The sequence below is a fragment of the Misgurnus anguillicaudatus genome, chromosome 15 (assembly GCF_027580225.2).
Source record: "Misgurnus anguillicaudatus chromosome 15, ASM2758022v2, whole genome shotgun sequence".
NCBI lineage: Eukaryota > Metazoa > Chordata > Actinopteri > Cypriniformes > Cobitidae > Misgurnus > Misgurnus anguillicaudatus.
The window spans coordinates 8,111,115-8,324,398 of record NC_073351.2 but is presented as its reverse complement, the minus strand read 5'-3'; the positions used below and the strand labels follow the sequence as shown (position 1 = coordinate 8,324,398).

The 213,284-nt window shown below is 36.8% G+C and overlaps 2 protein-coding genes and 1 long non-coding RNA gene across 7 annotated transcripts; 1 reads left to right on the top strand and 2 right to left on the bottom strand.

The window, feature by feature from the left end:
• Positions 1 to 741: 741 nt before the first annotated feature.
• Positions 742 to 44,435, bottom strand: LOC141349689 (uncharacterized). Its single transcript, XR_012357651.1, has 4 exons — positions 44,237 to 44,435; positions 1,409 to 1,486; positions 1,173 to 1,248; positions 742 to 984 (listed from the first exon to the last, which is right to left on the bottom strand). It is a non-coding gene; the product is annotated as an uncharacterized lncRNA (long non-coding RNA).
• arhgap42b (Rho GTPase activating protein 42b) lies at positions 43,292 to 192,165 on the top strand. 5 transcript variants are annotated; one of them, XM_055173705.2, is made up of 25 exons: positions 43,294 to 43,640; positions 74,118 to 74,213; positions 90,027 to 90,088; positions 119,613 to 119,684; positions 156,268 to 156,369; positions 158,225 to 158,335; positions 161,831 to 161,935; positions 163,941 to 164,070; positions 164,583 to 164,683; positions 164,764 to 164,873; positions 165,411 to 165,467; positions 172,920 to 172,998; positions 173,398 to 173,437; positions 173,732 to 173,794; positions 175,490 to 175,564; positions 177,073 to 177,157; positions 177,306 to 177,364; positions 177,459 to 177,564; positions 177,959 to 178,118; positions 179,629 to 179,779; positions 180,027 to 180,416; positions 181,141 to 181,300; positions 187,598 to 187,660; positions 187,830 to 187,909; positions 191,131 to 192,165. In XM_055173705.2, the coding sequence occupies exons 1-25, from the start codon at positions 43,487 to 43,489 to the stop codon at positions 191,217 to 191,219; spliced, it is 2,700 nt and encodes an 899-aa protein (XP_055029680.2). In that variant the 5' UTR covers positions 43,294 to 43,486; the 3' UTR covers positions 191,220 to 192,165. The 5 variants fall into 5 exon arrangements, with proteins under 5 accessions (XP_055029683.2, XP_055029682.2, XP_055029680.2 ...); XM_055173704.2 differs by having other exon boundaries at positions 175,487 to 175,564; XM_055173707.2 differs by lacking the exon at positions 165,411 to 165,467 and having other exon boundaries at positions 43,293 to 43,640.
• Positions 192,166 to 196,205: 4,040 nt separating this feature from the next.
• On the bottom strand, positions 196,206 to 208,752 carry pgr (progesterone receptor). The gene is made up of 8 exons (XM_055174674.2): positions 206,956 to 208,752; positions 206,013 to 206,122; positions 205,417 to 205,533; positions 204,665 to 204,970; positions 204,334 to 204,478; positions 201,235 to 201,365; positions 200,618 to 200,775; positions 196,206 to 196,808 (listed from the first exon to the last, which is right to left on the bottom strand). The coding sequence occupies exons 1-8, from the start codon at positions 207,735 to 207,737 to the stop codon at positions 196,656 to 196,658; spliced, it is 1,902 nt and encodes a 633-aa protein (XP_055030649.2). The 5' UTR covers positions 207,738 to 208,752; the 3' UTR covers positions 196,206 to 196,655.
• Positions 208,753 to 213,284: the final 4,532 nt, after the last annotated feature.

The following is a 213,284-nucleotide window of genomic DNA, read 5'->3' as shown; positions in this document are numbered from 1 at the left end:
GTACATTGTTAAAATAGGGCTTTTTATGGACAAGTGATAATAATGAATGATCTGGAAAAACTTCAGAGTTTTCCATTAAAAAAGCAACATGCACATTAATCTGTTTGACCATATACAGTACGTATAATCCGGTCACAAGACGACTCAAATCAGAGGCCTACAAAAATTTCTGTCTTCTTTTGAAGAAACCACATCATCTGCTTCAGAAGATGGTCTTCACAGCCCAAGAGATAAATTGTCATTTCGAAAATTTCTCAGGAGGCTAACTTGGAGGCTGGCCGACCGCAGCTTCTTATCTGGGTTTAGTATTGGCAAACAAAAGCCAGTGTTTAGATATTTAGGCTGAAACATGCTTTACAAGCCTCGAGTCACAGCCTCTGTGTGTTCATCTGCTCTGGCTTTATGCTTCAGGCCCAGAGGTTTACGGTTCAAAGCGCAGACTCTGAGCTCTCAGCTGTGGTACTTCATTAACCGTCTCCTAAATATCGTGTTTACATGGCTGATGTGGTAATTGCGTGATTCGGCAGTTCTCTTGTGTTCCCCAATGGTAAAAAATCTCTTAGTAATAATGCCAGTAACACTTGTAAAAAATGTTTGATGTCAGCTAGACAAGCAATGTGCACTTGTAGTGCTGTGCCTTTAAGATAATAATTATGTAAGAATGCTCAGTATTTCAGGGGGTGAGATGACTTTTTCGTAAACAGTTTGGCTTTATTGATTAGAGTTTTATGTTAAAACACTGATTTTTTTTGTACAAAGATTATTTTTTAAGTTGTTTTATTTTGATACTGCTAATCTGCAGATTTTTTGAGTTCAGTACATCACCATGCAGTTTTTAGAGTGTTCCTGGTGGTTGCTATGGTGTTGCTATGGTGTTCTGAGGAATAATTGTTGGATGCTTACTGGTCCATGTCAAAAAAACAACCCTCAAGTCTCTAAGATATTCTGGACACCACATGATTCGGCCACTTCACCTGTTGTTTGCTGGATGTAAATAAATGTTATTTATGTTTCTAACAAAAATCATGCAAATAAGTTATGCTTTCGTTTGATACAAAAAAGGTACAAAAGCTGTCACTAAGGTTTTACCCTTTCAAACTTTTTTTGACAGTGTAAAATTGGGGCTTTCTTTAAATCTCTAAAACTATGAAGAAAAGTAAAAGTGATCTTGCCTGAGCAAATGCAGTCCTGCAATCGTGTTACCTGCCTGGTTGTCCGAATTGTGTAGCCGTGCATCTTCCGTTCATTCTGTAGTCGATATAAAATCCAAAAAACAGAAACAAGAAACCAAACAATTTGATTTTGCAGGCTAAATGTTTTTGCTTAATGTCCTGCATTCATTACAAATTTCCATTACATAACATTAACAAACATTAATAATAAACTTCCTTATACTCCATAAACTTACCTCATTCATATGACTTTTCACGTTATGTTTTCTCCAAAATATGCGAACACTCATTACAAAGCATTTTTATACAACCATCTGAAAAAGGTGTGCAGAAAAGGTATTATAAGTTATATGATAATTTATCATGTTAATGATTACTGTATGTGTGTGCCCTACTAAAGATGCCATTGCTGTGTTTGCTTCCTTTTCCTTAGTAAGACTTGATAAGACTGTCAGACAGAAAAATTTACCAATTCCTAGTTTTATTTTTTTATTAAAGGAATAGAAATAATACATGAAAATATGATTCGTTTTTCGTTTTTTGTAAATGTATATGGAATGATCGAAAGATACCCCTTATTTTCTTTTTCTTTTCATTCTTACTACAGTGTAAAATGGAAAATCTTAAATAGCTCCAAGAGTTTCCTTTTCTCATCTATTGTCAAAGGTAACTGACAGGAGGAGCAAAGACGCTGCAAAGCGGTTATTTTACCTGGATTATTATGGGATCTATAATAATTTGATTATTTAGGTAGGGTTAAAATCTGACCGGTGAAATATGTCTCTTATAATAAACTCTGATTGAGCCTAATATGACTTGTATAAGAATGCATGATCCTTTTGATGGCACTATTCATTGTGATTTGTGAATTCAGATGACCTATTTCATCTGCCTGATACCTGGTTTTATTTTTGAGACTATATGTTTAAATATTCAAAAGTCGAATAGCCGAACGCCTTTAATGAATAAAAGGACCATCACTTTGACCAGTTTGATTTATGAAAGTTTTTGTCCATTAAGTCTCAAGTCTGTGACTGAGGAAGGATGGCTATTTCCAGTGAAGATGCATTTAGAGTTCCTGCCGGTTAACTTGTTTTAGGGGATTTGTGAAAACTTTCAGACACATTTGGTCACATTTAATATAACTTTACAACTCTATCCCCACGGAATTAAAAACATCCAACTGTGTCAGCTGATAACGGCCCATGCCATTAGATCAAGACCATCATGGATTGTAAATTGTTTCACAGTACATCACAGACCAGTGCTTCTCAATCTTTTTCAGCGTGCAGCCCCTTGTGTACCTTCGTAGACCCCCGAAGTAAATGTATGACATAACTTAAAATTTTTATTAAACAAAACATATTAAAGGGGACACGATATTTAGAAAATGTGTTTTTCTCGTGGAAAGTCTGCATTAAATAAATGAGCAAAAAGAAAGACATTCCAGTTCAAGTTTATTTCCAGTTCAAACTAGATTTGTGAAAACTTTCATTGCTTTAATTGGATGGTTTCACACATAGGCATGTTCTGTTGACAAACATGAAAGAAGAATAAAACCTTATAATGCTTATCTGACTCACACAAGACTCTATCCTGATGTGCGAGTTGTTCACAGTTCAGTTTAATTCTTTAAACCTCGCTTGATTTCTTGTGTCAACAGTTTACCAGTGTTACATCCTTCACAGTTCATTAGCATTAAGCACACTAGAGTACAAACCCTAAAGTTTCAGACTAGATTTTAGTTCAGTAGATTTTATTTAATTCTTTCAAGTGCCTCCACAGGCCTACATATTTATTCTGTAAAATAGTGAAAAAAAATATAGTACTAATCTAGACTTTAAAAAGGCTTACAATTCCTAAATCTGATGAACAGTTATGAGGATATACAAATATATATATATTAGTGCTGGGCAAAGATTAATCGCGATTAATCGCATACAAAATAAAAGTGATTTTTTGCATAATATATGTGCATGTACTGTGTCTAATTATTATGTATATTTAACCACACACACATTCATATATTCATTTCAGAATTGTTTTATTTATATATAATTTTTTATTTATTTATATTTAATATAGATTATATAAAAATATAAATAAATATATATAAACATGAAAGTGTTTCTTAAATACATACATGAATGTGTGTGTATATATTTATACATAATAATTAGACACAGCACACACTCATATTTTATACCAATAATCACTTTTATTTTGTATGCGATTAATCGCGATTAATCTTTGCCCAGCACTAATAGTTTTGAAAGGGAATTTTTTTCAAAAATTTTTTAATTTAAATTTGAATAGAAAATACACTGATTGACCTGATATCATTTTAAAATCTTTAGCTGGGGTTTATTACCACCATGTTTTGAATTTATTGTGCAGAATGATTAATTTTAAGTGTTGCTTATAGTTTTGGCATTTGAGACTGACCTGCTTTACGCCATAATTGCTACACACTAGATAATTGTTAAATGATTATCACAATTTTGTTTGCTTCTGACAAAACCATTCTTACGAGGATATTAAGAAAGCTATTTTCACCTCGCCATTTTAATACAAGCCCAAATGGATTTGAGTTAATTAAGCAAGAAGTGAGCAATATTAGATAATTGCTCCTCTAACTTTCCAAAAATAATTCAATTAAGATAAGACACTCGAGAGATAACTGAGAAATCTAGGTCTTGTCTAACATATGTTTATAAACTGTTGCTCACTTTCATGTTTTTAGTGTCATTATATGATCTTATAATTCAGTGTGGAAATAGTCATTTTGAAAAAGCACTGTAGACAAACAATAATACTGGAACTTATAACTTCTTTATATTAATTACTTTACAGTAAATTACAATTTATATTTTCAGTGTTTGACTGAGTGTCAATTTAGGAACATGCATATATATATATATATATATATATATATATATATATATATATAAATAATTATACACTACATTGTTGTACATGTGTGACCCTGCATGTAAAAAACCCAACTAAAGTCATAATCAGGGTCACTTGTGTATTGAAAGTTTACTGTGGTCAGTTTAATGGCTCAGATCAAAAAAATAGACATAAAAGCATTAATTTTTTCCTTGAAATATTGACATAATATGTGTTTCTGTATAGCTTGGTGGTAGCATTGCGTAAGCAGCAAAAAAAATCATGAGTTTAAACCCAGGAAACAAACATACTGATAACAACGTATAATCCTCTTTAGACATAGTGTTTTAGCAATTATGTGACACTTTGGGATATTTATAAAGTGATAATTAGGTGTAGGTTAGTGTTCTCTGATTTATTTCCGAAAGACGAGTTTCGAACTTTGCTTTTATGGCCTAATATTTTTGTTTTTCATACTAATATCTTGCAACACTGGGTGACCAGATATCAAATAAGGTCATTCATCATTCAGCGCGGGCAGGTTATTGCTGACAGGATACTACATACGATAAGACAAAAGCAGAAATCATCATGATTGTGTCTGTAAGAGTATCAACAGTATCAAAACACAGAAAATAACTTGTGTAAAAAAAGATGTAGCTCAATTTGGTTTAAACGAAATATGCCAAATATATTAACTAGCTAATCTCAACAAAACATAAGCATTATGTTTTAACATCTTGACATTAACATCTTGTTAATAATATTGCTTATTATGACTATAATAATCAGCATTGTTGCATGGAAAATAAATAAATAATCCACCCTTAGTCAACAGTCTGTCCCCCAAAAACAGTCAGATAGAGTGTGTACCCAAAGTGTAAAATGGCAAAGAAGTTAAAACCGAATACATTAGATATCAGGTAAAAATAAAGTATACTTGAATGTACTAAAACTACTCTTAAATACTAGCAAGAACAAGTTAGTTGTAAAGTTATTCGGTAGATTACGTGTACTTACCTTGTACATACATGGTAAATATGGTGTACTTACAGACAAATGTGTGGTATTTCTTTTGAGTATCTACATGGTAATTAAATTGTATCATTACTGTACTTACCAGTGGTACATATTTGGCAGTTATTATGTAACTCTAGATAAGTACTGGGTAATACTAGATTAAACGTTTGGAAACGCAAGGCGCGACGCACTGCTTTTTTTTCAAAAGAGCGGCTTTTTAGGGGCTGTCCACACGGAGACGTGTATCACTGTATACGTACACATTTTTGATCGTATTGGTGTTTCATCCACACGGATCCGGCGTTTTGGGAGACTGAAACCGCAATTTTTTTTAACCGGGTCCTAAAGTGGATAAATCTGAAATCGACACCCTTGCGGTTTCGTGTGTACAGCCAATCCATATATTTTGTGAAGCGAAAACGTCATCACATCACGTGTCGGAACTCGGAAGCGTCACACGTAACAGCAACAACAATAACGGCGGACTACGTGATTGTGTTCGTGCTACAGAAGCTACTAAAGCCTACTAGCTTTATTACAGCAAAATCTATTGCTTCTATGCAATTGTGGTGAGCAACAAGTGATAATGGACAACATCATACGTTGGTTATGCGCATGCTCAAAGTCTTCTTCTCCGTGTTTAGTGTATATCTGTGGCAGAACTACAGCGCCCCATACTGGCCCGGCATATGAAGAGTTTAGTTGCAAAACGAGATAAATCCATTTTTAACATTTTTGTCAAAACATGTTTATTATTATGCTATCATGTTATTATTTCGTTTTATGGTGCTACTTAGCTGTATTTTTTAAGTTATGAAGGTTTAAATCAAAACAAACCAACTACAGTTGCATTGAAATTAATTGGAATTAATTGGAACCTAAAAACGAGATTTCTGAACAATTAAAAAAACGGTGGTTATCTCGTTTTGCAACGAAACTCTTCATATATACTACACCACTTTCAGTTGGTTTCAGTGGTTTCGTGTTTACAGATTATTTTTTTAGAACAAGGGAAAAAATGATCGGATAGGTAATGCACCGGCTTCGTGTGGACAATGCCTTATATTACTAGGCAACCACCGAGTCTTGTCAATCAAATATTGAAGCGTGAGCGCTCTTTTACTGTTATCTGTCACATTAGCAAAAACTTTAAAAAGAGGACGCTTGCTCTGGCCTTGTTTGAGGGTGAGAGGTGCACAAACACACAGGAGAGAGTGAGCGAGTGGAGTCCGGTTCTTCAAAGCAACTGTAAACTTCCCTCACCACACCGTAAGACCCGCCTCTCCCCTCATTCGATTGGACAATGGAAAGACGCAAATGACGTTGCCTGCTTTTCCACTCTCAGTGCTCCTTCAAAAACGCGTGCTGCGGCCGGCGGCAAAAAAATTGCAAAGCGTTCGGGGCACATAAACAGCGCGCATACGCTCACTGCCCATAGAATATCATTAAAAAAAGGCACCTGCCATAAACGCGTTTGGTGTGATTGGCCCCTTATAGTGTAGGAATACTGTAACTAACAAGAAACACTACCGTACTTACAAATGAATGTACATTATAAGTATTTAGTACTTACAGGCAAGTGTGGGTTAATGACAGGTACTTATCATATATGTACAAGGTAAGTACACGTACTGTAAAATAAAGTGCTACCAAGTAGGCTATACAAAATACCAGTAATACTTAAATAAGATTTTTAAATGTATTGAAATAAATGGTGTTTCAAAATAGCACAGTTGTGTACACTTAGATGTTACTCTTAAGAAGTACTAAAGACAAATTTGGTACAGTATACTGGTACAAAATTAGTGCCCAAAAATACTATAATTTACTAAGTGAACTAAAAAAAAGTGTATTTAGTGCAACTTTTTCACCTTGGATAGCATTTGTTCTCTTAACACCCCACCCTGGACCTTACTAATTTTCAAACCCTGGCTACGGCCATGCAAATATCTAATTCTGATACATGCAATGACTATCCATTATTACATGTAGGCATTTTTTGTCTTTACGTACACGATAATAATCTTTTACATTGTAATTGTAGGGTTAAGGTAGACGTTAAAGCAACACTATGTAGTTTCCATGTAAAAATGACTTACAGCTCCCCCATGTGGTTGAAAAGCGCAACAGGGCCTACTCTTCTGCAGGCAGGGGGAGGGACGGGGCTGTGTTTCCTACCCTCCACCGACACTTTCAGAGTGTGCTTGTAGCAGCTAGGAGGCTGCTCAGGTTGCAGCAACAGTACAGTTTGTCCAGTTAAAAACTGAAATATCACTGAAATAATTTTAGAGACATTATTTAAAGGTAAAAAACTACATAGTGTTGCTTTAAGGTTAATGTAGCTGCAAAGTTACTTACAGTCAGTTGAATTTCTGTTAATGGATCATAACAATAGTGTGTTAGTTGATATAAAGGAGGCTAATCTACTAAGTCTACTAATATTCAATGTAACACAATGGGTCTGTGGTGCTACAGTATGAAACATTTATTTCAACATGAATTTCTTCTTGCCCAAAAATTGAAGTCAAGTAGATGTTTGAAACTTGTAAGAAAAGTTGAAATCAAAAAAGTATATTTTATCTCAAAGCCTGCATTTGAACAAACGAACTAATCTAATGACAGAAAGACTGTGCATCACCACGGTTTGCAGCCTCGCTCTTGCACAGCTCAGTTGATAAGCCTGGTGTTGAGAGTTAAGCCTCTGCCGATGCACCACTGCCATGTCTAATATATCACACAGCAAACTCAATTAATGAGCAGCCAGGCTTCAACACTCCCGAAACACAAGCTTAGCTGGACTCCTTACAGGTTTGTTTCACAGCATGAACCACACGGATCAGCAAGGGGCTCCAAGTGCTGACCGTATCAGCTGTCCACTGAGCATCAGGAGTGAACATGGGGTGAATGAAAGAGAAGTCTGTCGTCCCACAGTGCCCGAAACATCTTACGATCTTCAGCAGCCTCTTGCTCGAAACCATTTGATAGCGGATTTCACTCAGTTGTTAAAGTACTGGATGACTAGAGTTCTTACGAGGTGAAACGTGAAGAACAACTAAGGGACATTTGTATCCCTCAAAAACATAATGTGACATAATTTTTAATGACAAATAAGTGATGCATATTTAACCCCTTTAGGTCACTGTGAAAAATTTGAAGTGAAGAGCACACTTAAAGTAAAAAACTTTAATAGATGATGTCATAAAATAAAATGTCAAAATAGAAAAAAATCCCAAAACAATGTCCCCTGGGCGTGACTTGCATAAAATTTTGCCTAAGAAAGAGTGACTGAAATAGTTGCCGTTTAAGACAGTCGAGACGTTTGCACAAAGCAAAAACAACTGCATAAAGTACAAATGAATGTTTTAACACTTTCCCGTTTTATTTATATATTTACTTTAATTAAAAACGAAGCCGCTTTACTGAAATAAATAAAAAATGCCTTCATAAATAGCGAAAGCGATGTAAAACATAAAAGCCAAACTTTCATCTTTCGTACCAAACAAGAATGGCACTTTGAAATGTGTAAAGCTTGTGAGTTGAATGCATACGGTGGCAAGTCTCTGGAGGACGCTTTGTTGTTCTCGTTTCTGTGGAAAATAACCTTTTGAGATTTCTGTGAAGTAAGGTAACTTGCTTTTCGATAGCAGGCGTGATTGTTGAAGACAAAGTTTCACATCTGATGTAAGCGTCCAGCTGTCGTGTGCGATTGAGGACTGCGTGAAATAGCATTACAATCAGTACATTCAGTAACATTGGCCAAGAGATTTTATGAGCCTTAGAAAAGATCAACCATGTGTTGTGATAAGAGACATCAGCTAGCACAATTCACAACAATCATAACTGAACACACACACCGTGTTAAACATGCAAACTTATCAGGGTTTCCCGCAGCACATTTCAGTTCAGGCGGCCCGCCTAAGCTTGGAAACCCTACCGCCTTAACTAGGTCGTCCAAAAAAAAATCGCTGCGGCCGCCAAGTGCATCTCGGAGAATAGCGCGTACGCGCATCACACCGCTAGCAGGGACGCGCGCCACACGGCCGAAATGAGAAGACGTGGTCCGGACCGCCATTGTCTGGAGGATAACTAGCCAGTTGATAAAACCAATGGTTCCCAAACTTTTTCAGCGTGCGGCCCTACTTGTTTACGGTGCATTCCTTCGCGGCCCCCCAAAGAAAATTTGTGACAAAAAACTGTTAAAAAAACTCAACATTTTAATAAAAAAAAAAACATTACATTATACAAAAAAGTAGTGCTTTTGGTTAGTATCCTTATTTTTTCAGGTTTAATTACACAGAATTCATGATAAATTAATGTATTTCATAAAATGTCATAAAATTAGAGCCCCCCTGGCACCATCTCGCGGCCCCCAGTTTGAAAACCACTGGATAAAACATCTCGGAGAATAGCGCTGACGTGCTTCACACCCCGAACGTGCACGCGCACCACACCGCCGAAATGAGATAAGACGTTGGAGGATTGGAGAATAGCCAATTAATAAAACGCGTGTCCGTGAGAACTGTAAGTGGACTTATGTTTTGGGGTTATTTAAGCCCGTTATTGTATTAGTCTATTATTCTTGCAAATTTAAAGTTAGCTGGTGATTTTGTCCGCAACTTTTTAAACCCGGAAGTATTGCCCTATGGCAAGCTGCTGCATGTCCGTGTCTGTTTTAAAGATCGCTCTGAATGGGATCTCTATGAAAAGTCCGTCACAAAAATGGAATTATCTCTGCTTTTTGCTCAAAATGTGGTGTTTTTGCAGAAACCTACCCATATTCAAAAGCTGATTACAAAAGAACTACTGAATGTAGGATGAAACGTTTTTTTTTTTTTTTTTTGAAAGCAGAGGGTCTGTTCTTTCATTTGGTATATTGTATGTTTATATATTTTTTAAGAAGAACATTTTCTGGAAGGCATTAAACTTTTGTGAAAATCATGAAAAACGCTGGCGCTGGCTGGCAACTTTTTAAAAAAAACGCTGGCGGTGAAAGAGTTAAGATAATGTAATTAATACTGGGAAATAATAATTTTTTACCATTCTGCTTTAGTTTGTGTTTATTAACCCTTTAGTTTTACTTCATCATGCAGCTATTCCCATTAGAGGTAAAAACATTTAATTTATTAATGATCTATGGGTTCATTTTTGTCATAGTTTCTTCAAAATTAAGTTTTATTTGAGTGTTTTAAATAAAAATATTTGAATTTTCATCATGACGCATACGCCCCGCCCCTTTGATTGCTACACCCTCGGCCCCGCACAACCCTACCACTTAACACATTTTCTGCAGGAAACCCTGCTTATGAAGTGTGCTGCTCAGGAAAACAGATTTTCTTAAAGGAACAGTATGTAGGATGGTGGCCAAAACTGGTACTGCAATCACAAAACGTGTGGTTAAAACTGGTACTGCAGTCACACAACTGGGGGCCAATACACAACATGACAACATAAACATCAGTTGATGTTTAAAATGATCAAATCAAAAACTGAATTTACTGCATAAGTACAGTATTTGTTCAACATGGGCATTAATGTGAGTAACAGCTATTGTAGCTACTATAGGTAGGGAATTTGGAGAAGAAGGTACCAGCTTTGTTTAATTCAGTTTTAAATCTTTACATGCACAGATCAGCACTTCTGTCTACAGTATCTTGTAAGGAGTTGTAAATAATGCAAGCTGCTCACCTAAAGTACTATCTCTGGAGATATGCAGCAATGAGAAAATCCATTGTTCTAAACTAGGAAATCTTTATATCATTATCAGCGGCTTACTTTTGCACTGGTTTTAACCTTTACTGGTTTCGGCTGAGAAATTTTACACCAACCAGGTGAACTGAACTTTGACAATAAACTTGATTCCCTACCAAGAACAATAGGGTCTACAGCGGTCTACAATGAGTTACAATACATTGGCATTTACATAAATCTTTAATTGTGCCCTGTCAGTCACTTCCATTGTGCAGTGCGACTTCTGATGGCAAGCCTGAATAAGTGAAGTCCTTAACTAAGCATTTTGTCTCTCTGTTAAATGCCGTGCCCTTGAGACAATCCCAGCTCTTGTTATATTACAACCAGACACTCATGCTGAATGCACATTATAAGAAGGAAGGTCTCATCAAGTGTCTGCTAACTGACCATCTGGTTTATATTGTGCACAAATCTGGAAATCACTTTCTCAATCATAAGCTTCAATTTGATGGGCAAATTTTACATGACTTTTGGCTAGGCAAAGCCTTAATAGAAAATAATCAAAATACTGGCGAATATTGGCCAATGACATCTTACACGTACCCAAAGTAAAGAACATACTGAGTCAGAGTTTACTCTGGCGTCATTTGATTAATGTACAGAACAGTTGAGAGGTCTGCTGTACGGTTACTACCGTCATAATCAATCTGGTTTGCTCCTCCATTAAAAGCTTTTTGTCAGAAAACCGCCATATGCAATCTGTGAGCTCAAGTGTCCGATGACTACTTAAAAACTCTCGCCATGTGGCGAAACCCCTTTTGTGGTTTTTACAGGGTCTCGGAGGAAGTATCGCTTTGAAGATAAATGGGCGGTGAAATTGCTAAGGGACCTTTAATGGCAAAGTGACAGCATAATCCGCACTTTCACTTTTCGTATGGCACAACGGGATGTATTTAGCATTCCCTTTTGGTTTAGATTAACGTTTAAACATGCCGAACAAAGCATACAGAAAAAAACATCAGCACACTTTCACTGAGGTGCACTTATCAATCCGAAACAACTTCGGACAGCAAAAACTATTATGCTATTGATTTGCTATTTAATAGGGCTGTAAATCGGACATCTTGTCACGATATGATATTGATTCTCTCAGCCAGCTGTATGATATTCATGTGCAGTTTCAATTGGATTCAAAATTGATTTAACGTTATTTAGATAGCGTCCAACAAAAAGTTTTCAGCGCCTGTATTTTCGCTGCTACAACCGCTTTTTTGTTCCATTACAATCTGATGCCTAGGCAAACAACAATATCAGTAAATGGAAATGTGCACTTTGATGGAAATGCGTAAATACGTGATTGCATCTATGTTGCATCGATGCATCGTATTGTTAGACATTTGATCATTCCATTTTGATGTGTTGTTACACTCCTACTCTTTGAAAAGTTTAATATTTTTAGAAACACAATGAAGTTATACCACACATAGTTTTTATCGTCTAATCTGATAACCCAATTGCTCTTGTATTACTCTGTTTAGTACTATTCGCATGGGATAAGTATTATGTGTGGACCAGGGGCGTAGCTAGAATTTTACTCATATATATATATTTCCGTGCTTTTTTGAAAACGCGTAATATTGTACTTTACGCACCAGCTGCCATTGTCACCGAATATTAATGAACTCTCATGCGAAGATGACAGCGTAAGTTACGCACAACAACATGTGACATGAGCTAAACCAATCAAGTTTGAAAACAGCTGCATTTTACCGTGCAGCATTTTGATTGGTCAATCTATCAATCAGACTAAGAAATCAACATTTTCTTATTTTATTTTAAGCAATTGGAAATCTGAGGGGGCGGACATGTAAATGAGGGGGGCAAGGCCCACTAGGGCTGTCGCGGTGAAGGAATTTCCCTTGTGGTGATTTTGCGTGGATCACCAGCGCGGTATGCGGTTTTATCGCCGTCATTTACTAAAATAAAATTATTTTTTAAATCCAGAACAATGACGTCAACTAATAGATGAAGGGTAGGCCTCAGGTATTCCCCCCATGGAAAAAAAGATTAACACAAGCTATACTACAGCTAAATATATTTTTGAGAAAACAAAAATAAATTGAAGAACATCATTTAGGCTTGTTAAACGCAAATTAACAGAGCATCGGCCAATACAGAACACAGCAGTGTCTTAAAGAAATTAAAATGAGCCAGTATTTGTGCACCTGTAAATGTACAAAACGAATGCAGAAGGCAATGCATAATAATTTAGGGCATTTTAATAATACATTATATATAAACGTTAATTTATCTAAAGTATGAAAACGAATGTATCATTATTTTGGCTAAATTAAGCTGGAGAGGTCATATTTAGTCACAAAGATTTGTCATCATTTCAAAACAAGCTTAAATGCTATCTATAATAACTTACATTATATCCTGTGTCTTCCTTTGTCGAAAATATGTAGAATTATATGCGAGTAAAAAAGCAAAAAGCGGAAACGTTTAGCTCACGCGGAGCGAAGGAAAAGCCGTTAATAAAGCAGCCTCTGCGTGTATAGAGGATGTGATGAAACAGTCGAGTCGGCAGATGATCATCAGTGTTTATAATGTTTCACGCAGATACTGTTGATGAAAAACTTGGATATTTAAATGTGAAAGTCAAGTGTGCAGTCAGTCAGTTCACAAAAGCAACCGCGGCGTTATATTGGCTGCATCCACGGAGCGGACGCTGCAGATGCACAAAGAAAAAACCTATAAGGTCTTTTTTTATGAGGTTTTAATGCTGGTAAGCAACCAGTTATATTTTGGCGTCATTTGGGTTGATCAGTTATATTAAAGTACTTTTAATCTTTAAAACTGGATCTAGAGGGAGACGACGCCACAGTTATTCTGTCATCTCAGTTTTACTTTTTCACACATTCACTATGATTTAATGAAATATGAAATATTACAATTTTAATTGAAATTTACGAAAAACAAACTGGCCTACTCTCTTAACTCTTGACAATCTATTTGGCCTTTATTATACATGTACTGCATGACGTGAAAAACAAGGTGGCATATAGTTTCATGAATTTAACGTGAAAGGCGCGGTTGTTGCGGTTGCTTTTTTTCCATGCGGTTGGGCTTGTCAGTAGCGCGGTCATGCGGTAATGCGGTTACCGCGACAGCCCTAAGGCCCACCCAGGCCCCCTCGTGGCTACGCCCCTGGTTTGGACCTCATTTGATTTATAAATTACCCCCATATATTTCAGTTTGTGTGGCCCTTTTGCACGGGATAAGAAAAGCCTGTGATTTTACTTAAATTTTCGGACTTATCTCCCGGATATGATTTTAAGGCTACACATAACACTGTGTCCTATTCACGCAACGTCACGACACGCGGTAAAAAGTACCTTTTTCATGTTAATCAGCCATGACGCGATGCTGCGTCGAGCATCAGTGGATTCTATTTTAGAAATGCGTCTGCGATGTCGCTCATTTCTTATGTATTTAAGAAATGTTTACATGTATATATGCATTTGTATATTTATATATCATTTATATAATATATTTAATATTATTACTTAATATATAAATACATATTTTTTCTTAAAATTATACATGCATTTGTGTAAATACGTAATTATTATACACACACACACACACACACATATTCAGTCCCTCCAGAAAAATGCTTTCAACGCATAATCAGCCAAAGTCTGCATATTATGCGGGGGCCGCATTTTTCAAATACGCCGCACTTTCGCAGCATAAATTGCAGATTGTCATGCGCAAAATATGCAGGGTTTGCGTGATTTCATAATCCTCGCATTTTCGTCGCAAAAATCACATATATCTTAGCAGAAAGTTAAAAAATTGTTGCATTTAATTCACACAAGCAGAGCCGTGTCCCCTGTTGCCATGGGAATGTTATGATGTGACGTGATTATGTGACGTGAACATCATTGAAAAGCTGCAAAAGCTTCAAACAGTTTTTGCAAAATTCATTGCATACATTTACATAAATATCCCACATATTCCATCTCATTTTTTAAGAAAATGTGCCACAAGATCAAGGATTTTTGCCCGCAACAATCACCAAAAAACTTTTTCCAGGAAGGACTGATATATGATGTAAACAAAGTCCTGCAAAGGTACTCCAACCCCAATCAAACACAGCTGAAGCAGCTAATCAAGGTGTTCAGGGTTGCTTAATAATTACAGACAGGTGTGTTGGAGCCGGGTTGAAACTGAAGTCTGGAGGATGGTAGCTCACCAGGAGCAGGGTTGAAGGCACCTGGCCTATAAGAGATATCATTTAATGACAGTTCTGCACATTCTGAATATTAATCACCAAACATGTATGAGAAGAGACTGATTAGACGTTTAAAATCTATAACAAATTCCTCAAGTTTTACAATCAAAGCCATAAAAGCAGATAGATGTGCCTCTGTATGTGTGTGTGCTCCTCAGCTGCAGAGCGAGATACGCAGAAACAGAGACAATGAAATATAAAGGCACACATGATTTGATATACCACCCTGCCCATTTCTGGCCAAATTACAGATATGCCGATCCGCACTAGACTAATATTATCACAGGACCTCGATGTTCAGTGAAATCATTTGGGGGGGGGGGGGATTTTTACTTTGCAAATTACAGACATGGCGATTCGCACGGGATTAAGATCACAGACAAACTCCGCAATTATTACAAATCAAATGAGGTCCCCAGATAATACTAATCTTGTGCAAATAGGGCAGTGCCGGTCTTTCCTATACGCAAATTACTCAATTTGCATAGGCCCCCGCACCACTATGGGGCACCCTTGATCACAAGATAATTTAAAACCATTATACCAAATCAAAATTATTATTATGTTTAATGAAAACAAGACGCTATAATTTAAATAATTTGCAAACATGCAGATTTATGCAGGTTTTTAAAAATACTTAATGATTTCTTTATTTACTGATATGTACTCGGACAACATGCAGGCCGTTTCTTAATCTGAAGGCTGCACATTTGTAGGCTGCATGCATCACAAAGACATATTTCAAAATATTTACAATTATAAAGTTGACTATTATTCTTAGTTAACAGTTAATGTTATATTATGCTTATTGTTTAGGTTTGGTAAATGGTTTTAAATGATTTTTTTTACTGTATTAAGAGTATGTATTTATATTTAATTTGATTCATTAAATTAATTTAAATTTAAATCGGGTTTATTTTTGTGCTTACAACACAAAACAGCTTTACAGCAAATACATGTTTCATGTTATTATCAGCAAGTTTATCAGTCAGGGTTTCAAAGTAATGTGCATATGGAAAAATATACAGCTGTAAGATAATACACAATGTGGTTAGTTAACAAATAACTAACAGCAACATTGAATGTTTTTTAAAAATGCACTGACAAGAGGGTCCGTCATAAAGTTTTGCTTAGGGCCCCCCAGCATCTAGGACCCGCAAGGAAATATGGCTTTAGTCTATGTTAGCGGCAGTGTTTGTGATTGTGCATGGTGGTATTTGAGAGTTTGTGAGAAAAATAATCAGATTTTTTGAATGTCAAAGTGTCATTTTCTTTGTTTCTAAGCATTTCTGTTTCCAGTGTGCGTGAAGCAAACAAAAAGTAGATCACTGGAAATTCAAAGTGGAGCTTTGGCAAATGTTTTGGGGAAACTGCTGTACTTAAAGGTGCAGTGTGTAATTTTTATAAAGATCTCTTGACAGAAATGCAAAATAATATTCAAAACTCTATTATCAGGGTTGTATAAAGACTTTTTTATAATAAACTGTTATGTTTTTTATTACCTTAGAATGAGACGTTTTTATCTACATACACCGAGGGTCCCCTTTCATGGAAATCGCCATTTTGTGCCGGCGTGTTTCTACCGAAGCCTTTAACGGACAAACTTTTTTTTCTAAGTTGTTTCCATCGATGACATGTTTTTCTGGTGGCGCTACAGTATCTTCTCTATACGTTTCAAAAGCGAGGGGTGAGCAGTGGACTGAGCCGTTGGTTGCAATTCCCAATCTCACCACTGGATGCAGGGCTCAAAATTAACTTTTTTATTTGGTAGCACTGGTGCTCCCAACTTTAAAGAGTTAGGAGCACCAGCAAAAATTTAGGCGCATCCATCCAAAAATTAAAAAGCACCACAACTACAATGTAAATGTTAATAGATTTATTTTATTAAAAATAAAACACCACCAGAGGGCTTTACACATCCTATGGCCATCATTTAAAAGTTGGTCTTCTAGTTTTCTTTTGGCTGCATAAATTCCTAAATTAATACCCAAATGCTGTTGAAATAGTATAGCAGCAATAATAATTTAACAATTACAGGTAACATGATTAAGATTAACATAGAAAATCTAGCAAAGACGTAAAACACTGATTAATTGTGACATTACAAAAGTGACCCTAATATAGAAGGCTAATATATATTGGTATTGATAACTGCATTACCAGGATGTTTTTACTACTAAATAGGCAATGTTTTAAAAAATACAACAAAAACATAGGCTACCATCAGCATTGTCGTATTCCACAGCAACATGGACCACAAGGATGTTTGTCGAATGTCCATTCACCAGCGCATGCGCACATACACCATCAAACACACTTTGGCAGACAGGTCGGTGTCTCCATCAACAATAAACACATTTGTCATGAGACGTCTTGTGTTTTTGGCACTTTCGCCATGTTTAAGCAAGGTACGTCTGGCGCTTAAAATGTTTTGATTCCGCCATTAACGCCGTTTTACAGGATTTACAGTAAACACAGTAAGTTACATTTTCATAGCGGAGACACTCGAAATCTTTAAGCCACTCTCTCTGAAAGGTTTAACGTCAACTCGTATTTTCCGGTGGTGGAGTTACATTTGAATCCGGATCGTCGTCAAAAAATACAGTAATAACCTTGGCTGTAATCGGCTCGCTCTCGTCATGCTCGCGACGCGTTCGTCTTTTCACATTTCCGCGCTTCACGGCAACAAGGAATGACTGACGCTCATATTAGCCAATCTGCGGTCTTCATTAAACGCAAGAACTTAATGGTGAAATTTGATTGGTTATGTATCGTTGGAGAGAACACTGAACCTGGGACAGCGCCAGCACACAGCATCACAATCAACTCGCGTCACAACAAAATGGGCAGTCGCACAAATGCTCCCAAATATATTTTAAGGTCGCACAGATTAAATTTCGGTCGCATATGCGACTAAAATGGTCGCAATTTCGAGCCCTGGGATGCCGCTAAAATTTACACACTGCACCTTTAAAAGCTCTGTGATAGTCTTGATGACAAATGAGAACTGATGCTTCAGCTACTTTTTGAACAACTTTTGTTGTTGAGAAATTCAACTCTCCAAATTTGGTCTGATAATGTATTTTTTACAAAATAATAAATGAATACTAATCTAATTAGTATTGTCATATTTTCACTTCAGTTTTGCCACTGTACCATCGAGCCTGGACTTCTGACGCGGTAAATAAATCTAAGAGCTTTGCGAGTGCCTGCTGCAGTCTACTTCCTAATGTTCTGCTTTGATCAGAATCACAGATATTTTCACTTTCAGTGCACAAAATGAAAAGTCGTCTGCATTTATCTGTTAGTTTACAGACTTTCAGACAGTCTAACAAAGGCTCCATCAGTCAATTGTATTCTTTAGAAGTGCCAGAGGGATAAATTCCAGCCACGAGGCGTACTTAAGCTTTGTCGTAACTTCACTCAACATAAAAATCCATTATGTGTCTGTTTCTACACCTACTGCTTCAATTGAATGTGTGTTACAGTTATTGGCTTATTAAAGCATTTCAACAGAACGAGCACAGAACACGAGGTTATGCTCAATGAAAAGCAAATGCCATCCCTATACAACGCTTGAAAGACTGATGTGGCTTTTTAAGATGCATGAATATATTTAAGAGCACTAGAACAGAGCCACTTACATGTGTGCATCACAAAAATGTACCACTTTCATGACCTTGTCCTGAAATATGCACTGAAATCCAACAAATGGATGTATGTGTCTTCATTCACCCCTGTGAATGATGTCACATCACCTTAAACCTGTTTCATCGGGTCCTCATTTGATGTCACCGGCCCCTCAAGTCCTATTGCTCCGAGCCGGTGACATCATCTTTCATTGTTCGGGTGATGTGAGCACCGAAGCTTTCATTTATCTGTTTCACCCCACGAGATTAAATGCACTTTTCCGACAGGGTGCTAGACAGCACGCTAAACTAATAACCCATAAATCTGACCATGAGAAGAAGTCATGATTAAAAAAGTTTGCAGAAGCCTCAAGGCTCAGGGACACCAAGAAAGTGGCCTACGGGGACGAGCGGAAGGGGCTAAAGGCGCCTTGTGTAATTCTGTGGCTGATGAAAACTCCTAATGCCATTTCTATCTTATCAAGGTCCTCTTCTCATTCCCGGCAATAGAGTCATCGTGTGAATGCTAATGTGCTGGTATAAGGGCACGCTAGACTTCTATTAAACAGAAAGAAATTCACCGCACACCTGAGCTGAGTCAAACTCCTCATCAATTACAGCCCTGAATCCCCAAACTCTCTTAATTCTCGTCCTGCCAGGCTGACAGATTGACAGTAAATTGACTTTTTATGATTGTTAGGGAAGAGAGATGACAGGGAATATCAGAATATTGAGCTTTTTAATGTTTTTGATGTCATCTTTTTATGAGATCAAACCTGATGCAACTCTGAAGCCCTTCTGGTTTTCGGAAGTTAGCAGTATATGTGACCACCACCTGCTGGGTCAAGGCTTTGCTGGTAAGTTGAGGTGATTAGCTGGTTAGTTGAGGTGATTAGCTGGTTAGTTGAGGCGGTTAGCTCCTCCTTGTACACTGTCAAAATTCCTTGTTGCATTTACGGCCAGCAGCTATATCACCCTGTAGCCAAAGACCGGTTGCCCACTGAAGCTAAGTAGGGTCGAGCCTGGTTAGTACTTGGGAGACTTCCTGGGAAAACTAGGTTGTTCCTGGTAGAGGTTAGTGAGACCAGATGTCCTAACACCTGATGGGGACACTATACTGTCAAAACGTCCTTTGGATGAGACATAAAATCGAGGTCTTGACTCTCTGTGGTCGTTAACAATCCCAAGATGTCTTTTGAAAAAAAATCAGGGGTGTGCCCCGGCATCCTGGACAAATTTGCCCATTGGCTTACTAATCATCCCCTCATGTGCTAATGGGCTATATCACACTTTAAAAAAATGCAGCTTATGTTACTTTAACTTAGGAATTTAAACAGCATAGTGAGGAGTTGCCAAAATAAACTTGAAATTACTTGAGCTAATTCAATAATTTTATAATTTATAGCAACTCCTCACTAGTCAAGAAAGTTGAAATGAGTTGTAAATTCAAGTTAATTAAACTTAAAAATTTAAGTGCAACAAGGACTTTTCTACAGTAGATTAGGGGTCTTGTGATTTTACACTGGATGTTAGGGGTGGCACGGTTCATGAAAAAAATCCGAACCGTTCGGTTCGCTTGTCTCGGTTCGGAGCGCATGTGTGTCGTACGGTTCAACGGTTCATGGCATGCGCAATGTATATAGCCTTGTGCCCTGTATGTGACCTCAGATAGCGTGTTCCCCTTTCGCGAATAACGCGAAAGAAGAGGTGACTGGTGTGGAGAGTGAGTGCTGCCGGTCATGTGTAGAAATAGCAAGAGGGAGAGAAAAAGAAGTCTGCCCGCAGATGGAGGATGCGCCAGCGTCGTATAAGTTTGGTGTGTGGAAACATTTTTTATTTCATGTGACCTATGATGACAGCGGAAATAAAACAATAGATACAGCCACACGCGACAGCCTTCTCTCCGACCATTTATCTAATCTGAGGTAATGAACACTGTTTTACGTCTTTTCGTATTCAGCGCTATTTTTAGCCTTTCGTTGATAAAACGAAAGCGGCTGATTTCCGCGTAGTTTCATTTTGCTAGCGTGTGAAAGTTGCGCGATCTTATTTCATAAACTGCCCCTTAAAGTAATCAGGACAGAAATGGTCAAAAGTGGACAAAAGAGACGGATTTAAATATTACAGGTGTAAACGTTATGTTTCTCTCTCATTCACATATTCTCTCTGCAGTATTTAAGCAGCCTCTCAGTGATAAATCTTAGAGCTACACTGAAGTTGGCATTTTGATAAATGCAAGTTACCTTTGTGTGCTAAAAATGCACACAAAGTTCATGTAGATGGCAATACACATTCTCTTTTTTGCCAAATAAATGAAAAGCATGTTGAAATCATCAATGTCTTCCCTCTCGCTGTGTCAAAATCTCGCCTGGCTTTCCTCAGGGATGGTCCCAATAATGTGCTTAAAGTCAAATTCAGTTTGTGCATAATTACATGATATAACTTTTTTTAATACTGTATCCTAAATTATGGATAATTAATACATTAATAAGATAATACATTTCTGGAGTGTTAAAAAAATAACAACAAGAACCGTACAGAACCGAGAACCGTGAACCGTGCCACCCCTACTGGATATGTAGCCTGGCTAACACCAGACCAGTCTCATAGAGAATGAGACGTGGTCTGGGAACCCTATGCTCATTTTCTCGTATTTGAGACGTGGTTTATAAATGCCCAGAGCCGTTTATTGGGCGCTACGAATGTCTTTCAAATGTGATATTAGTGATATGACAGTATGACATTAATAAATACCGCTTACCATTTATAAGTTAATTGTACTTTGTCGACGACAATGCCTAGCAGGTTGGTCCTATAAAACTCTGTGGTTATCATGTTTTGCCATATCCAAACATCCTTCTTGGATATGAAATTGTTTAACGCCAAAAGTTGCTCTTTTTTAAAAAAATAAACTTGCGTTCAAAACTACTTCAAACATCTAAGGCTGTATTGAAAAGTAACTTCGCGTCTGCTGCCGGGTTGGATAAACAAAACTGCTTCGGTGTGATGTATAGACGTCATCATTGTCTTGCTGCCCCCTCCCCGTTCTGTGATTGGTTCCCTATTTCAGGGGCAAAGAAGGGCCATGGTTTCCATGCTAGACTTGCAACTTGAATAATTGCAACCTTTTTGTGAGCAAGTGCTACCACAATGGATAAAACAATCTGGAGGGCTACTTTTTTAATATAGTCTACTCAAATAAAATTTTATATTTCTTGTTTATATGTTTTATCATTGTTTAAAATGTTCTTTAAATACATAAAAAAGCTAAGCTAATATAAAAATATGTAAGAAATAAATAATACAATTTAGGATTATTAGTAGAATGTGCTTTGGCGGGCAACTCACAGACATGTAGGAGACCACTGATGTAGATGCTATAACTTTGTTATTCTCAGTAAAAGGCAATTGCAAGGCATTGTTAATCATTTAAAAGCATCTGTGTATTCCAATACAAATCTATATCTAGCATTTCATTATATAAGGGGCCGACTTGGTCCTATTGCTTGGAAGACATTCAATAATGCAATCAATCACATTTAAAATTTAATTTGTATTTCAGTAGCTTTCATTAGTGCAATTCTCCAACAGAGCATAAAGCACATATACATTAATCACATTAAAGCAGGTTTTAATTAATAATACTGTTAAATGAAACATAAACAGCATGCCATAGCAGAAACTTTCTACACCACCTGATCTAATATCACATACTGTTATTCCCTATAAAACACCGTTATTTAACATGAAAGCTAAACCAGTCAAGAGTGCTGTCTATGTGGTGAAAACTGGTTTAATCCCAGTATGGACATCAATGGAGTGCGAGTTCTCTAAATAAACTTCTGTAAAAAAAAAAATGGCTGCTGGCAGTGTTTCAGCACCAACTATTCCCATATCTAATATTATCAATCACCTTTGAAATTCAGATCAAGCCACTTAAACCGCACCTGACTAAATGCATTTTAAACAACAACATTTTTAATTAAGTAAAAGGAGCTGAGGGATGTCAGAGTACAACTGTAACAGCCAGCACAACGCAATCTCACAGCAATTCATAACTATATTACGTAGCGGCTAATTCATACAGTAGTCTCATTCATACGTTTCAGTACGATCTGCTTTCACCCTAGTTACGTTGGGTTTAGAGGTGGTTGATGCACAAGATGACCAAATCATTCAAAATCGCCACCTCGTAAAATACTGTACGGTTGGGCCAGCCAAAACAATCTCACATGAATTTGCACGTATTTTACAAGGTGGCCAACATGTACAGATTTCGTACGGTCTCATTTGTACATTTTATTATAGTTTGCATTCGCCCCTGTGAAGATGGTGTTAGGGGTTGGGCTTTATTATTGCTTTTTACTAGTAATTGTACGCTTTTGTACGATTCACATCATACGAATTGGCCGCCTTGTGAAATATATGAATTCTTGTGAGACCAGGTTGGGCGGGCAGTGAGTCTCAATCTTTATAAAATAAACAGAAGGACATTTCACATACATGCATCGCAAGCTGCCGTTGAAATATGGCATGTTTTTTGCCGCAAAAGTGTTTTGGTAGATGTCAGCATAGTGTCATAATGTCAAAGACTGCCAGCACTGGTGATGGATTCTGCACAGAACCTCATATTGTACCTTGTTCACACTGTCAGTCTATATCCGATTTTGGTGCATATCCGATTTGACAGACTCCAAAAAAAACAAACCGTTTGAAAATCGGTAGAAAATTAAGCAAGTTATGGTCATTTAAAAGTACCTGCACCATTAAAACTCAAAGCTACGAGTGAGCGAGCTGCCTGTGGTAAAATGGTCATCACCAGGTGATGACGTTAGAGACTCCGCCGTAACACATCTAGCCTTTATACATATCTATGGTAGAAACTATATTCCCCAATACATGGACCAAACATCCCTATCATTTCCTCAGAAAGGGACTGTTTCAAAGTTCGCGCTGGGGTTGCGTTTACATGACCTGTCAGTATGACGTAACCAAAAAGCTACAGAAATGCGATCAGAGCGGTCAGACTGAATTGGATTTCTGGAAATGCGCCTCTGGATGTAGCCTAAAAACAGATTCGAAAACATGTGCTTTTTGACCGTTCACATGTTCTAAATGTGAATGGATATGCACCAAAATCAGATTTGGACTGTCAGTGTGAACTAGGGTTGCCACCTGTCCCGGTTTTACCGGGATTGTCCTTCTTTTTAATAACCTGTCCCGGGAAATTTGTCAACTCTCCCGGGACACTGACTGTGCCGGTTTTCGAAAAGCTATGTGAATATGTTATTTAGCGCGCGCGGCAGAGACGGAGACCTTGCGTCTTTGTGTGTGTGTGTGTGCCTCAGTAAGCGCATGTAAGACAAAGAGCATCCTGATTGGCCTCTTTCGGTAAATCAACCAATCAATTGTCAGTGTGGGCGGGCTTTTATCTCTTCTCAGAAACAGGAGCGCCCCAAAAGCGAAAATATAAGACATGTGTACGAAAGTGTACCCCTGTCTTATAAGCGTTAAAAATAATGACAATCTTGCACAGTGAACAGTTTGTAACAGTGACATATGGGTTAAATGATTGTAAAAGACATGTTGAGGTGAGTTCAACAAGTTTAATTTCATGTGCATTATTCAGGCCGGCTAGTTGCTATTGTTAAATGGAATATAAATAAAACAGTTTACATAAATGGTATAAGCAGCTTATATAAATTGTAAAAGTGATTTACCTATTTAAACTTAATTAACAAATAATTGGGTAACACTTTACAAGGTTCATTATTTTACTACATTAGTTAACATTAACTAATAATGAACTGCACTTATAAAGCAATTTTTTAAACCTTTGTTAATGTTAATAATACATGATTTAAATGTTGTTAACATTAGTTAATGCACTGTGAATTAACATGAATAAACCATGAAAAGTAATGTTAGCAAATATTAACAAATACAGTAACAAACATACTGCTTACGGTTAGTTCATCTAAGTTAATACATTAACTAATGTTAACAAATAAGAATTGTAAAGTGTTGCCAATATTTGCATAGATCTATAGAAATATTATGACATTTGGGGGGGGGGGTTAGGGGACTTGTGAGCAAAACAATTGTTCGGGTCATTGATATGTCCAGGTTTTTTTATCAGACCTGGGTGGCAACCCTAGTGTGAACAAGGTCTTAGTGTTCTAGTTAGTACACTCCCTGGTCTCCCATAGCTAGGATAAAGATGCATATGCATCATATGCATCAAAATATATTGGCAACAAAATGATCAACATAACCCTGTATACAACAAACAAAAACGAGGTATCAAAAATAAAAAAATTCATTAAATCACTGTAAAAGTCTGCTATGGATATAATCTGTGATATCGCATAAGTTTGACAAGATGTATTATGCATATTTTTCGTTCATACCTGAATCTATTTTCTTTTCGAAGGGTGAAGGGACAGTTTCAAAAGAGAGATTTGTTTGCATTTGAATAGACAGGAACATCTCAGAGACCTCCATTATTTAAAGTGCGATTATGTGGAGTTTCTGTGTTCGTCAGGAGGATATTAAAAATGTGGATCGTCTGTTTGCTCTCTGATAATTGGAAATATCTAGATGGCTTTTTTGACTTCAAAGGGATGTAGCAAGAAACCCAAGCTTATATTGCACAGATCTCTCACTGCATCAGTCTCAACTGAAAAGAAGAAACATCGCCCCCTAGAGGCTCAGAAGTGGACTGATTAATGCACATACTGTAGCATGTAATATTTTAAAAGAAATAATTTCCTACATCTCAATTTAGTAATGTCTTCACTCAAGAGAATATAAAGTCTACACACTTTTAATTTGAATGAATATTAAATATTTAAGTTTAAAACCCTGCTTTTTCCTGCAAGAGTCTGCCAGGTGTCTGCTACAAAGGGTCATCCATTCCACAAAACCTTACTTCAGCTATTTATCACCACAGCCTCGGATTTGCTCAGGGGGTCTGAAGCAGATGAGACCCTCGATGCGAGAGTCATGATATGAGGTAAAAACAAAACTGCAAACACTTTTAGGTCAAACTTCTTCTTGAGCAGATCTAAAGGCCTCTAATTACTACATCTTTATAGCCTCGGATGCATTAACGCAGAGAACAGTGCATTTGCTTTAAAAGCCAAGAGGGAAAAGAGAGCAAAGGCAGTCTTGGAGTAATTTCCGTTCTTCTTCTTAATGTCCTTTAAGGTAATAGATCAGACTGTGAAAGTTTACTGCTGAGGGGAAGGCAAGCAGCTTATAATGTATTTCCGTATCGGGACGCTCTCTCAAAGTGAAAAGCAATAAACACAAGCTCTGTTCCAAAACCTAGCAAGCAACCTACCCGGGTGATTCTCACGAAACCATTGAAACACCATGGCACTAATGATTTTAGCTATAAAATGTGTAATATAGTAATATTAAAAAGCATCAGAATTAACACAATACTGTGATCTGCCTTGCACAACATAATAATTTATTATTTAATCAATTTTACCTCATTTTCTGCTGAAATTCTCATTACCGCAATGCGTTCGGCTGTGTTTGAACATGCGTTATGTTGTAATTTAATCAAACTAACACAAAAATATAAAAAAATAAATAAATAAATGGATGTTTTGCTAGACGACAGAAAAATAATTTACTGAATATTCATGTATAATAAAAATGATGTGTCCATGCCTGATGTTCTCATCCTCCGCAACACTTTTTGCGAACAGTTTAAGCACACATACAGAATTTTAATAAAGCACATGGACCAGTTACTTCAAGATGGCTACCAGGTAAGATCATCTCTTTATATCTTTCTAGTTAAAGGACAAGTTTGGTATTTTACACTTAAAGCCCTGTTTTCAGATTGTTTATAATGAAATAGAACGTTTTTGAATGAAATTTCAACATATGCGGCTGCCCCGAGATTTTTCAGGTGTTTGTTATTTCACCTCCCACCTCTACAATGGCTCTATAGGTGCACTGGAACAATGTGGTCAGGGATGTTCACTGATATGCTCACACAAAAATCGCTGCAAAAGACGCATTCCAACAGGTTTTATCGTAGTTTTTTTCCAACTCCATTGACTTGTATTAGATGTGCTGTGAGGTACGGTATTACTCCGCACCGGGAACGGAAATGGAGTTGTTTGTATTCTTGCAATTGGCAAAGGCGGATTATCGCCACCAAGTGGGCTGGAGTGTCTATTATTCAAGCTCTCAACGGAAGAATATACGGGTGTGAGGTGTTTGGAAAAATAGGTCCACAAGTTTACAACGAATGCTAAAACAGCTGTTGGAAAGCATCTTTTGCAGCGATTTTTGTGTGAGCATTTCAGTGAACACCCCTGAACACTTGGTGAGTTTCAAACGAAAGTTTAATGCATTTTAGGAAGGATTGTTCCAGTGCACCTGTACACAAATTGTAGAGGTGGGAGGTGAAACAACAAATACCCGAAAATTCTTGGGGCAGCATCATATGTCGAAATTTCAGTCAAAACCGTTCTATTTTATCATAAACAATCTGAAAACAGGGCTTTAAGTGTAAAATACCCAACTTGTCCTTTAAATTTAAAATATTCTCTTGTCAGAATGCTTACACAACATTTTGATTATCATTATCAAAACAGGTAGTTTTCTACATTTCGAAAATTGTTTGATTTAATTGTTGAAAATTAAAGTCTAATTATATGCACTGAATAAAAAATGAACAAAGCCTACATGGCTTCTCTATTTTTAGCAAAACATACTGGGGAACCTCATCCTCCGCAACACCTTTCTCATATACATATATTGAAAAATAAATATTATTTCAGAATTTCAATTTACTGTGCATGACTATTAAGAATCCATTTTTAAAAATGTGAAAATATATTAGCTTTTCTAACAGTGTTGATGTTTTCTGACTGTTGCAGTAATATACTTATTTTTGAAATTATGTTACAAAATGTGTTAAATGATAAGTAAAAGTTTTTAAATTAATGTTCCCATATACTCCAGACTTTGTTTCTAATGTCTGGTGGGAAAAAAGTAAATTTAAGCAATTTTTAAATTTTCATGCTTGACATTTTTAAAACCAAGTTTTCGTGAGAATCACCCGCCTAGGCATCATAAGCCACACTTTCTACACAAATCCAATTCCAAGGCTTAAAATGAATGCATGTTTCATCACAAAGCGTATGACAACTACTTGTGAAAACCAATGATCACCTTACGCACTGACATGGAGCCGGCATGCTGCCACACAACTTTCAGTGTTGTTTAAATGTAAACACAATCAATTGATAAATAAGCTCATAATACACTTAGGATGGCATTAAGGTGAGTAAATTATGGGCTAATTTCCATTTTTCAGTAAACTAGGCTATAACTGTATTATGCAATGCAAGTATATACTTTGTAGGTGTACTGTATGTGCATCATCCAAATAAAATGAAGGACTGATTCACAAATTCAATTTCCCTAATTGTTACAGTGTGCCATGTTTGCATAACATCCTGCACTACCATTGGTTTCCAGTCTACCCACCCTATTCTGTTTTCCACCCTGTTTCAACCATTAACCTCATCAAACCTTTATTCCACATAGCCTTTTGTCTCACAAACAACAGTCTCTTTTTCTGGTGGAAAAGAACTTGCTTAGTGTCAAGACACGAATAAATGTGGGTGCTTGCGGGGGGAAACTTGTCCGGTAGTAAATGCCACACTCTAATTGATAAGAAATGAATCTCAATCAGGGTCATTAATCAAAAGGAGAGGCGACTGCTGACAGGCTGGGAGCTCCGCATGCTGCCGCAGCAGAAGAGTTGAGCGCCGGAAATTGTGAAATTACCTTAAACGTCAAGCCGTGGAAGAAAATGCGACGCTGTCACCGGCGTCAGTGACAGGCGCCAAGACGGTACACCCTGGTTGCACGATGTTACAATAAATCTGCGAAGAGGGACTGCTGTGTTTACGCGCATGAGTTATTTGTTTGTTAATCAAGGGCTTTTGTCGTACAGAGACTCACGTGTAGTGCTTTGTAAATAATTGAATGCAAATACGGTCTATGCAAAGTGACATTGTTGGCATGAATTAACAAACAGTTTCTTTACAGTGTTGATCTTTGAAAACTGCCTCATTTCTTGAGGAGCAAAAAAAACTATTATTCATATATTCAGATATTACTTCATCTAAGTTAATAAAATAAAATAAACTTTAACAGCCAATAACAAACCACTGTAGCAAAAGCACCAGAAAGAAACAAACTTTGAAAAAGTAAACCAGATAAAAATGACAAACAACTTTCTAGAGTCTTAAAGAGCACCCATTTCATTGCTAGAAAACAGTGTTATTTTGTGTATTTGGTATAAAACAATGTGTTTGCGTGGTTTATGGTTCAAAAAACAAATTGGTTTCCACATACCGTACATTTTTGTAGCTCCAGATTTCACTCTCTTCCTGAAACGCACAGATTTTGTAAAAATCTAAAAAAACGCTGTGTCCCTGATTGGCCAGCTAATCTGTATGTTGTGATTGGCCTGAATAGCTCTGACGTCAGCCGGAAATGTGACGCTCCTTAACATGTTTGAGAGATTTGGTCACAATGCAATGCTAACAGTAGTTAACTTGCAAGCCTAGTCTGAAGCAGGAGGCATTATGATAATGTCGGTCTTGTCTACACCACCAATCCCAGGAACCAACCCTAAACCCTAAAATTGACGTTCCTGAACCGGTTAGAAAAAAAATAAAGTTCCCGAACCAGTTGATAACGTTCCATGTCAGCTGTGGGACATACAAATAAGTAGGCTGATCATTAGGACATTAAACTTAAATTATTAGTCTACATAATTTTCCTTAAGTCTCTATTTTGTCATCAAACTTTGAAAAAGGCTAGATTATGTAAGCGCCATAACTGTAATTCTGACATGCCTACATTTGTTTCAGCATTAAACACGAATTAAGACAAAGACAATTTCTGCCATGTCATTTAGTGGCAAACAATTTAAACAAATGTTTTTATTAGAAAAAGAATACTGTGGTATTTCGAGATAATTTTGTTTGTATGTGTCACGTCAAGAGCAGAAAGATTGTTTTTTGAAATGCGTCTCTCCGTGTATACACTTCTGAGTGCACTTAAACACGCGCACACACACAGACGAAGAACGAATTCCAAGCCACGCTTCGGGAAGAAGATGCAGCATAAATAGTCGCTCCACATAAAGTGAAAATTATGTTGTTTTTCAGTGCTTTATTCACCAATTGACTACAGTAGACACAGTAGCGCAACTCTCTCTCAAATTTATACTTCAAGAGTTCTGATCTTTGAAGGGCATAGGGATTATCATGTTTGATTGGAGTTGGACAGAAAATTGCTCACTTTAGCGCCTTTTGTGGTTAAATTGTTTAAAATCACTTAAGTGTAAGCCTTTAAAACACGTGCAAATTATCAACTTTCAATTTAAATTTACGTATTAATCGAGCCGAACCAAAGCGAGCCGAACCGCGGGGCGTGATCTGTACGGATCAACAGCGATCCGTTACACCACTAATTAGTATTAAAAAACAAACATCTTGAGATACTTGGTAGATATTTCCCTCTTATGATTTAGCATTAGAGACTTGGGCTTGAGAGGCTATTTGCTGGTGGTAAGCTTCTCATTTCTCCAATGAGTCAATTGCATAGAAATCTTGTCAAAGAATGAAAAAAATAATGGTATTAACCGATTACTATTATTAAAAAAAAACAATTCTGTTCCGGAACATATAGTTTTTTAAAGTTTCTGGTTTCGTTTCTGTTCCTTGCAAAACATCAAAAGTTTCTAGTTTTCGGTTTTGTTCCGTGAACCGGTTCAAAGCCTTGCCAAAAAGTAAACTCCTGCCTACAATCTGTGTGTTCGTTGTAGTCCAAGAAAAGAGATTTACATTGGAGACGATAACTCACGTAATCGTTTACTTCGGGGTTTATACCTTTTGCATATCGTTAACATGAACTAATACACACTTACACACCAAAGGTAAAAAATAATATTAGTACGTAATTTGAAGGAGAGGACGCTGGCGCTGTTTGTTCGCCGCTTCTCCGTCACGGATTTTATCATTTTAAATATTTTAAATGAACTTTTTACATAGTGTGCACTTTTATCTTTTGATCTCAATTCAAAAGATTATTAGACTAGTTTTTTAAACCTCTGAAAGAAGCCTTGCAACTTGCCTACCGTTTGCGGTCTGCTGCCGTCTTGCTGTCATCGCTTCCAGTGCCTGCAAATCATCTGTCCCGCTGTTTGTGAGCCAACGTCTTGGAATATAAAGTTACTACTGTCTCTACCGACTGGTGTGCTTAGGCTGCCTGAAATTGTTGGAGGATTGGCCGCACTTAGCAACGCGCTAATGTCACAAGTGTCCGGCATGATGTTGAAATATTCCACCTCTCAACTGCTGAGTCTCAATAGGATCACTGCTCCACCTTGTATTACAACCATCAGACAGCTTGGACTTCTGCGTCGATCACGTTATATCCACAGAAGTACACAGAGAAAGCTTATTTATTCCTCGAGTGACACCATAAACATTCCCACCATCTGCTCTTCACCTGCACGTGTCGCATCCTTGCGACGTCATCAGTACACTGGCGGATCTGGAATACGTAGTTGCCCTCTATCCCTCCCCCACCCTCTGAGAGCCTCTAGTGCTGGGAGAAATGTAAAACATGGAGTGGATTACAGTGTATTACGAAGTTTACAGAGACTTCCAGAGACTTCAGCTATGTCTCCTGCTACTATGGAATTATTTAATTCACAATCTCTTAACAATAAATCCTTTCTCATCCATGATCACATTTTGAATAAAAAAGTAGATTTCATGTGTTTAGTTGAAACTTGGCACAAAATTGGGGACTACTCAGTCCTCAATGAAGCCTGCCCCCAGGGCTATACCTACATGGAGAAAGCCCGCAGTACTGGACGCGGGGGTGGTTTGGCCGTTATCCATCGGGCTGAACTAAAACTATCTCCCCTGTCATTACCTGACCTTACTTCCATGGAATGTTTAGCCTTTAAATGTAAACCTCCATACTCCATGACAGTGCTTCTCATATACCGCCCACCCAAACCACACGCCTCATTTCTTCATGAAATACATGACTTACTCACAACATTTTGCTCTATGTCAACCAGAATTGTCATTCTTGGTGATTTTAACATCCATATTGACAACCCTTCCTGTCACTTAGCAACAGAGTTCCTGAGCTTGCTTGACTGCCTTGGTCTCCAGCAACATGTTAAGGCTCCCACACACACCAAGGGCCACACTCTAGATCTGGTCATTTCTGATGCCCCTATAAACAACCTGGAGATAGATGACCTGGGTGTATCTGACCACAAGTCGGTCTCTATGGCCTTATCTTGTATGCTGCCAACAAACAGACCCAAACGCCAAATATCATTCAGGAACTGGCAACAAATTGATCCTACCTCTATCATTGAAGACCTTCAACAAATCAGCTGCCCAGCCTCTGCAACTGTAGATGAACTGACAACATACTACAATACAGCACTGAGTAGTGTCTTCGACCTCCATGCCCCTATCAGGACACGAGAAGTCAACTTTAAACATTCTGCTCCCTGGTTCACACAGGATTTATGGAAAATGAAAACTGAGGGCCGTATCCTAGAACGCCGCTGTAAACAGTCCAGTTTAACTGTCCACAAGCTTGCATTCCGTGATCATCAAAAGACTTATTTTAAGTCCTTGAAGGATGCACGCTCTAAATTCTACTCAAATCTTATAAATACAAACTCTGGTAACTCAAAGCAGCTTTTTTCCACAATAAACCATCTTCTGAAACCTCAAACATCCTTATCCATTGACCCCACAGAGGAGCGATGCAATAGCTTTATGGACTTTTTTAGATCCAAAGTTAATAACATACGCTGTTCAGTTTCTGGCTCATCTCTCTTGTCTCCTTTGGTTTTAAACTCTTCACCAATGAGATTTCCATCCCTCTCAGACTTCGCTGAGGTTCAGCAGAGTAACATTGAGGAAACCTTAAGAAAAATGAAGTCATCTACCTGCTCTCTAGATCCCATTTCAACTGTTCTACTCAAGTCAATTATTCCTGCTGTTAGCCCAATCATCACCCACCTTGTGAATCTGTCCTTTAAAACTGGTCATGTCCCATCTGCCCTTAAATCTGCTATCATTTGCCCAGTACTAAAGAAACCAACCTCTGATCCGGCGGTCCTTGCAAATTACAGGCCAATCTCCAACCTCACCTTCTTGTCAAAGGTTCTGGAGAAGGTAGCCGCCTCTCAGCTCAATAACTATCTCAAACACAACAACCTTTTTGAGACATTTCAATCAGGCTTCCGCTCAGGCCACAGTACTGAAACAGCTTTACTCCGGGTGGTAAATGACCTTTTGATGGCAGCTGATTCAGGATCACCATCACTGCTTATTCTTCTCGACCTAACAGCGGCCTTTGACACCGTAGACCATAACATCCTCCTGGGCCGCCTCCAAGACACCGCAGGATTATCGGGCACAGCATTACGGTGGTTCCAGTCTTATCTTTCTGGCAGGACTGAAAGTGTTATTCTGGGAGGATGCAAGTCCAGACGGCTCCCTGTCACATGCGGTGTTCCACAGGGGTCGGTTCTTGGCCCCATCTTATTCATCCTATACATGCTTCCCCTCGGTCGTGTCATCAGCAGACATGGAATGTCCTTTCACTGCTACGCTGACGACACGCAACTTTATATTAAAACTGCCCCAAGTCCCTCCATTGCCTTGTCAAGACTCACCACGTGCCTTGAGGAGATAAAGTCATGGATGAACAGCAACTTCCTCCAGCTAAATCCCAGTAAAACAGAGGCACTACTTGTTGGTACTTCACACCAAATCCGCTCTTCACCTATATCCCAGTTCACTTTTGATGGCCAGATCATTACCCTTTCCTCCACGATTACAAACCTAGGTGTCAGGTTTGATCCACAACTAACATTTACTGACCACGTAAAATACATCTGTAAGACTTCTTTTCATCACCTTCGTAACATTTCAAAACTCCGTCCCCTTTTAACCCTTCCGGATGCAGAGAAACTTGTCCATGCCTTTATCTCCTCAAGGCTGGACTACTGCAATGGACTCCTCACAGGGATTTCTGGCAGGAACATCCAAAAGCTGCAATACATTCAAAACAGCGCTGCCAGAGTCCTTATGAGAGTCCGTAAATATGATCATATAACCCCTATCCTATACTCACTCCACTGGCTTCCTGTTTCATCCCGGATCGATTACAAAATTCTTCTGCTCACACATCAGTGCATCACCGGACAAGCACCACTATATCTGCAAGAGCTTATCACTGTGAAATCCTCTACTCGTACCCTCAGATCATCTGGGTGCCAACTTCTTCAAACTCCCACTACTAGGCTCCGAACCATGGGTGACAGAGCTTTCTGCTCAGCTGCGCCTCGGCTATGGAACAACCTCCCCATTTCACTGAGAACAGTACAGAGCCTGGACTCTTTTAAAGCAGATCTGAAGACATATCTTTTTAGAAAGGATTTTTTAAGTTGATTATTCTATTACTTGTATTGTGGTTCTAATTTTTAATTGTAGCACTTTATTGTTAGACTTTATTTGCATTGTGGTATATATTTTTAACTGTAGCACTTTGAGATTCCTTGGAATGAAAAGCGCTTTATAAATAAAATCTATTATTTTTATTATTATTATTATTAAAGGATATGAAAAATCATGAATCAGACAATAGGTGTCCTTTAATTATTTATTTTGAATATTTATGGAAAGCACAGCAATACCACAGTGGTATTTTATCCAAATTCCCAAGAATCACTGCTATACAGTAGGAAAAAAGCAGTAGGTGAGGTGAGCAGTATGTCTAAAAAGTATGGGAAAAGTACCCGGATAACCTACCATGATTTAAAGTATGCATTTGATGGACACTTTACTATCATGAGGAGTCACCCAATAAAGAAGGAGAGGGGTTGTCATATTTAAAACCATCATACAAGTTAACTGCTGACCTGTTGTTAAGACAACATATGTCACGTAATGTATCAACATGGCGAATGTAGTATGTCCGAATTTCATTTACACTATCCATATTCATACTTTATAGAACATAGGCTACTGTTTTAACGGTCATCTAATTTAGTACATACTGTCATAGTATGCGGTTTCGACTGCAGGGTCTCTCTCTATCTTTCGTCTTCTGGTTCTAATTTGAATAAATGTGCTCATAACTAGTTTTACGAGCATTTGAGGTCCAAAGCCTGATAAATGTATATTTGATAATTGACTTTAAACAGCATTACTACCTTGGGTGTGATTTAATTTTTAAATGGTTTTAAAGTTACTCTCAGAAAATTTTTAGGCTAATTGATTAATATTCACAACTACCAATAAAAGTGAAGAACTAACTGAAGTTTCCCCACATCTGCAAAATTTAGTAGACGTTCCCCCACATTTAGCATGAAAAATAAAGAATGTGCCATTTCCGTTTAGGCATTTACTAAAGAAGACACAGAAGACCGTTATCAGTTAGCATTCTCGTTCATCTAAGTGTTGGGCTTTTTTATCTGCTGTTTACAATGCAGTCATTAAAGCAGTTGCAAGGAAGTCACACTTCTTGATCTTTCCCCAATCTGCCTCCTTTACGCCTCTCACTGAGCATGACAATTAAATCTGTGCTAAAGCCTCTTCACTGACTCATAATTTCTTTGCTCATTACATTGATGAATCAAACAGGACCCCTGGGACAGTGCGCCCACATGAGACCATTCACACAGGAGACCAGATAAAGCCTGTGATCACACACCTCAGCCAGGATGCTAAATAATGCATTGACGCCTGAGGAAATCTAATCAGAAACTGCTTGGCTCGCAAATAAAAGATCCGCACGGGGAAGCTAATCAATGCGGTTTCTGCATAGTGCATTGATATCTCACCACAGTGCATGCACGTGCCTTATACAAATTAACGGAAGGATTTTGGATGATTATGGGGACAGTGAGCCTCTGGTGGTAGATGACGTAAATGCACAACTCAGAGGGCCAAAAGCATCCAGCCTACTTTCGGCGTGTCCTCTGTCAACTGAGCAAGTATACGATGATTGGAAATGCTGATGGTTAATTCTCTCCAGTTATTACAGACCTGTCTGACTTTCACTGCATTCTGCCGAGAAATTAACAGTGATGAATACCATTCGGCTACACTGCGTGGGTTTGACGTGGAGTGTGTTTGTGCATTCTGTTCTTATTTGTACAGTAGATATGCATGCATGTGGGTGTACTGTAAGTGTGATCTCGGTGGTATTACAGTTCGGTTGAAATGTTTGACTGTGTGTTTGTGGATTAAACAGGCTATAGTTGTTTCCTTGCTGGTTATCATCCTAATTAAAGGGAACTGCGTTGAAAGACACTGCAGGCGACCGGGCTATACTGCAATTAGCCCAGCCTCACGCCGCTCGCTTTTGCATGATTCCCCTTTAAATTATTTTTTCCAAGCAAATTTTCACTGACTTCTCCTCTAGGCAACACAATTAGATTAATGCGTGTATTCACAAAGCAATCTGTCAGCCGTTACCCAATCACGAGAGGTTTTCTGTGCTTTAGGGTCTGAGTGGGTCTCATCTGAACAAGAATGTTTATGTACAACACACCGAAATAGCTGCACTTCAGCCAGTCAATAACTGACCATTGCATTATTATATAGCTGGCATACTCAAAATCCTTGTTGCACTTTAATTTTTAAGTTTAATCAATTTGAAATTACAATTAATTTTAACCTTCTTGACTAGTGAGGAGTTGCTATAAATTATTAAAAAAATAAAGTTGAAATAACTTAAGCTTATTCAACTTTATGATTTATAGTAACTCCTCACTAGTCAAGAAAGTTGCATGAATTGTACATTCAAGTTGATTTAACTTACAGTGCAACAAGGATTTTTTGGTAAGACTTTACTTGAAGGGGTGTGCATAAGACCGACATGACGCCTTCATAGTCATGACATGATCACGTCTCATGGACATGAAAGGAGATTTTATGCACATTTATGACAGCTGTCATTAAGTGTCATTCGCTCAATTATGTTATTTTTAATGCAACAATGACATTGTTTGAGATGTCTTTCTTATGACAACTTGACATAAACCAATATATCATAACTTGTCATAAATCTTTTATAAACATGACATAGCAGGTTAATTATCAAACTTAAGAAACTACCTAAATTTACAGGGTAACATTACATAAAACTGTCTTTTGGTTGGTTTTGACACTGGCTGTCATGAGGCCATTATAATTGTGTAATTAATTTTTTTAACCACTTTTTACAGGTGATACAAATTGAATTTGTCATTAAAATGTCATTAAGTGTTAATACTCAAATAATTTTATAACAGCATCATGAATATTCTTCATGTGATAATGTTGTTTTTAAGCTTCTTCCAGGTGTTAGAGAAATAAAAGCAATCATCCAATAATAATACTAATTAAAATTAATAAAAGTTTATTTTATTTTATTGCATCCACCTAAAATTAAATGAAAACAGTACAATGTATTTTTAAATGTATAATTAAATAAATTAATTGAATACATTTTTTGTTGTTGTTTTATGTCAGAAAATTTCAGAACCCTTGGTGTGAGAAAGAACAAGTTATTTTAGTTGTCAGTTTTTTATGTATTGTGCCCATAAATAAAGTTAAGTATGTTTTAGTAATCTTTTGTCGTGTCTGTTCCATTTTGTTAAGGTATTTAGAATTATTTGACAGTATAATTATAGTATTAACACTTAAGTTAAACTTGTACCACAGTAGTTGAGGTCAAGAAAAATATTCATGACGCTGTTATAAAACTATTTGACAGAGTATTATCACTTAATTCAAATTCCTCACAAGTCAAGAAATGTGAAATAAATTGTAAATTCAAGTTGTTAAAGGGGTGGTTCAATGGTATTTCATGCATTCTGACTTATTAACACAGTTAGAGAGTGGTTTCCTCATGCTTAACAGGGGCAAAGTGTCAAAAAAAGCAGTTGGGCGTGTTTCAGAGTATTTCTGTGCCGAATGCACTTCGCCAGGGTTCGAAAATTTTTCGGAAAGTTTTTCTCGATTACGGATCCAACTGACGTTTCTATACGTATCACTTCTTTTTATGGGCACTTCCCCCGCCAATCAGCGGGAGACGTTAGAACTTACAAACACGCGACACAGCTTTGTTTAATTTCAAAACACAACAATGGCACGAAAGAAGAAGTGTGTTTTTTGGATGTAAGGAGAAGAAAGCGAGCCTTATGGAAACAATGGATATAGTTTATTATCTGGGGTAGCAGCGGAGTTTTGCGTGTGTGTTTGATGTGCTGGATTTCATTGAAAAGTCCCAACTGGGTCATGAGTTGCACGTGGTAAGTAAGACTTCTGTCTTATGTTGGAAATTGCTGTGTGCATATTATATAAATGACACGAACATGTAGTGAATCATAAGTTATAAGTGTTGTATAGTGTTGCATGACTCGTACTCGCTCATCCCGCGGAAGTAACTCCTCCATATTCATTTTTCGTACGTTATCGAAAATACTACTCTATAGGTACTCCAGATTAACATCAGAAATGCAAAAACCATGTGTGTTATGTGAGCTTTAAAACTTAAAAATTTAAGTGCAACAAGGATTTTTTTACAGTGTAGATCTGATTCCAGAGAATACAGATTAAGACAGCCGCATTAATACTGCAGTGTGCTAACAAACCCATTTCCAAAAGCTTTTGAGCAAAATAAACCAGTCAGTCAGTGGCCATTGGCGGGGCTTTGTTTGTGTGATGTCACATTAACAAAAGAATGAAAACAGCACTGTTTTTGAGACTGCTTTGAGTTAATGGGGATTTAAAAAAGGAGGGTGAATTTTTTCATTGTAAGTTCATTGGGTAATTTATCCCATTGCGGTTATTGATGCTAATATAACGATGTGCGGTTGCGATTATAATAAATGGTATCATGAGTGAACTTGATGGGTTTTAAGGAAAATCCACACACAGTTTAGTGATAATGTTCAAATGTGTATTTGTAAAACTAGAAATGTTTTCGTATTGCCACGTGATGTAGCAACTGCTCAGTGTCAGTAATCCTAAATCCAAAATACCGCCATAAAACAGACGTAGAATTTTTTTTTAGCTACCAGATCACTGTCAATCTCCTCTGCATCCATCTTCGCTCTGGTATTTCCGCGCTGCGCACAAACAAGTGACGACGCACGCCACACACATGCATGCCACACGTGCACTGCCTTTTTTGTTCGTTTTTCTTTCTTTTTTTAAACAGCAAGTAAAATCATCAAACTGTTATCAGAAAGTTTGTGTTAACAAGTCCACACATTTATTTATTTAATATAATTGCAACATTTTGCTGTCATATAATCGCACAGGCTGACATTGCGATTGCGATTAATTGTGCAGCACTAATTGTAAGTTGTTGTGTTTACACACTACCGACACACATTTATGTCCAAACCTTGTAAAAGTGGATTTTGCATGATATAGGAGCCATTTAAATAACATTCTGGCTGTTTTTAGCATTAAAATGTCATTGTACCCTAATTTGAAAAAAAGTGCTTCCTTCCACTAAAAAGGAATCGATACAGTGTTTCTAGATAAAGAAATTGGAAAGGAATGTAAGAAAATAAAGGAAAGGAAAACATGTAGTAACCATGTTTTTTTGGTGTATTGATTACTATTAACAAAAGCATGGTTTTACCACAGTAACCATTGTGTAATTATCTGCAAAATCATACCCAATAGCTTGAAATATTAATCATTGATAAAAGCTTAGCGTTGTAAAAAAATCCTGGAAAATGGGAACAATAATGTAAAGATTTTAAACATTCATGTAAAGAAAAATTGCCAAATCTGAAACGGTTGCTTTGTTGCTAAAAACCTTTCTTTGTTTAACAACTCCTTTAGAGATTGTCTGTGATGCTACATGCTAGCTCTGCTAATTGCATCTTAGCCTATTTCTGCAATCTCCTCCAGAATTTTACATGTAAATGAGATAGCTAAAGTGTTGGAAATCATTCTTCCTGCTTTGCGTCGCCTAAACGCTCGGTATGCCATCATTATCATCCCTATGTTCCCTGTATTTTGTGGCCGAATCTACTGGCTCCAATTAGACTGAAGTCTAATTACTTTCATTTAGCAAGGTATTAATTCAGAATTCACCCTCTCCCCACTCTCGTTAGTTCCGGCACGATCTATCAGACAGTATAATTACAGTCTACTGTTTGGAGTAGAACGAGCGCCTAAATACTGCCCTGTTTGACGTGGACATACTCATTGACTGACATACAGTGTAATGTGATCTCTGTGACTTATAGTTCAATTTTGTCGTTTTATTTCCTCACTGGACATTTATGTGATTTTGGCAGTTTTTACATTTGGGTTATAGATGGTCTGAGTGAACAGTATAGCCCTTTAAGGAGTTGTCGGGAGGTCTGCTGTATTGTAGCCACATATGTCTCTCTGTTCTATCAGACCTTGAGAAATGCTGCAGGTCATCATCTGACGTCTGGCAGCTTTACAGATGTCACGTGCAGATAAATCTAGCCTGCTGTATGGCCCTTCAGGCTGTACGAGCTGTTGTCAAAGCAATGTAACAGATATGCTGCTCTGATTCTCCATTTCTTGCTTTATTGGGATCAGGTGATTTTCTCCTTTTTCTTTTTGGATTTTTGTTTAGGCATCATGTTTCGTACTCCCATATGCGATCAGGCCAATACATCTGTTTGTGTTAGGTTGTTGTTGTCACTTTAGGCAGCATATCTTTTAACACAATCAACAGAATGAGCTGTATTGCTAAGTATACACTTGCACATAAAATGCATACAATGCTTCCAGTCCACAGAGAATACAAACAATAAAGCAAAGATATTAATAATCCTAATGACTGATATCAATAATTTCATATAATTAATGTTTAGATGGTTTTAGCAGCAACAACATAAACAAACAGCTTTTGTGGACCTTTTACAGTAGTTTATTTCTGATAACAAGCCAAATTACTGAAAAGTAAATTACCTTCGTTCATATATCATATTTAACACGTATCAGCTAACGTTACTGTGTAAAATTTATGTATACAATGTTTAGCCACTAGCTAGACCAATAAATAAATACAGACCGAAAGTTCACTTCGGTTCAATCCGTAACTGCGACAATGTGTTTAAGTCTAATGAAACCTCTATCCATCTCTATCCACTAATGCTAATGGTAGTCTATTACGAAGGACACAAGTGTGCCGTTTTAACTGGCTGTTTAATGTTTATTATGAAATCTAAGAAGACCGACATAATTTGTGCAGTTAGGGTTGCCATAATAGCTAATACAAACGCAGTAAATCTCTACAAAACATTTGTTTTAACCATAAACTATGCACAAGAACTGAATGTGTATGTGGCGCACATGCACTCATCTGTATTTACAAATCCATCCAGTAAAACCTTTCATAGAAACTACCAGTAAACAATAAATACAATAATTGTTTAAAAACAACTAATATTATGCTGATAAAAATATGCTGATTTATTTATTCTGCTACTATATATTATTACAAAAATGAGATTACAGTACAGAATATATACGACATAATCTGCTTAGTTAATGTTTATAATAGTTTTTTATTTGTTTGAGCGTACTTTTGTTATGCTTTAAAAGAAAAAAGCAAATAATTTCATAAGCTCATGTCTCCACTTAGTGCATAAGAACAATGTAATAATATTTTCATAAAACGAAAACAATACTCAATACATGTAGTAGTTTAATATGTTTATATGGTTTGTTCAAATAACTTACAATGTGTTGAAAGATACTGACTGTGTTGGACCGCGTGAAGCTCGACGTATCGCCATAAACAAGTCCATTAAAAATTGCCTAGCTAGTTTTAAACCAGCCCCTGAAAAGTTAAATTCCATGTACACACACTCGACTGACTTTCCCATTGTAAAGATACTGGTATGTCTCTGTGCTTTTATATTTGCTTTGAAGACCCGTCACCTCCAATCAACAACACAAAATTATTGAATTTATCTTCATATATCAAGCCACTTCTTAATTTCATTCTCACACTGGTTCATACAGTACATGGCAGGTGTAGTAAATATTAACTGTTTAAATCATGTTTTATGCGTGCTCCCACTACACTGTTTTCTACCGGCTGGCTTGAACCGGAAGTCTCGCACCAGAAAGGAAATACGTCACATCACTTACTTCTGTGTTTGAGAAAAAGGTGAATAGAAAAAAAGCATATTTTAGCGTGATGTATTTACAGTCCTTGATTCTGATTGGTCAATAGCTGCCCTTTATTTACCACAAAACACAGCTATTCATGTACACCCAGTGATTTTGTGTATCTGTGTATTTAGCAGTGTAAACATGTGAAACTGTTCACAGTCATGTTTTCAGCAGAAGGAAGGCATTTTGCGATTTACTTCATGAAAGTTGTTAAGACATATTATTTCGCTTTAAAGGGATAGTTTAATCAAAAATGAAAATTCTGTCATTATTTTCTCATCCACATGAGGTTGTAAACCTGTATGAATTTATTTTTCTGACGAACATAAAGGAAGATATTTCAATAAATGATGACAAGCACACAGCTGACCATCATTTATCAAAATATCTTCTTTTTTGTTCATCAGAATAAAGAAATTCATACAGGTTTACAACGACATGGAGATGAGAAAATGATCACAGAAATTTCATTTTTGGGTGAACTATCCCTTTAATATTAGTGTGGTAACCATGGTAATTTATTCCACATTACACCGCAGACTCTCACACCTTATTTTTACTGTATTTAATAAGATAAGAAGCATGCATGGCTACACAACCCATGCAGGGAATAACATATCATCTCCAAATTGGGATATATATCAAATGTAGTAATAAATAAAAATATAAACTAGATGTATATAAAAAAATACAATATAATACAGTACATTTATTTTATATAATTTATATAAATGCACTTTTTTATTATAAATACACTACATATTTTTTTGATTTATTTATTCCTCAGATATGCCTTCATTTAAAGACAAACTGGCCCTTAAATTAGTTTAATTATAATTATTATTTTTATTATTACTACTACTACTAATACTATTATTATTATTATTATTATTATTATTATTATTACTTGTATTACTTTGTATTGTTATTATTATTACTATTATTGCAAAAAGACAACATGGTCCGGATGATTCAGGCAACGCAAGTAATCTTGACCGGTACTACTTATGTTTAATGTATCACTCCGCTGTATTTTTTCCCATAAATATTTTAAGTTAATGTCCTGTCTAAATATTTACTAATGTGGAAAGTAGTTGTGTAATAAGACCGATCTCCAGCAAAAGTGTTATCACAAAATGAACAGTCCAATAATAATATGAAAAAACACAGAGTGAACAAATGCCATGGCAGATAAAACGAACAAAGGGGGCAAAATATTTTGTGTTATTAAGGAAAGTTTCACTATATTTCAACAGAGGGCTAAAAAAAACTTAAGGCTGTTTTTATCTAATGTAACCACCAGGGGTCTCGTGTGCTCAGCTCGGGCTGTTAGAGAAGTTCAACTTTAGGAAAGTTTGCGCGGAAGTGAAGAGAGGGAAGAAAAACTTTCACAGAAAAACTTTCGGCGTCATGATGAGGATGATAGTGATGATGATGAACCGGATCAGCCAGACTCTCTGAGAAAGCATTTTGCGTTGCGTTTACTGTTAAGACTTTGCTACAGATCTCATCATCATGGGATTGCCGACTCTGGAGTTCAGTGACTCTTTTTTGGACAGTCCAGACTTCAGAGAAAGACTCAAATGCCATGAAATCGAGCTGGACCGAACCAACAAGTTTATCAAAGAGTTGATCAAAGACGGAAACCAGCTGATAAATGCGCTCAAGAGTAAGTACACAACACATCAAACTACAACGTGCATCTCATAGCGCTACGAGTGTTGGTTTGTGTCTTAAAAACGAATGAGACGCCTACATAGACAGCACTGCAGGGCATCATATAGCCTGAAGTTGGCGCGTTTGCATTTTGTTGATGGTGTCCAGTTAGGCAGCTCAATAGATTTGACACAAACAGCATTTTAACTGTATTGGTAATTATTTATTCCCACTGTGACAACGTAACGTATCAAGTGTAGTTAACAATAGGCTTACATTTTAATTCACATTGCCAAGTATGTGACTTATAAAAGTATAATAAACTCTGACAACACTGAAATATATGCCATAGTATAATGTAGTGTCATTATTAGCTTTGTTTCTATTGTAGTACAGTATATGTGTGCGCGCATATGTGTTGATAGTGTATGTGTGTGTGGGGGATGCACGTCTATTTCAGTTCATGCTTGAGTGTTTGTGTGATTGTATCTGTTCTTGATTTTTCTGAGCTTTTAAATGACAAATGGTTTACAGATCAAGGTCACGAGAGGCTACTGTGACTCTCATTGTAGGTTGTCACTGTCAAGCATTGACTTGTTGTTAAGTTACCTGGTTGTTGTTTTTTTGTGGTCACGCCGGTGAAATTAAAATGAAGTCAAGTTCTGCTTCCCAGTTCTCACAGTATGCCGAAGATAGTTTCCCACTGGTGTTTGGATGGTAAAGCATGCCCTGTGTATTTTAAAAGTGTAATATTAAGTCCAATATTGCCTAGTGTTTCTCAGCTCAGGCACATGTCACCTGATTTACCTCATTAGCTTGTTAATAGGCTTGTTCGACTTCATGCGGCGCCTCAACAGGAAGGTGACATCAAAGTACCGCGAGAGCGATTCGAAATTGGACTTCTCCATATGATTTCTCAAATCGCTCTCGCGGTACTTTGATGTCATCCGCCTGATAGTTCTTGAGGCGCCGCATAAACACACCTATTTCAAACATTCTGGGGGGAGTTGATAAGGTGCGTTCCACTTAATGTGGTGCCGAAAGAAATGACAGGCAGATGACGTCAAAATACCGCGAGAGCGAGTTAAAATGCATCTTGTCTGTATAATTTCTCGAATCGCTCTCGCGGTACTTTTACGTCATCCGCCTGTCAGTTCTTTCGGCGGCGCATGAAGTCGAACAAGCCTAATGAGATGAAGCATGTGTTTTGAGACATCTAAAACATTTTGGGGTCCCAAAAACCTATAATTTACTTAACCTTATGTCATGCATCCACAGTATATGTTTCTTTTGTAGAGAACGAATAGTCTTTCAGACATACAATGAATGTGGACAGGGAGCAGGGTAGTAGGCCTACATCTCCATATAAACATAATAAAAACAGTACATAAAATTGTCTGGCACTATATTGATTTGAATTTTTGAATTTAAATAATTATATAAACTAAAATGATTGTTTACTGAAAATACTGCCATTCACTTTCTTTGTGTGGACTAAAGCAGCTTTGACATTCTGATATAGTATTAATAACTCCTATTGTGTTTCACAGAAGAATGTGTGCATTTATATATCGTTATGCATTGTACAGTAAGGCTAGTTCCAGCTAAAATGCATCCAAACACAAGCTGTGTGTGACTAAAGGGTTTGTGGTAACAGGACACAATGTAAATCACATGTGTAGTAAAGTAAACAGAATGCGACCCAGCAGTCAGTGACTTTAATGGGATTAAACTTCCTATATCTTCAAATATTGGGGACTTCTAAATGTGAATGTGTATAACTTGAATGCTCCGTAAGTTGCTTTGCATGAAATGATGAATGAATAAATGAATGTAAATGTGCTGTGTGTTGGGAATGTTATTCCGGAGGGTTGTGGGTAAAGCTGAACCACTGCCACCCATCAAGGCTCCTGGAATATCTTGTTTGTATGTCAAGGGCAAGGCCATGAAAACGCTACAGCTTCTAATGATAATATAATACACCACTGACCCTCAGACTGAGAAACAACAGATAACAATTATACTTTCTCTGATAAAATGAACACAACAGACAATGCAGCAACTGTTTTAATGAAGTATAGGCTGTTGCCTGAAGTTATCTTAACATTGTTTTGTTTGTTTTTGAGCCGTGCTGTTCTATACTGGAATAATTCAAATACAAAAGGACTTATTATCCTAAAAAGCTTGTTTAAAATATGTTTATGACCAGAGGTTGTGCTATAAACATTTCCTTTTTTTTTTGGTCTGCTTACATTGTTTAGTGGCAAACAGCAATGGGAAATAAGAAATTATCAATGCTTTAAAAATTCTGTAAATGTTAAAAAACGTTTAAATGTTTAAAGGCTATTCACAAACACCCTCATTATTTTTGAAGCTTTTTAGCTCATTAGAAATATTTAAAACAAATAAAAAAGTATTTTTAGCATCCAGACATACAGTATTTTTCCATTTAAAATATTTTCTTCAGTCAAATTCAATACTGTGACAGTGCTATTTTTCCTTACTTCATTTCAAAGCAGCAGTGGGGTGCATGTTTTTGGAAAGGTGTGTTTAACTGTGGCACATAGTTCCTAAAGTTTAAACCTGGGTGGCTCTGTGGCATTTTTTTAGTACAGTCATTGTGCTTCTTAAAGCTCACATAGCACATGCTGTTTCTGCTCATGTTAAAGGAATAGTCTACTCATTATCAATATTAAAATATGTTATTACCTTAACTAAGAATTGTTGATACATCCCTCTATCATCTGTGTGTGTGCATTTAGCTTAGCCCCATTCATTCAATGGTACCATTTAGAGATAAAGTTAGAAGTGACCAAACACATCAACGTTTTTCCTATTTAAGACTAATAGTTATACGTGCAAGTTTGGTGGTACAAAATAAAACGTAGCGCTTTTCTAAGCGGATTTAAAAGAGGAACTATATTTTATGGCGTAATAGCACTTTTGGGAGTACTTCGACTCGGCGCAGTAACACCCTCCCTCTCCCATTATGAGAGTAAGAAGGGGAGCGGACTTTTCAGGCGAGTCGAAGTACTCCCAAAAGTGCTATTACGCCATAAAATATAGTTCCTCTTTTAAATCCGCTTAGAAAAGCGCTACGTTTTATTTTGTACCACCAAACTTGCTCGTATAACTACTCGTCTTAAATAGGAAAAACGTTGATGTGTTTGGTCACTTCTAACTTTATCTCTAAATGGTACCATTGAATGAATGGGGCTAAGCTAAATGCTATCGAAGCGTTGCAGCGCGCTCCAGCGCTTACGTGCACGCACACAGATGATAGAGGGATGTATCAACAATTCTTAGTTAAGGTAATAACATAGTTTAATATTGAAAATGGGTAGACTATTCCTTTAATCATGAGTACCTATAGAATAGTATTACATCCTTGATATATCCAAATAGTCTTTAGTTTTACCAGATTTATAAAAGACAGATCAGCTGTACAGATTCTTTCCCCCCTTGAGGCGTACCATGGGCAGAGTGAGTCACAAGTATGTACACGCACAAAACATTATCTCACTATCTCTGGATAATTTATGATTCACTTCATGTCCGAGTCGTTTACATTATATGCACTTATATGCTGATTGCCAACAAAACACAGATATTTGATGCCGTTTTACTTGCCACCTGCAGCTCATGGCTCAGTTGGGACCCCCCCATTTCAACGAAATCCAGCGTTAAACAAACACACATGCACTGATCCCCCGGATAAACAACCTATATCCATTAACACTGATTTTGTGTCAGCCCTTGGTTGCTGTGTGTGTGTGTGTGTGTGTGTGTGTGTGTGCTATTCCAATTAAATGCATGAAATACAATGTCATGTAGTAGAACAATTACAATTTATGAAACATTATGAAGTTTATTTAACAAAGTTCGGGAGGAGCATGGTCATGTGATCCATCCAATCAGCGGGAAGAGGTGCCTATAAATAGCAGTCCCTCTCGTATGTCCCGTGACAGTTTCACAGCATCCCTCCTCCACCCCATCTCCTCACTCTCGCCTAGTTGCATTTATCCCAGTTAAAGAGGGGGGAGTACTCTGGGTTCGGGCTAAAATCTGAGCTCGGAGCCCTCTCCTCGGACAGCACGCCAAATATGCTCATCTCATTATACTTATCGATTACATGTTAATGCGAACTCGTGAAATTACAAAAAAATAATAATGATTCTGGTCTAATAATAACTGATCACATAAAAAGTGTAGTAATAACATTAATCCATTCAAGATGGAATTCATGTTATCTACAGTTTACAGGTTGTTGTTGGTATTCCTCCAATATAATGCACGAATAGGTAAGAGAATAATAGTAGTGTTTTTCATAATATACTTTAACAAGTGTTTTAAAAATTAAGTCAGAGACATATTGGTTTTGCAGGTTGTTAATGAATAACTGTGAACTATCACAATGAGCTTAAGCAGTCACGTCACAGGAAAATAAGTGAACAGTGTGAAGTGAGCCCGAACCTGTGTACACGATATACTGATTCACAAACATGATGCCACAAAATGGCGACTTCCTTGTAAGGGGATAAAATGTAGATAAAAACCATAGATATGTACACTAGATGTTGTCTTGGCTACGGCATTTCATTGGACCGAATGCACCAAATAGGGCCTCCATCTTGAAACAGGGGAGCCCCGCATCAGCGTCATTGTAGGCAATGGTGGAAATAAAGTCACCATAAATCGTCAGGAATGTGATTTTCTTGGCTTTCTTTTGGTTCATTTTAACAGTCAGACATGTATTTAGCATTGAGTCCAGAATTTTTTTTAGTTTTGATATTATAAAAATCGACTTTTTCTAACTATAATGCATAGTGCTAGTAGGCTTAACATCCATGCGCAGCACAAAAGTCCGGCATCGTCCATGAATTCGAAGTACAGGCGGAGATAGCAGCTTTACCTAGATACTTCCTATGACACGATAGGCAGCAGTTTTGACGCATGCTTAGAACCCAAGGCAACATCTAGTGTATATATCTATGGATAAAAACGGCTCAATCTAAAGTATTAAAAACAATACAGTATATTATGTAAGGTCTTTATACACCACTGAAAACATAGTTATCTATATTATATTGTGTTTCTGTCAATAAATCCTAAAATATACACATTGCGTCTTTAAGCACTAGGGGGGTAACAATGCATCGATGGATCAATTTAATTTTTTAACGATACACTGCATTGATGCCACACATACTATATCGATATGAGGTACCTTTATTTTGACACTCCGTGTCCTCATTCATTGATGTAACATCAACGCATTTCTGCCAAAGCGCACATTTTCGTTTATTTCCGTGTGCTAGTGTCAGCAAGTGAATGCAATGCAGCAACAAAGCAGTTGTAGCAGCAAAAACACAGTGTAAGAGGCAGAAGACGTTGGGACTGCTATTGGACACAAATCGTGGGTTTGGAATTTTTTTTTGGGGGGGGGGTGGATTGGACAAACAGATTGGCAGAAAACCTTTTCTAGCACCAGTTGAAATCCTAAAGACTTTGACTGTTGCCATCATAAGCTTGATTTTATGACATTTTTCCCTCAAAAAAGTTTATTTTTTCTTAGTTTGTTGTTGTAAATATCCCAATTAGGATAGAGTCACAGAGATGCCTTTTTAAAGAGTTTAATTAAACGTTCATGTTTTATATTTTGGTTGCATTTGTAAGTTATTAAAAATGTAACCGCTTCATTAGGCATGTAATATTAAAGTATTGATAAATTAATAGATTCGTAATTGCATTGAAGAAATGTTTGATGTACCGGTAAATACTGTATCGCTGACAAAGATGATGGATGCAGTGTTGTATCGCAACAAACTGTCCGATTTACACCCCAGGGGGCGGTTGCACCAGCTGTGCGTAAGTTACAGCGTAGCTTAGTTACGGCACTAAGTTACAACTTACGCACTACTAAATGTTTTTGCATTGCACCATTAAACTTAGTTTAAACGTAACAATACATTGTAACTAAATATTTACGGATGCCTCTGTCCATGAATAACGATCGGAATAAGATGTCACCCAGATTATATTACATCGATGAGCTCGTATAAATTATGAAGAGCCGCAAGTTCGTCAACGAGTTTTCAAAAACTGTTTAATTTTCTGTGTATCCATCAATTAAAATTAGATTTAAAATTTCTTCCTGTTTATTTTCTCCTCAGTGTGGGATAGATATTTTCAATTAAAAGTATAATGTTTTGAGTTCGATAACGTTCGCTTTAGCGTATTTTTTTATTTTTTAGTTTAGGCGAGACAAGAATGAGTTTGAAATTACGTTTCTGTTCAGAGAAAAATAGACGTCATTCTATGTGACAACGCATTACTTTATGGAGAGTTTACGACCTACTAGCTACCTTCTGCCTTAAGAACAAATGGTGCAACCGAATACTGTTAAGCACATTGAAGCATAGGATACTAATTTGTGAACTGTACAGGGATAAGTTTGGTAAAAGCTTCTCAGTCGGCTACTAAAAAATTATATAATTGTTTGACGTTACAAAGCATTTTTACAATGTAGCAAGTAACCATTTCATAAAAAAATAGTTCACCCAAAAATAAAACTTCTGCCATTCCTATTCTTTAAATAAAATATTAAGACATTCTGTGTTTTATGTTATTTTTGAAAAACTTTTTCATGTAAATAAATGTTTTCATCATGTAAATAAATATTTTCATGTAAATATTTTCATGAAATTCAAACAGCAAATGATGTTTTGAAGCTTTCTATTGTAGCGTGACAAATTGTAGCTGCCAAACAGTACAACGCCCAGCCCACAGAGTGACATTAAAACAAAGCTAATCCAGCTCCACTTCAAAGCTTTATTTCCATTCTCATTTGCTCACCTGGCAGTAGAGTTTAGAAATAAACGGCGGTCCTTCTGCAAACATGATTAGCCTCATCTCATTTCTGAGCAGAGAGTCTGTCAAGGTAATTATGGGGAGATCTATCTGAAGGGACTACTTACAGCCCTAATGGGTTAGAGGTGCCGCCTGATCAAAAAGCCTTTTGCTTTATAAAGATGATTAGTGGTCTGCAGCTCAGAATAAGAATGATGACAGGGCAGGATTTCTGTCTATGTTAAATATAATGATGTGTGTGCAAGTGGGAGAGAAAGTTATGAGAGGGGCTTTAATATCCACACTCACTGAAATGCATTTATGTTTATCTGGCTTCACTGTGTGATGGATTCATTCAATAATTAAGTAATCTGGGTTCAACGCAAGTTAAGCTTTGTCGAGGGCGTTTGTGATGGGCTGTCGATTACTACAGAAAGCAATTTCTTACACCTGTCAGTTTTTTTTAAACGAACAAAAATTGTTTGTACAGGAAATTGTGGATGTCTTTAAAACAAACAGCCAATAGTTTACAGGATGATAAACGTGCCTGTTTGTTGTTTGTTTGGAGACCTCTAAGACGGAATGAACTTTTATTATTTCCTGTCTGCTGACATCACAGGCCTGGTTGTTCACTAATGTGCAGGACTGTGTGCATTCTCACCAGCCAATCAGCATTGACGTCATATTCCTGTGATAGTGATTCTCTTATTATATGAGATGGCAGTCTTGGCATCCATATAAGTGAGAAAAGCCTTCAACTCAATTTGTGATCACATAAATAAAAAAAAATGAAATGAAACGACATATCTATGATGCATGGTCTAGCAGTGTCCGAAATCGCTCACTCCTTTTCTATCACATTTTCCCATGTAGTGGACTTAAATGTCATTTGCTATACAGAAGGGAATAGTGAAGTAGTAGGAAATAAGTGAGATGTTTCGGACATTTCGGGCATTTGTCTGTGGCTTCAGAGTCACGTGGCATCAACGGCTCAGGAAATTCACTCGTGCTAAAATGGCAGCGTACTTCTGGGCCATATTCTAGTCAGAGCTACAATTGAGATAAATGGCAATGTTACTGGATAGCTCTGTTGTGATTTCTGAATGCTATAAAAATGAGGATGGAGCTCATAATGAGATGCAATTATTGTGTATTATTTTCTATACACAATCGATGAAGATTTTAGAAGCAGCAGATACCAAAAAATTGAGAGATATAGACGAGTGGTGTCTGTGCTTCCTCACTTTTGTGCAGTGTTTAAAGTAATTCTCTCTCTCTTTTGCTCTCTCGCTCGCTCTCTCTCTCTCCTCCCATCTCTGCATTAGTAAGATATTTGTTTGGATTTCACTATTCTTCTGGGATCTATGTGTGTTTATGTGAGTAAGAGCATCACTCCGGGGGCTTTGCTACAGGAAATGCACTGTAAACAATGTTGTGTAACCTTGTCCTCTCCTCTAACTGATAACTTTTCTTATTAACATTGAGTGGGTTTCTGTGTTTGTGTATGTTTGTGTATCAGTAAGACTCAGGATGCTGGGAACTAATTAATCAGAAGGATTTAATTGTGGATGGAGAAGTTGTCACGATCCTGACATTTCTGCTGAAGATTAATTATACAATTATGATGAACGATTAAATGGCCGGTTTTGTGCATGCCATTTAACCTATGCACATAGTCTATACATTAGAATCAATTACTGACATATTCAGATTTTTCCAATCTATCAAATATAAACATACTGTATATCATACAATGTAAATTTTGTTGCAGGTTTTGCACATGATACAAGTAGGTAGAATTAGTAAATGAACGACCCGTTTACCCACCTCATCATTTAAGATACTCGCCCTCATTTATCAAATGAATGTATAAACCAGCGTACATTTGAGCGAAAAAATCTGCTTACTACAACGCTCACTTTTCACAATTCATTAAACTTTTGTATGCTGCCAATTCTGTCGCTCGATTGAACAGGTGTTAAATAATCGTCATTCAAAAACAGTATTATGCCCATATAAATGAAGTCTCGCCCCTATAGAGTTCCCAACATTAATAACTGTAATTGGGCTATAAAAGAACATCTCCATGAATACTGAACTTTGACCAAACGAAATAGATTGAAAAGAAAAATAAAATGGAGTCGGGGAAAATGCATTTTGGAACCAGATTACGAAAGAAAAATCTTGTAATTTCCAATAATCAAATGATAAATACAATTATTAAGTATTTAATGTAAAAAATATATTTAACATGGCAAATTAGACTTCTGTATTAGAGCTGTGTGGTATAATCATTTTTATGATGAAATATTCTGCATCGATGCATACAAATTAATATAAATAATATCATACAATGTACATTTTATTGCAGGTTTTGCACATACAAGTGTAGGTAGAATTAGTAAATATTTTTATCTTTCTTTTCAGAATAACTGTAAAACAAACACTCTCTCGCACAGAGGATGCGTGTAAATTAAATCCAGTCTCATATATTTCTGAGCTTGTAGGTCTGTTTAAAACTGTTGTTAAATCTTTAAAGCGCTAATTATAGTAATTAAGAGCCCTATTTCTAAGCGCATGGTCTAAAATGCATGACGTATAGTCTAAAATGGTGTGTCCGATTCGAATTTTGCTAGTTTAATGACGGAAAAAATGGTTTGTGCGCCTGCCTAACAGTCTAAAGGGTTGTTCCTATTCTTGTAATGAGTAATGGGTGTGTTTTGGGCATAACGTGCAATAAACAAATAAGAGTCTCATCTCCCATCCCCTTTAAAAGGCTCTCACCATGCTAATTCCCTATTTTAGATGGTAGAATTTGTAAACTTAAAAAAACTAAGCAGATTAAAAATACCACCAGTTTATAAGATTGATGTTAAAAAACTGTGTTGTTTTAATTTGTATTTAAATTGTTATTTTTTGTATTAAAACCTTTGGTTTATAAAAAAGTCATTTTCTTTCAGTCATGGAAGTAAAAACAGCAGGCTTTTAATTGATGTTAATGCATGGATAGCCTACATGATCAGTGTAATCTCAAATAATAATTTACAAATATGCAACATAAGGTTGTACTCTTTAATACTTTATTTGTAACAAACAGGAGATAAAGAATTTTAACGTCTCATAATAGGTCCTCATTTATGTCCAAGTGACTCAATAATAATCTTTTACATTTTAATTATTTATTTTTCATATTTAAAAACATGTGCTGTTGCGCATCCATGTGTGTAGTAAGCAGACACACGTTGCTCTCCCGTTTATAGGCGCATATTGCTAACACGCTCTTCAAATAACAAAAACAATATTGCGCCATTGACTTTAGACTAGGTTTTAATTAATCCATGGCGTAGTCTATTTTAGTTGCCTCAAAATTGCAACACGCCAACAATGCACCTGAATACACCTTGTTTTCAGACCAGAAAATGGGCGCAAATAACACTAGCAAAAACTCTTGCGTTGCGCATTGCGCCGCTGCATTGCCTGCTTTTTCATTTACTGGAAAAAAGAAGACTCTGTTATGAGATAATGAAATGTGACCCTGTCTGTGAAATCCAAGCTAAAGTCTCATAATCTAATGATGAGACAAGTTTAATTTCAACCATTCATTTCACATTGATTTCAATCTTTTGACATGACCTTACTCAGTCAATATTAAAGATATCAAGGTTGTATTTTCATGTAGGATGATTTTCTGTGGAAAACAGTAAGTCACAAAAAATATTGACTTGCTGAGCTTTCATAGACTGGGTCACAAATGTTTTAAGTCATTCCATTTATCACATGACAATTACAGTAGAAATCAAGTGTAATTGTTCAATACCAATACAACTATTGGCTTTATTCCTTGATAATAACTAAATATAAACTTTTTTATGGCAAAACATTTAAATATATTTAAGTACAGACAATTACATCAATATTCAGTCTGTTGCTTGTCATTGTCTGAGGATTGTTCAATGCTGCTGTATAATTTTGACTAAATGAAGGTACCTTAGCAGGAGCTCACAAAGTTTTATAAAAAAGGTATATTATTATTCAAAATGAAGTAACATTTTTTTTCTACTGCTGCTTACACAGCATTTGTATTTTTGTGGTGTTATTACAGTATTTCTTATATCAGTGACTCCGTATGATTTATCCCTTGTGTTTGAGTTTTTCATCATTTTGAAGTCACCTTGAAAAGTGTTTTCTAAATGAATAAATGTAAATATATTAAAACATTCTGTACCCTTGCTACTCATCAAAGTCAGTTTTATTTTACATTTTCACATTGCAGAATGACAGAGAAAAGCATAAAAAGGGCAAGCAAGTAACATAAAGTAAATGTTACTTGTACATTGTAAAGTTAAATGTAAATTGGAGTTTTATTTATATAAGCACTGCACATTGATTTAAAACAGACCCCCCCCCCAAAAAAAAAAAAAATTGTATGTCTTGTTCAAAGGTCCTCAATAAACAATGAGACATTGTTTAAAGAAAATCATGCCTTTATATATTTGTCAGGAACGTGTTGAAGTGGACAGTCACAAGACTGACATTATCATAATTCCCCCCACTTGGACTCACAGCTTCTAAGTTAACTCCTGTTAGCATTGCATTGTGACTGAATCTTTCAAACATGGTAAGGAGCTTCACATTTCTGGCTGATGTCAGAGGTATTCAGACCAATCACAACGTACAGATTAGCTGGCCAATAAGGGACACAGAGATTTTCAGATTAATGAGTTTTTACTCAAACTTAATTTTGAAGAAACTATGAGAGACAGAACAATGAACACATACAAGATTATTAATGAACTAAATGTTTTTTAACAGAAATTTACTGTGTGATGAAGTGAAACTACAGGGTTAATAAACACAAGTTTACAAACTTTAACTCCCGTTGTGGATGTGCATCATTACAGCGCACTTTTAAACACGTCCAGTCAAAGCATATGCTTCATAACATTAAGCAGCTTCAAGTCTTTTGCTATCATTTTAGCGATTAGCTGTGTCGTGTTGTCCTCTCACCTGTTCTTAGTCAAGATGTAATGTTAATGCTCGTATGGCTCTCTGGTATCTCTTCACAATTGATGTTTAAATATGAGATGATAACCCATTGAACTTGTTACGGCGCTGTACATTTTGCACCTGACTGACTGTATTTCCGAAAATCACGGCATCCTTTTATACCATAGTGCCGCAGGTGCGCGGACTTATCTGTTTGTTTTTGAATCATGCATGGTAACGTTACTAATGTCATACGCCGCCCTGCGTAGCTCAACACGACGTCAAACACGCATCTCCAGACCCAGCCTTTACTACCACAGGCGCTTGTAACGCTAACCAGACATCCAAATGTCGTCATAACCACAATAAATAAATAAATAAACCCACATGATCATCATTTTCGTGATTGATCATCGATGCCACGTTTGAGTACTCGTCCCTACTATATCCATCAATGCACGCGTGCGAGCCCACACACACACACACACACACACATTTTATAAACACAGCACCACCGCGCGAATTGGTGTTTTTTCCACTGCAGTGGTAAAATACTGCCACAGTCACAGCCCTAGAAATAGGTGCACTTTAACTGTAGCAGTGCAATAACCCTTTACTGCAGTGGCATATAGCTAATGACATGAAAGTGTGCGTAAATGGCAATCAAAACGGCAACTTCCTCACACAAATTAAAGTTTTTTTTTGTCTAAATAACATGCTAGTGGGATTATAAAATTAATCAATGTAGTTGGTGTTTTGATAAAATCATCAATTTAAACTTCCCTTACGAAAATAAACCATGGTTTTATTGTGGTAAAAGTGAAGTGACCATGGTTTTTTGGTGTATTGATTACTACTACAGTAGCAAAACCATTGTTTTACCACAATAACCATGGTTTTTTAGTTTAAACTGTAGTAAAACCATGGTTTATTTTTCGTAAGGGTTATCTTGTAATGAAATATAATGACTAATAGACGCAGTGTATAACTCCGCCTCACATGCACACTCCATGTCAGAATAAAGGTTCTAGTTTTCTAGTTGTTCACCATGCTTTCCGAGTCGTTGATACACTGTTTGTTGTAATTATATCCAAGAAGCATACGGAGGGCACTTTCTGTCATCACCTCCAGCTTGAACCTGCGGCGCACTTTCAGCAAAGATACTTTAATTATGATGATTGCAACCTTCGGTATTCTACCATTAGAAAACCTGTAACGGTCAGATGCCAGATAAAAAGCACTCCAAATGAGCCAGGTGTGAAAAAACCAACACCACTATAAAATCTTTTTTTTCCCCTGTTTATGTATTTCCTGTTAAAACAGGAAGTTTGGGCAACAATACCAAACAGCATTCAGGGTCAACAAATGGTCCCTTTGTTGTAAAATAGCCAGTAGGCTTTAGTTTATGTCATAGTCATAAACCATGATTTACTACTCAGTTGTTCGTAGTTACACGGAGAGACTTTTCCAGTTTTATTGGGAAAGAAATTGTATACAGCCTTAAGTGCAAAATGAGTCAGCAATACTCTGGTCAATTTTTCAAAAAAGCAAGATGTAAAGTTTAATTGTGTATAACTGCTAAAAGTTTATTATATCAATGTTTACGAGCCCACACCAGCATGCCTTTAAAGCCGACAAAAATGGAGCAATTTTCATCAGATTTAATTTAAATTGGTGCACATTTTAAGTTTTTATGTTTCTTGAACGACTATCCCTGTGAGACAGATCTGTTCAGTCATTAGTAAGCAGCACATTTCCATCAGGTCTTGCTAAAGCCACCCGGACATCATCAAATCTTTATTTCCCTCACGTTTTATGTTGGTCAAATTTCAAGCACGTGTTTTAGGGCGTTGTCATTAAGATGTAGAAAATGTGACTGGCGGATCAATGCTCAGATGCGTGTGATGTCCTCCCGCAGACATGTGCGCATCCCCTCCGAGACACTGATGAGCGATTGTCATCTTTACCTGAAGCTAGACTCTTCTTTTCCCGATCCCCTCCGAGTGGAATCAAAGGACAGGATCTCCTACGGTTAGATGAGAGAACAATCCCCTGTCTCTTGTTAGAAAAGAGTCTCTTTGATGGCCCTCAGTCACGGCAAATCAGTATGGTCTTCCAGTCAAGAGCATCTGATTGGGCATCAGAGGAATATAAGTTCTCACTGAGTCATACCCTAATGCATTACTAAAAAAACAGTATAGTTTGGTGTTTTTTTCCTCATGACTTTTAAATGAACTCAAGCTGTGAGAAAATGGCAATGACCTGTTCACGTGTGTAGTGCACGGTCAGTAATGGACAAATAAATTATGTAATGAGCAGGGCTTGTGGTGGAAACAGACAGACATCCATAAAGTGCGGTGAAATTTGACCACAACATTTTAGCACTTAGTTTTTTTTTTGAAAGGGTTGAGTGCCTAAAAGTGGTATAATCATTTTTATTTGCAAATGGTTTGACGTGAAGTAATTTCAGAGATGCATGTATTTAGATTATGCAAACAAATGTTTTTATTACGCAGGCTTTTATGGTAATTGTCTGCAAAAGTCAAATGTAAGGTGAAAAATTTTTTTTTTTATTCACACAATTAAAACACGGCTTAAGGTCATCCTGTATGAAATGTTCTGGTGATGCATTTGTCCTTCCTATGTTGACTTTCCTGATGTCCTCCAGACATCTATTAGATGTGCGTGTTTATATCTAAAAAAAACTTTTTTTTTATTTGCATGTCGCCTTTTTTCCTGTTGGTTTTAGATAAAGCATATACTAGCAGAAAGGTTTTCTGTTTAGAATACATGTAAATCCTAACATATTAAGTGTTTGTTTACAAGAATCTTTAACGTCTATCTTTCTTGTTAAAAGAAAAAAACTGTATGTCAAGTCGATACATTAAATTGAGTATAATCCAACATTTTAATTAGTTTTTAACTCAATCTCTCATTCTCTATTCACCATAGCAAGCCTTTTTCTGAGACTTGTGTGCGAGACTATATTAGCACTATAAAAGGTGCGATTCGCCTTATTACTGGGCGTGCGATTCCAGCTGATGCAACATCGACTAATAATAGGAATAAAATGCCTCTCTACAAAGCCTCGCACTCCCACGCTCGTGAAAAAAAAACATATACACGTATCCGAAGCCACCCAGCATTCGCAATGCGCTATTAAACACAAAATGCCATCCGTCTCTTCTTCTGTACGGTTTGTTGTTGTAGCTGAGACTTGAGGAAAAGTCACTTTCCTAACAGGCAGTGAGCTGTGGAGGCACTTGTCCATGGCATGTGTGGAGGTGTGACATCAGATGAATCCTGTGATAAAAGCAGACCGGAGGCCTGTCATATACTTTATGCACACTGTTATGTTTTAAAGCATGGCCTGTAATTAGGCCCTCAGCAAAGATTACGTGTAAAGACGTAACTAAGCATGCTTGTTAATGTCATAACGGCAATGTGTACGTCTTGACCATGTGCAATTTAAATTGTCTTGTTAAAAAAACAGTTCATCCATAAATCATGCCAAACTTGCATGGTGTCTTTTTAAATATTATCAGTTTTTCCTAAAGCAACTGTTGACATCATTGGAGAAATGCCACATTAATTGCACATGTGCAAAAACACATCATCACATGTCAAACGTAATGATCATTATGTGATAAACATGTCACTAGTGTTTCACATGTGAGATATTTTTATTAACACAAATATTTATTTTAAACAAACAAGCACTTTAAACAAAAAACACATAAACATATTTTTTTACTGAACTCTAAACACTAAGACTAAACTATCCTAACCCTGACTTTTTAAATTTTTTTGATGGAAAGTCATCAATAACATTATCATAGAATATCTTATTAAATTATGATTTTTGTTAAATAAAACTTTATTTTGAATAAACTATGACAGAAAAACCACGTATTTCTCTCATTTCAGCCGTGTGGCGCGCCCATGCACGCTAATGGTGTGAAGCGAGTCCGCACTAATCTCCAAGATGCACTTGACGGCTTTTTGTGTAGCGATTTTTTTTTTTTTTGGACGACCTAGTTAAGGCGGTAGGGTTTCCCAGCTCACCCCTCGTTCAGACAGCCAACGACGTTATCACTGTTTGTCGCCCGTCTCTTTCAATGAGGCATTTCTAAATCTGCTTGTGATAAACAAAGGAGTACCATCCACCCCAGTAACTGACAAGAGAAGGATGACATGAACTCCACTGCTTGGTTCTCATTGGTAGTCGCTCCCGAAATTCGCTCGACATTTGCATAAAGTTAAACTTTTCTTAACTTTCTCACATCGCTGGCCCATATACAGTCGCCAATGGTCACTTTCACTCGTGTCGCCGGAAGTCGCCCCGGTTTCCATTAAAATGAATAAGATCGCGTCACTCTGCTACTGCTGGTCGCTGTCTGTCTGAATGGGGCATTAGGCAGGCCGCCCGAACTGCAAAGTGCTGCGGGAAACCCTGAAATGTAAAATTTCTCTAGTAAATACTATAATATCCTATAGTATACTACAATACACTACAGTATACTGTAGTAAAAACTAAAGTATACTATGGCACTTACTACAGTTTATCAGTTTACTATAGTTAACACTATGGTATGTGTAGTAAATACTATAATATACTATAATTTACTACAGTTTACTATAGTAAATACTAAAGTATACTACCGTTTTTTTCATGTGGGTGATGTTATACGCTGATCGATCTGTCCAGCACTGTATAGAGTCGAATGCACCACCTCTGGTCTGGGGGCAGGATGCACGCTCCTAGTCCCAAACAGGTGACATGAAATTAGCCACTCTGGGAGGCTGGACATGTTGCCCATGCCTGAATCAGCCACTGCATGTGATCATGTGTTTTTTGCACATGTGAAATTCATATGAGCACATAATGGCTTGTGAAAAATGTGAAATTTCATTTCATGTTTGTCTGTGCGGAAAATCAAAAACGAAGTAAAAACCATCTGACTTTTTTAAAAAAGGGTTAAGTGCTTAAAAGTGGTATAATCATTTTTAGCAGCAAGTGGTTTGACGTGAAGTACTTTCAAAAAATATGTATTTAGATATGCAATCAAATGTTTTATTAGCTAAAAAAAGTCCAAATGAATGTAATCAAAAGTTTTTTCTGTATGGGTAACTGAGTAAAAAGATTTAAGATTCACATTCTCATATAGATTCTCATATACCCAGTGAGGAAAGCAGGTTTCTCTGAGCAATGAAATTTTTACTTTGCTGTCCACAATAAATGCATGGACTATACACAAACTATACACGCATACATACAATGTAAGAAGCATAATAATAAAAACTATTAGAAGCCTCCATAAAAACAGCTTTTATGACTTATTCGCCATATTTGAGTTACAGTATGTGCATGTGACAATTGCTTTACGGGCAGGCCTTAAATTATTGTTATTTACTGAAAATTTCCCTGACCTGTCGCTATTAAATTTTATGTACGGTCCATTAGACATTGTGTCAGATTGAATGAATGTCAACCATACAGTATTTGGTCATTTAATAAGATTTAACAAAGGATGCACCAGTATATCGTCCTGTAATTGGTATCAGCAGATACCAACAATTTTTTCCCACTATCAGAAATCAGGCGATTGTTTAAAAACAGCTGATGATTTAAAGGTGGTAAAGAAAGCATCAGAACTCCTGCTTTATTTTGAAATGGGTGACCTTCACAACTGGTTGTACGCTCTGAATGTCTAGTATTTCAGAACATAATTTGAAACAAGTAGAAAAAAAGCTAAATATTTTTTAATGTCATTCTAAGTAATTAAATATCAACATCTGCACAGAAATTTTGTTTCAATCCATCCCTAGATTTAACCAATAATGTTTCATATCACTGATTTCTAATCTGCATCATAAGCTGGGTTTCCATCACCCTGATTTTATGCGCATTTTGAAGTACCGCATCAGAAACGAAATTGAAACCATAATTTGCCCATAATTCGCAAATAAGTTTTTAAGCTCACATGAGGTGATTTTTGACTCATGCGAAAAAGAGTTAATACGAATAATGGGAGATGGCAATGTATTTTGCCGAATAAATACTGACATTACAAACATTAAAGATACAATTTGTATTTATGCGCCGAAAGATGGCGCCAGATCAAACAAAAACAATGATGTTGTTTACTGACGCTCTGAAGCAGCGTGGAATTATGGGATTTGTAGTCTTTAACTTTAGCCATCAATCAGACGAAAACGCGAAATCACGTTGATGGATAAGGTAATCAAGTCTTATAAATGTTGCGTTTGATGACATCGTTTATTTCATTATGTAAGTTTATATGTGATGTTCAAAACGAAATTATTAGTCATATAGATATTACAGTATTATTCCAAATTCGATGGTAAACACAGCTTAGAATTAAGTTTTCAACTTACAATCTACAATGATTTTTCACATAATGTATTGACAGTACAAATCTTATTGTGAAGTGTCTTAAAATGACCATTTATATTGCTGTACAATACCTTTTGATGTGCATATCGTCCGCGGGAAGACGCGCTGATTACAGTCTACACACTAATGTTGTGATCAATATAATAGCATACGTTTTTTGAAGGGTTACGAATCAAAACAACTCACCCATCGCGTAAAACACAAGCAGGATCAGAATCTCGGTCTAGTTAAATGTTGTCGTGAAGCTCTCTCCATCCAGATAATGCAACACCAAATTGATCCTCCCTCGTTTTGTTCCAAACTCTTCTTGGGTCGTTTGGTTGGCCCGTACGCTTACAGGAGCTGACACAACCAGCGGCAGACGGTACAGAGATATCCATAAGTCCATAAGCAAGCGCATAGTTCCGCATTTGTCCACAACACTGGCTGCGTCCGAAAACTCAAGGCAGTGAGGACTTGTGGCCTCGCTGCCTCATGAGGAAATGACTTCGGACTCGGAGGCCTGAAGGCCGCTCAGAGAAAGGCTTTCCGACGCACTTCTAAGGCAGCGTGTTTGAAATATAAACAGAGAGCGCCTTTGTGATAACTAATCACATATTTGAAAACTACAATCCTAATTTCTCGCTAGAAATGAAATTAAAATGCTTAAAAAGTGAAAATATACGTTTATTTTCACTAAATTTGTGCTCCAGCCGCTTCCTTGGCCGCCATTTTATTTTTTCGAGCTCGACCAGTGTGGTCATGTGGTTTACGTCAGTAAAGGCGGTGAGAAAGGGTCACATGGATATTAACGTCATTGACAGGAGACTGCACTGCCCCGTGTCAATGTTTTGAATGGAAATTTTCTCACGATTTACAAGTAGTTGAAAACATTACAGATATTGATAGTAATCAGCTGGACAAAATATATAACACTGGCCTAGTGGTTTTTGGAGATTTTACTGCAAATATCTTACAAATTGCACCTTTAAACCAGCGTAACTGATCATCTAGCTGTATCGGCTGATGTTGTCTTTACCATATATGGAGATAACGTCATCGTAATGCCCTTGCAGCTAGTGCCTGCATAAAAAATGCTGCATTCCTTCTTGTGCACAGCATTCTGTTTGGCAATTACAAGCTACACTGCTAAATACATTTCTGTCTCCATTTTCTAAGCGTACCTTTTTATTTACTGTTGGTTACTAGGTTAAATACCACCTTGATTCGCTCCAACAACTTGATGAAAATGCACCTAATTCGCAATTGTTTGTTTTCTTTTTTTGCGAATTTTGAAAAGATTCGCTTCGAGTTTGGATGGAAACCCCGCTTTAGGTGTTATATTTAATGTGAGAGCTTTAATGGAGAGGAAGTATGGCTCAAAAGATTATGGGAGATTCTTCCAAATCAACTGAATCAAATGAAAAAAAAAACACCATATGGCTTTGAAACAGCCAAAGTAACATAAGTCAGGTAGGGTCTGAATAGGCAGCAGGTAAGATGTCTGTGACCTTTTGCGAAATGTCCTCGAAACATTCCCCTTTGCTCCTCGCTGGTTTTGCCCTTTGAGCTCTGATTGTTTTGTAAAGGAATGTTTTTATGTACTTCCCTGCAGCTGATACACACACACTTTATATGTGTGTTTTACTGTGTGTGTGCCTGTGTGTGTAGTATATTACAGTGACTTCTTCCAGCTGGGTTTATGTTGACTTGCAGTCTGTGTGAGTCAGTTTGAGTGTATAATGCATTATGACAGCTCATACTGATCTGTCATCATTCTTGCATCCAGTATTCCATCTTTCCACAGTCATTTGTTATTGAAGCCCGGTTTGAACATACGTGATTACGCATACTTGCAGGCGCATGTCCCATCATGCAGTGGTGAGAACAGCTAGTGTTACTCTACTTTACACCAGCTGTTTCAGCTTTCTTCCAAAACCTCATTATTTGACAGCATACAGTATGACACAAAAACTGTCCCTAACAGTGAATGTGATTTAGATGAATAGTGTTTGTGTTTCTGAATCCACATACCTGCTTATTGGAACAACATATAGTACCTGTCAAGAAGACGGACTTAATTGGACCCTTAGAGGAAAATGATAGGTTTATAAGAATGTTGTTGTTGCCCCAACCCCAGCAAAAAATAAAGTCAAATCGATTTTTGTTCTAGGACAAACAAGGAAAACCTCAAGGTGTTAGGCAGTGGCTATAAGGGAATACCAAACCTCAGAATGTCGCAACTTACCAATCAGCAAGACAGTGATCTCTGAAGCAGTCTCACAAATGCACACAATGTCAAGACGGTGTTTTATTAAAACTGCAGAACATAATGTTGTAATATTACTTTCGTTAAAGCAGTAAATGCTAAACATGTTACTGTACGTCTTATATTGGCTGTTTCTCAATTCCAAGAACGCAAAAAACGGACTTGCATTCTCGTTGAGATCGGTATTGCTAGGCGACCTTGGAAGAATGAACTCAGAAGGTCGCTCGTGTGAGATTTGAAATATGTACGATCTTCCTGTTGGTCACCTGACCTCTGCCATTGTTTTGCCGCAATGACTTCTGGGCTGTAAAGCGATTTTAGCGTGCAAGTCTGCACTCGATGCATCTTCGATATAAAGAACACATCCGGGTATTTTTATGCACTCTCTGTACTTGCGTTCTTGAGAATTTGAATTGAACTTCGACGTTTATTGATGACATAGAGCGAGAACACAAGGACGCAAGATCGCTGAAGAAAGCATATTGAGAAACAGCTATAGTAATGCTGCGTTCACATCAGCCGCGGTAGAGGCGTCAAGCGTGAGTGATTTCAATGTAAAGACGCGTTGACGCGCATCTGGAGGTCTTGCGGTGTGAATGAGGCATTTAGCGCGCTGCGTTAGATGCGATTCCGCCTCATTCGCGTGTCTAGATGGCGCTAATTGAGCGTTGCTGTGTGAAACGTGCGAGTTGAAAAATCTGAACTTTGGCAGAAAAACACGCCATGTTACCCAATCAGGAGCTTGCTCTAGTAGTGATGTGATTACAGGAAATTAGCGGAGTCGCAGAAGCCCCTCCCATGACACGAATTTCCGCGTGAATGTCTCATGCGCGGCTTTCAAGTGCAAATGAAGCAAGTACACTCAAAATGTTCAAGCGTTCAAGTACGCGCAGTAGACGCGAATTTGACGCCTCAAATGTGTCCGGTGTGAACCCACAGTAATGCTGCGTTTACATCAGTCATGGTACAGGCATCAAGCGTGAGTGATTTCAATGTTTAGTCAATGTGAAGACGCGTTGGCGCGCGTCTGGAGGTCTCGCGGCGTGAATGAGGCATTTAGCGTGACGCGGTAGACGCGTTTCCGCCTCATTCACGCGTCTAGTTCGAGTTGATAATTTGAACTTTGGCAGAAAAATTTGCCGGGTTAACCAATCAGGAGCTTGCTCTAGTAGTGACGTGATTACAGAAAGCAAGCGGAATCGCAGAAGTCACAGGAAACGACACGTTTAGCGCGACACGGTAGACGCGATTCCGCCTCATTCGCGCGTCTAGTTCGAGTTTCAAAAATTTAACTATGGCGGAAAAATGTGCCGCGTTAACCAATCAGGAGCTTGCTCTAGTAGTGACGTGATTACAGAAAGCGAGCGGAGTCGCAGAAGCCCCTCCCATGACGGGAATTTCCGTGTGAATGTCTCGATGAATAAAATTTCACGCGCGCATGAAGCGAGTACACTCAAACTGATCAAGCGGCAAACTAGGTGCGGTAGACGCAAATTTGACGCTTCAAATATGTCTGGTGTTAACCCACAGTAAGACAGTAGAACGTTGCTATGGTTACCTCTGTGTCAATCATCACAGTTTCCGGGAGTGAGTCTTTATCTGTACACATGTGGAACAGTCATTTAGGGGATTTACTCCCACATTTTAATGCGGTTGTCACTCCTGAAACTTCACAGTGTATACAGGGCCAATGTGTATCCATTATGCATTATTATATTCCAGTTTTCTTTCCCATCGCAAAATGAGTACATACTTTTAGTTCATAGTACTGTATAACTAAGCGAACTTGGACGCAACATATGTGTGATGCACGCATAAGTGAACTTTAATGGAGTGTGTGTGCATAAAGAGCATTAAAAATCAGTCACTTGTGAGGTTTTATGAAGGTAGATAGTGAGGCAACTCACTACAGGTTGGAATGGCGTCAAAAAATCCCTGTTTACAATATAATCTAAGAGATTCCCAATAGACATGGTGGCTGTTGGTTGGGAACTGCAACATGTTTTATGCTGAATTGGCAGTATAAAAAATAAACAGAGCAGCACTATCTGACAGGGGATCTCTGTGGAGATGGATAGCCGATCTGTGACCCATTACCTGGAGAAAGAGATGGACAGTTTGGACAGCTGAGATAGACAGGATGGAAAGTGGCTGATTGTTGAAGAAGATGCACACTGTTCTTCTGCCATATGAAGATCATCCAGGAATGCTTCAGATGTTATTTTTTGGTAAACTGGGCCAGGATAAATAGTACAACATTAGGACCAGATTTAAACTGTATCTGCCATAGGGCGATTGTTAATGTTGGCATTTTGTGCATTGTTGGTGATTGTTGTTGTGCAATGGTAAATTACTACTCATTTTGTTGGTTTATAAGGAGACAGTCATAAAGGATAAATCTACATTTCTCTTTATTGTCTGTGCAGCAAACACACTAATGATCAGTTATATACCTTATGCACATCCATTGCTCCTTAATTAGTTGCATTAAAAAAAAGGATTTACGCATTTCACAGATGCTGAAAGAGGAAATTTAAGGTGCATTCAATTTGTACTTTTTTATCAGTAGTATGTGTGTGGATCGAACTCAATATACACAATCTGATTACGCTACAGAAACACTGTTTGAAAAGTATAAAAATCATTCATGATTCCTTCATATGTTTTGAATCATGTGAATCACGACAGCAGGAAACATCCCTCTACCATCCTCGCCACAGGACACCCATTTCCATTTTACTCGAGCTCTGATCTGAGAGCAGCCAGGCCTCTTAGACGTTAATGCTCTCACTGAAGGTTTGACGGAAAGCGAAATACCCGTGGCTCAGCCGATGATGTCTGTTGGTTCGAGAGGTGAAGGCTGCTGCATTATTGATGGGTCTCATTCAGCTTGACTGAGCAAACTGACAACTCAAACAGATTATTGACCAGAGTCACAGAGCTGATGCATGCCATCAGATGATGTGCTCAATACATCAGTGCATAACCCCGTTATGGGCCTTCAGTGCTGTGGGAGTCACAGAAGGAACCTGTTACTGGGCTAAACTCTTTTATTTTTTTGCCAGTTTTTATTTCCAAGCCATATTATTATACGGTTCGGATTTCTCTATCGACGTAAGTCTGGGAAATTTTATCACCTGTTTTATTGCCCACCAGTGCAATTGGTTGGAGGAGTAACGGGACACCTTTTCTGACCTCAGCAAACCCCATTATTGGAAGCATGGTTCATGTCCAGACTATAGCACAAAATAATGAGAAACAGAATTAAAGGAAGACTTATTATATAGTATTATGATCATTTAAAAGAAAAAATATATTTGCGCATTTGGCGCAGATCCTTATATCCAAAGTGACATACAATACAATCACATTTCATCAGTATATTTCTGTATATATCAGTATGAGGCTGTTTACAGTTGGCATTAACATGCGTTTTCGTCGATCGGATCACAAGTGGACGACGTTAATGCCAGGTGTAAAGGTGTTCAAACTGTTTTGAGCTCGTCCACTTTTAATCACTTTCAACTACATTGAGAGATAGTAAAAAACCCTTTCGATCGGATTGCTTTTGTAGTGTAAACGCACATGTAGTTGAATGTTTTCGAACAGCCACACGCAACTGCCTTCTCTCCGCCCATTTATCTAATCTGAGGTACTGAGCACAATGTTTTACGTCTTTTCTGACTTCTGGCGCGAACACACGGTGAACAGCGCTATTTTTAGCCTTTCATTGATAAAACTAAAGCGGCTGATCTCCGCAGTTTCATTTTGCAAGCATGTGAAAGTTGCGCTGAAATATCAGAGAAAGCTCTTACATATACATGTATAAAACACTGTGCAGCATGTTTACTTACAACACAAGCAGCGGATTCAGACATAATATTAGTTTGCGCCCATATAAACTCGTCATTATGCTGCGTTCAGACCAGCCGCGGTAGAGACGTCAAGTGCGGGTGATTTCAATGTTAAGTCAATAAAAATACGCATTGACGCGTGTCTGGAGGTCTCGCGATGCGAATGAGGCGTTTAGCGCAGTGCAGTAGACACGATTCCGCCTCATTCGCGTGTCTAGTTTGCGGGAATTGAGCGTTGCCGTGGGAAATGCACGTGTTGAAAAATTTTAACTTTTCCGGAAAAACGTGCCGCGTTAACCAATCAGGAGCTTGCTGTAGTAGTGACGCGATTACATGAAGGGAGCGGAGTCGCAAAAGCCCCTCCCATGATGCGAATTTCCGCGTAAGTGTCTCGATTACTAGAATTTCACACATGAATGAAGCAAGTAAATTCAACATGTTTAAGCGGCAAACAAGACACGGTAGACGCGAATTTGATGCCTCAAACGTGGCTGGTGTGAACCCACGGTTACTCCCGTTCGCGTTTAAATGACAACAGAGACACTCGCTCACAGATCACCCCCTCACAGTAATCAGGACAGAAAAAGTGGACAAAAGAGACAGATTTAAATACCAGGTCTAAATGTGATGTGACTCTCACGTCCACTTGTGATCCGATCAACGAAAACACATCTTAATACCAATAGCCTGAGCTACAGAAACAATATAACATACTTTTATATTATTATATTACATTACATACAATATTACATTCTAGGATTTTTCTTTTTTTTGCTTCATATTCATACATTTTACAGAGGCCTTATCACAGACTTTTTGCATATTGGTTTGTTTGAAAACGTCACATTTTGACATGAGCCCATTAGGGCTGGCCGATATATTGCATGGGATTACCATGCGCATCTCATCAGATTTCTTATGTTTCTTATTCTATATTCTTATTAACGCTGGATTTGTTAAAATTGGGCGGTCCCAACCGGGTCATGAGTCGCAGGCGGTAAGTAAAACTGCATCAAATGTCTGTGTTTTGTTGGCAATCGTAAACGCATATAATATAAACGACGTTAACATGTAGTGAATCATAAGTTATCTAGCCATACGTTTTATCAGTATGTGTGTTACCTGGAAAACAAATCCATGAGCAATCCATAAGGCAATGCTGTACCAGTTGAGCTACAGGAGTCTCTGCTTTATCCATACAGAATCTGTAACTGCGCCATCCATTGGAAATGAACCCTGGAAGTGGAATGTTTCAGTTGTTTACTCTCTGAAAGATTGGGGTGGTCTCTACTGCATATCATCCCCCTTCTGTTGTCTGATTGATCTTTTGGCATGTGCCATTCAAAGAACCAACAGAAATGAAATTTCGGTCTATTGTCGTTTTTTGGTCAAAAGCAGGCACAGAATGACAACAAATACGCTTTGATGCCACTTCAAATAAGCGTAAAATAGAAGAAAATTAATCTAACAAAAAGTCCACTTCCTTATGTAAAATTTGGTAGGTGCAAATGAAGCAATGTCGCCTGGAATAAAACCCATTTGTTCTTTTTTTTTGCTTTTTTAAGCTTTTTTAGCACATTGTCAACTGTAAGCATAAATTTAGCATAATGTGTAAAACATAATGGCCCAAATTGAACTAAAGACTGCACTTAAAAGCAAAACAGCCTTGGTGTTGTGGATGGTACTGTTGATCTGTCTGGAATTACAAGCTTTAAGACCTGTGTCAGTCGGTGTGTCAGCTCTTGTCCTTGTAATAAGCATTACAATGCTTTCTTGTGACCTCTCTTGATGGATGTCAATGAGAAACTTTAATGTTCCTCCCTGACAAATCTTGTGCTTTTAAGCTCAAAAGGATGATTTTTCATCTTCCAAACCATGCGTTCACCCAAAAAGAAGATTGAGGGGAAATAATGAGTCTTTCTTGTCAGTTTTGGAAGACTTGTGGGTGTTTAGAGAAGCAGTCAGGTCTATCACCTCTTTAAAAGATGATGAAATGGCTTTCTGCTGATGTCTCATTACCTTTTTTGATTGAGTTGCTTAGTGATTCCTGCTCAAGTCTTTTCCACCCACTGCTGATGTTTGAGATTTACGTTTAGAGCTGCAAATGAGATCTCGTTAATTCTCACCAGAGACACAAAGATTATGCACTTGCTTTTATGTACAGACCCCCATACGAGAGAAAGCATCTTTGAATAAAATATCGTAATACTGTACTGTTTTCTCAGCGTTTCTTGAACCGTGCTGCCTAAATGAGTCAGAATGTGCACTAATTTTGAGCTACAGGCAAAAGAAAGTATACATTTTGATTTTGATCGAAATAGAGGTTTCCATAAAATAAATACATTTAGCACTCGTTTACAATCCCAATGCTCCAAATAGTCATTAAACATTTAAAATCATCTTTATTTGTATGTTTTCTGAGAGGTGTATCATCTTAAATGCTTAACCTATACAAAGGATGCGTCTCCATCTACATGCACGCCTGACATTTTGATTTTGGTTTTAAAACATGCAGGAATTCGAAAATAAAGTGCAGGAATTGCTTGATGTTAAAATATTTATGAAGATACATTTTGGGACCTGATTGATGTTAAAAGAGTTATTAAGAGCGACAAGACTTGAAAATGATCTTACTCACGCTGACTGACAGATCTGAAGCATGTACACAGATGTGTGAGCGTGCGACCTCGATATATACACATCTTGACAGAATTACAGTTTTAAAAATATATTTAAGAATTCATGCAGATATAATCTGTATGTCTTAAGTGAATGTTTGGTTAATTATTGGGGAAAAATATCTGATAACATTATATTAGATCCTTGCATTACAGTAGTGTGGCATCGTGAGAGGTAGGGTATCACCAAGTGTGGGTTGTTTCACAAATCGAGTCCAAGCAGAGATCAAATCACTGGGTTCTTTTTAATCATCAACTTAAATACCAAAACGATTTTTAACCAAAACTATTCCAGCTTCTCTTTGTGTGTGTCCTATCAAACACCAAACAAAATCAAGACTCTCTGTTTTCAGCTCATTAACAGCTTTTCTCCTTCATTGGCAACAGCTGTCTCCACCATCGAGGAACCTGGTAATTGTAGTCTGGGACCCGGTGGCCATCTTGGTTTGTAGTCACCATGCTGCAACCACCTAGATGGCAGATACCTTGCCTCTATTACATACCCTCTCACGATGCCACAGTAGATCTTAAAGCTGTCTGTCTCAATGTCAATAAAAAAAAAATTGAACAAATATTTTTCCTATAGATATTGTTTTTGACTTTGTGTTTGCCAAATCTATTAGTTAAATCCAGTCATTTTAAAGTATGGATTCCGTGATTTTTTAACCCTAAAAATCTTAAAGGATTATTCCACTTTTATAAAAAGAATCTGATAATTTACTCACCCCCCCATGTCACCCAAGATGTTGATGTCTTTCTTTGTTCAGTGATAAGAAATTAAGTTTTTGGAGGAAAACATTCCAGGATTTTTCTCCATATAGTATACTTTAGTGGACCTCAATGGTTTCAATGCAACTCCAAAGGGCTCTAAACGATCCCAACCAAGGCATAAGGGTTTCATTTAGCAAACCGATCGTCATTTTTGCCCCCCAAAAATAAAAAAGAAGTACTTTTTGATCAAAACTTCTCGTCTTGCACTAGCTTTGTGATGCATGACGTATGTGAAACTACCGCTCCAGTGTTTACAAGTGTTGAGAAGTCAGGTTGCTAGCCATCAACTTTAAGCATCAGGTCTTACACAAGTCATTCGTTTTCTTTGCCCAAATAAGTATCAGTATTAATAATCATATCAAATGTATATTCATTCATATCAGGAAGGCAGGTAGAATATGTTTAAAATAGCTGTTTCATTTTATGCGAGATCGGTGCCCTTAGTAAAACTACTCGTTCAATTTAGGGATTGTTGAAAATAGGACAAGCAATGAAGAAAAACACTCCCCACAATTATACAAAACACAAAATATCAAAGACAATAAATGACTGCTACAGACTTTGATGCGTACATGAGAATATATTGAATTTAGATGCCTAGTTTGTAAGGATTTATCTAATAATTCTGCTGCACCAAACTTTAAACCTTGTTTTAATAAAAGCAGGTTTACATTCAACCCATCATTTTGATCATGGATTTAAGTTACATATATTTAAGATTAACTTCAGTCCTGTTGCACAATAACTTTAAACTCAGATTAAAATCTCGATTATGGATTAATTTAATAGAGGTTTAAATACAAAACAGTAGAGGTCTGACAAAAACAGGCCTCAGCGAGGTATTTAAGAATTAAAATTAAAGCATATTGCACTGTGAAAGTGTGAAGCAGTAGTGTTGTCTAGATTTTTCCTCTCACCCTTATGCTCACTCGTCCCAGAGCGACACCACACTCACAGATGCATACTGTATACTGCATCTACATGTAATTGAAAGCATTCTGAAAGACTGCTAATGTGTTATCATCACGTCAGTTCAGTGTTGTGCTTGAACGAGTTCATTGAACGAAAGTTCATGAACTAGTTTATATTTTGGGCGAACGTGAACTGAACGTACTGTATTACTGCCTGATGAACGCAAGGTGAACTCGTTCATTCTGGGGCTTGTGAACGGCACGTTCTCTCACTTTAACGTCATTCAGTAGGGTGCCAGATTTCTACAGAGTCTTCCAGACGAAAACCCGTCTAAAACACACTGTAAACTGGCCTAAATGTGTAGCGGAAAAAACACCCAATCTGGCAACACTGCCACCAGGCTGCATACGTCATCAAAACAACACTGACTGGACGCTGCTATCCAAATCCCTGCCGCGCCACTCGCATAGTTTAACATTAAATAACATCATATTTGTCCTAAATCGTTAACGATTAACAAAGGCTGCTTACGCATATTCTGGATCTTGAAATAGACTTTGATTAAGCTTACGCTATTTAACGTGCACGTGCGGTGTGCAATACCTGCGAGTCGTCATACACGCAACGCCTCGCAGTGCTTCTCGCCTGGAAAACCCCCTTGAAGCACCCGGCTAGCCTTTCAAGGTATGTGCAAGCAAATACAAAAATTAAAAGACAGTCAATGCTAATGTAAACCCTGGTTGGATAAGGATTTAAAGTTGGATATGAAGATGAAATCTGATCCATTTAGCTTCAGTGTTGGAACTGATAAAATAATTCCTGTCTGTGGTTCTATATGGGCTATAATGGCAATATATTTTTTTTTAATTATATGGGGAAAAAGAACTATAAATTAGTTCATTTTTGGAACTGTGAACTAGTTCAAAATTTGGAAATATGAACTATGAACTGAACTAGTTCATTTAAAAATTTGTGAACTGTGTACTGAACTATTTCATGTAGAAAGTGAACTTTCCCAACACTGCGTCAGTTTATTATAAGCAAAAAAGACTTGGTTTGGTTTTAATCAGCATTTAACTTGGGGCCAGATTTAACTCAGAAGTATTAAATAAACTGTTTACAATCTTCACACCATGGCTTACACATGCATGAAACTTTAAACATGTTTAAACATAAAGAAAAATTATCCACTCTTCCAATACCTATGAACTATTGATAGCCAACATCACCATACAGGAATTTAATTTAATTTAACACATGATAACCATAAACTAAAACTTTCATTTCCATAGTGGTTGATATAAAAAGCTGTTTTTGCATATAATACACGTCTAGTAATATTAGTCTAATATACAAATTTTTTAATTTCTTTTCAACTGAAGAAAGAAAGACAAACTTCTTTCTTGTATGACATGGGTGAGTAAATTGTCTGAATTTGTTTTCATGAAAGTTGAATAATCCTTTAACTCATTTTTTCACTAAACTGACTTTGTTGGCTATATCAACTTCAAACAGGTGTAGCTCTGTCATTTTTTATAGAGAATGTCAAAATATAAAAACACATTTTTTAAATAAGCTGATTATGTCTCAGTTTGCCGGCACGGGTCACATTTTTGCACCTTGATGGTTCTTTATAAACAGAAGGAACCTTTTTGGCCTGAGGGCAACATTTTCTTCAGTGTTAAGGGAGATACAGTCAATCTCCATCTTATCTCACACTTGCGTTAGATTTACAGTGAGATTTCATAGTGTTTTCTTGTTCTTTCTGTTTCAGACCTCTCGTCAGCGGTGCAAAAGTTCTCACAGTCCTTACAGGAGTTCCAGTTTGAGTGCATCGGAGATGCAGAAACAGATGATGAATTAAACATCGGTGAGTGTGCTCAATCGGCCATTGTTCTAGAAATACCTCGGAAAAAAATGAATTCTTCATTATCTTACTTGTTTCTCCAGCATTGAAATGGAATATAATGAAGAATTTGTCTTTTGCTTCTCAGATGGATTTTTTTCTGAATAAAAAGATCTCATTATAGACCTCTTTTATGCTTCTCCTTTGGATTTTCAGACGATAAAAAAGTTCAGATTTGGCAAGATAAGTCAAAGTTCCTAAATTTAAATTTAGAGACAAACTGGATACTTCAATAAAATGCATCTGAGAACTCCATTAAGCCGTCTAAGCTATGAAAGATGCAATAAAATATACCTTTAAACCCATTATGAGACGGTCTGCTTAACCAATCTAAGATCAGTTTAATGGAAAAAGTCCCCTAATGCTCTGAGGAGATGTTTCCCCTCCCTTCCCCGCCCAGATCTCCTGCACACTGAATTTTTTCCATACCAGATAAATGGGATTGTCATTTTAATCAGGTGCTATGCGTTGAAATTCCTTGGAAGAGTCGCCTCTCTGGAGAGCAACTGCAGGACTTTAGGCCATTGATCACAAACTTTCTTAAAGTCTTCGATGTGCAAGCTGTCTTATATTAAATAGTTTTGATTAATAAACATATTCCAGTATCAAAATTAGCATCTAGCGTGACGAAATTCTATCCCATTCCGGATTTAGCACAACAAGCTGAATTCTCAGTGAGACTGGCCCGGCATGCATAATGTATTGTATTGATTTGCTTACATTCCAGACGGAGAGGTCTCTGCTTAGCCCTTTAAGAGATCAGAGTAACTAATTGTGTGATTTGTATCAGAGATTAAGGAAAATGCAGACCGCTCACCCTCAGCAGGCGCAGAGCAGATGTGCAGAGAGTATATATGCCCTGATGGGTTGATCACTCATCCTGTTCTGTCTCTTTACGCACCCATTCATCTCTCTCTCTCTCTTCTTATCTCTCTACCTCTCTCTCTCTTTCTGTCCCTTATGTGTCATTACTTTGTTTATTATCTTCCTGTCTTGCTCTGTGCATTGTGGGCTGGCCTGACACCCGGACCATCTGTATCTAACAGTTGGCTTCCTGCCTTTTGATCGCACGATGCCGCTTGTCGTTTAGCCCGGTACCTTTTCCCTTATTTTCCAAGCAATCTGATGGTCTTGATCAGAGAAAAGATAATTAAATGTGTTGATGTGCTCATAATGGAGCATCTAGTGCAATTTGGCCCTTTCTCTGCCCACGTCTGGTCGCCAAATAGGAATGTGATGAATTTCGCAGTTGTTCCTCTGTTGTCTGGTTGAAAGGGATGTTGGTGGTTTAGCCACGTTGAGTTTTCTGGACAGCAGCACTGTAAAGGCAGCGTTACCGCTGTTTAGCTAATGGACAAGTTTAGCTAACGGACAAGTTTAACCATTGTGCATGGTTTTGTGATTCAGAACATGTTCATGGATAATTGTGCTGTATCTATTGATTTACACAGGTAATGCTGCAGAATGATCTTTGTATGGATTTCATGGGCTGTTAAATGTTGATGAAATCTGGCTCTGTGTGTTAGTGCCTCTTTGATATGGATCCAGTCCTCTGTTTTTTGTGATCTGCCCATCCAGGCTTATAAAATAAGAGTCTTGCCCACCATCTGTTAATTGACTAAACTAAAATGATTAGCATTTATCAAAAATGGCTCCAGTCTTCTTGCTAATGCTCAAAAGTACGCCTAGAGAGACACTATTGAAATAGTGTTAGATAAGTGTATGCACCAATCACATTATGGTGCATCAGTCAAACACCCAAAGTGTGAGTACTAGGGCTGTGACGATATGGGATTTTTTTCTTTTGTAACCCATTTTCTTTTGATCTTTTCTGACCCATTTTTTTTTGTAAAATACATTTTGTAGAATTACAACCTGAGAAAGCTGTAGAAAGAACATGCCAAGCTCAACATTGCTTCTGGTGAGTTTTTGCAAAAATAAGATTCCTATTTGTTTAGGCATTGTTTTTCGGGTAACAATCCGTGGATATAAACGCACTCTTCCAAACGCAACTTGTGAAACTTTTAATAATTTATTGTACAAAAAATGGGTTACAAACGATCAGAAAAAACATAATTCATATTAAACTCTAACCGTGGGTTCACATCAGCCGCGTTTGAGGCGTCAAAATCGCGTCTACCACGTCTAGTTTGCCGCTCTAACATTTTGAATGCATTTGCGCATCTAGAGCGAAGTAGACGCGCGGAAAAAGCAAGCATTTGATGCGTGTCAGAGGTGAAATCTGCTTCTTGTGGAAGGGGCAAGTGCTATGCGGTTGTCTGTTTGCAAGATGACTGATGTTGATCGTGCATTCATCAAGAGAGTTACCGGTTTGTATTTGGTAACCTTACTATAGGGTGAAAATAGTTTAAAAAACGGCGGGAATGCTGTGGGTCGATAAACATCACGTGACTCAAAAGTGAAATGTGTATTTTCAACTTACCAGGTTGCCCAATGTCCTCACTGACACTCTTTCAAGCGAGTTTCTTTTTATTCCTGTCTCTACAGAAATAAGAATTTGCGTCGTACAAATTTGTGTCGGGTGACTGCTCACGGACAATATCAAGCATTCCTCCATGTTGAATGAGTGAATCCGGGCAGGGCTGCCGCCACAGCAGTAAGCAGGCTCCTGATTGGTTAACGTGGCGCGAAAATCCGCCAAAGTTACAATTTTTCTACTCGGGCGTCAGCCGCAAATTTGCGTCAAACGCAAAATGCACAAAAAGCACCATTCGCGCGTACCGCACCAGACGCTCAATTTGCGCGAACTAGACGCGTCTTCAACGCGTCTTCACATTGACACATCACTTGCGCTTGACGCCTCTACCATGGCTGGTGTAAACCCAGCACAAGGATATCGAAAAACAAGAGTTATAATTAATATTATTTCATGTTATTATTGTTAATATGTTTTATTATATTTTTTTAGAGCATATACAAAATGCAATAGCCTATTGCATCGTCCTGTAAATAACGTAAAATATGGATACTCCAATCAATGCTCAGTATTTCAAGAAGATAATAAGACTTTTTTGATCCCGAGCTGGAGAAATTCGCTTGTTACAGCAGCTCCAGATATAGACACAACATTTGACCAAATAATGAGTCATGCTGTCAGTAAGCGCTCGCTTGCTGTCACTTTGGTACTTCGCTCCTCTCGCAAAGGCCTTGGAGACTCCCAACTTTCGCTGCTGACCTGAGGTTTTGGGCTTAACTAGGTATGTGCGGTCCCAAGTCCGGCAAACACCACAGGGTGGTTGATTAAAGGGTTCATTATAGTTGTGAGCATGTCCTACGACGTAGCCACGATGGCATAGAATACACTTCTGTTTTCATTTATACTTCTGCGTCGACGTGCAAACACACATGCAGACCGTTAGTAGGCAGAATCCACGCGTGTTACCACAGTAGCAGCAAGACCGCCAATGAAGAAGCAGATTGGCAAGTTTAACCCACAAACGAAGAAGAAACAGCAACTTGTTGTGTATGTTTTGAGAAGACCAGCAGTGAATGAAGTAAATAAACAGTGACTTTTGTTGCAGTTTGAGTTAAATCACTCCTAAACTTGGACCATCTTTGTTCTCACTGTCGCAAACGGAAATACCTATGACGCAGTTTTTTACCTGACGAGAGGGGTTCTAGTGGACCAATCACAGCGCTTGCGGTTCGCGTAGAACTGACGCGCTGTTAAAAATTTGTTGAGGTGCACGTCAGGCTACACAGAGGCTATGTATAACCTATTGAATTGACCTTACGCTATAAACTATAAATTGGATTTAGAGATGTGATCTAAGATTAGTGGTATTTTGTCGCAACGACAGTCAGACATATAGGCCTATAGCCTTTATAACGATAGTTATGGTAGGCATCTCATTACAATAGTTATGCAGTAATGCGGCTATCATCACAGCCCTAGTGAGTATGCCCTTAGTTTGGTGTCAAATCCAAATATCCCCACATGTAATTCACACACATTTTGTTATTAGTAGACACATTTTGTTTTCATTTAAAGAAGACAGATGATTCAATAAAACTAAGGAAAAATAAATATAAGACAACATATAATTACATTTATACCATCTTTGGCAGTGGCCATTTTAAAACCCATGCAGGATGACCACTGGAAAGAAGTTCTCATCTATCACACTTCACAAAAAGTTTTCAAAGTGTCTGGTATTGTTGTTGTGCTCCCCTAGTATCCAGCCCTAAAAGGGTAAGATTACTCTTATAGAAGAAAAATGTAATTGTCTTTTGGAATCAATCTGGTCATCGATGAAAGCGAGCTCTCAGAGTGTCTTGACCGGACCCCATGTGTGCGGTGGGACCAGAATCTTGATGCAGCCGAGCTGCAATCTACTTTGAAGCTGCAAGCAGCTCACGACGCATCAGCGCTCTGTCTGGGTGTACAGACGGGGTCAGCTGACCTCCTATCGATTTCATTCCATGACTTCCTGCTGTGACATTCACAATCCACACCAGTTATCTTGAAATCAATCCCACGGAGAGATTGATGTAGCTATAGAAATATTAATTGTCCTAAAAGTACAAGACTGTTCGATGAGACGATCTTTTTCCTATCTTCCTCTCTGTTTATCTTCTCTATCTCATTCCATTACACAATTTCTATTTACTTCGTTTTTGTATTCAAATTTCTGGTATGCCGTTTGCACTAATTGTTTCTTAAACTGATTGATTTTCACCTGGTGGCCAATAAAACTTTCATTTTAACTTTGAGGAGTCTCCTGAGCAATATCAAGAGGACAAAATAACATCAACTTGCTTGACTTGAGCCAGTGACCACCTAGCAACCATCCGAACAACTGTTTGGCACTTACAACCTCTCACAACACTCTAGTAGCTTGATAACAGGTTTTCTTGGTTTTACACCTACATGCAAATTTCAGATTTTCTTCCTAAAGGGTTTTGCACTTGTCTGGATAGTTTAGTTTTTAAATTAGAGGTGCAGTAGAATGGAAAACTGTATTTAGCTAGGCATAGATGAATATGTACGTGGTAATGACATATTGTGAGCTTTGAACACGATTGTTTTCTCCTCCTTATGTAAACCTTGCATGCAAAAGACAGCTGGAAAACAGGCCAGTCTCAACATAACACCAACTGTGACATTACAGTTGAGATGTACGCCCCCAACATTAAATTACACATTAAATTAATTACAATGTTGTTACAATGCTAAAAACAAAGTTGTGCTTGCTGAGTTAGCGTTATATGCTAGTTAATGCTATATGCTAATCTTTAGGCTGAAGTTCTACTATTGACGTTACAGTTACGTTTTGCAGGTCAGTACTAAAAATACAAACTTACCACTCAGAAACATCCATTAACAATTTCCAAACATTTGATAATTCATGAAACTCTGTATTCATCTGACACAGGCTCAAACATAAGGTATGTTTACACACACACAGCTGTGAAATCCTACATTTTGTGCCTTTAAAGGGCCATTTCACCGATAGGAACATTAATCTTTATGGAAAGTGAGTCATATTTGTAGTCAAAATGTAACATAAATGTAGAATTTTGGGCCTATTTGACCGAGAAAAGACAAAATGTGACTTTAGAGCACATTTGTATGAAAAACTACAACTCACTATGCACCACAATGCACAGCACTGCAAGCCACTCCCATTAATCGGAACACGGCTCAGATATGATATTGTGTACATAAATGCCATGTTAGTAAAACAAAGAAAATAGCCACCACCACTGTGTCTGACTGACACCAATCATGATTTACTTTTAAACGTGATGTTACATTGTGTTACACACAATAACACTCTGGCCTGGTGTGTAGCAAAGTCTTATTCAAACAGTAACGTGCGGTTTCAGAAACATTAGTAAAACAAACGTTCATATCCTTATCTGATCCAGAAATCTTACACCGAAAGCACACAGCGCGTCCAAGCTCATATAATCCGCAGCGCGTTTGCTCGGAAGCCGAAACGCGTCTGTGAAATAAACATGTCCAAACGCGCACAAAGTTGCTCTCTTGCCTGAAAACCGACGTCCATATCCTTATCTGATGCAGAAATGTTATAAAGAGGGCACACAGCGAGAGAACAGGCAAGCTTCTCTACGCAGCAGAGGCCGATGGTTGCTGTGTCTTCCACGGGCTCCTCTACCCAGCCGACGCCCAGGCTCCGGCTTCTCTTCGGGCTTCTGATCTGCCTCAGCTCTTTGCTGTATTGTGGCTCATAAAGATGCAATGAACAGCGGATTAGAGCATCACGCTTGCGAAATCACCCTCTTCTATATCATATTGATTAACTTCCACTGTTATTGTAATGTGAATTCTGGCTTGCTCCACAACTTCTGTTTAGCTTAGCTTAGCATAAAGATGGCGGCTGATCGGTTTTTTCCGTCTGTGTTAGTATATTTTCGTAAGTCACACCCACTGATATGTAATTGGTCTGAAGTGTGAGTGGGTCCCACCCATAGCCCCCACCTTGGAAAAATGAGGAATGAGTGTCTGTAGTCTTTCACACTCAAGAGAGATTCAGGATTTCCTTCTTTCAATGACGCAAAATGACGATTTTTACATCATTAAAAGAAGGAAGTGCCTCACTTAAATCAGTATTTCTCTCGTCTCAGGAGAAACTGAGGGAATGATGCACAACCATTCAAAAACATGACTGGGGTTCTAACGGTACAAAGCTGAATGCAAATGGGTGAAGTTTCCCTTTAACACTACAACACATACAGTGAGGAAAATAGGTATTTGCACACCCTGCTATTTTGCAAGTTCTCCCACTTAGAAATCATGGAGGGGTCTGAAATTGTCATCGTAGGTGCATGTCCACTTTGAGAGACATAATCTAAAAAAAATCCACATATCACAATGTGTGATTTTTTTACTATTTATTTGTATGATACAGCTGCAAATAAGTATTTGAACACTTAAGAAAATCAATGTTAACATTTGGTACAGTAGCCTTTGTTTGCAATTACAGAGGTCAAACGTTTCCTGTAGTTTTTCACCAGGTTTGCACACACTGCGGGAGGGATTTTGTCCCACTCCTCCACACAGATCATCTCCAGATCAGTCAGGTTTCTGGCCTCCTCTGGATCATCCAAATGGTCATTGGCAAAGTTAAGACAGGCCTGGACATGTGCTGGTTTAAGCAGGGGAACCTTCCATGCCATGCATGATTTTAAACCATCACGTCTTACTGTATTACCAGCAGTGACCTTGGAAACGGTGGTCCCAGCTCTTTTCAGGTCATTGACCAGCTCCTCTTGTGTAGTTCTGGGCTGATTTCTCACCTTTCATAGGATCATTAAGACCCCACGAGGTGAGATCTTGCACGGAGCCCGAGTCATGTTTAGCTTCTTCCATTTTCTAATGATTGCTCCAACAGTGGACCTTTTTCACCAAACTTCTTGGCAATTTCCCCGTAGCCCTTTCCAGCCTTGTGGATGTGTACAATTTTGTCTCTAGTGTCTTTGGACAGCTCTTTGGTCTTGACTAGGGATGCAGCGATTAACCGGTTTCACTATTAACCGCGCTTTAAAATGTCACGGTTAAGTAACCGTAAAGCCTTCGCTACACCGCGTATTTTTGTTTCACGCACGCACAAACAAACCAGATCCACGAACCACCAAAAGGCACATGCGTCATGATGCACTGTATGACAAAGCCCCGCGTTCAAAAGAATATGTGCGCGTGACGCGTCTCTTGGTTTGTCCGTGCATCTGGTTTGTATGTGGGTGTGTGCGTGTGTGTGCACGCGCACCTGCATGCGTAGGTGAAAGAGCCACACTCCAATCGGTCTGTACAGCATTAAAAACCTCCTGCTCGCGGATCAAACTCGGGCGGGGCTCATGGTGGTCTGACTGCATTTCATTACGTTGAATTATTTTAACGCGTTAATGATTAATTACAGAATAGCATGAGTTAACACGTTAATTTTGCCACCCCTAATATTTATATTTGATTTTTGTGTAATATTAAGCTACACCTGTCAAAATGACTCGCAGTACCTGGTCCAGGATGACCCTGTGTTGTTATTCGTTTTGAGAGGCTCTTATAATTTTTACTAATACTTCAAACAAACCAAAATAATATAACTTTATTCAGTCCAAATGTAAAATTACATTTATTCAAAAGATCATTAAAATGAATAGCCTTCAGGTTTCAAAGGCACCTATACTGTTTAAGTCAAAGCCAGCCAAGTTATTATTATTATTATTATCATTTGTCCAAGAATTGTAGAAAAAATACACAAACTGAAAATACAGAAGAATTTAGCAATTGTTCAAAAATGTATTCATGTGTCGGAGCCGATGGTGTAGTGGGCAGTGCTCCGACATATGGTGCAGACGCACTTTTGGCGACCGGCTTGAGGTCCTTTGCCGATCCCATACCCCTCTCTCCACCCTATACATTCCTGTCCTCTTCTATCATACTAGCTATCTAATAAAGGCAAAAACTAAAAAAAAAAAAAAAAATGTATTCATGTGATTTTATAAATTAATGTTGTAAAATATATGAATACTTAATAACCGTAATAACCGTACAACCGTGGTTATTTTTCAGACTATAACCGTACCATCAAAATCTATAATCGCTGCATCCCTAGTCTTGACCATGTTAGTAGTTGGATTCTTACTGATTGTGTCTTCATGCAGCTAATGACCTCAAACAGGTGCATCTAATTTAGGATAATAAATGGAGTGGAGGTGGACATTTTAAAGGCAGACTAACAGAGGGTTGGAATTTTAGCTGATAGACAGGTGTTCAAATACTTATTTGCAGCTGTATCATACAAATAAATCATTAAAAAATCATACATTGTGATTTCTAGATTTTTTTTAGATTATGTCTCTCACAGTGGACATGCACCTACGATGACAATTTAGACCCCTCCATGATTTCTAAGTGGGAGAACCTGCGAAATAGCAGGGTGTTCAAATACTTATTTTCCTCACTGTAATTGCACCCTTTTAAACAACATCTTGTTGGAGCTCTGTTTCATTTCAGTCTTGATTTACGGAAAAAACACATTATGGGTTTTTAAATGAGAGGGCTGTCTGTTACTGTCTGTCTCATCAGCCCATTTCAAATGTGTGCACGTCCTAAGCCAGAAGCTCATTTCTGAGATTGACTCATCAGATCTGTCATTTTCCCCATTAACCTGTGAATGATACTTACGCTTTTCTCTCATATATCCTGCCTTAAGTATCTCATCTCGTTCAATGGCGCGTCCATCCTCGGGTTCTGTCCTCATCTTCTACATCTCTCTCTCTCTCTCTCTCTCTCTCTCTCTCTCTCTCTCTCTCATTTTCAGTCTTTCTCATCTCATTTTTAAAGGAGCAGTATGTCATTTTTTATGTTGCGAGACTCTCTTGTCCCAGTTTAATATGCTGCTACAAGCCAAGTTTATTCACCCCAAAAGTGTAAATAATGCATCTCTGTGGAGCTATCAAAACCATTGCTCTGGTTTTTTGCATCACGACCAGCCTAAAATAAAAACATTAGTTCAGCCAGTGCCGTGAGTTTAGGATGGCACCACAGGTTAGTACAACCAATAACAGAGGATAAATTATTTTCATCCTTTTTTAATAGATAGAAACCTAAATACTAATTTTCTGTGTTTTTGTAAATCTGCATTTTTTTTAAAATGAGTTACCTGAAAAGCATGTCATTACGCATTTTTTATATATTTTAAATGTCTTATTTTGATTGTAAATCTGTAAATATTTCTTTGTCATTTCTTTTATTTGTATCAATGCAAAGAAAATTATTAAATAGCATTATTCTTCATTATTCAGTGTAAAAAATTGCCCAGCGCTAACAGTAAATCTACCCTGTGTTCAGGAATGAATGGGTGTTTTTGGAGCATGGCATGTCTGCGTTCAGCTGCCCATAGTTACTTAAAGCCAGAAAGTGTAAATGCACAAAGAGAGATGGGGTTTGCTATGTGTACTGCTGGTATGATACTTATGTTGGCATACTGGACATGACCAAGTCCAAGTCCATCCAGTGAAAGAGAGCCGTTATCGGTTTCCAGCACACCTTGTGAAGCATTGAATGGCACACAAATGCTGTTCTGAGCTTTCATAGGCTGCCATGCAAGAGACAGAGGCTACTGCCATTTTACATTTTAGTTTACATTTTGTAGTACTTGGTTAGTGTACATCCAACCATTGTTTATACCATGGGTCTTCAACAGGGGGTTTGGGGCCCCTTGGAGGTCCGTGGCAGTATTACTGGGTTCCTCCATATATTGTTTGAATTAAATTTATTTTTGGGAAAATTAAATAAGTCATCAAACAAAAATGCATTAATAGGCTTATAATGAAAATTAAAACGTTATAAAAATGTGGCTTTCCGCATTAAAATCTACACTGAACAATATTATAGACCGTTTCAGCAGTAACAACATAAACAAGCGGCAGTCTCGGTCCGCACGTAACTTCCGGTAAACTCCGCTAAGAATAAATAACAACAAAGTTCTTTAAACGTAGTTTATTTATATAACAAGCAAAAAAAATAGATTACCTAGGAAACCAAAAACATTTGTTATTTTCGACAAGGCATTTGTTCAAGAGATCATTTTAGCAACTAGTCAGAGCATTAAAAAAACGAAACCGGAAGTAAAGTTCAGATCCAGACGTGTATCACGTGCGTCCGATGAAAACATCTACAAGTGCAACAGTTGAGCTGAAAAGATCTAAGACTTTTTCTTTGCACACAAAGGCCTACAGGTATTTCTCTCAAATATTGTTCACAAATCTGTCTAAATCTGTGTTAGTGAGCACTTCTCCTTTGCCGAATGAATCCATCCACATCACAGGTGTGGCATATTAAGATGCAGATTAAACAGCATGTTTATTGCACAGGTGTGCCTTAGGCTGGCCACAGTATAAGCCCTGCTGAAAAAAAACAATTACAGAATATTCTAATGGTTTTATTGGGAATTTTATGCAGTGGTTTTTGTTGGTCTCTAATGGTATGTATTGGTTCTATGTATTGGTTCTAATGAAATATGGCCCAAAACACACTACAGTGCATTGGTTTTTGTTGGTCTCTAATGGTATGTATTGGTTCTATTGGTTCTATGTATTGGTTCTAATGGAATATGGCCCAAAACACACTACAGTGCAGTGGTTTTGTTGGTCTCTAATGGGATGTATTGGTTTTATGTATTGGTTCTAATGGAATATGTATTGGTTCTAATGAAATATGGCCCAAAACACACTACAGTGTATTGGTTTTTGTTGGTCTGAAATGGTATGTAATGAAATGAAATGAAATGAAATGAAATGAAATGAAATGAATGAAATGAAATGAAATGAAATGAAATGTACTTTATTGTCCCTAATAGGGAAATTTGGAGTAGACTCAAATCAACATTCTTATCACCTGATCCACACAAACACAAAAACCACACAATACATTAAAATAGAATATTAAAAAGATTCTGACATCACTATGCATACAGAAGGCATTCATGTCTATATAACATCATAAAAGATTAAAAAGCATCACTTCTCCATATTCAGCAGTCTAACAGATACTGGCACAAACGAGTTCTTAAAACGGTTCAATTTGCAACGAGGAACCCTATACCTTCTACCAGAGGGTAACATTTCAAAGCAGGGATAAAGTTTATGTGATGGGTCACGTAAAATTCTTTTGGCCTCCTTCAATGTACATAATTCATAAAGAGACTGGATACTGGTGTAGTCTTTTTGTCCTATAATTTTCATTGCAGTTCGTACAATACCTTGCATCTTCACTTTAGATTTGACATTGAGATTTCCGTACCAAGTAGACAAACCATACCTGATGACACTTTCTAATACAGACTGGTAAAAAATCATCAAAATTTTCCTGTCAACGCCATAAAACCACAGTCGGCGCAAGAAATATAGTCTTTGTGCCAGTCGTTCACAGACCCAGTGAACATGTGTGTCCCAGGTAAGAGATTTGTCTATGTGTACGCCTAGATACTTATAAGATTGCACCTGTGCAATTTCCGCATTATGGACATATATAGGCGTATGATCACCAACATTCTTAGGATCAAAAATGATCTCCTCTGTTTTCTTAGTGTTTATATTTAAGAAATTAACATCACACCAATCAATAAATGATGTGATCTCAGAAAAATAGATAGAAGGGGAGTCTTGCTTTTTCAATAGACTTAAAATAGCTGTGTCGTCAGAGTACTTCAAGATGTAATTCTGTGGGTGCCTGTTAGAGCACTCATTAGTGTACAGTGTAAAAAGAACTGGTGAACTAACACAGCCCTGTGGTACACCAGTACTACAGAATTTCACTTGAGACAGACTGTTGTTTACTTTGACTCTTTGAGTTCTATCTGTTAAGAAGGAGTAGTACCATTGTATGATTGAAGGGTTCACGCCCAGTTGCTTCAATTTTGAAATTAAAACATGTGATTGAATAGTGTTAAATGCGGAGCTAAAATCGATAAAAAGTAGTCGAGCATAAGCATTAGGATCCTCCAGGTGATTTAAAACCAGATGCAACAAACTATTGATAGCATCACCTGTGCCTCTACCTTTCCTATAGGCAAACTGAAGTTGATCTAATTGGTCATTAATCATGTATTGGTTCTATTGGTTCTATGTATTGGTTCTAATGGAATATGGCCCAAAACACACTACAGTGCAGTGGTTTTTGTTGGTCTCTAATGGGATGTATTGGTTCTATGTATTGGTTCTAATGGAATATGGCCCAAAACACACTACAGTGTATTGGTTTTTGTTGGTCTCTAATGGTATGTATTGGTTCTATTGGTTCTATGTATTGGTTCTAATGAAATATGGCCCAAAACACACTACAGTGCATTGGTTTTTGTTGGTCTCTAATGGTATGTATTGGTTCTATTGGTTCTATGTATTGGTTCTAATGGAATATGTATTGGTTCTAATGGAATATGGCCCAAAACACACTACAGTGTATTGGTTTTTGTTGGTCTCTAATGGTATGTATTGGTTCTAATGAAATATGGCCCAAAACACACTACAGTGCATTGGTTTTTGTTGGTCTCTAATGGTATGTATTGGTTCTATGTATTGGTTCTAATGGAATATGGCCCAAAACACACTACAGTGTATTGGTTTTTGTTGGTCTCTAATGGTATGTATTGGTTCTATTGGTTCTATGTATTGGTTCTAATGGAATATGGCCCAAAACACACTACAGTGTATTGGTTTTTGTTGGTCTCTAATGGTATGTATTGGTTCTATTGGTTCTATGTATTGGTTCTAATGGAATATGGCCCAAAACACACTACAGTGTATTGGTTTTTGTTGGTCTCTAATGGTATGTATTGGTTCTATGTATTGGTTCTAATGGAATATGTATTGGTTCTAATGAAATATGGCCCAAAACACACTACAGTGCATTGGTTTTTGTTGGTCTCTAATGGTATGTATTGGTTCTATTGGTTCTATGTATTGGTTCTAATGGAATATGTATTGGTTCTAATGGAATATGGCCCAAAACACACTACAGTGTATTGGTTTTTGTTGGTCTCTAATGGTATGTATTGGTTCTATGTATTGGTTCTAATGGAATATGTATTGGTTCTAATGGAATATGGCCCAAAACACACTACAGTGTATTGGTCTTTGTTGGTCTCTAATGGTATGTATTGGTTCTATTGGTTCTATGTATTGGTTCTAATGGAAAATGGCCCAAAACACACTACAGTGTAGTGGTTTTAATGGTAAAAGCTAATGGTTCCTATTGGTATTTTAATGGAAACCATAAGAATTTTCTGTAATGGTTCTATTGTTTTTTTCAGCAGGGAGGCCACTTTAAAATGTGCAGTTTTACTGTATTAGGAGGTCCGGGGGTCCGAAACAATTTGCCTTACGCAATGCAACACATCTCCTTCGCATAGTGTTGATCAGGTTGTTGATTGTGGCCTTTGGAATGTTCGTCCACTCATCTTCAATGGCTGTGTAAAGTTGCTGGATATTGGCAGGAACTGGAACACACTGTTGTATACGCTGATCCAGGTTATCCAAAACATGCTCAATGGGTAACATCCATCCGGTCCAGTGAGTATGCTGGCCATGCAAGAACTGGGATGTTTTCAGCTTTCGTGAATTGTGTACAAATCCTTTCAACATGGAGGCGTGCATTGTCATGCTGCAACATGAGGTGATGGTCGTGGATGAATGGCACAGCAGTGGGCCTCAGGATCTCATCATGGTATCCCTGTGCATTCGAAAGGTCATCAATAAAATGCACCTGTGTTCGTTGTCCATAACATACGCCTGCCCATACCATAACCCAACCGCAACCATGGGCCACTCGATCCACAACGTTGACATCAGCAAACCACTAACCTACACGACGCCATACACGCTGTCTGCCATCTGCCCTGTACAGTGAAAACGCCATCGAATGTAAGGATTTGCCCTCTCAAGTCGTTTACAACAACGAACTGTAGTCAGATCGAGACCCAGATGAGGACTACAAGCATGCAGATGAGCTTTCCTGAGGCAGTTTCTGAAATTTTTTGCAGAATTTTTTTTGGTTATGCAAACTGATTGTTGCAGCAGCTGTCCGGGTGGCTGGTCTCAGACGAGGATGAGGAGGTCCTGGGCTGGTGTGGTTACACGTGGTCTGTGGTTGTGACGCCGGTTGGATGTACTGCCAAATTTTCTGAAACACCTTTGGAGATGGCTTATGGTAGAGAAATGAACATTCAAGTGCACGCTCCCTCAAAACATTTATTCCGTATGGGGTGCTAAAGTCTATCCTAAAGCATAGACAGGGAAATGTCTTGCACATGATAGCTTATATTGCACTAAGGCCATGTGTACACAAAAGCATTAAAGCAAGGATGGAAACGGCAGCTGTACTCTAAAAATGAAGATTGTGGGAGCTTGGCATTGTTTTTTTCAACTTTGGTTGCTATGAGACCTCTGTGCCTGTTGGTTGGCACGTGGCATTTGTCCTGCCCCTCTTACACTGTGATAGGACGAGGTAAGAAGCGACAAGTTAAACATTTTCAACTTTAGGCGACCGGTTAAAAATGCAAACAGTGTTGCCATTTTTGGAAACGTGGCACTCCAAACGTGGCACTGTGATTAAGTGCTTTACTCCTGGACTTAACGGGGATTGTGGGAATTAAAGTAATTTTCAGGTGATAAATCTCGCCCCCTACCTGCCCTCAAAGCAGCTGTACAATAGATACATGGGTAATGGTATGTTGTTGGAGGATAACTACATGTATGAGAAACTAAAGGAAAGGGAAAGAAAGAAAGCAGTGCCAGTTTTTGTGTAGTTTGGTTTTAAGAAATCTTTTGCTAGAAGAAATTAAAATGGGTATTTTTCCCACTGATAATTATAGGGAATGTACATGTATGTAATAGTAAACTGCTATGTTCATATCTCATCTATAAACATTGTAAAGTGAGCTGGTCAGTCAGAGCATCTAAAAGGTAAAACCTTTAGCACCTTTTAAGTGCTCTGTTTAATATAGATCAATTATTAAATACTGCTCTTTCTTCATTTGAGGTGTCCGAAAGTGGACGGAGGTCTTTTTATAACTGTGCTATATTGATTCAAATTCATAAAATCGTTTCTATTGTTCATTCTGCATTCGCCTTAAACATTGAATCATTCATATAAATAACCATGGCAATAAATCAATGCTAACCACATCTACTTAACTGCATTTCTATTGACCCACATGAATCAAATTATTATATGTTTAAACTTTAACCGGCAAATGCAAATGGATTAATAACTATATTTTTCTGTTTCAGCTCAATCCTTTAAAGAGTTTTCCCAGCTGCTGAACACCATGGAAGAGGAGAGAAGACGACTGGTAAGCAGTGACATTATGCAAAATATCAGCACATTTGCAAAGCTTCATTTACCTGATCCTATACTATAGTAATACCACAACTTTTGGTGCATGTAGTAGTTCCATACATACAATGTAAACAATGCAGCATGAAGGTTAAACAACTTGGTTATGCAAGTCAATTTAACAAACTTTTTTAAGTTTTGACTTGTGATAGGTTGACATAACTTGTAAAAAAGTTAAAATGTGCAAATGTATTCTCACTTTGCAAGAAATAAGACTTAGTTGCATTATTATAATTTACTTTTGAACTGTGTTTGCAGTTTGTCTCTGACAAAAGTCATCATACTTTCTTTTCGGCTGGCCTTTTGGTTGATTAGGTCCGCTGTCTGTCATGGTTTTCTCTGTTTGTGCAAAATATCCAGCTTTCTTTTTTATTACGTGTCACAAAACGTAACTTTTATACCCGCTACCGCTTATACCGCCTCTCCACATTAAAGTTTTTGCTCTGCTTTAATTAACATTCAGATGTTAATTTATTTTTGTAGGTTATGGTTCAGCGTGACATTTTCTTCACAGTCTGATGTTGGTTTAAATTAGGCTTATATTTAAATGTGTCGTTTTGAGTGTATGTTCAATAAATAAAGGAATAATAGAAATGGGCACAAAATGACCAAATTTCCTCCCGTTTGTTATGCCCCACTTAAAGGAATATTCAATTTTCTTAAAAGAAAAATCCAGATAATTAACTCACCACCATGACATCCAAAATGTTGATGTCTTTCTTTGTTCAGGCGAGAAGAAATTATGTTTTTTGAGGAAAACATTGCAGGATTTTTCTCATTTTAAAGGACTTTAATATACACCAACACTTAGCACTTAACTCAACACTTAACAGTTTTCGGGGGACTATAAGCGATCCCAGGCGAGGCATGGGGGTCTTATCTAGTGAAACGATTTTCATTTTTGACAAGAAAAATAACAAATATGCTCTTTTAAACCACAACTTTTCGTCTAGATCCGGTCCAGCGTGACCTCACGTAGATGCGTGGTGACGTGGGGAGGTCATGTGTTACATATATAAAATGCACATTTGCGGACCATTGTAAACAATAAACTGACACAAAGACATTAATTAGTATCAGTTGACATACAACAACGTCGGTACGGTCCTCTTTCAACACACTTGTAAACACTGGGGCGGAGTTTCGCGTTCGTCCTCTGTGACCTCTTGACGTCATGACGTATTGCGTGGGGTCACGCTGGCGCATCACGACCGGATCTCAACGAGAAGTTGTGCTTTAAAAGTACATATATTTTATTTTTCTTATCAAAAATGACAATCGTTTTGCTAGATAAGACCCTTATGCCTCGTTTGGGATTGTTTATAGTCCTTTGAAACTCCGTTGAAAAAAACTGTTAAGTGTTGAGTTAAGTATTAAATGTTGGGCTCCATTAAAAGTCCATTAAAATGAGAAAAATCCTGCAATGTTTTCCTCAAAAAACATAATTTCTTCTCGACTGAACAAAGAAAGACATCAACATTTTGGATGACATGGTGGTGAGTAAATTATCTGGATTTTTCTTTTAAGAAAATGGAATATTGCTTTAATGTTCTTATTCTCCACTAGTGAGAAAATGAGGAGTTAAAGTAATATGCTTATTTGATATCATTTTTACAGTGTATCACTAAGGCTTTATGGACAAGCCATGTGCCGTATTTAAACATGCTATGGAAATAGTGTTTTAAACACAGTGCATTGTTAAAATCACATAGTACCACCACAGGGCCTTTTTGTAAAGAATGTTACACAGAAATGTGTTGCTGTTGTTATCCATTATCAGATTAACACCTCACAGCGTCACTTTGATTAACTGATGTGCTAATGAGAAAACGAGCAAACAAACATGTTTATTTTTTCTCTGATTGGTCGGTAAATCAGCAGGCGGATATCAGCGTCTCTGTGTGTTTTTAATCAACACATTGTAGTTGACAGGTGAATGTGGAAGAAGGCTTTTAGGAAGCCTCATAAAACCAACAACTAACAATAATCATGTGGAATGTTAGTCTCTGTAGTACATTGTATCTGGATGCTGGTGGGTTGTGTGTGTGTGTGTGTGTGTGTGTGTGTGTGTGTGTGTGTGTGTGTGTGTGTGTGACCAATTGTCCCCACAAAGACAGAAATACCAGTGTTTTTATGACCTTGTGGGGACATTTTGAGGTCCCCATGAGGAAACAAGCTTATAAATCAAACAGAATGATGTTTATTGAAAATGTGAAGTAGGAGAAGGGTTTCTGTGATGGTTGGGGTTAGGGAATGGGGTAGGTAAGGGGAATCGAATATACAGTTTGTACGGTATGAAATGCATTAGGTCTATGAAATGTCCCCACAAAACATGGAAACCAGAGTGTGTGTGTGTGTGTGTGTATGTGTTGCTCAAACAGACACTTCAGTGAAAACACACTATTCTAGTAATACAATGAAATATTATAGCAATTGGAACACATTAGTTTGTATTTTAACAAAAGGGCTTTTGATTTTTTTTATATATATATTTTTTGTTGGCTTTCAAGTAATTCGTAGCCAGTTCATCCTTCTTTTAAATTTAAATAGTCTTGTTAGCATGCTGTGTTGTGCAGTATAGGTCTTCTCGGGTTCAAAGAAATGTACCTGACCTGAAATGTCCTGAATCACTTTATACCCGACGAGCATAAATGTTTTGTTTTTAAAGAAAGACCAGATGCGAGACAAACCTGAGAAAATTAGACCCGAATCTGATCCAGTGGCAATTTTGTAAACGGCACTGAACCCATTTGAGTCCTGGATCAGACCTCTGGTTTTCGGAACTAAGTGATAATGATAATAATAATACATTTTATTTATATTAGGGATGCACCGAATCCAGGATTGACGTCGACCAGCGTAGCGCAAGCCTAGGGTTCGGTTCGGTGGAAAAAAATGTAGGATTCGGCAGAACCCAAACCCGGTCAAAAAGCCCAGTATTCGGCCAAATCCTAGATTTTTTTTCCACCGAACCGAATCCTAGGTTTGCGCTACGCTGGTCGACGTCACGCGGCCGTTGATTAAACACATCGGTTGCTGACGTGGAGATGAGATTTTTCTTTCGGTGAGCCTTAGGGGCTGGACATACCAAAACCTTTAAACACAACTGAAAACGCCTTGAGCACGCCAAATGCCAGCTGTTTTTCAGCCAAGCGCTTGGTAGCTGTGATGCTTCAGCTGTGAGCCGGTTGGTTACTGTGGTAATGTCCCGCCCCTTCTCCACTGTAATTGGACGGCCGTGTGAAAACTGACATTGACGAGCGGAGCTTCTCACTCAAAGTTGAATATTTTTGAACTATCGTGCCGGTTTTCAGCGCGGAGCTGCTTGCTTATTGGAAAAACGAGCGTGTCGCAACGCATCGCTTTCATTATGCATAGGCTTATGGCAGAGGTGGGTAGAGTACCCAAAATCTGTACTCAAGTAAAAGTACAAGTACTTATACAAAAATGTACTCAAGTAAAAGTAAAAGTAACAATCTAATTATTTACTTGAGTAAGAGTAAAAAAGTATTAGATGAAAAAACTACTCAAGTAGTTAGTTACTCGTAGTCTCAGCCTCAGACGTCACGCCCACAAACGGTTGGCTGAACGTCTGATGTTTTTCGTACACTTTTCTGGAAAACCTGTGAGAATGTTAAAGTCGTCTTTGATTGGTTGGAAAAAAACGGATTTCCAAGAGACGCGAGTGTCGCGATTAGTTTCAGTCCCTGGAAAACAAAGCTCTGACGTTCCATTGAGGAAGAGAATCAGTCGTGTTCACGTGGATAAAAATGAGCAGTTATCATGATCAGCTAAACATTGGATTCTCAAAAATATGCATAGTTCGCGGCATTGACTCTATAAAAGACGTCCAAGAGTTTTCATTAAGGCAGTTAGTGGAGTTTAAAAGTTTGGTTCTCCTGAATTGCTTGTATGTGTTAAAAAGTGGAGAGATATGCTTCAAACAGACGTTTAACAGGATCGTCTCATTGGTGTGGCTGTTGATGAAGTGCTCAACGTTGTCCTATGGTGAGTAATGTGGTTTATTTAGATACTATTTGGTTGCGGCTGGTTATTTCATTAACTGACTTGTTGCCAGCCGGCTCTTTATTGTGGGGAGTCCGAAACGTGACGCTAGATGAAACAAACTGTGATTGGTTGTTTGACATGTCGGTCAAACAGCTCGTGGGCGGGCTTTGTCCAGAAAAAGCAGCAAAAAACACCAGACCTTCAGTATTGAAGGTCTGGCTACGCGAGACTAAGTTACTCGTTACTTCCGATCTGATTGAAAAGAAGCGTAAAATCCCTGAATTTCAGACTACTTGGAGGGCTTTCACAAACCTCTCTTTAAAAGTCTCATTGTTCTGCTTAGATACTACTTATATTAACCTAGGTTAAAGTAAAGCAGTCTATCTCAGTCCTCCAACATCACATAACGTGTCATTAAAAAAAATCTTAAACACACACTGACTGTTTTCTGACAGTTAATTGTGTATTTATTTTCAAGTTCACAACAAAATTTGGCTGCATCTGCCTTTAAACAAGCTTACAGTAAGAAAAAAAGAATGTGTGTGTCTGTTTGTTATCATGTTTTTATATGAATAGGTTATTTTCATTGCCATTAATGTGCAATTAATCAACATAAGGAGCTTGATAAAATGCTTATTTTAGAATTACAAATGGAACTTATCTGTTTTTGCCAATCAACTCTACATTTATTATAATATATAAAACATGTTTCTTTAAAAACATACTTTATTCTTTTATTTTTATAAGTATATAGATTCTTTAGGAAGGAATTAAATAAAATACAATACAGTTTTTATTCGTATGTATTTTCTACATTTGTCCGGTTATGTGTAAGGGAGAACAGGCGAAAAGTACAATTTTTCAGAATTTTTTTTTTTACGTTTTTTACATTTTTAAAGATAATGCTTCAGACAGAGATATATTTTTGCTGTGGTCAGTAACTCACAAGTGTGGTTCATCAATACCAGGTGGAATTTTGAACAAATGTAAAATGACTAGTATAATTTCACTTTAAACATAAGTGGTGAATTGCCACCTTTTTTAACACAACAAAACAACGTAGACCTTCGCGCTACACCTGTTCCTATCAACCATACATGACTATGACCTCTTTAATATGTAACTGCAAACATATTTTGTAATTTATCTTTGTAAAACATAATGAAATTATATTTTCATTTTAAATTTCAGTTTTATCAAATGTTTCAAAAGCAACCAACAGTACAAACTTAAATTCAACAGTTTGAACAATATGAAAATTAAATAAAATAAAATTAGAATAATATAAATGGTACAAAAGTAAGTGTTACTTTCGTCCCGACAGGATCTCCTCACATTTAAACCCGATTTACTTTTATTTTGAAAAACTCTTGAGAAGTCAAACTTCAGGATGTGTTAGAGCACTAAATAACCCGAAGATTGATGAAACGAGAAACACAACGCGTTATAAGAAAACAATGACCGCTTTTGGAATTTACTTATGGTTGAAAACACCTTTCTGGATCTACACCCGGAAAATGGTGAGTAAATAACGCGATATTTGTCAGCTCTGTCAAGGGTTGCAAAGATGCTGTCATAGTTTGGGATGTAAATGGTATCAGTCCTCTTAGAAAATCGCTTTGTTACTTTCGTCCAGCGTTACTTTTGCTCCGGTTCTCCCGTATTATTAATGCAAGACCTAACACGCTGTTCAATTTGTTTAGTTTTATGAGGAAATGATATGGAAATGTACAGATGTGAACGTGTGTTGTTTGTAAGGTTAGAGTAATTCTCATTGCTTGCACAAGAGCGCATATGACAAAAACAGTGCGGGAAATAATATTATAATAAGGCACTGCACAAAGTGACACTTACCGCCGTGTTGTTTCAGGTTGGAGCTTGAATTCCTGTATGCTGAGATGTCAGTTCGTTTTGGTGCACAAAGCAAACATTGCATTGTGAAACTATTCTTTTTGACCTTTTGTAGTGTAAACATAGACCAAACTTGAGGCCACGCCTGATCTGCCTCCGATAGCTTGCATAGGTCATCCTCCGCTTCAGTCATCTCCTTTCATCTACGCGCGCTAAAGGGTGATACGTAGCCCCCCCTCGCAACGCACGCTGCCTCTCTAACGTCTCGCGAGACTTTCGAACAAGCCATATAAACTTAAAAAATAAAATATATTCATTAATTATTACCATTTGAAAGTAGCGTAGTAACGCCACCGAATGTAGCGAAGTAAAAGTACAATTTTTTCATTAGAAATGTACTTGAGTAAGAGTAAAAAGTACCCATCCTTAAATTTACTCTAAAAGTACTAGTTACCCAAAAAAATTACTCAAGTAAATGTAACGAAGTAAATGTAATTCGTTACTACCCACCTCTGGCTTATGGTAATTGTCAAAATAGTTTTTCCAACTTGTCATCCTGGGATAATGTACAGTTAAAATTAAATAAAATGAAAAATACACTGCTGTGGATGTTGTTTACTTCATTAATGTGTTTTACTGTGTTAATGGAATAAGGATGCAAGTAGGATTCGGTATTCGTTTTCGGCCGAATCTTAAACAGTGGATTCGGTATTCGGCCGAACCCAAAAAATCTGGATTCGGTGCATCCCTAATTTATATAGCGCTTTTCATGAACTCAAAGTCGCTTACAAGGAAATAGATTGGACAAAAAAAAAAAAAAAGCAAAACAGTGGACCCGTGAAGACCTCTACTGCGCAGCACAGTCAAAGCTCTAACATTAACCTCTCTTGCATGTCCACAGTACCATGCCAAAACTTTATCCGCCTTTATTCTTGTCATGACTGAACTACTTTTAATGAGCTTTACTTAATGTAAAAACTCGTGCAGATCTGTCATTACGTATGTGTTTTGTAAATGTCAAGACGATGAGTAATAGGGGATAGGGTAAAAACAATGACATTTCAGTTTTAAATTCATCGCATTACTCTAAATGCATAACCTATGGATTTACGGCTTTAATAAATTCATTTGCGCAGTCTGACAGACACATTTATTTTATAGAGAAGCAAAACACTGCTGATTTTGAATTTATTTTGGATTCAGTTGCTGCACGACTCCGGGTTGCACATCCCTGATGCAACAATTATGTGAAATGTACAAAACGATCAAGGTCATCTGATGGCGGCTCTTAAAGGGCAAAACACCCGATAAAGCAATTATTTTGCTATTATGCACATTTTTCCAGCACGTTCTTGCAACCTGGTAGCAACTTGTCCATGACCCAGTGGTTCGGGACCTCTGGCCTAAAGTATTTTAGAAGATACAGGTGAGACAGATTTAACCCCTACATACATATTTAAGCCTCTAGTGCAGAGGTGGGCAAACATTTTAGACCAGAGGGCCACATCAAGTTTTGGAAGGGCTGCATAATAAATCCTTGATAAAAGAACTTTTATTTACACTGGAGGTATGCATGAAAATATACACAACCATTTGAACCATTAAACAACAATTCTTATTAAATATCTATTAATGAATCAAATTTACATCAGACATAATCTCATGTGCACTGTTATTACAGTAAATATTAGTCATTATAAAACTATGTTTGCTTAAAGCTGAGGGAGAACCTTTTTCTTTCCAAGCCATGCTATGAAAGTGTTAAGGTCGGAGTATATATATTTTTTTACATGTACGGGAACTTTAAATACAGATGCCTGAAAAGTAAAACAAGATAAGTATAGTAATATAATAAAAAAATAAACATTTGGTTGCTTGTCAGTAGCATGGTTGTAGTACATTGCAGTTACAGTGACAGCCAAAGTACATCGGCCTGTATGTAATTTTAAATAAAACCTTCAATAAACTGTTGTTAAATTGTATTTGTTTAATGTTTTCAGTTGATAATATATGCTTTTTGATTACTAAAAATTAATTTAACTATTATAAGCAGAATCCAGAAAAATGTAAACGGAAAACACAGGATTTGAAATTTAATCAAACCGAATTTGGGGAAAAATATAAAATATAAAAAATATAATGACAAATTATTTAAAAAAAAAATATTTGTTTAATTTGATTTGCGGTGGTATTTGCTGTAGTTTATGACTGAGTAGATTTGTTCACATATACAATACTGTACAAAAGTCTTAGGCCACCATGCCACCATTTGTTGTTTTTGCAATTGTATAGTGATCAGATATACGTATAATTATCTCTCAGTCTCTTTATTAGAATACAACCAGAAAATACTTGGAAATGTGTATGTAGTATTAAAAAAAGGAAAAAAGTATAAGCTGAAGTGTCAAGTATTTAGGGTAAACTCCCCTTGCACTTGAACAATAGCAGGAAGCTGCAGGATCTCTTAACCTAAATAAAATTAAATCCTAATATCTCATTCTAATTGAAAGACTTCAGGACTTCTCCTCAAAAAAGCTCAAGAAGAAAAATAAATATACGGATGGACATATAAACTTTGCTAAAACAGTTTGGCTGGTGGTGGTTGCCTGAGACATTTGCTCAGTACTGTAGATCCAAATAAAACAAGCATTCTTTTGGAATTTTCTTTATCCAGTATTGAGGAACATTGCTATCCCACCTTTTAGTTTCCAGACACAGTAAAACACATTATGGAGACTCAGCCAGCACACATTTGAATGATACAAGAGGTTATGGTGCTCTGCCTCTGTTTCGTTAAGCAGCTGAATGAATTACAGATGGTTTCAGCCCTCTTGTCCATATAAAGTTGACAACCTTCACAACCACTTTGACAACGTTTTCTTGTTTCAAAACATTTTTACACTAGGCTTTCTGGTGTTAAATCCAGTGAAGAAATATTTGTTTTTCTGAGTTCGGGCTTTCATCCTTTACTTTTTTAGTGTTTTTACTGGTTAGAGTTGGCGAACCATCTGTTGTGACTCTTGTCAGCTCTCATCCACAGCAGGTTATTTTTTCCAAGCAGGTGGACATGCTGTCATCCAAACCACAGCCCTGATCATTCCCTACATTGATTCCATCCCGAGTAGTTCCTCTGTTATTTCAATTTTTTGGTTTATTCCTTTGACAAAAATCAAAAGTTGAGCAGTGTCTGTAAAGTGCTATAGAAAATTGACTGAAGTTGTCAAGTTGTTGAAGTTTTTTTAGTTGATAGAAGATATCCTCAGCAATCACTTCTGTATTATTATTATTATTATTAATGTCTAGAATTTTTTCTTAGCGATAAGCTTATTTTCTCAAACTTACTTTTAGAACTAGCACAAAGTATGTCAGCAGTCTCCCATACAGTCTTTCACAAATTCCCCATCTGAAAAAGACTTGCTATGCTTTGGGATTTTATGTGCCAGTACATAACTAGCTTTCGTTACAGATTCTTGAATAGAGCACTGTTTTGTAATTGTATTTTGCTGGGCTTTTAAGTTTGTGGCAACTTTTAAAGCCTTGTTTGCCTTTTCTGCAGATGACAGGTTGACAGCATAATTCGAATTCTTGCTTGAAAAATGAGACTGAGGTTATAGTCTTTATAAACTGCAGTACTTTCTTGGCATATTAGACTCACCGCCTGTCCAGTACTGGTGAAGAAATATTTTTATGGGAGTCAATGTCATAGACCCCCCTATGTTAAAATGCCCAACTTTACAGCAGAAATAAATGCGTTTACAGTCTGGTACAAAAAGTGTTTTTGGCCTATAGCTCATTTTGTCCTTCGTGACAACTGTTAGGGGGTGAATTTTTTTGTAACTCATCCGTTTAAATTATATTAATCATTAAAGTTCTGCATAATTAAAGGCGAACTTTCACTGCTGACACAACCGTTGAGCTAGGTGGGCGTGGTTATCTACGAGTGCTGCGAGGTGATGTGTTGCCAAGATGCAGACGGCAGGGTCCGCCAACTATTAACTTAACTCATTCCCCATCAGTCTTTTTTTAAAAAGTTGCCCGCCAGCATTTTTTGTGATTTTCACAAAAATTTCACAAAATGCCTTCCAGGAAATTTTTCTTCTAAAAATATATAGCATACAAATATAGCAAATGAAGAAGAGACCCTCTGCTTACAAAGAAACAAAACAGGGAAAAAACGTTCATCCTATTTTTATTTTTTCTCTGTTTTAACTCCTAAATATGGGTATTTTTTTCAAAAATACAAAATTTTGCACAAAAAAACTGAAATTATTGCATTTTTGTGAAGGAATGTTGGAGATCAGATTCAGAAAGATGATCAAAACATACACGGAGTGTAAAATTAATAAATAATTTTTTGCTTCCATTTTTTTATAAAATGGATAATTACAGTATTACAGATTACCATAAAAACTCATCAGGAACAATTTTTTTTCAGGCAAATGTTTTCTCTTAAATGAATAGTCAATTTTCTTAAAAAAAATCCAGATAATTTACTCACCACCATGTCATCCAAAATGTTGCTGTCTTTCTTTGTTCAGTCGAGAAGAAATTATGTTTTTTGAGGAAAACATTGCAGGATTTTTCTCATTTTAATGGACTTTAATGGACACCAACACTTAACACTTAACTCAACACATAACAGTTTTTTTCAACGGAGTTTCAAAGGACTATAAACAATCCCAAACGAGGCATAAGGGGCTATCTAGCGAAACGATTGTCATTTTTGACAATAGAAATAACAAATAAAAACTTTTGAAGCACAACTTCTCTTCTAGATCCGGTCGTGATGCGCCAGCGTGACCCCACGCAATACTTCATGACGTCAAGAGGTCACAGAGGACGAACGCGAAACTCCGCCCCAGTGTTTACAAGTGTGTTGATAGAGGACCGTTCCTACGTTGTTGTATGTCGAATGATACTAATTAATGTCTTTGTGTCAGTTTATTGCTTAAAATGGTCCGCAAATGTGCGTTTTATATATGCAACACGTGACCTCTCTACGTCACTACGCATTTACGTTAGGTCACGCAGGAAAGGACCTAGACAAGAAGTTGTGGTTTAAAAGTAAATTTTTTAAATTTTTCTTGTCAAAAATGACAATCGTTTTGCTGGATAAGACCCTTATGCTTCGTTTGGGATCGTTTATAGTCTTTTGAAACTCCGTTGAAAAAAACTGTTATGTGTTGAGTTAAGTGTTAAGTGTTGGTGTCCATTGAAGTCCATTAAAATGAGAAAAATCCTGCAATGTTTTCCTCAAAAAACATAATTTCTTCTCGACTGAACAAAGAAAGACATCAACATTTTGGATGACATGGTGGTGAGTAAATTATCTAGATTTTTCTTTTAAGAAAATGGAATATTCCTTTAATAGACAAGGTAACTCGTCAATGGCAGGGAATGAGGAATGAGAAAAAATGCTCTTCACAAACCTAAAGATGATGTCACAAAAACTATATTTTTTACAGTCTATGATACAGACACACAGGCTGTTAATAAATTTAAGATGCAGTCTATAACTTTTGTGCTGATTCGAAAGCAGCATCTCAGATATCCCACAATTTCGCACAATGCACTTTAGGCTCCTCAAAACACGAGGGAAATCTAAATATCATAACTGAAAAGCATGCAAAAGTATGCAAACGTAATACCAAAATTGATTTTGAGTCCACCCTTTCATGCAGTTCACACCAAGTGGTAATTTTAAGGCTGCCTACATACAGCTTTATAAATCAGTCACTTATAAGGTTACATTTCCTTATAAGCTTACATGCCCTTAAAAACAACTGACTATGTAGGCAGAAGACAGCAAGGCTATAGGTTTTGGAACAAAGCCATTGCCTTTTGTTTGCATTGTGTGGCTCTGTTTCAACAATTGTCTATGTTTAATCAGACTGTAATCCAGGGCCAACCGTGGTTAATGAGAAACCACGTGGAATGTGGCTGAAACTTTAACTCGCTCTTATTCACTTTGGCTTAGTGTTTCCAGTCAGCTCAGTGTTTCATCACCTCAGCCTGCATAACTTTGCCTTTACAAGGATACAATTGCTGGTAAGTCATCTAAAAAGTCTGATCTGGAAGAAAAGGGAGATTCAAGGTGCCCTCATCGTGCCATCTAACAACACCTTGCGTCATAAATTTTTGAAGAGAGAAATATGAGAGGCAAGAAAGAGATTTTCCATGGTGGAGTCCAATCACATACAGACCACGGCAGCTCTGCTGTCGGACCGAATTCAAGGAAGCCATTTATACAGGCAAACTGTCAATTCTCTACAGTCACGTGGGATGAAGACCAAGCCATTCTGATGCAACAATACCAACGAATTGACAACATCCCACCAGGGCAACATTGTTCAGAGTCTAGTTTAATGTTTGATTTTTGTGAAAACGGCAATGATGTGTTGATGGTTTGGGGGATTAACAAAAATGCAAACCCAAGCATTTCAAAATATCTGGCTGTGCCTCGAGTGTGCTTCTACAAAAGATTTGAAACACAATCCTCTGCCCCCCAACCCCCTACGTACCCCAGTCACATCTGGACTCAATCTACGAAAAGACAATGAATGATAAGAAGCTGCTTTCACTGGCAGCCAAACCTTCTACATCCTAACTGTGATACATGTGTCTCAAATTAGTGCCACTTCCTCTTTGAGTGCTTTATTAACTAAAATATATATTTCGGTGCCAGTGCTAATTCCGGAGAACTCTTGGAAGAAGGTTCGGAGCGAGCTTGGATCATTGGCGCTGCTCAGATGTGAAGGTTTTATTACCTTCACGATGGTTTTGTTGGCTCGCAGCCACGTAAAAAATCAGTATCCGTGCGCTTGTGCCAGCCACCCAAGTGTGTTATTGCGGAGTACAGACTTGTCAAATTCCACCGTTTTAAAAAGCAGTCTGGTTTAATTCCCTCGGTGTGAGACAGCGAGCTTCCTCAGCAGAAAGATAGATGTGTGCGTGTGAGAGAGAGATAGAGAGAGAAACAGTTTAGTGTTCTGCAAGGATAGATTGTTCAAGGCCACTGATTTCTGATGGTATTCAGGGGCCAAGGGCCCGATGTTGTGGCACTTTTCGAAGCTGATCATATCCTTTTGGGAAATCCTCTCCAAGCTTTTCAGAACAGATCTGTACCTTATAGATGATAATGTTCAAAATTTCGTTCTCCTTTCGACAGCATCTTTTATCCGCACACCCCGCTCGCTCTGCACTCTTGCTCTTAGCTTGTTCTGTGTTTTAAAAATCTCCAAATGTGATTTTACATCCCGTCTTGCATTAAGAAGACAAGCTCTCAGCTGCTTTTGTTGTTATTTTATGTCTCGAGTTACAGGAAATACTCACTGACATGTTCCGGCCTAAACCACTCAAACCTCATTACTGTACATCCTCACATCCGTATTAAGCGTCAAATGGACCCGATTTCCTTTTTAAGGCTCTCTTTTCAGGAGATCAGCTTTGTCATGCAGCTGTATTGATGTTTAAGTGAGTGTTAAGGTAGCAAAGCAGACTATGCTTTACTATACCATACTTTACTGGATAAATATAGGCAGATCACAGATGACACATTTGTGATTACATGTAATGTAGGGCTGCATAATAATTAAGTAAGGAATAATTGACGACGGGCCATTGAACTATAGAGTCGAGATGCAAAATCGTAAATGTCTTCTTAAATACTCCACTTTCAAAAAAAAAAATCCAGATAATTTACTCACACCCATATATTCAAAGTTGTTTATGTCTTTCTTTGTTCAGTCGAGAAGAAATTAAGTTTTTTGAGGAAAACATTCCAGGATTTTTCTCAATTTAATAGACTTTATTGGACCTCAACAGTTCAGTTTCAATGCAGGTTAAAATTTCAGTTTCAATGCATCTTCAAAGGGCCCTAAACCATCCCAAACGAGGCATAAGGGTCTTTTCTAGCAAAACAATCGTCATTTTCGGCAAGAAAAATAAAAAAGATGCACTTTAAACCACAACTTCTCGTCTTGCACCAGCCATGTGACGCGCCAGCACGATCTTACGTATTAAGATCCAATCCCTTGGTTGGGATCATTTAGAGTGCTTTGAAGCTGCATTGAAACTGCAATTTTAATCTGCATTGAAACTGTAAACTGTTGTTAAGGTCCAATAAAGTCCACTATATGGAGGAAAATCCTGGAATGTTTTTCTCAAAAAACTTAATTTCTTCTCGACTCAACGAAAAAAGAAAGACATCAATATCTTGGATAACATGGGGGTGAGTAAATTATCAGTTTTTTTATGAAAGTGGAGTATTCCTGTAGCCTCTTATGGAATGGCGTATTTGTTCCTCAGACGTTGCACAATAAACGTGACACCCGAATATTTCATTATAAATCATGAATGAAAAGTGAGAGTCCGTTAGTGAACTAATATCGTAATTTGGTCTGAAAAGTTAAGATTGTGTGGCGAACAAAAAGTTTTGGATTAAAGGCTTGGATATTCCATTTCCTTGGCCTTTTGGTAATTTATGAACAATTTGTTTTGGACAATTTCACCGAAGCCCGGTTCATTTAACTAACAACTAGATTACAGTATTATGACTGCTTTAAATCATTATTATGCTTTGTGTGTGCGCTTAATGGAATCCTGAGAGTCTAAGCTTTCAAACGATGTATGCATGGCCGTATATTTAGAAGATTTAATGCTTCAAAGTTACAATGACGTTTATGCAGCCTCACGTGCAAGGGAGGGGGTGTGCCGTGTACAGTGATCCTTATCATGTTAAGCCACCAGCAAGTGTTCATTTGGGTTTCTTTTGTTTCTCATATTTTTTGCTCAGATATTTGCTTTTCAATAGCTCCTGTAGCTCAAATAGTAGAGCATTTCAGTAGCAGCACAAAGGTCATGGGTTCAATTCCCAGGGATCACATCTACTGATGAGAAATGTATGGATTGAATGCACTGTAAGTCGCTTTGGACGATAGCATCTTTTGGAATTATAAGTTGATATGTTGACAGTATTTGTGAGATTGACCCACAGTGTTTCATCAGTAGTAAAGCAGAGCTCACATGCGGTATCATGTTGCTTTTGTTGATCTTCATTGTAATTGGGTTTTACTGTGTGCTCAGGTCAGTCTTATGGAATGTCACATTGACCGTGACTACAGGGAGGGCGGTAGGACTTAGAAAAGCAGCAATTGTTTCCAAGGATTGTTAATGGGACTCTAGAGGGCCTTTGACGGTGAAACACACATGAACTTTACCGTATCCCACCACGACTACAAGAATCAGGCTGAAATAACTTCTCTTTACAGCTAGAAGCAGACATCCAGACTTTATTTGAACAAACTGTATCTACACAAACACCTCCATTAAACAAAGGGCACCACATGCCTCTTACAGTAAAATAAAACTGAGGTTACACGGTTGTATTGTCAAACACTCAGAGGACACTTTTATTGCTTGGAGGATTATTGTGGTTCTCAGATGTGTATCAACCTTGTCTTGTGTTTTTAAAATAGATACAATTGAGACAAATAACGAAATATATTAAAGATATGCAGCATTAAATAAATGTAGATCGTATATTGCAAAAAATAATATAGTTTGGGATAAATCTGAATCATACTGAATCATACTGAAATCCTAAAATGCAATTTATATTAACATTTGACTGGTGACTGCATATCTGTGCTTAATTTGTGACTCTTTTGAAACTCAAGCGGAAATGTATTTGGGATTTTTATATAATTTTCTCAAGACGTAGGAGACTTAAAGGCGAAGCATGGTCTATTTTTTACGTGTGACGAATTTTAAGTCTACACTTACAAGTCAAATAAACTATACTTTGCAAGGCTGTGCGTTCAACCGTGCGCATAACCTTCGCGTACATGTAAAAACAAACTATACTCCGCCCTTTACAGTAAAAATAAAATAAATTTTTCCATTTGCTTGCCATTCAATCTAGGGCTGTCAAAATGAACACGTTAATAACGCGTTAATGTAAATTCATTTAAACAGCACCAATTTTATTAACGTACAATTAATGCGAAGTGCAATTTCTGACCCTAGGCATAGCACATTTTTGCCAGTACTGTAGACTAGAGGTCTTCACGGTCCACTTAGATCCGAGGTCCGACCCGAGACTCGATCGGGTTCGGGTCTAAAAGTTTCACATGTGCCTCGGACACAGGTCAGGTACAATAATAGCGGCATCAGGTCTCGGGTAAATTAAAATGAATGTGTTTTTGCCGAACGGACCCAAAAAGACCCGAACTCTCTTGCATGTGTGCGTCAATGTCCTTTTCAAACCTCTCATCTGTTTGCCAAGAGCGCTTGCGACATTGTGTGGCTGGCGGTAGGTTAATTTTCATTGAGACAGACATGACAGTAAATTTTAAATGTACATTTTAGTGGTTACCTTGGTGTTGTCGTCAGATAACAAAGTAAAACAAATGTAGCAGCTCGTGTGGGGTCAGGGCCATTTACATTTCGGGTTCAGTCGGGTAAAAAAAAATTGCCACTAGTTTGGGTCAGACTCGGGGCTAATTGTCTCGGGTTTGTATCGGGTCGGGTCTTTCTTTTAAAAAAGAAAATTATTTATGCACATCGGGTTCGGGTATAAAGTGATTCGGGTCATTTCGGGTCGGGTACATTTCTTTGGACCCAAGAACACCTCTACTGTAGACAGTAAATTGTCATCAAACATCTAAAATGATTTTTATTTGTCCATCCACTTGCACGTCTGACATTTTGGTTTTGGTTTTAAGACATGCAGGAATGAGAAAATAAAGTGCGGGACTTGCTTGATGTTAAAAGAGTTATTAAGAGAGATAAAGTTTGGGACCTGATTGATGTTAAAAGAGTTATAAGACATGAAAACGATCTTCTTTGTGCTTACTGACAGATCTGAAGCATGCACACAGGCACGCGATCCCGATATATGCACACATAGACAGAATTACAGTTTTAAAAATATCTGTTTTGACAATAATTTACGCAGATATAATCTATTATGTCTGTTGGGGAAACATATCTGATGTGTAACATTATATTAGATCCTTGCATTACAGTATATGTCAATCAAAGAAAGAAACATTTAATTAATCAATTAAAGAAAGAAAAAGTTTCTTAGATGGTGTTTTTGACTTTGTGTGTGCCAAATCTATTAGTTTTACCAGTGATTTTAAGGTATGGATGCGTTAATTTTATTTTTGAACCTTAAAAAATCTTTAACGACATATTTTTTAAATTATTTTTGCTGACTGTTTCATTAATAATAAACATTCATTTGCATAAAGCATCCATATTTGTCCATGCCCATGTTGATTAAAGTATAATAAACTTGAAAAGTGTTAAATTAAGTTAAAATGTGCAATTAATCAAGAGTTAACTTATGACAATCATACGATTAATCTAGATTTAAAGGGTTGGTTTAATGGTATTTCATGCATTCTGACTTATTAACACAGTTATAGAGTTGTTTTCTCATGTTAAACGTAGGAAAGTGTCAAAAAAGCAGTTGGGCGTGTTAGAGAGTATTTCTGTGCCAAATGCACTTCGCCAGGGTTCGTACAAGTTTCGGAAAGTTTTTTTCGATTACAGGGTCCAGCTGACACTTCAGGGATTTCTATACGTATCACTTATTTTTATGGGCACTTCCCCCGGAAAACCCCGCATGCCCGTCAATCAGTGGGAGACACTAGAACTTACAAACATTACATCACGTGACGTGACAGCTTTGTTTAATTTCATAACTCAACAATGGCACGAAAGAAGAAGTGTGTTTTTGGATGTAAGGTGAAGAAAGTCAGCCTAATGGAAACAATGGATATAGTTTATTATCCGGGGTAGCAGCGAAGTTTCCGTGTGTGTTTCATGCACTGGATTTCATTGAAAAGTCCCAACCGGGTCACGAGTTGCATGCGGTAAGACTTCTGTCTTATGTTGGAAACAGGCGCGTGCATATTATATAAATGACACGAACATGTAGTGAATCATAAGTTAAACAGTGTTGTATAAAGTGTTGTATGACTCGTACTCGCTCCTCTCGCGGTATAACTCCTCCTTCTTCATTTTTTTCATTTTTCCTTATCGGAAAGAATCGGCAAAGCTAATCTTTCTTTTATAAATCTGATTAACTCATTCAACGCCAGCCTTTTTGAGGAAAGTTGCCCACCTGCATTTTTGTGATTTTAACAAAAGTTTCACAAAATTCCTTGCAGGAAAAATTATCTTCTACAAATATATAAACATACAAATTATATCAAATTAAAGAACACGCCCTCTGCTTTCAAACAAACAAACAAACAAACAAACAAAATGGGGAAAAAAACGTTTCATTATATATTTACTTTTTCCACTTAATTTAACCACTGAAATATGGATATTTCTCTTCAAAAATACAACATTTTGAGCAAAAAGCTTAAAATTTTTTGTAAAGGAATTTATGTTAGAGATCAGACTCAGAATGACTATCAAACATAAAGGCAGTTAAAATAAATCATTAAATCTTTTTAACTTCCGTTTTTGATAAATTCGGTTTGGCACCGATAACTCGCCAATGGTGGTGAATGAGTTAAACTAAAGACTCTTCGGAGATATAAAGGATGTAATACTACTCTATAGGTACTCCAGATTAACATCAGAAATGCAGAAACGGTGTGTGTTATGTGAGCTTTTAATATTTTAATCGATTGACAGCCCTAATTCAGTCTCATTACAAGCTTCAGTTCAGACCTTATTCTGACGAAACTTTTAGGCGAATGGAATTTTAGTGCATCCCAATGAGCAATGTCAGACATAAACACTTTAGTTCATTTGGTCCAGAGGGAAACTTCCTGCCACAATTGTCTGTTTTCACGCCCCATCTTTTAGATCTGACTCTTCTAGACAAAACCACACAAATTCACATTTTACTCCTGCCCAGGAGAAATACGAAGGCAACTTGCATTATCTTGGCTTGGGTCGGCCTTGTGTTTCAGAAAAGAAAACATCTTATCCACTCATCTAATCTGTCCACAGACTGATACCCCCCGAGTATCCAGCATCTGAAAGATGTGAGCGTTTGTTCAGGAATCAGGTATTAGACCTTATCATCGCCTGAGGTACTGAAACAAGTCAGCTCGCTGAGATTTGTCTTACTGAGAGCGCACTTAGCTTAACCGCAACATAATTGATATCTTCGAAAATGCAGTATTGAAAAATCAATACGACTTCATCATAGAAATTAGGTTTACCTTGACGGTAAAATGCCTTATGGGTAGTGCCACAGAGCTGAATAAACTCTCCCTCCTTAAATTTATCGGCAGCGTATGTACTTTGAGATTCGCTGAATGCCATCCAGATCATTTCAGAAGACATTCATTTTTTACATCAAAGGAATTTTTTGCTTTCTGGCACCAATTATAGTTAAATATAGATCACAGCAGAGTATAACAGGGTCAACCAGGTAAAAGCACTTTTCTGTGTTTACTTTGATGTTTATAAAAAAGTTTTTATGAGTAACTTTTTGATGATCTTATGATTAATGCTTGGCTGATAATTACCAACATCTTCATATATTTTTTATTACATTTCAAAGAGTTGAAAGTCTTAAATTAATAATTTATCGCAGATTTTATATTTAGTGGTTGTGGTAAGGCACGTGTTCATAATGATATTGCTCATACTTAAGGTTAGAAGATGAATCTCTGACTTCTAAGAGTAAAACTCCTACATAATTTGTGCTACAAACACAATTACCTTAAATTGTATATCTCGTTGAAGACGTGCGCTGTTTTTTTTTTAACAATCTGACTTAGGATTTTTACATCACATACATGCATTAAAAAATAAAATAAAAACTACACTGTTAACAATTTGCCTGTATTTTTACAGTACTGTACTGTAGTATAGTTTTACAGTACACAATCTAGTACTGTATAGTAGGGCTGGGCAAAAAAATCGATTTTTCGATTAATCGTTTTTTAAAACGTGGTCAATTCAGAATCGATTCTCAAAGAGCAGAATCTATTTTTTTCATATTTTTCTGCAAACATTGAATGTAAGATTAACGGTTATAAAATTCCTAGTCTTCTTCACTAGATGTCACCCTCTTTTTTGCCTTGCGCGATGTTACCAAGGAGCGAGAGGCGAGCCTGTCATTCATTCATTCAGTGCTTCAAATGGCGGTTTTAGGTGCTTCATCAACGTTGATGCCCCATAAAAAGTAAGAGGTATGGAAGTATTTTAGATTTCGCAAGCAAGACGACAACGTTAGTGTTGGGGCTTTTAATTTCTTTTTATTAATTACCCACTTGTAAACTTCTGTTTACTGTTATTTTTTATTAATATAGTATTTGTATTAAATCTATATTCATTGAGTTGAATCGAGAATCGAGTATAAAAACCGATCTGAGAATCGGAATAAAAAATTGAACCGAGAATCGAATCGATTTGATAGCTTGTGAAACTAAATTGAATCGATCTGGAACATCTGAATCGATACCCAGCCTTACTGTATAGTTACAAAGCAGTACTTTACTGTATTTTTACAATATTTTGTCTATTTTATGGTAATTTACTGTAATGTCTATATTGGCCCATAAATACTATTTATTACTTATTACAGTTAATAGAATAATATTATATAATATAGCTAGATATTTAGGTTTAAATCTATAGTTATTAATATGGTAAAAAATGCTATCCTTGTCATGACATTACACGCATTCAAAAATAAAATAAAAACTAGGAATTGGCTAAAATATATTCAAAAAGGTTTTAACAAGAGCAAATAGTTTCCACATTGATTTGGTTTTAAAGGGCACATATTATGCACATTTTGCACACTCATAAAAACATTTTTACAAGATATAATATAAGTCTCAGGTGTGCCTAGAATGTTTCCCTATTTGGGTGCGAGCAAAAAAATGCTGTTTTCATGTGTGTACCTTTAAATGCAAATGAGCTACAGCTCCTTACTCCCTTACCAACAGATAGTGAGCGCTTTCAGTTAAAAATAGGTCTGAATTATGTGAATACAGTCTGAGACAATAGCCACATTAGTGCTACAACATGCTAACAAACACATTTAGAAAAGCTTTTGGGTAAAATTAACCAGTCAGTCAGTAACTGTGGGCGGGACTTTATCAGTGTGACATCACATTAACAAGACAATCTACACAGCATGTCTTATGAGACTTCTTTGGTTTAATAGGGATTAAAAAAGAAGGAAAGGGTGGATTTTTGTCATTTATAGGGTTGTTGTTTTCACACACCGCCAACACACATTTATGTCCAAACACCTTGTTAGTGGATTTTGCATAATATGTGCCCTTCAAAATGTTCAATTTGTACTTTGTAACACATTCATTTCAGTAATCGCTTCAAGCACAACCAGTTTACAGGGTGTTCACGGTACATCTTATCAGTATTTGTGCTAGCTGAGAATCAAATCCATGACCTTGGTGATCCTAAAGCCAGTTGAGCTACAGAAAGCACATTTTACTGACCCAGCCAGGTTTTTAACCCAATGCTCTGTAAGGCAACAGCTATTCAGCTCCACAGCTCTAGCCAGAAAAAGTGGAAAAATACATATAGCAGGGGCCAAAAGTGATGTCCAAAATTTGTACAATATTTGCTTTTAATGCTCCCTCAGGTTAGATAAGTCCATCAAAATATGAGGTGTATGGTACAAAATGAACAAAACCTTAAACTTTGAAGGTATTAGACAAAAAAATTTGGCAAAAAGGCAAACCAAAGTGTGTTTGGAAGTATGGGTTTTATTCAAAAAGACGAAAAATGCAGAGAAAAGCAAAAAGCTCACAAGTTATAAAGCTCATAATGACTACAGTTATTTTGGCGGTATGATAACCTTGAGCAAAAATACCACAGTTTTGCGGTGTTGCTGTATTGCCATTAAAACACTAAAATGTGTTATTTCAAATGTCTGCATATACAAAAGTTTTCAACTGGACACAATACATGTTATTTTTAAGCAACATACAACATGTATGCCAGGTAAAAAATAAAATCTTTAAATTATAATATTCTTTCAAAACAAGTTGAAATATATATTAAATGTAATATATATAAAATTTCATTTATCATACCTTGGAAACAGTATCACAAAAATGGTTTTGAAACCTTGACTCTTTAAAACCTCGGTATACCTTTAGACCGGTAAACGGCCCATGCGTAGTTGCATAAGAGACGGGTATCTCATGCACCGACAATAAATGCCATAAATCTTCAGATTCCTGTCTGCAATCGCGGGCTGTCTCGTGTCAAATACTCTTTACATTCATATCAGAGTCCTGCATGCAGGGGGGGGGGGCTTGGTGAAGCGCTTATATTTGATGGCACAAGCAGACTGCTGGTCTAATACCAAAGACCATTTTGCATTTAAAACTCATCATAATAGCATATGTAAAAGTTTTACCTGTCACAATGCTTTAAAACCGCTTGAATGTAACTCTACACCGTTGCCTCATGTAGTATACACGGATCTATGAACATAACTCTGGATTTCCACCGACTGCGGAGCGGCTGCAGATCAGCTCCGCTGCGTTACGGCTCCGCACTCCGCCATCCGCCAATACCCACCAGATCAGTATTTGTTGCAGAGCGGCTGCGTGCTGAAGTGACGAGGACCCATGAGGTCTCGCAAATTCACGTGATGATCGCGCGATACCTAGTTCTGTCTCCGCCCATTATGACGTTGAATTATGACTTTTTTATAAACCAGCCCAGATCACAACACGAGATCTCGCGTAGACAGAGCAGTACATCAAATCCATCCAAAATTCAAAAAATAAGAAAGCTGCTAAAACCATTTATTTATGCTCTATCTTTAATGTATTTACTTGAAACTCTCTGTACTTGTCTATTATTTGTTGTTCCTGTATTAATTACTTATTTGTGTGTGTTTGTAATGCAAAAATTTAATAAAGGAAAAAAAACACGAGATCTCGCGAATTCAGGTATGATCACGCAATAAAGTCTGTCCGGCATCCGTCAAAAATAGAAGCTCTGCGTATTTGTGCCTGCGGATGGGCTGCGGATGGCCGGAGCTGTGACGGATTCGGAGCGCAGTCAGTGGAAATACACACATTGACTTTGAATGGAAACCAATTGACTCCGCCGCCGTTCCGCAGCAGATCCGCAGCCTTTCCGCAGTTGGTGGAAATCCGGGGTTAGTCCCCGTCTCCACTCTTTCACACCACCTTAGACCATAGATATATATGTAAATAGATGCTACATTTGTCAGTTTCAGACACATAACTGCTAAGTTCGGTTTCACACAATACAAACATGAACTGTTCGCTTACAGCACAATTTTTTGCGGCGATGTTAAAAAGTTCACACTGCATGTGTGAGCAGCACAAAAGTAGAGCTTAAGCAGCTGTGCTGCAATTGTTTCAGCAACCGACTCTATATGGCATCTATACATAATATCTATGACTCGAACTACTGATCTATGCGTTCAACTCTGTTGATGTGATTAGTTACATGTTTGTGACGTAGGAAACCGAGACGTTTTCAAGCCACGAGAATCAGTCTTTGGAAAACTCCTGACAAGTTGGTGAATGCTACATGGAAAGCGTATGAAAAACACAACATAGACATATAAACAACAATAAAAACCTGATTTTTACCCCTGGGGGACCTTAACATTTCATTAAATGGACTTGGGTAGTAGGCTACGCTCTTTGACCATCCATTTGAAGCACCTGAAAATGTTTATTGGACTCCATTATTGGAGTCGCCCACTAGAAATCTGAACAGCTTCATTACCATTCATTTTAAGCTACAAGTGCCTGCACTGATGATTCTGAAGGCCTCAAACAGGTTTCCTTAACCCTGGCAACACATGATGATAATCAACCAATCACATGGCAGTTGCTTCAATGCATTTAGGGGTGTGGTCCTGGTCAAGACAATCTCCTGAACTCCAAACTGAATGTCAGAATGGGAAAGAAAGGTGATTTAAGCAATTTTGAGCGTGGCATGGTTGTTGGTGCCAGACGGGCCGGTCTGAGTATTTCACAATCTGCTCAGTTACTGGGATTTTCACGCACAACCATTTCTAGGGTTTACAAAGAATGGTGTGAAAAGGGAAAAACATCCAGTATGTGGCAGTTCTGTGGGCGAAAATGCCTTGTTGATGCTAGAGGTCAGAGGAGAATGAGCCGACTGATTCAAGCTGATAGAAGAGCAACTTTGACTGAAATAACCACTCGTTACAACCGAGGTATGCAGCAAAGCATTTGTGAAGCCACAACACGCACAACCTTGAGGCGGATGGGCTACAACAGCAGAAGACCCCATCGGGTACCGCTCATCTCCACTACATATAGGAAAAAGAGGCTACAATTTGCACAAGCTTACCAAAATTGGACAGTTGAAGACTGGAAAAATGTTGCCTGGTCTGATGAGTCTCCATTTCTGTTGAGGCATTCAGATGGTAGAGTCAGAATTTGGTGAAAGCACAATGCATGTACAAAAAATTACTCCACAAATAATTGCATTTTATCAAGAGGTCTTCACTGGTCCACTTAGAACCAAAATACAGAGGTCCAACACGAGACCCAATGATGTTCTGGTGAAAACGTTTAATTTGTGCCTCGGACATGGGTTGGGTATAATATTTGTGGTCTCAGGTAATTTTAATGAATGTGTTTTGCCGAACGGCTCCAACAAGACCTGAACTACTTCACGGTGTGCATCAAATTCTTTTCCAACCCCTCCTCTGTTTGCCAAGAGCTATTGCGACATTTTGTGTTAATTTTCATTGAGCCAGACCTGTCTGTCAATTTTGAATGCCCATTTTAGCGGTTACCTTGGTGTAATTGTCAGATAACAAATGAAAATAAATGGAGCAGCGTGCCAAATTGGTTGCAAGGCCACCGTGGTTTCTTTCTGTCTATATGGTGCATGCGGGGCTGCAGACTGCACACACGTCACTGCCGTTAACATTCGGGTCCAGTCGGGTTTCCTCAGGTTTGTCTCGGCCGGGTCTTTCTTTAAAAAAAAAATATTTATCCACCTCGGTTTGGGCAAAAAGTGATTCAGGTCATTTTGGATCATTTCATTTGGTACATTTCTTTGGACACAAGAAGACCTATAGTTCAAGCAGAGATGACAATAGAGAGCCCATAACGTCTGATTTCAGTTTTAATATTTGTTAATAATTTTTGTGTTAATATTTTGTAGTCATTGTCCTGGGCTATGTCTTTATAAACTTTGCATATGTGTTGTGTGTTTTTTTTTTTGTTGTTGTTGCCAAGCCTCCTTAAATTATTTTCAAAGCAGAGCTTCAGTTTATACTATAAAACACAGTAATGCAAATTGGACAACACTTTTTGCCATTACTGTACTTATGGATATTTTAGCAACACCCAGACAACCACCCACCTCATCCCGAGAGTTTTGCACAGGCAAGAATTAATTTCCTGTAAAAATATTAATATCTAGTTTAACAATACGATGGCATTCAGCCACAAAGCACTGCCCATATTGTTATATTTAGGCTCAGGGTGTGATGTATTGTTTATTTCTTAAATTGTTTCAAGGATAGAAAAAAAGCTATCTGTAATTTTTTAAAGTTAGAGTAAAGTTTTTAAAAGTTATGTCTGAAAGTACATTTTTTACATGTGTGAACACACTTCATGATAAAGTAATTATTTATTTTTTATCGAAACCATTTCTCGATGTCCCTGCTCGACACTGCCTGCCCTACAGGTGAGCCGTTCTTCAAAGGCCAAGTCAAGACACTCCAATCCTGATAAGAATGATTACCTTTGCTCATCCCGAAATGAATTCCACATGTCCTGAGAACTGCCTAGTGCCATTTTCCACAACTACAGAGGGAAAAAATGCAAAAACCTTTACTGTTGATCGCAAGTAATTCAGATTCAGATTAGCCACAGTGTCTGAGCACTGCGTCGTAAAATGTTTTGGTCTTCAGCCGGGAAGTTGCATGAAATCAACCGTGAGGACGTTCCTCTCAAAACAGGTAATAAAGTGAAGTGGAGGTGCCGGTTCAGCTCATGCATTAAATTCAGCTCCATCATATAGATGTTGCCCTGTCCTGTGTACACACACACAGAAAGAGAGAGAGAGAGAGAGATATGTATGCTCTTGCCTCATTCTGCATAGCCCCATTTGAGACATACGCAAAGTTAATTCATTGATCATTGAGTTATAGTTTTAGTTACCTGCATATTTGATATTGTGATCTCCGCCGGCCATAGGGATGACATTGGCATCATAATTCATCAAATATTTTGTATTATTAATCCAACCAGTAATTTCTTAAATTAAGTTAGTTTTTCACACTTTGAATTTTAATGGATGAAGCTGTTTCGATGCAGATGAGTTTTGCTTGCCTTTGCCAGGCACAGCTGAGGGTGACCGTGTGTTTCGAGGGTGTTTTCAAGACAATGAAAACAATTCTCTTGATTTATGAGTGGCGAAGGAGGCTCTCCGGAGATGGTGGAGGGAAAGGATTTTCTAAAATTAGAGCCGGTATTATGGGCCGTGTTATGGCTTTTTCTCACATTCTCATGGTGCTGAATAACCAGTGTGTTAATCAAACCGAGTGTCGTGTCACCACTCAAAAGTCAAAGATGTGCATCATGACCTAATTTGTGTGTTTTGGGGGTTGAAGCTTCTCAAAGTCAACCTGAAATCATTTGCATTTATGCATTTTTGGTAGATCTGGGTTCAGATGTGAATTGTGTTCGATGGTTTAACACTTTATTGTAATAATCCACTAACCAAACAGAAATCATGTTGGCTATACATAACTTTGCAACTACGTGTCAACTTATTCTACTAAACCAAGCCTGAAGTCTTCACGGGTCCACTGAGATCCAAAAACCAGAGGTCCGATCAGAGATCCGAGCTTCAGACATGGGTCGAGTATAATATTAGCGGCCTTGGCTCTCTAGGGTAATTCAAAATGAATGTGTTTTGCCGAACACATCCCAAAAGACTGTTACTATCTTGCATATGTGCAGTCCTTTTCCAACTCCTTCCCTGTTTGCCAAGAGCGCTTGCGACATTAGGTTAATTTTCATTTGAGTCAGACTGCACACATGTCAGTGCCGTTTACATTTGGGTCCAGTCAGGTTAAAAATATTGCCAATTGGGTTGGGACGGACTCTGGTCTAATTTTTTCGGGTTTGTCTCAGGCCGGATCTTTCTTTTAAAAAATGATTTATCGACCTCGAGTTCGGGTAAAAAGTGATTCTGGTTATTTCGGGGTCTAAACTTCTAGTTCAAGCAGAGATGGCGATAGAGAGGCCATAACTACAGACTGCAGCTTTAATGTTATTATATTTGTCGATGTTCGATGCATGCAGATTGCAACAAAATGCAATGCATCTCCTGGGCTACATACTAAATTTTTTTTTGTATGCGGTTACAAAAATCTGGCAGTGCACGGTGCTACTGATGACGAAATTTCCGTCACACACACTTAACGTAAAACCCCACGTATGCATAAAAATTTGACTATACTTCTAGCTCAAGAGTTAGTTAACATGTAGTTGCCATGTTATTTATAGTATTTACTGTGTCTAAGGTGATCTATCGAAATAAAGTGTAACCTTATACCCATATACCTGCTATTGCTAATACCACCTCATGCATCATTTGAGCTATAGGAACGATTCAGAATTAATCAGATTTAAAATATTGGTTTTATTGTGCATAACTTGTATGTTATTTTACATATTTTGAAAATATGTGATAATAATTTACATTTTTTTCTTACTTTTCATCCAATCGAATTAAACCACCTGACTCGTTTTTGATACCTGGATAATTATTATTATTTTTATTTTTTTGCATTTGGCAGACATTTTTATCCAAATTTATTTTTGTATTACTGATTTTTGTCAGTATGTGTGTTCCCTGGGTTTAAATTCATGACATTTGTGCTATAAGGCTATGTTTACATGACAAAAATGTAGTAAAAAAATAGCATTTATGCATATTTCATATACACATGACAACACAGGAGTAAAATCGCTTTATTATGTCAGTCCCTTCAGAAAAATTTGATTATGCGATCACACGATTCAATGCATAATCAGCCAAAGTCTGCATATTTATGCGAGGGCCGCATTTTTTAATACGTCATACTTTCGCCGAATAAATTGCAGATTTCTGCTCGCAAAATATGCAGAAATAATATGCATATATATCTTAGCAGAAAGTTGAAAAATGGTGCATTTACTTCACACATGCGCAGCCATGTCCCATGTTGTCATGGGAATATAAGGAAATAATGTAATTACGCGACGTAAACATCAGTCAAAAGCTGCAAACAGTTTTTAAAAAGTTCACAGTTTTTGCAAGTTCCTCGCAATTTTGGCAAGTTCCCGAAATTTCATCGCATAAAATTGCATAAATATCCTGCATATTTTTTAAGAAAACGTGCCGCAAGATCAAGGATTTTTGCCCCCAACAATCACAAAACAACTCTGCGTTTTTCTGGAAGGACTGTTATGTGTGCTAGGCCAGTAGATGGTGATTTTACCTTGTAATGAAACACTACATTTCTGCGCATTTTCTCTAGATCGATAAATACAAACATTCAAGATGGCAAAAATATATGTTTTGTTTAAATGAATGATGAAGTAGGTTTATTATTACAAGTGACCCTGGCAATAAAATTTTGTAAACTTTGTTGTAGTGATGGGCGCTAGTACTTGAGTACTTGAAGGTGACATTTACAATCGATCCCTAAAACAATGATCGTGTGGGTTTAAATTGTTGTTGTTGGTGATTATGGTGGAATTTGGAGGTCTAAATGGTTAGCATCACAAACGCTGGGGATGTGTTTGACTTGCAGTTTGCAAACCGATCATCATATGACATTGCAGTACTGCGATAGTGAAAACACATAAAGAAGTCCGCTTCCAAAGAAATATCCTTCCAATCAATCCAGCTGGATTATAGTGCCTCCCTACATTTCGTCCCCTTGAATGTGCCTGTTTCACCCTCCACATTTGATTATGGGAGTGAAATGGATTGCGAATGCAGTTTCACATCAACTTTAATGATACGATTCTGTTCAGCCAAAACTCTGGAATGATGCACACAGAGAAACGCGCACAGACGTTTGCCGTAATTGACACAATCTTCTGTTGTGCGTACAACGTCTCTGTGGCTCAAATGAGCATGTGATTTTACCCCGAGGGTCTTTTACAGTTCATGCAGTGATACCCGCCGATATATAGAGAGTAAAACTCCATCCCCGGTTGTTGATGGCCGCATTTCTCTCGGCTCTGTCAACCTTCATAGCCCTTATAAAACAAAACGCCATTTTCTTTTTTCTTCATTATTTGATTTCATGACATCTGCATTAGAGCTCATTTTGCTTAATTTTCACGGCCGATCGGCTGTCGGTCTCCCCTGAAGCTCTCATTAAACGAATGCTGATGAATCAAATGGCATCGCTCTCATCATTACTGTTCCTCTAAAGTGTGAATGTTCTCACAAGGCCTGCGCAGAAACAAACTCACATCACACATTTGCTCACCATAGCGAGCTTGTTAAAATTTCGAGCCTTATTAATGAAGCTTTTGCCATCTAACTTTCATTTGAAGTACATTTTAATATGTCATGTTCTCCTCAAATATCTTGATCTGTTTGTGTTTGATCAATTGCAGATACAGAATGCAGATGATGTTTTGATCACTCCCTTGGAAAGATTTCGGAAAGAGCAGATCGGAGCAGCCAAAGTAAGTCATACCATGGTAGTACCGTGTTTATCTGATATTTGTGACCCTGGACCCTTAAGTCGCATGGGTATATTTCTAGCAATTGCCAACCATACAGTGTTTGTGTTTTTAAAGTAAAAAATCATGAAGTCCAAGAAGATATTTTGTACATTTCTTACCATAAATATATCGGTAGCATTTTATTTTACAACACGTGTTCTTACCTTGTACATATATGTTAAATAGGTTGTACTTACAGACAAATGTGTGGTACTTTCCATTAACCCATACTTACCTGTAAGTACTAAATACTTAAATTATACATTCATTTGTAAGTACAGTAGTGTGTCGTGTTAGTTACAGTATACATACACTATAAGTACCTGTCATTAACCCACACTTGCCTGTAAGTACTAAATACTTATATTGTACATTCATTTGTAAGTACAGTAGTGTTTCTCGTTAGTTAAAGTATACATACACTATAAGTACGTGTCATTAACACACACTTGCCTGTAAGAACTAAATACTTAAATTATACATCTTTTTGTAAGTACAGTAGTGTTTCTCGTTAGTTACAGCAGTGGGTCTCAAACTGGGGGCCGGGGCGCGAGATGGTTCCAGGGGGCCCCAGTTGTATTACTTTTTATAAAATACATTAATTTATCATGTATTCTGTGTAATTAAACCTAAAAAAAATAAGGCTACTAACCAACAGCACTACTGTATAACTTAATATGTTTTGTTTAATTAAAACGTTACATTTTAAAACAGTTTTTTGTCATACATTTTCTTTGGGGGGACCGCAAAGAAATGCACCGTACACAAGGGGGGCCGCACGCGGAAAAAGTTTGAGAACCACTGAGTTACAGTATACATACACTACACTGTACGTACCTGTCATTAATCCACACTTGCCTGTAAGTACTAAATACTTAAATTGTACATTCATTTGTAAGTAGAGTAGTGTGTCGTGTTAGTTACAGTATACATACACTATAAGTACCTGTCATTAACCCACACTTGCCTGTAAGTACTAAATACTTATATTGTACTTTCATTAGTAAGTGTTGTTAGTTACAGTATACCTACACTATATGTATCTGGTATTACCCAGTACTTATCTAGAGGTACATAATAACTATCAAGTATGTACCACTGATAAGTACAGAAATGATACCATTTAATTACCATGTAGATACTCAAAAGTAAGTACCACACATTTGTCTGTAAGTACAACATATTTACATATGTACATATTTACATATTTATATATGTACAAGGTAAGTACATGTACCGTAAAATAAAGTGCTACCAATATATCATTTTTCATTAGTAATATGTGTTGCTAAGGACTTCATTTGGATTTTCTCAATAAATATTTTTTATATATAGTTTTCAAATAGTTATATATTGGCCAAAATATTGTCCTAATAAACCATACATCAGTGGCAAGCTTATTTATTTAACTTTCAGATGATGTTTAAATCTCAATAAAAAAGATCTTTATCCAGGGTCGCGTTTACATTTTTATGTATTTAGCAGATGCTTTTATCCAAAGCAACTTGCCTTGCATTACAAGCTATACATTTTCTCAGTATGTGTGTTCCTTAAAAATCAAACCCACAACCTTTGCACTGCTATTGCAATGTTTTACGAATTGAGCTACAGAAACACAATCATTGTACTGTACTGCTTAAATCATTTATAAAACAAAAAACAATAACAAAAGAAGAAGTGCAATTCAACTCAAATTGAATTAAATAAAAGAAGAAACATCAACGTGGTTTTACATTTTACACCAAATGGCAATACCATGGTACTAATATGTACTGTGGTACTAAATGATGGTTTATATTGTATGGTACTGTATGTACTTCAAAGGCAGTAATGAAATCAACATGGTAACATGGCATTACCATGGTACCAGAAACCATGTGTCCAAAAACAGAGTCCAGTTGCTTCTTTTTATCAGATGTATAAAGGCAGACTTGTAATAGTTGAACATTCATAAAATATTATTAGCTTCTGGTATTTACTACATTACATCATGCTTGCAGCATTACAGCAAACCATATACGGTATATTTGCAAGCATAGTCTAAACATATACTCTCCAAATATGCACACACGCATCACTTCTCTGACTTTTCCAACATTAGCACACGCTCAACTTTGGCTTCATTTCTCAAAGGCGAAAACTCATTGCACATTAAACTTGGCAACATCAAAATGTTCGACTGGGGTCACTCTTACACCCGCGGTGCTAAAAAGATCACACACACATATTCAATCACACGTGTGAACACGAGCACTCACACCTACATAAATAACAACCTACACACACGCATATGCCGCTTGCGTTTCTTAAGGCTGGGTGTTGGGTTCACTCATCTGTACATAACCCCAACCCTTTGATTTATATTCCTACCTCAAAGCCACGTTTGATTTATTTTGCATGAAAAGGCCATGAAAAGGGTTTGTGCTTGTGGATCGGGCTTTGTGAAGGTTCACTTCAGGGACCAGGGCACCAGGATACGCATAGCATAGGTGGACACACTGTAAGAAGAGACAGATGCTTATAAATCGAGATCAACCTGAGTGCCTCACGGTCGTGGATTGTCCAGAAGCTGGAGATTTAAAGAAACAGTTTACAAAAAGTGAAAAATCAATGACACACATGCAATTGTAAACCTTTTGTAAACCTGACTTTCTTTTATGGTACACAAAGGAGACCGTTCAATGCTTCATGCTGCTTTTTCTATACAGCGGCCTCATTCATAAAATTACATTTCATATTCCTTCAGAACGAATGAAAGAAGTTGTATGGAGTGATCTTTTTTTAACGCCTTTTAGAGCTCGTAGTCGCTTTTCCTCTTGGTTGTATGAAGCTCATTTTATACAACCGACATCTAATTTATTGTTTTATGAAAGAAAGACACAGTGGCATGAGGATTAATAATTGAGTAAATGGTAACAGAATTTTCATTTTAGGCTAAATAATTTGTTTAAAGATGTAATTTGCACAACCCATACGATTGTTTTGGTCATTTGTCCATTTCCTCAAATAGGACCATCACATGTGTTTACTTAATTAGCGCCTATTGAAGGTGAAACTTAATATATTAGGGTATGAAATATTTTGGCATATAATGTTGCTTTGATTGCATGCATTGGGACATGATTTACAAATTAAACTGCTAGGATTAATTGTATTTATATTACACATTACACTATTCAGGCATTTAGGGCAAATAACATACACATTTATTATTATATGATATAAAACACAGCATACAAAACAGTCACAACTTTTTTCAAAAAGTACTTAAAATATTATAAGTATACCGAGGTTAAATGATCGATTTATATGAAGAAAAGACGCAAAAGTGATGACAATACACTGTAAATATCAAATCCATTGTACACTCTCCAGTTCAAAAAGTGCCGCCAGAAGAAACGATATGATGTCATCTTTGATTGTGAAATACCATTGGTTCTCATGTGTCTCTTGATCAATTGCATCATTACTTTAGTTATAAATGTGAAGCGCTATTGGCTGTCTTGGCAGACTGTGTCAAGCCCAGGGTTCCCACAGGTCCTTGAAATCCTTGAAATTTTGTGAATCTGGGGGAAATAATTCAAGGCCCTGGGAAGTTTTTGAAAATATATATACATAGATACAGGTCATTAAAAGTGCTTGAATCAATTTTATGCAAGAAGTTTTCTGGAAAAAAATCCATATTATTCCCTGTGTAGTGTAGGATAATATCATAAAATGTCTAGCCTTTTAAGCACATGTGCTAAACTGTTCACTTTAAATGCTTATATCTTCTGTATGCGAATGTTGATTCATACCAAAATGCTTTTTTGCATAGTTGTGTTTGACACATAAAAAAACGTCTCGGGTTACGTATGTAACTCTTGTTCCCTGAGAAGGGAATGAGACGCTGTGTCTCCCTTGCTATACTTCCTGCGTCTCTGTAACGCCATCTTTGGCAATATTTCAGATAGTGATATACTTCCTGGCTCCCGTGTCACCCTGTCTTTGTTGTTAAGCCTCACCGTTGGTTGAATTTAATATACACATTAAGACGCACTTACCCCTGGAGGCGTCCCCAAAGTGTCACCGCAGTGACGCAGCGCGAGTTCCCTCAAAAGGGAACTGTAACAATGTATCTTAAAAGGTAACTTGATGTAACCTTGCTCTCACTTGAACATTACTTGACATTTATTTCAGCGGTTTCCCGACAGGGTTTAGATTAATCCAGGATTAATCTTGGTTATTTTAGGACATTTAAGAAATTTTTACAAAAAAACTAGGGGTGCACAGATAAATCCCGATGTACGCTAATAATATGTTGCCGATAACTATTCTGAATCGCACAGCTGATATTATTCACAGCTATTTCATCTACTATGGCTTTTGATCAGTAAGTCCTTATCGATCTGAAATCACTGTTAGTTTGAGTCTTTTATAACATGCATTTGAAAAAGCAAAACTCGTCAAACATAATCATATTCTTTATTATCATGAAAATACCTGAAAAGGTTTGAAGAAAAGCAATATAAATATATCCTTAAGCCATTTCCTGGAGCTGCGCGTGTATAGTTCTTCTACTGCAGCGCATATTGAGTTCTTCACGAGAGAGTTTCACCATATTTCATTGAGAAGCATAGCAAGCATCATCGGCCGATATATCGGTGCACCCCTAAAACAAACCTTACAAAAAACTATACTGGTGTGCATCTTGAGACAAAACAATGGCATTGATACATGTTAAAATTAGGGCTGTCAATAGATTAAAAAAATTAATCTAGATTAATCGCATGATTTCATGAGTTAACTCGCGATTAATCGCAAATTAATCGCACATTTTTATCCGTTCTTAATTTACCCTAATTTAACACTTTTCAGGTTTTTAATATTCTAATCATATATACATATATAGATGCTTTATGCAAATGTATGTTAACAACAGCCTGTTTACATTTTTAACAGAACCATCAAGCCATTGTTTTGTATATGCATTTTCCTTTAAGAAGATTTTTCTTTCTCCATTTTTATTTGATGCTGCATCATTTTTGACATGTGCTGTCAAATTTAGTCGAAATTAGCAAATTTTCAAAGAAATTGTTGTATATATTTTGACATTCTCTATTAAAAGATAGAACAATGCATGATTTGGAGGAATATAACAAAATAAGACAGAACTACACCTGTTTGAAGTTGAAAGAGTCAGCAAAGTTAAATTACCAGAAAAATCACCACATCCATACATTAAATTACCACATCAATACCTTAAAATCACTGATAAAACTATAAGATTTAGCACACACAAAGCAAAAACATAATCAATATATGTTAAACTTTTTTCTTTTGTTTGATTGACATTGAGACAGACTGCTTAAAATCTAAGTGATCTAATATAATGTTACACATCAGATATTTTTACCAAACAGTTAACCAAACATTTACTTAACAGATTATAGATCCTACCTGCGTGAATTCTTATCAAAGAGATATTTGTAAAACTTTAATTTTGTGTAGATGTCTATATCCGGGTCGCGCACTCGCGCGTCTGTGTGCACGCGCTTCAGATGTCAGTCATTCAGCGTGAGGAGATCGCTTTTGAGTCTTGTCGCTCTTAATAACTCTTTAACAATAATCAGGTACCGAACTTTATCTCTCTTAATGACTCTTTTAACATCAAGCAAGTCCTGCAGTCTATTTTCTAAGTCATGCATAAAAGCGAAACCAAAATGAATTGAGACGCATCTTTGCATTCGATTAAGCATTAGGATAAGGTGACCAGACGTCCCCGTTATCCAGGGACAGTCCCGTTTTTTGGTGTTCTGTCCCCGACTGAAGCTGTCCCCGGAAATGTCCCCGTTTTACAGCATGTCCAAAACAACCAGCAAATACACCGAAAAACCCGATCAACCACCCGATCAATCACTTGCTTTTGTAGTACCAGACCGGAGCAATCATGTAATGATTATTTTCACCAGCAGAGGGGGCCGCGAGCTACTTATCACCTGCGCTCGGAATATAAGTCTGATTTTTAGACCAAAATATCAAATTTGTGCTTAAAACAAACAAAAAAATCTACCACTGCTTAATTCAACAAAATACTTTTTTGCATGTTTTAAGCACAAATTCACTTAATTTTTTTTGTCTTAAAGCTATATTTTTCTTAGGGGATTTTGCTTATCAAGAAAATGCATCTTGTTTTAAGATTTTTTAGATATTTGTACTGAAAATTAGACAAAAATTTTATTGAGTAAGAAGAAAGTCATTTGTTTTTTTGCATTGAACCCACAACAATAAAAAAAGAAAACTTTTAAATTCATAAATAACAACAAATTTTAATTATATTTTCACCATTTAACTAGGAAATGTCCCCGGTTTTCATTTTAAAAATCTGGTCACCTTACCTTAGGAGGACGGGAACGTTACACCTCTCAGACGTATAAATAAAGATCATTTCAGATGTCCAACGAGCATTTAGAGCATTGGATTTGCTAGACGATTTGGTTAATGTTCTTATTTCTATGAAAACCTTTGAATCATTTAGACAGGATCCCATTTGTCTGCGTCTCTGTTCTTTCAACTATGGGCTGGACTAAGGGTCAAACAGAAATTGCGCGTTGCGTTAATCGGCGTTAATAAAATTAGTTGCGTTAAAATGAATTTGCGTTAACGCGTTATTAACGCGTTAATTTTGACAGCCCTAGTTAAAATATGTCAGTACAAGGTGTTTTGAAATTAAAGTAGCTCAGACATGCATTTTAGTCTGGGACCAGGATAAACCCTGTCCGGGAATCCACCCCATATTGTTTTAGAGGGGACTAATCCCTTACACGTACCTTGACGTTGTATTATGGTGCCTTGCACAAACAAAATAGTCAGACTAGTTTCAAACTAGACTCCATTTCCATATCTGTGCATAACCTAAAATATGTTTCTCCATGTACATACTGCTGCATCTTTCAATGCAATGTCCATTAGAAGTGTTTGTTTTTTGTTCATTTTGATTTTTAAAGTTACGAAGATACACAGATTAAAACCTGCTTGTCTTTGTTAAGTAGATTTGTGCCATTTGGTACTTATTTATAGTCATATGTGCACCAACGCGTGGCATGCCTAAGCGACTTACCCTGTCCTTGCGGTTACATTTTAATAAAAAACAGCTGACTAAAACATACAGATGTATTTTGGTCATTCACTACGGTCCCTTTTGTAAGCCGCCACTGTGCTTCCTGTAAACAACGAGTTCTTGACACGATCGATCCTGACAGTAAAGACCTCTGCCATGGTTACACAAGCATGAACTGAAGAATATACGCCAATAATGTTCAATATTGTCTGCTTTATAACCTTGAATAAACCCACATCAAAACAAAGAAAAGCGACTTCAGTGCCTCTAGTGCAGGGCGCCCCAACCTTTTTTACACCGCAGACCAGTTTCAGCTTGGAAGTTTTTTTCACGGACCGGGCAGGGGGGATGCTGGGGTGCTGTGCGAGTGAGACTCACGTGTTGCCCATACCTGCTCCAACTATTATTTTTAGTGGCTGTTAGTGCTGAAAATACTACTTTGAGAAATGTATAAAGTAAAGATCATAGAACCATACATGAGGGAAGTTAAAGTGGCCATGAAACGGAAGTAGTAATTGTCTTATTTTCCCCCATGGCGACGTATATCCAAGCGAAATGGCTTCTGAAATAAAAAAGATAGGGCAAGATTTGAATTTTGAATTTGAACATCGAAAACTAATTGGATCAGACGTAATGAAATGTTGAAAAGTATTCTTTAAGGGAAAAAGAACAAACAATTTGGCAACCTTTTATTACTAATTATAACAAGTAAACTTGGTCAGTCCTCCTAATGACTGATTTGATATATTTTTACTTAATACTTTAAGTGTGTGCAGGATTTTTTTTCTTTTACCGTATTTTTCGGTCTGCAAGCCGGGTTTTTTATAACTTGGCTGGTGCTGCGTCTTATAGTCAGATGCGCCTTTTAAGTCAGTAAGAATTAATTTTTACATTTATGAGACAACAGTACCGTCTACAGACGCAAGAGTGCGCCATATGCTGCTCCTGTATTTATGTAATTTAATAGATTCAGTAATGTGAAATGATGAGTATGCGAACTTCACGCTAGTTGGCTTGTTCCGTTAATTTAGACTATTCAACCTTCCAGGTAAGCTGGAATGGTTTATCGTTTAAATAACTGATAATATTACATTAACATACAGACATCTATTCAGCCTGCTGTTCTGTCTGCTATTGTTTAGTTGAATACCTTGGCTTCCAGATGAAATGTCTGTTCTTCGGCTTGGATTTTGTGAAATAGTTTTCTAAATAAACGCGACGTATAGTCCACTGCGACTTATATATGTTATTTCATCTTAATGACGCATTTTTGAATGATGCGGCTTATACTCCGGTGCGGCTTATAGTCCAAAAAGTATGGTACGTTTTGTTTTTGATTTGTATTCAACTGTTGGAAAATGGTAATAAAAATAACTGTGAAAAAAAGAAAACTGTTTGGATCGTTTAAAGTTGGGTCATGTTGCTATTTGCTAATTGCAGCGATCTTTTCCCGGACCCCGCCCACCTGCCATACCATATGACCGGAAGTAAAGAAAGATCATTTTGAGGTGGGGATGAGATTTGCATTTTTGATGAAAGATTATGAGGGCACATGAATTTTAAAAAAATAATGAAGCTCACAGATAAGTCGTTATTTGTAAAAAAAAAAAAATAAATACCACAATATTCCAAAACAAATGAATTTCATTGTAACTTTAATACTGGCTTTATTTTAGTAGAATTGTAGAACCGCAGTTTGGCAGATTGTGTTTACTATCATTGTTTCACAAGTTCATATTCAGTCTTAATAATCAACGGTAAACAAACTTGGCTTGCTGTCCTCAAAGGCAGCTCGAACCTGAGGCCAAAGTTCAAGTAACAGTACTGCACAAAGGAAATTAATGAGCAGTTAAGGAGGAGATTGGGAAGAAGAGGGATGCCGGAAAAATTGCCGCTGCGCGGGGGCATGGAGACCGACGCTTATTTGCTTTTAATGATGATTGACACAATCTAAATAATTGACCAAATATTAGTTTAAACAAAAAAATCCTAGCTTACACTTTCTGTCTGTCTTCCATCAGAGTGCAGTTTTCCTTGTCTTTCATATTTGTGTTTAGTATTGTGAAATTGGCAAAGACCTGGGGCCTCATTTATAAAGCGTGCGTACGCACAAAACAGGACTTGAAACGTGCGTACGGCAGTTTCCACGCAAATGTTGTGATTTATAAAAAAAACAAACTTGATGGGAGAATGGGCTTCCAGGGTGGGATCTAAGGATGATTCATGTTCGCACACTTGCAGGTGATCTGTGATTTATAAAGGGAACATTGCTTTGTTTTATAAGTCTTCATAATTTTTGGTGTATGCCATTTTTGGCTTTTGTGCGTACGTAGACTTTTAGTAAGAATCCTACGCACAGTATTATACATGAGGCCCCTGGTGGTTGTTTGTGAAAGCTTTACAGACAAAATAAATAGGGCCTAGCCATTTTCATTATTTCACAGCCTTATTATACATCAAAGTGTAATATGACATTGACAAAATATTTAATAATCTTGTCTAATAGTCTGACAGTATTGTGGAATAGTATCAGGACATCCTTGTGTCTGTTGCGCACTGCTAGGGGCGAATGGCCGGATGATGGGCCTATTTGGGAGAAAGTCCAGGGCTGTTTTTTAGCCCCAGTCCGTCCCTGGTTATTTGCGTTGACATAGAGTTGAAAGGTTTCATGTAGTGACGTATTCGGATTTGTGTGGTACATTTGCAAATTATTCATAAAGCCATAGCTCTGCAATTCTTTGATCGATTGTGTTTTAGAAGTATGCTTAAACTCTAATGACAGCAATCCTATGTGATCACAGATGCGATGGTAGAGAGAGAGAGAGAGGAGAGAGAGCGACCTGGTATAGTGTTGGGCGATATGCCCTATTTTGAGATCATCCTATCGTCAGCCTGTGAGATCGGCGATACACGATAGTATCGGGGGGTGGGGCAGTAGTTTACTCATTTTTTTATTTGTTATTTTTTACTCATTATAACAAGTCACTTGATGGGTGGACAAAAAAGAACAAGAGCAACACCGTCATGACCGCAACCTTCTTAAAACTGATGCCATTAATGCGAGCGCGTCATTAAAACCCTAACAATGATTACTTAATAACTGTAAAAACATGCATCTGCGCACACACACACACACACACACACACGTGCGTGCACATACATACAAACAATTCAATGCATTTGCTTATTGCTGTTGCAAGGCTACACGTGTCAAGCAGTGGTGCTCTCAGATGAGACTTTTTAAACGCATCGGTCCAGCGGAACGCGATCATATTTTAAACACAATCATATATTAAACACGAGGGATGTATTGCTACAACTCCTTGAAATGCATATCATAAACAGGATTAATGCATGGTGATCTGACTTCGGACCGAGCACAGCTCCCTGCAAGTCCGCGAGAGTGAGAGAGGCGCCAATATGCAGCGGGTCATATTTTAAACAAAAAGTAAAGTTTGCCTCAGCTCGCATGAAATGCATTAAACTGAACAAAGACATAAGGATTACTACTTTAGTTTATGTTTAGACTTCGGACAGACGCGAGAGCGCGTGCACGTGAGACAGAGAGAAGCGCAGCTGGTCATGACGCGGGTGCTAGAAGGAGTCCAAGATACGCGCATTAAGTGCAGGTACGTGCAAGAAGGATATCTCTATTTACAAGCTCTCTGCGTAAAGTGAAGCCTACAAACCCTCATGCGAGGAAAAGCATCCATTGTGGATGTTAATGTAAAACTATGATGATAATAAAAATAATAGTAACCATTCTCCAACTATCTTCATGACTATCGACATGAAAACCTGCCATTGGCGATATGTCTGAAGATCGTCGATACACGATACTATCATCTATCGGCACAACCCTAACCTGGTACAAAAGTGGAAACGATCGTGGTTATCTGAACTCTGCTTTTAAAGGGTAAAACATCTGATAAAGTTATTAAGTAGCTATTATACACATTTTTTCCAGGATGTTCTTGTGACCTGGTGGCAACTCGTACCTGACCCGGTTTTGGGTCGCGACCCGGTTGTTGGGGACACTCCAAACGAAAGACTTAGCGATATGTACCAGGAGAAATGTATTAATGTTGGCAGAGGGACATCATTTCAATGAGTTGGATCATTTGTCTGCCTCAATTAATCGAATATGAAAAAAATGACTCAAACTCTCCCCTTGTATCTTGATGTTTGGACAAACACTTTTAGCTTTTTTGGCCTGGTCGAGCTGGTCAATCTACCAGAGAAATGTTTTGTTACCACCACAGAGCCGCAGTGCTTACACTTTTCAACCTATAAATGGCTTACTTATATTTTTCATCATAAGTATTATGCCGTGAAGTGTTTAAACGATAATAAAATGACAGATCATCACGGTTACTATTGTTTATGTGTGACCAACCAGAGCGTAATGCTGTCACTCATCCTCGTATTGTGCATTTTGGCCCGTTCATCTCAGTTTGTTACTATAACAGCAAAGCAAAATACATCCCATCAGATTTATGGCACTTTAACCTCTCTCCATCTCCAGAAAGGGCACTTATCAAAACCATCACCCGTACCTTTCCTTTTTAACCGTTTCCCTCTAATAGCTTATCCATTTCTCCTAAACGCACATTTTCACCGGAGAGAAATGATGAAACCGTGGAACCTCACTAAAGGATTATGGGAATGTGGATTATGGGCAGGTTGCCATGCTTCTCCCTCGTAGTTAAGTGTTCAGGGGCGAGCTGGGAGGTGAAAACAACCTTATTAGGGAATTACAGACCTATTGGCTAAACTTTACCTTCTACCTTAAAGACAAACAGCGTTTACAATCTTAAAATTAAAGGTGCTTCATGATGATAAAGAAGAACCATTTGGCCATTTTGCTAATTTTTATACCTTTTAACATTTTAAGCATTTTAATTAACATTATATGATTTTAAAGTGCAGTCTTCATATAAGAGCTGTTCATGTCAGTCAGCAATACATTTAAAGCTGCAAACCGGAAATGTTAAGCATCCTGCTTACGTGTACGTGCAAATTTATACACTCCAAATTTATAATGGTTTATGGAGAATAATGCCAATCCATTCAACTTGGAAAGTCGGACTACTACTGTAGGCTACTGTACTGTCTGATCGAGCAGATCTCTCTCGTATCCGACTTTACAACACAACATTAATGCCATAAAAAATTATGTTATCCTAAAATGAAAATTGACTTACTGGTATGGTGCGTGTGTTTTGTTCTCAGTTTTCATAGCGTTTGATTTTATTAATGATTTTGAGTTAATTTACTTTTTGCCGCCTTCTGCAAATGTCATGAATCTACCCCAGGACAGAAGTTAATGATCTCGGCCATGCAGTCGCAGCGAGACTGACTTACTGTGCAATACTCCGTCAGCCAGACCTCGTAAAACTCACAACACCCCCGAGCTGGACCCCAAACTTTCAACATATGCTGATACGTTTATTACTGTGTTATCAGGACCGTAATGTATTATCTAGATCATCGAACCAGAGACGCCAAGCACTCTTTACCATGGTCGTAAAATAGGTTTGCATAGTTTATGGATAGTAAAAATGGCACTAGAGAAAGTTAGCTGAAGTTATGACATCATTCTTGCTTACTGAGAAAGAGATAATAATGATTGATGCTGGCCAGCGGCTGTCTGACGTACAGACGCCTGGAGATAAGAGGAAAGTGTGAAAGCGCACCTGGTCTGAAGAGGGATGGAGCAGATGAAAGAGAGCAGGAGGTGGATGAACATCTGCCCTGACTGGGACTTTGCTAATGAAACATGCGGTTATGAGACGCGCTAAGTGGTTAGCCAGACAGTTTTGCCTCAGAATAAACCTATTAATAACCTTAAATCTGTTATTAAAGCGGATACTGCTTTTAACTGGTTATCAATTTATGTACAATAATTGTGACCCAGTCTCTGTAAACTCAAGTCTTATTTTGTGACTTCCGGTTTTTAAAGAGCACCTATTGTCCGATTCATGTTTTTAAAATTTCCTATGGTGTGTATTAGTACATGTTAATGATATGCAAAAGGTACAATCCCCAAAGTAAACGATGACGCGAGTTATCATCTCAAACGTAAATCTTTTTTCTTTCCGCTTCGGACTCCCAGCTTATAAGTTAACTCCTGTTAGCATTGCATTGTGCACGAATCTTTCAAACATGGTAAGAAGCGTCACATTTCCGGTTGACGTCTGAGGTCTTCAGGCAAATCACAACATACAGATTAGCTGACCAATCAGGGACACAGAGATTTTCAAATCTGTGCGTTTCAGGAAGAGAGTGAAATCTGGAGCTACAAAAATGTACGATATGTGGCAAATAATGTTTTTTTACCATAAACCACGTAAACACATTGTATTATACCAAAATACATAAAATAACCTTGTTTTTAGCAATGAAATAGGTGCTCTTTAAACTGACTTTTGTGTATTTTTTAACTTACAGATAACATAATTTAAAAATATATTTATTATTTAAAAGTATATGTGTCATGTTGTTGAATGTTATACTGATTTTCCAATTTATGATTTATACTTTTACAATTTTATTTTTTATTAATTTATACTTTTAGTTTAAAAAAATATTTTAAATCTATGCGTTTTTCACTATACACTGTTAAAAGTTGGATTCTACTTAAAAAAAAAAATGTCAGTTTTTGGATCTATAATTCTGATTTAAGTTTGATCAACTTAAAAAATACTTCAATTGGCAACACCTAAAACATTTAAGCTTTATAAACTTTTTTTTTACTTAAAGTAAGAAAATTTAAGCAGTTTTTGCCGTTACCAATTGAAGTAGCCTAACTTTTTAAGTTGATCCAAATTAAATTCAACGTTAAAATCCACCTTTTACAATAGACTTTTTACATCACTTTTCTATTACAACAATTTTGAGGTTTGACACACAGATTAGAGCTGAAGATCTTTGCCCGAACCCGACAGAACCCGTCGGGACCCGAAGTGCTCGGGCGGGTTCGGGCTTCATTTCTAACATTTTACACGCGCGCGGGCCGGGCTCGGGCTTGCGCTCCGGCTTTGTGAGGTAAATTGAGCGGTCAAGTTCAATGCTGCTGGATCAGTAGCGCAGGACCGCGCTGAATTCATTTACAGTGGATTTAATGATTTTCCTCATCAAAAACATGTAGCCTAATCTTTGTGAGTAGGTTTTTCAATGTATAACTAAATATGAATCGAGTCTTCAATACATAATTTAGACAGAGGATATTAATGTTGGCAGTAATGGAGAGAAGTGCCGACGCAAATCCCGCGGAGCCTTTCTCTTAATTTCGTTATTGCCAAATACCCGTCTTAATTCAGAATGTATTATCTGTATATGTATATTTAATTCGTTAAGAAATAATAATTTTATTGGCATATTTATAGTATATTGCATAAGCCTATTTAGAATGAGATGTTACAATGTTACAGATGACTTATTTTATTTCTTTGTTTCAACTTCCAAGTGGCGTGTAGATTATTAGTCATGAATAAATAATGTTAAAACCTGTGTAAATTTCTCATTCTTGACAAAAGCTGTGTGTGCGCACATTTAAATAATGTCGGGCTGTAAACGGGTTCGGGCTTTTAAAAAGCTGTCAATCTAAATGTACGTTCGGGTTCGGGCTGCATTCTGTCGGGCTCCAGACATTTCGGGCCTAACTTTTAAGGCCCGATTACAGCTCTAACACAGATAACACAGAGTGAAGCTTTTATTTCAAATAAAGATTAAAAGCGTGATCGTGATCACATTTTTTAAACTTTAGTTGGTGTGTTGTTAGAGCATAAGTAATAGGGCTTATTCGCAAACACCGGAAGTAGCTAACCGTGGCCATATTGTTGACATGACATCTGTCCTGCTCCTAGCCGCACGTAGATTTGAGTCGAGGGGAGCAGTAGCCTAAATGGCTTCATCTCGTCGGTATTTAGAGAAGATGAGCTTGATTATTGTGGAACCATATCAAATAGACCCAATAGCCTTAAGTAAAGATCCGTCCTTATTGCCAGCCGTAACTTATCCGGATATTTATAACTATATCGTTCATACAGTATCCGCATACTACATACAAGCACTGATGAGCCGTTCACATTATAACGATAACTATAACGATAACTATATTATCGTCCACATCACCAAACAATACGTTTATGCTAATTCGCTCACGGCACTCGCGCAAATCACTTGCCTTTAATGTTGCTTGTAATAAAAACCTTTGCAGATGTCCTCAACACGCTGCGTTTCGAGTAACTCTAAACAGTGAATTCATCAGGTGGGAAAAATCGCTCAGAAAGTGATCCCAATGATGTCGTTCATTGTATCTGTATCGTTATAGTTTTGGTGTGAGCTCCGCTATTCTGTTTAACATAAAACGATTTTCAAAACTATATTTTTTATAGTTATCGTTATAATGTGAACGGCCCTTATTCCCTACCTAGTATCAATGCCAGACCTATTATTATGTTCGTTATTAATACTAATTTAATAACAGTCTCAATTTATGGCAGCTTATTTGAAAGAGCAGTTTCAGCCACTGCTTACAGCTAACCATATGTGATCAAATTATGGGGACAGACTTTGCTGTGAGCATATATCCCTAACGTTACCTGGGGTAAAATGATGGGGACAGACTTTGCTGTTGGGAGTCTTTCCTCCGCTGGTTCAACTCCTCTGTCTCCTTCCTTTCATGTTTTCTGACAGTCGGTACCGCATAAAAACTAATTCTGGGGTTCTTTTTGCTGTTGTTAGAACATCCGTGTATTACACCACACACCATCACGCGGTTTTAAAAAAATTACACCGATAATACCATGCATAATACCCACGCTGCCTCGCTTGTCAATTGACAGACTGACAGTTTTATGTCAACAATATTGATAACATTGATGACATAGATCGAATAACCCCTATACCTGCAAAATGATAAAGCTCAAAGTAGAGGTCTTCACGGGTCCACAAGGTCCGAACCGAGACCTGATCGGGTTCGGGTCTAAAAGTTTCACATGTGCCTCGGACACAGGTCGGGTACAATAATAGCGGCATCGAGTCCCGGGTATTTTAAAATGAAGGTGTTTTTGCTGAACGGACCCTAGAAGACCTGAACTCTCTTGTGTGTGTGCGTCAATGTCCTTTTCAAACCTGTCATCTGTTTGACAAGAGCGCTTGTGACATTGTGTGGCTGGCAGTAGGTTAATTTTCGTTGAGACAGACATGCCAGTCAATTTTAAATGTACATTTTAGCGGTTACCTTGGTGTCGTCATCAGATAACAAATGAAAATAAATGGAGCAGCTCGCCAAATAGTTTATTTCTGTCTGACTGCTGCGTGTGGGTCTGCAGAATGCACACACGTCAGTGGCGTTTACATTCGGGTCAAGTCGGGTTAAAAAACATTGCGACTAGTTTAGGTCGGACTCTGGTCTAATTTTCTTGGGTTTGTCTTGGGTCGGGTCTTTCTTGGATACAAGAAACAAATTATTTATCCACGTCGGGTTCGGGTATTTCTTTGGACCCGAAAACCTCTAGCTTAAAGTTCAATGCCAAGCGATATATTTTCTTTAACAGAATTTGCTTTTCAAGGACTACTGAGACTGTCCGGTTTTGACTACAGCCTTCTACTTCCTGATTGAATGACATCAATATAAGTTTTATAATAAGTTTTTGACTAAAGTCCGTCCACAGGAATACGTCAGTCGCCAGCTAAGCTCAAACGGCTCTGCTAAGCTAAGCTGCTGTCGAATCACAACACACTAAACAAACTACACAGTCAGAACTCGATAAGTATTTCTGAAGGATGGACTTCATGGAACAAGGAAGACATCAGCCGGTTTTAAGCATAGTGAAAACAGCAGTATACATTAAATAAATTGTGTGAAAAATACGTTTTTTACACACAAAACATGAACACATGTTATATTCCGCACCGTAAACACAATCAAAGCTTCGAAAACACAAGAAAAACGGGAACTTCACAGTACTGTTTGCATCCTTAACCACTCACTCCTTAACAGAACCTCACACCTTTAACCTCAGCAGTCTTCTCACTTCCCTATACAGACACATACAGTAAACGTACTGTATCTGATGACTGACCACAGAGTTTAGTGTAACATTTTGCAGTCAGTGAAATAAGTCAGTTTTAAATGGTTTGGTCACTTTCCCGACCACCTATTTATCATGAACAAGAATTGCAGTTTATGTGCAAAATAGTCTGCACTGTAAACCCGAACAGTACAATGTACTCATTTAAAATGAGTAAACTGTACTCAAACCAGTGAAAAAAGTTTAACTTAAAAGTTCAGTGATTTCACCGCTTTGACTTCCAGAAACTCAAATAAAATAAATCACAGAACTTAGCTAACTCAAAACTTTATTTATAACCTCCAAACGGAGTCATTTCAATACAACAACCTTATTGAAACAAATAGGGTTGTGAGGTTTATGGCATTCAGTTTGCCAGTTAAGCTAAGAAAGCTGGCACTGCAAATGTATTTAAATTTAAAGTTAAATCAACACGATTGGTTGAGAAGGATTCCAGTTCCCAGCATGCTTTGCATGAGCCTGCATTACAAGAGCATTGTTTTAAATTAAGTGATATTTTATGTGGTTTTCATTAAAGAGAAAGACTCAATGGTGTTGAACATTCATTTATGTTGGAGATTTAGAAAAGTTTGCTATTTTTTTGTTTTGTGGTTCACATTGTTTAGAATTGTAGTGCCATGTGCTTAGGCTGTATAGGTCGAATATGTGTTGCTTTATCATATAAACAATAACTGTGTGTAGTCAATGCCAGCACTAAGCCTCAGTTTTTTCACTCTTATATACACATCAGTCACATTGTCTGTTTCTGTGACGGTAAACACTACTTAAAGGTAGGGTAACAGATTTGATCTTGAAACATTTTTAGTTATGCTGGTTAAAAGTCTCCTCACATCCTGATAGCAATCACTGTGTTAAGTTGTTTAAATGTATTTGTAGAAATTGATGTCATCTGTGAAAGGTGTAGGACCAAAAAAATGTTCAACCAATCATAGATGTCGGTCCGAACGGACGTTTCCTTTTTTGTCCCTCATACTTAAGCGTAATTTGAATGCCCACGCAGACACCATACGTCATCGGCGCGTTCACGTGCGCTCACCTCCTGTCTGTAAACAGGGAGAACAGCAAACTTTTCTGCTGAATTGACAACCTGCACAGGAGCCACAAAACTAAAGACATCTTTTATAACAACAACAGCAAAAACTGCCTGGATAGAGCAAAAACCCAAATTAACATTGGTAACTTTACTGCTTTACCACGAGATGAAACGGCTGCAGGAGGCAAAGGGTCTGAAAGGGTCGTTGCACAGTTTATTTTGGTACGGTAGGTACGCAATATGTTTGTATTGAGATGGATTCAGATATTCTACTTTGATGAAACATTGTGTTGCTTATGAAATTTGTGTTCGTTTACGGATTAGCGTAACAATATAGTTACTACGTCTACACAGCCGAACGTGTGCTTAAACTAATTCTGATGTAAACCAGTTGTTTATGTTGGTTATTTTGGAAGTGTTATTCGCTTTGTACTGCAAAGTTTTCTCACTGGTGAATGAGACATGAGATGTGACTGTCTGATCTGTGCATGTTCATGTGCTTTGAAAGAGGCGTGACTTTGGATGGCGATTTGACTTGAGGGTGGGATCGGGATTTCATTGCTAGGCGGCTACCGTTAGCATTTTTCAAAATGTGTTACCCTACCTTTAACCCTAATAAGTCCCTTGGGGTCAATCTTACCCCCAAGCCACTTTTCTTTAGTTAAAAGACATGGTTCCCTTCATCACAGTGGAATAAGATTTTGTGACTTTTCCAGATTTTCTGTCAAGATTCATATAAAAAAACTGGGCTTGATTCGGTCGTTCTAAAGAGGTGTAAAAAGATTCACCAAAAGAGGCCCTTTGGGGGTAAAAATTACCCCAGTTGAAATGAACGGGAAATGCAAAAACAAATACTTTTTTTCTTGTTATTCATCAAATAAAATCAATGCATCCAGAATAAATCTGAAAATTTTGACACAGAAAGGTTAAGCCTGGTACTAGAGCACAAATGCAATATAGAAAAGACATGCTCAATCACACACACAAACAGACACACACAAACACACACACACACACCTGTGTGAGCATTTTACATCTTTGTTTTGCATCTGTGGCTGTTTTTTTGCCAAATTCTGTAAAAAATGCTCTCTGTGGCAGTCATACCTGTGTGTGCCCACACACACACAACAAACACACAAACAGATTCTCTCTCACACACACACACACATGCACAAAAACACAGACACACACAAAAAGACAAAGTCACAAACACACAAAGGCATGCACGCGCACACACGCACACACGAACAAACACCCTTACATTTAGTCAAATTTCTGTGGCATTTTGTAAAAACAGACATTTCAAAATGCATCCAAAAACTACAAAACATTATACTATTTTAAATAATATTTATTTTCAATGTCCTTTGTAATGTTTATATAAACATAAATTCACAAAATGTTTCACTAAAGTAGTGATGTTGAGCAGTTGGCCACATCCAGTGAAATGAATGGGTCTCTATGGGCCTCTGCTGGTCAAAATGATTTATTTCCTAAACTGTAACCATAAAACTGTTTTTTTCTAAACACAAAATGGTCAAATTCAACACATAACATCTAAATCAATATCTAAAAACAATTTAAATCAAATTTAGATAGTAATTTATGTAATTTTTTTCATAAAAATTTGATATTTTACAGGCAAGCTAATGGTGTAGTTGAGGAATTGAGTGGTAAACAGGTACAAAGGTACTTTATATCTCCCAAAACACAGCATTAATGTATAGATGGGAAGTAAACAAAAAATATGATATATTATTTGTATCATTAAAAATGTATATATTTTTTGTAATCACCCTTTTAATTTCTGGGGTCATTTTTACCCCCAGGGAAAGTATACAGAAAAATAGGGGGTTATGAGTGTTAAGGTAAACAGTAGTTTTAAGTATGGTCTACTTAAACGTTTATAATTCATTGTATTTAATATTCAAGTTTGATTAATAGAAATGTATCATTGTTATTTACTTAAACATTTTGAATAGGTTTACGTAAATGTTTTTAGGTAATTGGTTTTCACAAAAGTTTTAGTCTTATGCTGCCTATACCAAACACGCAGCATTGCGTTCCTCGCTCTAGATTACTCGCGAGAGTAATTTCGCCTACTATTTGGCTATCTTACCTGCTCGGTTGACCTGGTTTTCAAATGACTTTTTGCATTCTCAGATTCTATCAACAAATTCATGTGTACTGCCCTGCCCACCACGAGGCTATACAACAACAGTTTTTATAACACCGATAACAGAAAATTTAGCTTTTCAACCACACAGGGAGCCGTGATCCGTGACAATTCTCTTTAACTATAGGTTTTAAAATGAATCTAATAATCTTTGTGCTGTCAGAAACATAGGGATGCCTCTTGAATCTGAGGTTTGTTTGTTGAACTCCTCTAGAGTTTTGAAATTGATAATGAAAGGGTTTGTATGCGGGTCATCTGGACAACATTTCAAAAGCCTATGTATCTCTAATGCACTTCCTGTCTAGTGCAGAATGCTGTGCAGTGTGCTTTTCAATCTCAACGGGGGCCGACAGATTCAAGGATTTCTGAAAAGCTGCATCAGAATGTGGGCTGTCAGCGGAGCTTCTCTTCACCAGAAATAGACTCAAAATAAGGGGTGTGAAGTTAACCTTTCCCCTCTTGTGCTTGGCTAGAAACAATAGCTTTTATGTCTTAGTTAGATCAGTCACTGCGGGATGAACAGTCCCCTGGTTTCTGACATACACTTCTGTAAAAATGAGAACTGCAATCCACTGTGGTTTGTTAGCATTCAGTTCTCTGATCCTTGTGTTTGCAATTTGAAAACAGCTTTGTAATTCTGATCAGTTACTCACCTAGATGTACATTTTTCCTTCGAAGTATTAGTTAAACACAAATAACTTTATTCAAAAGTTGTCATGTTACGTTCTTATATGGTGCACATAAATCCATCATTAAAGTAATCCAAATGACTCCAGTGGGTTAATATTTGCTTTCTGTAGTGAAACAATATATTTTATAAAAGATTCATATTTTAAGCCTATTCAGCAATTAATATGTTGTGTATTAAAGGCGTTCTATGCATTTTCTGTGATTTTGTCGAACAGCGACCCCTAGAGTATACTTGACTAACTGTCGTCATTTCCCACTCTAGTACACCTCCGAAGATAATGACTAGGTAATATTTCACAATTTCATACAAATATTAGGCTACTGTGTGATGGTAATAAGATAATAAGAAGTTTATTTCAAGTGTAGAGTGCATATAATAATAAAGTAGCCTACCGTGTTTGCTGGCTTTTGACGTTTTTACATGATTGCTGCTAAATCACAAGTAAACAGTCTATGTGTCTACTTTATAATTTCAATTGTGTTCTTTTATTGTAATGTAAACATTACAAAATGCCATGACAGTTAATTGTGTACGTTGCATTATTTCATAACATTGTTCGTTATAATGTCACTATACATGATTATTGCTATTTATCATAATAGTTTGCAAATGGTGCATGTTTACACTATTTACAACATCTAGGCTTATTTATGTCCTGATAATTATGTGAGATATTGACAACTGTTGTCATGATAATCGCATGACATACTACAAGCAAGCACAACAACATACAACATAGACCGCAAACAAGTTTACAAATAAGAGATTTATTTACTAGTCCATCAACAAGATCGCCAGATCAGCATCCCTCCAGTGCTGTCTTTTAGCTCATGCCAACGAGTAAAAACCTGACAGAGTGGGACTCTTGTCCGGTTCCTAACACGGTCAGATTCTCTTTTCCTTTTCCTACTCTCTTCCGAACGCGCTTTCTTAACTTTTAAATCGTTAAGCCTCACGTCTCAAATTTGCGCGTGCAGTTGTTGTTATAGGCTTGATCGACTTCATGCAGCGCTGCAAGAACCGACAGTTGGATGACGTAAAAGTGCCGTCTCAGATCATTCTCACGGTACTTTGACATCATCCGGCGGTCAAAACGAAGTCGAACAAGCCTAACGTGTGTGACGTCGTTGCCGTTAAGCAAGTCGTGATTCTCGCGAGATTTGTCAGGGGCGGTTCTCTCAAGCTTGCATTGCTGGTTTTGCTAGCGGCGTCCTCCCCGAGCTTCAACAGGAGGATGATTCGCCCTACTATGACTTTGTTTACCACCGAAATAACTGCATAGTGTGTCTTTAATACAAACTAGCACTGTAAATTAAAATGTAAATTAAAATATGGAGCCTTGTCCTGTGGTTCTAGCATCTTATATTATTCGCTTGTGTTCAACTAAAGTCATAAAAATCAAATTTTACATTTCACCTGCTGCCAGTAGAGGCGCTATTTTATTAAAAGCTTCTGTGGGTCGTATTTGGGGGAACGGACAGACGACCTACAGTCGTAGGTTGGTTTCTATCTATACAGTAAGTGCTTTGGCTAAATATTTTTTTGTTTACTATACTGTTCTTCAGTCTGTTAATTATAAACTGAATGTCAAGTCCTTTATAAAAGTTTTGTTTGTGTTTGTCTTCTTCTCATCACCACGTTCTTCCTCTTCCTGAGAGAAGAAAGTGCCTGGAGTATATAGGCATCAAAATAGCTTATCAAGATGAGGTGTTATCGTTTAATTACCATCACTGGACTGTGTCCAATTAACCGTGCGACAGTCTAAAAAAGCGCTGTTGCTTTCCAAAACACACAGAGCTTCAGATGTTCCCAGCCCACTGCTCAGGCTCTTGTAACGTCCTACCAGTTCTTATTTGGTAACCGAGGAGTGATTAGTTTTTAATGAGTGTAATTGAAGTGTTATCTGAAGATGCTGAGGATGTCACAGCTCATCATGAACCTCAGCTCTCCAGAGTAAAGAGTCTCATTTATTCATTCTCTCTCTCTCTCACGTCTACCAGCAGTCTCCTCTCTTCTCATTGTTTCTCTTATTCTTTTATTTTCTCTTTTCCTCTGTTCTCTTCTTTTCTCGCCTCATCTTGTTGACAACATAGCGATTTTTCCTTTACTTTTTTCATCTCCTCTCCCCTCTCACTTCTCTCCTGATCTCATTGTTTTTCTCCTTTCATCCTCTGTTCTTTTGTTTCATCCTATCCTTTCTACTCATCCCTTCTTACCTCATCTTGTTGTTTTGCTTCTTTCATCTATTCTGTTTTAAACTGAAAAAATAATTCATTAAGTTTACAATTTTTTTTAAAGGATAATTCCGGTATTTAACACTTTGAGTCTCGTTTCTGGTTTGCTTTGGATGAACTACAGTGATGGACACTGAATTTTTGACAATGGGTCGTATCTTTTCGACTCATTTAGACGCGTCTCTTGACTGCTTCAGAATGGAAGTCAATGGCCATGCACAAACATGTCATTAAAACAACACTTAACGTTCATTTTTAAAACTGTGCTACTCACCGAGTGGTTTGTGGTGTTCGTTGATGATTAAAAACAAATATATCGGCGCAATGTATGATTTCAATCCGTGTTATTTGCTATATTGGAACTATTTTTTCAGATACCTCACAACCGCGTATATACAGTACTTCCGCTCTATATTTGAAGCACACTCCCAACCACTTGATGGCGACAACCAATTTGCCGTACAAGGACGCTGAATGGAACTCGATGTCTGGCGTGTAGACAGTCACAATCGAGCTCAACTTCAAACCTAAGGCTGGTCACTGGCTCAAATATGGGAAAATTTTCTTGTGAGAGAACCCGAGCAAAAAAACTACAACCACATGTAAAAAGAACCCTTTTACGTTTCCAGCGGCGGAGTGATATATCAGCGAGCAATGAGTCTTCCAAGAGAAGTCAATGGAATTTTACAAAATGCCAAATAAAACACGACAGAAACTGTATTTCGCTACACAACTTGTTTTTAATCATCAACAAACACCACAAACCACTCGGTGAGTAGCACAGTTTTGAAAAAGAACGTTAAGTGTTGTTTTAATGACATGTTTGTGCATGGTCATTGACTTCTATTCTGAAGCAGTCAAGAGACGCTTCTAAACTAGTGCTGTGTTCAAAATATCTTTACAACGATACATCGTCATGGATGCCTGACGATGCGCGCATCGATACAGCACCTTCCGTATCGATTTGGATGCAGTTTTGAAAGTAACGTGACGAATCGCTGTTGATAAGTGATGCATATGGAAAGGACGCATGTGTCCCGTGGAGTACGTAGAGTTAAAGGTAGCGGGGTATACTTTCACTTTGTGTGTGTCTCGCTGGCGAACGTGTCTGCATAGCGAGCCGCATACCAGAGTCCTGCACGGGTCCATTTTTGGAGACCCGTGTCCGTCCGTACCCGCAAAGTTCAGCACCAGATCCGACCCGTCACCCGTGATAATATCAAAATTAAATCCGCACCCGCCCGGACCCGTTAATATTTGGCCCGTTACCCGACCTGTACCCGCATAAATCACACACGCTAAAATCATTCCAATTAAAGTGCTTTATTTTTTATCTCGTAAGTTACCTCTCTCAACATCACAACAGCGTCATGAATAGGCTAATGAAACAGGCTAATGAAACAGGCTAAAGTGCGCTCTGTTTTGTACCATTTAAGTAGCCTATCGGCATAAATGGAACCTGATAACTATACAGAAATAGACATATTAATAAAAAAACAAGAAAAAGAACAACCTACCTACACAACCCCTGCTGTGCTCCTAAGTCTCGTCTCGAAATGCTTTCTAAGAGAAGACGTTCAGCTTCCGGCTATCAACAGCAAAACTTTATGCCAGAGTCCTGCAACGCTTGCTCCAACTAGGCTACGAGAAGAATCAACAAAGTGGTCGCGCACTGTTGTAGTGGTGGTGACATGATGGGTCAAATGTCATATGTTCCGCGTGTAATGGTAATTAAGCCGGCGTTCAGCGTTTTTTCCGCGCTCGGCGCTGAGCGTCGAGAGTTGAAAGAGGTTAAAGTTTGGGTGAAATGCTCCGCTCGTCAATGTCAGTTGTCAGTTGTCACACGGCCGTCCAATCACAGTGGAGGAAGGGCGGGACAAGTATCACAACAACCAACCGGCTCACAGCTTAAGTATCACAGCTAAAAAGCGCTTGGCTGAAAAAACAGCCGTGTTTCAAAGTTTGGTGTGCACATCCTGATGGTGCGTTTACACCAACCGCGGTAGAGGCGGGAAGCGCGAGTGATTTCAATGTTAAGTCAATGTGCAGACGCGTTGACGCGCGTCAGGAGGTCCCGCGGCGCGGAAGAGGCGTTCGGCGCGGAGCGGAAGACGCGTTTCCGCCTCATTCGCGCGTGAAGCTCGCGCGAAAGGCGCGAATTGAGCGTTGTGCGCGGTACGCGCGAATGGTGCTTTTGTGCATTTTGCGGTTCACGCGAATTTGCGGCTGACGCCCGAGTTGAAAAATTTGAACTTTGGCGGAATTTCTCGCCGCGTTAACCAATCAGGAGCCTGCCTGCTGCTGCGGTGGCAGCCCCGCCCGGAGTCACTCACTCAAGCAGTCACTCGGAGCTATATGACACATGTTGTTAGTTCTATTAGGAGACAGGAATAAAAAGGACCTCGCTTGGAAGAGTGTCAGTAAGGACTTTGGGCAACCTGGTAAGTTGTAATACACACTTCACTTTTGAGTCACGTGACGTTTATCGACTCGCGCCGTTTATTTTCCCCCTATAGTAAGGTTACCCAATACAAACTGGTAACTCTCTTGATAAATGCACAATCAACATCAGTCATCTTGCAAACAGACACTCGCACAACAGTTGCCCCTCCCACAAGAAGCGGATTTTGCCTCGGACGCGCTTCAAATGCTTGCTTTCTCCGCGCGTCTACTCCGCTCTACACGGGCAAATGCATTCAAAGTGTTCACACGGCAAACTAGGCGCGGTACACGCGATTTTGACGCCCAAAACGCGTTTGGTGAAAACTCTGCATTAGACATACAAATTTTGCACATATTTTCATTTGCATCACTACCCGCACACGCGGAGTTAATTATCCGCCCGCGGCCCCGCCCGTGAATTTTAGGAATGTCACTATCCACCCGTTGGAGACACTTTTATGCCCCGTTGCAGGACTCTGCCGCATACTCGCTCTCTCTCTCTCTCTCTCTCTCATTCTCTCTCTCTCTCTCTCTCTCTCTCGTGCGTGCGCGTATTTCAAATCGATGAGTTCAGTATGAAAGCGCAGATATCTTAGCCTATACAACTGCAAAGGGCTTTATTAGCCACGCTCTTTTAAAACAGTACTAACGCATTTGAGAAGAAACACGACAAAGATTTGCATGTGAAAAGTGTACGTCTAGAGAAGAGATACAGAGCTACTTCAAACTATAGCTGTCACATTAATAATCTGATTTCTATTAAATAGTATTAACTCTGACTGCATGTTTATAGATATTTTCATAGATATAAAATAATTAAGTGAGAGACAAATATAATGCCTAGAGTAAGGCACTATCTTTATAAAACAGTTAAACTTTTTTTTTTATTAGTTACTCTGGGATTTACGCATTTCTATGTTACCCCAAAAGCTAATAAATGAATGGCAAAAACAGAACTGTTACAACACTGCTTATTCAATGTACAATAAACAAATAATAATAATAATAATAATAGTTACTAAATTCTGAACAAAAAAGGTCATTCAAAATAGTCTTCCATCGGGATATGCATCGTATCGGGAAATTGTTGGCGATACACAGCCCTATTCTAAACGAGTCAAAAAGTCAAGATACGACCCATTGTCAAAATTTCAGTGTCCATCACTGTAGTTTATCCAAAACAAACCAGAAATGAGACTCAAAGTGTTAAATACCGGAATTATCCTTTAAGGTAAGTGGTCGCAGTCCATTTATTTAAGCTACATTTAAACAAAAGATTTTAGTTTTTCTATTTTTATAATGTAGCTTAAATAAATTGATTGCGATCACGTACCTTAAAAAAATTTGTAAATTGAATGAATATTTTTTCTGTGTACTTTCCTCTTTTCTCTCATTCCCTCTCCTCTTTTCTCCATTTTTTTCATCTCCTCTTCCTTCTTTCTTTACACCTCATCTTATTGACTCCCCTCATGTCATCTGCTCTTCTTCTCTCATGTCATCTTTTAGTTTTTCTCCTCTATTCTTGTTTCCCTTTTTCTGTCTTCTCTTCTTTTCTCCACTTTTCTCATCTCCTCTCCTCTTACATCACTTCTTTCCTTTCATCCTCTGTTCTTTTGTTTCCTCCTATCCTTTCGTCTCATCTCTTCTTACCTCATCTTGTTGTTTTGCTCCTTTCATCTCCTCTGTTTTTATTCTCTCTTTTCTCTCCTTTTTTCCACTTTTCTCATCTCGTCTCTCTCCTCTTTTCTTACCTCACTTCTCTCCGTTCATCCTCTGTGTTTTTGTTTCCTCCTATCCTTATTTTTTCTCATCTCTTCTTACCTCATCTTGTTGTTTTGCTTCTTTCATCTCCTCTTTTCTTCTCCCCTCTTTTCTCTCCTCTCCTCTTTTGTCCACTTATCTCATCTCCTCCTTCTCTCTTTACACCTCATCTTATTGTTACTCTTCATGTCCTCTGCTCTTCTCATCTCATCTCATCTCATCTCATCTTTTAGTCTTCTCTTCTTTTCTCCACTTTTCTCATCTCATCTTCTCTTATCTCACTTTTCTTCTCATTGTATCTCTCCCTTCATCTTTTGTGCTTTTGTTTCATCCCATCCTTTCTTCTCATCCCTTCTTACCTCATCTTGTTGTTTTGCTCCTTGATCTCCTCTTGTCGTCTTCCCTCTTTTTTTCCACCTCTTTTCTTATCTCCTCTCCCCCTTACCTGTTCTTGTCCTCTCTCTTCACCTCTTTTTTCCTCTCTTCACATCTTCTCTCTTTTTAGCTCATGTCATTGTGATCTTATATCCTCTCTAACCTTCTCTTCTCCTCTCACTGTGGTAGTAAATGGTAAATCCAGACATTGTTACATCACAGTCCGAAGCAATTGTAAAGGAAGACGGATATTTAGATGTAGCGAATGCTAATGTATTTGCAATGCAGCAAAAGCAAACAGATTTTGAAAGTGCAAGAGATATGGCTGTTTGTGCCGAGATCCTCCGGTGGGGTGGGTTGGGGTGGTGTTAGTTTGTTTCCCCCTGGAGCTCTCAGTAACCGAGGCACTGATGGCTGAGAATCAGTGGCATCAGTCCGTCTGGCCAGGTGGCTCCAGAAGTCTCCAGCATTCTTTGTGTGTTTGTGTTTGTGCATGCACATATGTCTGTCTGCCTGGCTTTATTGTCACTCTGTGGGGGATTTGAAGTCTGTCTGTTATGTAGGGTCCCTTCTGTGGCGCAGTGGTCTTTAACCTGACCAAAATCCCAACTGTCCCCCTGAACAGAGGTTGTGTGAGGTCATTCAGAAGTAGATGGCGGTAAATCGTTGAAAGTCTGAGAAGAAGCCCTGGTGATTACACCGAGACCCTGCTGGGACAACAGAACAGAATCTCACTGGGTGTCTCAGTGCATTATGGGTAGTCCTGTGTGGAATCTTCACCTACCAAAGGATGCACAAATTTACGCAGATTTCAGACGTGCGCTGTTGACTTAATTTGGCACATCCATCTAATATAATATGATAATTTTGATGCTGTGTGTGTCCCCCTAGTGTAGCATGTATATAGCTGTTGTACGGAGTGAGGTAGGCGGTGATTTATATAAGTGACCCATTTATGAAAACCCAGATGAAGTCAGTTTTTCTTTTCATAAAATCATCGTAATGCAAAGAAAGTTCTGTGAAAACATAACCTTCATATATTGAATACTGTCTGAATAAGGTCATGTCAAAGATTAAAATTGATGTGAAATCAATAAATACAATCAAACATTAATGCTCCGAATCTCATCATTAGATAATGAGACTGGATTTTACAGATTTTTGTGATTGGTCATATTAACTCTTTCCTCGCCATTGACGAATAATCTCGTCAATTAAGAGAAAACATTTGCATGAAAAAATAGCCTGACGCTGTCATACTCAATTCTAGTCAGAATTTGAGTCTGATACCGCTCCATTGAGCTATAATTATGAGGCGTGTCTCAACCGAAAAATGCATCTGCACTCAATTGGATAGACCTACGACCAATCAGAGCAACGGAGTGTGTGACGTATGTTGAAATTACGTCTTTTGCAGCCTGACCGAGCTGCTAGTTATTTTGCTACAATGACACTAGCGTTGTGATTATACTAAGTCTGAGTTAGCGAACATACATCAACACCTATTATGTTTACAACATTTAGTTTATATCACAACATGAAGTATTTACTAAGTCATACAGTAAGACTATCTCTTACCATTTGTACATTAGGTTAACTTCATCCACGACGATCCCCATTACATTGAGCATGTCCCTCCACTTATTCAGCAACCACGATTCCGGGCTTCCGAAAAGAAGCTGGCAACGACCGTTAATTATATACATCTCGTTGTGCACGCCGAGTTGCTTTGCCGTGACACTCATTGCAGTTGCTTCTTTAACTTGGTCCTCCATAAGTGCGACCAACTTTTGCCGAATTCCGTAGAAAGGACGGCAAAAACATATTTCCGATCAACAAATGCCTTGATCGCTTTTCTCTGTACCTCTTTTAAAATCAATGCTCTGTCGATATCTTTTAGAACAAACTCAATGTCAGAATCCACACATCTGAATTACAGCAGCAGCCATTTCGTTGCAAATAGATTTAACACACGCGCTCTTTGGTGACGTGGTTGATTACGTTACTGTTGATCATCTGTCCATCATCGTATAAAGCCCGCCCTGACAATTTGATTGGTTCGACCAGCTTTGGGTCTAGCATAGTAGCTCCTCAACGGAGAAACCCTAGACCGACCTTCCCGTCCTCAAAATGTTGTGGGCGGGGCTAAGATCGTCTGGCACCCAGGCTATGAAAAAACGTATTCCTCATGAATTTTTATGGTTATCTGTAATACTGAGAATATCCACCAGATGGCGCACTTACCGAATTTATAAAAACTGAAGCAAAAAATTATTTATTAATTTTACACTAAGTGTATGTTTGTTTGTTTGTTTATTGTTTGTTTGAAAGCAGAGGCTCTGTTCTTTTATTTGATATATTTGTATGCTCATCCGTGGGCCGCTAATTCAAAATGAGTGTTCGGAGTGTCATGTGTGTTGCTTGTGTTTTCAAAATATGTGTGTTGTTGCGTCATGTAAACCATGTGCATCACGTGTTTTGTCAAAATATGTGCCTGCTGCACACACGTCAAAACCGTTTATGATAAAAGAGACGCTCATGTTCACAAATACAAAGACACTTCCTTAACTCTTTCGCCGGCATTGAAGAGATATCTCGTCAATCAAGAGAAAACGCTTCCCTGCCAATGACGAGTATTTCCGTCTTTTCGCAATACCGCTATTATCCACCAGGTGGCGCCCTTCCGCAACTTTTTAAACCCGGAAGTATTGCCCTATGGCAAGCGGCTGCATGTCCGTGTCTGTTTTAAAGATCGCTCTGAATGGGATCTCTATGAAAAGTCCGTCACAAAAATGGAATTATCTTTGCTTTTTGCTCAAAATGTGGTGTTTTTGCAGAAACTTACCCATATTCAAAAGCTGATTACAAAAGAACTATGTTTGAAAGCAGAGGGTCTGTTCTTTCATTTGGTATATTGTATGTTTATATATTTAAAGAAGAACATTTTCTGGAAGGCATTACACTTTTGTGAAAATCATGAAAAACGCTGGCGCTGGCTGGCAACTTTTTTAAAAAACGCTGGCGGCGAAAGAGTTAACAGTAAACTTATGAGATTATGCGAGTATCTGGCAAACGCGAGCGTCTCTTTTATCATAAACCCTTTAGACGCATCTGCAGCAGGCACTTATTTTGACAAGACGCGTGATGCAAACAGGATCCCTCAAGGCGCAGAACACATATTTTGAAAAAAGGAACCACACACATGACGGGCTACATACATGTTGTGACGAACTTTGCATCGAGTGCCCTCGAAAAGTCACCGGTCGCCACTGATTTTTATATATTTTTAGAAGAAAATTTTCCTGGAAGGCATTTTGTGAAACTTTGTGAAAATCACAAAAAAATTCAGGCGGGCAACTTTCAAAAAAAGGCTGGCAGGGAATGAGTTAAATGCTCCTCCTAAAGTTTAGTTTCGAGCCCCATTTAAGACCCTTTCACAGATTTTTCCAAAATGTGTGACTAATTGTTCAACTAAAGAATGGGAACATCTGACATTTATTCCTTGCCCCTTGTGTGTTTGGTTATTACATAAATTGAATTAATTTTATGCTTTCAGCATATACGTGTCTAGTGCTGTATGTTAACATTTAACACTTTAGATTATGTAAATAATTTCTCATAAGTTTTGCCCTAAAACCAGTGCAGAAAATGACAAATGTCTGTGCTAAGTGTCACATATGTTTGTTTATTTTTGAAAGACTTCAATTGTATGTAAATTGTTATAATAAATTATTTTGGTGTCTCTGCTTTGTGAGAGTAATTGTAAAATCCCATTACATTTCAAGCTTTTCTGTTTAATTCGTTTATAGCTTTCTGTCTGTCTCTGTGACTCTGTGTATGAGAGAAAGAGAAAGAGCGTCTATGCGTGTTCATCAGTCAAGAAAATAAAAGAAAAATATAATCGTAACCACAGATGCTCTATATGGTCTCTCTGTCATCCTCCTATATAAAACCGACAAATCAGAGGGGAAATTTATTGCCTGTCAAAACACTATCTAATGTATGTATTCGTTTATTTGTGCGTTTTATTATTTAACTCATATCCCATAACGTCTTTGAGATGTAAACTCAATTTTTTCTAAAAATATCCTTATTCCCAGACTCAGTATAGCAAGCTTGTAAAGAGGCGATGATAAAATTATTGATTTTGGTGAGGACTTTGGCCGTGTTCTTAAGCTCAGTGGATGAAACTCAGATCTGTATCCTCCCTCATTGATGTAATCACTTTAGCGACGTCATGTCAGTAGCACTTTATGAAGTCAAGGGTTAATTCAGGGCCATGGGAATGAAAATACACACAAGCTCGGGTTTCACTGGTCATTTCCTTTCAGCTTTGCATGACTGTCCTTGACTTTGGATGTTACAGATGTGTTTAGAAGAGCATCTAGCTGTTTCTGCCACATGCAGTAGCTACTGTTTACTGTACAATACTACATAAAAAATGTGTTGTATTCAACAAAAGTGTATGCTGTTTATTGTTTTTTAATTCTTTATAGCATTAGAGCAAATTTAGTGTAACACACTATTTGTGCAATGGTACTGTATATTGGTAGCACTTTACATTAAAGGAACAGTATGTAAGAAATGTATATCAATGAATCATAAAATGGCCCTGATCTGTCACTAGACATTAAGAAATAATTTTCATTTCAAATACTTATATCACTGACAACAGTGGTCTGGCCAGGATATTGTCATTTAAAAAGTGGAGTTGCAGCCCTCAACTGATGTTTATGTTGTCATGTTGTGTATTGACCACCAGTTGTGTGATTGCAGTACCAGTTTTGACCACAATCCTACATACTGTTCCTTTAAGGTTGTATTTGTTAACATTAGTAATTGCCTTAGCTAACATCAACTAACAATGGCCAATTTTTTCAGCATTAATTAATATAACTTTATACAATACAGTTGTTCGTTGTTACAACTTTTGACTTTAAAGATGTATTAGTAAATACTAAAATTAACATGAACTAAGATTAATAAATGCTGTAGAACTTAGGGATGCACCGAATATTCGGCCACCAAATATTTTCGGGCGAGAATGGCCCAAAAGAACATTTTCGGTTTTCGGCCTAAAGACTTTTATCACTGAAACAATACGGCCGAAATGTTGTGATGACGCAAACAGAAACCGCGACCTGCACGTGCTTATCTGAAGCAACATGTATGCGGTGTGAATGCATTTAACCGCAAAAAGGCGCTAAAGAGAGCAGTTGTCTGTACGCACAGAGGCACATGCGTCCGGTCCAGACGTGATCATCACAGTGATTACGCACTTCAAAGATAAGAACTCTTGGTGTGTAAACTTTAGAGAGATTCGCGCAAATGTGTCTCATACTGTCGTCCATTAACATACATTGGCCGAAAAGAAAGCAATGAAAAACAACGTAACGTTTTCATGCTGCGCTGTTTGGGATTTTCCCTCGGTCTCTGTGTGTGCGCGCGTTTAAGTGCCCTCAATAGTGCACACACGAGTGAGACGCAAACAAGCGAAGGTAAAATCTTTCTGTTATTGACAGGGCACATATAAACTAAATTATCTCCAAAGTATTCTTTAATAAAAACATTTGTTTATGTCTTAAGTGTATGTATAGATTACAGTCAGAAACCAGTTTGTGCTTATTTGGTCTTAAAGAGACAGTAAACTCAATTAACCTACTTAAGTCTGTACATACTTTTCCTTGCCACTGTATTGCCATACTGTTTACATGTGTTTGTTTACATAAAAATGAATGTCATTAGCATTTTAGCCGATAGCGATTGCCTTTGTCATCACGTTGTTGTGTTTTTCTGGTGATAACATATAGTTTGAAAGAATAAATCTGACTGTAATTGGTTTCAAAGTGAGGTGAGGAAAGAAAATTAACATAAATGATCCGGCATGTCTACTCTGTTCAAAAACAGATGCAATGAAAAGAGTTATAAAAAGTTATCTAAAACATAACTAAAACATCTAGTGTTTAGATCTGAGGTGTAGCTATTATAAACGTGACACAGGAACACCCGTCTAAATAAACCCTGTGAAGCTGGGATTTACACTGAACAATGATTATTAGCTGTTTAAAATTGAAATGTGTATTTTATAATATTTATTTATGTTTTAATATTTAGAGATAACTTTTTTCTTACATTCCAATTTCATATTAATATTTCATAGTTTTCATCTTAATATTCTTAAAAATCAAAGTTGTGTTCTTAGAAAGGATGTATTTCCATTATTATGCTATTTTATTGTCATATATATATCTGTGGCAATTAACCAACTTATGAAAAGTAGCAATCATGACAGCCCTAACGTCGGTGCATCTCTAGTATTGTTCATCGTTAGTGCATGTTAACTGATGCATTCATGTTAACAAATACAACTTTATCAAATTGGACTGCTTGTTAGTAGTTATCACTTTATACACCCATTAAGACCTACGATTTTCACCTGGTACTGTAGCTGATAAAATCTAACAAAACTTCATAGACTTACAGTGGTTTGCGGAAGGGGGCCTGGGGGTCAGTAAGAAATCACCTATAAGGGCGTACTCACACTATCCAAACCGAACCATCCCTGAGCGCGCTTCACTCCCAAAGCCAGGTTTGACTAGTGTGAACGTGCACCGTGGCCGGATATGGTTTGGTTCATCTCACCCTGAGAAGAGTAGAGGAGCCTGATGTGAGTGCGCCCTAAAATTCTGAACCGTGGCACCTTTAAAATCTCGTTTTATGTTTTTGCACTTTATTTTTAAAGGAGTAGTACAATAGACGAATAGAAAGTGGACTGGAATGATTAAAATCTGGACACAATGCAGGCTACAATCCAACTTTTGTATTCTGCATAAGCACCACAGCTTAACATGTTTAAAGCACATCTAACCATCAAAGCTATGCCTCCAAAAAACCAACAAACTCTCTGTTACCTCAAATGCTCTCAGAGGAGCTCTTGAGATGCAGTAAAGATGTACTGCACTTTGAAATTTACATATGGCCTTTGAATACATATACGATAACTCTAAAATTCACAAATTGTATCGCTGTGTGAACGGCCTCAGGCGGGAACTCTGTGTCTGAATGCAGACAGGTCCATTTGAGGATGCAGTTCTTCTCATCTCATAAAGTTTATCCAGCGTGAAAAAAGTTTCATACCCAGATATGAAGTTGTATATGTATATATATATATATATATATATATATATATATATATATATATATATATATATATATGAAGAGCTGGTTATGATCCTTCTCATGGTGGCGGCCATGTTGACATCACATTATAAGACCAACTGAGTACTTCAGTATTACTATACTTGGAAATAAAGGAATAAATCTCAAGATCATTGTCCAATTGCATTTAATTTTTGATTTTGTGGACCCTCTTGACTAAAATTCTTGAACATCTTAAATTGATATTTATGTCATCGTCTTCTCTGTCAACATAAGGACCAGTGGAGCAAACATCTAATTTATTACAGAAATAGTTCAACTAAAAGTGAAATTTGGTCATCGTTTACAAACCCCTGTAACTCCAAACCTCTTTACTGCTATATTTTCTGTCATAGAAAAGTAGATTTTTAATCTGTTTTGTATTAGCGGTGCCTTAAATCAACATTATAAGTTAGTCCAGTAGTCAATGCAATGTGCTGTGCATATATTTTAAATAGAGTGAGGGATATCATTATGTATGTTTAATATAAAATGATAAGACTACTTTCGTCCCTTTTTACTTTTGGGATTTGTCAGACATGGTCACTAACACCTATCGTTGTATATAAAAGATCTCACTGAAGATTTTATATAGAGGTTGGCAATGACATGAGGGTGAGAACGTGATAATGAAATATTCATTTTTTACCAATCCTTCCCTTTAATGAGGCTAATACAGACCTAGCTTTCTGTCTCCACCTGTCATGCAGTGAAATCTTATTAAAAGTTGACCGTAAGACCTCAGACGAGTTACACTCAAATGGCAGTCAAGGTGACTGTGCGTATTTTCAATATGAGATTTAAAGGAAGTTTTGTGCTTTGCTCTTCTGCAGTACATCTGTACTGAGAACAGGGAGCCATTCATCTTGTGAGCTCATAAGCATGTATGATGAAGTAAAAAAATCATCTTTAAGCTTAGTTTGTGTCAGTTTATTTCCTTCGGGATGACTGTTCACTTATTTGCATGCAATACATCAATTATGGCTTAAACTGTATGTACCTACTTATCTTACTGTGGTACAAGAAGTTTTTCTACTGTGTGATAGTGAGGAAGCATTAGAGTGCCACCTAATGGCCTGGTAGGCACATCGCAGGCATACACTGGCCCTAAAAAATCAAAACAAATGTGTGTGTGTCATTGCATTACATAACAAAATATCAAACCAGGTGACATTTATTGTATACTAAGATAGCACGTGCACACATTGCAGGGTAAACATTACACAAATAAACAATGGAGTCATTGCAGGTGGCTTAGTAAAGTAAAAGGACATCTGGTTCGATATTTAGGTATCTTTGGCTTTTTAATAGGGCCACTGATTATGCATGTCTTATTTTATTATAATAGGTTCAATAATTTTATGTAAAGCTTTGATTGCAGACTTTTTTGCTATTTTAAAAATGCAAAATTTTCTCTATTTTATGTTTTTTGAAAGGAGGGGAAGAAGAAGTTTGACAAGGAGACAGAAAAGTATTACTCCACACTGGAAAAACATCTCAACCTGTCATCCAGGAAAAAAGAAACCGCTCTCCAAGAGGTGAATCATACAGCAAACACTAGATTTATAAGACTAGATTTGCATTTCCTAAAGGAAAATGCCTGCAGGCAGCAAAATGATAGTGTTTAAGGTTTGAACTTTTGTTTAAGGGATGGGCTTTGCCTTTAGATTTGTATAAATGCAATTTTGCACAAAGACTGCATGGAATCAACACATATTCATGGTACGGTGTAATGGAGGCTATTGTTGGTTAAAGACAATAGGAATTCAGTTTGAAGATTATAAAGTCGTTGCTCATGTTGGATGAATATAAACTGAATTTAAAGGGCACCTATTATGCAAAACCCACTTTTACAAGGTGTTTGGACATAAATGTGTAATGGGAGTGTGTGAACACAACCACCCTACAATGAAAAAAAATCCACCCTCGCCTTCTTTTTTAATCCTCATTAAGCAGTTTCATTAGACATGCCGTTTTGATTCTCTTGTTAAAGGAATAGTCTACTCATTTTCAATATTAAAATATGTTATTACCTTAACTAAGAATTGTTGATACATCCCTCTATCATCTGTGTGCGTGCACGTAAGCGCTGGAGCGCGCTGCGACGCTTCGATAGCATTTAGCTTAGCCCCATTCATTCAATGGTACCATTTAGAGATAAAGTTAGAAGTGACCAAACACATCAACGTTTTTCCTATTTAAGACGAGTAGTTATACGAGCAAGTTTGGTGGTACAAAATAAAACGTAGCACTTTTCTAAGCGGATTTAAAAGAGGAATTATATTTTATGGCGTAATAGCACTTTTGGGAGTACTTCGACTCACCTAAAAAATCCACTCCCCTTCTCACTCTCATAATGGAAGAGGGAGGGTGTTACTGCGCCGAGTCGGAGTACTCCCAGGGGTGCTGTTGCGCCATAGAATATAGTTCCTCTTTTAAATCCGCTTAGAAAAGTGCTACGTTTTATTTTGTACCACCAAACTTGCTCGTATAACTACTCGTCTTAAATAGGAAAAACGTTGATGTGTTTGGTCACTTCTAACTTTATCTCTAAATGGTACAATTGAATGAATGGGGCTAAGCTAAATGCTATCGTAGCGTCGCAGCGCGCTCCAGCGCTTACGTGCACACACACAGATGATAGAGGGATGTATCAACAATTCTTAGTCACACTGATTAAGCCCCGCCCACGGCCACTAACTGACAGTCTTGCATTACCAAAGCTTCCACCCCCAGTGAGTTGAACGCTGTCTGCCATATCTCAATATTGAGCTAGTATTGTCTCAGACTGTATTCACGGGAATCAGATGTATTTTTAACCAAACGTGTTCACTTTTTTTAGTAAGGGAGTGAGGAGCTGTAGCTCATTTGCATTTAAAGTTACATGCAAGTTTGGACATGCTATAACATATGATCTGTGGTGTATTTTGAGCTGAAACTTCACATACACATTCTGGGCACAACTGAGACTTATATTACATCTTGTAAAAATAAGCATAGTAGCTGCCCTTTAAATTACAAAAAATTGCATAGTCAAAATGATCGACAAAACCAAATAACAATACAGTTGTGCCCAGCAAAAATTATGGTGGTGTTTTATACAGATTTATAGTATATAGATTTACAGATATACAGTGAAGTTGTAATATCTATAGTACTGTAGGATCTGTAGTAATGTGTGTGTAAGCATGTTAAAGCTTTAGTTTGTGTGTTTTGTCTTGATTCTTCCGAGATCTTCCAGTCTGTTTAGTCCAACACAATTCCCTACACGGAAAATCCGCTTAAACCAAAGGCCAGACATTCTCAGATGTAACCATTAACCAAAATCCTAACACATCCAAATGAGTGTGTAAGCTGTTTCCAGAGTAACAGAGCTCTGTCTTCAATTTGCAGGCTGACGCTCAGATTGATAAGGAACGGCAGCTCTTTTATGATGCCTCACTAGAATACGTCTTCAAAATTCAGGAGGTTCAAGAGAAGAAGAAATTCGAATTTGTTGAGCCGGTAAGATCTTTACAATACATTATATTGCCAGTTTTGAAATATTCACAAAGTAATACTATTTAAACTCTCTTAGTCTTAACCTTATACAGATAGACTCCAACAATGTGTCCCATATACGATTAAGGGTATGTCCTATGATGATTTTATTTAAAGGAGAGGTTTAAAGCTATTTCATGCATTTTGACTTATAAACACTGTTCAATAGTTGGAATCGTCATGCTAAACAGGCAAATTGTCAAAAAAAACAAAAACTGTTGGACATGTGAACGAGTATTTCGGTGGCGAATGCACTTCACCAGGGTTTGTACAAGTTTTAGAAAGATTTGAAAAAGATTAATTCGTAACAATCTGGCTTTATTTCTTTTAAGAGCAATTTCAGTGCAGTAAGTACAGTAGAACTCCTTATATGGGCAATATCAACGCAGGAAGCACAGTGGAAGTCCTTATATGGGCACTTTAATCGGAATAGCGCACACACACACACACTAACCAAGAGCTGACATGAAATTAACGTCACCAGAGAAGTGTGGTGTTGTTGTTTGTGAGGGAAATTTAACTCTTTTCCCGCAAGCATTTTTCATGATTTTCACAAAAGTTTAATGCCTCCCAGAAAATGCTATTCTTTAAATATATAAACATACAATATATTAAATGAAAGAACAGACCCTCTGCTTTCAAAATAAAAAATTCCTCCGACCTTTACCAGTTCTTTTTTTATCACCTCACAAATATGGGTAGGTTTCTTCAAAAACACCAAATTTTGAGCAGAATGCATGACTTCTGAAAGAGATCAGATGCAGATCGATCCTCAAAACTTAGATGGACATAGGCCTACAGCTGTTTGCCCTAGGGCCAGACTTCCTGGTTTTATAAGTTGTGAAAGTGCGCCTGGTGGATAATAGCGGTATTGCGGTGAGACGAGATAACTCGTCAATGGCGGGGAAAGAGTTAAGCTTGTTCAGCTTCCAAAAAAACTCAGCATCATGGAAACAATGGATATAGTTTGTTTATCCGGAGCAGCAGCGGAGTTGTGGGTGTGTGTTTGTGTAAAGCTAGATTTTGTTAAAATGGGGCGCTCCCAACCAGATCATGGGTCACAGGCGGTACAGTAAGTAAAACTGCATCAAATGTCTGTTTTGTTGGCAGTCAGCGCGTATGTGCATATAATGTAAACGACACAAGCCTGGTGTGAATCATAAATTATCCAGGAATAGTGAGATAATGTTTTGTGTTGCTTGCTCGTGACTCGCTCCACCTTAGGTACGCCTCCAGGAGTTCGGGTTTTTCCAGGAAGTAGCAGTACAGCTGATCTGTCTTTTATAAATCTGATAAAACTAAAGAGTCTTTGGATATATGAAGGATGTTATACTACTCTAATAGGTACTTAAGATTTACATGAGATAAGCAGAAACAGCGTGTGTTACAGTATATGAGCTTTAAACTTCAGCTGTTATTTTCTGTCCCACAGTCATCACCAAGCTACCAAGACCCTTTAGATAAAATGCACATGACCACACTTTAAAGCATTTTACTGTACTGTATACCAGTCCCTGGTATTAAACATACAGTAAATCAACTTGAGGTGCAATTTATCTCTTTATTTTTCAGTTGTTTTCATATTTGCACCAACTACACGAAGAAAGAGTGCACCAAATGTCTAAATTCCTACTCAGCAACCTGGCAAATGAGCACTATAGACATAACTTACACAACTCATTTCTGCATTAAGCATATTTATGCTTGTAACTGAGAGGGCTGATGTAAGCCAGAGAATGTGTAGTGCAGATTTAAAGGAGGTTTTAAAGTGTTTATCACCTGGCATGGGGTAAACAACGCACTAAATCTCCCAGAAGCACTGCAGCCGGGTCTAATGTCGAGTCTCTGGGTGTGATTTTCACATCTTTGAAGTATTCAGTGAAAACTGTGTGTTGCAAAACTCATTGTAAGCACTGTGATGAAAGTCTACCTGTGTCGAGGCCGAAGAATCGAAATGAAATGGAAATGTTAATGAAAATGCCTAAGCTTGTATTGTCAGCAGAATAATGCTAGATTATTACATCCTGCTTGAGAATATTTGGATAGATTGTAAGACGTCTGTTTATCTGCGGCACGCTGTCCATTACCATAGTAAAATAGTTCAACAATAAACGATTTCTATTTAAAGAAATAGAAAAATACACTTTTTTAATTGGCCATGGCTGCAACAATGCACATCAAATGGGCCGATCTTTGTTTAAACATTATGTGTACAGAGTAGTACATATGTGTATAAGTAGTACATCATGTTGTAAAAGGTGTTGTTTGACTTAAAATTTTTTCAACTAAGTACTTTTTAGAAAACTATACTGTAAAAGTTTGAAATACTAATATTAGAAGTTACTAATAATTTATTGGCAAGTTAGCCAAAGAATAAATCAGCTAATAAAAAAGCATTTGATTATACAGAAAAATAATCAATAGATTTGTCGACTAATCAGAAATATAATCAATAGATTTGTCAACTAATTGGAAAAGTAATCAATAGATTCATCGACTAATCTGAAAAATAATCAATAGATTAGTGGACTAATCGGAAAAACAATGAATAGATTTGTCGACTTAACGGAAAAATAATCAATAGATCAGTGTAGTAATCGGAAAAACAATTGATAGATTAATTGACTAATCGGAAAAGTAATCAATAGATTCAGCGACTAATCGGAAAAATAATCGTTAGAGTAGTGGACTAATAAAAAAAACAATCAATAGATTTGTTGACTAATCGGAAAAATAATTAATAGATTTGTCAACTAATCGGAAAATAATCAATAGATTAGTGGACTAATCTGAAAAATAATCAATAGATTTGTTGACTAATCTGAAAAATAATTGATAGATTTGTCAACTAATCGGAATAGTCAGTAGATTAGGGGAATAATCAGAAAAACAATCAATAGATTTGTCGGCTAATCTAAAAAAAATCAGTAGATTTGTTGACTAATTAGAAAAATTATTCGATGGATTTGTCAACTAATCAGAAAAAGAATCGATAGATTAATCGACAAAAAAAGGAAATAATCGTTAGCTGCAGCCCTAAAATAAACACTTAGTATAGCACAAGACTAATGTGACAAACATTTTCTTGTGTTTGTTTTTATAAAAAAATCTAAACAATCTGCTTTGAAAACCTTCAGAATGACTTATCCTAAATGTATTACCATGCTCATTTTTGCTCGTTTTTACAAACTAAAAGATGAGTCAAAACTATTGTCTGTAGTAAAATCCCTTAGATTAGTAGCTTTTTTTAAGAAAATCACTCGAGCCCAGAGCTAAAGTCTTCTGTAAGTCTTTTAAACAGATACAGTATTGTCACCCCTTCACTTACTTACAAACTGACACAAAGAATTGTGAAATCCCTGTTTGTGCTGAGAAAACGGGAAGAACTGCATTATATTTGCTGCTATGTTGTGTAACATAAATGTCATGTCTGAGTTTTCTACTTTTTTTGGCTTGCAGCTTTTGGCCTTTCTGCAAGGCCTGTTCACGTTCTACCATGAAGGTTACGAACTGGCCCACGAATTTGAACCTTACAAACAACAGTTACAGTTTAACCTGCAGAATGTAAGTACACACATCTCCTACGAGTCCCACATTTTCTCTTTCATGTTTTCACTAAGGCACCTATGTGACCAGAAATGTGTTAAAGTGCTTTTGAAAATAATCACAGAGATGCACACATATACTGTAAAGGGGTCAATGACACAACATGCATATTTTTGTGTCCGGGGGCTTTATGTACTATAAAAAAAACTTGATATATTTATAACATGCATCAATTTATTCTAAAAAAAACTATTTAATTTAAATACATTTTCTGTATTTTTAATATAATTTAATGTAATTTATATAATTTTATTTTGATATCTCAAACTTAAAATGTCAGGTGGGGCAACTCTCCATACAAAATAGCAGTTTAAGGCAACTGTTAAAAATGGGGTTTTAAATTGTTAAAAAATCTAAATAAGATACTTTTATTTAATATAAACAAATTTCACAAATATCAGTAGCTCTTGGGATGTTTGGTTAATTAAAAAAAATATTTTGAACAATTTGGATGTTCTCAAATGTCAATGTGGTACAACCGCAAACATAAGTATGAACAGTAAACATGATATCACATCATTCAGAGGACCCGAGGTGCTCTTATATGGCTGAATAAAAATTGTGTAGACTTCTCTCAAATACTAAAAAACAGCTACTTTAATGGTAAGCTGGTACACTTTCTATGTCAGGGGGTACAACCAATGTAAACTGAAAAAAAGCTATTTTATCAGACATATTTTATTGTATTTAAAAGTATATTTATGAATTTAATATCACAGGCAAAGCTTATACCAGCATGCAAGTAGAAGTCTGTTAAATGTAAATTCATTGCAGAGGTCAGGTGGTGCAACCAGAAAGTCAAAGGATGCAATGACTGCTATGAATCCCTCTAAAAAAAAAAAAAACATTAAGCTATATAAATTTAATAAGCTAACTTTAGTTTTAATAAATGGAAGTTTAGGTTGTCTATAATTGTTATTATAAATTAAATCATTATTAAATCATTGTTCTTAAATGTATAGTTTTCAAATGTTAGTTTTATGGTAAAGTTATTTAACACTTTTTAAAACTATTTTCAGGATTATAATTTATAAATGCCACTATCAAATAAACAAACAATCAGCATGAAACAATTAGTGCATTAAAAATTATCTGGCAAATAGACAATGATTGGTTGTACCACCTGACATTTTGTTTAAATGGGGATATCAAAAATATTGTGAAAAAATCATTACAATGTACTGAAATGTTGTTCAATAAACAAAACTTTTTAAATGCATAGTTCCTGACTAAAAATATGCATTCAGTTATTTTTAAAATATTTTTTAAATGAAGTTCTAAACGTAGGTTCGAGAGGAGCCTAAACATTCAGTCCTGTCAATCATCCTGAGAGCCTATTTAAGCGAGTCAGTCCTCACGCCTACCAGTGACGATTCATCCAGCATCCCTCCTCCTCCCCAAATCTCCTCGCTCATTCCTCTCTCTGTATAGTCTTACCATGGGGGGTTATGAACTTGGGGCTCGAGCTCCCTCTGAGGACAGCAAGCCAAGTATTATTCTACCATCATTCAATAGACTGAATGCGCAGGCGAACTTGTGAATACATTTTATAGCAGCTTTTTTGTCAATGAGCCAAAGGACAAACCTCAACATGAATATAGGTTCCTTACAATGTTACCCATTCCACGGAGAAAGCCGGTGAAATATAGGCCTATTCATTTAGTTTCTTTCAGCAACCTGTGAAAGGCAGAGTATTAATGCATCTTATATTTATGGTTGTCATTAAATCAGGATCTTGAACGAGCGCAAGATGCATTTTGTCAAAAAAAAAAAATTCCCAACCAAAAAATATGGTCCTATCACAGTAATTTTATCTAATAGTACCCTCAAGGTAAGGGAGGCTCATATTAAAGTACCATGATGTCATCACCATACCATCGTATCACAACAGTATGCTGTCTTGCTGGACAGTATGACCCTTATAAATGTTGTTTGTATGTGTCTGGTTATTTTTGGGATGAAGACAAGGAACAACTTTTTGAGCACAAAGCAGGAAGTTGAAAAGCTGATGAAGAGAGTTCGGTCTGCAGATCAAGACCAGAAGCCCCCGGGTCAGTGGACCATGGAGGGATTCCTCTACGTCCAGGAGAAACGTGAGTATTTTACTGAGAGACTGTGAGAAAACAGGTCTGTGGCCTTCAAGTCCAGACACTTATCATGTGTTTTTTTCATGTGGATTTATTTTTATCTTTTATAAATGACCTTCAAACAGTTTCCGCAAACTTTGGAGGAAATACCAAAGTAAAATTGCTGTTCACATATAAACAAGATTAGATTACATTGGGTAATGATATCATTTCAGATGTAACCGCCTGGTCTGTGAAAGAAAACATTGCCACCTGGTGGACTGATGTATATTCTCATTTTGAGATTTGGATTTCAGTCATGACATGATCTTACTCAGTCAATATTGAAGATATCAAAATTGTATTTTCACAGAATGTTTTTTATATTATATAGGATGATTTTTTGTAGAAAACAATAAATTACAAAAAAATTACTTTAGGTGGGTTTTCACCAGAAGTGACATGGACAATTTTTGAGTTTGAAAAGATGCACATTAAAATATTGTATGTTACACCTACATGTAATGTTTGTGCTGCAGGACCTTTGGGGTGCAATTGGATACGACATTACTGTACATATGAGAAGAGCCTTAAGGGCTTCAGCATGTGCAACACAGAGACGAAGGCCACCAATAAACAGGTACAGAACTGATCATGTGACTGTCAGCTATAGGAAGTTATTTTATCGCCTAATTGTGTCATCTTATTGTCTTTTATCAGAATGGAGTTGCACCGAATCTCCCCGAGACATTCAAACTGAAGTCCTGCATCAGGAGGAAGACAGACTCCATTGATAAACGCTTCTGTTTTGATATTGAAGTAGTTGAAAGGTGGGTGGGGGCGCTGAATGCACTATTCGCTATTTAAGAAACATTTTGTGTCACCCAAAAATTAAAGTAGCCCTGTCTTCTAAATCTAAAATCTTAAAAAATATGTTTGCTTTCATTGTATGCATAACATGTTTGTGTTTCACAGAAGAAAGTCTTACAGGTTTATTATAACATGAAATGACTGCAGAATAATTCATGACATAGTTTCCCTTTCATTTCCTGTTTTAAGAATGGCCTGTGTATTTTTTGCATGGTCCATATGTTGGTTATGCACTAACTAATCGTATAACGTTCATTTATTTCTTACATAAGGTGACAAATAGTGTATGTACTGTATGTGTATAACAACCACATGTGCACTTATTTGTTTGCACACTTGTGCATATTAACACTCGACCAATCAGATCTGTGTTGGTAAGTAGCATGCAAACGTTCATTGTGTTTGTGTACATTGCCACCTAGTGTTTCGTTTTCTGACAGTTCACTTTGTATGTACCTTGTATGTCCCCTGCCCCTTCTCTGTTTATTTCAATCTAGAAATGCCACCTATCGTGGAACACTTTTCAGACAACTGCAATTTTTCTTTAAAGCCCGGTATGTGACCAGCCCAGTGTCCTACGGCGCAGATGCATGTAGAAACTCCGCTTGTGATCTCGTGCATTCTGATCTAATCTCACCCAATCACTTTTAAAGGATCGCATGTTGAAAACCCAACCCACCCTCTGCACCCGTAATTGATGCAATGACAATGTGATTTCTTTTACCTGGCTGTGTGTGGTTTAACCCTTTCACCATCACGTATGATTTTAAAGCACTCACTTGACATCTAGAAGCAAATGTTTATTATCAGTGCAACAGAGTGTTTGGCTAAGCAAGATGGTGAAAGATATTTTTACTGCATAAACTCTGGTCCAGAACATAGTTGGCTGCCTTCCTACTGTAGGTCACTAGGTAGGCATCACAGGCACATTCCTAAGGCTTTTCCAAAGAAAAGATATCTAATTTGGGCATACAGTACTATGCATCCAATAGTATAGGCAATCCCATAATGCATTTTTACTTTATTTCTTATAAAATAAAATTATTTATTATCTACTGGGTAACACTTTACTTGAAGGGGTGTTTATATGACTGACATGACATCTTCATAATCATGACATGACACGTGCTATGAACATGAAGGAGATTATATGCATGTTTATGACAACTGTCATTAAGTGTCATTTGTTCAATTTTGTCATTTTTAATGTGATGATATTGTTTGAATTGTCTTTGTTATGACAACTTGACATAAACCAATATATCATAACTTGTCATGAAAACTTGACATTATCAAGACAACATAACTGACCACTTTTACCAGTGATACAAATATAATTTGTCATTGAAATGTCATTGGGTGTTGATACTCTGTCAAATAGTTTTATAACAGTGTCATGAATATTTTTCTTGACCTCAACTACAGCGTTAAAAATATAATTCGTCATTAAAATGTCATTAAGTGTTAATATTCTGTCAAATAGTTTTTAACAGCGTCATAAATATTTTTCTTGACCTCAACTACAGTGGTACAAATATAATTTGTCATTAAAATGTCATTAAGTGTTAATATTCTGTCAAATAGTTTTTAACAGACAGCGTCATAAATATTTTTCTTGACCTCAACTACAGTGGTACAAATATAATTTGTCATTAAAATGTCATTAAGTGTTAATATTCTGTCAAATAGTTTTATAACAGCGTCATGAATATTTTTTTTAACCTCAACTACAGTGGTACAAATATAATGTCATTAAAATGTCATTAAGTGTTAATACTCTGTCAAATAGTTTTATAACAGCGTCATGAATATTTTTCTTAACCTCAACTACAGTGGTACAAATATAATTTGTCATTAAAATGTCATTAAGTGTTAATATTCTGTCAAATAGTTTTATAACAGCGTCATAAATATTTTTCTTGACCTAGACTACAGTGAACAAATATAATTTGTCATTAAAATGTCATTAAATGTTAATATTCTGTCAAATAGTTTTTAACAGCGTCATTAATTATTTCTTGACCTCAACTACAGTTTTACAAATATAATTTGTCATTAAAATGTCATTAAGTGTTAATACTCTGTCAAATAGTTTTATAAAAGCGTAATGAATATTTTTATTGAACTCAACAACGGTGGTAGAAATATAATTTTTAATTAAAATGTCATTAAGTGTTAATATTCTGTCAAATAGTTTTATAACAGCGTCATAAATATTTTTCTTGACCTAGACTACAGTGAACAAATATAATTTGTCATTAAAATGTCATTAAATGTTAATATTCTGTCAAATAGTTTTTAACAGCGTCATTAATTATTTCTTGACCTCAACTACAGTTTTACAAATATAATTTGTCATTAAAATGTCATTAAGTGTTAATATTCTGTCAAATAGTTTTTAACAGCGTCATAAATATTTTTCTTGACCTCAACTACAGTTTTACAAATATAATTTGTCATTAAAATGTCGTAAGTGTTAATACTCTTTTGAATAGTTTTATAACAGCGTCATGAATATTTTTCTTGACCTCAACTACGGTGGTAGAAATATAATTTGTCATTAAAATGTCATTAAGTGTTAATATTCTGTCAAATAGTTTTATAACAGCGTCATAAATATTTTTCTTGACCTAGACTACAGTGAACAAATATAATTTGTCATTAAAATGTCATTAAATGTTAATATTCTGTCAAATAGTTTTTAACAGCGTCATTAATTATTTCTTGACCTCAACTACAGTTTTACAAATATAATTTGTCATTAAAATGTCATTAAGTGTTAATATTCTGTCAAATAGTTTTTAACAGCGTCATAAATATTTTTCTTGACCTCAACTACAGTTTTACAAATATAATTTGTCATTAAAATGTCATGAAGTGTTAATACTCTGTCAAATAGTTTTATAACAGCGTCATGAATATTTTTCTTAACCTCAACTACAGTTTTACAAATATAATTTGTCATTAAAATGTCATTAAGTGATAATACTCTGTCAAATAGTTTTATAACAGCGTCATGAATATTTTTCTTAACCTCAACTACAGTGGTACAAATATAATTTGTCATTAAAATGTCATTAAGTGTTAATATTCTGTCAAATAGTTTTATAACAGCGTCATAAATATTTTTCTTGACCTAGACTACAGTGAACAAATATAATTTGTCATTAAAATGTCATTAAATGTTAATATTCTGTCAAATAGTTTTTAACAGCGTCATTAATTATTTCTTGACCTCAACTACAGTTTTACAAATATAATTTGTCATTAAAATGTCATTAAGTGTTAATATTCTGTCAAATAGTTTTTAACAGCGTCATAAATATTTTTCTTGACCTCAACTACAGTTTTACAAATATAATTTGTCATTAAAATGTCATTAAGTGTTAATACTCTGTCAAATAGTTTTATAACAGCGTCATGAATATTTTTCTTAACCTCAACTACAGTTTTACAAATATAATTTGTCATTAAAATGTCATTTAGTGTAAATATTCTGTCAAATAGTTTTTAACAGCTTCATGAATTATTTCTTGACCTCAACTACAGTTTTACAAATATAATTTGTCATTAAAATGTCATTAAGTGTTAATATTCTGTCAAATAGTTTTATAACAGCGTCATAAATATTTTTCTTGACCTCAACTACAGTGATAGAAATATAATTTGTCATTAAAATGTCATTAAGTGTTAATATTCTGTCAAATAGTTTTATAACAGCGTCATAAATATTTTTCTTGACCTAGACTACAGTGAACAAATATAATTTGTCATTAAAATGTCATTAAATGTTAATATTCTGTCAAATAGTTTTTAACAGCTTCATGAATTATTTCTTGACCTCAACTACAGTTTTACAAATATAATTTGTCATTAAAATGTCATTAAGTGTTAATATTCTGTCAAATAGTTTTTAACAGCGTCATAAATATTTTTCTTGACCTCAACTACAGTTTTACAAATATAATTTGTCATTAAAATGTCATTAAGTGTTAATACTCTGTCAAATAGTTTTATAACAGCGTCATGAATATTTTTCTTAACCTCAACTACAGTTTTACAAATATAATTTGTCATTAAAATGTCATTTAGTGTAAATATTCTGTCAAATAGTTTTTAACAGCTTCATGAATTATTTCTTGACCTCAACTACAGTTTTACAAATATAATTTGTCATTAAAATGTCATTAAGTGTTAATATTCTGTCAAATAGTTTTATAACAGTGTCATTAATATTTTTCTTGACATCAACTACAGTGGTACAAATATAATTTGTCATTAAAATGTCATTAAGTGTTAATACTATGTCAAATAGTTTTATAACAGCGTCATTAATATTTTTCTTAACCTCAACTACAGTGGTACAAATATAATTTGTCATTAAAATGTCATTAAGTGTTAATACTCTGTCAAATAGTTTTATAACAGCGTCATAAATATTTTTCTTGACCTCAACTACAGTTTTAAAAATATAATTTGTCATTAAAATGTCATTAAGTGTTAATACTCTGTCAAATAGTTTTATAACAGCGTCATGAATATTTTTCTTAACCTCAACTACAGTTTTACAAATATAATTTGTCATTAAAATGTCATTTAGTGTTAATATTCTGTCAAATAGTTTTTAACAGCTTCATGAATTATTTCTTGACCTCAACTACAGTTTTACAAATATAATTTGTCATTAAAATGTCATTAAGTGTTAATATTCTGTCAAATAGTTTTATAATAGCGTCATAAATATTTTTCTTGACCTCAACTACAGTGGTACAAATATAATTTGTCATTAAAATGTCATTAAGTGTTAATACTCTGTCAAATAGTTTTATAACAGCGTCATGAATATTTTTCTTAACCTCAACTACAGTGGTACAAATATAATTTGTCATTAAAATGTCATTAAGTGTTAATATTCTGTCAAATAGTTTTTAACAGCGTCATAAATATTTTTCTTGACCTCAACTACAGTTTTAAAAATATAATTTGTCATTAAAATGTCATTAAGTGTTAATACTCTGTCAAATAGTTTTATAACAGCGTCATGAATATTTTTCTTAACCTCAACTACAGTTTTACAAATATAATTTGTCATTAAAATGTCATTTAGTGTTAATATTCTGTCAAATAGTTTTTAACAGCTTCATGAATTATTTCTTGACCTCAACTACAGTTTTACAAATATAATTTGTCATTAAAATGTCATTAAGTGTTAATACTCTGTCAAATAGTTTTATAACACGTCATAAATATTTTTCTTGAACTCAACTACAGTGGTACAAATATAATTTGTCATTAAAATGTCATTAAGTGTTAATACTCTGTCAAATAGTTTTATAACACGTCATAAATATTTTTCTTGACCTCAACTACAGTGGTACAAATATAATTTGTTATTAAAATGTCATTTAGTGTTAATATTCTGTCAAATAGTTTTATAACAGTGTCATTAATATTTTTCTTGACCTCAACTACAGTGGTACAAATATAATTTGTCATTAAAATGTCATTAAGTGTTAATACTCTGTCATATAGTTTTATAACAGTGTCATTATTATTTTTCTTGACCTCAACTACAGTGGTACAAATAAAATTTGTAATTAAAATGTCATTAAGTGTTAATACTCTGTCAAATAGTTTTATAACAGCGTCATTAATATTTTTCTTGACCTCAACTACACTGGTACAAATATAATTTGTCATTAAAATCTCATTAAGTGTTAATACTCTGTCAAATAGTTTTATAACAGCGTCATAAATATTTTTCTTGACCTCAACTACAGTGGTACAAATATAATTTGTCATTAAAATCTCATTAAGTGTTAATACTCTGTCAAATAGTTTTATAACAGCGTCATTAATATTTTTCTTGACCTCAACTACACTGGTACAAATATAATTTGTCATTAAAATGTCATTAAGTGTTAATACTCTGTCAAATAGTTTTATAACAGCGTCATTAATATTTTTCTTGACCTCAACTACACTGGTACAAATATAATTTGTCATTAAAATCTCATTAAGTGTTAATACTCTGTCAAATAGTTTTATAACAGCGTCATGAATATTTTTCTTAACCTCAACTACAGTGTTACAAATATAATTTGTCATTAAAATGTCATTAAGTGTTAATACTCTGTCAAATAGTTTTATAACAGCGTCATGAATATTTTTCTTAACCTCAACTACAGTGGTACAAATATAATTTGTCATTAAAATGTCATTAAGTACTCTGTTAAATAGTTTTATAACAGCGTCATGAATATTTTTCTTAACCTTAACTACAGTTTTACAAATATAACGTGTCATTAAAATGTCATTAAGTGTTAATATTCTGTTAAATAGTTTTATAACAGCGTCATGAATATTCTTCAGTTTATATATATATTTTTAAATTTCATCTAGGTGTTAGAGAAATAAAATCAATCATCCAACAATAATAATAATAATTATAATAATTAATAAAATTATATTTTATTGCATTTGGAGACCGATTCGCCTAAAATTAATTGAAAACAGTACAATAATGGGTTAAGCCATGCAGTGTTGAGTCCATATCACTGGACAGAGTTAATTACATTAAAATAATGTAATGTTTTGTTAGTTTTTTTCTTTTATGTCATAAATATGTGCACATACATAAGGTTAAGTATAATCTTTGATGTGTCTGTTGCATTTTGTTAAGGTATTTATTTAAAATCAAATCAAGTTGTCATCATAAAGACAATTCAAACAATGTCAACTTTGCATTAAAAATAACATCATTAAACAAATGACATTTTAATGACATAAATGTCATAAATGGGCATAAAATCTTCTTCATGTTCATGACACGCAACATGTCATGATTATGAATGTGTCATGTCAGTCTTGTGCACACCCCTTCAAGTAAAGTTTTACCATCTATGTTTATTACATTTATACATTTGGCAGGTGCTTTTATCCAAAGCGACTTACCGTGCATTACACGGTATACGTTTTTTGCTCTACCACTGAGCTATATAGGAACTTATTATAAGCAGATTTGATTAAAATCATTAAATCCAACAAAACAGACTATCTTACCCATTATCTATTAATATGCTTATTAGCTCATTCATTGATATGATAAGATTATACAACAGTTGAGATGGTCTTACAGCTTTTTGCTTTGTTTCCACTGTAGATCACATCAAATACTAACTAAACAGCAAAATGACTTACTCATACCATCACACTGCTCACTTTAACAAGCAGGATGGTAATATTTAAGCTTTAACTGAGCATATAGCTCATTCATAGACATTAGTGACAGCTGTTAAACAGGCATGGTTGTACTGTATGTGTTTTAATGGCTATAATCTTACCTTACGGTTACGGTTTGCACAAATGCTGTCAAATCAAGTGTGATCCAACGTGATTTATATTTCTGGGTGAATTAATTGGTGCTTGCGATTCAAAATGGTGTGAAACCGAGAGCCGAGCTATATGGAGACTGATAATTTGACATTTATGTAAATGAAGTAGCACTTCATTTGCATAAAGTAGCACGGTGTATATTGCAGCGATTCATATTTCCTCTAGTTTATTTGATTCTGATGTAAAGCTTTGAGGATGTGAGATTGACATCACATGATACTGTACATTTCAAGTCGTGCTTTTCACACTGTGATGTGTCCTCTTCAGGTGGTTCGCAGGACAACACTAGAAACTTACATGATTAAACAGTAATGGAATTGTTATTTTATTCAGATACAGAATTTTCACATTTAATCTGTTTTTGTACAGACCTATTTGTTGACTTTTTTTACACGTTCATGCACCTGTTTTAGTCTCTGACCTACTATAAAATCTATAGCCGATCATTCAGGAAATGATTTACCATGACATGATTTCATGCATGATATCAATAATCAAACATTATTCCAAACAAGCATGAAAGGTTTGCAGATTACCAGCTCATGAAACAGATGACTTAAATCTGTGCAGAGACTGAAATATCAGGTTTAAATTTATTTGGTTTCCCTCAGGCATGGCATCATTACGCTGCAGGCACTGTCCGAGTCCAACAGGAGACTCTGGCTCGAAGCTATGGATGGCAAAGAGCCGGTGAGATAGATTTTTTATTTCTGTATTCCTTCAAAACACCCAGCGTTGGGTCAAAAAGGGACAAACCCAGCCGTTGGGTTAAATTAACCCAGGACATGTTCATATTTGACCCAACAATGGGTTAAAACAACCCAGCATGGGTAAAATTGCAACCTAATGGGTTGGGATTGTCTCTTTTTGACCCCACGCTGGGTTGAAAATATCCCAGCATTATAAAAGTGTAGCTACCATAGAAACCATCAATCACTCCCTTAGCAACCATCCATAACAACCTACAGTAGCATCATGATAAAGGACGTTGACACAAGCAAGCACCACTTCATGCATCTTCTTCAGAACTTATCAATCTTGTTTTGCATTTTTGCAACAAAATAAACATTAAAATAATTTTTCTTGTAGATCTACAATCTTCCTGCTATTCTAAGCAAAAAAGAAGAGAGTAAGTATTCATACTGTCATTTTCTCTAGCACTGCTACAGTATGATATCTTATTTTAAGGTTATATTATTGTACAATGCCTTTACTTTTACAGTGTGTTAGACCTCACATGTTTAACACATTCAGATATGTGTTCTGTTTCCCTTCATCTGTCTCTACTCTCTTTCTGTATTTCTCTTCACAAGGTCAATGCTATTACATTGTGTAAGGGCAGAATAAGCCGTATCTCCTGAGTCTGACACCGGCTAAATCCACCTATTGAACATGTTGCTTTTCCTTTGCTTGTCTTTTGTAGCATCTTTAAATGAGGCTGGCTTTAATTTTGTGAGGAAGTGTATACAGCTGGTGGAGATGAGAGGTGAGTTGGGTGATGATAAATTCCCTCAACATTTTTGTTGCATCTGTATTAGTACAGAAAGAGACTAGCAGTAGTAGTAGTACTAGTAGTTATAATAATAGCAATTATAATAATAAAAGCATTTTATTTGATATATTTAGTAAAAGGAAATATAAAACACTGATAAAGATGTAAAATTAAAAGAAATTCATGTATAGAAATAAATAATAATGCCATGATAAAAGGGATTTAAATATAAGTTTGAATCTAACTTAACTCATTTCCTGGCAGCCTTTTTTTTTAAAGATGCCCGCTGGCATTTTTTGTGATTTTCACAAAATGCCTTCCAGGAATATTTTCTTCTATAAATATATAAACATATCACATAAAGAACAGAACTTCTGCTTTCAAACAAACAAAATGGGAGAAAATGTTTCCACCTATCTTTATTTGTTCTCTTTTTACAACCTCTTAAGGAGTAGTCCACTTTAAAGACTACTCCTTTAAATACGGATAGGTTTCTTCAAAAATACAAAATTTTGAGCAAAAAGCTGAAATAATTGCAGTTTTGTAAAGGAATTTTGTTAGTGATCAGATTCAGAACGAAGATCAAATCATACAAGGAGTTTAAAATTAATTACATTCGTTTTTGCTTCAGTTTTTTATAAATTGAGTAAGAGCTCCATCTAGTGGATAATGGCGAAATTACAGATTACCGTAAAAACTTGCCAGGAAAGCGCCATTGGCAGGGCGGCCAGAGTAAATCAATGTATGGGAAACACTGATTGACGAGATGACTCGTCAATGGCAGGGAAAGAGTTAAACGTATATAATATTTATTATATATTGTAATATTTTTTATACAGTTGTAAAATGCAGTAGCAAAATAGCTTGCAATGACAAATTAATGATCTCTGCTTCCTTTTCCCCATTTATGGGCTTCCTATTGAACACACAAAATGATTGACAGGCAGAGAGTGCCTCAAAGACATCTGATTTGCTAAAGAAAGAATACTTTGCTTTACGGTGGTCAATATGTTCACATCACCAGCCGAATGTATTCACTTTATTTGTATTTTTCTATTCTGTTAATAAAAACTAAGGATTAATAAAAAGGACTCAAACCAGAGGTCTCAAACCACCGGGTCATTTTTTACGGGGCCTCGCTGTCTCTCCCTTTCTCTCCAGAGCACACCTGTGATCACATAGCATAGTTTAAAAATACTTCTAAAACACAATCGATCCAAGAATTGACAGGAATGGCTCCATGAATCATTTTAAAATGTATCATTGGAAAATGTCACTCCTGCGGGCTTCTGGAAAACATAGACGGAATTTTCCAGCGGTCGCGGCACCATGATGAAAATGAATCTGCACTGTATTTCGCTTCAAACTTGAAACAATGAAAGTAAAAGCAGTCTGCCAAAACATGGTTCTACATTTCTACTAAAACTATTTTTAGTTTTCCTAATGGATGGTTTTTGGATTTTGCAAAGGTGAAATTTTAGCAATAATAGCCACTTAAAACAAGTAACAGAGAGGAGGTATTTGCAATATGCACAGCACCAAACCAACCCGCAAACCTCCACCCCTCCACATTTCGCGAAAAAAATAAAATAAAACAGTAAGTCTGCGGTGTATAAAAGTTAGATGTGAGAGAGATGATGTGAATATATGTGTTGTGTTAATGTGTGTGCCAAATGTTCCTCTCAGCAGGGCTCAGCACTACAGGTTTGTACAGAGTCGGAGGAATAAACTCAAAGGTGCAAAAGCTCATGACCACTGTCTTCTGTAAGTCCTTTCAATTATTAATTAATGATCTAATATATGAGAACATTTATGCATACACCAAAATTTCAGCAAAAAAAAGTGTATAGTTGATGTATATTGATATTTGTTAGTAGCCATAAAAGTTTACCAGGAGTTGAAACAACAGCATTGCATTGATAACCCAACATAGGTTGATTTATTAACCCAACATGTGTCCTGTTTAGGGATGGGACGGTATTAAAATTTCATATCATGATTATAGTGACCAAAGTTATCATGGTTATCAATATTATCATGGTTTTGTTAAATGAGATGGAAATGTTCAAAAAGAACTTATACACACACTGAAAACATTTGAAAAAGTTTTATTTTTGAAAATCACTATTTAATATTTCATGTCCCTGAAATTAATTCTGTGTTAAAAAAAAAAAATCTGTATAACAAGTTTACCGTGAATGAATACATTATCCCTTAAATGCCTTCTTGAGCAAAAAACTATGTTGCATGTGCGCATCTGCGTCAAACTGATTCTGATTCGCGAGTTTTCAAAATCACGGAAATCAAACATGGTTGTAATGATAATGAAAGGCGGGGTCCACGATGTTTGAAAAACGCTTTGGAAAAGGAGACGGGCCGACTCCCAAAACACACTTATAGCCAATCAGCAGTAAGTAGCGTGTCTACTACCCGACACCCTGGCCGGGTTGCGTATGTGTGGGGCGGAACTATCAACAGAAGGTCCAGATTCTATTGGGGTAGGGGCGTGTTTGTTTAGGTGATTATAAATATCAACATTGGCTTTCAAACATCGTGGACTCCGCCTTTAAATTTTAAACGATAATACTAACCATTAGGACATTTTATCGTGGTTAATCGTAGAATCGGTAATCGTCCCATCCCTAGTCCTGTTTAATATTTACCCAGCATTGGGTTAAAAAATAACCCAGCAGAATTGTACACTGTAAAAAATATTTAGCTGCCTTACATTTTTATTTTCATACATTTTGTACAGTGATCGATTTGTCTATTGCTTATAAAACAAGTTAATATGCTTAAAAATAATCCAAATATAAAATAGTAAGTAAAAATGACTACTTTCACAGCGAGTTTAATTAAACTGAACTACAAGATAATTATTTTTCTGTTTAGAAGAACCGTATGGTTCAGACCAGGGTAGCAAAAAATGGCTACAGATTTGTATTAGCTTTGACACTCCAAGTTAAGTTATTTTGGTATGTTTTTTGCTTCTTTGTGACATCTGCTATTAATTTTCCCCTGTTGGGTCACAATAAATATCTAGAATAAGCATATAAATCCAAAATTTTGGTTTAAATCATTCACAGACAGATATCTTAATCTATCTTTTATCTCTAACTGCATTTCTATTACTCCACCAATAACCATTCTGTGACACTTACAAATCGAATGTGCATAAATTACATTTAGTTTGGTTCCAATGAGGATTAGGAATAACAGCGTGACGTATGCACACGACTAACATTGCCTTTATGGGTGGGTTTCCCCTACAGCACCCAAAGCTCCTCCAGATATTGATCTTGACCCAGAAACCTGGGACAACAAGACCATCACCAGCGGCCTGAAGAACTACCTCAGGTTAGCACGTTCCTCGGGTTACACACTGACATTATTGCTAATGGAGATGTGAAAGGGAAATTAGTTAAGGAGTACCCTGTGCTTTCTTCTGTTGAATGATTTGAAAATGTGTTTTTGAGAGGAAACTGTTCTTGTTTCTGTCCACTAGATGTCTTTCTGAGCCTCTTATGACATACAAGCTCCATTCAGACTTTCTTATGGCTGTCAGTAAGTTACAAAGCAATTTAATGTGAAATGCATTCTCCGTGGAAAAAACTGGTCTGTTTAGGTTGTTTTTGATATCGTTTGTTTTTTTGTACAGAATCTGATGATCAGAACTACAGAGTTTGTGTGGTTCACGCGCTGGTGCATAAACTACCTGAGAAAAATAAAGAGATGCTGGAGATAATAATCAAACACCTGCTCAAGTATGTCTTATAGCCTTTAGCTTTATTATTATCTACATTTAATAAAAATCAATTTTTTCTGAATCTCCTTGAATGCATTTTTCTGTTACATTTGTATAGGATACATTTTCAATCCCTTTATTGTCACTGTGTGTCATTGTAATGACCATTGTGTTGTATATATTTTATATTTTCTCCTATAGTTTAGCTAAATTAAAATTCTATTCAAATATATGTATTCAAGACATCCCAATTAAGCACATTCATATTAAAAATGACTTTTACTATATATATATTTTATAAAACCATATTTTAAGTTCAAATATAATTATTTTTTGTCCAGTAAATAATATTGAAGTATTTGAAGTCCATATAATAAGCTCTGTGTTTATTTATAATTGTTTTGTTCCTGCAGTGTGTCCATTCACAGTGATCGAAACATGATGACTGTGTCTAATCTGGGTGTGATCTTCGGCCCAACACTGATGCGTTCACAAGAGGAAACCGTCGCTGCCATGATGAACATCAAATTTCAAAACATTGTGGTAGAAATACTTATAGAAAATTTTGAAAAGGCAAGTGATATTTAGACAAGTCAAAGTTAAAGTAACAGATGTGGCACTTACAGAAATGTTTAGCTTTTGACTTGTTTTCGCACAGGACCATTAAAGTTTAAGTGTTAGCTTTTACACCAGTAAAGTATGAGAAAAGACAGCCAACTAGGGAAACTAAAACAAAGCCACCTTTAAAAAGTGCATTGAATTTAAATGCACGGTTAACTCTTTCCCCGCCATTGACCAACTATTTCCTCAGTTTACAGGAAACACTTTCCAATCCTGCCAACGACGAGTTTTTACGGCAATCCACAGTTCTGCTATTATCCACTAGTAGGCGATCTTACACAACTTATAAAACACTGAAGCATCCACTTATCCAAAAACAGTAAAGTTTAACACCTTTAAACTCTGTATGTTTTGATCATTGCTCTAAATCTGATCTCTAACAAAAGTCCTTTAAAAATGCAATTATCTCAGCTTTTTGCTCAAAATGTGGTATTTTGAAGAACCATACCCATATTTAAGAGCTGAAAAAAGAGAAAAAAATGAAGATAGGATGAAACAGGTATTTTTGTTTAAAAGCAGAGGGTCTGTTCTTTTATTTGATATATTGTATGTTTATATATTTATAGAAGAACATTTTCTAAAAGGTGTTAAACTTGTGTTAAAATGTTTGGTGCTGGCTGACAACTTTAAAAAAAAAACACTGGTGGTCTACCAATTGGGGTCTTAATTGCATTAACTCTTTCCCTGCCTTTGACAAGTTAGTGTATCTCGTCAATTAAGAGAAAACATTTGCATTAAGAACGTGTTCCTGATGAAGTTTTATAAAAATATTTAATAATAAATGTAATAATTTATAAAAAAACGGAAGCAATTTTTTTACTTATTTTAAACACTGTGTATGTTTTGCTAATTGTTCTGTATCTGATCTCTGAACAAAATTCCTTTACAAAAATGCTATTATTTTAGCTTTTTGCTAAAAAATGTATTTTAAAAGAAATATACCAAGAGGTTATAAGCAGAGAAAAAATATAGATACGATGAAAAGTTTTTTCCCCATTTGTTTATTGTTTGTTTGAAAGCAGAGGGTCTGTTCATTCATTTGATATATTTGTATGTTTATATATATTTAGAAAAAAAAATCTGTAAGGCATTTTGTTAAACTTTTGTGAAATTACAAAAAAATTACTGGCGGGCAATTTTTCAAAAAAAGGCTGGCTGCGAATGAGTTAAAAATACAATGGGTTTGATCCCAGGGAACACCAATACTGATAAAATGTATAGATTGAATGCACTGTGTGCTGTTTTGTATAAAAGCATCTGCCAAAGCATAACTGTAATGTTTTATTCATTTGAAACTTTAAAAAAAAAAATTGGGAAATGTTTTGCTTAAGTGCATGTGCTAAAAATGTATTCAAACATTTGCCTAAACATTCAAATGCATTTTAGCCACTGTATATTACACACCAATAAGAAAATGTTTTCTCATATATGTCAGTTATTAAGTACTTTTTTGTCCTCACAGGTATTTCACCAGGCTCCAGACCCCAACATCCCCCTACCACAGCCTCAGTGTCAGGGTGGGTCACGCAGGACCAGAGCCATCTGCCTTACGACTGGACCACGTAAACCCAAGAGTCTCTACACACCCTCAATGTGTCTGGCAGATGCAGACAGTAAGTTTTACACAACCTTTTTCACACTCAATGCTGAAGTCCATCTTTCTTTGGAAGTATTTCAGTTAATGCATTAATAAATAAGATCATTTATTTTCTCCTATCCCACCCAAATATACAGAGACACACCAAATTTCACTTTAGAAGACACTCCCGAGTCATTCAGAATATTTTTATATTGAATATATGTGCTTTTTGCATCAACATCCCTTACAAGAAGATAACGTTGTGTCTGTTGGTCATGCAGGTGATACGTTCAGCAGCAGTTCTGGCAGCACTCCAATGGGAAGCATGGATTCGCTCTCCTCGCACTCCTCGGAGCAAAACAGCTCCTCCAAGACCCACTCTTCACCGCAGCCCAAAGACAAACCCCCCGACCTGCGACGGAGCCCTTCCTCCCTGTCCTCCGGTGAGCCACAGGCTCCCCCCTGCACCAGCAGTCCAGAGCCCAACTCCAGAGAGGACGCGGGCCGCGGGGATGGAGACTCAGAGGATTCCCGAAGCGTGGGATCGATCCCGGCAACAGACAGGTCTTCGCCGGCACCTGCGAAAGCTCCTCACTTGGAAATAAAATTCAGATCAGCACAGCTTAACCGCTTCAGTGCTCCGTCTTTGAGGTCCTTATACACCACTGATGGTAAGACGCAAATATATACACGTATATGCAATTTACACCTACATACACAGTTAAAAAAAGATAACATCAAGATAACAAGATCATGACTTACCAAATATGTAAATGTTAGCATCTAAGCAGAAGTGCAAATAAAATAAATATATACAATAAAGACTTTTTATGAAGTACAAAGTTATGAGGTAGAGAAGCAGAGACCAGCACCAATGCAAATGACTAAAGGTATCAGGTGTACATGAGAAATAAGATCCATTTAAACTGCATTTTAAATGTCTTTTTCTTAGAAAATCTGATTAAAAGTTAAAATATGTTGCTTGGCATGAAAATTATGTCTTATTTAAAGGTCATTTAAAGGTCCAGTGTGTAGATTTTTAGCGGCATCTAGTGGTGAGACTGTGAATTGCAATCAACGGCTAAGTCCATAGCTTACATAGAGAAGCTATGTAGATAAAAACGTCTCATTCAAAGGTAATAAAAACAATACAGTTCATTATGTAAGGTCTTTATACACCATTAATAATATAGTTATGTATATTCTATTGCATTTCTGTCAATAGATCCTCCTAAAAGTTACAAAATGTAAAAAGATTTGACTTTAGCCTCCTCCATTTCTCAAAAGATATTCATTTATGTTTATATTTAATATGCATTTTTCATATTGTCTGTAATTGTATTTTTGTGAAGGCAACATCTTATAATTAGTCTTTCTTCTGTGTATTCTCTACAGTTCGTATGAGTTGTGTGGGCTCTGTACAGAGTCTAGCATGTGGGAAGCATAAAGATGTCAACAGGGCCATTAACTACCACGATCTGCCATCTAAAATGGCTCTGCGTCGAAAGCAAGATGACAACAAATCCAGCAATGGCTATCAGAGGCCAGGATCTGTGTAAGTCCAACTATTCATCAGTATTAAACCGCTGAAGCTAAAATGTGTCCAGCATTTGTTTTTGGACCCTGTGAGGAAGATTATTTGATTATAACAGGAGGATGCTATTTGTATAGTGTGCATATGATGTTACAGGAGACGTTGTGTTTATTTCTTTTGATAAAATCAGAAGTTTATGGGTCAGGAACAAATAAGGATGTCGAAGATGATGAAGGGAAGTACTGTAATATAAATCTGTGAATATAATCTCATATAACTGTCATATAACAGACTGAAACCCTATTCGGACAATAATTGTTTCTCATAAGGATGTCTGTCAAGGTACATTTGCATGGCTCCTCAGTGATAAAAGTCATGTGTTGGGATAAAGATAAATTTGCGAGCTTATAATTCTGCAAACCTGGGAATGCATTTCTCATGTAGTTAATCATAAGATTATAAACACGTGTCCCTGTAAACAAAACGGCTTGAAAACATAATAAATGGTGCTTTTTCATAGATGAAAGACGGCCAACAGGTTTTTGTGATGGATGGTGTGTGTGTATATAATTGAATATGTTTTAAAATTGTATTTAATACCTGTTGGTAGTGCTGCTATGATAATGGGTCATTTTACAATGTTTTCGTAATTTTTTCTTTACTTTATCAGCTCCCACTTGCTGTAGTGGAGCGATGATGAAAGATCATTTTTTTTACATTTTGTGTCCGTATGGTTCAATTAAATGTAAAAGGGTTAAAATGTCAAAAGAAAATTTGCAGTATATTCTCTTTTTGAGGACCAAGTCTAAAATTTCTAGTTTTATTTCATTTTGACAGAATATTTGGGGGATAATTGCAAAAATGTCTGTGGTATGACCGGTCTGTGTCAAATGGTGTAACTTGTATGTTTTAAATGAAAATATAAATATGTTCATACAAAATGTGGAATAAATATAATCATCTAGTTTAGTGTAATATGATTTTTTTTTACATCATTTGTCAAAGATTATTTAGAAAACAGAGCTGTTTTCAGCGTATGTCAGGCGGTTACACCATTTGACATTTTCAGGTCTGTTCAGGCTTAACTTTCATAAAAATTGTGCAAATGTAATTTATTTATTGCATAAAATCAACATAAATACACTTTGTGCATTAAAGCAACACTATGTAGTTTTTTTACATTTAAATAATGTCTCTAAAATTATTTCAGTGATAGAACAACTTTTAACTGGACAAATTGTACTGTTGCTGCAACCTGAGCAGCCTCCTAGCTGCTACAAGCACACTCTGAAAGTGGCGGTGGAGGGTAGGAAACACAGCCCCGCCCCTCCCCCTGCCTGCAGAAGAGTGTCTGATACCAGGCACTGTTGCGCTTTTCAACCACATGGGGGAGCTGTAAGTCATTTTTACATGGAAACTACATAGTGTTGCTTTAAAACAAACCTGATGCATGCTTTTGAAACAAAATTTTTTTTTTTAAGATTTTTGAATTTCTCATCTTGCCAGAGGCGTCATGCCCTTTCAAACTGAGGGGACACGTGCCTCCTTGGTTTTTTGAGCCAAATGGATTTTGCATGCAACCACAAAATCAAAGAAGCGTCCATTAATCTGTTATTTGACTATTAATCCGTTTAATATGAATAATATTATCAATTTTGTGCTGCATCCTTGTCACTTTTCCGAGATTTTTTTGTCATTTTGATAGTGTTTTGATCGTGTTACATTACTACTTTATTCTGGCAGCAGGCGCTGCAGTCAGCGCAGTCGCAGATGTCATCAGCGTCTGAGCGCGCTCACGGGCTTTGTTGTTGCTGCTGCATTTTGCTATCTGAGGAATTAAAATGTGTAAGAAACGTTCACAACATTTCCAAACCCCAGTACGGTAATGTGCAGTTAACCTCCTCTGTGTAGAAAATGTATGGTTTAAAATGTGACCGTCTCGGTCTTATATTAGTAGAGATTTCTAGATTCATCTTGGTACAATTCCAGAGTTCATGGGGGCGCGGAATTACACATGCTCACATATGAGGTAAAATTTGATGCAATAATGCGTTCCTCTAATAATTTCATCTATTAACATTAAAATCAATCACGTGGCTATAGCTTATGTCGTTTTCGTTGTTTATATACTTTATGGATTTAAAATTACATTTTATAGGATAATGCAGTTGTTGTGCAAAATGCATTAATGATGACATAATTAAACAAGTCATTTATTAAAACTTAAATAAATAAAAGAGGTATATATGATACCAATATGTCATTATTCTGATTGAATAGTATTTGACACGAAAGTTAATCAACACTTTTTTTTTGGAGGTTTTGGCATGCAAGCAGGAGTGTTCAGATTGTTAGAAAGGAAAAGACTGAAGCTCTATAATACTTCTGTGAGCTGTGCACACTGTGCCCCCTTAAAAAAAATGGTGCGTGACGCCCCTGCATCTTGCCAAACTGTTTTTGTCACTGACCCTACAGAGATTACGGAAAATGCGTCCAGGATTGGTCCGGGGATTATTTTACTTTTTGGTTTATTCACATTGCCAATGATTTTCCGAAATCTGTGCGTGCATTCACACACACGCCGTAAATATCTCGTAAAGACATGTGCCATTTTTAAAGTCCTGCACTTGGTTTTTTTCACAGCGTCTGAGATAGTGACGAGCTCCCTGATATATGCTTCAGTCCAATTTGCTGACATTTCTTTAGTTGTTAAAGGTGCTCTAAGCGAATTCACGCGTTTTAGACCATAAAACATTTTTTGTACATACAGCAAACATCTCCTCACTATCTGCTTGCTGTCTGACCGCTGATCAAACTGTAAACGCGATCTCTCTAGACAGCCCACGCTCCACAAACCGCAATAAAAACTTAGTGGCCAAACCTACAAACAGAAACGATAACAAAGTGTTCCAGCCAATAAACGACAAGAAGGATTTGGGGGTGGGGCTTGGGCACGTTCATGAAAGCACGGAAGGGAGGGGGAGGAGTTTGCTACGCTCCGTTTGTTTGAAAACAGTTCAAACATCAACAAAAAGTGACGTCGCACAGATTCGCCTAGAGCGCCTTTAATGTTAATCTGTGTTTAAATCCCTGTTTCAAAGAGCTGAACCATAATTTTTTGCAATGACACACGTCCTCTCTACGGCACGCCCCTTACGGCATTGTTTCTGCGTCTTTTTCACACAGAATGCTTTCCGTGTATGTTACGGCAATGTTTCTAGGTCCTCTTTACGGAGCGATCTCAAAACATTTACAGGACATGTTTGCGTTCACACAGAAGCCCCTTTGCCAATTTTACGGAAATTTTCTGGGACCAAAGTGCTGTGTACATGGGGTTGTTGTTACTCCCTCAAAGGTTTACAAATCAAGAGCTACTGTATGATCTCAGAAGAAAATGGGGCATGGGATGATCACTTCACCCACTGATTCATGACCTAGAGAACTGATTGAGACACAGGGAAAAAACTGCATGTGTGCAACTGAATGTGACCATCCGTCTGGTGGGAGCTTTTTCCAATCATATAAATATGACCATACGGCTCAAGTGTTTTAAGCCTCCCTCACACTAAAACACTGGTTCTCAAACTGGGGGCCGTGGCCAGGGGGGCCCCAGTTTTATGATGTTTTATAAAATACATTTATTTTTTACATTTCTGTGTGATTAAACTTCTTTAAATTATTAATTAAACTTAAAATAAAATTTGAATATTTATGTCATACATTTCTTTTTGAGGGGGCACGAAGGGATGCATCGCACACAAGGGGGGCCGCATGCCCAAAACGTTTGAGAGCCATTGCTCTATAAAATAACCAATGGTGGAATACAACAAAATGGTAAAGCGGTTCCCATGAACATACTGGTGGAATATCTCACGACTGGACAAGGCTCCCAGCCAAACAGATTCGAGAACCAGAAAGAACTGTTGTATAATATTAGTTATTCCATGGTCTGTTTGAAAATCTTGATTCTGATTGGCTGGAAGGTAAGGAATAAAATCTTCAATTTACAGCAGTGATGCGTGGGTTGATCCAAAAAAAGCGGTCACCCGCAGTAACCTGCGATGACCAGACATCCAAAAATATTTTTAATGTTATTTGGGTTGAGGTCGGTCGGGTCCTTTAAAAAAAAAAAGCCAATTAACTATTTTAAATAATTACTACTTTTAAAAAATTTGGGCCAGGAAGCAAGTCCAGGGGGGCCCCAGTTTTATGATGTTTTATAAAATACATTTATTTTTAAAATTTCTGTGTGATTAAACTTCTTACATATAATTTAATCACACAGCTTGTGAATCGAAATCAAATCGATCTGAAACATCTGAAGCGATACCCAGCCCTTAAATAACTGTCATTTTTACCTATTCGGTCAAACACTGCGCTGTGTTTTAACTTGTCTATTACCATGTAATAAGCATGATAATCAATTACCGTGCATTAAAGGCGGGGTGCATGATCTCTGAAAGTCAATGTTGACACTTGAAATCACCTAAACAAACACGCCCCTACCCCAATAGAATATGGACCTTCTTTTGATAGACCCGCCCCTCACATACGCAACCGCGGCAACAATGTCGTTTTGTAGACACCCCCCTTACAGCTGATTGGCTACAAGTGTGTTTTGGTCATATACTGTAAAAAAATGGACGACGCGACGTCGCCTCCTTCCATTGTATTGAATTGAAGCTAAAAATGCCCGACCATGGTCGCCGCCACGTTACGTAAAAAGTCAGTTTGTAGTAAAGGCATGCGCTGAAGGAATCATTCGTGGAGCAGGAGGCGGAGCCGCGGTATCAAACTACCGCCCATCATAATGACACGCCCCGTTTCTATAGCATCAAATTACTATCTAAAATGAAACTTATCACAAAAATTAACAATTAAACATATATCAGCGTGATAAAAACTACCTTAAAGGACCAAAACCATCTACCAAGTGTAAATAATTGTTTTTATTTAGCAGAGTCCCATTCTTTTGAATAGAGAGGGTGGGGTTTATGACTTGTACTGCAGCCAGCCACCAGGGGGCGATCAAAGAGCCAGAGGCTTCACTTTTCAAGACATATGAGGCACACCCGGTTTTGGTACTAGGCCCGACTCCCTTTTCCAAGGTGTTTTTCAAAAATCATGCACCCCCTTTAAAGGATTTTAAATGCACTTCACATCATGCAGATAAAATTTGTTGATTATTCCTTACATATGACACCTTTCTGTCCATTATAGGTTGTGATAGATACATCTAAAGGAAGAGATATACATTACGATGTAATAACTGACCATACACTTTAAGAAAAAAGGTACCCAAGCTGTCACTGGGGCGGTCCCTTTTAAATATTACACAATTAAACCTAGCTTATGTCCTTAAAATCTACCTCAAAGGTACTGGTACCAAATGTATACATATCTCTACCTAACAGTACTTATTAGTAATTAGTGCACATTATGTGTTAATCATAAAAGTCATTTTTCCTAAACATCCAACAATGTTAGTCTTCCTTCCACTGGAAAAATAGTCCCTGACTGGCTATGAACAGCAACATGGGTGCAGCGCAGTGATACACAGAAACGTTGGGTGCAGCGCTCATAGCTGTGTTTTAGCGTAAATGATGTTTTTATAGTACAGTGAGCTATTGAATTGGTAAAACTGATTCCTGAGGAACACGTAAACACGGTGACACATAGGACGTATCATTGTGCTGTATTTTATAGTGTATGTTTTGGCTCAGAAAGGAAGATGAAAGAGATTGATGGTTGTTTCCTTTGTTGAAGTCAGCTGTAATTACACTGTGAAAGGGTTGATGTGACCCAGCGCTGGTTTTTACAGCCTCTCTCCTGGGAAAGATATATTGTTTGACTTGTTATGAGAAGAAAATGAAACATCACATCTCACTCAAGTGGGCTCAGTTTAAATGCATCTATGAACTACAAAGTTTCAAGTATTAGGAACACATTGATAGGAATTTTGTTTTTCTAAAGACTGTTATCAGTCTCTGAGTTTTAAAACATTGCTGTTGTACCCCTGAGATTCTCATATTTTATAGTTTGTGTCATTTTTAGTTGTGACAATTCAGTTTTTTACATTTGTTGACTTTGTTAACATACAATATTGGGTTGCATAGATTCCTATTTTGCATGGGACCTGTTTGCGTCCATTTATTAAATGGTTTCAAAATTTTAAGAGTATCGACTAGTTAATGTAACCAGTACACCCAATGACACACCAAAAACTGTCTCAAGTGAGTTTTCTGTTGTAAGCTGCAAAGTTTTTTTCCAATCAGTCTAATCTTGACAGAAACTATAAGACATGTTTGTATTTTCCAGGGTGGCAGCCAGAGCTTTGCTTTTTGAGAACCCATCAGCTGGAAAAGCTCCTCCTATGGGAAGGTGAAGCACTTTGAGTACACACAAAATAACCTTTCACAGTGTGTTATATTTAAAGGCATCATGTCTTAGAATAATGCCAACACATTCACTTAGGATATTTTTGCACACCTCGTGAATGAACGCCTAGAATGATTTTATTTGTGATTTTTATTTATTTTTTTATTCACAGAGATGCCAAAGCGATATATTCCTGTAAAGCTGAGGACCGCAATGAGCTGAGTTTCCCACAGGGGGCGCACTTCTCAAATGGTGAGTTTGCATTCACTCAATGATCTAAAGTAGAACCTCAGTTCTGGCATTGACTTTAAATAAGTCGTATCTGTCGATGAACCTTCAAAAATATTAATAAACTCGTCCTACATAATGTAAAGAACATTCTTTGAAAATATAACCTTGATAGCTTTAATATTGACTAAGGTCATGGCTTAGATTTTTTTATATAGCTTTCTACAATGTTTTATTGCTTAAAAGCAGTTTTACAAGGACAAAGAAAAAAATTACAATCAATGTAAAATAAGTGATTAAAGGCAGGATAGGCAGGAATTATCTAAAAAACTTTTTTCCAAATGTGTTTAAACTGTCTTTATATACCAATACATAAGTCAAATGTAAGTACTCTGAAAAAGAGAGTATAAAACTCGAGTGTCTGTAGACCTTTCACGACGTTTTAAACACAGTTAATTATTTCCATTCGGGACGAAACAAATGATTGGCTTGCACAACTGTCACTCTCTCTCGACCATGGCACCACCCCTGTTGCTACAGGATCTGCCCACACATGCGCACACCCAATTGATTTGAACAGGCACGAGGCACGAAATCTAGGAAGAGCAAAAGTACGGCAGAGAAAGAGCATTCAGAACTCACAGTACCTGCATATGCAGTCAGCGAAGGCAAACAAAGGAATAAACGAGAGTAAATATCCCGTGGCTTTACCTCGAGTCGACGATGCGGTAGAGGAGTGTAACTTAGTCCTCGTCAGAGTCAACAATACTTTCATCACGGAAACTCTTACATGCAAAACATCGTATATGTTATGAATCTTCCACGAAATTCACCTTCATCACAGTGTAACTGATGGTAATGAAAAACGTGTATCAATGCAACCTGTTTTTAGCTTTGTCTTATAAATATAACTAGCTTGTTTGTTACCGAATCAAACTAAATATATTTTAAACTTTACCAGTATCGATATGCTAGCTTAATAGCGAGTACTTTAAGCAATCGTATTTGTTTATATTCAAAGTGATAAAGTTAGGTGTATTATTACATGTGATTCTGACATGATGTTACTACATGCACCGCGCTCCTTCCTCTCCGCTCGTCTGAGGTAAATGCTTCTGCCAGCAGAGCCGGTCCGCGTCGCGCGTTCATGTGTTTTGGGGGCGTGGCTTTAGAAGAAACCCAGAAGGGAGGGGGTGGAGTGAAAAGAAATAATTAGCTGTGTTTAAAATAGGCATGAGAGGTCTACAGACACTCGATTTTTATACTCTCTTTTTCAGAGTACTTACATTTTACTTATGTATTGGTATATAAAGACGGTTTAATCAAATTTGGAAAAAAGTGTTTTAGACTTTTTTATACTTAAACCTGCCTACTCTGACTTTATAATCTAATTTTGTGAGACAAGTAATTAATTTCAACTTCTGTCCACCGTTAGCAAACCAAAGTAGGAAATACTTAATGTAACCAAGGGGTCAAGGCTTAGTAGACTGTAAAAATTCCTTGTTGCACTTAAATGTTTTTAAATTCTTAAACTTGAATAAATAAGTCGTTTTAACTTTTTTGACTAGTAAGAAGCTGCTATGAAATATAAAAATGTGTTGTATTCACTTAAAGGGACATTCCACTTTTTTTTTTAAATATGTCATTTCCAGCTCCCCTAGAGTTAAAGATTTGATTTTTGCCGTTTTGAAGTTCATTCGGCTGATCTCTGGGTCTGGCGCTAGCACTTTTGGCATGGCTTGGCACGGTCCATTGAATCTGATTAGACCATTAGCATTGCGCTAAAAATTAACCAAAGAGTTTCTATATTTTTTCTATTTAAAACTTGTCTCTTCTGTAGTTAGATCGTGCATCTTGGTTACGTTCAATAGCAGGGGACTATTTTCGGGCACTGAATAATATCACTGTGCCTGCTGCAGCCATGTTACGGCAGCAAAGTCCTTGATTATTACACTGAAATGAGAGTATAGTTCTTAGCCATATCTGCCTAGAAAAACGCAACTTTTAATTTTCTGTCTGTCTTCGTACAAGATGTAACTACAGAAGAGTCCAATTTTAAATAGGAAAAATATCTTTGGTTATTTTTTTGCCCGATGCTAATAGTCTAATCAGATTCAATGGATTGTGCTAAGCTATGCTAAAAGTGGTAGCGGCAGACGCAGAGATCAGCTGAATAGATTCTAAAACGGTAAAAATCACATTTTTAACTCTAGGGGACCTGGAAAATGACATATTTTCAAAAAAGTACAGGCAGTGTGCGTGATTTAGAGAGATGCTAACTTTACGTATGATGATATATGATGTCTGCGTGAACGGGGTGCGCAGTGCTATGCAAAACAAGTTTACAGAAGAAAAGCAAAAAATTGTGTTCGTCCTTTTATTTTATTTTAGAAAGTGACGCTTTCTGCTCTGTGTTCTGTGCAACATCTGCTGTTAATCTTTGACTGTTTTATAGCCTGTTGCATTTTCCTCTAAGAATAAAGCTGGCTGGGCACCAGGGTATTCACACAGGTCACAGTAACCTCATGAAACCAACGTCTTCCCCTCTCTAACGCTCAGCAAACAGTTACCACAAACACAAACCACCTCTTACCGAATCAAGAGGGTTAGATTATTAAAAACCAATGGAGAGATTTTTTCTGTTCCATCTGTCTAATGCCTTAATGTCTAAACAGACACTTTGGTCACTCGGTGTTAAATGTTGAGTCATTAAAAGGTGAGTCATTTGTGAGGTCTTTTTTTTAAAGCTTTTAAGGGATAATTTATAAGAACAGAGTGACCTGGCTTGATTTGTCATTTAGTAAAACCCTGTGTGTTTAGTTCGATGCCCCCCTCCATGGCTTGCTATTGTTTTGGATATAAAATGATGGTACAGGATGGATGTACAAAACCAGACCAATCTGATGCTGGATAAATCAGGTTTCATTGTTTCATTTGCACCATCACTTAATATGAACAATTATAAAAGTACTGCTTGCCAACAAATGTGACCCAGTGTGTGAAAACCCAGCTAAAGTTATTATTATTATTATTATTATTATTATTATTATTATTATTATTATTATTTGATTTACTGTTTTCTACATAAAATCAAATATAATCTTAATATTGACTGAGTAAGGTCATGTCAATGATTGAAATCAATTTTAATGCTCGAAATCGCACCATTCGATTATGAGACTTTAGTTTGGATTTCACAAATCTTCTCCACATTAATTTTTCTCTGTTGTTTATTTTGTATTTAGTGTATCCCTCAGTGGAACCCGGCTGGCTCCAGGCGACATTTGAGGGGAAAACAGGACTCATTCCTGAAAATTACGTGGTCTTCCTGTGAAATCACCCAGGCGAAGACGAGTATTTCATGGTATCCATGGCAACATCACCTTCCTATCTAAAGCTTTTAATATATCACAAGCATTAAGGGATCAATCATAGCTCATGTGACATCAAAAAGTGATATTGAATAATAAAAGGTTAGGGCCCGGTTTCACAGACATGGCTTAAGGCTAGACCCAGACTAAAAAGCATTTTTGAGCTGAATATTCTGTCATTTACTCAAGTTGTTACAAACCTGTATACATTTCTTTGTATTGCTGAACACAAATTAATAAAATAAATGGTAATAACCAAACAGATCCGAAGCATACGAAGCCCTTAAGGGCACATGGAGCAAAATTTAAATAAAGTTTGGTTTCGCGTGAACAAATTAAACTATCGCTTGCGCACGTGAAACTATCGCGTGCCCACGTGAAACTATCGCGTGCCCACGTGAAACTATCGCGTGCCCACGTGAAACTTTCGCGTGCGCACGTGAAATTATTGCGTGCTCACGTTAAACTATCGCGTGAAACTTTCGCATGCGCCCGTGAAACTTTCGCTTTCAAGTGCGCACACTAAACTTAAAAAAAATCTGCACATGAAGGTTTCGCGTGAACAAATGAAACTATCGCATGCGCACGTGAAACTTTCGCTTTCAAGTACACACGAAAGTTTCACGTGAGCACGTGAAACTAAACTTCAAAAAATTCTGCTTATGAAGGTTTCGCGTGAGCACATGAAACTAAACTTTCGATTTTTTTACTCCAATGTCACCTTAGGGGTTCGGTAGGGGCACCATTCACTTCAATAGTATTATATTTTCCTACTATGAAAGTCAATGGTGCCCCAGATCTGCTTGGTTGCAAACATTCTTCCATAAACCTTCCTTTGTATAAACCAGAAGAAAAAAATGTATACAAGTTTGTAACAACTTGAGGGTGAGTATATGATGACAGAATTAACATTTTTCGGTGCACTATCCCTTTAAATGACCTAATTTAATCCTGGTTTAATCTAAACCATGTTTGTGAAATCAGATCTTTATACTTTATGATACGCAAGCTTTAATTGTACAGCACAAGAATGTGTAATGTCTAAATCACAGCTGTAATTCTGCATAAATACATTTTAAACTGTTAGCTGCTGGTTGGAGCCAAACTGAATCCTTTGAGTTTAGTGATGCTTAAATTTGCATACATTGAGATCAGGATGTGAAGCACCTGTTGTTTTTAATTCTGCTGTCTGTTCAAATACTGTAGTTTAGTCATGAAATGCATCAGGTTTTATTTTAGTTAAAGTGCCTTTACTGTGTTTATGCGTTATCGTAATTACCACTGATTTGAGGTGACAACACCTCCTCGTTTCTGTAGCAACAGTAACAAAATCAAATACATAAAATACATAATTATGACATTTAATTACATTTTAATGCTTCTGCTAAATATTACAGAACACAGAAAGTGCAAAAGTAACAGTAATGGCATACTGGAAGTGCTTCCGCATGGGTTGCTGCGGTCATGTGCTACAAATCATAGCTCTCAGAAAACTCCCAGTTCACAAGCTGTAATTACCAACTCTACGAGGACATGAGCGTTTTATACACGTTGAAAGCTTGTAATTATGATAATTACGATATGGCGTGAACGCACCACTTTTTGCCTCACAGCTGAGCTGTCAAATGAACGGAAAGACTTTTGATTAAAACCTCAGGAGTAAAAATGTAAGATGATTGACACACTTCACTTAAATCAAAGTATCCTGCCATGTGAGCATCTCTTAAGGCCTACATGACAAATGTTTTTAATGTCTTTTTAAGGAAAAATATTCAAATATTTTCATTTAACTGTATTGAACACACAGTACAAGGTCACCTGCAAAAATGTATGAAAAGCAATTGATGAGAATTTTCTTTAAGCATTTAACTATAATAATTATTATTTATAATTGTCAAAAATGGAGTTGAAATAATTTAAGCTAATTTAACTTTATTTCTACACTGCAAAAAAATATCTAAAAATTCTTAAATTGGGATGCTTTTTCTTGATGGGCAAGGCGACCCAAGGAAATGAGTTTGGTTTTTGGACCAAAAATATAAAATTTAAGTGATTTTGTGCATTAAAATAAGCAAAAAATCTTGAGCATTTTTCTAAAACACTAAATTCAAGAAAAATTCAAAATGAATTGGCAGATTTGACATTATTTTAAGCACAGAATCACTTACATTTTATATTTTTGGTCTAAAAACTGGGCTTGTTTTCTTGGGTCGTTTTGCTCATCAAGAAAAAGCATCTTAATTTAAGAATTTTTAGATATTTTTACTTGAAAATAATTTTTTTGCAGTGTATAATTTATAGCAACTCACTGTAAAAGTGAAAAGTTGGATTAACTTAAAAACTTTCAGTTGGTAACACCTGGAAATTATATATATTTTTTTCAACTTTTTAAGTGAAAAATACTTTAAATGAACAATTTAAGTTGAAAAGATATGTGTGTGTTTTTTAGGGTGTTACTAATTGAAGTCATTTTTGTAGGTTGATCCAACTTTTCCCTTTTTACAGTACTCCACTGTAAAAATTATATCATATCAACATATATTTGTTCCTTTAACTTAACTAATTAATTTAAACAATTTTAACTTGTTATTTTTTTTAGTTATGTCAACTTATCACAAGTCAAAACTTTAAAAAGTAGGTTACATTGATTTGCATAATTAAGTTGTTTAAACTTTATGCTACATTTTTTGCAATGTAGTCAATAAAGTTGAAATGAACTGTAAATTTAAATTGATAAAACTTAAAAATTTAAGTGCAACAAGAAATGTTTTACAGTGCAGACGCACATTCACACCTTTAAGTCAGAGGTTGTACTGATGGGTTGTGTAGTTTGTGCAACTGAGGGTTTTGCTGGACAGTTGTGATAAATAAGAATGCGGGGTGGTCAAAAAAGTTTTGGCATTCACTATTTTTGTGTCCATCAGTTTTTACTAATCCAGTTGTGTTTTTATATTCAGTCTGAGTTTAGTTTCTGTGGTTGTTAATCTTTCACTAGTATGGTTTGTTCCAGCTGTCTTAACATTAAATGTGGTACGGTCCAAACATCCTCCTTTTTTTAAATGTGGACTACAGTGTGAACTTGTGTTTTGTCATCTGCACTGTACAGTCATACAAAATTGTATTATAAAAGCAATATACATTTTAAATGTTCAAATTTTATATATGATTTTTTATTTTGTGAATCATGTCATTTTTGTCTGTCAATAAATTTGTTTGCAAAATGAGACTCAGTTCTTGACTCGGATTAAAAAGATGCTAAAGCTAAATCATAAGTAAATCAATATACGTTCTCTCTTAGCAGACGTCAGAAATATTTTGAATCGAGGTTATTGCCAAGATCGCAGTGTACTTTCCAATCAAAAGCACAAGAGCTGTGTGACCTTGACTGCTAATGATGCTCTGATACTCCCTTCAGATACATCAACAAGGTTAAGCGCCAAAACGCTATCAGCTTCAAAATGCTTTCCAAATTTAATCTCTTGTTTTTTAATAGCACATTTTCTATTCCAATGGGAATGTTTTAGTCAGATGACATTTATACAGCGTGAAAAGTTTCATTACTTTTAACAGTACATTACAGTATACACTGCAAAAAAAATGCCTTTCTTACGTAGCATTTTTGTTTTTCATTACAAATGTCTAAAATTTCTTAAATTAAGATTAACCTAAGAAAATAGTTTTTAGAATAAATATATCAAATTTAAGTGAATTTGAGCTTAAAACAAGCAAAAATATCTGCCAATGGGTTGAGAAAAAAACACAAAAAAAAGTTTAAGTTTTTCTTAAAAGCTTAATTCAAGAAAAAAATTCTCAACCCTTTGGCAGATATTTTTGCTTGTTATAAGCATAAATTCACTTAAAATTATATTTTGTGTCTAAAAACCAGACTTATTTTCTTAGGTCATTTTGCTCATCAAGAAAATGCATCTTGATTAAATTTTTTTTTAGATATTTCTACTAAAAACATGACAAAAATACTAAATAAGGAAGTCATTTTTGCAGTGTACATTATCTCTAGGCTCCTGTACAATTGAGTTACAATTGCCAGACAGATTACACAATCATTGTTTTTATTCGATATTTCACATGAAGTTTTTATTTGACAAAGTAAATGTACAATCACAAGTGACTCGAAGGTTAGTTTTGGATTAGTTGTAAGATCGGACCATACAAATGTGAACGTTCTCTTTTACTGTATAATCCATGAGCGATAGATCATATTTCCTTATCCTCACACTCGGGAACATTTACAAGACGTCTACATACAATAAAATAACAGTAACAACAAAAAACAAAATGATACAAATGAATAAAATGATATTTGTGCACACATAAAAATTCAGAAATATTTTTTGCAAGTTTCTAAAAATCTATAGCAATGTAATACTACAAAAGATTATATTCTGTCTTTATAATTTAGACTATGGTAAAATATCTTTAGTTTGGTAAAATATCTATGATATAATAGTTTTTAACAAATGTCTGGTTTGGATTTTCAGCTTCGATAAAACACTCCTGTATTTTTACTGGTAAATTATGGTCATTATCGTTATTATACATGTATGAATGTTTATTCATTATCAATTTTAAAAACATGAGCACTCGCATACCTAGAAGTTCAACCTGAGACCATAAGGCATCAAATAAATATGATTTGGAGACCGGGCTATTTGTCATTCTTTTTTTTTTTAATAAATGCTTATTTGTGAACATTTAGGTTATTGTTCATTTCAGTTTTATTTCTATTGACTTTTGCTGTCCTCATCAATCAGCTTTTTCACATCAACCAAATGGTGTTAAATGTATAAAAATATTAAATGTTTTTTAGCTAACAGATTTTTTAATTACTGAATTGTGTAATATATATAAACACAGTTTAAGTTTTTGATCAAAATCATATATATATATATATATATATATATATATATATATATATATATATATATATATATATATATATATATATATATATACAGCTGACTGGTTAAATCATGTTTGCAACTATTAGAAAATTCTGATGATATTGGGATCTTAGTTCAGAAGAAAAGATAAAAAACATTCATAACAGTTCATGATGGATTTTTGGATGCAAATTTATAGATTCATAGATACGACCCTTGAAACAAATAGCCCCGGTCTATATAATAAACATCGTAATAATTAATATATAATAATAACTCTTTCCATTATCAGTTGAAATTATCTGCCAATTTTGAACACAACTTTTTGGGTGCAATTGCAATAAATATACATTCATAGCTAGGGTCATCCAGGCACAGTGAAATAAATACTGGTAGGCCGCCTCTTGAGTAAATGTAAATAAGGATTAAAACGATACACCAAAGATGGGTGTCGTACACATAAAGCATCATAAAATAATATATCTGGATGTTGTGACATCACTTGTGAAAGAGGAGGGGTTTGACCATGCCGGCCAGAACTTTAGGCAGCTGTGATGCGATGACCTCTGACATCATCTCAGGAAACTCCACCTTCATGGCGTCTGCTTGGATGTATGTGCTCAGACAGAAGAGGTTGACCTTCTTCACAATCTACACGAAGATAAAGATGAGTCAATGTCACAGTTAAAGCTCTCCTATCATGTTTTGTGACTCATTAGTGATGTGCTTTGACTTGTTTTATATTATAGATCTGATAGGTGGCATATCATTTGGTGTATTATCGCTTAGTTTTACTTTGGTTTGGGTTTGTTGTTAACAACTAATGCAAGTACACTGAGGTCAAATTTGTACTAACATCACACATCATTTGTGTACAAAAGTAAGCGATTAAGCTTAGGTGGCATTAAGAGTCACTCATTCTTGGCTACAGACTGCAGTACAGTACATAACAAGATATCACTGATCTAGACTAGATCATCTATTACACAGTAAATAAAATGAATTATTTTTCCTAATTCCGTGTCCGCCCCATCTGCCATTGGTCAGACACGAAAGATGGTCCCGCCCCTGACTCACACCATTGGCTACGCTGTAAGATTACATTTCAGACAGAGTTGCATATTAAACTGGAATAGGAGAAAGTATTTTAACATTGAAAAAAATTAATCAAACAAAATAATTCTCACCTCAACACATTAACCACCCATAATGGAACACTAAGCCCTTACAAAAACCAGCTGATGAACCATACAGATGAACCATGATCATGTGATGCCAATGTTAACAAGCTCTGCTCACGTGCCTCACTTGGTTTTATATTCATTCAAAAATGAATATAAAACTAATGATGCTAGAGGTTTTTAAGAGCCATTTTAACTTTAAAACACCTATCAAGGTGATTTCTAGCAGATCTAACACACAAAGGGCAAGATTTACTAAACAGGGCAAATTACAAAGTAATTTCAAAAAAGCAACAATGGGAGTGGACAGTGTGTTAAAAATGGCGCAAATAGCAGTAAATTGCCAATTGTAAACAGTAAGTCGCATTGGCAGTGGATTTTTTTGCGCAAAAATCTAATTTCCTTAATAAGCAATACATTTGACGCTAGGGCTGTCAAAAGATTAATCGCGATTAATTGCATTCGAAATAAGTGGTCTTTTTTGCATAATATGTTGTGTGCACTATGTAATTCTTTGGTACTCTATGTATAAATACACACATACATGGATGCATATATTTCAGAAACATTTACACACACACACACACACACACACACACATATATATATTGTTATTTTTATATTATATATGAATTAAAAACATACATAAATAAAATGTTATACTTTACATGTATGTGTATGTATTTTTATCTAAACATAATAATTACACATAATCTACACATAAATATATTATGCAAACACAAACTTTTATTTTGTGTGCGATTGATAAAAACGTATTTACAGATAAAACTTAAAAACAGAATAATAAAAGATGCCGTGTGACAAGGTGTACAGCCAACAAGCAAAAAAAAAACAGAAACAAGTTTTTATAAGCTGTCGACCCCAAAAAACAAGCGTTTAAAGACACAAAAGTGGAAACGGGCAACTTTTCATAGTACTTCTATTAGTAGAACTGCGTCCACTAGGGGGAAACGTAGTCGGCGATCCACTTTATTCTCCCTAAAGGTTGAGTTTTACGGCTCGACAGCTTATAAAAACTTATTTCTGGGTTTGTTGGCTTGTTAGCACACAGCAGCTTTTAGGCATTATTCTGTTTTTGTTATAAGCCAGAAATGACGAGGAGGCGGCCTCTCGCAATACAAAGTCAATGGAGACAGTTGGATTGTTTCCCCCTGGTGGGAATAGTTTTCTTAAAAAATTCAATGGAATATGCACAATATTTCTGCAATTTTATGCAATGAAATTGCGGGAACTTGCAAAAACTGTTTGCATCTTTTCAATGATGTTCACGTCACATAATCACGTCACTTTATAAGGTTCCCATGGCAACAGGGGACATGGCTGCGCTTGTGTGAAGTAAATGCAACATTTTTCAACTTTCTGCCAAGATATATGTGATTTTTGCTACGAAATGTGGGGATTGTGAAATCATGCAAGCCCATATATTTTGTGCACGGAAATCAGCAATTTATGCTGCGAAAGTGTGACGTATTTGAAAAAACGCAAATATGTGGACTTTGGCTGATTATGCGTTGAATCATGCGATCGCATAATTGCGTTTTTCTGGAAAGATTGAGATATATACTGTATATATATATATATATATATATATATATACAGTGGGGCAAAAAAGTATTTAGTCAGCCATCTAATGTGCAAGTTCTCCTACTTAAAAAGACGAGAGAGGTCTGTAATTTTCATCGTTGGTACCCTTCAACTATGAGAGACAAAATGAGAAAAAAAATCCAGAAAATCACATTGTCTGATTTTTAAAGAATTTATTTGCAATTTATGGTGGAAAATAAGTATTTGGTCAATAACAAAAAAGCAAGATTTCTGGCTCTCACAGACCTGTAACTTCTTCTTTAAGAGGATCCTCTGTCCTCCACTTGTTATCTGTATTAATGGCACCTGTTTGAACTTGTTATCAGTATAAAATACACCTGTCCACAACCTCAAACAGTCAGACTCCAAACTCAACTATGGCCAAGACCAAAGAGCTGTCAAAGGACACCAGAAACAAAATTGTAGACCTGCACCAGGCTGGGAAGAGTGAATCTGTAATAGGTAAACAGCTTGGTGTGAAGAAATCAACTGTGAGAGCAATTATTAGAAAATGAAAGACATACAAGAACACTGATAATGTCCCTCGATCTGGGGCTCCACGCAAGATCTCACCCCGTGGGGTCAAAATGATCACAAGAATGGTAAGCAAAAATCCCAGAACCACACGGGGGGACCTAGTGAATGACCTGCAGAGAGCTGGGACCAAAGTAACAAAGGCTACCATCAGTAACACACTACGCCGCCAGGGACTCAAATCCTGCAGTGCCAGACGTGTCCCCCTGCTTAAGCCAGTACATGTTCGGGCCCGTCTGAAGTTTGCTAGAGAGCATTTGGATGATCCAGAAGAGGATTGGGAGAATGTTTTGTGGTCAGATGAAACCAAAATAGAACTTTTTGGTAGAAACTCAACTTCTCGTGTTTGGAGGAGAAAGATGCTGAGTTGCATCCAATGAACACCATACCTACTGTGAAGCATGGGGGTGGAAACATCATGATTTGGGGCTGTTTTTCTGCAAAGGGACCAGGACGACTGATCCGAGTTAAGGAAAGAATGAATGGGGCCATGTATCGTGAGATTTTGACTCAAAACCTCCTTTCGTCAGCAAGGGCATTGAAGATGAAACGTGGTTGGGTCTTTCAGCATGACAATGACCCCAAACATACCACCCGGGCAACGAAGGAGTGGTTTCGTAAGAATAATTTCAAGGTCCTGGAGTGGCCTAGCCAGTCTCCAGATCTCAACCCCATAGAAAATCTTTGGAGGGAGTTGAAATTCCGTGTTGCCCAGCGACAGCCCCAAAACATCACTGCTCTAGAGGAGATCTGCATGGAGGAATGGGCCAAACTACCAGCAACAATATGTAAAAACCTTGTGGAGACTTACAGAAAACGTTTGATCTCTGTCATTGCCAACAAAGGGTATATAACAAAGTATTGACATGAAGTTTTGTTATTGACCAAATACTTATTTTCCACCATAATTTGCAAATAAATTCTTTAAAAATCAGACAACGTGATTTTCTGGATTTTTTTTTCTCATTTTGTCTCTCATACTTGAAGTGTACCTTCGATGAAAATTACAGACCTCTCTCATCTTTTTAAGTGGGAGAACTTGCACAATTGGTGGCTGACTAAATACTTTTTTGCCCCACTGTATATATATATATATATATATATTGTATGTATATTGTATATGTTACTTATGCTATGTACCTCATGCATAGAGTCCATTAGTTTGGTCAGATGGTAAAATCTCTGCGAACTGGCCACCACTCCTTTCTCCTTCAGCTGGATGGCTTTAGTCAGCTCACAGATGTAGTTTTGTCTCATCTCATCAAACTGCGACTGACTCTTTAATCCTTCAAGAGGAACTGACACACATATTGGAAACATTACTGATAGAGAGGTCATACTAAAGCAACACAGTGTTATAGATTCATTAAAGTGATATCAGTGGTGCTACAAATCTGTCTGGTTACAAACATGGCTCAAAATATCTTTCGTGTTCAGCACAACAAAGACATTTATACAGGTTTGTAACAACTTGAGGTAACTGATGACAGAATTGTCATTTTTTGGGTGAACTATCCCTTTAAGACGGCCTGCATAGCCAACCCTTTTTTTTTGTTGTAACAATTCCAAATCTCTAAAGTTTTACAGTAAATACAAGCGGAGACAGGCTGTGCTTCGACATGTTGCTTGGGAAAGGTTAACTAGGAATGCATAACTAACTTTGTTTGAAACCTATAAACAGACGTTTTCAAGGTCTGGCTGTCCATTTGCTAAAAACTTATCAACAGTTCTGGTCAGTGAGAGTTGTATGTTGTTACCGGTATTGAGCAGCATCAAGGCCTTCATGCACAGAAACTCTTCTTTGGTCACTTGCAAGTTGGCAAATTCTTGTGGAATGAACTGCATGCCCAAACACAAATCATAGATTGGAGATCTCCTCAGCTGATCACTGAAATTAAACGGCAATATGAACATATTCAATTGTGTTGGTTTTTGTGTTTATATGTAGCCAGCAAGAACCATAACAAAATGCCAGGGACTTTCCAACACAGACTTAAAATACAAACAGGTAACAAAGTATCAGTAAATTAAAGTTCAAGAAATGGTGTTTGTCCAAGTCGAGAGGTCAAACTTAATCTTAAATGTTTCTTTTTAGTTTATATTTACTTTATTAAAGTCCATGTAAAGTGATGTTAAAAATGAGTTCTGGTCGGAGCCAATTGTGTGGTGGACAGTGCTTCAACATGTGGTGCAAACGCACTTCCGGCGACCTGGGTTCGAGTCCTGATCCGGTGCCCCTCTCTCCACCCTGTTCTTTCCTGTTGTCTCTCAATAACTTACTGTCTATCAATACAGGCAAAATAGCCAAAAATAATAACTTTAAAAAAAAAATGTGTTTAGACTTTGTCACACCACAGAAAAATGTGTTATTAACCACCCAGCCAAATTTAAATGATAAAAAGGCCGTCAAGTAAATAAAACAAGCTATTAAAATCGTAGAAAAAGGTATTTGCTCTTAAACGTTGGGGACACGCGTCCACTATCTCGCCCACTTGCGGGAAATCTGCCATCTCTCTAAACTTTTAAATACAACTACAACCTTAAAGGATTACTCAGTTTACTTAAAAAATCCAGATAATTTACTCACCCCCATGTCATCCAAAATGTTTATGTCTTTCTTTATTCAGTTGAGAAGAAATACAAATTTTTGAGGAAAACATTCCAAGATTTTTCACATTTTAATAGATTTTATTGGATCACAACAGTTTAAAGTGTCAACGCAGTTTAAAATTGCAGTTTCAACGCAGCCATAAAAGGGCTCTAAGTGATCCCAAACAAGGCATAAGGGTATTATCTAGTGAAACGATTGTCATTTTTGGCAACATTTTTTAAAAAATAAGCACTTTTACATCACAACGTCTCATCTTGCACTAGTCTTGTGATGCGCCAGTATGACTTCGCGTAATTACGTAATGCCGTGGAAAGGTCACACGTTACATATATGAAACGCACATTTGCGGACCATTTTAAACAATAAACTGACACAAAGACATTAATTTGTATCATTCGACATACAACAACGTCTGAACGGTCCTCTTTCTCCATTCTTGTAAACACTGGGGCGTAGTTTCGCATACGTCATGCGTGACCTTTCGATGTGATGACTCAGCTAGGTCTCTAACCGGGGACCTCCTTGCTGTGAGGCAACAGTGCTACCCACTGAGGCTATGTTTTCATTAATGCGTTTATCCTTTAAAACGTGTTACTTTTGCTACATTTACACCTTTCATTTACACTACATCATCGTTTTCGACCCTCATAAACGGATTCGTTTGCAAACGCTGCAGACCCTGTTTTAGTTTGAGAACTCAGACGTTGCGCTGCAGTGTAAATGAACGTAGACGGAGTCTTATGTAAACGAACAGCTGATGTTAACGTGACAGCGTGTCATTTTAAAAGTAAAAATTATTTTTATTCAGGTAAATGGAGGTTTGCAACGGAGATTTTGCCCAAAAATAGTAAACATCTACCAACCAGCTATTATAAACGCTATATCAGATTGTTTTAACATTTATCCTTATAGATAATGTCTGTTTTATATTTATGTTTGAGTATTGTTGGGTTTGAATATTGTTGTAATGTTGTTTATATTTTGTATAAATTTAGTTAGCTTATTACGAAAGATAGACTGTAATTTTAAACGCCATATAGGGCGTTGTAAAGGCCAATATGAAGGGAGAATTTTAATGGGTCAAACATTATTTTCGAGTTTAATTTAAGTTTTGTTTGCTACTTTAAAATGAATTTCGTTTCATATAATTTGTCTCTTAATTTTAATCGATGTTTTGTTGTTAAGTTTTGTGAATATAAATTAATAAAAACAATACAATCAACGTCATATTAATATTTAATGCTCGTTTAGCCGATTGCGCTTTTTGCTATTTCTGTGTTGCTAGCGGAGGACGTGCACGGACCTCGCATACTTTTAAAAATTAACGTTATATTTATTTTTATTTAATTGATCGCACACTGAACAGAGAAAGGTAAGGGAAGATAAGTTATTTGGTGTTTTTCTGAAGAATACAGTCAGTTTGTACGAAAATTTTCAAATAGACTGCAAACAATTAACTATTATAAATATAACAGCGTGAAATTGCTGAAGAGGAACTCCCTACATTAAAGCAATAAGCATTTGCTGAAATGTATTTTTGCTTCAAGTTCGCTACTGTTTAGTACTGTTCACTTGAATGCTTCCTTTTTAAATCATAAACACCTTCCTCTTTGGTTTACAACATCAACATTAACCTATTAATCAAATAATATGTTGTGGGGGGAGCTAGAACAATATAAGACTTTCCCAAACACATTTTTATAGGTTCAAAAATAGTGTCTGTTGTAGTTGCCAACAAAGGATCACCCCTAGGCTGCATAAATGCGCAAAGATAAGCTATTATTAGAGTAATAAGTTATTTTACACTTTTATGCGCATGCCCAGTTACGTGACTGGTCATGTTTCATGCGTTTATGATCGTGTATAGTGTGGATGAAGATTCTTTTTAAAATGCCATTTTAAAACGCAAATGCTCTAAAGTAAACAGGGCCTGTGCCGCCCTATTCTGCGTATTAAAAATATAAACAAACACTGAGACTGCATAGTGCTCTTATTTGAGCATCCCGGTGAACCAGAATCAACTATTGGACGTGATTGCAAATTAGGCAAAAAAGGTTTGGAAAACCTGTTGTAAATATTTTGGCCGTACTATTGGTTTGCGGGTATTGTAAACTAACACGTGCCATAAATTGAAGTAAGAAAAATAACACTTTTTGATGAAAAATGCCACCAAAAATATATCTTAAACATATCAGTGTAAATTAAAGAATAACATGGTAAGGGTTGGTTTAGTTTCGTTACTCACTGACTTAAGACGAGATCTGGAGCGAAGTAAAGATAATCTGTGGTGACGTTTTGAAACGTCCTCCAGCCCAGCGAGAACACCATCAAATTCATCCAGGAATACTGGATTAGTGTCATCTGATCATTAATGTGCAAACTGCGAAAACCTATAAAGATAAACATAAAGAGATAAATAAACGTGTTTAACCCTTTAGTACTGCATTGCTGTGTCAATGAGCAGTCCAACTGCCTAAAGAACTCTTAATGTCGATGTATCTTTAATAATATTACTCAATGTATTTCAATCTGGTTTTTAAATAGTCACTCTCGGGTTGAAATGTTTATTTGGGTACCTGGAAGAGACTTGGACCACCTGACAATCCAGAGAAGCTGCCTCTCGCAAAGTCTGTTGAGACTGTTGAGGAGAAGGTGGGGAACCTCGGGTTGCGAGTTGTCAAAACCAGAGTAAACCACCTGCGGTTCAATGCTCTCCAGAATACTGATCATCTGTGGAGACAACTGAAGCTCACGGAGGGCCGGCAGACACGGCAGGGAGGACACGGTCTGAAAATCGGTCATCAGAGACAAAGGACTCTGAAACATCAGAGAGGGACTCAGACCCATCACCTTTAAACCTCCGAAGCGCTTCATCTTACGACCTGAAACACACCAATGTGCTTCAGTGAGTATAAAAGGATTCGGTGGTTCAAAACAAAGTCTTGATTATTTTGTCACGCATACTGAACTTCAACAAGTCACTGCAGGTTAAAACAATCTCCATACTGATCTAAAATTAACATTTCTTGCAATAAATGTGTTTGGATAGCTTTGGGTAATGGATAGCTTATATGAATAGATTATGGATAGCTTTCTTGTGTAATTTAGGAAATAATATATTAAAAAAAAAAATTTGTACCATATTATGTTGTAGAAGCTTATGAAAATAAATGGTTGTGTTTGTATGAAATGAAATAGTCCATGGTTTAATACAGGAGACACTGACCAATCAAAATGAAGAATTCCAGAGATATACGTCTATGAAACATTTTCCATATATTATATCTAATACATAAACAAGAGTTTTATTGAAAACTATCAAATATACCTCCAAGCATCATTCCCGCCTGGTAGCACTTTCTAAGACGACACGCAGGACAATTTTTCCTCCGGATTTTATCAACAATGCAGTCATTGCGTCCGGCACACAGGTAATTATGGTGACCTGCGCAAAAGAAAATCCTTTGTCAACACTCCAGGGAAAGATATTCAGGATGTACAAATGAAAGAGTGTAAAAATTAATGCGACAACAAATAATTTCAGTATTTTTAAAGAACCATGATCATTTGGGCAGTGAGGGAGAGAGGATAAAGAGCAAGGAGGTTGAGTGAATTGGTTTGAAGGCTGACAGGGCAGAGTGACATGGCCATGGTCAGACACAGTGACTCTTACATATCTATCCCCAAAGATAAGACGAATAACAAGGGTTTGGGAGGAGGAACATTGTGATCGGTGGTTCATATGATAATTACCGTCTGCTGGGAAACTCAATACAGTGTGACTCATGAACACTGAAACGTGATATTAAACTTGCTGTGTGAAACAATATGTTACCAAACACCGCAATTATTCATCCACTTTGATAGAAGTCCATACTGAATGTAATTTAGCACAAAAAAAATTATTTTCTTTTCTCTTCTCACCCTCCACGGCTCTCTTGAAAAACACCTTGCAGCTTCCACAGGTAAGAACTCCATAGTGGCAACCGGACGCTTCGTCTCCACATATGACACACATTCTTTGAGAGGTTACCCTAAATGTAAACAAGACAATGTTGTCTGGATGTTACTGTACAAAACAATCACAAAACAACTACTTAGATCAGATGATTTAAAAGGAATTGCATAAATAATTAAGAAAAGTCACTTAGATTTTTGTCTAATGCAGTCATCATAAAAATTGAACCTATTTATGAACCCCATTATGTGATTACTTTCATTTTGTTCAAAAGCCCGTCTCCACGGCTCTCATTACCATTCATAAATGGAAAGTTATGCTAAGATTTTCAGGGAATAACAACTTTAATTGTGGTCTGTACTTAAACTGCATGAAAAAGAGAGACCAACACAATTCTTTATGCAAGTTTGGAGCATTAGTAAATAATAGCCAAATTATTATTTTAGGATGAACTATTATTTTAGGCACATGCATACAATTGGGGGGCAGTTTTGCACATAATAAAGGTTTATGGGCTGCCTGTCACAGAGTTTAAGTGGGCAATAACAAGAAGAAAAGTAACAGATTTATTAGATGCCCTTTGCACTTTTGGTGACTGCCCCCTAAAGGCGTGTTTGCTTTGACCTCATCATAATTGTGTCGTGAAGAATTTGGAAGAAGATATTTTGACAAATGATCGAGGATGAGGAAAGATAATTTTTGGGATATGTTTTGCATGTTCTGACCTTTAACAAACATTTTTCCAGAAGTGCTGGATTTACTCCAAATGCGCCCCTTGTGTTTATATAAACTTTTGGATAAATTAAGTGTTCTTCAACCATAATCCATTTTAAATTAATTTTGAAATCTAAAATAAATCTACACATAAAATAATGATAAAGTAAATATACTATAAAATTTAATTCTTACCCTGGGAACAAACTGTAGGCTGTATGTGAATGCTGAATGAAACCATCTGGGGATGAGAAGCCTGCGTGCTCTTCATTCATATTAGCGGACTGATACCAGAACTGAGAGTCCGCAGGAGACTGCTGGACCACCCATTTAGAGATGTCCGTTTTGGATATGACTGGAGACGCGCTCGTACCATTGAAATTAAGCATAGCCCTACCGAGAGAAGGCGATGCTCTCCTCTCAGGTGGCAAAACCAATGCGTTAGACTGACTCACGTCCAGTTGAAAGTTAGAAGAACTGTCCACTACTACCTGTTGGGCACTTTGAGATGAAAGCAACGCTGTTGTATTTTCAATGTACCCACACTGTTGTTTGTTTTCGGGATCGCAGCAGCTATTCAAAGCGCTGAGGTCGAAGTCAGTGTTGTGGGATTCCATGATCAGAGATTGCTCCTGCTCGTCTTTGATAAACGCGCTCATCCCAGATGAGCTCTCCGGTGCAAATGTCTCTTTAAGGGATTTGTTTGATATTACGCTCCACTGTCCGTGTTCGACTTTCAGAAATTCATCCATGTGATCAGTATATGGTTTATTGCCGAGGGGCAAATCGAGGACAGAAAGATTAGCCACGGGGTCGATGCTTGATCCAGGCGCGCTGCTGCGTAAAGACCCCGACTCTCCAAAATTACGCACGGAGACTTTGGCGTGCGCCAGCATCTCGTCCGTATATTTCTCCATTAAATCACTTACCTCCCTCATCTCCGTGGAATCGGCGATGGAGGTGTTCACAGTGTCCATTTTACTATGAGTTTTTCGTGTTTTAGTCCGAGTTCAAACCGCAAATCTGCTCGACGAGATGCGTTTTCAAGATTCGGTCGGAGGTTATGATGTGTTGCGTAGCAGTATAAAAGCTTCTCCAAGTATTCCTCCTTGTGGTGGGAGGCTGTACAAAAGTGTGCCTGTGACCTATCCTTAAATCTACAATCACTTAACAATATACTTTATAAATCCTTAATATAAAAACTTTTTGACATCTTGATATCAAATTGAATATTTTATATTTCTATGTTCTCAAAGTTTCCTCAAACTGAAATCAAAATAATAGTCTATCTTTAAAAAAAAAGTAATTATTAGCACATTTTACAAAAACCTCTCACCTTTTGAATAAAAGTCACTGAAATATAATCAAACCCAGTCTTATGTTGAAATGTGATGGACATCCAGTTAAAACACAGGAATGTCATCATGGAGAAGCAGTGGTTATGAATGTTGTAATAAAATAAAATAAAATGGTGAAATGTCATCCAACATGCCCAGATATTCCTACAAGGTCCACAGAGGGTGTTCGAAACATCGCCTATATGGGAAGGGAAAGCATGTCCTTCTGCTTTTATCAGCATGCCGTGGCTTTAAAAATCAATTTGTAATTCATAATTTTAAGGATGAAATGCATCTTGTTTTGCGCTGTCTGTGACCTTTGTGTCTGGGTTTTTTATAAGAATATGGGCTGGTTTTACATTTATCTCTGTTTGAGCTCACTCATTAATGTGAACACCATGTACCTCTGTGCTTAGTTCCAGAAGAGCAGTTAAGACCTCACTTTGCCCTCTGAAGTCTATTTTACCCACACTAAAGCATCATTTTCCACCCATTTTCACAACAGCCAATTTTCCACACTAAAGGATTATTTACATTTGTTGAAACCCAACATAAAATCTTCCTATTAATTGATTTTGAATCAAATCAAATAATCCATGCAAATTGGTAATCAAAGTAACCATTTTTTTAAATGTTTGACTAATTTTAACAGTTTTGTGATATCCTAGTAAATAGTCGAGGAAATCATTGACAAGTTCTGTCTGTGTTTTAGGCCTTGTGAAAAGATAGGTTATTATAATTATTAAAACTATAAATGCAACAAGTAAAAAAATCTAGTAGCCTAAATTACCTTATTTCAACTCTTAGATAAAGGTATCAGCTATAGAAAATTAATGTTAAAATAAATGTAGGCTATGTATACATTTGTTAGCTGTCAGAGGTCACCAATAATTTGACGGATTTTTTTACCAGTGACGTAAAAATCTGAAAGCAATCCTCATTTTGACAGATTACATACATTTATAACTTGTTATACTTTTATAAAATGTTATTTCCATTCCTGTCCAGCTGGTGGCACGTGCGTATTTTAAATAAATGCAGCGCTGCGCAGACTGATCTACGTGAAGTTCTGCGAGAAAGCACTGGTCTCGAAACTCTCTCACGATACTTTGATGTCATACACCGATAAATCTGCGCAGCGCTGATAAAGCTAAACACGCCAGCGTGAGAGAATAGCGTGGATCTGCAACAAGAAATCTTCTCTCTGAGGTAAAAACACGACATTTAATGTCAACGCTTTGATGATGCGTTTATTACACAAAGGGACGGTTTCCCAGACATGGATTAGCTTAAACCAGGACTAGGCCTTAGTTAAATAAGGACATTTAAGTAATTTTTAAAAGCATAATTCATAAAAAACATTACTGGTGTGCATCTTGAGACACAGCACACGCACTGATATATTTTAAGATATGTCAGAGCAAGTTGTTTTCAATCAAGACAACACTAACATTTAAGTTAGTCTGAGACTAGGCTTAAGCCCCGTGTCTGGAAAACCACCCTAAGTGCGGATCAAGTTGGAAACATTGTGCCATACAGAAAGTCACTGCATCCGATGAAACTGGCCGTGTTCCAAATTATTATGCACATGCCATTTTTGTTTATTTTTCAAATCCAGTCAGTGAGTTTACAAATTTTATTTTACTCTCAACACTTATTAAATCAAATAAAAATGTCAAAAGATACTTTAATACTTTGAAAAATATGAAAAATATGCTGTTCCAAATTATTAAGCAAGTTGTAGTTCTCAATATGGGTATGAAAAAAAGATCTTTCTAAAGACAAAAAGTGTGCATTATCTTACAAAAACGAATTTCTTCCTATAACAATTTATATTTGGTGGATTTTAACAGAAATCATTAAACTATTATAAGATTTATGAGCGATTCACAGTACAGAAATATTTGACGAAAGGCTTTATAGAATCTTTTTTAGGAAAATATTAGAAAAATGCAGCAATAAAAAGCCAAAGTTAAGAATCAAACATGTATTTAAACCAAACCCCCTGGTGTCTCTGGAATCCCAATAACCCCTTTAATACGGGATCATTTAGTGCAGTGGTTCTCAAACTTTTCCGCGTGCCCTTGTGTACGGTGCATTCCTTCGCGGCCCCCCCAAAGAAAATGTATGACAAAAAACTACTCTAAAATTGAACATTTTAATTAGACAAAACATATTAAGTTGTACAAAGTAGTGCTGTTGGTTAGTAGCCTTGTTTTTGTTAGTTTTAATTACACAGAATTCATGATAAATGAATGTATTTTATAAAATGTCATAAAACTGGGGCCCCCTGGCACAATCTCACGGCGCCCCTGTTCTGTTCCCAGTTTGAGAACCACTGATTTAGTGCATAAAGCCGTATTTCTACCCTTTCCCCCAAAACTTGCAAAAATAAAACATTTGCTGTGAGCTCAGAATACAAAAAGAGTATTTTTACACAATTTTATTTATCTACATGCCAATAAACTGAGTAATATAGAATTTTTTTTTCTCCCTTTATATGTGTTAATGTGTATGTTATTTTTGTTAAAAACTAATAAACATTAAGTAAAAAAAAACAGTCTATAAAATTAGGGAGAGGTGGCAGAGTAATGATTTGGGCTGAAATATTTTGAAGTAATATGGTAGGTCCCTTAAGGGTCCCTGAGGGGGTCAAAAGAACATCTATGAAATATGTAGAGTTCTTAAAAGATGTTTTTTCACAATGGGATATAAAAGGAATCATGTATGATATAAATGGACTTTCATGGAGGATAATACACCATCATGCTGCAAAAAGCATCACTGACCATTTTAATTCATAGGGGGATAAAATAAGAAAGAAATCAAGGTATTACCACCATCATCATCTGATCTTAGTCCTATTAAGAGTCTGTGGTGCATCATTATATAAAAGATCTGTGAGATGGACAGCACTAATTCAAAATATCAACTTATGGATGCAAAACTAGTGTCTTTTGGTGATATAAAGACAAAACTTGTATACTTGTTAGCTTATGTGTGTGAACTGTTTTTTTAGTTTACCGCATTTACATTTAGACAGTTAGCCAGACACTTTTATCTAAAGTGCCTTACAACAATGAGGAAAACAATAAAGCCTTAGTTACTGTTAACAGTTAGCCTTGGTAGCATGATATCACCCACGTCACATGATCACCACAATCACTATCGCTGTAAGGCTTAATAATCAAATCTTTTCAACAACGTCTAATAGCGACCACCCAAAGCAGACTGAATTTTCCTGTGCCCAAAATCTAATTCAAAGCCCCTTTCTCATACACTTACATCAATGTCTTCTTCTGAGTGGGTCAAAGTGACCAAGGATGATGTTCCCGTCCTCCTCCTGCCTCTACAGATATTATTTCTGGTCACCTTGACAACTGATTCAATGAGATATCCGCATCAAACTCACAAAACGCACAAGAACTGCATCCTACAAGATTAGAACATTTTCAGTATGTTGGTTTAAAGGGATAGTTCACCCAAAAATTAAATGAATTGACTCACCCTTATCATGTCTTTCTTTGTTCTTTAAAACACAGATGGAGTTTTTTTTTAAATATTATTTTGGGTTTTCTTTTCTGATTACTAGTAATACTTCAAAAGGCTTTAAAAGTATTACACAAAAACTCCACTCGACTTGTGCTGCATATTTAAAGTGTCCTGAAGGCATAGAAAATGATTGTATTCTGGTTATTATTACAAGACTCAAGACAAGATTACAAGACTTTTATTCTGGTAATTATAAACAAACACTTAATGCAACATAATAAATTGCTTTAAGTTCATATTATTTTATTAGCTTATTTGTATATGAATATGATTACAGGTATTACAGCTACCCAGCTAGCAAAAATTGTGAGGGCCGAAAGCGGAACGATTAAGGCTGGAACACTCGGCCAATCCTCGGCATCGCAACCCGCCATTAAAATTCAAAAGAAGATGGCGGCATTGTATTCGGGGTAAAAAATATATCAATACAGTTCGGTTTGGACTAAAACAATTGGAGTTACAAATCCACATTTGGCCTCCATTAAAACCATCCTTGATTTAATATAAGTCGAGTCATTTTCAGAAGTGGTCCAGATCATACAGCCAGAGCTGGGTTACTTACGGTGAACATGAATCGACCCAGAGCTTACAGCCATAACAAAAATGCATGTGCCCGATTGAGCTGCGGGGCACAATTGGCCCAGTTAACACACGCCGATGCCGAGTCTGAGCCGCAGGTGCCGCAGGGCAGCCGAGCTCCGGCCGCTTATACATGCTAGCTGGGTATGTAGTAGTTTTCCAGATGTGTGGTCAGTTTCACACCATTACTTTTTGCCGTCGGCCCCCCTTTTGTAGGATACATCCATCCACGGCTCTTTCAAAGAAAATTCATGACATAAAACAATCTCAGTCTTAGAATTTGAATTTAAGAAAACTAATTATACAATGCTGTTAGTTATATATTTAATATATTCAATTAAAGTTTATAAAATGTCAAAAAACAGTTTGAGAACCACTAAGCAACGGTCACTGTTTAAAAAGGCTGTTCGCTGTATCCTGCGATTGATCACATACAGTATTCCAGAAACTGTGTAATAACATAAAATAAACATTTGCAGTCTGATACAAAGTTATATTGGTGTAATGATAGGCTGACTGTACATAATAATGTAATATAAACAGTAATATGAGAATCGTGTCCCAATATCTAATCTGTTATAAAATCAGGTAATCACAAGCTTTCATGTATGTTTGGATGAGGTCATGTATTTCTTTAAATGACGTATGTAGTCAAGCAGCCTGCTGTCGAGGTCACAGCTTATAAAAGCTCTTCACCTCTGCTCTCCACTGATTCTCATTCATTTCCAGACAGAGTAATAGCACTGGCTATATTTGATTTGTCCGTGGGCCGTGCACAACACACCGGTGGCAGGTGAGAAAACAAGGTGTGAGACTCTTGAGAGGTCAGGATGAACTAAGAAACAAACAGCCTGCCTGTTACTGTGAGACTTGAGTCAAATACTAAACTGCAGTACCCACAGCAACCGGGTTTCAAATAATCACCGAAAGACATCTATTTAAAAAAGAAAACTCTGGTCTAAAATATACAATAGCATAACTGTTGAACCAGGATTATTTTTAAGTAGAATTAACTTAATTTTGCAAGTTTTTGAACTAATATTGTTCAAGTAAATT

What these genes read in the sequence shown, in the direction of transcription:
- pgr (XM_055174674.2), bottom strand. Translation starts at nt 207,737, where the DNA reads ATGGACACTGTGAACACCTCCATCGCCGATTCCACGGAGATGAGGGAG. An exon ending in GGCGGGAATGATGCTTGGAG is followed by an intron (nt 204,971 to 205,416) that starts GTATATTTGATA and finishes GGTGTGTTTCAG; the next exon opens with GTCGTAAGATGAAGCGCTTC. An exon ending in GTGGTCCAAGTCTCTTCCAG is followed by an intron (nt 204,479 to 204,664) that starts GTACCCAAATAA and finishes TTATCTTTATAG; the next exon opens with GTTTTCGCAGTTTGCACATT.
- arhgap42b (XM_055173704.2), top strand. Translation starts at nt 43,487, where the DNA reads ATGGGATTGCCGACTCTGGAGTTCAGTGACTCTTTTTTGGACAGTCCA. An exon ending in AGATGATGAATTAAACATCG is followed by an intron (nt 74,214 to 90,026) that starts GTGAGTGTGCTC and finishes TTTCTGTTTCAG; the next exon opens with CTCAATCCTTTAAAGAGTTT. An exon ending in GCTCATGACCACTGTCTTCT is followed by an intron (nt 175,565 to 177,072) that starts GTAAGTCCTTTC and finishes TTTCCCCTACAG; the next exon opens with CACCCAAAGCTCCTCCAGAT.